Source organism: Oryzias latipes, chromosome 9 (genome assembly GCF_053564925.1).
Source record: "Oryzias latipes strain Hd-rR chromosome 9, Olatipes_Hd-rR_3.1".
In the NCBI taxonomy this organism is placed as follows: Eukaryota; Metazoa; Chordata; class Actinopteri; order Beloniformes; family Adrianichthyidae; genus Oryzias; species Oryzias latipes.
In genome coordinates, this window is record NC_136245.1 from 26461538 (window position 1) to 26749895 (window position 288358).

The 288358-nt window shown below is 37.8% G+C and overlaps 3 protein-coding genes and 5 long non-coding RNA genes across 17 annotated transcripts; 3 read left to right on the forward strand and 5 right to left on the reverse strand.

Moving 5' to 3' along the window:
• Positions 1-30208: 30208 nt before the first annotated feature.
• On the forward strand, positions 30209-44574 carry ercc6l2 (excision repair cross-complementation group 6-like 2). 2 transcript variants are annotated; one of them, XM_011478971.4, is made up of 20 exons: positions 30209-30527; positions 30704-31020; positions 31127-31243; positions 31346-31539; positions 31853-31946; positions 32168-32235; positions 32355-32562; positions 34274-34414; positions 34706-34822; positions 34911-35030; positions 35107-35178; positions 35306-35451; positions 35614-35709; positions 35829-35928; positions 38137-38289; positions 38509-38586; positions 39899-40763; positions 40842-40996; positions 41181-41338; positions 43130-44574. In XM_011478971.4, the coding sequence occupies exons 1-20, from the start codon at positions 30500-30502 to the stop codon at positions 44166-44168; spliced, it is 4266 nt and encodes a 1421-aa protein (XP_011477273.1). In that variant the 5' UTR covers positions 30209-30499; the 3' UTR covers positions 44169-44574. The 2 variants fall into 2 exon arrangements, with proteins under 2 accessions (XP_011477273.1, XP_011477274.1); XM_011478972.4 differs by having other exon boundaries at positions 30210-30527; positions 34971-35030.
• Positions 44575-52511: 7937 nt separating this feature from the next.
• On the reverse strand, positions 52512-65724 carry hsd17b3 (hydroxysteroid (17-beta) dehydrogenase 3). 4 transcript variants are annotated; one of them, XM_078952299.1, is made up of 12 exons: positions 65481-65622; positions 63432-63507; positions 58948-58994; positions 58722-58797; positions 58503-58610; positions 58323-58390; positions 56576-56620; positions 55889-55923; positions 55693-55774; positions 55537-55602; positions 54919-55068; positions 52512-54833 (listed from the first exon to the last, which is right to left on the reverse strand). In XM_078952299.1, exons 4-12 carry the CDS (start codon positions 58780-58782, stop codon positions 54708-54710), a joined length of 741 nt encoding a protein of 246 aa, XP_078808425.1. In that variant the 5' UTR covers positions 58783-58797; positions 58948-58994; positions 63432-63507; positions 65481-65622; the 3' UTR covers positions 52512-54707. The 4 variants fall into 4 exon arrangements, with proteins under 4 accessions (XP_078808425.1, XP_004072273.3, XP_011477272.1 ...); XM_004072225.4 differs by lacking the exon at positions 63432-63507 and having other exon boundaries at positions 65481-65721; XM_011478970.3 differs by having other exon boundaries at positions 58503-58797; positions 65481-65671.
• Positions 65725-69138: 3414 nt separating this feature from the next.
• Positions 69139-205172, forward strand: ipo11 (importin 11). Its single transcript, XM_023958341.2, has 30 exons — positions 69139-69306; positions 73309-73458; positions 81625-81725; positions 84684-84756; positions 85942-86145; positions 93012-93144; positions 93290-93348; positions 100516-100564; positions 106157-106227; positions 107069-107261; positions 108318-108470; positions 109433-109476; positions 111964-112054; positions 120878-120925; positions 121588-121693; positions 132483-132609; positions 137841-137874; positions 138032-138072; positions 138205-138321; positions 141642-141755; positions 144797-144912; positions 145572-145648; positions 161145-161224; positions 161319-161399; positions 163993-164088; positions 164390-164503; positions 164745-164866; positions 172311-172406; positions 177871-177955; positions 203657-205172. Exons 2-30 carry the CDS (start codon positions 73321-73323, stop codon positions 203819-203821), a joined length of 2928 nt encoding a protein of 975 aa, XP_023814109.1. The 5' UTR covers positions 69139-69306; positions 73309-73320; the 3' UTR covers positions 203822-205172.
• Positions 205173-207198: 2026 nt separating this feature from the next.
• On the reverse strand, positions 207199-207699 carry LOC144994607 (uncharacterized). The gene is made up of 2 exons (XR_013658184.1): positions 207559-207699; positions 207199-207237 (listed from the first exon to the last, which is right to left on the reverse strand). It is a non-coding gene; the product is annotated as an uncharacterized LOC144994607 (long non-coding RNA).
• On the reverse strand, positions 207698-210101 carry LOC144994606 (uncharacterized). The gene is made up of 3 exons (XR_013658181.1): positions 209960-210101; positions 208750-208905; positions 207698-207841 (listed from the first exon to the last, which is right to left on the reverse strand). It is a non-coding gene; the product is annotated as an uncharacterized LOC144994606 (long non-coding RNA).
• Positions 210102-210503: 402 nt separating this feature from the next.
• LOC111947891 (uncharacterized) lies at positions 210504-212087 on the forward strand. The gene is made up of 3 exons (XR_013658185.1): positions 210504-210641; positions 211462-211575; positions 211880-212087. It is a non-coding gene; the product is annotated as an uncharacterized LOC111947891 (long non-coding RNA).
• A 56397-nt stretch (positions 212088-268484) lies between these two features.
• On the reverse strand, positions 268485-271226 carry LOC111947885 (uncharacterized). Of its 2 annotated transcripts, XR_002873849.2 has the most exons (3): positions 271122-271226; positions 270793-270922; positions 269039-269163 (listed from the first exon to the last, which is right to left on the reverse strand). It is a non-coding gene; the product is annotated as an uncharacterized LOC111947885 (long non-coding RNA). The 2 variants fall into 2 exon arrangements; XR_013658183.1 differs by lacking the exon at positions 271122-271226 and having other exon boundaries at positions 268485-269163; positions 270793-271029.
• Positions 271227-271865: 639 nt separating this feature from the next.
• Positions 271866-276676, reverse strand: LOC111947883 (uncharacterized). Of its 5 annotated transcripts, XR_013658176.1 has the most exons (10): positions 276536-276676; positions 275909-276015; positions 275696-275767; positions 273507-273594; positions 272895-273391; positions 272730-272812; positions 272531-272615; positions 272336-272453; positions 272108-272254; positions 271866-272025 (listed from the first exon to the last, which is right to left on the reverse strand). It is a non-coding gene; the product is annotated as an uncharacterized LOC111947883 (long non-coding RNA). The 5 variants fall into 5 exon arrangements; XR_013658177.1 differs by lacking the exons at positions 275696-275767; positions 275909-276015; positions 276536-276676 and adding an exon at positions 273672-273847; XR_013658179.1 differs by lacking the exons at positions 275696-275767; positions 275909-276015; positions 276536-276676 and adding an exon at positions 273695-273834.
• Positions 276677-288358: the final 11682 nt, after the last annotated feature.

Here is a 288358-nt window from a genome sequence, read left to right on the forward strand (position 1 = left end):
CATGAAGAGCTTTTTCAGGAGAATGGGTCTGTCTGTCAATCAAACTAGACAAGGCGGAGACACTTTTGTGATTGGCTATTCCTTTACCCAGACATGAGCAGCAGCACCCTAACTCCCCTGTCTACATCGATCGAAGATGCTTCAGCAAACGTGATGGCGCAATGCACACCCCTCAACAGTAGGGGGAGTATGCACCTCAACACATCCACAGTGTTACAAGAAATTGGGCAGTTTTGGTTCTAAATTTGCGGATAAAAGTGGCTTTGGGCGAGTGTGCATAATTCAGTTGGTTTTGTGGTCGGTTTGGCAATTTTCATCTTCTCATGAATGTATAGTAGTGGTCTAAGTTAGGCTGAGTGGTTGTTGGAGTTCCACTAAGCTTCTATGAACTGGAGTTTCCATGAACGCACCATGCCGCGTGTGGGAGGGGCAACAAGCTAATGTTTTGAGCCTTATAGCCACATGGAGCGGTTGCTTGTGCTTATCTCAGTAACAATGCATGGATGCACAATGTACATGGAGAGTGTTAAGATGTCAGAAACGTCATCGCAGGAAAGGTTCAACATTTTTCTTGAGAGGGAAAAATAAAACCAGAGGACCTGATTATAATCATTGTCTCATTGAAAATAGAAAAATATCAGAAGGTTCAGGAGGCCCGAGCAGGCTTGTCCCGCTTTGCACAGCTGCCTGGTCTCACTCTGTCGATCCTCCTGCGAGCCGACATATGTCACGATGTGAGCTGTGAGTGAATGGCGTAAGAATGAGGAGTGTGAAAGATGTTGACGACCGGAGCTCCTTTGTGGTTTGGTCCACACAAACCCTCAAACTACAAAAACAGAGTTGTGGATGTTTGCATCTTCTGCAGCAGACAGATAGTTTGTCTCTATTTGATCCTCTAATGTCAGCAAAGCCTCGCGGATATCACTGAAATATGTCATCTCTGACTGGCACACCGCTGAGCGGGTATCGAGGAATATGAGTCGATTTCCATGGATCAGCCAATGAGCGTTTAGATCCCGCCCACTTTCACTGATTGACAGAAAGACCCATTCTGCTGAAAAAGCTCTTCATGAAATAAATCAGCCATTGTGAAAAACAGCAACATGAAATAAAAACAAAGCTACTTTGGAAAATATTCGATTTTGAAATATGAGCTTCTGAAAAAAGACAGAAATATAGTAAAATTCAACATGATTAAAAATGAATATTTTAAAATGCTGTTTTAAAATAATGAACATGTTTTTAAAGCAAAATGAAATATATTGAATAATACAATGGCTAATTTAAAATCAGTGTGCTGGTTTTTCACAATTTCATGATCTTTTTATATATTTATGAGAGATTTATTGGTTGATTGTGTATTTGCATGGGGTCATATTTATTTATTGAATTTAATATTTATTTATTTAATTATGAACAGCATAGGACTCCATAAGCCAAAGGAGCACAAATATGTTAATTGTGGTGTCTCTAACAGAATCAACATATCAGGGCTGAATAAATATATTCTCTTGATCAGTCTCCACACAAATAGGTAGGAAAAGGATGGAAAGCCAAAGTAGCACAAAAATGTTCAATGTTTTATTTATTTATTTTTTTACAGAATCAGCACATTAAGGCTGAAGAAATTTTGATAAGAGTACATACCACGAGTAGGACATGTATGGAAAGCCAAAGTAACACAAACTCGTTAAATGTGGTGTCTAACAGATTCAGCATATTGGGGCTGAATAAACATAGGCTGTGTCCAAAAGCCCTCCCTACTCCTTAAGAAAGACTGTCTAGTGTCCTGGTTTTTAAAGCATTTCGAACACCAGGCTCACTATTTTTTTTAAATGGAAAACAGAATTTCACAAAGTAGAAATCTAATACATACAAGCATTTTATGAAGACAATTTATGAATCGACTGTGTTCTGATTGTAAAAACATAGATGGTTTATAAAAAAAAAAATTAACATACTTTTTTTTTAACAAAAACATTCAAATGCAACACAATTGTGGTCTGTATTTGCCAATCTACTGAGCATCATTGCTCACTGATTTTTTACAAAGACTTCGGGTAAATTTCTAGGGCACTGGATTTTGGAATTGTAGATTTGGATAGCACTACAAAATGGCAAACAGACAAAACAGTGCACTGTGTAGTGAGTAGTGAAGGAATTCGGACACAACCATACTCTTGATCAGCGTCCACACAAATGAGTGGGGAAAGTATGTAAAGGCAAAGTTGTAAAAGCAAGTGTTTGTTAAATGACAACAAATTCAATTTGCCATTTATTTATTTCTTTTAAAGAAACGTGTAAACAAGCAGAGAATAACAAGCATTAAACACTGTATGGAAAGCCAACGTCAAGTTGTTGTTTTTTAACAGCAAGTTATTAGCCAAAATTAAGGCTGAAGAACAAAGTCTTGATCAGTGTGCACACAGATGAGTGAGAACAATATTAAAAGCTAAAATGGCACAATAGTGTTTCTTAAAAAAAATTGATTTACAATGTATTTATTATATATAAAGGAAAAATGTTAATGAGCATCCCATAAAAAATATAAAACACTTGGTTTCAATGTTGAACAGTGCTGAAAAAACAAAGCATTTCTTGTGTATGGCCAAAGTCTGGGTCTGTTTACTGATAAATGCTTGAATTGAAGTTTTTATACTTTCATTTTCCTATTTTTGTGTTAAACCATCACCATAGAAGACAGAGGGTCAGTTACAGTGTTTAAAGTGGACAACCTATTTAACATCAAATTTTGCAGATTGAGATATAAGTGAACCATATTTCAGCCATATGTTCCTGCATTGAGTTTGTAGTCCCAAACACATAACCTGCCCCTAAATCTTTATTTTCATAGATACCATAGATACCAAGCTGAGCACCACAATATGGAGTTACAGGCATTGTTGCAGTCAAACTCAATATACGCACACACAAATATGAAGAAAAACACATTAGCACAAGTCAGTGTGCAGCCATGGCTCATCAACTCAGAACGGCTAAATATGGAGGTTAAGATTTGATCTCAACAAGCTTTAACATAAGTATAGCTTAAGAAATCTTTCAGGGTTGGTTGTAAACTGTTCCAGAAATTGCCCTCTCACTGTAGACTGAGAAAACATTTTGACCATACATGGTATCCCTATTGAGTATAATAACATCAAGTTCATGTAGCCCTTTGTGGGTAATTTTAATTAATAAAAACTGTCAGTGGATGGGTTGCAAAAAAAAAAAAGTGAAGCACTGTTTAAATGAAGAATGCTGTTTATAAAATGATGGCATAAATATAACATGCTGGGACTCTTCCCTACACCAATCAGGTCTAAAAGCACATATATGCAGAGAAATGCAAATTGACCAAGTCAGTAAAAAAAACAAATGTAGCCAATGTCACCATGTCTGCACTATATATATTTCACTACAATCACACTGTGTTGCATGGATCTACAATTATTAGACACGGGTCAGTTTGCTTTTCTAGAATAAGTGAGGTTCCCTCACATCCAAGTGGCTGTTTCACAAGAAGTTGATAGCTTCACAAACAGATATAATAATCCATGTCCTAATTGAATCGGTTAATTCAAAAGGGGCCCAAGTCCACAATTTTTCAAAATAGAGATACTGTATATGTTCTATGGTCTTCAAGGGAAAAGCTATCTGATTATGCGCATAAAAGTCCCAAGTCCGTTGTAATGTATTGACTATGCTTGACATTTAAAATGCATTAGGCGCAAAATTCCTGGACTTGGGCCTCTCTTGCATGGGTTTAGCTTTATCCCATAGATGGCAGCACTAGTTATCCAATATGGCAGCGCCCCTGTTTAATTCAAGAAGGGCCCAAGTCCAGAGATTTCAGTTTGCTAGTCCTCTGAAATTATAAAAGTGAGGTGCTTCATATTATAGCATTTGTTAGCTATGAACTGGTGCTAAATCTGGGTAAGGTATTAATCATTTGGTGGAGCCTCCCTTTAGGCTATGCAATTACAATCATTTCCTGGCAAAACAAACCTCTTGGACTTAGCCCCCTTTTGAACTAACCGATTCAATTCTATCATAAATTATCTATAAGCTACAAACATTGAAAGGCCACAGAAATATTGCACAGTTTGCTTCAAAATAGTAGTGTCTTACTCAAATTATTAACATGATCAGTTCTTTTTTTCCACTTATTGCTTCTTTTCCCCAAATGCCAGATTCTTCTTTACATTTTCCCTCATTTTTTCTTTTTTTTTACATAGATCCACATATTTAAACAACATCCTGCCAAGCCCTATAACACGTTTATACCGGCTCTGCTATCTGAGTCAGAGAAGGCATCATGGGGGGATCAAAATGCTCCCTAATGTCTTTGAATAAATTTCAGTTAGTTGAACAGCTCCTGCAGCACATTTATACTGGGCATGGTAATGTTGTTTTCACATCATTCCCGCTGTAGGGCTCCTTTGAACTGTTGTGGGTCATCATGGAAAATTGGTCCCCCCTTTCAAAAACTGGGGCATCGAGGAGTAAAGATGTGCCAGTAAAAATGCTCTGGGAAAATATATTGCAAGCATCTGGGTGAGCTAATGAAATTCATATGCAACATATGATGCCAAATTCCCTTGAACAACATAAAGATCTGTTCTCTGAATTTACCATATGTGCTAACAAGGACAGTTGATACGGAAAGTGTTCTTTCATTTTGCAACTAAACAGGAGGGAATTTCATTCCCAACATTCATGAGTGATGTTCAAAAAAGGATCAAGCTGGTTTACCATAATTTATTAAAACATATATAATTAGATGTTTAAAATGAGAATCAACGCTTCCAATGGCTCTGATTTTTGTAATTTCTAGGTTTTTGAAGGCTAAACAGCAATGGGTAGTCTTACCAAGCCATTTACTTGAATTTATATAACTTCCATTTCATTTGGCACAAACCTTTCTTAAACCATAAGAATCCATGGTGACGTCAGTGTAACAGAAAAATACTGTACCAGAAATAGAATCCGTGGTCCACAAGGTTTGTAGTAAAATACACATAAATTAATTTTTAAGAAAAAATGGGTCTGGGTTCCAATGGGTTAAAGTAGCAAGAGGTAAAATGACTGCATAATGTTTTCCATATAGAAAACTATTAAAAATACGATTGCATTTTTAAGTATACAATTCACAATTATTAATAGGGTATTTTTTTTTCTATTTCTTTTTTCATTAATCGTCATCATGCAGATAGCAGGAGTACATATGTTTGGCAGAAAATATTCAAAAATTGATTTTCCCCCATTTGATTCCAAACTTTTCTCTTTTTTTTCTTTATTTAAAAAATTGTATTTTCTTTCTAAACAAACGTTATAAAAAAAATTTCATTATACCAAGCATTCATTCAATTTTCCTTTATGTTACTAAAGCTTATAATTTTGACCAAAATACAGTTTTATAGTAGTTACTGGTTTTACCCTAAAAACATTGTGCTGAAACTTTCTTAAATCAGTTTCCATCAAATGCATGGACTCAAACTGCTTTTTTTCCTTTAATGGACTATTCTCAGTCGATCTTTTTGGAATAAAAGTGGAGATGGAAATTGAATAAAGTCAATTTATTAAGACAAAATATATATAATCAAAGTTTAAAATGGAATACAAATTAAAAGTTTTTACTGCACTTGTAAAAATTTATTTTTTCTGGTCTTAACCCTTGTGCTATCTTAGAAGACCCCACCCTTACATTGACGTGTTCTCCCTACCATGACAAAGGTGGATAAAGGTGGAAAGATTTCATGTAATCCATGGACACCAGTGAAGATCACAAATCATTGAAGAAAAAAGGTTCAGAGCACTGTCTAGTGGGTCTAGATGACCCAACTCCCAATGTTAAAGTGCCTAGGATAGCACAAGGGTTACGGACACATTGTGACCCTCCTACTCTGTTATGATGATGATGGCATGCAGTTTTGATGCCAGTGTTTAGCTGTAATATACATTTTTTGACTTTTTCTCTTTGAATATTGCTGACTAACTCAGCACTTTTCAGACCAAATGTGAAAAAAAATCTTAAAAAACTGCAACTCTTAAAAAATTATCCACCAGGTTTTTGTTAACAGAGTTTAAAAGAAAAAGTGATGGTGTTTAGACAGTTAATATAGATAAAGAAGCAGTTTTTCTGATCATTTTCGTTGCCAGTCATTTTCACAATTTTTTTGTTGTTCCCAAAGTTACAAATATTTGCCTTTCCATGATGGCAGCCACATGGATTTCTCAATGTGGAAAGGATATTGAGTATTTGTTAAGGAGCTTGAGGAATTAGGCAATTTGGGCTCTGATCCCAGAACGACTTCATCACCTTTTTTGACCTCTGGCAGGGCCATTTACACCCTTCCAGCCTGGTCGCTGGCTTGCAGCCATGGGGAAAAAAGCAAAAATCCTTACTGAGTGCATTTGACTATTTATGATTTGCAGGTGGATTACAGTTCAAAGCTGAAGTGTGCCAACTCATTACTATCCTTACCTCAAAACTCAAGTCTCCTTTTAAATCAGATTCAATAAAAAATGTTGTGTGTCCTCAAAAAATCACCTTTGACTCTCAGCTATCATTTGAACAATATTTTCCTTCTATTGTTTTGGAGATGGATCTTTTGTAACTCTCCTTAAACATCTTAAATTTGAACCTTTTTCTTAAAAAAACAATTCAGATCAAGTCTTTGTTTGCCCATGAGACAAGCTGATCTGGTGCTGAGGGGTAATTAAGCTACTACTTTTATTTAAGCATCACCTCACAACTTTGAAATGACTTTATTTTGAAAAATAATCTTCAAAAACCATTAAAAAACAGCTAAGGGGAGCATAAGAACGCAGAGTAAACACACCTCTTTATTGAAAACAAATGTGCTCAGGATTCCAATTAAGGAAGAATGTCCTTTCTCTGTCTTTTATCAGTCCTAACTTTGACCAAAAATAGGGGACGTAAACAAAAAAAAAAGAAGGGGTCCGAGGTTGTTAAAACATTAATATGTTATGTTCCTTTTATGAAGTGAAACAGCCTGTATGCATACACCCCATATGGTTTTAAAAGCATGATGACAATATGAAAAGGAATCACAACAGTACAGGGACTGAGCTTAATTAAACTACTTGCATGCATTAGTTTATCCTCAACCAAGCAAATTTGACTTATGCAGAATAATGAAGAATCTGTTGTCCAATTAACTGATTGAAGATACATTCAAAAATAAACTCGAGTCCTTTTGTATCTTTACATTTTATCTATTGAAACTAAGCCCCTGAATTCCATTACAAAATGTAAAGCAAACCTGAAATAATATTGAAGTTCTTGAAGGTTGGTTTCCTAAAAAAGGAGCAAATTCCTTAATGACTCATCTTTTCCTTTCGGCTTTTTCCTTCAGGGGTCGCCACAGCGAATCCCCTTCCTCCATCTAACCATGTCTTCTGCATCCTCTAACACCAGCTACCTTCATGTCTTTATTCACTGCATCCATAAACCTCCTCTTTGGTCTTCCTGTAGACCTCTTGCCTGGAAGCTCTAGACTCAGCATCGTTCTACCAATACATTCTCAGTCTTTCTTCTGGACATTTCTGAACCATCTCAGTCTGGCCTCTCTGGCTTCATGTCCAAAACCTCTAACATTTGCTGTCCCTCTGATGTACTCATTCCTGATCCTATCCATCCTGGTCCTTCCCAAAGAAAACCTCCGCTACGTCCAGCTCTGCTTCCTGTCTTTTCCTCAGTGCCACTGGGCTGAACATGGCTGCTCTTATCTCAGTTTTTTACACCTTTCCTTTCATTTGAGCTAAAACTCTTCTATCACACATCACACCTGACACGTTTCTCCACCCATTCCAACGTGTCATTTTGTTTTCCTTTCCCACCCAATTTACCGCTCTTTGATTGTTGCTTAGTCAGTTGGAGCAAACTTGGGTTAGTCCTCTTTTTACATGAAACTTATTCATTCTTCCACCATGAGAACAGTGTGATCTTTATTTGGTTTATTAAAGACCCATTTCAATCAAATGTGTTCCCAGTAGTCTTTTCATCATGATTTAGGCTGTTTTTATCCAAAAATCCCAAAACCCCAACCTAACCTTACCGGTGCAACAAAAATGGTGAGCAACATCGGAGCTATCCAGCCTTACAGTTTTGAGCCAGAGGCCAGCTTGGAACAGAAAAACGACATGGGTGTAGGCGTCTACAAGTGGATACATCTGAATAGAGTGGGGCTGGGAGCCTGTATTTTTTTAAGTAAAAAATACACTCATGTTTTAAATGCTTTTTTTTCTTCCTCCCCTGTTTTTTCAGTGATTTAAATAAAGTAACACTCAGAAATGCAGTTTTAAGCGTCTTTTTTTATATATATATATATATATATACAGTATGTCCTGCATCATCAGGAAAATGTACTTGCTCACACAGATTCACACACTGATGGGGGAGTGGCTGTGCACCCCACCCGTGACTGGGGTATCCGGAAATCAAAGCCTCCTATCCCCAACCCCACAGCTGCTCTGCCTCCAGGCCACTGCTCGGTCATAGAAACATGGATATGTGTAGCAGAAAACGGTTTCCCTTGGTGTAGACAGTTAAAACGGTCGTTTCCAACCAGGAGTATGGGTTATGTGGAATACTGCCCACATTACTGCGTTTCAGTCCAGTCAAATACTACAAAACACAGATGATGAGCAAATGGTTTAAACATCCAAGTCTTGTCATTCTGGACTAAGCTAAGTTAACAAACCAAAAACAGAGGCCAAAGTAAAGAGATGTAGTTAAGCAAAGACTACACAGCTTCATCATGTATCAACAAACCCTCACTGGCCTCAAATAACTTTATAAGGCTGCTGAATCTACAATGGCTAAAGACTGTTTCAAGCAGCAATGTAGTCCCCCAGACTTTGCAAAAAAGTAAAACAAAAAAAAAAAAAAACAATAATGCTTTCTTTGACAAAGTCGTGCAAATACAGCAAAAGTTGTGGTTCGTTTTTTTCTCTCTTTATGTGCAATTAGCTTCCACTAAATATATATTCTTGGAAGTTCTCATCCACATGGAAGTTCCAGAAATTCTACAACCAACAGTTTGAAAATGATCCGCTCCTACTCAGCTAGCTCAGCAACTAGCTCCCCCTGGTCCATCTTGGCTGCATGTGAGGCGGTAGAGTCTGAGTGCATGCGAGCCTGCGGGGATGTTTATATTTGAGCTCATGATTGTCTTCAATCATACAGAGCTGTTTGACAGGTTGCAGCACTTCCTGGCCTCTGTTTACCTCTTCAAATTTCTGAAAGGCTTTGTATGGGCAATCAGAGCAGCCATGAGAGGATCCAGAGGGGGCAATTCCACCATTCCCCATCAAGCAAAAACACAGAGATGTACACCACATATACAGAAATGCTCATGTTTGACTGGTTTAACCAGAGAAGGTAAACTCTGGGATGGAAAAAGCAGATCTACCTCAGAATACATAGTTGTTTTGGGAGATTTTAATCTGATTAAACAAAGGTACTTTTAAAAAAACGGTCTACTTTTCATGCATCCACCTATAAATCCTGAAAGACAAAGTTAGATTTTTAGTGGAAGTGTGGTGCACTGTTCGATACCCTTGCAATGAAGATCTGGGATGGACAGTGTTGATGCTGGCAGGTGTTTAGACAAGGCAGCGGTCTGTTCTGCAGAACTGGACAGAGAAGCTGTAATTTTTGGAAACAAGTTCAGCCTCCAATGTTAACAGGAAGCGTGTGCTGCCCTGAACGTATACACATGGCCTCTCAACAAATAAGCAGTAAAATACAGTATCAACTCTGTGGCACCATGTAGGTATGAGGTAGCTCACAGAAGAAAATAAGAAGCCAAAAATGTCAGCGTTGACCGCAATAGGTCCAGAAAAAGGCAAATGCTCAAGTTTTCTTCTCAAAAATGTTTACTAAAACAGATATTGTTTTTCACATACTCTTATATAAGAGCACATATATTAGTTCTGCATTCTGTTCTCCTGCGCATTTAGTTTTGTAGATGTGCTCCCCTCTGTGAGAACTGCTGTGGGTCTCTGTGGGAGGCCTCCTGGAAAAAGTGACACATTTAAAAGTACAAACTTAATAAGCTGTCGAGACTTTTGTTTACTCACCCAGACCTCCTGTTCAGGGGAGTTTCAACAACAGCAGGCACTGTTTCCTTCCCCTCTGGAATTCTCACTCACTAAGCGAGAATCATCAGCCCTAAGGACGAGAATTTTCTTCCATCAACAGCACGGATCAGGTACCATGTTTTCCCTTGGTTTACTAATCTAATCTTTCAAAGGTTGCACACAAAATACAAACTAGATTTATAAGTAATCTTAACTTTTACTTTAAGGAATTTGAGTTGTTCACAATTGTATCATGATCAGACATTTTTAGACCCACACCAATGAAAGTCATTTTTTTTGGTGTATTAACATGTTCTTGTAACATTTTTCTCATGATGGAGGACTTATAAAGAAAATTAAGATTAAAAGTGTATTTCTGAGTATTTCTTTATTCAGATTTTTGTGAATCAGGAGCAGATGAAAAAATGTGGGTGCAACAGATGGCGGTAAATGAATAAATCCCTGTACGTCTTTGTTTTTCTTGTCTGAGCTGACATCTGACTCAGAAATGCGCGGCTGAATAGCTCCAATATTGGTCTCCACTTTTGTTGCACTGGTAATATTTGATTGGGGGTGTGACGAGCTGTAAGCTGACAGGAAAGAGTGTAAACATCGAAATGATGGGAAGTCAGCCTGTTGGCAGGCTTACTCCACGCCAACAGGCTTACTTCCTGGCCTCTGTTTACTTCATCGAATGTGTTAAAGGCTTTATATGAGCAATCAAAAGATCCAGAGGGGGTAGTTCCAGCATTCCCCATCAAGCAAAAATTCAGAGATGTGCACCACATATACAGAAATGCTCATGTTTGTCTGGTTTTATCAGAGAAGGTATACTTTGGGATTAAAAAGGAGGTCTATTACGGAATACATAGTTCTTTCTGAAGATTTTAATCTCATTAAACAAAATTACTTAAAAAAAACCTGTCTAGTCCTTATGTGTCCACCTTTAAATCCTAAAAGACACACGCCCTCAGAGGTGAATTTCTGATGAACCACTAGCTAAAAACAGCATAATCGTAATTTTTTTTTCATCCTTTCAACCTTTGCTAGGGAAAAGTGAAGGAATTCTCTGTGACATAATTTGACAGAAAGAAAAAAAAATGATTTCTGCGATGAAACTACATTAAAAGGAAGCTGAAAATGTAGCCAAAAAAACGTTGCCACATTAATTTTATGTTTGGAACTTCTACAGAGTTTAACAGTGAAATCATATTTAAACAAATATAACTCATCCGTGGCTGTTTTGTCAACAATAAATCCCTCCTTGACCAAAACTCAGCATCATTACAAAGATTTCTTAAAGTGTTCTGACAAAATCAAAACATTGCTTTATGTTCATCTGAGCCTAATTTGCATGCATACCAATAGTCATCGCCTCTGTGTTTTTAGAAAATCCATGGATTTTGTGAACTTACACCTCATACAGCCAAAGCTTCGTGCCTGCATGAGCTTTTTCCTGGCTCATCAAAATGCCATCACAGCCATCATCTGCTCGTTTTTTTGCCAAAGGATCATGAAGTCATCGCTCAAGAGGCCAATTAACCACAACACAGTTAATGCTGTGGCATCCACAATAGTGAGACCAGGACAAAGATTAGCACTCATGGTTGCTCCCCATTTATTTCTTCTCATGTCAACATCACTCCTGTATTTTTGTGTTCTAGTGCCTCATGTTTGTGACATTCTGGACTGTTAGGGGTAAATGTGGGGTAAGACTTCCTGTGAGGTCTGCCCCGAGGAGACTTGTATCTTGCAGCTAAAACTCCAGATTTCCTTAAAACAGGTATCTTTTTTCTTTTTTTTAACTTGTCATTTCTAGCAAACAGACACGAGCTGATACACGACAAGTATATTTGTATAAACCCCTTTTGTATTCTAGGCTAAACTTTATTTATATTAACTATGTTTTTATACATTTTTTTTTTGTTGGATCGGATGGAAAAGAAGAAGAGAAGGAGGGAGTGGGATGTTAGAGATGGGGGATAAGGGTACAAAAAACGGGGAGAAAGCAAAAGGGTTAAAGAAGTAGGTGGGGTAGAAACACAAAGCAACAACTTGCTGGAGATTTATCATAAACAGGTTACTGACTGTAGTAATAGTTGTATGGATGAAGGTGTTCTGTTGTATTGGTCCTTGAAGGTCCAAGCAAATTTCTTGGCATCAGCTTTTTGGATTTTCTAGCAGACTATCTCAATGTTTGGCTCCTAGGACATCAGACGAACACACATTCATCTGTCCACTCAACGCCGTACTGCTTGCTGTACCAAAATGTCAAACAAAACGTAACACAAGAGAGTTGTTTTTTTTAAAAATAAAAGCCTTTCTGTTGGACGAATAACAAACTGAAAGTGTTTTTGGTTTAGCAATGAACACGATGACAGAGAGAGCCTGGACCCAAACAGTGGGGAAATAAATTTTAGGAAATTTGGTTTCTTCATCCAAACTACAGATGCTGTTATATTCATCTCTGTCCTCACATCATAACATTTTAATTGCAGCACCATGAGCCGCTTCTCATCCAGTGGAGCTGCACTGCAATGTGTAAACAGGCTGTAAAGATGCAAAGGTTGTGCAGAAAAAGACACTTTTATCCTTGAGCAGATGGATATAAAACAGAACGTCCACAATGTGGAGTCAAACTTGTCTGAAAGGTTGTTTAGAATAGAGGACATTTGAAACAGATCTGGAGATACACCATAAGAGAAAATGATGTGGAAACAGCAACATTGTTACCACAAGCTATGGAAAATAAAAATTAATGAGTCTGCTGTTATGTTTCACAAACCAAACCATGCACATGTTTGGAGATCACACTTTGCAGAACTTTATCCATATATTTTCTGCCTCCAAAGCCATGGTGGTCTTCCTACTCTTACTGACTTCGGATGGAGGTCAGTCGTCGGTCAATCACAGGGTCACATGTAGACAAACAAGCATTCACATTTACTCCCTAGGCCATGTTTGCATCTCCAGTGAACCCTGAAGACATGTTTCTAGAGGATGGAATGCACTGAGAAAACACACATTTGGAGAAAGGATTATGATGTTTTCTTTAAAAATTACTGCTGGTATTTTTTGATCATTATAAAGATGATTTCATGTTTCTTGTGAAACGTCTTTATTGGAATGTGACCTCCATCCAATTTTAAGCCAATCTGCTCTCATTTCCTTTTTTCGCCCTGAGTTGAGTAAACAGCATTTACTCAATTCATTTTAAGAAACGGATGATCCAATAATTCTCTGCCTGCACTTTGTCTAATCATTTGTGCCTCTATTGGGTCATCCAACTGCTTATAGGAACTCCCTCTTTCTAATCTGAACTCTGGTTTTCTGCTTTCTCCCTAATTTATTAGGGTTTTTTCCTGAACCCTTATGTCAATATGTTTGCATCTTAAACTAACATTTGCGTTTGTAAAAACTTACCAAATGACCCAGTGCATTATTGATACAATCTCATAGAAAAAGGATATTGCAAACAATTTTGGGTGGATTTCATCAATGGATTTAAATAACTTCTTAACTCTAAAATAATTTTTTTAATGTAGCTGGCTATTTAGGGTCAGGTGACAGCTTATTTGTCCTAAACACTTTTTTAGGGAAATAATAATATATATATATTATTTGAGGCAATTTTTAGTAATTTTGTTTAGTTTTGAGATGAGCTTAATCAAAACATTGGAGAATTTTGTTTTAAGGCTGTAAAAGGTTTGTTTAAAATAGAAAGTTTTTTTATATTTATAACAGATAACGCAATAGGAGCTTCTTTGGGCATCTTACAGGTTTGCTTTACATCCTACTAAATGGCTCACAAAGCTCTAAATATGAGCAGGTCAGAGGAAACCCTCACATGCATTTAAACTGACTTCTGACTTCTCCATGACTCCACTGACCCTTGACCTTAGGTGAAAAGGGCTTTTGTCTTATGGTGAGGGCTCATTCTCAGAGTGTGAGTTCATTTCCTGCCTGGGTGACAATAAAAAAACCCAAAAGGATGAATTGGTTGACCACACATCAGAGTACAGTGGAGAGCTGAGGGGGTGAGGTCCATAAACCTCAGCAAGAACGCAGCCTATCAATAAAGAAGTCATTTGTGTGTTGTTGTTTGTTTCAGACTCAAAAATGACACATTTTGGTTGCTCATAGATTCCCACTTTCATCTATCAGTGTAAACGATTGGAATTGGTTTGGAGTGGTTTGAAACAATCTCACTGACGCAAAGATCCCTGCTGCTGCATTGAGGCCAAAAACCACAGAAATGAGCAATATGAAACAAAGCAGTTTTCTACTCTCAGTCTTTTTATGTTTGCAGTTTAAGTCCAAATGTACAAATGAGACTGGAAGCGGAGAAAAAGTTCTGGAAAAAAACAGAAACAAAACGGCTCTTAACAGCATTTGCAAACAAGACAAACGTAATTAGCATCACACAAATCCCATCTGGGTCTAGTCGAGCTGACCTTGGTCTCTGATTGAGGGACCCACCAGGCCCAGTTGTTTTTCCACTGTTGTTTTCTAGAATGTCAATAGAAGAAAACAGATTGAAAGTTGCAATAAACATTGTCAATTTTTCAACAAAAACCAAAAAAAGTGTATAATATGACGCCTTGGGCATGGACAAACATGGAGTCTCTTTTGTTCTTTTGCAGCTGATGATACTGTAATATGGTTTGTCCACGTGACTGAATCAGCTGAGCATCAAAGATCCACTCTGGTGAAAATTGTGTTTTTCGTGCTGTTCATGTGGCATTTTTGTCATGATGGAAGACATCATACAAAGAAAATAGAGTTAAAATTGCATTTCTGAATATTTCTTTATTCAAATCAATCAGGAGCAAATGAAAAGATGATGTTGGAAAAAGCTCATAGTTCTGAAGTAGAAACTACAAAGGGAAGCCACAAGCCTCTACTTCATTTCATTCTGATGTATCCACTTGCAGACAATTCCACGTATGTCTTTGTTCTCCTCGTCAGAGCTGGAATCTGGCTCAAAACTGTGCGGCTGAATAGTTCCAATATTGCTCACCATTTTTGGTTGCACAGATAATGTTAAATTGGGGTTATGAGGGACTGTAAGCTAGCAGGAAAGCATCTACACAAATGGATTATGGAAAATGGGGGCAGGCTTACTCTGCACCAATGGTCCCGCCTGCAACTTAGAGGCAAATTTCTAACAAACTCCTGCCACTCTACAGAAACATTGTCCAGAAAATGACACAGCAGAATCATTAAGGGCCATAATTAAAAAAAGATCAAAAGTTAATCATAGTGGGACTTTAAATAAGAAATGAACCCCAGCAGAAAAATACACACCCGTTTCATTTTTCCCCTTCTCCCTAAAACCTGTCACCTCAAGTCACCAATACTGTGTGTAAATGTCAATCATGACTCGACAGAAACCAGAGGGAATATTACAGTAACATTAATAGGACTGCTTTAAGGAAGTGTTTGGGAGGGCTGCATGTCAGTTCTCTTTCCTTCTTGTGATGTACAGTTGAACTTGCCCTGCCAAAAAGTCTTTACCTTCTTGCCATGTCTATTAATTAATTATATAACAACTCATTTATTCTAAAATTATTCATATTTTTTAACACGATAATGTAAATATGTGTCTATAATTCTGACATAGTCTTAGGAAGACAAAGAATTTAAATTATGTCTTTTTGGATTTCCAAAAGATATGCATTTATTTTCACTTTCAATCACCCCTGAAAACCCTTACACTATTTACTGCTAGATCAAAAAAGAGATGATGTATCAGGAACATCTGTGAAATTGATTTGTCAAACAATAGGAGAAAGTTAAATTTTATGAAATTGTGTTGTGAAGTGTCTCATTCAAAACAAAGTAATTTCTGTGGGGCACTTCCCTCAAATTTGAGATGTATGGTTGCATAAAGATAGCCTGCAGCTCCTTGTAAAGTGAAATGAGGCAGAACAGGAGCTTAGTTAAAAGTCTTAGAACAAAGAAAAAATCACATTGGGTTTCTGGTTTGTGTTTGCAGACATCGTGAAGTCATGGTGTATGTACCGAGCACAGTTATAGCTCCCCAGAACTATGTGTAAAAACCATTGTGCTGCAAGGAAAGAGCCTCAAACGTGCCCCAGGGGAACCTCCTTTTCTTCTTTTTATAGTAAAAGCCCTAATTCATAGAGACAAAACAAGGCATTATTATATTTAACTGAGCATCATAAACATTCCTGCATGCTGGATGGAAACAGCAAATATGTCTTGGTAGGTGGACAGACACACACACACAAGCATGCACATATATAAACACACACAATGGAAGTAAATTACTTGCATGATTGCACTTTAGACCGCAAGATCCCCAAAACACAAATATTCTTGAAAGAGCCACTCCAATAAAAATGGTGTTTTCTGTTTTTTAAACATGGAATTTTTTCTCATGATGGAAGACAATTATAAAAAATTTGATCTTGAAATTGCATTTCTGAGTTTTTTTTTTAAATTAAATCATTGTGAATCAGCAGCAGAGGACAGAAATGCTGTTGGAAATAGCTTGTAGCAGTGATGTGGCTGCTACAATCTGCGCAGTGCAAGCTCCCCAAGAGGACATGGCTTCAATAACAGTTTTTTCTACAATTCTGAACACCTTTGGATTAGGGTCGATTGTATATCTACCGCTCAAGCTCCCTGCTCCACTCCATTCTGATGCATCCACTTGACGCATGTAGATCCGTGTGCGCCTTTGCTTTCCTCGTCTGAGCTGACATCTGGCTCAGAACTGTACGACTGGATAGCTCTGAAAGTGTTACATTGCATTGACAATGTTGCACATAGTTGTGAAGGACTCTGAGCTGGCGGGAGAGCATGTTAACCGATACCAAACTTTCCATGGTTGGGATGTTTTGTTTTTGCACTTTAAGTTGATTTTTTTTCCGCATTTGCAAAGTACCATGGGTGAGTAAATCTCATCGGTCTGCAGATTGTATACAAACTGTAATTACCCACACCAGGGTTCATTTGCAAGTAAATCAAGATTTTAAAACATGGGATTCAGTTGTTTGATGAGTAGCAACTTTCCCATTGAAGCCTCCTCAGGAGCCAATAGGTTTAGTTTATTTGCCAAATCAAATTATCTTCAGTATTCTTTCTTTTAAGGTTGATGCTAAAGTAGGTGGAGTCCTGGATCAAATGTCGTTGTAAATTAGCGACATTTGGTGCGAAAGAGTTAAAGCACCCATGAGTGAAAAAAGGAGAAACACATTTTTCTGTCTTTAATTCTTTGTCTTTATTTATCCTTCACATGTTTTTAGCCAGTGGAAGGAAGTCTCTGCCCCCCAGCATCTAGTGATGCATTACAGTGATGATGCAATAGGATTGTGTCTTCATAGCCCAAACTCTCTAATAGAAAGTGAAGAACTAAATTTAATCACAATGCTTGAATATTTGAAGTTCTTCACATTGTAAACATACTTATTTGTTTCACAATTTAAGTTTTGAAAAAGACTACTTTTGTCTGGACTATTGCACATTCTGTTTTTTGACAAGTGGCTAATGTGGAGACATCCTTGTTTTAGTTGGTAGACTGGCCTTTTACTGTGGTTTTCTCCAAAGAAAGACAAAGAGCCACACGTTTTTACCACAGTATTCATGTACAACTGAAAGACAAAGCTTTCCAGATTGTTTACAAGAGCTACATAGTTTACACACTTTATATACACACTGAAACTGGAGGCCAAAGTTTTAAACAAAAATGACACAATCGACCATAGGCTAAAAATACACAAGAACCATGAATCAGGAGACTCAGGAAAACAGACTGCACTAGGACCTTCATTAACATGAACACTATGTATTGTTTCAATTTAATGAGATGCAAATGAGCCTTTTACTGTTTGTTTTTTCATTCTCACTCAAAAATAGACAACTTTAATTTATTGAATATCAGTTGTGTGCTGTTTTGAAAATACTAAATATGGGGGCTGTTCAACTTCTTCATTTGTGTTGTACCAGAAAGTGTAGTTTTGTGTATGTGTGTTCAACTTTGAACGTCTCATTGACTCCAGAATAATAAAAATCATTTGAAGATTATCATCAGCAGTGCTTTTATCATTTTGTTGCTGTATTGTGGGCACTCTCTTGGCTACATTCATATTGCTTTTACAACAGCCAAAATGGGGAACAAAATACTATGCTAATATAGATCTAATAGAGTTATGTGGTGACTTACAGACATATTAACATGCTGTATTAAGGTTAGCCAATCTTCAACTTTGTAACTTTACAGCAGAAGTAATTTTTGCAGTGGTTTAGTAATTTCAAAATTGCATAAAATGTGAATTTTGGGTCCTCAGACGATATTTTAGACAATTCTCAACCCCACCGACACAGGGTGTTTTCTGACAAACAGCCGGTTGTCTTTTGAAATGCTCATCAATTAAAGGTGTGTGTGTGGGGGGAGACTGTAAGATGGAAGATTCAGCAGTTTCTGTTCAAACAATTTCACTGTAGCTCTTGTTGCAAATCAACATGCAGGTTGGTATCTGTGAAAAATGTTTTTAATTCTTCTTTTTTAAATCAAAACAGTATGAAAGGCTACATGATGGTATAGAGATTAGCACTCATGCCTCACAGTGATCGTGGTTCAGACTGGAACCTTTCTGTGTGGAGTTTGCATGTTCTCCCACTATACAGTCTCCTCCCACAGTCCAAAAAATCGTTCATAGGGTAATTGAAGATTCTGAATTGTCCCTCAGTGTGTTTTGGACTGTGTAGCCCCGCAACAGACTGCCTTGGTTCAACAGTAGTTGGGTTGGCTTCTGCATCTCCAAAAGGGATTCAGTTGGTTCAGAAGATGGATGGATAGAAAAAATGTTATTTCTGAGGATTAGAAGGAGTTAAGTTGCTTAAAAGTCAAACTGAAGAAGACAACAAATTCAGATTTAACTACAATGTCATCTTTACTGTTAATATGTTACAACACTGCAAGATACTGAGGATTGGGCCTTTTGTCAGTTTTATTTCCTTAGTTCTTGTGATGTCTTGTTTTCAAGTTTTCCCTCTGTCAGTCACACCAGGTTAAGGTTAAAAATTATTGAGTTGAGTAAATAACTACCAGTGCATTTAAGTGTCTGGTGTTCAGTTCTTCGTGGTCAGGTCATCTTCTTTGTCACCCCTTTGTTGCTCCCTAGTTGTTTTCCCCCTTTTTTTCTTCCATGTTAAAGTTTGTTTAGTAAACTTTTGGGTTTCTGTCACAAGCCTGGTCTCCTGCACTTTTGGTCCTCCATCACCGGTTTCTGACAGTTACTCTGTTTGGAGACACCAAAAATTCAATGTAGATTTTCCTGGGGATTGATCAGTCTTTCAAAGTTGAGAACAATTATGCTGGCAAAGAATGTGCCATCAACATGTTTCTTGAGTACCGGTAAGAATTAAAAGAGATGAGAAGTTTAATACTTGAAACTGCGGAAGTATGCAATGACCTGACGGACACTTTGCACAAACAATTTCGGGAACAGCTATTAATGAAGGTCCTTGCACTTTAATAAAATTGAATAAAAATGCAATTTAATTGCAGACATTATCCAAATTACACCTCCCTCCATTAACAACAGGGAAGGTGTTTGAAATCTCTCTGCCCAAATGACGGAAACACAACTGTCTCCTGTCTTCTTCTTGTTTTTTAGGTGGTGTTTGGTGCTAAAATCAAGGTGCAATTCCACCCCCTACTGTGTAGGAGTGTGAGTCGGAGTGGGGGTCTAGCAAAAAATCCATATTTTCTTCAGCACCCTATACTTCTCATAAAATCAATAACCAATGCATAAGATTTACCTTTCTGGTGTCAACTCATTAGTCTGTGCTTTTGCAGATGACATTAGACAAGCAGCACCTGCAGGACAAAATGTAAAAGTTTAACTTGGCCCCTTCAATAATAGAATGAGATTATTTCTTATTTACGTGATTGATACGATTTATGTATTTGTTTTTCTGATGTGCATACATTTGGTTTCCCATCATCTCAGTGTTCAACGCAAGACCACAATACTCAGTCAGGGTGTTGATGAGCATTTAAGTATATTTTTCTGTTGTGGAGATGCTTCATTCCAAAACGCACCATTCTTTCGGCCAAACTGTTACGACACAAAGCAGAACTGAATTAAAACCTCTCTGGAAAAGGTTTGACAGAACTGAAAGCAGCACTCATTTTATTGCATTCCATTAGCCTGTACAGGTGCACCCAATAAACTGTTACCCAAAATCAAACAATGTGCACATGCCTGCATGTAAACGTATTACATTTCATTAACAAGAAATATTGAATGTACATTTGGCGTATATGGATCTGACAGACTCCTTTTTTATCCTGCAGAGTGTTTAAAAGTGCAGTCCGGTGGTGACTCATGGACTTATTTGCATGTTTGTCACACAATAAACTGTCAATGAACTTAAGTGTCTCCATACTCAGTGTGTTGATAGGCTTTGCGTTTGCATTCTTGTGCGGCCAAGAGGTCTTTGCCTGCAGTGTGTGTCACAGAGGCAGCTTGACTGATGATGATTGTTTCTCGCTGTCAGACAGAAAACATCCTGTGCACCAAGAACCGTGTGAGGCTGCATTTAATGACCTCAACACATGCTGGAATTCTAAGAACCATTGGTGAGGTAATCAGCTTGTGCAAAAATCTGCATTTGGCTGCAGATGCCCTGGTGCATGTATGTTTTTTATATGTGCTAAGATGATTAATAAATGAAAGCATGTTATCAGGTGACATGTGTGAAACTAGATGACCTCTTAAAAGCATTTAAAAGAACAGTCACCAACGCTAATGTCACGTGAAAAAATAGTCTATTTCAACTTTTCATGAATTTCTTAAGATAAAAACTCTTCGGTGACATTTTTCCAGATTTAGACATTCGCTTGCCTGTCTGATACATATTTGTTCGGGTTTGTAGTTTTTTTTTTATCTTAATGACAACAAGTTTTGTGGAACTGCTTTTACTTAAAGTAAGCAAAGAAAATGAAGAATTGATCAAAAATTGACATTAAATTCCTTACTTTGAAAAGATTTGTATCTATTGCATGAGGAAAATCTGTTCCCCTAGAAGCTGTTATGGTGAGCGGTAGGACCCCAAAGCAGAATCTGACTCCGAGGGCAGTTAAACAGTTTTTATTCCTCACAGGACAAGGAACAGAATTGGACAGGCAGCAGAATCAGGGAGCTAGACTAGAATACCACAGATATGTAGAGCAATGGAAAAGTGATAATCCGGCATGGAGAAGCAACAGGCTCAGGCATTTAAAGACCTTGATGAGATGAGGATCAGGTGTGCCATGTAGGGAGGCACCAGGGAAAAAGTCAGCCACGCCCACCTGGTCACACTAATCACAACAGAAGCTCAAGGTAGAAAAATGAGCAATTCAGTCTCAGTTGTAGTCACATTTTGAGTTTTTATTTGAAGAAGGGTTATTTTGGTGCAGTGTACTTGAGGCACTAAGCATTGCACTGACAGGGTCAGCCAGTTTAGCTGGAGGTCTCCTGCAAGTTTTTGCAGTCTCTGATTGTGGCTTAGACACAAACCACATTTCACCAGAGAGAAACAAAATCTTCCTGGGGAGGATTTCATATAGAGCACAGCCCTGGACTAAACATTCAAACAAACAAAAAACTTATTCCCTCACATTAATATTCTGTGGCCACAAAATGTTAATTTGTGTGCACAAAATGCTACTTTATGAGCACAAAATACTAATTTGTATGTACAAAATGCTGATTTGTTAGCAGAAAATATTAAATAGTGTGGACAAAATGCAAATTTGTGCGCATAAAATACTAATTTATGAGCAGAAAATGCTAATTTGTTTGAATGAAATGCTGATTTGTGAATAGAAAATACTAAATAGTGTGGATGAAATGCTAATTCGTGTGCAGAAATACCTGATTTAGCATTTTAATCTCCTCGACATATTTGTGGTTTTAAAATTAATTGTAAAAATCTTGGCATTCTTAGGGAGAATATCAAATATATCAAAAATTAAAAGAAAACATGCAAATAAAAATGTAAGTTAATTATTGGATAAATTATTTGCTGACACAGAAGAACATTTTTGTGATGCTGTAACAAACTTGAGGCTAGCTTGCATGAGCAGGTCCTCCAGTTCTGCTGTCGGATTGCCTCAGAAGCCTCAGCTATATCCTCCTAAAGGTTTTGCGAGAAGCCAACTTACCAATTAGATGCCATGGGCACTGTGAGACCTTTAGCTAAAATCCCTAAATACCTTGAAAAACCTTCCCATTCATTTGAATGAGAAGGTGTGTCCAAACATATGGTCTGTACTGTAGTCTGCTCTTGCATTTAAAAATTGAACCAGTAACTGTATTAATGGCGGAAAGAAACCATCTTTTAACTTTACTTGAAGTAATTGAGCTCTTTGTATCCAATCAATCTCAGTTAATTAAAAAAAATGACCAGATTTGTGTTCTGGGAAGCCCCTATTTCAGCTTTTTGGGGGAATAATGGACATTGTTGCCTTGGAAAAGATAACAACATTTTGATAAAACTCATTATCTGTGCTAAGCCCTCATACAAATATATACAATATCTAATATCTAATAAGTATTTTATGCACGTGTGTTAGTCGTAAACAAGTTGAATAAATTACACAAATGAATATCTTTTACTGGTTTGTGCATGATTTAGTGTTCCAAAAATATTACAGAAATGATACTTGAGTCTTTTTCTGACAAGAACACAATTTAAAAGATTAACTAACACACTTACACAGAGAACCAAAATACTAATTTGCGAGTAAAACATGACACCCCTTGCTTTGGTTTCTTCTGAATAAAAGTTTACTGGGTGTTGCTCATGCACCAGCAAAGGTAAACATTTTCTTTATTGTGCAGACCTTGTTGTTTCTTCTTCATTTATTGGTGTCCCTGTTTTTCTATGAGCACAGGAAGGATGCAGTCACCATGAAACGAGCCTGGAGGTCTTCAGACCACACACAGAGCAACCCTGAGATTTTGCCACTTGCCTTCTTTGTTTCCTTTCCTTTCCTCTTCTTTTCCTCCTTTTTCCTACTTTTTTGCCATCAGTTTTATCATTCTTTTAGTATCACTCCTTGCTTGTTGCATGTAATTCTCACACTTTCTCCCAACATTTGTTTTCCTTTTGCAAACCCATCTGGACCAAACAGGATAGAGTTGGTGTGTCCACTGTTGTGCACCTCTATCTCCACTCTGGCAGCAAGTTGTATCCTTTTGTTTATTTGAAAAGCTGATGTGAACCACTGAGACGATGGTCACTTACCAAGATATTTGTGCCTGTTGGACCACCCAGCCAGTAGGCAAAAGACACAGAGTTTAGACTTTTTTCTTTCTTTCTTTCTTTTTTTTTTTTTTCCTCAACGCCTCCGCTGTTCCCACAGCTTCGAGCTGAATGAGATTAATCCTGCTCTGTCGCCAGCATGTGTGGTTATGACACTGTCTAGATCAGCTTTGGAACATCCAGCTCAAAGGCATGTCAAAAGAAGCAAAGTGTGTTTCATATTTTGAATCCCAAATGTATGTTTTCAAAGAGATTTTCTGCACTGTCTGTAAATGGCTGTTAAACAGTTTCAAATGACACTTATCCACATTTAGAGAAAAAGGGATTCTTAAAAAAGGCATTTTATCCGATGATGAAGTCGATGTTAAAAAGGGGGAAAATAAAAAGTCAGACTTTTTTTTTACTGCGTCATTTCTTTATGAAAAAAACAAAACAACTTTAGCTGTTCTGTTGGAATTCGGGGGATATATTTGGATGAACTTGAACTTTTATGCAACGATAACAAGGAGTTAGACCACCAGTTTGATTATTTATGTTTATGTTGTTTCACAAAGTAGAATTATTTGTCCAAGAAGACACAGTTTTACAAAGAGTAAGGACTGCTTACTGCATATGAAAGTAGTTATCTTTTCATGTTACTGGAAAGAGTTCATTAAGGGTATCTTGTATAGGAACCATAAAGGCATAAAAGGCCTTGCCCTGCTCGGTCTGGCATGGTAGCCGATATCGTGGATAAGTATCCCATTGGGTGGCACGATTTGGTACTTGAGGATTTACAGTGTGTCCAGACCACACACAGACCCAATGAGGGAGGAAAGGTGAATGACAGAAGAAGCAATGAGATAGGAAACAGGAGCAGAAATGAGTAGGTAAGGTATTTTGGGGTTAACTGAAGAGTCAGAACAGCCTGATGCAGATATTCTGTAACTTTTTTAGAGGGATGAATGCCAACATCAATCTTGTATGTGATATTATAGATTACTTTATCAGGCAATTTTAAAGGGACAAGACATAAATAAGTTTTCATCGTCTTAAAGTCCCACTTCAATCATCTTTTGATCTTTTTAAAAAACGTTTCCAGTGGTCTTCTAATAATGATTGTTCCGTTTTTTTCTAAAATCCCAAAAACCTGTCAATTTATAGGACAAAGTTTCTGCAGAGCAGCAGTAGTTAGTTAGAAATTCACCTCTGAGTTGTGGGCGGGACTGTTGGCGTCATGTAAGCCCGCCCACATTTTTCATCATCCATCTTTTTACATGCTTTCCCACTAGCTTACAGACCCTCACAACCCAACATTACCAATGCAACAAAAATGATGAGCAATATCGGAGCTATCCAGCAGCACAGTTTTGAGCCAGATTCCAGCTTGGACAGGGAAAACAAAGATGTACAGGGATCTATTTAACTGCAAGTGGATGGATCAGAACGGAGTTGAGCAGGGAGGCTGTGGCTTGCCACTTGTAGCATCTACGTCCCTTGTACAAACCTTTTCCAAGCTTATTTAGGAAGTTTTTCTATCCTCCACTAGTTACCTGTATTATTGTCACCTGTTTGAACTGGTTATCTGGATAAAAGACACCCATCCCCACCCCAAAACGATCAGACTGCAACCTCGTCACCATGACCAAGACCAAAAAGCTGTCAAAGAACACCAGGGACAAGATTACAGAGCTGAACAAGACTGGGATTTACAATAATTATGCATCTTGATGAGAAGAAATCAACTGTTGGAGCAATTATTGGAAAATGAGAGAAATATAAGGTCACTTTCAATCTCCCTCCACCTGGGACGCCAAGCAAAATCTCACCCTACAGATGTAAGCGCTCCAACAAGGAGAGTGCATGCCAGAATGCACTCAGACTTTATGGAGTCTAAAATGCAGTGAATGAGCTACCCTAAAACAAGTTTTTTTTTCTTTTGGATTGTGTTAATCCTGCATGCAGCGTGGTTAAAAATCTTGTTTTCCAACTTTTCATTAATCCTTTCCCAATTTAAAGTCATTCGGAGAATCAATTTCAATGTGAAACTGGTTCTAAAGTGGTTCCTGAAGTTTTCTAACATGACAGATTGGAAACAGAAGCCAGAAGGATACAATCAGTGCTCTCTGTAATAGAAGCTGTTTTATAATTTTTTAGTGAAAGAGTTATTCTTACACTTATTGATCTCTGAAAGACTGAGTTATTGTTTATGTCAGAAAAGTTTGTTAGACTTTATTTTAGTTGAATGGGAAATGCAAAAGAAATAGCTTATTTTATTTATTTTTATTATATTATTTATTATTTTTCGCAGGCAAGGCTTAAATACAAGATATTGGTGAAAAGAATATCAAAGAATTTGGAGTAGGAATTAAATGTGGGCAGCACGAGGCCTAAAAAATTAAAACCTAACAGCCCCCCCAAAAAATGGTAAAGAGCACAAATCATGTGTGAGCAGAGTTTTTAGAAACAACTAATTAACATTATGATAAAAAATCAGAAAAACATTCTTATCTCTTTCACACCATATGTTGCCTATTTGCAACGTTGTATGTAATTCAGTGCTTCACCTCATTAAGCATCACTTTGAATGGAAAAAAAACTGAAAATATTCTTTTACACAATTGAAAATAAATTTAGGCAATTTCTTTTATTTGTCATTTTGTCATATAATTTGATTTTTAGTTGCTCATTTTGCTGTACACAACATTAGTTAACATTAAAAAGCACCAGGAAAGCACACAAAAAACAATGTAGAACTCAAATTTGTTTGGAGAATTTTTCAGAACAAATACGATTTGTGGTGGATGGCACAGCTGTGATATGATAGGTTAGGATATTACATAATTTTGACATTGTAATAGAAAAATCTCTCATCTCTAATTTATTTAAGATGCACTTTTCCCTATGCTTAATTCCTCTGACTGACCTAATAAATGTCTGCATTGATGGTGTAGCTGAACCAGACTGGGGTCGACTTGTTAGATTTTTACCAGCCTTCAGCAAAGCGGACAGTTTGTAAAAAACCTTTCTGGTTGAGACCAAACATCCATCCATCCATCATGCATCCATCTTCAGAACCTTCTAAATCTCCTTCAGGGTCACTGAGCTGCTGGAGCCAACCCAGTTATATCTGGATGTAAAAGCAAAAGTTAACGAAAGGGTATGATTGTAAAGGAAATATATTTTCATTTTATGTTGTTCAGTGAAAAGTTTCATTTTTTGTTACCACAGTATGCAATGACAGATGTGGCTAAATGGTGCAGGGGCATTGACAGATTTAAACAAACAACGTCACATTGTTTTGAAGAAACAACATCATGGCACCAAAAATATGCTAATAAATACAAAACCATAAATCCTTCGAGGTGGATTTAATGTGTCCTGAGGGGCCTTTCTGCGATTATCCGTAAAGTTTTCCAGAACTGGTGTATGAGGAGGAGTGCAGCAAAGCCATGAAGCAAAATGTAATATGCGGGACAAATGGTCCATAGGCATGGATCGGCCTGGCCCTGGAAGCCCCTCTGGACCCCATATGGTGAATGAGTGTGCACTACACGCATGGACGCATGGCCTGACTCCCTGCAGGACTGCTCCCTTCCGGGTAACATCCCATAAAACACTGAGACGAATATGCAAAAACATTCACATAAAGGTTTTACACAAAAGCGCGTTGGTGGTTTTCCAAACTAAGCAATATGAAACTACACTAAATGTGGAATCATTCTCATAGCATATCTACCTTAAGTTGCCATTTAGGTCGTGCTTTTCCTAGTCCATATGAAAACACATGCATGTAGTTGTAGGATCCTTGCCAAAAATAATATAGAAACAAAATTCTTATAGTACTTTTTCTTTTGCAAACATCCCCAATAATGTGCAACTTCTGACACCACGTACTACTCCCTGATTGTAACTGTGAATCAGTAAGTACAGGGGAATTTAATTGCATGCCTGAGAAATGAACATTCTGCTGAATTGGAGCTGTTTGTGTGGCCTCTTTGTGAAGACGTGCAGTCATGCAGTTCTCGGAGAGCCCCGGTCACGTTGGGTAAGAGAGGTGGTTCAGAAGAGTAAAAGAGGGGGAAATACTGTCAAGTGGCCAGAAATCTTTTTTTGAAAGATCAAACACTTAAAGAGGGTCTGTGGCGCAGAACTGCGGTTAATGCCAGAGTGGAGCAAAACCACAAAATTCAGAGGCTCTGTCTACCGTCTGCTCTGCTTCATAGGTCGACATTCCTGTTGACAGCCAGCTAATCAGCTGCTCTAACAGACCTTGAGAGTTTTTGATACAAAGAACAAAAACTCTACAAAACCAGCTGTGTACTTACTGAATATTTGTGTGCAAACATACAAATATATTATCATGATTATGATGCTTGGGGTGACTAAATCAGGCTTTTCTATTAGGTTTTAGCGCAATGAGAGGAAGTTTGACATACTTTGCCTTGCAGAGTTTTCCATTGAACGGGGCAAACAACAGGGACAAGCCAATAAAATCGGGTCATCTGAGGATTCTACGTGTTCTGTGACGTTTAAAGAGAACCTAATGATCAATATTGCAGGGACAGAATGCACGTGTGAAAGAGGTTTGGATGTGTGACAAACTGGACGATGTTCAACGATGCTTGGAAGAGATTCAGTGTTTATACAAGTTTATTAAAAAGAATTGCAGCCCTTTTGTCTCTCAAGTTTTCTCACACCCAACTTGTCACATACAAAGCTTGGTCAGGATTTATTGGAGTCAAATTAATCTTTTTATCTTTACTTTAAAGGTTTGTTTTTTTTTTTGCTGTTTGGATGGATCAAGCCAGATCTAAAACTCCCTAAGGAAATTCTCCACCATTTAAAAATATTTTAATGCCTTGAAATTGCTTAGTTATACTTGTAAAATGAAACAAACGTCCAAGGAAATTCACATAACTTGGTGTGGACATGAAAGAACCAAATTAAAGAATAACAATCTGAAAAATAATATTTTTGGAGGACTTTTAAATCCTTATAATGTTCAAATTTGATGACAGAAAATGCTCATAAGCACAGAAAAAAACCCTTTTACACATAAATGTGTGTAATTTTCATCCATATGGCGATTTAAAGTCAAATTTCACACACAGAACTCCTTATCTCCATTAAAGGTTATTGTAAAACATCAGAACAACAAAAATAGGGGGACATTTTAAATATTAAGTTTAGCTGGTTAGAGTTGCCACATTAAGATAAAGACATTTCCACAGTTAATTGCCAGTTAATCATTTACTGCTTGACAAATAAGCAATGGAACAAGATGTGTGGAAAAAAAGTCTTCTAATTGAGAATCTAAACCACATTCACCACAGTGCTTTGACTAAATGGTCATCTGTGAAAATGTTTCATAATGAGAACTTCTTATCTGTAGCCAATGATCTATTCATCTCCACAGTCACTGATCCAGTGAGAATGTATCAATGTGAATGGAGCCAAAGACGGCCCTCGTGGTTCAGTGAGAGAACAAGTGTGTGAAAGAACTATCTAGTGGAATATGTAAACCATTTGACAGCAGTGTTTGGGCTTTTTTTATGAGAACATCTGCAGCAGCTGCCTAATAAATTTCCAGGGATGAGAGGGAAGGAACAAAAGGTTCATTTTTTGTATGGCAGTGTACCATGGCAAAACGCGGACCTCGCTGTTCTTCATCTGTTGCGCTGTGGAGTTTAGGGAAAGTCAAATCAGGGATGCAAAAATGAGATGTTGATGTGTGTTCACTGGTCCAGAACGGAAACAGAACCTGCAGGTTAGCCAACAGAGCAAATACAGTAATTTTCTACTTACTTAAAAGCTGGATTTAAGGTCAAACTTACAGTTGTTTTTATATATTTGTTCATTTATTTGTGTAACTCCAGGAGAATTGGTTAATATAATGATGATTTCATTTATCAGAATACTTTCATCACAAGGCCACTTACAGCTTCTGCACCATAGACCGACACCATAATTTGAGAGTGTGTATAAAGCGTAATATAGAAACTATTAAAAAACACAATAATAATAATAATAATAATAATAATAATAATAATTAATTCAAACAAAAAAAGTTACAGTTTGCATAGAGAACAGGTCTTTTTTGTGAAAAGGTGGGATTTTACACATCCAATAAGATTTATGTCTGTGAAAAAGAGTTTTTGCCAGCTTTCTGACCGTTTGAGTTAAATATATTTTAAATAAATATCTCTTTTGTCAGTTTTGTACCTCTTACATGATAAATAAATAAAAAACGTCTCTGCAGGAAACAAACAAACAAAAACAAAAAAGTAAGTACGATGATCTTTGTTGTTGTTTTTGATATTGTAATTAAATATTTAAGCAGCCTATTACAGCTAAGGTAAACCTTAAACAAAATAGATTGAAACATTTAATTATCGTTTTTATTCATGTAGAAATAACAAACAATTTATTTGAAAAATACGATAAATAGGATTGTTTATTCGACTTAACGTGTTTGTTTGCTTTATTTACCAAATGAATGCTTGCTTTTGAAAAGCAATGAAAAGCAATTTAATAATATAAAAAACACAAAGCCGTTCTTCCTTTAAAATAGTTTTTTTTTTCAATAAAGCGATTGAAAAAGAGATTTTTTAAATCACAATGATCACTTCAGTTCACAAGATAATACCACTGAACTGTCGATTGAGTCCAGCACTTTCGCTACATGTTCATCTAAAACAATTTTTTAAATAAGATAATGCAGATAAAATGTCATAATTTAACACTTTTTTGTATTTTTTTATTTGGTTAGTATATATACATATGAGTATCTGTGTATATATATTTTTTAAACATTTATATAAAAACAAATAGAAATCTTTAGAAAGTGCCGTGCCGACTGCTCAACTACAAAAACAAAGAAGCTTCAGTGAAACGGCGCTCGGTTTTGCCATATGTTTGTGGTTTTTGGTTTGTTAAAATAGATACAAATGTTTGACAGTCTTTAAATAGTTTGGTATAAAAAAAAGTATGCACCTAAAAGGGTTTCCGAAAGTTTCACGACAGCGGTTATGTCGTGAATACTTGCTAAACTAAGTTAGCTAGCTAGCAAGCAGGTAAATCGACCTGGCTGCTGCTCCTCCTGAAGCCCAAACCAAGAATCCTGATGGCTTTAACTTCAGCTGCCAAAGAAGGTTTGTAGGGAGAACTGATTATGAATTTCTGTCGTTTTACAGCTTAACTTCTTCCTAGATTATAGGTTTAGTATAGATTTGATTAAAGAAGCTTTTAGTTATTTTGAGGTAAATCTAAAGAGAATAGTTTAGTTTGTGGTGTGTGTATAATTTATGGTTTCTGCTCTCTGTTGCAGCAAGCCATGAAGTTGACTGTTGTCTGGCACCGGCTTCAAGAGATGCGCTCACCAAAGATGCAGAAGATGACAGAGGAAGCATCATGAGGCCTGAGTTCAGCCATCTGAGCCAGGAGAAGCCTGTGTTTCCCGGTGGTGTTACTGACTCCAGTTTCTTCGTCCACCTTAATTTAAGTGATGAAGACAGAGTTCCCTTCACTATCAACAGATACCTGAGAGACTACCAGAGGGAAGGTATCAAATTCATTTACAAGAACTACATCCGCTCCTCTGGTTGTATCCTCGGTGATGACATGGGCCTTGGAAAAACTGTTCAGGTAAAGCGGAATAGGCTGTAAAACTATCACCAAGATTTATAAACATGTAAGCGTTAAATCTTAATGTGGCGATGCATGACGATTTCCTTCACCTATTTTGCTCCAGGTCATTGGTTTTCTTGCTGCTGTGCTGCACAAAACAGGCACATGGGAGGATGTAGAGAACAACCGGCCTCTGTTTCTGCAAAGTCAGATACCCTCCAAGGAGTCTAATTCAAACAAAGTATTACTTTTGTCTGAAACAAATGCTGCTTGGTGGACATTTATTGATCAATATTGCTCCATTATTAGCTTTTTAAAATGTCTTTTAAATGATCCTGTCCAGGTGTTTCTCGTTGTGGCTCCACTGTCGGTGCTTTATAACTGGAAAGATGAATTGGACACGTGGGGTTACTTCCACTGCGTTGTGGTCCATGGCCTGAGGAAAGAGGAGGAGCTGACACGGATCAGCAATGGTCGCATTGAGATCGCTCTTACCACCTACGAGACTCTTCGACTCTGTCTGGATCAGTTCAATATGTAAGGATTTTGGTAAAAAAAGAAGAGCTTTATTAAAATATTAAATCAATTCTCACACAGGTTTTATATATTTTTCGGATCCCATCTACTTTCTTATTTCCTAGGTGTAGCTACCTTTGTTTTCAATTATTTTTTTTAGTTTTGGAAGCGAATAAAATCTTATTTTGGTGGGGTTTTTGTAGTGTTGCTAGTGTTTTTAGCCACACAGATTTTCTGTCAAAAGACAGTTACCGGTACACAAAAACTGACTTTATAGAATTGTGTCTGCTTGACTTTTGACCTAAACACAGATACATCTCTGTCCTACCTGCAGGATAAATTGGTCAGCTGTGTTTGTTGATGAGGCCCACAAGATAAAAAATCCCAACTCTCAAATCACTCAGGCCATGAAGGGCCTGAGATGTAAGGTGAGCGAATATTTGACATGTTGTTCGTCGTCTGACAGCATTGCTACTTGAGTCATGAATGAATAGAAATCCATTGAGGTTTGTTAGAGTATTTATCACTTAAAATAATTAGAAAACGAACAAATGCAGTGAAAACACAAAGTATTATTACTGTGAGCAACACCAGCAATATCGGGATTTGTGCGTTAGGTTGCTATTACTTTCTCTTTTGTTTTCCTCAGGTCAGAATTGGACTCACGGGGACCATTTTACAGAATAATCTGGAGGAGCTTTGGTGTGTCATGGATTGGTGGGTTCAACAACAAACCTTAACACTAACAAATAAATGTATAAACTATATTTGTCTGTTGCAGTCGTCGTGCATGTTCGAATTACTTCTTGATTTATTTATTTTTTGTCTTTAACTAGGGCCGTTCCAGGTTGTCTTGGCAACTTGGGACATTTCAAGAACAAGTTTTCCGATCCAGTTGAGCAAGGTCAGAGGCACAGTGCAACCAAACGGGCCCTTGCTACTGGGAGGAAGACTGTTAGAGCTCTGGTGAAAAAGATTTCTCCCTGGTTCTTGAGGAGAACTAAAGCTCTGATCGAAGAACAGCTGCCTAAGAAAGATGACAGGGTAAGATGAGAAACTTGAACACAGACTTTAATGGGTTTCCGTTTCTTAGAAACTCCCAACTCATCAATCAACTGATACCCTAATATTTTTCTTACATATTTGTATATACCAAAATGTAAAAAGGTTCCCATTACATCATAAGATGCCTTAAGTCTTTGCCTTGAGCACAAAATGCCGATGAAGGTTCTTATTTATCCAGGTGACGTTGTTTGGAGTTAAGTCTTCTTTCTTTGCAACGGTTCATTCAGTGGCTTCATCAGACTGATGGTTCATCGGACGGTTGAAGCCACTTGGATGAGAGGCGAAACGTTTCAAAGGAAGAAGATTTTAACGCCAGATGCCATGACTCAACTTCAAGACTTCAGCATGATAATTACAGGGACGAGGGACACTTAAGTATTCCTTAGAAGCTTTATCAAACAGAACATGTCCAATCGTCTGCCTTGTGGAATCCTTGTTGCTTCCCAACAGTAGCAAAAAAAAAATATTGGAACCTCGGAAAATCACTTGATGCCCCATTTTTGTGGGAAATTTAAAAATGTATCCAATAGTTAAACAGGCAGTCAGTATGAGGAAGAGGATGGAGAAATGTGTTTGCCTTGCTGCATCCGTTTAAAGGCTTTTATGTAAACCTTTGGACTGAGATGCCAGTATCCGGACCCTAAAGTTACACACTGCAAAGCGAGGTAAACTAAAAATGCTAAAAAAAAAACACTAATTTCAAGAAGAAAATTGCTGGAAAGTAATGAAATGGTCTGTCCATATTGCTAGTAATTTTTACTTAACAGGAAATCTTATAATATACTATTAAAGTCTAGAAACGGGTAGTTCAATTCAAAAATAAAAAAGCAATAATAAGTATTTTTTTCAGTTCTAAGCAAATGGGTTGTATTTTTTGAGTTTTCTTATGTACCTAAATGTAGTTCATTTTGATTACAGTGACAAAAAACTAGTGTAATAAATGAAAAGCACTCATTTTAATACAAATTGTGAACAAAATGAGAATACGATCTTATTACATGTTGGTCCATCTTAATAAATCCTTATAAAATCAATTCAAGCACATATTCTTAGAACATAGATCTACATTTTTTCTACATTCTTTCCAAAAGAATGACAATGAATGGCAGTCTAATATTTATTAAATTTGATAATAACATTCTTAAAATTGAACCAAGAATTACATTTTAATTTGACTTTATTTGAGTTTTAAATCCTTTTTTTCTACTGCCGAGACGATGGAGCAGGAGGATTTTTGTCTCAGTTTAATCCTAATTTCCTTATTTCTAGATCCAAACTCCCAACGAGACAAACATTATCTGGTGTAGAGCAAAGAGAAGTTAAAACAACGTCAAACCTGGTCAAATATCTTGAATGTCTAAAAACAAGGTTTTAAATCTTTGCAAGTATCAAATAGTTTGTAATATAAAAAACAACAAAAATAATTTTCATTAGAAAATAGGATCATCCAGATTTTTTCAAACTATATTAAAGAATAGTTACGACTCCAAGGTGTTTCCTCAAAAAAACATCCTTATGCCAACCTGTTGTCACTTAAAATTGAAAGTCTTCTCATTCTTATCTTTTCTATTGAATCTAATATAATAAAAAACAATAAATGAAAAATCTGAAAACCTCCATTTTATTGTTGTTATTGTGCCAAATCCAGGACTTGAAATGAAAAGTGTTACCATGTGGTGTTTGTTCACAGGTGGTGTACTGCTCTCTAACAGACTTTCAGCAGGCTGTGTATCAGGCTGTGTTGGACACGGAGGACGTGACTCTGCTGCTGAGATCTTCAGACAAATGTGAATGTCAAAGCGGCCGAACCCGCAGAAGCTGCTGCTATAAAGTTAGTTTACGTCACAGTACAGTTGATCACTTCCTGTGTCAAAATCGAATTTAAAATAAAAAATAAAAAAACATTTTACAAAGTCAGCATTTTTGGGAAGCTGAAAGTGTAGGTTTTGAAATAACAAAAAATGTTGCCATTTATTCATAGTTTATTCTCAAAAGGAAGATGTTTTGAGTCTTTTGAAGTTCAACTGATTCTTAATAAAGTTTAAAGTAAAATATTTTACACTGAAATATTTTTACGATTTATAAAATGAAAACTAAATGATGAAATTCTCCTCTGTTCCAGAAAAACTCCGAAGGGGCTCAGATTAAAGAACTTTATTTCAGTTACTTGGCCATCCTGAGGAAAGTTGCAAACCACGCTGCCCTGCTTCAGTTCACTCCTGGCACCAGCAAAAAACAGGTTTTTTTCTATTACAGCAGCTTTTATTATTATGTTTACCAGTTTTCCTGAGTTTCGCTTATGCATGCAAGTGTTTTGTGTTCCTCAGGAGAAGTATGTGAGTTCTATTTGTGCAAAGGTTTTTCCGAATTTCCCCGACTTTGTGCAGAGATGCAGAAATGAAGCTTTCGAAGCTCTTTCCGACCCAACATACAGTGGAAAAATGAAGGTCTGTCATAAAAGGATTGAGTCTTGTGTATTTTCTTTTATTTCTTTTTTGAATTAACATGTTTCTGCATTTTCAGGTGCTGCAGAAATTACTCAAATACTATTTGCAAAAGAGAAGCAAAATGCTCATCTTCTCTCTGTCAACAAAGGTGACATTTTTTTCAGTTGTGGGTTTTTTAGGAGAGTGGTTTTGACGTCATTTTATAATCTATCCAAAAATGTGTGTTTGTTTATTAAAATGCTCATTTTTCTGTGGTTGTTTATTCTACATGCCAGCTGTTAGATGTGCTGGAGAGCTACTGCATGGCAGAGGGTCTGGACTACAGCCGGTTGGACGGAACCACCAAATCCAAAGACAGAGTCCAGATAGTGAAAGACTTCAACAGCTCCTCTCATGTAAATCTGTGCCTAGTCTCCACTATGTAAGTTAGAAATCAAGCAGAAAAGGAAAAAGAAACACTCGTTAAACAGTCAAAGTTTTGAATAATCTGCAAGAAAACCAGTTTGTTACAAATAATCAAAAATGGGTGTTTATTCTGAACCAAAAAAAGAGAAAATTCATTTTTATGCTCCATTTTTTTTAGGGCAGGTGGTCTTGGGCTTAACTTTGTCGGTGCTAATGTAGTGGTGCTGTTTGATCCCACCTGGAATCCTGCCAATGATCTCCAAGCTATTGACCGGTAAATACTTTTTTAAACCAATAATTATTTAGTCATTGTAAATATCTGTAGGAATCGTGTCAATGATATTCATCCCGGCTCTATGCAAGAATGACCAAAGAATGTCTGTGTGTTTTCAGGGCGTATCGCATTGGTCAGTGCAGGGATGTTACTGTTCTTCGACTGATCTCGTTGGGGACCGTAGAAGAGATTATCTACCTCAGACAAGTTTACAAACAGGTACAGAAAGGTCATTTGTGATGAGATATAATAAGAAAAACAATCTTACCTTGATTACCCTGGACCTCATGGAGAGCAGAGGAGAGGAGATTATTGTCATCAAAAAAGGAACACAACAAAATTTAAGGTGGCGATGATGTTAGGCTGCTTTAAGGATCATAAGAATAAAAGCAATGCAAAAGTATTTTAGTATAAAAAAAACCTAACTCTATTTCTAAATTCATAGATAATTTAAAACATATAAATATTCCATAAATCATGGCAAAAGTTTTTTTTTTTTTATTATTTAGGAAAAACTTGGTATTTTGTATGCAGAAAGAAATTGTTTATCTTTTCAAGTAAAAAGAAATCTTACTTCTTGGGTCCTGATGTTTATAAACAGTTTATTTTTTTTGATAACAAAATTTATCACAAATTACCGTTATTTCCGGACTACAAGCCGAGCGCGTAGCGGCTCACAGGATTTGATTGGCGGCCGCCATGTACGTACATTCGGGCTCGGTGAATGGTGTTGTATGCGCCATCCACCACCAAGCACAAGTCATTTGTTTTAACACACCTCTGAGCAGCCAAACAGCATGGAGGTCACTTCAGGTCTTAGACACTTCAGTCATGGTTCAACAAAAAGAAACACGCATGCCCGGCCGCATCCCAGAATCCTTTGGTGCCATTAGACCCAACGTGCACTTGATCGCCGCTACAATATGATAAAGCTTTCAAGTTAAAAGCAATCGTTAAAAGCAGCGTGAAAAAATCCCCCATCAGTAAATGGAAATGCCGGTCAGCTGCGTGACGGAGAGAACAGCGCATGCTCAGAAGTGTATTTACCTCTGAGTCATAGTGACTCGGCTGGCTGCACGTAAATATGTGTGAATAACATCAGCCTTTATTTTGTCGGGAAACGACTGGAAACACAAATCCATTTGGTCGTTTTTACGGTTTCTGACTGAGCGGAATTTTGCATTGAAAAGCTCACAGCCGCCGTGTGAGCTTTTCGGATAGGAAGGGGAGACAAGGAGCCCGCTTGGCGAGCGCGGAGCGCAGAGGCGTCCGGGGAGCAACAAGTGTTTGTTGTGAAAGGAAGCTTCTGACGAACGCGCCGCGCTGAGGCGCGCGCTATTTTACTGATGTTTTTTAACCAGCCCCGTTAGTACCATAATGCTGCCGCGACACAAGTGGAAGGAGAGCTGTTCCTTTTCACCCCTCCATGCACTGCTGCTCCTTGCTCATTCTTAAACACGAACAACAGTGTGGCGAGCCGGGCGTTGGCCCCGCCTTTAGCCCCTAAGACTCATGGGAAATGGGGGATCGCGGATGTAAATTTCCTCATCATAACTGAGGGATGTAATGTTGATTATATGGTTACTGTTAGTAATTTTATGTATGATACCTAGTTTGTCAATAAGTTAAAAAAAATAAAAAAAAATCAAATAAAAAAACCCATAACTGAGGAACTTGTGAACAGAATAGAGGTCCATGCTGTTTCAGATGTGGGTGTAATTAGATACATGAGCTTGAGACAAGGCCAGTACCTGCCCACAGTGTGGTAATGAGCCATGCACACTCTGGTAGTCAGGACGCGCTTTGTCGAGGCAGCGGCTTGTATACTGATGCGGCTTGTGTATGTACAAAAATATTTAAGCACGTTAAAATAGGTGGGTGCGGCTTGTAATCGGGTGCGCTTTATAACCCGGAATTTACGGTATTTATTTCAGGAAAGCACTTCTTCGTAATTAATCTTTAGAAAATAAACATGCAGATTATTTCATATTTAGAAGGTGGAAATTAGATTCTAATGAGAAAAAGATGCATACAATATTCTTGTAGAGCAGTTAGTAACAAAAGTAAATGTTTAGTTTACTCTATTGATACTCAAAAAACAGTCTCTCAAATTACTTAGTAACTTTTTAAAATATCCCTTTAACTTAAAGTTTAACTCTCATCTGCCTGCCTAGCTGTTGGACAGGACAAGTAAAAAAAAAAAAAAAACTTAAAGTTTAAAGCACATTTGTTGACACTTGCCCTTTTTTTCCTTTTAACTTTATGAGCCATACTTTTAAATTCTGTATTATTGAATAATTATGAAAACTAAAAAGTTATTCCCCTGTTAATTACTCAGTGTGTCCTGTAATGATGGGGAATGTACTTGACGAAAAACGCAAACATTTCTGTGTTGAATGAGTTTGGCTTTTTTCGATTTTTCAACAGCAACTGCAGTGTTCGGTGGTTGGCGAGCAGAGCGCCAGGCGGTATTTTGAAGCAGTGCAAGGCCACGGCGTCTATAAAGGGGAACTGTTCGGGATCAAAAACCTCTTCAGGCTGCAGACCCAGGGGACCTGCCTCACCCGCAGGATTCTAGAGGTTAGATAACCAACACGGCTCTTACTCTTCCAGTGACGAAGTTTTCTGTTGCCGCACTCTCCATGAGTGTGGATAATTGCTGACATGCCTAGAATCTAAACCTAGACACAGCAACATCTGGATTTTACCTAGGACACTCATGTCTATTTATGCATTGTTCTGACAGCCGAGAAGATATCTTTTTTTATTGAAGTGTTGAATGTGTTTCCTCTGTTTCAGAGGGAAGGATTAGTGGAGGCTGGTGTGATGACAGCGAAAACTCACAGTGGTGATGAAAAGGAGAAAGAGGGGAATGGCGTAAGTATCTGTGTAGATGTCCAAAGATTCAGAACATTTGACCTTTTCTAACCGCTTTTTCACAACTCATCCCCCTATTGAAGCACTCATTCATAGGTCCCATTTAAAGGAGGACTTCCATCAACCAGGAACATTATGTCTGCCTTGTCTCATTTGACTTGTTGAAAATGGCAAACCACATTTCACTGTAGCGTCTTTACTCTGTCATAAGTGACTTTTGATTGGTCAGGGAGGTTGTACTATAGTTCCTCTCAAATAGGTAAAGATAGTAGGCTCGTGGCAAGTGTAGTGATGTTAGGATTAAATCCCCAAGTGTCTAAAACAGCATTGGGTGGCATTAATATACTTTTTCTTTTTAAATCATTCATAACGTCTTTTTTGCAACTTAAAAATATTTTCATAGCTGGCTGTCCAGTGACCGTTGCGAGAAATAAGGAGGAAATGTGCTGAAGGAGGCACATGCTCAAACCCTTCAAAACCTCTGGGGAATCTCAGATTTGACCATTTGTGAAATTAGAATGTTTTGGTTTTTAAAGTCCCACTCCAATCATTGTTTGATCTATTTTAAAAGTCTTCCCAGTGGTCTTTTTTTTTTTCTTACGACAATGCCGTTTTGAGCCAACATAAAAAAAGAAAACCTGTCGTCTTCTATAACATAGGTTCTGCAGAGCGGCAGTAGTTCATAAGAACTTTGCCTACACGTTGTGGGCAGGAACGTTGGGGCTGCGCAACCATGCCCCCCTTCCCATCACCCATAACTGAGCGCTCTCTTTACACTCTCTCCCACTAGCTTGCAGCTTCCCCAAAACTGATTCAACAAAAACAAAAATTTCAAAAAAGCTGTTCAGCTGTTCAGTTTTGAACCAGATATCAGCTCAGACAAGGAAAACAAAGACGTACATGGATCTAGTCGTCTACAGGTGGATGCATCAGAATGGAGCAGAACAGGAGGCTTGTGCCTTCACCATCAGGTTTTCGACCAATAAAAAAGCTCATTTTCAAATCGCGATTTTTTTTCATCTGCAACTGAGTCACAATGATTTGAATAAAGAAATACAATTTTAAGCTTAATTTTGTTTGTTATATGTCCTCCATTATGAGAAAAATGCCACAAGAATGTTAAAAACACCAAAAACACAATTTTATTGGATTGGGTCTTTAAGATAATGATCATTTACATTCATGCAATCCTTGCATTTATATGTTAATTCTTCAATCTTGTTTTTGTGGTTTATTGAGAGTTTAAAAAAAAAAACATAACCGTTACTGGATTTTTTCCTAATGCATTACTTGTGCATTTTTTTTTATTCAGGAACCTGGTGATGCACTGACAGGTGCTGCAGGGTCTAATAATGAAGCAGCCAAGGGGAAAGAAGCCTTAGAGGCCTCCAGAGATGTGCTGGACTTCAGTAGTGGGAGCGAAACGGAAGAGGAGAAACAAGTACTTAAAGGAAAAGCTTCCAACCTGAGTTGTGACAGCAACTTGGGGAAAGCTAGCACAGCTTCTGGTCGAATGAATCTCCTCCAGCACGGTTTCTCCAGGCTTCTCGAAGGGGCTAAAGAAAATCCAGACAAAAGCAGTAGCTCAGAAACTGAAGACACTTCATCTGAAGAGGATGCCGAAGATCAAAAGATGAGGAATGTTCCAGAATCCAGGTTAAAAAATTGGAGCACAGAGAGAAAATTTGAAGACTGCAGAGATGAGATTTTTCAGGAAAAGGAGGAAACTGTTAGAATGAGAGAAAAAAGAGTGGAAGTGGTTGAGGAGAGCGGTATAAACTCTTCACCAGAAAGGGAGCAAGCAGACAAAAATAGAGAACTACTTCCTAAATCGCACCACTTTCAGGGTTACTCGGATGAATCTGATGATTTGGACCTGGAAGCAAAGACACGACCCAAAAAGGAGGCTTACAGTTCAAACAATACAGGAGCAGAAATTGGGAGGGGCAAGCATGACCACAACAAAAGGAGACGAAGTACTAGTGTGAGGGACAAGGCGAGATCTAAGTACACAGCAGACATAGAGACATTCACGTCTTCAGAGGATGAAGCAATTCCTACGACTGATCCAACTGCAAGAGGAGCATCGAGGCCAAAGGCCGTTTCATTTACAAGTCTGAGAAACCAGACGTCACCAGCATCCAAAGAGAGGAATAGAACCATCGACTGTGTGCTAGGTTTGATTCAAAGCTTTAATAGGGAATACATTGGAACCAAATCAATTCCAACATGAATGACTCGTTTTTCTTTTAAAGGTGGAGTACAGGAGGTGGTGTTTTCTCACTCAAATCAGCGTGTCGTGGGTGGAAGCAGAGCCGAAGAGCTAATCAGTAGAGCTGCTGTTCGGGATGTGTTTGAACGCAAGATGTACTCGCAGCTTCCAGCCAATAACTTAGTTGGTACCCAGGAGGTAAGTGCAGTTAATGGTAATGAATTGAAGCTAATATTCAGGCAGCTGGTGTGTCTGCCAGAGTCCCAACTGTTGCTTTTAGGTGGTTCAAACCGTGAATCCTGGCTAAAAATCCGTTTTAAATGCCTAAAACTTGACTGATGATCATCTGAGCTTGTTGCTGCTCCTTTTTTGATTGCACCAGAGTCTGCCCATGAGCCTTCCAGAAAGACCGCCTTGCCCTGCTAACGTCACAGAGCAGAGACCCAACGCGGACCATCCTGTCCTCTTCTCCAGCAAAAGTACACACTGCAAAGGACACGCCACTGTTGTCATCGGAGAGACTCCCAAAGCCATACAGAGGTAGTGAGAAGCAGAAGGCCATAATCTAAATGACAGTGAACAGAAAAAAAAAAAGAAATTAGGCTGTAAAGATAATGAGACCAGGAAAAAGGACTGCAGAGTTCGGCTAATTTGCAGGAATTCCTGGCAGTGTTGGGACGCAGGCCAAAACACACCAAAGCTGCAGTGTTTAGCGCCCCCACCTGGGCCTTTTAAAGCTGCGTGTTTTTACTGTGTGTTTTTGCCACGGACCACCTCGGAGCTTTTCCTTCCACCCATTTCGTGCCAAAGATTATCCAGTTATGATGAGGCTCATCAGTGCAGGAGTTTTCCCCTGCACAACCACAGGCCTCCAGAGACCGAGCAGAAACGAACGCCTCGGGGCATCCAAACCCACACCGACACACACAAACGCTCAGTATTCACACACAACCACTGCATCACCTCCGGCTGTTACCCTCCCAGAACTCATACGCAGACTGGTAGACACCTTTATGGCTCCAGTCTCACCCGGTCTCTGCCCAGAGGCTCAACGCGCAGTGAAAACACACACTCCAGTTACATCGATATCGCCTCAATTAACCTTGCTGTTTAATGAGTTGAATCCACATGCACGTCAGCTTTTTACTGCCATTACTTTTATTTATTGTTTTTCCAGAGAAAGCCACAAATGGTAAGAACATGAGCATGCTGCAGCAGCACCAGTGACTCTAAAGTATTTAGGTTCCTTCGTCTGGTTGAAGCAGCGTTTTGATGACTGCCCAGGAAAAACACCTCATGCTACACTGCTGTCTGGATATGAGCCTAAGCTATTCATCTTAGGTTCTGCCCAGAATGTCAAAATATCGGCGTGTGGTGTTACAGAAATGCTGCTTAAAGACCCACTCCAATTAAAATGGTGTTTTTGGTGTTTTTAACATGTTCTTTGTCTGATGATGGACGACAAATATTGGGAAAAGTAAACCCAAAATTGTATTTCTGAATATTTCTTTATTCATTGTTGTGAATCAGGAGCAGACGAAAAAAATGCCGTTGGGAAAATGATTGTAGTTGTGACGTAGACGCTACACTGGGCGGGCCACAAGCTCCCTGCTCGCGTCCATTCCGATCCATCCACTTGCAGACAAATAGATCCACGTATGTCTTTGTTTTCCCCGTCCGAGCTGGCACCTGGCTCAAAACGTTACGGCTGGATATTCAAAATTATGGGTGACGGGAAGAGGGGCAGGGTTGTGGTCCCACCCACAACTGAGAGGTGAATTTCTAACATACTACTACAGCTCTGCAGAAACTATGTCCTAGACAACAACACATATTTATTTATTTTGATTTATAAACGGCATAACCTTGATTAAAAGACCACTGGGAACGCTTTTAAAATGGATCAAAAGATGATTGGAGTGAGACTTTAATGACTTATTCCAATCCATTGTGTGCTGGTTTTGCCCGTGTTAATAAAGGTTAAAGTAACTCAGCATTATCAGGTTTATAATGCTGGGTCACGGCTTTCTGTATTGCAAAAACAGGTCCATTAGAAATAAGTAAAAAAAATCTGGTATTTTGGCAGAGATAAGCCAAAAAAAAATCTGCCAATGGGGTAAGAAAAATGCTTTCAGTAATTCATCCAGATTGGATGTCTGAAAAATGGTAAGTAAAATTACCAAGAATTCTTATTTTAAGAAATACATTTGTTTATATTTTGCCATTGAAAAACTCTCTTGATACGGTTGTTTTTCTTGCAAGACAGACCATTTGTCTTGAAACAAAGCTCTTTTTCTCTCTTTTCTTTGTGTCATTGTCCTTTGCCTCCAGGTTACAACTAATGGAAATGGCACAGAAGTTCACGTTTGCCTCAGTCCATCAGTTTGCTGAAGAAATCCTGAAAAGAAGTTCAGCTGACAGACTGGCATGGCTGCGACAGTATTACACGTCCTTCAATCATCCTGAACTTGCTAATATTATAACAGAAAACTTCTCCTCCACCTCATCTGCCACCTCTTCATCAATCCCAAAAGACCCGCAGAAGGACTCTTTGAGGGACAGGAAAAGACTCAAGAATGATGGAGCTAAACCTCAAAGTTTACAAAATACTGTCTCTGTGCCACAAAATAGATCTGACGTCCAGAAAGACGATGGCCTTGAACCTCCCAGAAAGCAAAAGAAAGGACAAAAGAAAGCACTACAAACTCTGGCGAACATTTCAAGCCCCGACTTAACCGACCAGGAGGTCTGCCCTGCCAGAGGACCCAAGAGGACAAAGAGAGCTAATGTTTCCAGCTCTGGAGCCCACAGAGCAGGGGGTGGTCCTGGCATGGATCAGGCCATCATCAGTGGTCTGGGGTCCGTGGCGGCTGCTGCTGTCCTGAACCGCACAGACAGAAATTCACCTTCTTCTTCTGACCTCAGCTCTGCCGTAGCATCCAACCCTGCGGCACTGAAAGGCGAGCTGGAGCATAAACCCACCCGGACTTCCAGTAAGTTCTCCTTTCTAACCGACCTGGTAGGAGATACGTCCATTCTGGATGAATTACTGAAACCAAAACCCAAGGTGGAACAGCAGCTGACTAAAACTCCTTCAGGTGGAAGAGAAGCAGGCGATCCTGATTCAAGCCCCTGCACTGCTGAGCAGGTCCACAGACCGCCGCGGGCGCCAAAGGGAGCCCGCAGAGACATATGGGACATCCTGGATGAGGGCAATGAGGAGAGCATCAACAGGTTAACAGACCCAGAAGAAGTCCAGAGAGTTTGTATCGACACCAACCTAGCAGCCAGAAGGAAATCTGGACAGAATGAGAGCAAGAGTCTCTGGAAGACGAATGAAAAGTTCCTGTGGAAAAAAGGAGATCTTTAACTTTTTACTGAAAGGCTTTTGGCTTTTTCTGTGTTACCTGTTTTCAGAAATGTGAAAAGAAATCCTGTCTAGAAATATTTTCTTTTTAACGTATTTATTGTTTTAGGTTTTACCCTGGAATTTTTTTATTTTACTGTTTACACCATTTGCTTAGTTTACGATTCATTAGGAAAGCAATCATTATCAATCCAATAAAAAATTGTAATTAACCCGAGATTTTAAGATTTACCTTGGCTGAGTCTAAGGAAATTTTATATTTTTTAATAAAACTTGTTTGTTAATCTGATTATTATCTCCTGCTTTTTCCAGGTTTGGCTTCTGGAGGCAACGGTTTTATATGTAGTTTCATTTTTTTTTACTACGTCATGATATAATAATTTTTCAAAATAAAGTCGTTGTAAAAACCGTTTTAATGTAATTATTTTGTTTGAAAATCTAAAAGTAGAAAAGAAACTACAAAACCTGGCCTTAGTTTTAGAGAATTTTAATTAATTAATTGTAAAAGTTTATTTTTTATATATATCCTGGTAACTTTTGTTTAATTTTATAAAATAAACTAAAAAAAAAGTGTAAAAATACTGTTTAAATCCTTTGAGCATCTGGACTGGTTGTTTTGGCACTAAACCCACTTTTCCAGTTCTGACATTCGTCATCTTTTAGGCTTTTGCATTTGAATAAATTACAGATTTTCACACTTCATTTATCAACTAAACCTGAAAGGTTTTAACTGTCATAAACCATTTTTTTCATGGATTCTTCTCTTTTTTTTTTTTTTACTGAAATTCAAAAAAATAAGAACAGGTGTTGCTTTTTTCTGACTCACAGAAGGTTTATGTAAATTAATTCAATATAATTGAAGCTTGTAAATTCTTGTTTTGCTGCTGGTGATGACTCCTGATTTTCGTTTATTCCTTCTCACGCAAGTGAGGTTTAGGAAAGGAAAAGCTATCTGTTGTCACAGTTTTGTCATCAGAGAACAGCCTAACTGCTGCTTTAGATCTGCCTCTGACCCTGCACTGATATCACTTAAGACTCCCCAATGGCTATTCTGTCTCAATCGCTCTGCACCCCTCGCTGGCTCGCATTCCCAGAGAGGGTTCACAAAGTGTACATGGCATAATTCCCCCGCAGCCCTTTGCGCTGTAATCTGAGCGGTCTGTGGCTTTGCTCAGTTGTGCCTCAGAGGCCCCCTTCACAGTGAAAGCCGCTCTGCCATTAGTGAAATGACAATGAGCAATTGAGGATTTTCTGGGGCTACAAGTGGAAGGACAGCTGAGAGGGATCGCAGCCTGAAAGCATGCACTCTAGCCTTTTGTTTGTTTACATCAAATGATGCTGGAATGATTGTCTTTATTTACAGAAAATAAACTGAGAACTTTGATGCAAAGTGAACCCTGAAGATGACCGCTTGGGTTTGACCTCTCCTGGTTGTTGCATTGCTGTAAGCAGAACAGGAAAAAGCTGCACTGGCGCCTGCTTCGTTTTGCAGAGGTGAGAAAGTGCTGATAAAAATCAGTGAACAGGTGAGTGGAATGCATGTCTCAACAGAGCATCCAGGTCAGTAACCAGTGTGTGTGTGTGTGTGTGTGCATCTTCTGGGTGGCAGATTGCTCCCAAACTTTTGGTCAGGCCACACATTTGTCACACCTGTTGAAATCCCACACTGAAGAATAAAGAGGCCTTTGTTTTCCAAAATGCCATAACGCTTTCCTTTCTTTGCTTAAATCTGTTTCATCTGCAAATTATTTATCTGTTTTTTTCTTTTTAGTGGTTGTGATTAGAAATACGTGAGATTGTGGATGAGTTTTGCATTTTACTGACAATTCATTGGGGCTTGGCAGATGACTGGCAGCTGATAAGACGTCACGCAGGTGTACTAAGGTGCAAATACTACTTTCTTTGAGGCAGTTTGTCAAATTTAAAAGTGACAGATTAAAACTAAAGTGACAAGTGAAGCTTTGACAAAATTTGAATGAGGAATATCTACGACACCTAGGCCTGCACAACAAACCACAAATTTATCGTTATCGCGATTTCAAGCTGTGCAAGATCCATATCGCAACAGTGGGCGAAAATCGCAATAAATGGTAAACCTTGAATGTGCTAAAACAATCTTTTGGCAGCTTGAACTGCTTAACGAATCGAATAAATCCATTTATGCATTTGACCAATCAGATGGAGCCCTTGATGTTGTTGACCAATCAGATGGAGCTTTCATGTTAGATGTTGGCTTCCTATGTAGACGAGGGTCATTTGGAGAATAATTTAAGATATTTTGACTCTTATTTAAATTTAACTGTTGCAGTGAAATGGAAATGTTTTTTGTTGTTTTGTTATTTGTTCATATACAGCAAGTTATATCGTCATCACAATATTGATCACTAATATCGCATATCGCAAGTTTTCCTCATATCGTGCAGCCCTAACGTAACCCTATACCATCTAAATCAATAGCTAATTGCTCGCCTTTCCTTTTAGATAAAAAAGAATCCTATTTTTGCCTATAAAATCATAAAAAGTTGTTTCTCTCTGCTGTCTAGAGTGTTCGCCGACCATCTTCACCCCATTCCCCACCTGGAGCAATGCTTTGCAATGCACTAATCACCATCAACCTTCAATGAATTAATCTTAAAAAAGTAAAAGGAAATGTTGTTTCAAGAAACAAAATGTCTTATTTTCTGTCCTGTAAGACAAATAATCGTGTCAAAGTTTTTCAGTGACAAAATAATCTTAGAATTATTGGTAAGACCATTTTTATTACCCCTTTGGCTGAATTTTATTTATCTATTTTTTTTTTGTTTATTTAAAGGAATCTGCCAATGGGGTAAGAATGTTTGACCTATTTCTAAGGGGCCTGTTTTTGCAGTGCAGCGTCTAGGCTGTGGCGTTTGTACATCTATTGTCCGAGTTCACCCCAAGCACGCTAGACGTCATTGGTCCAGAGCCTAACCGCCAAAAGTTATTTCTGTAACACAAATAAATCTTGACATACATTTCTTTTATTGAAAGGACAAATGTCACCATCTTACAATTTCCTTTTACAATGTGCAGTTCTTTTGTAGCAAGGCAGAGCTAAAGGGGTTATTATTGTTCTCTTATGGAGAACAGATATTTCTCCATCCTCCATCTAGAACCTTCACGTCTGTTATTCTGTTGTTTGCTGGACAGCCTTTTGAAGTATTGAAGACACATCCTGGATGCATGAGTTTATTTACAGATGTCAGAATGTGACTCCCAGTTTGATTCGGTTTGCAAAAAGCTGTGAATGAGTGCTGATCCGTGCTGAGCCGAACCCTTTAGCTCAGGTTTCTAAACATTGGTTCTGCTGTGACGGTCTGCACACTGTCACTGATGAGGAACCAGCTCATGGTAGGGATCTTAAAACTGAGCTTTTTGTACTTGTTTGTGCAAAACAAGCTCTGAATTCTTTAATGAATTAGTACCTATGATGACATTATTATCCTTGATGTAGCTGCAAGCCAAACATTTGTTTTCATGTAGAGGTTTTTCTTTGACATGGTACATGGTTTTAACGTGGTTCAGACGTGATACAACTGTGAAAATTTCACGCAAAGACCACAACTTTTTCCACGTATGACCAATTTTCATTCTTGCAACATGTGGAAAATGTACGTAGTTGGCTGTACAAACTTAAGACTTTGTGAAAGTTTAGACAAAAGTGTAGTTGCTGTTCAGAGCATCTCATTCTTTTGGGCCAGATCTGAGGATCAGATTGAAGCAGAAGCCTCACCCACTCATGTGACTTTTAGGCAATTGGCTCCCAAGACATTTACATCAGCAAATCATTGAAAACATACATTTAGTAAAGTAAAAGATTAGAAAAGCAGGAACTTGTCACCCACATCCACAGATGCTTTTGTGGGGAAAAACAGCAGTTTGTATCCGATGCTTATTAAGAAAAACCTTCTGGGTGACTAAGCCTGCAAACAACTACACTGGAGGGGCCCAAAGCCCTCCTGTTGTTACGGTAACAGGCAGCGGAGGTCTCTAAATGTGAAAAAGAATAAAATGGCCCCACCACCGCCGCTGCCATTAGGAAATTACACAACATTTGCCCCTCACTCCAGTGCAGTTACCCAGGCAACCGTTAGCTGTAATTTGGTTTAATTCACTGACTCCTGGGCCTTTCCGTTCTGCATTGTGCCCCATCATAAAGGAGATGCGGCATGGATGCGCACAAACACTCACTTCCACAAATCAGGTTTCTGATGCACGGACTCACACTGCAAAAGAAACGGATCCTTGTTTTCAGGTCTTTGACTTTTTATTCTCAGCACCTGTGTGGAGCCTAACCCCCCAAAAAGATTACAATATTATATTTTCAAAAGTAATTTATTCTTTCTAAGCTCTGCTCCAGAGACACACAGGCACAGTGGGGAGGCGTACTTTCGGGATCCCTTGGACAAAAGACGTGGAAACTTGCGTGTTTTCTCGTGGTGTAAATATTGATAGAGTGGAGTTATAAACGTACGGAAGAAAGGCTTTTCGGAGCCGCCTGGGTCTCTGTTGGCCTGCCAAAAGCCTGTACGTCACTTGATCCACTGTTTAGTGTGGAGAGGTCTCAGTAAGCAGGCGGCTGCCTCCCTGCTCCAGCTGCAGCCTCTCCACTGTTTATGTTTGCAAGGCCCTTTGCCTTGAAGTGAGGCTATGCAAGCAAAGCTTAGCCATATGTGAGAGCTCAGCCCTCAGAGAAGTCACTGGCCTTTTCTTATTCAATCCATCCATCTCTAAGGTTTTTGCACTTTCCGACTTTTTGACTTTCTCTTCTCTTTTGTCCTTCTCGCCTTGTCCTGTTTTCTTTCCCTTGGAGCCATTCGTGCCGAGATGTTAAAGGACAGAAAGTATTCTTTTGAGTTTTAGAGACATTCTGGGACATAAATAATCCTAACATTTCCCTGAAAGAGTGTCAAAGTGATTTTAATAATCTGAGACTTGTAAAAAACAATAAAACCAAAAAATAAGAATGAGAGAAATGCAATCAAAAATGTTGGGTTGAGATTTTTGAGTAATCTAAATGTTTCATTATTGCAACATGTCAGGCATCATCCATTGAGAGGAAATAGTTCTAGTCTTTAACTTTTTGGGTCAATCTGGAAAATTTCTTGTGTGCCAAATGAAGTTTGTGTGTGTTTGCTGAAGGTTAGCTGTCCTGACCTTGTCTCCTGGGTGGGCTGCAGTGGCGATGTGCTTGTTTTGTATCATCTGTGGACCCTTCTGTTTTCTCAAACAACACACAAGCAGCATCCATGCAGAAGAGAAGGAGTCACACAGGGAGCATCTTCCAAGACGGTTCTTCTTTTTCTGTTCCCCACACACAGATCTCTGTCCTATTGTCTTCCTAAAATATCTGATCCTATACATTTTGATTTATGCATGATAACACCTTACTTTGTACAGCTGCTCACCCTCACCTTGACCTTTATAGTTGAGGTTGTACCTTTTATTTAGACAGGAGAGGTCTGTCTGTTGTCCTGTTTGAGCACAGATGGCCGCTGAGGAGCTCCACTGGAACTATTAGGGTCAAGGACCTTGTTCAAGGACACTATGGTAGGCCAACGACTGTGGAGTAAACACTGCTCGGCACCGGTGCCACTCAGGTTTAATTCTGTAGGTATCAGGACTTTAACCAGTAATGCTTCAGCCGGAGGTCGATAGCGCAAACCCACTACCTTGAGTGTCTAGCCCAAACATTAAAACCAAGGACTAAAATAAACTTTTAAGGGTTCAAACTCTAACCTCATCTTTTTTCATTAATTTTACAGAAAGTCTTTCTAAAGCTCTTGTTAGACGACAGTCCCCACAAGGATCTACAAACCAGCACAAGCATATTTAAGTGTTAGAGGTGTGGACTTCCAACAAGCTCACTCCTGATTGAAAAGATTGGCTGCCATAGAAACTTCACTGCTTACCGATGATGTCTGGGTGTGGCTCTAAAAATAAAAGGCGACTGAATTGACCTCATTTCAATGGAGCTGGAAGTAAACCATTTTCTATGTGTGATGTCACACTCATTTGCAGCAGTTCTTGTTAACAATCAATGAATTAAAAACAACCACCAAAAAAAGGCAATCACTTTCTTTTAAATATGTTAAAGAACTTTGAATTATCTGCCTGGAACTTTAGACGTGCGTTTGGTGCTCTCGTGGTAACATTTTGATTCTTTGACACAAAAGCAAGAAAACAAGTGAAGATCCTATAAACACAAATCATTTTGTTAGAACAAAGTAGCACTGAGTTTTACTGAATGATAAACACTTAAATTCAGTATAGTTTAATAGAACCAGTTCAAACCAGGCTGTTGATGAAGTTTTTTGTTCATTTTAGCACAGGAAGCCCATTAAAGTATAATCTTCATATGCCGTCATTAAAATCTCAGACTCCGTCTCACTAGCGGCTACTGAAGTTTAGCCTTCTCTTTTGTTCTCCACGCGTTTCCATGGTGACTCCGGAAATCAGCGATCCATTGAGAATGTCTTTATGTACTTGCCGTGCAAGCGCATTAACCCAGGGTTACCAGGTCGAGTGTAATTACACTAACTCATATCCAGTCTTTTGGAACCGACATACCCAGAGTAAGGAAGTTCAAGTGGATTTCAGACAGAGTTTAGGGTTAAAGTCAGGGTTAGTTTTAAACGTGCGTGGCCTCCTGCTGATTTTCCAGAAATCCTGCATTATCTGCTGCTGATTACCTGGATCAGGTGTGTTTAGCCAATAAGGAGCTTGGTTGGTTGGAAAGCATGTTGGACAGGAACCAAATCCATGTATTTCGTGAAGTTATTCATTTGTTTGTTTTTAAAACTTTTCAAAATCTTTGTTTTGTTAAGTGAGATCTTAGACAGTAATAGGATGCCTGAGGAATGGAGAAGTGTTCTGATGGCCTTTTTTTTTTAAGAAGAGAGACTTGCAGAGTTTTGGCAAAGACAAAATAATAAAGCTGATGAGTCACACAATAAAGTTATGCGAAAAAGTAGTTGAAGTTAGGCTGAAGTCAGAAGTGAGCATTTGTGAGTGATTGTATAGTTTCATGCATTGAAAGAGAACCACAAATGCAATATTTATTTTGAGAATGCGTCTAGAGAAAAACAGAGAAGGTCAGGAAAAGCTGCACCATGTTTTTGTAGATCAGCATACAGAGAGAGGAGCTGTGATGTGTATGAAGAAGTCTGGAGTGTAGTTGTAGGCAGGAGTTGTTGGGGGATGTATGACAGCTGGAAGATGGTGGTGAGATTTTCTGTAGGTGTGACAGATGAGTTCAAGGTGGAGGTGGTACTACACCAAGAATTTTCAACACTCATCTTATTTGGCCTAATCGGTCCATCAGTTCAAGCCACTTGGATGAGTGATGAAACGTTTCAATGAAAGAAAACTTTGAGTCCAGATGCCATGACTCAACTTCAGGACGACGTCACCAAGATGAATGAGGACCTTCATCGATGTACTACCAGAAAAGAGGAAGACCACAGAGGAGGTTCATGGATGAAGTGGACATGAGGGTGGTTGGTGGGAATTAAGAGGAAGCAAAGGATCAGGTTAAAAGTGAAGGCAAATGATTTTCTGTAGCAACCCCTACATTTTCATTTTTCTCTGGCTTGTAATGTTATATGTGAAGTTTGGAGGGCAGGAACATCCTGAAAACGTTTTTAAACTGAGTCGGGCCAGACTGTATTATAATCATTTCCTGTTTAGTAAATCAGATCAGATCAAATCAACACAAAATAGAGCAATGAAAACCACACGTATTATTGGTATTTTTATCATAGCTTTTTTATTCTTTTGTTTATACTGTACACTTACACTTCACACTTTTTGTTCACTTGTTGTTTTGACAGACCTGTTATTGTATTTTTTTTAATTAAATACAGGTCTGCTACTGTTGTATTAATTTATCTTTCTTTTTACTTTTCATTTTTTATAACAACAAAAACAGTGAGTGACTTCAAATTGTTTAGTTGGTTTTATTTTAAATGTTTTTAATGGGAAATGACATATATTTGAAACTACAAGTAACAAATAAAACCCTACAGTTTGTCCATAAGACGTGTGATAATGGCTCTTTATTTCTCTTTTACATCTTTGACACATAACATCCGATGTTGATCTATTATGCTCCTTTTGCAAATTTTAAAGCAATTTCTTACGCATGAGTATTTTTACAGCCTGTATCATCAGTTACAAAAATGTGTTTAATTTGCAATAATGATGATATTTATGGTAGACTTAGGAGTACAGTTAATTATTTGCCTTGAGTGCCCTCTTGTGGCCACATTGAATACTAAAACCTCAAAAAGTAACAGAAAACTATCAAAAACATGGTAGACCAAGGAATTTCAAAAGTATTTTATTTCTTGTTTTTTTAGATGCATTTTATAAACATTCACATTTTCCAGATTCCTTGTATTTCTTGCAAGATAATCAGGGGTAAATTAAATATGTGTACAAACACAAGTAAACAATATTTAATGTCAAATCCATTCACATTTTAGTTTCATAAAGTTCAGCCCACTGTTGTTTTTCCGCATCAAAATAGAATAAATTGCACATTCTGGCAAACTGTACGGTCACATCTTTGCTAAATTCAAAGTGTTTCCACACATTGGACTGGAATGATGGCTTGATCTAGTAAAAAAAATGCCTTTCAGTTTGATTTTTCAGTTTTCTTAGGGTTTTTTTTATCTTCTGTTCTCAAGTTTTGTGTTTGTCCTCCTATCAAACCAAGTTCAAGCTTTTAACAGCAGCCTTTATTAGGTTCATTATAAATGTATTAAATTGAATTCAATTAATTGCATTAGAATGTTTAAACACTATTCATGATCTAAAATCAGAAAATAAACACATCTTGACAAACATGAATGAGTTATTTCCTGTGAATGTCGTTTGGCTCTACGGTGCAAAGACCCAAAACATGAAAGACCCTCTTCCACAGGTAGTAGTAGTGGTTTGTATCATGTGACATGAATAAACATGTTTCTCACTGAGGGGGAGCTGGGTTTTTTCTATGAAAACAAGGCACGAATCATTTGCTGTTGAGGTCAGTCTGACCGTTCATCCCTCTCTTTGTCTCTTTCTGGCCACTCTCTCGTGGGGGAGGTTCATTCATCATGTTTATCCTTTGGTTTGAGACTCTTCTAAAAATAAAATAAAATCCTCAGTTTGGATGCTGAAGCTGAATAGAAGCTCATTAGTAGTCTTATTTTTGTTTGTTTTTTTGAATGATCAGAGTGATAAAAACAGTGTTATGGTGTCTATTAAGTGCAAAGAAAAACTTAGTAGGGACCTTTGGATTGACAATACTCTGACAAATTAATTTCTCCTTCACTAAGTCTGCCAGGCAACTTTAGATACAAGTTTTAGTTTATAATGTATATGGGGTGTCAAACTATCAGCAACCAGAAAAAAGGGTTACAATTAATAGTCAATGGGGAGGGGTGAACTCCAACTTAGAAAGACTGGGGAGAGTTGAACTGTACTGACCACCAAATGGAGAACTCACTTCCTGTTGAGACACACTGGGAGGCTTCATAAAGTAAAGACTGGCCAAGGACACACACTAGATATATAATTGAACTTATCATACTTTGAACAAGTTTAACACACACAAAAGCTCCAACTAACAAAATGACTTAGAAAATATAATGAACTCAAAGGATACTAACGTTTTGGGGAGGGGGATGCAGTAATAGTCTGGTCTGTCTAAGCATCCACTTGGCAGCATTGATCACTTAACCACCCTTGAGGTTCTATAGAAAACAAAGAGGGATTGATATTTTAAATCAAAGTTGACTAACACCTAATTTAGATCTATCCTTAAATAAAGAATTGAATGATAACAATTGTGTTTGATTTAAAATGACTAACACTTTATGGTACAGTATCTGGCTGTACTGCCCAAGAATCTTTTGTAACTTCAGAGTCACAAGTTATGGAAAAACAATTCTATACCTTTTTCTTTGTCTTTTACCAAAAGCTGCTTAAAGTTCATCTTTTTAATTTTAAGTTTGTTTTTCTGTGGACGTTGTTCATTAAAGAACACCAACTCAAAAGATATACAAAAGTAGGCTTCATTATGAAAAGATACAGCTTGAACGTAAAAAAAAAAAAGCCTCTGTTTTTTGATTACTTCTTTGAAGATGTATTTTTGGCTTTAATTCTGTACAAGGTGAGCCACAATATTTGGACAGTCTCTTAAAAGATTAAAAAATCAGAGACATGTTCCTCTAAACATTGACTCATAAGGAGAAAAAAAATAATAAAGCCACTTGTTACCGTGAGTTTTGTGAAAACATTATCCTTCCAAACATCTTTTATAAAATACATACAGAACATATTAGGCATACCTTTGAAAATACAACACATATTATTTCCATCAGCTTCCCTTCACATCTTCAAAATAAAAGACTTTTTATTTCCCTTCTGATTTTGTTGAAATGTCATTTAAAAATCTAGTATGTGTACATTTTGTCCTCCATCAGTATGTCTTGATTCAGTCTATGATCAAACAACGTTTCTTAGTATTTCCTATTAAGGTTCTTTGAAAGACGTTCCTGATGCAGCCGGCTGTGTAGTCTTCTTAACGTAGTTTTGCATGCCCTGCAGCAGAGAGTCTGAGTGGAGAACCTTAAGGGGAATGCATTGTAGTATCCAGCCCTAAAAAGAAAGGTTCACGTCTATTATCTTATTCTTGTCAAAGGATTTGTGTTTGAATCATGACATATGTGTGAGTGGGACTTACTAGAACAATGTGACAAATACTGCCATGTGTTTTGTTCCCTGCTCGGAGGTACTGCAGAGAATTCTTGACAAAGTCTTCTGGTAAAAAGGTCACCCTGTTGGGTGGCTGGTAACCTGCCATGCGAGTGCAGACCCCGAATGGAGCCACTGCCTTCAAAATAAAGTTTTGACAAGATACAAATGATTTAAATATATTAGTAATTAAGAAATATTTGTTTCTTCTGCATATATCTGAATTCTGAAGCTACGTTCACACCGGCCTCCGTAACTTGGGTTCTTTTCTTTGAAAACATACGTAAAGTGATGTAGCCGCCATTGTTGTCACTATGTCACATGATCAGGGAGTGAATTTTAAATTTAGTGCACCTGTTCACCTGCAGGTTGGGCTTTTTGTGGTGGTTTGTGTGTGGAGAGAAAAAGCCTGGAGCACGATTCAAGATTTGCACCGCTTTCACATTTCGCACTAACACTAGAAAAAGGAAGAAGAAGCCCCCCCCCGCTTGTCCAGTGTGAACACCATGGGCTAAATGTGCGTTCAATAACCTGCATTTAGTGAACGTGTGTCAAATGCTCGATGTGAACATAGCCTGAGAGAAACCTGAGGACGGAAGTTGACTACCTGTATAAGAATGCCTCTGTTTTCATATTCTGCTTGTAGACCTTGAGAAAATCGCTCCACAAATATCTGTGAGAGATAAAAAAAATTAAATAAACAACCTTGAGGGTTTGTCAGAGTGTTTAAAAGATTAATGTTGGTATTTTCTGCCATGCTCACTTTTGATGCTGCATAAAGGGTGTAGAGGGGAAACGGGACAGAAGCAATTCCAGACGAAATGTTCACAATCACCCCTTTTCGCCTTTAGTGCCAGATTAAAAAAAAAAGCTGTCAATCATCTTACATGACTCTTTGTTTTCTTCATTTATAGTTTGATTCCGTAAGACTCTATTTATACTTAAACTGTTAAAGACACCTCTTATCCATTTGTGGGAGGATCATTCTGCACATCTGCAAAACATTTTTAAATTCATTTAAAGTGTCTCTAACAACACCAACAAACACACAGCCTATCAAATGAAATTCAAATGATATTCAAAAAGTCACATATAAATCTACAATTCTTCATCATCTACTCTTAATTCCTTCCAGCTGAGTAACCTTGAACACTAAAAAGTGAAATTCTGTGGTAATGGAGAACTTAATTTTGTTTTCTGTTTATCTTTTTTTTTTTTTTAGATATATAAACCTCTTTTAAGACTCTACCAGAGCATCATAATCAGACTTATGATTGGGGTTTTTAAATGTTATGTTACAAATGTTTTTTTTTTCTCTATTTAACTTGAACTGATTTTGTTCATCTTCAGCTTTGCTTTGCAGTGATTTTCCATTCTTGGAAGAAAAATGTTTTTTTTGTTAAATAATAAGTGTAAGATCTTTGCCAGACGGTGATGACTTTTTTTTTTTTTACACACACCTGCATTCCTGAGACCTGCTATACCTTAAAGAAAAAAAAAAATAATTCTTTCTTCTTCATAATTTTATTTTGATGTAATATAGAGTTTTTGAGCGATATCAGTTTATGAAGCAGAAAAGAAACAATTTCAAACTTTACTGCTGAAATTTTAAGGTATCAACACGGACACCACATTTACCATCTTACCTTAACCATGGTTTTTACGTTGCAGTTTATAACCTTAGTAATTGTCTGGAAACAGAAAAATAACACTAATCAATACATTTTTGATCTGTAAGAGCAGACAGACAAAGTCTAGCCTAAAGGAATGAACCTAGAAGTTGTAGATTCTAAATTTTGTGATGAAAAAAGGAAAATATTTGTGAAAGCATGATATATATTTACATGCAGCATTTTCTTCAATGCAGATGCTTTATGATAACCTTTGCAAAATTAAACCATGTATTTGGTTGCATCTGGTCACTTAATGCATATAACACAAGTCAGTGGCGGTTCTACACTAACTTACTCCCTGGGCGAGTAACCCCACCAGCGCCCCCCCGCACACATACAAAATTTGACAACATCCTGTTGTGTTCCCTATCTTCTATTTAGCCATTTTACTCAAAAAATGCATGAATCTTCTAGACTCATATTACAGGGGGGTCAAACTCAGTCACACAGGGGCCTAAGTTAAAAAAACGCTTAAGGTTTTGAGCCGAAGAAGATAAAGATTTACTGAACACACTAAAGCTAAACTTTTAAACCTTTTAAACTGAACTTTTTGAACATAAATATGAATAAAAACAGGAACATTAATCCAGAATAACTAAAGTTAAACCTTAAATAACTTGTAATATTTTGTTCTCCGTAGAAATGTATTCTGTCAAAATTATACAAATATGAACATGCTGCAGGACAAAAAACAAAGAAAGCCTGGAAATATTAATAAGAAATTACATATCAAATAATATCTTTCATCATTCTTTAGAGCATTTTTTTTTAGAGCTGGACTCCTGCTTCGTTTTTAGCAATAATTTCTTAATGTGTGACGTCCTGTGTGTGTCTTTGTGAAACATATCAGAGGGATTAGATCTAAAAAATAAAACTTATTGTGATTAATATGTTTAGGTCTTATAAAACATTAAAGACTAAATCTTAGAACTCATCAGTGGGATTACTCCAAAAATATTTGGCATTTCCCTAAATTTGTGCAACACCTACAGTAGAAATCCTCCAAAAAAACTCAATCCATAAAAAATGGTCTGCGCTCATCCCCCCTCCCCCTCCCCTTCCCTCTGACACACGCGGCTCCGTCTCCATGACGGGAGGCGCAGCTGCGGCCCAGAGTTGATTGTCAGATAGAAAAAGACTCCCCTCACACCTGGTAGTGTGATTCAGCCAGCCACCGGAGAATTGCGCCCCCCTCTCGAGTTTTTTTACTTATGTTCCAAAGACTACCGCAAAGAGGTGTGGCCGCAAGGGTCTTGCAGCAGAGGGCGGTGGTCACGTGCGCATCGGGTCTGCTGTGTCGGAGCAAAGAATTGTGGGAAATAATCCCCATTGCCTGCTTTTGTCGAAATTGGGTTGAGCACGAATGTTTGTTATGCCTAAATCCTTTTCATGTGCCTGTTTTACGTTGTTTCACTCTGAATTATTCTTTTTTTTTTTTTTTTTTTTTGCACCATAAGTGTGAAGAGGAAATAGGACGAAGACATTATTAAGAGTCTGATGTATCAAAATAAAAGCATTAAGTGTTGGCTACTGAAGCAATTTCAACTTAAAAGCATCAAGCTACCTCTTTGAATATAGTATGTACCACATTACGCATCGGGCACGGCAAATGCCGCCCCCTATGCAGTGCCGCCCTGGGCGACCGCCCACATCGCCCATATCAAAAACCGCCACTGACACAAGTACACAAACTTCACAAGGTTTTCTGACTCTTACTGACTTGGTCCAGGTCTTCAGACTCCAGAAACCTATAGGGGATGAAGCTGGGAAGAATGCCAACGTTGTTGACTGGGTAGAAAGAAAGAAGACGGCTTGTGTAGTTAAAGTATTGTTGCAAATGTTTTCTGTTTGTTTTTCTTTGAAATCTGATCATGCAGAAATAATTTAAATAAAATTGAACCTAAAATTCCGACGCAAAGGTCCTTAAGTTGCTCCTCGATTTCACTAAAGATGTTTTCATCAGTGAAGTCAGCTATGATCACCCTCACCTTTTGCCCCGTGGAATTGCCTGGCGGGGATGAAACAATTTGCTGCAAACTGTAGGTTTTTATGCATGAAAAAGTACAGTTTTGTCGACTTTTATAGGGTTTTAAAACAACAATGCATATATGTTTTATACTTATTTCCTTTGCCACTTGATCCAGTGTAGATTTGGTCCGACTCATGATAACGATGTTCATTCCTCGCTCAGCAAGCTGAAGCAATCATGCACATGTAAAAAAATAAAACATAACAAATAAAAGTTGAACAATTAAAAAAGATTCCAAGTCCAGAATCTTTAACTTTATACCGAAAATGACATTAATAACACAAGAAGTATTCATGGTGTCTGAAAAAGCACTTACTGCAAATGCATAAGCTCTTCCAATCCCCTCTGAGGCTCCGGTCACCACTGAAACAGACATTTAATTCATGTTCTGCTGCAGTTACAGTTGTAAACACTAGGGGCGCTATGAGCCACACCTGCATTTATCCTCACGTGATGTCAGACAAATCACTGGATAGTATGGAGTCCTATACTGTTCATAATTAAATAAATAAATATTTAATTCAATAAATAAATATGACGTCATGCAAATACACAATCAACCAATAAATCTCTCATAAATATATAAAAAGATCATGAAATTGTGAAAAACCTGCACACTGATTTTAAATTAGCCATTGTATTATTCAATATATTTCATTTTGCTTTAAAAACATGTTCATTATTTTTAAACAGCATTTTAAATATATTCATTTTAATCATGTGGAATATATTATAATTTTACGTCTTTTTTCAGAACCTCGGATTTCAAAATCAATATTTTCCAAAGTAGCTTTGTTTTTATTTCATGTTGCTGTTTTTCACAATGGCTGATTTATTTCATGAAGAGCTTTTTCAGGAGAATGGGTCTGTCTGTCAATCAAACTAGACAAGGCGGAGACACTTTTGTGATTGGCTATTCCTTTACCCAGACATGAGCAGCAGCACCCTAACTCCCCTGTCTACATCGATCGAAGATGCTTCAGCAAACGTGATGGCGCAATGCACACCCCTCAACAGTAGGGGGAGTATGCACCTCAACACATCCACAGTGTTACAAGAAATTGGGCAGTTTTGGTTCTAAATTTGCGGATAAAAGTGGCTTTGGGCGAGTGTGCATAATTCAGTTGGTTTTGTGGTCGGTTTGGCAATTTTCATCTTCTCATGAACGTATAGTAGTGGTCTAAGTTAGGCTGAGTGGTTGTTGGAGTTCCACTAAGCTTCTATGAACTGGAGTTTCCATGAACGCACCATGCCGCGTGTGGGAGGGGCAACAAGCTAATGTTTTGAGCCTTATAGCCACATGGAGCGGTTGCTTGTGCTTATCTCAGTAACAATGCATGGATGCACAATGTACATGGAGAGTGTTAAGATGTCAGAAACGTCATCGCAGGAAAGGTTCAACATTTTTCTTGAGAGGGAAAAATAAAACCAGAGGACCTGATTATAATCATTGTCTCATTGAAAATAGAAAAATATCAGAAGGTTCAGGAGGCCCGAGCAGGCTTGTCCCGCTTTGCACAGCTGCCTGGTCTCACTCTGTCGATCCTCCTGCGAGCCGACATATGTCACGATGTGAGCTGTGAGTGAATGGCGTAAGAATGAGGAGTGTGAAAGATGTTGACGACCGGAGCTCCTTTGTGGTTTGGTCCACACAAACCCTCAAACTACAAAAACAGAGTTGTGGATGTTTGCATCTTCTGCAGCAGACAGATAGTTTGTCTCTATTTGATCCTCTAATGTCAGCAAAGCCTCGCGGATATCACTGAAATATGTCATCTCTGACTGGCACACTGCTGAGCGGGTATCGAGGAATATGAGTCGATTTCCATGGATCAGCCAATGAGCGTTTAGATCCCGCCCACTTTCACTGATTGACAGAAAGACCCATTCTGCTGAAAAAGCTCTTCATGAAATAAATCAGCCATTGTGAAAAACAGCAACATGAAATAAAAACAAAGCTACTTTGGAAAATATTCGATTTTGAAATATGAGCTTCTGAAAAAAGACAGAAATATAGTAAAATTCAACATGATTAAAAATGAATATTTTAAAATGCTGTTTTAAAATAATGAACATGTTTTTAAAGCAAAATGAAATATATTGAATAATACAATGGCTAATTTAAAATCAGTGTGCTGGTTTTTCACAATTTCATGATCTTTTTATATATTTATGAGAGATTTATTGGTTGATTGTGTATTTGCATGGGGTCATATTTATTTATTGAATTAAATATTTATTTATTTAATTATGAACAGCATAGGACTCCATAGGATTGTTTGTATTTGTTAACTTTACTACACATTCTGTTCTTACACACTGTGCTAAAACACCATGTTCCTCTGAGCTGATAAAGATTTTTTCCCTGAACGGACAAAAACAGCTTGTTTCTGAGCTCTCAGAATTTCCCTCCTCATTCTACTGACTACATTCTTTTCCCCTTTATTTCCAAACTAGGAGCAGCATCCCAAAAAAAAATAAATATATATATATATTAGAAATAGAGTTTATTATGTACTTAAGAACAAATTAAACACTCCTGGCAGATGTGCACACACAACTGTTTTACATTTGTTTTGTTTTTTCATTAAGAAAGGAAAGTTTCAAATACACCCCCCCAAAAAACCCCTTGTGCTATCCTAGGCACTTTAACGTTGGGAGTTGGGTCATCTAGACCCACAAGACAGTGCGCTGAAATCTTTCCACCTTTGTCATGGTAGGAAGAACACGTCAATGTAAGGGTGGGGTAATCTAAGATAGCACAAGGGTTAAGGAAACCTTTTTTTTGCTTTTCCTTCTTTAAAAAAATTGGTTTCTATGCACAAGGTTTTATGTCTGAACAGGATTTGAAGTTTTTTAAGACTGCAGATTTTCAGGGGGAAGAAATAGTAATGCATAAAAACCAGGAGCTTTGTGCTGCATCTCCAGGGACACTTTTTCTGCACAGACATGTCTACAATACCTTAGAACACTTTGGTTTTATGCAGTAAACATATTATGTGAAATCACATATTTTTTCAAACGTTTTATTTTAACTTGAAACAGTAAAATTTCTGATGGTGTTTGATTTTAGTGTCTTTTTTGAGTTTGCATGATTTTGTCGCAAACAAATGTGCAACTTTTAGGCTGGACGCTGCAAGGAAGTCTCACTTTTTAGAATGTGTTCAGAATGTATTCCTCAGCATGTACGTTTAATTATTAAAATGTATGTATAGTTGTTTGCCTTTTTATCATTTTTTCTAGTCGCTTGCTTTGTTTTTTCAATGACGATTGACAATTTTCATAGACTGCTTCTGTAAATGTTGTCCTCAGAGAATTTAGACCTTGCTGTGCTCCCGGCATGAATCATTGTATTGTGAAACAGTATTTTATTTTATCAAACCGTAAACTAGAATGTACAACTTCTTATATAGAAAAGAGGGATTTTCTAATGTTTTAACATAAAAGCAGGACTTCAGAAAGAAAATAGGACTTATTTGATCCTTTTCATCTCAAGTTCTTGATTAAATAATGCTGAAAGTAACAACAAAGACGAGTTACACAATTAGAGCAAGTAACCTAAAAATAACCCCGAACTTTAACAAAAAAGGTTGTAAAAGTTGAAAAGAAGAACACATTTAAAATGTAAAAAAAAAGATTTAACTCTTTTGAAGGGCAATGAAGTAATGTAAAGAAACTCAGCACATGATGCACATAGATCCCTTCAGAAAAAGCAAAGTTTTCTGCGAAACTGCAGATAAGTGAAGTTCCTTTTTGTCTCATGAAGACGTTTCACTCATTGATCCAGAGTTTGGGTCATAAAGCCATACATCTCAGATGTAGACAAACAATGGTCTTTATACCAGAAACTATAGCCACAAATGAATAATGATCCAGCCAGCAGGGCTCTGCAGAGAGACATGTGAGAGGGAAGACATAAAAGCTATACCCTGAAGTGGAAACAACACCCAGACATCCAAAAGTTAACGGTTGAGGGCGTTACGTTCAGATCTGTGATCAACAACCCTGGTCGGAAAGTGATCTAGCTCCACCTTGGAAAGGAAACACATGCAGAACCCCATTGTTTGAGCTTTCAACATCCAACATCTTAAACATTGCTTCAGAGGAAGCCTCTTTGATCACAAAATTCTTCTTTGTGCCCATGTGTACTTCTCAATCTTCAGAGACTATCAGGAATTTCCTACAGCAAACCAGATCCTTAGCCACAGAGGCTACATTTACCATTAGCTTCTGAGCTTTAAACAGGGTTTGACAATGAAATGCACACATATAGTTTCTGCAGACTTTTCCCATTGTCACCAGTTATTTCTTAACCTTACAGAATCAAACATGAATCACAATAAGAATAAATTATAACAGTAAAATGTAAAAAATGCACTTGATTAGTCCTGAGGATGATTTGCAGGCCTGAAATGTAGTAAATAGCTCAAACTTAGTTTTCTTAAGTTTGAACTATTTACTACTATAGCTCATGAAGTATCGTTCATCCACTCGTCTTCAAGTTTCAAAGTACAGAAAATTTTGATTCTCGGTTAAGCTTTTTTAAATTAATTTTTTACCACAGGCTTCCCAGCAGAGGTTGAAATGTATTCTTTGGGTTCAACATCACACTGTTATTACCTAATCTGCCTTTAGACCTTTTTAATTTTACATTTTTCTTCACACAAATGGGTTTCTCAGGCGCCTGGAGGCAAGCTTTTAAAGGTCACTGCGAGATGCTGTTCAGTGAGAAACGTGGTTTAGCGTGAGGTTGTGTTGCTCATACACAGGCCAATCGTGTCTTTTGCGAATTTATTTAACCTTGATGGAAAGCTCCACGCTGTTCATGCCCCCGATTTTTCTCCTTTTCACGTCAATGTTTTCAGGCGGCCTGTTGCTGTGAAAACACAGAGGGCGAAGGTCATGCACACAATATAAGGATTGCAAAAAGCAATTTAAGGAATCCGAGGCACTTTTATGCTATAAGAGCGTCGCTCTCTCTAAGCCTTGCCTGTCCAGCATCCACTGATTCTGCAAAGAAAGGTTTTTGCCCCACTTGTGCATGTCCTAACAATAAGTTGATTGTGCACCATTTACTGAAGCTTGCATTCAGGGCTAATTCGTATCAAAAGGGGAGCAACTGAAGGGAAAACAGTGGGAGAATTGAGAATTAAGAGTCTGAGATCATCAGACACAGACCGTCATTTTTGTTAGGAACACTCAAAGGAATAACAGTTGACCACTGTAGTGGAAACTCACTGGAATTAGAAGCAAAATGCTGTTAAATCAAAGGATATGAGGAAAAATCTGATTGGTGCACATGGATATAGAGATAGCAGTATAGAGTTAAAAAAATGTGGTATTTAAGGGGAAAAATGTGTTCCATTTTTGGAGTTCATTCACAAACTATCTCTGGTTTGGATCATTGACTGTATAAGAGAACTGGACCGACGGCTTAATTATTGTTTACCAAGCAAGGCAAACTGAATCTGTGAAGACAGGTGCAGAACTGGGAATGCTTTTGTAGAAAACCTATGAAAAAAGGGGGTTATGCAGAATAAAATCTGATCTTAATTCAAACATGTCTGCTCCTGCTTTTTTTTTTTCTTGAGAACTTTAACTGGAAAAAGGTCAACAAGGTTTCCTTCCTGCTGTTGTGTTTCAATTGTTCAGATTATTACATCCGTGCTGTGATGCAGGGGGCCCTGGCCTGGAAACAACCGGGTTGGGAGTTTGAGCCCATCACAGTCCAGTTGTGTAAAGAAGAGCATTCATAACCATTTTTAACTCATTTTTCTTGTCATGTTTGAAGCACTTAAGACCTTCAGCACTTGAGAAACAGGATTTTACCCAGAAAAAAGGAGTTTAAGATCCTCTAAAGAAGTGTATTTTCTTATACTCAGCTCTGGAGTGATGGTAGCACATATAATGGAGTTGTTTTGGACCCATGGGATTTTTTTTTCCTTTGGAGAAAATTATGCTGTGCAGACGCACACAGACCTCAAGCCCTGCATTACCAAAACGCACACTGTAAACACTGACACAATGTACCATACAGTCCATCAAAGTCCACTTGAACTTGAAAAAGGAAACACAAACTCATGCAAATGTGGTTTGAGCTGTCAAGAGTGAAATGATAGGCGAGGACTGAATTTCATGCTGCCGAGAACACACTGTTCTGATGTTTTACTCTGTGCCAGAACGTACCGAGAGAGGGTGTTTGAAAGACAGATCAAGTGGGTCTTCTTTGTTTTGCAGACTGCTTATTTTAGTTTAGTGGAAGACTTTGTAACCTTCTTCAGAGGATGCCAAAGAAAACCTCTGAGTCTGTTCTGGGGCCAGTTGAATAATTTTGTAGAGATTTACGTTAAAGTGACATTGTGCTCACGTTTCTTGAAAAGTTAAAGGAAAACTTGTTGCACTGGCTGGGGTGTGCCACAGTTTATGATGACTTCTGAACGCTCGCTTTACAAGTAATTAACTAGAAAATGCTTACTTCACCGCATCTTTGGCAATTTTCTGCTCCTCGCTCAGAATAAATGATGTCACTGTTTATTTGTGTCAGTGCTCAATAGGCCGAAAGAACAACTAATACGATAAAGTCACTCCTTGTCTCTTAATGTTTTTATTACAGTTAAGCAACTGGTATGGAAACAAGTCTGAGCCCGTATGTTTTCTGCCAGATTCATCTTTTAAAGCAATAAACTGTAAATTACTTGTGTTTTTTAGAGTTTTTGCAACATGCACAATGTTATTTATTCAGTAAACTTGTCAGAAGTATAACGGCAGCTTAATTGTCATCAAGCCTATGGTCCTGCTCACTGACATACATTGAAAGCAACTAACAGAGCAGTGAAACACTTAGCTTACCTGCCCATTCACCCATAGAGGTGAAGAAGGTTTCTGAAATCGGAAAGCAAACTTTTGGGAAGAGAATCCTACTAAAAAATAAAAGTTTAATTCCATAATATAGAACAACTGCAGCACCCAGAGAGATGAAAAACTGTTCAGTGAATTCCATTTCGGTGTCCTGGGCAAAAAGCCTGTCTTGCTGTACTCTGAACGTTTGAACGTAGTGACACAGAGAAGGAGTTACTGTGCCAGTGAACACTCCCATTGCAGGAGCATTTCATTGCACACATACACACACACCATGGAGACATGCTCTGCAGGGTAAGCAGGATTTAATCCTGTATGGATCTTCTCAACTTTCACCTAAATGGATGAACACTTCTTTTAAAAATAATTAAAGATGGTGTCACGTTTTTCTGCCTAACTGATTATAAGATTACCTGAAGAAACTTTAGCTGTGCCGTAACTGTGTAGCTTGTTTTCACTATGATGGGAACCTGTTTCGCTTCACTGCCCCCTCACCAGCAGGTTGTCTTGTTGCATTCTTTCTCCAGCTTCGACCTGTCCTACTTTAACTGCAGCTGCGGGTTACCCAGAAAGTGTTGCCACCAGCATTCATTACTGTGAGATGGAATGATCCAGATAAAAAGTTGGAGGTTTCTTCTTGCGAAAATTAAGCATTTGGAGTTCCCTAACCCCTTTTCAGGACAATGAGAGCTTGAGTTAAGACCCTTGAGCTTGAGTTAAATATGATTGTAGTCTAATTTATTTTTAAAAAAAAGTCAGCATTGCTGCGTCTAATTCTGTGCAAAACAACCAAGCAACAAAAAATTAAAATCTGAACATGTTATCCATGCACACTCTCTCAAAATCCTTTTGCAGATATTCACACTCACACAGACATTGCGTTGATAGTAAAAGGTTTCAGTCTCTCATTTACACACCCAACCAGGGGACTGGAAATTGAGTTTCACTGCATTAGAAACGCTTAAATGTTCCAAAAAGTCATACTCGCCCTATAAGCTCAGTAATCATTAAAAACAAATTCCCAATATATAAAAAACCTCTCACACACACACAATATCAGATACACAAACTAGTAACTTAGATGTACTGTATGTTAAAATCTCCAGACCATTATGGCAGTTCAACATGTATTTTTTTTCTCTCCACCTTCACCTGACTTTTTTGTGAACTGCCTTGTAAAATCATCCAACAACCAACTGTTGATGGAAATAAGCTAACAATTTGGATCCAATCTTCCACTTAAATGAATGAATAATCTGTGTCATAAAATCAAGAACTCTGAAGTTGAGGACAATTCTGGCCAGAGATGAAATTCAGCAAGTGATGCTGACAAAATCTTTTGAAATTCCTGTTACTGTTCCTGATTCACGGAAGAGGAAAGGAAACAATTTGCTTCTTTTTTCTTACAAGTTAGAGCAACTTGTGGAGGTGACCTGTGGTGACTGTGGTTTCTTTTTGTGTTGGTATTCTTACACCACCTTTACATTTGTAATGTGATACAAAAACTGTGAGTTTGTTATCTTAGTTTTCAGATCCTCATTGAATGTTTACTTCCAAAATACAAAACCTTTAAGCTTCAGATACGCTTAAAATCAACCAAGTGGTCCCATTCAACCATCAGCTTGCCCAAGCATGCATCTGTCTCAGGCGGTAAATACTTTGTTACTGTTGTAATTCTTGAAAATTTATTCCGCCAGGCTCCATGATAATCCTATAGTGTTTAACTTTCCCACGAGAGTACGTAATGTTGTTTTCTTTTTTTTTCTGGAACTGTGCAACTGAGCAATTGTCAAATGAAATGTTCTATTTGGCACATATGATGGCTGTTAGTTCAAGCTTTGACTGGAAGGGGTTTAAATTCCTTTTAAAAAGCCTACGCTCTACACAAACAATTTTATTAAGTCCTCTTACTGTTCAAACTTGCATTCACAGGCCACTTGAAATATGTATAGCATGGTTTAGAAGTTGTACAATGAGCCAGATGTTTCAAACCCTCAGGGTTCTTTTCATTGTTGATGTGTTGCATGAATGTCTTATTAATTAGCTGTGACTGTCTGAAACAAGGCTATGACTGCCTCACACTTGTGCATGGCAGCGGGTTAAAACAGTTAGAAAATCACATTTTCTTCTTGTGTGTTCCGGCAGCAGTGTTGTGAGTTTTTTTTTTTTTTATCCAAGACTTTTCGTTGATGTAAAAGAAAAGGTGTTTGAAATTAAAAGGTGGAAAGATTTCATTCTGAATCTCTTTTTTCTGATGAAAATCAGTATGCACTTTTGTTACTGGAATCAAAAGCTTAATAATGAATCATTTAACAATCTCTAATGAGATTCAGTTCTTCTTTTGTGCCAAAATATTGTTTCCACTGATTTTGACCTAAAAGGTGGTATTATCAGGTGGTATCAAGCAGTCTCACGACCCCACCCCCCCCTTTCTAGCAGTGTTTGGTCCCTTCCTTAAGCAGAGGAGGGGCACGGTTTGAGCAACAGTACTACAAATTTAGGTTTGTTAGCTTAAAAGAGCAGTGGATATGAATTTATTAAATAAATTAAAGTTTGCTACTTTACAATATTGCATAAATAAAGGATTTATTCATTCACCCTTATGTACAGTTTTCATTTTAGTGTGATTTTTTCCCCAGACTTTATTGACAAAAACATACAACAACATAGTGAATGTCTAAGGGGATCTGAATGTGTACACATTGGAAAAAAGAACATAAACAACATTTTATAAATGAATATATATATATATATATATATATATATATATATATATATATATATATATATATATATATATATATATATATATATATATATATATATATATATATATATATATATATATATATATATATATCTCCCAGTAGGACAAACATAAATTCAATAACATTTGAAGTTTAATAAATTTTTGATTTAAAAAAATCAAATTAGTTAGAATTGCCTTTTGTTTTTTAAGTTGTTTTATAATGTTACTGTACTGATTGAATTCATTCAAAAATGCTGTAATTTAGGTTTGGAGTTACACCATTTGGCTTTATGAATATGGAATTTTGGTAATAATAAAAACAACTGTGTAACAAAGATTATTTTAGCAGGATTTAGCTTCATTCATCCCTTTTTTTGGATGTCCCCCTCCAGCTTTATTGAACATATTATTAAAGTACAAAACACAACATCAACGAATCAAACAGATCATCAGCAGCAACAGTCATTGCCATCATTCCAAACTTATTCAACCACATCAAGTAATAGACATAGCAGAAATATATCAAAAATAGAATTTGCTGCTAAGAAAATAAAGGATCTGAAAATATATAAAAGAGAATACAAAAATAAATAATGTTTACAATACAAAGTTTTCTTAGAGGAAGGGATTACATATCAAACAAAAAAGCACAAATTGTTCCATTGTTACTTGCTTTGGGTGTGTTAGTTTTTTTTAATGTATTCATAAAACTGAAGCATCTTCATCTTAAATACAGTAAACTTGGGAGTTTTTTTTTAATTATTCTGCACTTGTGTATGTCAATTTTAGATTGGAGAAGTAACAAATTAATACTATACTCTACTTTTTTATCATCAGAATTGAAATATGTGAGGATTTGTTTGATATTTATAACAATGTTACAATTAAAGCTTCACTCATCCCTGGCGCAGTCCGTCACAAGCGCTTACGTCATCATTGTGCGTTTTCTGTGTTGCCCGCGCCATTCCCACCAGCGTGTGTTTCAGTCTCCCATTACTTTACCTTTGGCAGAGCTTCAGCAGCCACTGTCCCGGGCTCATATTCTTTTTCTATCTGCATTTTGTTTTGGTGAGTTCTGATTTGTGCAGTTTTCCAATATTTCTTTATGTGTCCGCAGAGGTAATTTCATATCAGTGACGTAGATGGCCTTTGGTTAGGGATTGAAGAAGTTTAGCTTGAAGGCTGGCTAAAGTTAGCCGCGATGTTTATGATATTATTTTGTCTGGAACAAGGTTTTCCTCCTTATAATAATACATGCACAGTTAACAATATGCACAGACAGCGATACAAACAGAACATAAATAAGTTGAAGTTAAAATAAAAACATGTCGCTGTGATTTAGAGCAGTTGAAAATTGATGCCCCAGTGTGACGTCTGACGTGAGCTTGTTTTGACTTCACATAATGTTATTAAAAAAGTCCTCCTTAAACTGAAGGCTGGACGTTAAAAACAAACAAAAAAGATATTGATTTGTTTTTTTTACAGAGGCAGGCGTGTTCGAAACGAGAGCTGCAGCTGTCAGGATTCAGATTGTCTGCATTACAAAATGACAAACTTGACAAAAATGTGGTTTTTGCTCCCAAAACCCTCTGATGTTAGCATTTCCCTGTCATGGGCTGAAATAGGAAAATCAATTGGGCTGCTGGGTAAAAAAATCAGAAACTGGATGGAGATGCCATTTCACCGCCACTTTCTGAGCTTAAAGGTTACCGTTCATTGTTATGTTAAAAAGTAGTTTAATTATTTACAACATGCTGTTGTAATCTTAGTTGTTTCTACTCAGGTTTTCTTTGTCATAAATAAACTTAAAGAAAAGTTTAATAATAATTTGTATGTTCTTATAGTTTAAAATGGATTGTAAGAGCACAATAGTTTGAATGGCCTCCCAAATACTGATTTATTCATGAAAATTGAGAGGTAAAACAGTTTAACTTTATTCTAAAACTGCTAAAACTCTGTTTCTTCTATGGATTCTTCTCATTTTCATAGCAACTAAGAACTCACAAAACTAACAGATATACTCATTCATAAATACACACAATGTAGTAAGCTAATGTGGTTCCCTCCTAAATGGTTTTTATGAACTCACCATTTTCCAGATTAGTTTAGAAATTAAAATTTAGGCTGATAAAAGTCTTCTTACACCAAATCAAAGTCTGTTTTAGTGTTAAAGCAACAGCAGACCAGTAATCCATCTCCTCCTGTCTTTTTCCTCATCCTTATGTTTGCCTTTTCTGATTAAAACTCGGCACCTATTTCAGTTTATCAGCACTCTGGAGCATGTTTTGAATGGTCAAGATTAGGGAAATACCAGGTCCAGTTACCAATGCAAAATCACATCAATATTTTGAGTACTTCATAGTAACTGAGACGGTTTCTGTTGTAGAAACACAACATGAATATCTCATGAATTTGAGCAAAAAACGCTTCTTAACATCTGTCAGTAGAAGCTGATTTTTGTTTCATCTGAGAGGATTTCTTTCAGTGGTAAAACATTTTCATCTTCCTTATGTGGATTTTAACTTTCTTCTGTCAAAGTCCCTCTTTTAGTACAATGATATCTTTCAGATTAAGAGATGTGCAGAATAACTTGCAACATTTTTGATGCTGAAATAGAAACTCAAATCACGCTTCTCTCTCCACCATTCTTGACAGCTTGTATGAGGTTTTTAAAACCTAGATGGGGAAAAAAAATCTAATGTGAAATAAATATTCCTCTAAATGCTGTTTATACTGACCGCTTTATGAAAAAAAAAAAAAAAGTGAAAAATCTCTAAAATCGAATCTCCTGATATTCAGTGTTGTGATTTGCGTAACTGAGCAAATGCAGGACAATTGTTTGAATGACATAAAAAATGTAGAAACCAAAGTGAGTCTGAACTCTGAAAATATATTGTTGGAGGGGCTGTTAAGTTAACTAATAAGAACCATTTCTTCTTAAAATAAAAAGGATGTGGGATGTAGTGATAACCGAGTATCACATAACACAGTTGTGGTTTTTTTTCTGATTCACTTATGTCACTTTGAGTTCTTTCGGGTTTAACACCAATGAATCGATGGAGGTCTGTCATTTGTGTCTTCAGTGTTCACATTTAGTAAAGGTAGTAGACAAATGTAGACTTGAAATATATTTTCTATTGCTTAAACTCGACATATTCTGTGCCAGTGATGCCTCACAGAGAGGCAATATTTTGCCATAGGGTTGTTTTCCAGCTCCTGCTGTAGAGAAAACACATTGAAGCATCTTCTGTGGTGAATATATTCCCTCTAGTTTGATGTATGGGGGCTTTGTTGTTGATAAAAGGATAAAAAAAACTGTAGACTTTATATTTATGAACTGATTTCAAAGGCAGAGTAGAATGACAGCGTTTTTAGGACCCCATGATCTGTTGAGTACCAACAATAAAAGTGATGTTGAAGACATTTTTTATTTGTTTGTCTTTGTAGAAATGTAATGCCTTTCATTGGTTAATTGTAGGTATTCATCAAGTTAGTGCTAAGCTTTTATATAAAGTATGGTAAAGACAGAGAGAGCAGGTTTTAGTAAAGCAGATTATCTATTCCGTTTTGAAGAATGTCTTCTACGTAAGGCATAAACGTAATCAATAAATAAAATTTATGTTTGTATTCTATTGTTTAAAATTAGGAACATTGTAACATTGACTTACCAGTTGTCTTTAAACCCTGTGTATATATTTTTAAAGAAAAAAAATGCTTTTTTTTGTTTGTTTGCCTGTAATCTGAAATGTAATGATTTTTTATTGAATAAAGTTTCTATGTTGTTCAGCTTTCATCCCTAGTTTTGTAAAACGGTCTAATGACAGCAAACTGGTTTTGGATACATATGATGTTAATTTAGTGTTAATGTTTTGATCCAAATGAAAGATTTGGTTTTCTTTTTTTCCTTAAAATATTGAGTGAAAACCCACAGAATCATGACAGGATTATGCAATCAAAAATAAAATAGAACTATGGGCGTTATCTTTGACATGCAGGGGGGCAATTTGGTGACATAATCCGATGTACTCTCTTTGTAGAATGACCGTCCACCACAGCTATCGGGGAACGACTTTTCTTTATTGATCCAGGGAGGATTAGAAGGTGATTGATGTTAAAGAAATGATCCACAAGCGTCCTGGCTCAGACAGGTGGCTGTGTCATGGTGGAAGGACCTCTCTCTTCTAGACAGCTTTAACCCTTGTGCTATCTTAGATGACCCCACCCTTGCATTGACGTGTTCTCCCTACCATGACAAAGGTGGAAAGATTTCATGGAATCCATGGACACCAGTGAAGATCACAAATCATTGAAGAAAATAGGTTCAGACCACTGTCTAGTGGGTCTAGATGACCCCACTCCCAATGTTAAAGTGCCTAGGATAGCACAAGGGTTAAAACTAGTCTGCATTTTGTGGTGCTGAAATGCTTATTTTTGGTCTCTAGATGGCAGTGTTGCTTAATATTGTTGCCATAAGCACAGAGGCTTTAGCAGCAACATTTCCTATGAGTATTAATCTATACTTATATTCATATGCGTAGAAAAAGAAACCCAAATCATTTCCCCCCCTGGAGATGAGCAATTATGATCAGAGTTTTACTTTGACACTGGCGTCATCTCTGTAAGTGAAACACTTTTGGTGGATGTGGCCTCAGATTCGTCAGTTTTGTCCTTTGAGATTGAAAAGCACCTTTGAGTGAAGTTGGGATGTGTGAATATCTGGGACGAGGAGCAGCTCTTTGCAAGGCAAAGATTACTTCAGGTGTTTCTATAAGATGTGCTTCCTTTACCCACAACACGGATTCTTTCGTACTGTGTCAAACTGTGATTTCATCTCTGCCTGATCTGTAATACAAAGTCGTGGAAATGATGCACTCAGTTATTTTTCTCCCTCGTATGTTTGTAGATTTACTTCTTCAGGGTCCTCTTGATGTTCTCTCTGCTGTACTTTTTCCATACGCCAGAACTCTTCTGGGTTTGTTTTTGAACAAGAACTTTTCTTGATTGGAAAAATGATATTCTGTTTTTCTTTTTTTCTTTCTCGTCTCCGACCCACTGTGCATGTCACTGTAGATATATCCTGCCATGGATATAGACAGTGCCAGTTCAGTGGTGCTGCAGGCCTTAACCCAGGCTACCAGTCAGGACACAGCTGTGCTGAAGCCCGCAGAGGAGCAGCTTCGGCAGTGGGAGACTCAGTCGGGCTTCTACTCGGTCCTTCTGGTAAGGCGGGTAACGACAGAAACATCAATCATAGTCAAAACCTACGGGGGGAGGGGGTATAATCCCCTGAATGCAGACTTTGATGAATGAGGTTTTTGGAAATAAAGTTAAATTCTAACTTTTTTAAAGACCCACTTCCACTTCAAAAAATTGTTTTATGTTTTTAACGTGTTCTTGTGGGATTTTCCTGATTATGGAGGAGAGGTGTAAAGAAAATTAAGCTTAATATTGCTTGACTGAGTATTCCTTGATTCAAATCGTTTTGTATGGGGGCAGATGAGAAAATGTTGGAATAAAAGTTGTAGTGTGACATGGGAGGGGCTTGATAGCTCAAATATTACTCGCCACCAGTAATGTTTGATTTGGGTTTGGAGGGCCTATAAACTTGTGGAAGAGCATGTAAACAGATGGATGATGGGAAATGGGGGCAGGGTTGCTCTGTGCCAACAGTGCTGCTGTTAGCACAGAGCAATTTCTAATGAGCTACTGCCGCTCTGCAGAAACTATATTCTATATTTAATTTTGGCTAAAAACGGCAGAATTATAATTAAGAGACTACTAGGAAGGCTTTGAAAAAGAGATAAAATGGATCAAAAGATTATCAGAGTGAGACTTTAATGACAAATTTGTTGTAAAAGAGCAAATTATGTAGATAAAGAGACAGGTCCCAGGTCTTTTATTAGTTTATCTATTGTTTTTTTGTCATACAATAATTAATCATGAAAGCTACACTTGTTTCAAATGTTAAAAAAATATGTTGGTTAGTCATCCTATCTTATTTCATAAAAGCCAGTTTGCAGAATTGTTCTGAATATTTTCCATTAAAAGAATAAAATGTTGGACAGCAAACCTCAAAACTCATTCATTTCACGTTTTAGCATGAATACCTGTTTACTGACCTCACTTAAAATCCTACTGCAATCATTTTTTGATCTATTGTAGTAGCATTCTTGGTGATCTTTTAATTATGATTATGCCGTTTTTAGCCAAAATAAAAAATCGTTTGTCGTTTTCTGGAGCATAGTTTCTGCAGAGCGGCTGTAGTTCATCAGAAACGCACTTCTGAGATGTTGGCAGGACTGTTAGCAGGGAGTATGCGTGCACTAATTTCCCATGATCCCTTTGTTTACACTCTCCCACCATCTTACAGCCACTCGCAACCTCAAGCCAACATTGGTGCAACAAAAAATGGCGAGCAATATTGCTTTCCCTATCCAGCTGTACAGTTTTGAGCCAGCTCCACAAAGAAGTTAATGGATGGATTTGTTGGTGGACACATCGGAACGCATGCCAGTTGGGAGCTTGTGGCTTGCTGATTGTAATATATGTCCTCCACTATCAGAAAAGTGCCACAAGAACATGTTAAAAAAAACACAGAAAAACACAATTTTCATTGGAGAGGGTTTTTAAATAAAATACATTTCTGACTCAGCTCTGCAATTTATGTAAAGAAGTCCAAAGACATTTAGTAGGTGAAAAAAAATGTTTGTTAGTGGTACTTGGAGTGAAAAATCACATACAGTAATGCTCATAATCTTGCTTGAGTGAACGTACATATTAATGGCACATTTCCAAGCATTCAGTTCTTGGAGAGGAGATCAGTAGCTGCTGCATCGTATCATTTGTCTGGCTAATTGCTTAATCTTTGAACAGGAACAGCTGTTTGAAAAGCGGACGTGTGTTTTCAGGCAGATGTGTTTCTGTGTCGGGGCATGAATGTACAGAAATTTCAACTTTGTGCGTATAAAAGTAAAGACATCAAATGTAAGAATGTGTTAGGAAAGCACAAAAAAGTATTCGTCCATATAAATACATACACAAGCTTTGCAGAAGGAGTTTTTTTTTGTTTAGCTACTTATCATTTCTTCACATTTTTCCACCCTTTTTAATACAAAAGAATGATCACACACACACTAACCCCTGCCTTTAGTGTAATTTCATACATTTACTGTGTTTAGGATTGCCTTTGAGAGCGGCAATGGAAAAGAAAATGTGTTGTGGATCTGCACCATCAAAATGGTAATTTGGGAGCAGTGTTTTTTGTTTTTTTTTCAAAGTAGGACTTGCTCCACACTACTATCTGCTCAATAATTTACAGAAACCAGAGGCAAAACGATCTTCTCCTTTCTATATAGCTGAGTGAGTCAAAGAGACTATTAAAGCCAGGAGGAGGAGGAGGAGGAGGAGGAGGTCTACACACAATACGCTGTTCTGATTTGGCTGGTGTTTCCTATTTATTCATCCGTCCAGTCATTTCTACAGTCACTCCACCAAACGCGTCATCTGTATGGATGATTCAAGCAAAGATTGGTCACCTATATAGACCACAGGGAAAATATGCTAGAAAAACTTGGAGTGAACTCGATGATACTATGCTCCAATTATTCAAATGGAATCAAAGCTAAATTTTTAAATGTTTTTCTTGGTTTGATATTTTGTAGCACCTTGAACGTTGGTTCTTTTGAATTCAAATAAAACTGAGTTTATATCATCTTTGACATCATAATCAACGGTAATGTCGCCGACATTCTCATGTGTTCACTCGAGTAATTTGCTTGTGCTGCATGTACAAAAACTAGCTAAAAAACAAAGAAACACAAGAGGTTATTTGTCAAAGTTCTCCTAGCAGGCACTTACCAGTGCATCTTTGTGGTGTGTATAGTTAGTACATCACATTATAGTCCAGACTCTTCAAAATATACTTTTAACACTGTCGTACTGCCTGCCTGCGTCTTGTTTTCTTGTTGTTTTCAGATGTTTCAGGCTTGTCAACATGCTGGGAACATAAACGTCACTGTGACTTAAGTGAGGAGTCTCATACTTGTTAACAACACTACAGTTTCTGGACCATATGCTCGGCATGCCTCTAGTGCACGCCGCGCAGCTGCCTCTCCAGAGGATTTCTGGTTGAGGAGAAAGCGTCTTTGAAGAACTTCTTGGCTTTGTGCTTGTGTGAGAAAAAGTCACTGCAGGCCACAGGGAGCCGAAGTTCACGTCCAGTTTTTCCAGGCAACCTTCAAACATGTCAAGCTTCTTCACTTTTTGTTTGACTATGTTTGAAGATTTTTTTTCTCCTCAACATTTTGCTCTGTACCTGTTTTTCTGCAGCGATTTGGGATTTTACGATACTTTTTGCCTTAGTCACAACTGCCCTTACCGGTGGATACGGGCTGACTGTGGGCAAATAATGGTCAAACCTGTACAGCAAACGCAGGTGGCCCACAGATAATATCAAGGATATAGATCACTCCATGAGCCCATAAAGGGCTTATACCCACAACATTTTTTTAGCTTTTAAATGTATTATAATATCAGTTACTCATGAACAGAAACCCCAAAGCGGTATTTTGATCCATTTAACGCATTTCTGAGTATTCCTCTAAAAACCTGCACTCTGAGCATTAGCCCCTTTCCAACCCACAAAAACGAGCGGGTCTTCCCGAGCTGACATTGAGAACAGCCCCTTCCAAGAAAAGTCTGCGCTGCTGGCACCGCCCCCAGGCTAACACACACACACACACACACACACAACTACTTTCTCAGCAGAGATAGTTCTTCTTCTTTCTCTTTCGGCTTTTCCCATCAGGGGTCGCCACAGCGAATCATCCTTTTCCACCTCACTCTATCATGAACATCTTCTACTCTAACGTTAGCCAACTTCATGTCCTCTGTTAAGACATCCATATATCTCCTCTTTGGCCGTCCTCTTGCCCTCCGGCCAGGCAGCTCCATCTCCAACATCCTTCTACCAATATATCCACTATCCCTCCTCTGAACATGTCCAAACCATCTCAGTCTGGCTTCTCTGACTTTGTCGCTAACACAGGCAACATGAGCCGTCCCTCTGATGTACTCGTTCCTTATCCTGTCTAACCTGGTCACTCCTAAGGAGAACCTCAACATCTTCATCTCCGCTACCTCCATCTCAGCCTCTTGTCTCTGTCTCACTGCTACCGTCTCTAACCCATAGAGCAGAGCTGGTCTCACCACTGTCTTGTACACCTTTCCTTTGAGTCTTGCTGACACTCTTCTGTCACACAACACTCCTGACACTTTCCTCCAACCGCTCCAACCTGCCTGCACTCGCCTCTTCACCTCTTTTCCACACTCCCCATCACACTGAACTGTTGACCCCAAGTACTTAAACTCCTGCACCTTCTTCACCTCAGCTCCCTGTAACCTAACGCTTCTACCTTGATCCCTCTCGTTCAGACACATGTATTCTGTCTTACTACGACTGACCTTCATGCCTCTTCTTTCCAGAGCAAACCTCCACCTCTCTAGCTGTTCCTCCACCTGCTCTCTACTCTCACTGCAAATTACAATGTCATCCGCAAACATCATTGTCCAGGGAGATTCCTGTCTTACCTCGTCTGTCAGCCTGTCCATCAGCATAGCAAACAAAAAGGGACTCAAAGCTGATCCTTGGTGTAGTCCCACCTCCACCTTGAACTCCTCTGTCTGACCTACAGCACATCTCACCACCGTCATACTTCTCTCATACATGTCCTGAACTACTCTGACATACTTCTCTGCCACTCCAGACGACCTCATACAGTACCACAGCTCCTCCCTCGGCACCCTGTCATACGCCTTCTCTAAATCTACGAACACACAATGCAGCTCCTTCTGACCATCTCTGTACTTTTCCATCAACATTCTCAAAGCAAAAATGGCATCAGTGGTGCTCTTACGGGGCATGAAACCATACTGCTGCTCACAGATCTCCACCTTCTTCCTAAGCCTGGCTTCCACTACTCTTTCCCACAGCTTCATTGTGTGGCTCATCAACTTTATTCCTCTATAGTTGCTGCAGTTCTGCGTGTCACCCTTGTTCTTAAAGATCGGAACCAGGACGCTTCTCCTCCATTCCTCAGGCATCTTCTCACTCTCTAAAATCCTATTGAACAACCTTGTTAGAAATTCCACTGCTGTCTCTCCTAAGCACTTCCATACCTCCACAGGTAGGTCATCAGGACCAACAGCCTTTCCGCTCTTCATCCTTTTCAGAGCCTTCCTAACCTCATCCTTTCCAATCTCTGCTACTTCCTGCTCCACAACAACCACATCTTCCTCCCTTCTTTCCCTGTCATTTTCCTCGTTCATCAGCTCCTCAAAATACTCCTTCCATCTTTTCTGTACACTCTCTTGGGTTGTTAGCACCTTTCCATCTCTGTCCTTAATCACCCTTATCTGTTGCACGTCCTTCCCATCTCTGTCTCTCTGTCTGGCTAGCCTGTACAAGTCCTTCTCTCCTTCTTTTGTGTCTAACCTGTCATATAGCTCATCGTAAGCTTTCTGTTTGGCCTTTGCCACCTCTCTCTTCACTCTACGCTGTGCTTCCTTGTACTCCTGTCTACCTTCCTCAGTCCTTTCTACATCCCACTTCCTTTTAGCCAACCTCTTCCTCTGGACGCAGTCCTGTACTTCCTCATTCCACCACCAAGTCTCTTTACCGTCTTTCCTCTTTCCAGATGACACACCTAGCACCTTCCTACCTGTTTCCCTGATAATCTCTGCTGTAGTTTCCCAGTCCTCTGGAAGCTCATCCTGACCACCCAGGACCTGCCTCAACTTCTGCCTAAATTCCTCACAAGTTTCTTCATTCTGTAGCTTCCACCACTTGGTCTTCTTTTCTGTTTTCCCTCTCTTCTTCTTCCTGACCTCCAGAGTCATTTTACACACCACCATGCGGTGCTGTCTGGCTACACTCTCTCCTACCACCACTTTGCAGTCATTAACCTCTCTCAAATGACCTCGTCTACATAGGATGTAGTCCACCTGAGTACTCCTACCTCCACTTCTGTATGTCACTCTATGTTCCTCTCTCTTCTGGAAGTAAGTGTTGACTACAGCCATTTCCATCCTCTTCGCAAAGTCCACCACCATCTGTCCCTCCAGATTCCTTTCCTTCACACCAAACCTGCCCATCACCTCCTCATCACCTCTGTTGCCCTCACCAACATGCCCATTAAAGTCTGCTCCAATAACAACTCTCTCTCCTCTGGGAAAACTCTCTATGACCTCATCCAACTCACTCCAGAATCTCTCCTTCACTTCTAACTCACAGCCAACCTGTGGCGCATACCCACTGACTACATTCACCATCACCCCTTCAATTTCTAACTTTAGGCTCATCATCCTGTCTGAGACTCTTTTCACCTCTAGAACACTGTTTACAAACTCCCCCTTCAGAATCACTCCTACCCCGTTTCTCTTCCTATCAACACCATGATAGAACAGTTTGTATCCTCCTCCAATACTACGTGCCTTGCTGCCCTTCCACCTTGTCTCCTGCACACACAGTACATCTACCTTCCTTCTCTCCATCATGTCTGCCAGCTCTCTGCCTTTCCCTGTCATTGTGCCAACGTTAAGAGTCCCTATTCTCAAACCTATGTTCCTGCCTTTTCCCTTCTCTCTCTGGCCACGGACCCTTCTGCCTCCCCTCTTTCTTCGACCAACAGTAGTCAAATTTCCACCGACACCCTGTAGGTTAACAGCATCGGTGGCGGTCGTTGTTAACCCGGGCCTCGACCGATCCGGTATGTCTAAAGTGTTGTGGATGATTCGCATGGTTATTTTGGCAATTTTTGCGCCGGATGCCCTTCCTGACGCAACCCTCTCTATTTATCCGGGCTTGGGACCGGCACAGAAGTAACTGGCTTGCAACCCCTGTGGCTAGATTCAGCAGAGATAGTTGTGTTTGCAAAAACTCTTTCCTCTTATATGCACAATATGCACATCCATCTTTGCTCAAGTTTGGATGTTGTTTGTTTTTGTGGGCGAGACGCAGATACGCTGCCGAGGCCGACTCTAGGTTGACGTCATCAAATGGGCGGAGCCCACAAGGAGCAAATCGAGTAGTCTCACCTTCAGGTTGGAAAAGAACTCAAGAAAATAAAAAATATTTAATTAAAAAATGTTTTTTTTGTTTGCGAAAGGTAATATATTACCATATACATGGATATGGTTAACTAAAAAAGGCTTTAGAGTAGCTTGGTGTAGGCCCTTTAATACACATTTTTTCATTGGGTGTGCTGTGGGCAATAGGTTGTGGCAAACACTTAAACATTATATAACTCCTCCTTAGGAGTTAAGTAGGTAAAACGCAGGCATATCATATGGATTTTTCATTATATTAACCACCCTGAATCCTGTGAACAGTGCAAGGAGCCTTGCTACTTGTGCACAGCCTGACTGTTAGAATTTAGAAAATAAGACAATCAGAGTGTAGTTGTTTGGGTTTTCTTAAAGGTTTTATAGGGACCTTACTAATGACCAGAGTGTGGCGTAAGGGCACCGCACGATAACATCACTAGTGTGTGCAACTGTCATTATTCTTACACATTACAAAGCATTTACCAAACACACAACAATGGTACGTTCCATCCTCATGACGTCCTTTGAGGAGCCTCACGGGAACTGCAGACACACCTGTGGTCCACTTATAATGTCGCTGTCCTCTCTACGACCCCCCCCATGGCCACGGACAACCCAAAACCCGCAGCACCTGTACAGGTCAGCCCCCCCGTAGGGGTTCATGTGATTAGAAACCTCTAACCCCATGTCACTACAGAGAACGTAAAGAAAAGACGGGACCAGTTGATCAAGTGACAGCCAGAACCATCAAGATGGTATTTTACTGACTGGTCTAATAAAAGCAGTTGGCAGTGGGCTGATTTGTACCAGCACATTGGAAGCTGGTACAGCGTGGAGCTCAGCTAATGGCCTGTGCTGTTCAGGTGGAGGCTTTATAACCATATAAAAGCAGAGCGCCGTAAACTGTGCCGCTCCTGTGCCTGGAAAAATTAGAGCCCAGGATCCAGTCTGGATTACTGTGCTCTTCATAGAGACACGGCTCTGGCTGTAAAAAGGATAATAAATCTTTACACACTGAATGATCTGGCTTACTCCATAGGGTCATATTTACATTTTACAACTTTTTTAGACACAAAAAGTCAAACTTGTACAAACAAAATACCCTTGGTAATTAGGTTGATGTTTTTGTATTTTTGATGCTGCTTTTTCTTAATTTAATGATAGTACAGACTGTCATCCTTCTGTATAAGTACTGTATTGTATTTCTTTTTTAACTCTTGATTTTAGCATTTGATCTAACAAATGAACTAAGGCAGCCCACTTGTGTCCTTCATTCTATTGCAGAATATCTTCAATAACCACATGTTGGATGTGAATGTCAGGTGGCTGGCCGTGCTGTACTTCAAAAATGGCATTGACAGATACTGGAGGAGAGTAGCACCTAAGTAAGTACCTGCACGCCTGTCCTGTTTTCTACTATAGCCAGTCCTCTTTTCTCATATTTCCATGAACGCTTTTCCCTTTTTTTGTAGTTTTTTTCCTGCTTTCATTCGAGGCCTTTGTCAGGATCCATCAATGTAGCCTGCTTTAAGGCGAAACTGTTCTGTGTTTATTTCAATTTTTTTAACTTTCTTTTCTTATGTTTCTCTAATTTTACACCTACAATTTTTCTACTGCACCATCAGTTGTCATTTTCCTCTCTTGATTGGCCTCTCACCTTTGTTTCTCTTTTTATATTTTATATTTTTGGTTCTTTTTTATTTTAGGATTTTTGATGGTGATTGTCTTTGAGTAATCATGTTTCACCATCTGCCTTTGGGGTGTTCAAAATCACAGGGTGGTGGTTGGTGGAGTATTCTGCCTTTGTTCAATCTTTGAACCCTCCAAACTGTTGCTTTTCTCTTGATTTTTGTTTCTGGGATTTTTTAAGTTTGAAAGTTCTTCAGCTTTTCTTAAATGTCAATCTGAACTGAAGTTATTTGCAGTCTTGGGTTGGACATATCGGGATTAAGAAAAACTCCTTTCCTTATTCTAAACCTAAATTAGGTTAATTACCAATTATTAACAAAAACAGATTATAGTGTTCCTTATATTTTAAATAAATATTTTAAATCCCGCAAAAGTTCAGATGTGACTGAAGCTGAAAGTTTCTGTTTTTATAAACTTGTCTTAGGTTTCCCTCACCCCTATTACCCCCCCCCCCCCCCCCCCCCCAAAAAAAAGAGCTTTTAAATTAATTTAGGATTATGGTAGAGTAAGGGAGAAAATATACAAATGTACAAATATACAAACATTTAAAACGTGCACGAAAATCTTAATCTTGCATTTACTTTATTGCATGTTGTAGCAATCAAGGTGGTTTTTGACAGCTGAAAATGGTAGAAATGTCATGAAGGAAATGCACAAGAGGGAAAAAAATCCTACAAAGATAAAACACCAAAGATGCATTCAAGTTTCAAATGTGAATCATAATGCTTTTAGTATTTCTGACACCGTTAAGCCTGCTGTTCCCACAGCTCCACGCATTAAAATCTTCAAACATGCTTTTTCTTTCTTCTTTTTAATTACCATATGTGAAGATGCCTGGAGAGGTAAACGAAAGGTAAAAGTTTTCCTAACAAGTTTATTTAACTTAGTTTCAATTGGTCAATTTTTAACATTAATTAGTTTTGCTTAAGCTTGAACCCTAACTTAACATATTTGTCCTGTGATGAAAAACATGTACTCTGAAAGGAATAATGTCCATATTGATACATTACACGTTATGAACTTGACATTTTGTCAAATCCATTTTAAAAAGGTTCATTACTTGGACTTTCATTTGGTTTTAACTTAGACCGTTGAAATTGGAATTGGTTTTATTTTCCTCGGTTTTGTTTCCCCCTATTTCTCACTTCCTTGTTATTTTTGAAATATTAGTTTTTGTTTTTTTTTCAAGCTTCTTTTCCATTTTCTGTCTTAAAAAATGCACATCACTTCTTGATTCATGTTCTGTTCTTTATAGGAAAGATGCCATCTGTCAGACATCAGCAGCAGTTGTAAAAGACAACTTTGGCTTTGTTTGAATGTATTTACTTCAGAGGTTTTCTATGATTAGACGTGTAACAAATCACTTTAACAACAATTTGATTTATTTCACAATTTGTGGTTGCCAATATGATTTTTAAGACTATTTTAGTTTATTGTAAAACGATCCAATTCACTGACGTAAAACCGATCCAGGACATCTTTAGCCAAAAATTCAACCAGATAAATAGAAAAATACCAGGGTACTGAACAGTGCAGGTAAAGTTTTCCAGATTCCTTCAAGATAATAAAGTGTAATTGACATATGTGTACAAACAAACAAGTAATCAAGAATTCATGGCAAATCCATTCACATTTTAGTTTCATAAAGTTCATTCCACTGTTGTTTTTCCACATCAAAGTAATACCAACATTATTAGAAGATTCTACCACACTGTGTGGTCACATGTCTCTGCTAAATTCAAAGTGTTTCCACACATTGGACTGTAATAATATTTAATAATGGATTGGATTTATCTGCGCTTTTCCAGACACTCAAAGCGCTTACATTGTGTCCATTGTTCATGGACTGTAGGCAGTGGGGCAGAATGACAGTCTGTGGCTGCCAGTATGTGCCTACGGCCTCTTTGACCATCACTGAGACTTTCATGCACATTCTCACACCAGTGGAGCCACACTGGAGGGAGGGTAAGGTGTCTTGCCCAAGGACACAACAACAGTTGACTGGGGGGAGCGGGGATGGAACCGCTGACCCATCGATCATTGGCGTGCTAAACCGCCTGAGCCACTGCCAGTTGATCATTTTTTGCTGCCATCATGTGTGTTGTCCGCTGTGATGACACTTGGTCATTTTTATGTTATAGTAAAATAAACCTACTAAAAATAGTATTTCCAATATCGATTATTTCATTTTGAAACGATTTTACAATGGTATAGGTCTATTTAATTCAATACGATTAACAACTTGTCTCAGAAGGATCAATCTTAACTAATTATTTCGATCGCACCCCTATTCATAATTGAATCCTCCAGCCTTTACTGTGGAATTTTACACGATTTAATCAGTTTCATACTGACTTGGCAAAGTTTTTATTCCATCTTTGCTTATCAAAACACAGTTTTTAACCTTGGAAAGGAAAAAGATCCCACAAGATCTCTTGGAACTTGTGGTGCATTCATCCAGTCGTAATGTGATCTCAATCAGACGGGTCCTACCTTCACTGAGAATGTCCTAGATTTAAATTCTAACTGTATGTACTGGCACTCATGTCGGTGCATTCCAAAAACGTCTGCGACTGTGTGTGTGTGTGCACATTGCTTTTCTTCCCTGGCCTTGTCACTTGTTCTGAGTATCTTCTTGATTGCTTTGTTCACAGTGCATTATCGGAAGAGGAGAAGACGTCACTGCGAGCTGGTCTCATCACAAACTTCAATGAGCCTGTCAATCAGGTCAGCTGGGATGAGGGTTTACAGGGACCAAGATTTACATCAAGATGACACAAAACTATAAGTTTAAAGAACATCGAAGTCTTTCTGCTACGTTAGTCTGCAGGGAGCATCCATTTCTTAAAATAAATAAGTCATAATTCATGCGGGTATTTTATCCTATAAAGTTTCATGATGAATAATTTGACCTCTCTCTTAGTTTTTCTGCAGTAAGTAACTCTGGAGTCATGCTGAGTGTAATACATTTGTGTGAGGGGGTTTGGAAGGGGCCCCAGATGATGGCCATCCATCCAGGCTTTTGTGGACTTTAGACTCCACAGAGGCTGTTCTTTACCGTTAGGAATGATGGGGTCCATGTGGCAAGCAATGAATACAATTTAAGCACCATATGTCTGACCAGTCACAGCCTCTCTGTGCCAAATTGAAACTCCACAAGGATTTGTGCGAGGGGTTTCAGGGTGAGAGTTTCAATGAACCGTTTATTTAGGAGTTGTGGAACTGAAGGATTGATTTAGCTTAGAAACCGGTCACTTTTAAGGTTTATAAAAAATAACCAGCTTTACTAACTATTAAAAGTATTTGATGAAAATGTTTTTTTGAGGCGATAAAACATGCATTTTTTTGTAAAATATAATAATTCTGACATCTGAGAACATCAGAAAGCTGTTTTTGTGAAAAAGGAAATTAAAGAGAAAAATGCAATCATACTAGATCAAAGTTACAACAATTATCTTTGCATGTAAAGGAAATTCAACAAGATGTCAGGTTAGGTAATTTCATGGGGCCTGTGAGGGAATTCTGATGCCAAAGCCAGTAAATGTGAGTGAGTGTTGTCTTTGGATCTTGAGGATTGTAAATCTACAAATGACTGGCTTTTATTTAGACGATGGATGATAAAAAAGACGTTTCCTCCAGATGTCACCTGTCTGACCTTGCAGTACATCATTGCAGCTCTCTTAAGGCCTTTGTTTTAGCTTAAATGCCTTTTTTAATTGAAGTAGATGATACATTCTCTTGACTGGGCATCAAACTATTAAATAACGTTGTGTGAAAAGTACAGTTTTTGTTCATGAAAAAGAAAAGGTTGTAGATTTAAAACACCTTAAGACTTTTTTGGTCTTGACTGGCTTCTGCTGGACTGATGTCCTTACCTGTGGTGATGTCTTTCTCTCTGTGGTTTTCCAACAGATAGCCACCCAGATTGCTGTGCTGATAGCAAAGGTGGCTCGCCTGGACTGCCCGAGGCAATGGCCAGAGCTGATCCCTGTTCTGCTAGAATCTGTGAAGGGTCAAGATGGCCTGCAGCAGCACAGAGCCCTGCTTACTTTCTACCATGTCACCAAAACCTTGGCGTCTAAACGCCTCGCACAGGACAAACGCCTTTTCCAAGATGTAAGTCTATCATATCGGCTCCTCCTCAGTTTTCCTTTTTATTGCTTATTTTTAATCTGTGATTGGTCGTGATTTCCCGATCTAATCACAGAATCAGAAATTGGGCCTGTTCACGTAGTTTTAGACCTGATCAAAATCAGATGTTGCATCCTGAAAAGAGATTGGAAATGTATGTTATCCTCACTAGTTTGAGCAGGAGGAGCACTAAAACAGTTCACAGGTTCAATAACTTTTTAATTGACATTTAAAACTAACAAGTGTCTATTTTGTTTTGTTTTAATTCAAACAATGAGCTACAAAGGTATTTCAAAAGAAAAAAAAGATTAACTTTAGTTTCTTTTGAATGAGAATGACTCTTCCTGCTAGTGAGACAGCTGCCAAGGGATCGTCTACAAAGTGCCACATCTGGAGAAAAGCAACTTAAAAAAATCTGTCTCAAAAAAACAAAAGTAAAAAATATAAAAGGTTACATTGATAAATACTCGTCATCATATTCATGCTACGATTTAAAATAGTTTTTAATATTTTTGATTTTTCATGGAGACATGAATCACATAGATCAAAAATGTTGAATAGTTCTGAAGATGCTGAAGCTACAGTCACCAAACTTTCTCACACGACTAATTATCACCTATTTTTACTAGATAAACCTTAACTATTTTTTCTAGTTGAAAGTTGCACTATTTTTACTTGATTGATCAAGCTATTGACAGATGAGCAGTTGTTGAGGTGTTAAATGATGAATGTTCATAAATTAAAAATGGGTCAAACCTGGTTCTGTTCATCTTGCTTTTTTTTTTTTAATGTGTTTCAAAATGGTCTCATTGGGAATCGGTATTGGCAAATTCTCAAAATCTAAGACTTTGTATCAAAACAGAGCCACAAACCTGATCAGGACATTCCTAGTTTTTATGTTTGGGACCTCACCTTTACACTTAAATACAATGGGCTTTTGGGGTTTTACACAACTCTTTTTCTTTTTTGGTCTTTTTTTCTTAAAGGTATCATACTTTTTCCCTTGCTTTTTCCGATAATTTTTTTTCTAAATAATTAAGTAAATATGTGAAATAGATAGTTTTTATCTATTAGTGAAGCTGTTGGGGTATATTATACGCCTTCACACTCATATGCAGTAAACTATTTTTGCCACAACTTCTTATAAGCAAGCATTCACATGCGTGGGTTATATTACCATAGTAGTTCATTTTGATTAATTCAGTCATGCATATCAAACAGGAAATTAGATCTTAAGAAATTAATATAAAATTCTTTATTGGGTGTTTTTTCTTTGTTTAGGTGGGGTTATGCTAAAGAGACATACGTAAAAACATTGTTTTTGTCTATTAATGGTTTTTATAGAACACATATTTTGGAGGGGGGGAGGGGGGGTGCAGGGTAACTCCATAATGAAACTAATCAAAAAGTTGTAGGTGGAGCCTCACAGATGCAGAAATGAGGTAAAAGCGATGGATCACTGGGCTTAAAAAGCTTTGATTGAGACAACAAGCTGTCATCCAGAGACTTCCTGCCAAAATGTGTGCCTTTAGGGCACAGCTTGAAACAAAGTGAGTCCAAGCCCCATTAAGCTGGGCACCATTTAGATGATGCACTGACGACTTTGACATTAAATAGCCTCTGCAGCACTCTGCTCTGTCACAACATAGCCGGCTTTGCATGTAGGAAAGATTTCAGCTCTGCTGTGCATTCAGTCGTTGAGTTCACATGTCGTGAATTCAATGAAGCTGTTTTTTTTGTATTGATAGACGTCTACGTCTGTAGAGAATAAAATGGGGAAAAAGTGTTTTATGTATGAACAAAAGTAAAAAGAAAAAAAAGGGGAAATTTACCGACTAAACAAAAAGATACATGAAAACAAAATAATTATTATTATTATTTATTTTATTATTATTATTTAATTCTTTTTACCCTAAATCAAAAGTTGTGCTTTGTGGATCTAGTTTCCGCAGAGCTGCAGTAGTTCATTTCATTTGCCTGCAGGTTGTGAGCAGGACCGTTGAGCAGAGCAACCCCGCCCCCCTTCCCCTGCCCATTGCATTTTTTTCCATTTTTTTTCCGATTTCTGTAAGGAAATACTCGGAAATGCAATGTTGAGCTTGTATTTTCTTTATATATGTTTGAAGAATGCCGCAAGAACATAATCAAAATCTCGATTTTCACCGGAGTGGGTCTTTTACTGAGAATATTTCCTGACATTTGATTTTGACCTGTGCAGCAGTTAAGTAAACTCTCCTTTATTTTAGACATCATTTAAAGGAACTTCAGTGGTGAAGAAAACAAAATCTGGATATTTCAAGTATATATTTCTACAATCCCCCCAACCCGACACAACAGCGCAGTCAGAATAATAGATTATGGATCCCACAAAAACGTTTGCTTTAGAGCACATTTAACACCTCATAGCTGCAGATATGCCTGTGGGACAAACAGCGAAACACTCAACCAAGAACTAGACATAACAGTAGAATAAAATCTCTTAAAAATGAAATGGTTGATTTTCAAATGAAGAGTTAGTGAAATATTAAAATTTAATATTAAATTTGTTTTTTGCCTTTTCCATGATCAACCTAAATTTAAATGTTTTCTGAAAACATTACACAAGTGCTCTTCTTTATAAAAAGTAGAATATTTTTTTCTGCTTTATTTTTCTAGTGGTGGTTTATTTTTCAATTCTTATTTAACCTTTATTTAACCAGGAAAGTCCCATTGAGATTAAAAACCTCTTTTCCAAGGGAGTCCTGGCCAAGAGGCTGCACATTTCAATACAAAAAAATGGGGTTTATGGGGTTATCTTAATAATTGGTGAAGCCAAGAAGTTTTAATTGATTTGTAATTTTGCCAGTAATCTAACTGTTTAAATCATTGTCTGTTTAAATCGTTGTCTGCTACCCTGAGTTAATTTCCAGTCTTAGTAAAAGAATCACAAGCCCTAAAGATGCGACAAATACCAGATGTACACTACCGCCTAACATGAGCTTGGAAGTGGTTCTGTTTGGAACTGATTTTTTTACGTTGTCTCATTTTAGAAAGGGGTTTGAATAGAAAATTTAGACTGTAGCCGTTTTAAAACACAGAAGGGCAGTGCTGGGAAGTTGGAAACAGCCAGATGTAAGGAGCTGGCAGCGGCTGAAGCACAGCAAAATGCAAATGAGATGAAGTAGGGAAGGGGGAGTATGGTAATTAGCATACGACATCATTGCAGCAAGCTTTGGCAGCTTTTGGCAGCACTTCTGCCACATGGCAAGATATGGCATATCCCAAGGCAGCACACACAAGTCTTTGCATTTTTCTGAATTAGTTTAATTAATTAATTTATTTTTACAACTTTACTTTATCAGAAAAATGCAGAGATTTGTTATAGATCAATACTGCCCGGCCTTAGTGAGGTGTGACACGCATCTGGAAAAGCCCTCCTGTCCACCGGCTGCAGGAAGCGGTCATTTGACTTACTATAGTGTCAGCTCCAAACACTCCAGTCATTCCTCTGTGTCGTGTCCCATCGCAAAGTTGTGTGTCTACACACAACTCCTGCTCTACAGCTGCTTTTGTTTGCCGCTCTGCTCTGCAAAGCAAAATGTGGCGTCAATGTTGCACAGAATGGGGTTTTAAAGAAATAAACGGCATTTTCCTTGGGTAGTTAGTTTTGTGAACTAATAACGAAATCATCTTTAGATTTTTTTCAAACATTTTTTATTGAAAGACAAAATTATCCACGCACCCCTTGTTGTGCTGGTTTTTGTTACAGCTCAGCTGTTTAAACCCAATAATTTACCCAGAAGGGGAAAAGTGTTTACTTGTGAAGCACTGCACTTTCTTCTTGGTTTATGCCAAAAATTCTCCAAATTCAATATTAGTAATGATGCCTCAGTCTTTGGTTTCCAGCTTTGTAAACAACCAGATGCCATTCTGCATATGATTGTTAGAATCCATCAAGGATTTGCAGAGAAGTTTCATTTTATTGGAAATTATAGGAGCCATATTGGTACAAATTTCGTTTCTGACTAGACCCCTTTCATTTTCTGCCATTCTTGTTTCATAATGTTTATCAGAGCTGTGTGCATCCTGGGTTTTTGATAGGAACTGTAGTCTACCACAGGAAATTACATTAACCTTTGAAAAGCCTCACCTTTTAGCCTTACCGATGGCTCTTTTTATGAATGTGGAAAAAGCATATCATGTAATTATCAGGCTTGGTAGCAAACGGCCTTTGAGGCCGCATGCTTCATTTACTGCGAACTCCAGACTAACAGTTTCTTTCGCTTGCACGTCTGTTGCAGCATATGAGGAGCTTTTTGATTATGTGTGTCATGGAATTTGTTGTCCGTTTAGTCGGTTCATTCCTTTTTTCTTCTTTCCATCTGCTGAAGAAAGAATATTTTGACACTTGCAGCCCATATGTTTATAGGAAGGCTGGATAGGATGGATATATGCCGAAATTTTCCGAGACACGTTAGCGAAAACAGATGATAAATGGGAATTTTTAATTTTTATTTTCAGAAGATCACAGAGTTAAACCGGTGGTTCTTGCCACAAACCAAATCTGCAGCAAGCAAAACGACACGGCTTACTATTTCTAAATAAACTACATTTAACACATTTAATGTTCACTTTATTTAACTGCTGTTCATCAAAAAATACTACTAAAGGTAAGAAACCCATTCCCATATTTTACTGTTTGCCAATCCAGTCTATCAATTGGTTGAATCTGGCCTGGGTTTTAGCTCTCTAGTGGTCGGGATGGCCCGCCAAAACAGAAGTGAATGAATGAATGATTCAGAGTGGAGTCAATGAAGTTGACTCCAGGAGGTTTCCTTGGACAAGGATATTTTCTCTTTCCCTTCTGTGGAAGATTAACAACCTTTAGTGGGTTTCGTTTTTACTGCTTAGCTGTGCGCTCCGATGCCGCCTTACTCCTGTTCACTGAACTGAGCAGCTGTTCACGCCATCCATTATTTGGTGGGAGGTCGATGCTTTTTATTTCAAGCGGGATCTTTTATCCAATGTTAGTGCTGCAGGTAAGCTTTCATTAGTGTGTAAAAATACTAAAAGAGGCAATAAACACAGATTGTTACAACAGTCAACGTGTTAAAGTTTGTTGCAGTTGCACTAGTGCTATGAACGCTTTATGGTGATAATAGCTCAGTGTTTCTGCTGAAATGTTCATACCTGCTGATGCTGATAATGTAGCAATATTATTATTACATGTAAAGTTTGCTTGCATATAGAGATGTCTAACCAAACTTGCTTTAAGCCAGGCTTCAATTATCCTTTTAAAGTCCTACTCCAATTCTATTTAGATCTATTTTAAGTTTTCACAGTGATCTTTTAATTATAATTGTGCCGTTTTTAGCCGAAATCATAAAACTTTAGTCATTTTCTAGGATATAGTTTCTGCGGAGCATCAGTAGTCCATTAGAAATTTGCCTCTGAGTTGTGGGTGGGACCATTGTGGCAGAGCAAGATGCCAGCTGAGACAAGGCAAACGGCGACACACATGGATCTGGTTGTCCACAAGTAAATGTCTCAGGAAGGAACAGAGCAGGGAACTTGTGACCCGCCCATTGTATTTTCTACTTAACAAAAACTATCCTTTTCAACGACTTGATTAAAGAAATCCCGGTACTCTATTTCTACTATACTATTTTAAGCTGAACTTTCTTAATAAATTTTCCTCATCATGAGAAAAATGCCAAGAAATGTTAAAAACACCAAAAACACAATTTCCACTGGAGAGGGTCTTTAATTTGGTTACTGTCGACACACATGCACATTCTCATAAATTTTAAACATAACAATGTTGAAAAAGCTTTGGTTGTTTTTATTACCGTGCAAACCACTTTCAGCTTCCACTGATGAGGTTAACTTGGAACTCTTAGGCACGCTGAAGTGAAATTTCTCGGAAGAAACTTGCCCATCTCACAGATTCTGTTAAAGCGTTTGCTCTAAAAGCAGTGATTTGTCTTTTCGGCTCTGAGATTTGACTCGTAACTCCTCAGTATAACCCAGGGGTGCCCACACTTTTGGCACGCTACTTTCGTGTGTGTGTGTGTGTGTGGAATTACCCGCTGGCAGAAGGAATTTGCGCTCAGTGTATTTAAACATGCATGTGCAGTGATGCATCAGAGGATGTTCGATTGGCCGTTCTGCATGTCAATCAAGTGACGTACTTCAGGGTGAGGATGATGATTCGCTGACAGATAAAAAAATAATATATATATTTATATTCTTTATCTTTGATGGCCGCGATCTCTCAACATGTCCATCGATTGCGATCGACGTAATGACCACCCTTGGTATAACCAATGTCAATTTTTACACACGGTTCCTCTGACAGCATTTCATTTTCTTTCTGTATTTGAAATGTATGGATTGGTTCCACTAACCCAGTCTTTTCAATAACTTTAACACTGAAATTGATCTGAAAGTGTTTTTCTTGGCAACAATTTTCCTATATGTGTTGACACTGAGACTCTCTTGACTATCATTTCTGGGATGTTTATTAGGAAGCCATCAAAGACTAATCCAGAATTCTGTTTGCTTTTGCACATTGGTTTAATTCCATATTTTCTAATCCATGGTGTATTCCTAATCCATCTGTTCTTTTTATTTTGTCTTTTAATGCTTCTCTGGCAAAATATGTAATATAACCTTATTTTTATACAGTTTATATCTGATCACTATTGTGCTACACAGTGTAATGTAACACAGTGCATCAAATAGTGGGACATTGAATCTGCAGTGTTCATACAAACGTGTTGGAGTTCTAGTTCAACAAAATGTACCCAGAGGCTTGTTCTTATCCAGAATAGTATGGCTGTATTCCTACTGTACTTTGAATGTGTTTGCAGCTGGCGTCAGGCATCTACAGCTTTGCATGCTCCCTATGGAGTCATCACACAGACTGCTTCCTCCAGCAAATCTATGCCAGAGATGAGCCCACAGCACTCAGCTCACTGGAGAGGACACTGCTCTCTCTTAAAGGTAGCCACAATATTTACAGGTCTGATGTAAGCATATACAAAATCATATTTTAAGAAGTAATAAAAAGGTTTTCATTTTATTAAAAAAAATGACCTGTTTCATCAGTAGTAATACCCCTGGTTGGTTGTGTCTCTCTGTCCCTCAGTGCTTCGTAAATTAACAGTCCATGGATTCCAAGAGCCCCAACAGAATATGGAAGTAATGGTAAGCATCAACGGATTTAATATTGTTAATTGTCAAACTTCCAATATGATTCCTTTTTTTCCAAAAATGTGGACGCTCCTAAGGGGATAAAGTGCCTAAAACTTTGCCTGGGTTCAAAAAGTCAAGATTTCTATTCCACTGTTCTCGGGGTGAAACAACTTGGTGAAACTATAATTTAATTTAGTTTCAATCTGCATTAAAAAAAGGAGGGGGGGGGGGGGGGGGGTAAGCATGTGCTTTAGTTCCCCTGCAGCTCAGAGTTAATTGAGTCATTTCTACCAAAATGTCTCGTTCCTTTGAAGTCTTGTTCCAGATTCCAGCATATTTAGATTTCAGGCATCTTAACATAAAATAATTGGCTTCGACTCACTCACTGAAATTATGCTGTGATGACATACTGTACAGTGATTGTTTATTTCCAAGTGTGGAGACCTTTTATATGATCTAATTTTTTTATTTCCAATTTTTAAACAAGTATTGTTTCCCATGTTCCTTTACTTAAAGCTCCGTTGGTCGTCAAGTTACCATAGATGGCTCCTTTTTTATCCTTGTTTTCATTCTAGGTTGGATTTCCTTCCACCCCTTTATCATGAAGTCACAGATGAAGGATCAGCATTTCCGTTATTGTTTTAGGGCAGACATGAACTTAGACATATGATGTTTTTAGAAATGACTATCCATGATTTCAGCGATGACACATCTTTGCTCTTTTGTCGGAAATACCTTTGGGCAGAAATCTGGTGAGCATTGTACGTGAAATAATTGTGTCGCTTAACCTGAGGCTCTTCTTTAGTCTTTTAATGTGCTGACATCTGCAGTGTTCTTTTTTAATTCTTTTAGTTGCCCTGGTCTTTTAAAAGTAGCTGGGGCTCTTATGTGTTCTGCCCCAAATGTTTGTAATTCTAATGATGTAGACATTTTCATCACTTTTTGCAACTTCAAATGAATGGACCTACGTGAATGGAACAGTGCATTAACAGGTTTTGGTTTGCGCACTTCTGTGCAATCTTATAGCACCAAGCTAACATTAGCGGCGCAATAAAATGGCAAGCAATATTGGAGCCATCCAGCCGCACAGTTTTGAGCCAGATGCCAGCATGGACGAGGAGGAAAAGACAAAGATGTACATGGGGTAGGGGGGGGGGGGGGGGGGGGGGGGGGGGGCAGCGGTGAGACCTTGGTATGATACATATAAATGATACTTATAAATGTCCTCCATCCGGAGAGAAATGCAACGAAAATATGTTAAAAACACACTTTTCATTGGGCTGTATCTCTAAGCAGTTTATTGATTATGGCAGCATACTTTGACTCCAATATGTTGGAATGAGGGTTTTCAGCATGTTGAAGTCTGATCGAAGGGTTGTGGGTTTGCTCATTTTTTGGAAGTGTCCTTGGGCAACACACAGATCTCTAAAGTTCCCTCTGGTGATCTGGTAAGCGCCTTGCATAGCAGCTCAGCCTTGTAAATGTGTGTGCATGGGTAAATGTAAAGTGCTTTGGGTGAAAAGTGCCAAGTATTTTCAATTCAATTCAGGTTTATTTACAAAGCCCAATATTACAAGACGGGCTTCACTAATTGTACAAAACATAAAATTAGTAATAAAAAACAATAGCTGATTACTAAACTGAAATAAACAGACCTTAGACCCTCATTCTCCTCCTCCTTATATGCCATTCTTCTCTATTGTACAGTGTTAATTAGAGGTGGTGGTCTGTTTTCTAAAAAAAAAAAAAAAAAGCTACTGCTGCCACCTCACTCACTCTGTTGGATACCTTAAATGCATAAAGCAAACGGGTTAAACAACTGCCAACCTTGTTGTAAGCTAATTACTGCAGACCTGCTTTTGTAATAATAATGAGCCTTGTCAAGTTACAAGTTTACAAGCGTTAAGCCTCAGCTGCTCAGATCCAGGGGACAGCCTGTTCTGTGGTGTTAAAGCTTTGTAAGTCTCTGCAGTCTCACAGTATTGTCTCTGTGAGCCTTTTTTCACCTGATATACAACAACATTCGACGTGTTGAGATTATTTGCAGTGGAATATGTTTGAGAGAGTTTGACTGTGACCAGAGAGCAGAATCTAAAGACACCGAGATGTGTTGGCAACCATTTTTTAAATCTTTAGATAACAATCTCAAGGAACTTTATTTTTCTGAATACAGCATTTGGTTGTCCAAACCCGGTGAGAGCTGAGCAGTGGTTTAGAATTCCTACAGCTACAGCCTGTTTTCTGTCACACAGAGTTGCATTTATACAAAAGAGGAGTCTTGCACTTTTCAAAATTAAGATTAAACATACTATTTAGGTGAACATGTCTTCCAAATGTACTCTGATAGAAACTCTTGTTAGGGATCCTATAATGGAGGAGTCCTAATAATATCACAGAATTTAAGTTTTTAGTGATGAAATAACGAGTTAAAGACCCAATCCAAAGAAAATAGTTTATTCTTCTTTAACATTCTCTTGTGGGATTTTTCTGATGATGAGGACATAAAGAAAATTAAGCTACAGTATATTTTTGTCAGCTCCTAATTCACATTAATTTGAATAACATATGCCATTTGAAAAGGAGCTTACGTTATTTGTGACATACAAAATACACTAGGCGGGCCACAAGCTCCCTGCTTGGAGCTATCGGCAACAGAGAGCGAGAAAGGGGGACGGGGTTGATCTTTGCCAGCGGTCCTAGAAAATGCCATTTTTTAAATTTTGGTTAAAAACAGCAGAATCGTAGTCAAAAAACCACTGAGAACGCTTTTAAAAAAGCACAAAAGATGATCGAAGGGGGTCTTTAAATTTAAACAAAAAAGTCAAACAACATTTTGATAAATACTTAGGAAAAAAAGCCCATAAAAACGTGTTAGAATTGACCTGATCATGACAGATATTCCTTCTATGCACTGCTCTAACACTGCTGGAGCAGTGTGGCTTCTCGGGGGAGAGTGTAATGCATCATGGACAGGTCACCACTCCAGCAGCTCACCTCTCGATGGGCGATTCAGGGCTAGCAGTGCAAACTCACACCTGTGGGTAATACTCTCTCAATCCCTTCCTTGGGGATGAAGCTACAGTAGCTTATCTACAGTCTGAAACTGAAGCAGGAAAAAAGCTTCAAAAAATAATGAAGGCAGGAATGCACTAACTAAGATTTAAATGAGAACCTCAGAGAGTCGTTAGACCGCAGTGCTTTGTATCATACTAATCCTACATCTTTAATGATTTCATGTTAAGAAACACGTCTTTTGAGCATATGACACTGAAGTTTTTCTTTTCTAAAGTTTCTAGTCTCACTTTGATGTTCAAGGTAACTGCTTATTGCTGTCCAAATCAGCTGGGCTTTGCTGATGCCAGATTTAAGCTTTGGACTCAGTATCCTTCCAGATGATAATCCAAGCAGATGTGGATTCTCACATCACAGGTGTTTTCAATTTTGGGCTTGATTGGCTGGGTTCTAATTTTTTGAGTTGATAATTATTCTCACTCGCAAACACTTTTGGAATTCATGTGTTTGATTTTCTAGGCAGATGGTTGAAATAAAACTTTTTTTTTTTGAATGACAGCCATCTGTGACTGAACTGTGACTGTTTCACAGCCCTGTGGCAGCAGCTTCTGACATTCATCTTCTGTGTGGAAATGTGTAGCAAGCAGTTTCATGCCAGGGGAAGACATTTACCCTCTGATCAGGCCAGTTTTTCAATGAACACATCGGCAACATTACAACACAAGACCGGGACTAAAGCTGTAACTGCCAGGTTTCACACAGACTCACACTATTACTTTTTCACACCTTTTTTGCGGATGATTTGCTTCATTTTTCTTGATAGACTTTTAAGCTCTGCGTGATGGAGATTCAAATACACATTTGTTTAGAACCAAAATTCTCCTTAGATTCTCTAATCAGTAATCTAACATATGAAAAGTGCTTTATAAATAAAGTTTGATTGATTGATTGAGTTAATAGATTTATAATTTGTGGATTCTAACTTTCTGACAGGTTTGTCACCTAAGAATGTAAAGAAGTACATTTTCACTCAAGACTTTCAACAAAATGAGAATAATTAATAATTCCAAGTATAAAGACTTTTGGCACTTGAAAATGTGAAATTATACAGTTCTGATACAGTTATAATGATGCATTAATGGTTAATGTTTTAATGAATAATAGACATTGAAAGATGGTAGTGATATCTCAAATGATTATTTTACATATGAATAGACGCCAACTTCAATATATTATATTATTATTTTGTGAATTTTTAAGGGGTGGGAATTTTTTCTTCCTTCCACTCCTTTTTTTGAGCTGCTGTTGTTAATTGTTAGTTAAAAATCTCAATCAGTGACTTCTAGGGCTGCACGATATAAGGAAAACTTGGGATTAGCGATATCAGTGATCAGTATTGCGATGACTATATAACTTGCGATACAAGAACAAATAACAAAACAACCAAAAACATTTCTTTTTTGCTCCAACAGCTTCATTTAAAAAAGAGTCAACATACCTTAAATGACGCTCCAAATGACCTTAGTTTATATAGGGAGGCAAACATCTAACATAAAAGCGGTCCATCCAAATGGTCAAATGCATAAAGGGATTTATTTGATTGGTTAAATATTTCAAGCCACCATAAGATTGTTTTAGCACATTAAAAGTTACCATTAATCACAATTTACGCCATCTTTTGCGATATTCATATTGCACAGCTTGTTATTGCGATAATGATAATTTGCGATTTATTGTGCAGGCCTAGTGAATTCCATAGTGCTTTAGAAAAACAATCTTTAGTACATGAAATTACAACCTTTAAAGTAAGATAAAAAGTTAAAGTGAAATTTTGGGTCATCCCTTTTTTTTAGTATAATATTAATGAAGCATTATCATTTCCTATCTTTCAGTAGGTTGATGGTGTCCTTCCTTGGCAGACTGGTGCGATCCTGTCTTGGATGGAACACCAAACAAAATTAAAGTGGACCATCGTAGTGAAATGCATGCTGCCATAAGCTTCCTTTTGGACTGTAGTGCTTTTTTGTCTACAAAAATGCTCACAGGATAAATAAATATTCTTTTTGGCTTGATTTTTGTTAAACAATAGTCCTCAGGTCTAGAGCCATAGAAAGGTCAGATGTCAATTGCTTAAAAGTTGGCCCTTTGATCTCTTGGCTTTACGGGTTCCTTTTCAGCAGTAGTCTTCAACTGTGGTCTCTAAGACCTATCAGCCTGCTCATTTTCCAGTTATCCTTGCTCCTTTTACTGGATCGGATGATTTAAGGTTACTTCACCTCTGCATCCACGTGATGCAGAGGTAGAGCGGTAAACGTTTGATCAGAAGATCACAGATTTGGTTCCCGCCTCTTCCCGCCCATGTGTCAAAGTGTTCTTGGTAAGACACTATGAGCGACAAAACTAGACTAAGAAAGCCAATTTTAAGATGTGTGGTTTGTGTGGTTGGTCATGTTAAAGCAGTTTGTACTTTGTAAGTACAGTATATTTGGGCTGGGTTAATAAAATTGATAAATCAATCAGAATCGATCCAAGCTTAGTAGATTAATACTCGATCCATTAAAGAAGAGATCAGTCTTTTTTGCCTTTCATTTTCCGGTGACCTAACGCATAAAAGCAGTAAAGCTAAAGTCTGCTAGCTTGATGCTAATGTATAATGGCATTTCTCATAGAATGGCGAATGCTATTGCTCACCTAGCATACATTGCTGACTAAATGAACAGCTTTAAATACCCACAGGGAGAGCTGCGACGGTGTGGAATTTTTGATCACCGCGGTGATGAACCAGCAAAAAAATCATGTAGTGATATTCATCGCACTCTAGCAGTGCGCATTCATGTTTGGTGTTACGGAGTGAAGGAGAACAGTAATAAAAGGTTTCCCCCAGAATAACAGTGACGGATTCTTTATTAAACTGCTCTGGAGTAGAGCTGTGATGGTGTGGGATTTTTGATCACCGCTGTGATGAAGCAGCAGGAGTCGCGATGTCGGGACTCTTGCGGACTCCCCAACACAAAATCAGTGCGTCGCCCACTCAATTGCTTTTAAAATCCAGGGTACTACGTAGTCCCACAGTATATCGTTTTTTTTAGAATCAAGGGATTAGGGTGGGAATACAAACATAGCCATAATGATCTGCACAGTTTTGTTGGAACTTCTCTATGTGACAAAACATGGAACACTGGATGGTGTTAAAAGTCTCATTGGCTTATTCATTTACTAAAATAAATTTACAGTGAATAACCTCTATCAGATTAATATGAATATCTTCAAAAAATATATAGATTAATATTGTGTTTCTATACAAATATGTCTAAATGTGTAAACACCGAATTGAACCGATCCAGGGATTGGTGAATCGAATTGAATCGATTCTGGAAATTTTTGAGGATAAAATCTTAATACATATTTGGAAACTTTAGTTTTCATCATGGACTACCCTATTATTGTTGAATTTATACCAACAAAAACCAATACCTCAGACTATTTGCACGCAGACTTCACACTCATAAGAACCAGTGTACCGGTGTATGTATTTTTTATTTTTCTTCTGTTGTTTTTTTTTTTTTTTTTTTAACTTGTCACACAATCCTTTTGCATTCTTTTGCAGTGTCATGGGCCTGACCGGTCTTACTTTGTTAGACCTTGTGACAGATTCATTTTGATCGCATTCGCTCCTCCTCTGCCATTTATCAAAAAATGTTTTCAGTAGCTTCACAAATGCCTGTCGTGAACTGTTTTCCATCATCACTTACCCACTCTTTCTTCTCATTCTTGCGGCACTCCTCTTTCCGCCCTTACTTTGCTAGGAGCTGGAGCTGCTGTCTGAAATGTGTTTGCTGGTCTTGTGATTAATGATGCTCCTATTGACCTCATGGATAACATTAATGCCGAATTAAATAGATAGCGCCTCCATCTATCATCTAATTTCTCATTCTAAGCCACTACTACACCCGGCCACAGCAAATTGATTCTCTTTTATACTGTGTAGCCAGCCAGTTTTATTTATAATCCCAGTGGCAAGAGTGCCCACGCTCACATGAGCACAATTTATGTTCCAGTGTATAAGCTCCCCTGAAATCCCCGTGAAGCTGTCTTGAGTGATTGAAGGTACAGAAATGTAGAAAAAGATTAAACTTCATTTCATCTTTTCTGTATCTCTCTTTTTAGGGCTTCCTGAATGCAGTGTTTGAAAGACTGAAAGAGTTCTTGGAGTGCTGTGAGTACCTGCTCCTCTATCCCGAATCTCTGCTTTGATCTCAGCAAACAAATACACCCATCAGTGTTTTTTATCTAATGTCTCCAGAGGATGCACGCTTACAGTCGAAGATACTATATGACAGCCAGAAGCAGCCTTTTCAGATCTCTGCATAATGTAATCATCAAATTAAAAGTTGAGATGAAGTTGAGATATTTATGAAGTAAGCTTTTAAAAAGTATTTGTTTGTTACCCTCAACTTTTGAGATTGATTTGATGATCCCAGGTAATGCTTTTCCAGCTCTGTTGTTTGGTTTTCTTAAGCGAATGAAAGTATTGTGGGGTTTCATTGACTGATTGGTTGGTTGTCAATGTGGGGAATCAAACTACCAACCTTCCAATTAGAAGGGATATACTTTGTATCTCCTGTTTGTGCTCCTGTTTAGTGTTGGCATTGCATATTTTTCCCTTCATTGATGTTTTTTATTGGAGTACTGCTCACTTGAGCTAACAAAAATTTACAAATTATTGACTGGACCACCAACAAATAAGGCATTTGAGTGATTAAAAAAAAAAAAACATTTGTTAACAACTGTGTTTTTCATAAACCTGCAAAGAATTAAACCAACTTTTTTTCTTTTTATCTTCCTAAACCTTTTGGCTTTCTTGAATGAACCTAAACAAATGAGGTGAAATGCCAAATGGAAACCCATCTTCTCTAGGGAAAGTCATTGGTCTTTACTTGGAGTCAGACGTTTAGCTTTCTTGCGAAACCATAAATTATTATTTAATTATTTCATTGCTATTACTCTCTTTAAGAGTTATACGGTTATTTTATGAGATATATTAAGTAATTCTGCGATGTGGTTGACCACATAGGAACAGATAACTACATAGAAACTATTGTCTGTTCAATGAACAAGAATTCATCTTTAAATAAATAATAAAATGAATACAATTATTAAAATAGCTTGGAAAATTAATAAATACATTAAACAATAAAAATCACAGACTGCACCATCCACATACAGTTTAAAACAACTGCTGTTGATAATTAAGCACAGTGACTGCTTTGGGGATCAATGATTTTTTTGTAGACATTTGAATTTTTATTAAACTTTTATTTAAACATTAGAGTTGTTACGATAAAAATATATAGTTATGTTTGTGCTCTAAAGATTAAAAAAAAAACTGGAAAAAATTCCAAGATGCATAAACATGTTCATTGTGTTTTATTCATATGTTGTTAGAAATAAAATATTTTCTTTTCCAAAAAGAGTTTATCTTTTAAAGTAACAGTTCATAAGAAAGACTTTAATGCATTATTTAGCTTTTACACCTCTGCATTGCAAAGCAATTAGGTTTTCCTAGTTTACAAAGTGTTCTTGAAAAGTCCATAAACGTCCCCTTGGTATACATTTATTCCAGCGATTGATTATTAAAAAGGTTTTTTTTTTTACTGTGAAATGTTTTCTCACCAAACTATTGCCACCACACATCTGAAGTGCAAAGTGTGTGACAGCTGCTTGACTTGAAATGATGTTTTTGTGGGCAACGCTGTAGGTGTAAAGTGTGGCTCTGCAACTCTTTCCTTTGATGATAATTTCTAATAATTTCCTCATATTTAATGTTATATTGAAAGTGTCTTTCAATGAAGTGTCACTGCATGCATACTGCTTTTGAAGCGGGGTTAAAAGAAGGAAAACATTTTTTTGTTTTATGGTCCATAATAATAACAGAATGACAGAGTAACAGTTCAGTATATTCTTTTTGAAATATTGAGTGTCTTCATCTTTTGTACAAAAACTGTTTATGATTGAAACTGCAAAATGTTTATCCCCCCAAAAAATAAAATAGAAAAAAGCAGCACATCTCATGTTAAAAGTAAAGACTTTCTGCTGCAATCAGTACTTTAAGGTGTAGAAAAATGGGAGTTCGTAGAACTTTGCAACTTGCTAGAATAAATTGTAGCCGACTGTAAGATGTAACAAGGAAAACATCACAGTTTTTCCTAAAACCCCTGTCAATCATGTCTCAACCTTATATTTAAATGCTTTAAAAGTAATCAAAAAGGAAGTCAGTGTTTTTTTTTTAATAATCTAGATTATTTATATTAAATTCTTTAAAGTCTTTAAAGTTTTTAATTAACACCATGTAAGCTGAAGCTATAGGAGAACAAGCAATAATTGGGGATAACCTTTTACTGGGTGAGACAAATATGCTGCAACTTAATGATTTTTTAATTGCATAAAATTAGTAGGAAAATAGAAAAGCATGTGAAATACTCTCATTCTGTCAGTACCTGCCTCATTCGTCCAGAAGGTTCCATAATAGAAATAGTTATTTGGAAATTCATCTGCCCCCTCCCCCCTTTTTTTTCAGTTAAAGACGATTCACCTCTTATCTTGGAGACTTTCTCCATTCTAAATAAAGCTAGTAAGAGAAGTGGTTCCATGCGCTCTACGGAGGGAGGGGTTGGACAGTTATCTTTCCAGTTTCATTTAGAATTGAGAACAATTTTAGCTAAGAGGTAAAACATATTTAACTTAAAAAAAAAAAAAAAGTCCTGATAAACTTTTAAAAAACTTTTTTTTTCCTCCTTCCCGTATTGCTTTAGGTAGCATTAATATTTACATTCGCTAATCAAATGCTAATTAAATTTTTTTTGTGTCTATATTGGAAAAAAGTGAGCAGATCAAGATTAAATAGACATAAAAATATCTTTCAATCTAAAAAAAAATGTATAAATCAGGTTGGAAAGTCAGAAGTCAAATTATTTTAACGTTTAGAGTTCAGGAAGTCACACAAAGAAATCTGTCGGACATGGAAAAAGTCCTATTACAATATTTACAGAAGCACTGGCTTGTAGTTTTAAGATTTGGGGATTTGTAGGATTTGGGAGCCCAACAAGAGCTTTATTGATCCCACTAAGGCTTTTAACAAGAACCACAGAAGATTAATTAGCACAGCACATCAAGCATCGATGATGGTCTGAGTTTGAGGGTTTGAGTGTGGTCGACAATAGCACAAATAAATGAGCAGTTTCAGCTCTGTCCAAATCTCCAACAGTCCAAACCTTTCTGGCTTTGGGATGATTCATTGCCTGTCACCCTAACATGGGAACATGGCAGTGAAACTTTGTTATACTAGCAATAAATGCTTCAGGTTACAGTCTGTATTTTATTTAGATATGTCATAGGAGTTCATGTGACGGTTCATAAAAAGATTGCAAAAACACAGGATGCTCCTAAAACCTTCTAAAAATAGTCCAAAGAATGCAACCAGGCCTGACATCAATTGAAATACAGTGTCTCACTAGTAATAGCAAGGTTGAAGACAGATCTGATGATCACATATTGGTTAAAAAAACAGTTTTATCAGTTTATTGCTGTTGAAGCATAAATAGGATTATTTGAAAACTTGTACTATTAAACAGACTACAGTCCTTAACTCAAAAACTACCATTTAATGTCCAAATTATTCCAAATAACTGCAAAAGTATCTTTTTATGTGAAGGACTTTACTAAATGTCTTGTGGTTCCAATGCTAAAACTTGTGTTTGATTTTACCTAAAAGTGGGATTTTACTTTTTTTTTTTTTATCCAACTTGGTCATTGCAGTCCAGAATATACGCGAAACAGTTACTCCTTGAGCTGCTATTGCAGCTTATGTTAGTAAAAAATATGACTTCAGGTATCAGCCACTACCATCAGTTCCAATATTCACTCGGGTGATGGCAGTGGAGACAGGATCAGGGCCCTGTTGATATTTGCAGCTGAAAGGAGGAGGAAACCATCAAGGAGCTCATAGCCGGACCGGAAACATATCAGCTCTGCACAGCCTGATAAGCTATATAAGCATATGGTTTCGGACAAGCTTTTGTGGTTCATTCAGACGTCTGAGTCTTCCTGTTTGATGTGCACTCGCCAGCTGGGGTCACCTTTCTATTTCCATTACTTCTATTGATGAAACCTGTTATTTTTTTGCAAAGTCATGCATCAGTCAGAAATAAGGAATGGCTTTTTTTAGTTCTTTTGTCATCGGATTAGTGGTGTCCGTTGACGGTCTGGTTGATATGGACATTTGATCGTAATGACTTTGATAACTTTGTACGAGGTTTGCTAACATTGGTGGATGTCACACACCTACAAATAATTGCAAGGACACATCGTCAATAAGATGTAGCTCGGTATAGATTTGCATAATGCTTAAGCTTTACAAAATACAAAATGAATGAGGCAAGCAGTTTTAGGCCGAGCAACTAAATTCTACCGTCAAATCAGTATTTGCTGACTGAAATGAGGTCGTGTATAATGTGAAAGGGACTGATGACTTGGCCTGTTCTCAATAATTTGAGGCTTCCCGGACTTTAAAGTCTGCTGATTTGATAGAAAATGAAGCACATGGGACATCTTTATTGGTTCTAGCCTCGCAAGTGGGTTTATGGGGTCAAATTTTATTTTAGAGCCATTGGCTCATTTATTGTGGAGTTCTATCTCTGTACTCCATGTACACCACTGAGTCCATAGTAACATGATGGAACAGCAAGGTGAATTGGGCATTTAACCCAAGAACAGAGAGTAAATCAAAAAAATGAATTTGATGCCTTCCTGCTGCCTCAGTGCTTACACTTCTATGACTTCTCTTCTTCAAATATGTCGTATCGACTGTTGAAGTGTATATATTTAACTTTACGAAATGCACAACTTTGTTAATGTTTCTTAAACTTTTGTTAAGGTAGAGGTTTTCTGACCTTAACATGATGTATTTTTACTACAGGTTAAGCAATGTTTTGCAAAATTTTCTTTGTGGAGGAAAGTTACAAAGTTAAAGAGACTAGGAATGAACCGAAAAGTATGGAAGTTTTTTGAAGTCATAATTTAAAGTAAGATGCAATTCTCAATTACTATTTAATATGCAGTTCTGGCTTATATCTGAAAATACATTTTGCACTTTAGAATTCAATATTAAAATTTACAGGCGGTCGCCATTCTACTATAAGCTCTCTTATTTTGGGGGTTTTAAAATTGTCAAGTGCACATTTTATCCTCACAAGAGATTCTCAAGATAAATTTAAGACCAGAACTGTAAAACTGAAAAGTGACAGCATTTTACTTTTTAGATGCTTCCTATTGGCAAAAAAGACATTTCTGTTTAACTGCTGCTTTTCCCTTGAGCTGTTCACACAGAGTAAATGAAAAGGTTTAGTGCCTCATCGATGTGTGCTTACACACAGCGCCGTGTGATCAGTTGAGTGACAGCGACCTCATTAAGATCCAATGTGTTTTCCCTACTGTTCTGGCTCACCTATTCAAACAACCCTTGTTTGCCTTTCTTACTCTTGCTTTAGCTGACAGTTGTTAGAGAAAAGGGGGTGGAGTGGGGTGTCTTTCTGTTGTGCAGTTCACACAGGAAATGGAAAACACTGAATTGCAAAGGTGTTTCGTACCGGCTGTCTGATTACAGCTAATGCCTGACATGCAACACTTGTTTAGTAATTTCACTGAACAAAGTTCAAGGTGACTTCAAACAGTGAAAGGTATTTAATAAATTGTATGCATCTTTGGATTTTTTTTTTTTTTGCATTTCAAATGGGGCTGTATTGTTTTTCAGGTCGTCAGGTTGGTCCAGAAAGCACGTGCCGAGAAAAGCTGGAAAAGACCATCATCCTCTACACTAAAGTTGTAAGTTCAGTTGCTCCATTTATTTGTAATGAGTGGTGTATTCACCAGTAAGCTGCAAAAATAAAGTGCTTGATGCTCTACGCAACTTTTTTCTTCTTTTGACAGCCAAAAATTACTTTTTTTTTTTTTTAAACTAGTCCTTTCCAGCAGTGGAGCCAACAAATAAGAGCTGATGGTCTCTTGTGTTAGACAGATGTTACCATTACAAAAGGGATTATGTAGCTTCAGACACATGAGGTGTATATTTACATAAACCCCTTTTGTATTTAACGATAAACTTTATTTGATTTCATTTGTTTGCATTTCTTTTTGGACTGAACCAAAAATTATTTTCACAAACAGACTCACTTTTTAAATTCATTCTCACCCGTTTTTACATAAAGAGTTTTCAACAAGTCCTGCTGATTGTCCTTCACAACATCTGTCTAAAGAATCTACACCCAATGACTTAACTATCGACCCTTAAACCCAGATGCTTGAAATTATTCCTAGCTATTAAAATAATAAAAAAGATGTCACCTATATTTTTATTTAAATGCTAAATTAACATAAATTGAAAGCAAAATGTACAATGACAATAAAGCTTTATCTTATCTCAAAAGTGGTTTGATGCATTTTTGCATCAATAGGCAGTGCCAAGGGATTAAAGCTGTATTTGGATAATCATGTTCCCTGTCTGGTGTTTTTGTGGTATTTTTAAAGAACTGTTCTACACCACAGAGCTGATCTCAATACAATGTTTGATCTATTTAGTTCCAATTTGAGTTTTTAACATCTTTTATCTAAATTTGTTTCTAAAACACCTCTTTGGTTCCCCTTTTTTTCTTTCCCTTTCATGCAGTTGTTGGATTTCCTAGAATATCATCCCTGTGCATTTATACCCCTCATCCAGCGCTCTCTTGAGTTTGCTGTTAGCTACGTCTTCACGCCCGCCGGAGAGGGCGTGGCCTTTGAGCGCTTCATTGTTCAGTGCATGAACCTCATCAAGATGATCGTAAAGAATGAAGCATACAAACCAGCCAAGAACATCGAAGGTAAGACATAAGAACGCCTGCAGAGAGGAAATTAAAATATGAAGATTTAAAGAAGAGAACTGTAGGAGAAACATATAACGGGGGATATTTGAAGTTTGAGCAAAAGTTACGGACTACATTTTAAGAAACCATGTTGCTGAAAATACCAAAGTTATGTAAAGCTTCTCCATAAGTTATTTTCACTTCTCAATTTTTCCTACTGAATGTCTGCCTACTATCCATTTTTTTGGTGTCATCTATTTATTTTGAAAGACCAGATTTTTCCTGGAATCAACATCCTGTGTAGAAACCATGTATAGTTAATTTAAATGAATGTTGTTTTTTTTAAATGTCGTAAGTAAGTAACTCTGTTTTGCCAGTCTCTGTTGCAGATTAAATTAGAAAGCGCTTATCAAAATTTACAATTAATATAAATTTAATAAGAATATTAACAGAGAAGTTTTTGTCTTATTTTTGTCTTTAATTAATTAAATAAAATAAAACTAAGGACTTTAAATAGAAAGTATAGATAATAGATGCTAATAATGGCACGTTATGATACATTATAACAAATGTGTCAAACTCAAAGCCCGAGGGCCAAATGTGGCCCGCCTTGTCATTTTATGTGGCCCACGAGAGCATAAAGGTTTTTAATTTCTTAAAATAAAAATTGGTGTGTATTTATTCATATCTAAGGGGAATCTGACTTTAAATATCGGATTTTCCATATAACCTAACCTGACAGAATCCAATTTGAAAGGATTTATGCTAGAGTAACAAGCAAACGTGTTTTCTATGCAACTGTAATTGTCACTTTAAAAAGTTATAATAAATAAATAAATTAGTAATTTAACTTTAAGGAGTAGTTACATTTATTTTTCATTACATTTAGTTACATTTATAAGTTATATCTGGCTCTTTGAGGACAGCCACTATGCTGATGTGGCCCTCAGTGAAAATGAGTTTGACACCCCTGCTTTATAGGATTGTTTGTTTATTTTTATAAGCTGTTAATGTTTATGTTTTCTATATTATCTCTTCTTTTCTCCTCTGTTACATGGCCACTTTGCCCTTCAGACAGTAAACCAGAAAGTCTGGAGGCTCACAAGATCAAGACGGCATTCTTCACTCACCCCACCCTGACAGAGATCGGACGGCGCCTTGTCTCGCATTACTTTCTTTTGACGGAGGAGGAGCTGACGATGTGGGAAGAGGACCCTGAGAGCTTTGGTAACTTGTGCATGCCCTCATACCGAGGCTGGTTCTAAATGTTTTATCGGGACTGCAGGAAAGATGCTCTTGAAGTCGAGTGTTGATGTGGTTGGTTGAATTGTCATTATATGGGATCGTTTGCTGCACATTTAAATGGATTGGTCTGTAAGCTTTTTAATGTAGTGGAACACCTGGGCTGACCTCAGACCTACCTGGACATAATCCACGATATTATGCAGTGTTTCAGTTTTTTAGTATCAGCCGTTCTAATGGGATTTGAGGCTTAGTCGGATACGCTGACATTTGAGACCAGACTCACTTTAGATGACCTCAGCTGGAAAGAAATAATTGCAGTGTTCTGTCATAAAGCAAAATCTTATCGAGGATAATATATTTGAGGTGAAAATGCGCTAGCCTAAGCTTTCTTTAGTCGAATAAGCACAACCCAATAATCTAGCAGCGAGAGACTCTTCTGTGTTGAGACAGAAACACGCACTATGCACATTATTTTTAGGAACATACAATACACTAAACAAAAACATGAAATGTACAGCACTGTAAAGTTCAGTTCAGCTTGCCATCTGCTAAATAGTTTGGCATTTGTTTAAGAAAAACATATAGGAAAGCTGAAGAAAACCCAGGCCTTACAAACTAAACTGTTAGTTAATCTAAGAATGAAAATGCTCTAATTTGTACTGGAGAGCGAGTGTAAAAATCCGTTTTGCTTTGATCACTGTCCAACCAGGCAGTTTACTTTGTAGCCAGTTATTTCTCAATAAGTGAACAAAATGACAGCATTTCTTTTTATAACTTGTTCTTCACATTCTCCCTAACTCACCTTTTCTGTTTATGATTTTTTTATTTTAAAAAGGTTTTTTTCATAACTCATTCTGGTGAATTTGTATTTACGGATCCTTTTGACCTCTGACCTTTCGTGACCTGAAATAATGTACACTGGGACTTTCTCATTGTTTCTCTAGCTGTTGAAGAAACAGGAGGCGACTCCTGGAAATACAGTCTTCGGGTAAGTTTGATTTAACTACCGGTACCTTTTCTTTTCCATGCAATGTGCTCATTTACGGTCATTAATTTTTTAAAACAAAAGCTCCATAACTAAATACATTATCTGCCAAATTTACCCATTCATCCTACATTTTCTAGAATCATGGTTTTGCCATGTTCCTTTTTGACATTTTTTTTTGTCATTTTATCCCTCATAATAGAGCCATACCTATGAAGAAAATTACAGGTCTCTCTCCTCTTTTTAACTTTGAGAACATGGACAATTAGTGGCTGACTAAATACTTTTTTGCCCCACTATATTATCTCCAAGATACAATCTGCAAAGTTCTCTGCACAAAGTTATTGATGGTGTCTGTGTGGCTAAGGGTGCGGAGCGGGGCTCATCAGTTTTTTGGCACTGCCAGGCTTCTGAACGGAGATGACAAAATGATTAAATGCATCAGCCCCCAAAATGTTGTAGATGGAGATTGTTCATAATTTCAGTGGATCACAGTCAAGAGCAGAACAAGAATGAGGATCCAGGAAAGTTGAGGATAAAGGACAATGACACGGAGAATCCTCTGCAATGCCAGCTCTGTCTTAAGACTGCTGTTTAATCATGTTTCTAGACTTGAGGGTTTCCATGTATTTTTCCATAAATAAACAGTACCAGCTAGTATTTTATGATTATCTCCTTAGAAAGGCGATCATTTGTTCTTCAAATCTACTAACTATAAAACAAGTCCAGCAAAGTACCAGATTTTGTTTTAGTCACATTAGAAACCAGGGGCAAATACTCTTTTAAAAAGAAGTCAGAGCAAAGCCAAAAGGCTAAAGGAGTTAGGAAACTTTTTTTAAAATTCTTTGTAGGAGTACAATTTATTTTCCCCACCACTTGGTTCAAATCTTGATTCTTGGATCACAGTTTTGTTTTGTTGCAAAATTAGATTTGTGTTTTAAAAATCAAAAACAAAAAAATAAAAATATTCAGAAAAATCTTTTTAATTAGCAGATAATCAATGAGCTTATGCTAAACCTGGTGTAATGTAATGAATATAATAAATACTAAATCCTTAAAAGGCCACTCTGATGAAACTTAAGTTCTTTTAGCATGCCCTTGTAGTATTCTTCTCATGATGGAGGACATAAAAATAGAAAACTAAGCTTAAAATTGAATTTCTACGTGTTTCTTTACTCAAATCGTGTTGAATCAGGAGCAGACAAAAAAAAAACGCAGTTGGAAAAAGGTTGGCAGTGTGACGTAGGACTTACAACGGCAAGACGCAGGCTTCCTGCTCTGCTGTACTTTGATGCATCCACTTGCAGACAAATAAATCCATGAACGTCTTCGCTTTGGCATCTGGCTGAAAACTGTACGGCTGGATAGATCCATTTTAGCTCGCCATATTTACTGCACCACTAATGGTATGTTGGGGTTGTTAGGGGCTTTAAGAGAGCGGGAGAGAGTGTAAACAAATGGATGATGGGAATTGGGGGCAGACTTACTCTGTGCCAACAGGCCCACCCACAAGTATCCTATTTTTACTTTTATTTTGCTAAGAAACTGCATAATCATAATTAAAAGACCACTGGGAACGGTTTTAGAATAGATAAAAGATGATTTGAGTGGGACTTTAAAATTTTTTGACACTTTCAACTTAAACATACTGGTATGATTCACTTTCCTCACACTTCAGTTTAATGATATAATAAACACAATCGAGAAATGTAGCACCCTATTACTTTAGCCTATAAAATAGTACCGGTAATCTGTTTTATATTTATCGCATGTATTGTGAGTATCAATTAATTTAAAAAATGCAAAATTTTAAAACAATTTGATTCAACCCCAGACTTATTAAAATTAGTTGTGTTCTTAATCTCAACATTCCAAGCACCTTTCAGTTGTCTATTGATGTCTTCCTCAGCGGTGCTTTTGCTCTTTGGAGCTTGACAGTGTTTTTGGCATGTTGTCACACTCAGTGAGGCTCATCTTAGTGCCTTGATATTATTTAGAGGACAGTTTTTTATGACTTCCCATGTCAATATAATGATCAGTCTTTGCTTTCATGAAGCTCTTTTATCCAAGAAGCGGATATTGACGGGGTTATTTATTTATTTATTTGTTTTACAGTAAGCTGCATTGAGTAGGTGCAAACTAACAAGTCCCATGCCTGAATTTCTTTTTGTATTTACTAAAGATTTTTGTGGCCTCTAAAAACCAATAAACCAATAAATGTTGGTATAGTCTACCAGAACATCCCCCGACAGTGTCCCATTGACTTTTTCTTCCTATTGAACTTGGAAATCAGTCTTATTGAACCAATAAAAGATTTGTTTTCTGTTGTTTCATAAAACCTTCTTCTTGTGATCATCCACCAGCGTTGAGAGCTCAATAAAACCACAGGTGTTTGCAGAAATTATGGAGGCTTTTGCTAATGAATGCTAATTAACTTCTTTCATGATTTGTTTTTGTGCGTTTCTTTTCTACTTTGTTTTATGGTTTTAGCCGTGCACAGAGGTGTTGTTCCTGGATATCTTCCACAACTACAGCCAGACTCTGACACCAGTGCTGCTGGAGATGGTTGAGAATCTGCAGGGTAAGTAAAATGTTCAACTAGTTAGTAGTCTAAGCTTTTTCTTTATTTCTAGCAAAGACATAGATAGATCGAAGAAAAACATTTTAAGGTAACATGCAATATTTTGCCACTTGGTTTATTACTACTCTATTAAAACCAATACTTAAAGACCCACTAATGAAAATGGTGTTTTTTCTGTTTTTAAAATGTTCTTGTGGCATTTTTCTCAGGATAGAAGACATGTACCAGTAAATAAAGATAATTAAACTAAAAGTTGTATTTCTTAGTATATTTTTATTCAAATTCCAATTAAATAAATGAAGTGTTGGACGGTGTTTGACGGCATTCGGAAACTGTCTGTTTGTTTTTTGTCACAAATGTCTGCCGCTAAATTGCATCTTAAGTTTAATTTCTTTTTTTTTATATGCATTAAAGTGCTACAAAAAGACATAATAAACATAATTAAATAACCCTAGAAATAGACAAATAAATACATCTTCTGGGGCAGGGGGTTGAGGTGAAAGTCTTTTTAATGACACATTGCAAAGCAGACAGCATATTCAACAGAACAGTTTTTTTGAAAAGATTTAAATATACTCATGAATTGTAATTGTTTTTAACTAAACTCTTCAGAACTAATTATACGTGAAATTCTTATGTTCAGTTATGAGAAAAACCTTTCTTTATTGATCAGGTTTCGTCTTACATGTAAATAGCATTGATCTGATCGATTCTTATGTTAACATGAGGTGTTTTGATGGATGATTTTCATTCTTTTAATTGCTCATGTTCATTAAATTTTTATGGCTTTCCCTTAAGGGAAGTTTTACTACCTATGTAGAATGTAAAAAATAACACATTGATGCTTTAAGTATCAAAAGAACACTTACTGTGAAGTATTTGACACCTGTTGACATAAATGACAATCCATTAATTATGGCCCGCAGCACTCACAGAGTGCAAGGACCATATTGTAACTGGTACGAGGGTCGAACACTCAAAAAGTCCAAAACGTCAAAAAAACGCGTCAAAACGCCTAAAAATGGGGTCAAAAGTCGCCCAAAGCACACAACGACACGACAATTGTGTAACGCAACAAAAATACACACACACACGCACAACACCATCGCACTAACGTTAAAATTGTAGTCGCAAAAATGACGACAAAAACACAAAAATGCCCAAAAAAGCCCTCAAAAGACGGGTTTAAAGCCAAAAAGACATGCCCAGCCTATAGTAAAAGACAGGCCGCATTGAAATACATGGGAAATCCTAACCGCAAAAACTTCTATATTGTTTCTGCTTCGTTTCATTATTATTATTATTATTATTCTTCTCGTTTCTAACGGCGTCTTTGAGCTCAAATTTGACCCCCGCCACATACCCGAAAACTCACCAAAATTGGCACACATCTGGGATAAATTGAAAATGAATTTTCGGCAAAGAAAACGTCAACCCCCCCACGACGATGACATCACGGCGAGCGTTCTCGTAAAAAAAATGAATGGGCCGAAAATCGCTTATGGGGCCAAAAAAAAATATTTCGGAATACAGTTACGAACCCAAAACACGCGTGTTGGAGATATCCCAAAGAAGATTTGAAATCATTATGGGATGGCCACACGACCTACAGCTTGGCGGCCATTTTGTGGCGAACTCAGAGAAATGGCGATTTTCGTGTTTTTTGACAATATGGGAAAACGACACTTTTGTTTATGCGATTGTCACGAAATTGCACACACATGCCAAGACCCTGATTCTACAATAACCAAAGAAGTTTCGTTGACCTTTGACCTTGGGAAGGGGCGGCCATCTTGAATTTTCATAAAAAAGCACCTTTAGTAACGTATACAAACGAAAACTCGTCCTAGGGATTTTTATCGATCTTTTTGAAACTTCTCAGGCATCAATGGCAAGCTACTGTGGACAAAATGTTGGAATTAGAAGTTGTAGAATTTGAAACGTGTGCGCGTGGCGAATTCGCAACCGTCGCCATTTTAGCTAGCTCGCACATATTTTATCGGAATAGCCTGAAACTGAAATATGCGATACCCTGGCCCACACTGAACAAAACGATGTCACATACGACAAAATCGATAAAGGAATGTGGCCGTGGTAAACAAAAAACCGTCGCAAAAAAAAGTGCTGACTCGGCAAAAAAAAATTTTTTCGGATTTTATTTTTAAGAATCGGCTAACGAAACCCAGATAACTTTGTCGGGTATATCCAAAGAAAGTTTTGAAATCATTACGTGATGGCCACACGACCTACGGTTTGGCGGCCATTTTGTGCCAAAATCTGCCATTTTGAGTTTTTCGCGTTTTTACACGATATGGAAAATTGAACTTTTTTTCGAGCGATTTTCACGAAATTTGACTCGCATGTCCCTAGCGTAAGTCTACAATCACCTTTGGAGTTTCGTCGACCTTTGACCTCGGGAAAAGGCGGCCATCTTGAATTTTCTATAAAAAACACCTTAACCACCAGATTCAAACGTAAACTTGTCGTTGGAATTTTCTTCGATCGTCTCAAAACTTTTTGGGCATCAATGGCAAGCTACTGTGGAAAAAATGTTGGAATTAGAAGTTGTAGATTTTGAACGGCGTGCGCGTGGCAAGCTAGCAAAGTGGCGCACTGTTATAACTCCCATGCATTTCAATACAATACAGTGAAAATTTAATGCATGCATTAATGCCTGAAACTGAATACATTGAAAAACACTGGATATGGACATATAAGGAATGTGGGCGTGGTTAGCATAAAACCACTGTTGCTAAGGACGACAAAAAGTTTACTTTTACCGATTTGTCCGAAACTGACGTCAATCTGTTCATCCTCCCGAGGGGACCAAAACATAAAATGGTTGCTATGGAGATAAAATCAACAGAAAAGCCGCCATTTTGGAAAAAGTGGGCTTTTTAGCAACTTATGACATATAACTCTCACCAATGGAGGAATGTGTTTTTCTGAGTCAGTTGATGATGCTGATCGCTATGCTAGCAATTTTAGCCACATTAGCATAGCTAGCATAGTTAGCATAATTAGCATTTTAGGAAATGTGTTTTTTTGAGTCAGTTGATGATGCTGATCGCTATGCTAGCACTTTTAGCTATGTTAGCATAGCTAGCATAGTTAGCATAATTAGCATTTTAGGTAATGTGTTTTTCTGAGTCAGTTGAAGATGCTGATTGCTATGCTAGCACTTTTAGCCACATTAGCATAGTTAGCATAGTTAGCATAATTAGCATTTTAGGTAATGTGTTTTTCTGAGTCAGTTGATGATGCTGATCGCTATGCTAGCACTTTTAGCCACATTAGCATAGCTAGCATAGTTAGCATAATTAGCATTTTAGGAAATGTGTTTTTTTGAGTCAGTTGATGATGCTAATCGCAATGCTAGCTCATTTAGGCACATTAGCATAGCTAGCATAGTTAGCATAATTAGCATTTTAGGAAATGTGTTTTTCTGAGAGAGTTGATTATGCTGATCGCTATGCTAGGACTTTTCGTCACATTAGCATAGTTAGCATAGTTAGCATTATGAGCAAATCCAGCCTTGATTAGCTTTTAATTTGTGGGCGGTGAGGGCGGAGAGGGCCGCGGTAGTGCGTAGAGTTGGGCGTGGAAGGCGGGTTGCGTCTGCGGGCCATACAACGCCGCTTGCGGCTTTAATTATTATTCTTCTTGTCCTATAACGGCGTCTTTGAGCTTAATTTTGACCCCCGCCACATACCCGAAAACTCACCAAAATTGGCACACACCTGGGATAAATTGAAAATGAATTTTTGGCAAAGAGAACGCCACCCCCCCGAAGTCGATGACATCACGGCGAGCGATCCCGTAAAAAAAATGAATGGGCCGAAAATCGCTTATGGGGCCAAAAAAAATATTTTGAAATACAGTTACGAAACCAAAACACGCGTGTTGGAGATATCCCAAAGAAGTTATGAAATCATTATGGGATGCCCACACGACCTACGGCTTGGCGGTCATTTTGTGGCGAACTCAGAGAAATGGCGATTTTCGTGTTTTTTGACAATATGGGAAAACTACACTTTTGTTAAAGCGATTTTCACGAAATTTCATACACATGCCACAAACACGATTCTACAACTACCAAAGAAGTTTTGTTGACCTTTGACCTTGGGAAGGGGCGGCCATCTTGAATTTTCATAAAAAAGCACCTTTAGTAACGTATACAAACGAAAACTCGTCCTAGGGAATTTTATCGATCTTTTTGAAACTTCTCAGGCATCAATGGCAAGCTACTGTGGACAAAATGTTGGAATTAGAAGTTGTAGAATTTGAAACGCGTGCGCGTGGCGAATTCGCAACCGTCGCCATTTTAGCTAGCTCGCACATATTTTATCGGAATAGCCTGAAACTGAAATATGCGATACCCTGGCCCACACTGAACAAAACGATGTCACATACGACAAAATCGATAAAGGAATGTGGCCGTGGTAAACAAAAAAACGGTAGCAAAAAAAAGTGCTGACTCGGCAAAAAAAAATTTTTTCGGATTTTATTTTTAAGAATCGGCTAACGAAACCCAGATAACTTTGTCGGGTATATCCAAAGAAAGTTTTGAAATCATTACGTGATGGCCACACGACCTACGGTTTGGCGGCCATTTTGTGCCAAAATCTGCCATTTTGAGTTTTTCGCGTTTTTACACGATATGGAAAAATGAACTTTTTTTTGAGCGATTTTCACGAAATTTGACTCGCATGTCCCTAGCGTAAGTCTACAATCACCTTTGGAGTTTCGTCGACTTTTGACCTCGGGAAAAGGCGGCCATCTTGAATTTTCTATAAAAAACACCTTAACCACCAGATTCAAACGTAAACTTGTCGTTGGAATTTTCTTCGATCGTCTCAAAACTTTTTGGGCATCAATGGCAAGCTACTGTGTAAAAAATGTTGGAATTAGAAGTTGTAGATTTTGAACGGCGTGCGCGTGGCAAGCTAGCAAAGTGGCGCACTGTTATAACTCCCATGCATTTCAATACAATACAGTGAAAATTGAATGCATGCATTAATGCCTGAAACTGAATACATTGAAAAACACTGGATATGGACATATAAGGAATGTGGGCGTGGTTAGCATAAAACCACTGTTGCTAAGGACGACAAAAAGTTTACTTTTACCGATTTGTCCGAAACTGACGTCAATCTGTTCGTCCTCCCGAGGGGACCAAAACATAAAATGGTTGCTATGGAGATAAAATCAACAGAAAAGCCGCCATTTTGGAAAAAGTGGGCTTTTTAGCAACTTATGACATATAACTCTCACCAATGGAGGAATGTGTTTTTCTGAGTCAGTTGATGATGCTGATCGCTATGCTAGCAATTTTAGCCACATTAGCATAGCTAGCATAGTTAGCATAATTAGCATTTTAGGAAATGTGTTTTTTTGAGTCAGTTGATGATGCTGATCGCTATGCTAGCACTTTTAGCTATGTTAGCATAGCTAGCATAGTTAGCATAATTAGCATTTTAGGTAATGTGTTTTTCTAAGTCAGTTGAAGATGCTGATTGCTATGCTAGCACTTTTAGCCACATTTGCATAGTTAGCATAGTTAGCATAATTAGCATTTTAGGTAATGTGTTTTTCTGAGTCAGTTGATGATGCTGATCGCTATGCTAGCACTTTTAGCCACATTAGCATAGCTAGCATAGTTAGCATAATTAGCATTTTAGGAAATGTGTTTTTTTGAGTCAGTTGATGATGTTAATCGCAATGCTAGCTCATTTAGGCACATTAGCATAGCTAGCATAGTTAGCATAATTAGCATTTTAGGAAATGTGTTTTTCTGAGAGAGTTGATTATGCTGATCGCTATGCTAGGACTTTTAGTCAAATTAGCATAGTTAGCATAGTTAGCATTATGAGCAAATCCAGCTTTGATTAGCTTTTAATTTGTGGGCGGTGAGGGCGGAGAGGGCCGCGGTAGTGCGTAGAGTTGGGCGTGGAAGGCGGGTTGCGTCTGCGGGCCATACAACGCCGCTTGCGGCTTTAATTATTCTTCCCGTTTCTAACGGATCCGTAGATCGCAAATTTGACCCCCGCCACATACCCGAAAACTCACCAAAATTGGCACACACCTAGGATAAATTGAAAATAAATTTTCGGCAAAGAGAACATCACCCCCCCCACGATGATGACATCACGGCGAGCGTTCCCGTCAAAAAAATGAATGGGCCTAAAATCGCTTATGGGGCCAAAAAAAAATATTTCGAAATACAGTTACGAAACCAAAACACGTGTGTTGGAGATATCCCAAAGAAGTTATGAAATCATTATGGGATGGCCACACGACCTACGGCTTGTCGGCCATTTTGTGGAAAAACACAGAGAGATGGCGATTTTCGTGTTTTTTTACAATATGGGAAAACGATACTTTTGTTTGAGCGATTTTCACGAAATTGCACACACATGCCACTAGCACGATTCTACAACTGCCAAAGAAGTTTCGTTGACATTTGACCTTGGCAAGGGGCGGCCATCTTGAATTTTCATAAAAAAGCACCTTTAGTAACGGATACAAACGAAAACTCGTCCTAGGGATTTTTTTCGATCTTTTTGAAACTTCTCGGGCATCAATGGCAATCAATTGTGGAAAAAATGTTGGAATTAGAAGTTGTAGAATTTGAAACGCGTCCGCGTGGCGAATTCGCAACCGTCGCCGTTTTAGCTAGCTCGCACATATTTTATCGGAATAGCCTGAAACTAAAATATGCAATTCCCTGGCCCACACTGAACAAAACGATATCACATACGACAAAATCGATAAAGGAATGTGGCCGTGGTAAACAAAAAACGATCGCAAAAAAAAGTGCTGACTCGGCAAAAAAAAAAAAAAATCGGATTTTATTTTTAAGAATCGGCTAACGAAACCCAGATAACTTTGTCGGGTATATCCAAATAAAGTTTTGAAATCATTACGTGATGGCGACACGACCTACGGTTTGGCGGCCATTTTGTGCCAAAATCTGCCATTTAGAGTTTTTCGCGATTTTACACAATATGGAAAAATGAACTTTTTTTCGAGCGATTTTGACGAAATTTGACTCGCATGTCCTTAGCGTAAGTCTACAATCACCTTTGGAGTTTCGTCGACCTTTGACCTCGGGAAAAGGCGGCCATCTTGAATTTTATATAAAAAACACCTTTACCACTGGATTCAAACTTAAACTTGTCGTTGAAATTTTCATCGATTGTCTCGAAACTTTTTGGGCATCAATGGCAAGCTACTGTGGAAAAAATGTTGGAATTAGAAGTTGTAGATTTTGAACGGCGTGCGCGTGGCATGCTAGCAAAGTGGCGCACTGTTATAACTCCCATGCCTTTCAATACAATACAGTGAAAATTGAATGCATGCATTAATGCCTGAAACAGAATACATTGAAAAACACTGGATATGGACATATAAGGAATGTGGGCGTGGTTAGCATAAAACCACTGTTGCTAAGGACAACAAAAAGTTTACTTTTACCGATTTGTCCGAAACTGACGTCAATCTGTTCGTCCTCCCAAGGGGACAAAAACATAAAATGGTTGCTATGGAGATAAAATCAACAGAAAAGCCGCCATTTTGGAAAAAGTGTTTTTTTTTATCAACTTATGACATATAGCTCTCACCAATGGAGGAATGTGATTTTCTGAGTCAGTTGATGATGCAGATCGCTATGCTAGCACTTTTAGCTATGTTAGCATTACTAGCATAGTTAGCATAATTAGCATTTTAGGAAATGTGTTTTTCTGAGTCAGTTGATGATGCTGATCGCTATGCTAGCACTTTAAGCTACATTAGCATAGCTAGCATAGTTAACATAATAAGCAAATGCTTTTTTGACTAGCATTTAATTTGTGGGCAGTGAGGGCAGTGAGGGAGGCGGTGGTGCGTAGAGGTGGGCGTGGAAGGCGGGTTGCGTCTGCGGGCCATACAACGCCGCTTGCGGCTTTAAATGACAATCCATTAATTATACCTTTAACTGGGACTGCACAAACATTACCATATCATGTCCTCTACTCGGTGACTCATCACCAATTATCACTTTAACCTACGTTTCCGCAGTGATGGATTGCAACATTGGGTGTTAAATTCCTTTCTTGCATAATCCTTTCCTTTGTTTCAAATGACGGCGCTTTCGTTAGGGTCGTGTTTCCCTTCAATCAGAAAGTGCAGCAGCTCATTAAGGACCGTAACCTTGCTGTTAACCACAGACTCGTTTGCATATTTAAACTCTTGCAGGTATTTTAACAATTGTTTGAAAATGTGAATTATTACATGCTCTTTATCCTCAAATACTGTGCAAGCTTACATTTCCTTTTCTTTTCCTGTGAAAAAATAATGACCAAAAGTTAATATTTCTTAAGTAAGCTTTGATTCTTAAACTGACTTTTGGGAAATATCTTGCCTTATATTTTTTGCTTGGTTACTTAGATTGGGCAATAGTGGCTCCATCACTCATATTTATGGACAACAGCAGTTTTCTTCTGCCTTGTCTCTTAAGCTGCTTTCTTTCAAGAGTGAAAGCTGGTTCTGCGGGAGAATAGGGGGTAAAAAGCCTGACTGAGTAATTATGTTGTTGAGGGAAGAGATCTATTGATTTGTGAAGGCTGGGTACAGAACATGCATTATAACAAAGGGGGAGAACAGGCTGATAAAAGGACTTGAGCATAATTGACGCACCAAGGCCAAGGCCTCTTTAAATTCTGATGTGGTCACTGGGTCCATTATTCTCCTCCCAACTGCTGTGATTATTAGCAAATAGTATGTGGCTCTAGCTGTTATTGTGAAAGTCTTTATGTCTCACATCTAGTTTTTTTGTCTTCAAAGGCCCAACCAACGTAGAAAACCCCGTTCAGCTGCTGATGAAGGATGCAGGTCAGTTAAATTTGGACTTTTCCCTATCCAGAAAGTCTGACCATCGTCATGGGCGTCCATTCATTAGATTTGGCTATTGTTCATCTTTTGAACAATAGTTCATTTATTATTGTCTTTTTAAATACCTGTTTCAGCCTTTTTCTTATACACCAATTGAGTGCTTATTAGTCCTTGTTTAACCAGAATTGTCACTTCAACAGTTTAATTTGGAAGTACAGTCCAATGATTGCGTGCCATGAGAGGCGCAGATAGCCGGATGCCTGTGGAGATCACATGCAGTGTACTGACAGCGGTGATTAAGAGTGGAAAGGATAATGAATCTGCTGTCATAAAACTGTTTCAGGAGACAAAAATATCATTTGGTGCTTTTAGATATATTTTTTTCTTTTTGCAAAACTTTACCAGCCTCAACGGCACTTTTAACAAATTGGAACAGTGAAAGCTATTTTGAAATATGATATGTTAATCATTGAGCTCAAGTTATTACCAATATTCTTGTTTTTTTGTTTTCTTTCTTTATATTATTATTTTACTTTTTTGTCACTAAGGGCTATCTAATTAAAGGCTGTTTTATTTTAAAGCTCTTGAAACAGAGCTCATGCTGTTTTCCTTAGTGAACACAGGAATCCACGTTTGGTTTTTGTGTTTCTGTTTCCCCTCAGTATACAACGCAGTGGGACTTGCAGCGTATGAGCTGTTTGACAGTGTGGACTTTGATCAGTGGTTCAAGAATCAGCTTCTTGGAGAGCTGCAAGTCAGCCATCACAGGTATTGTCTACTATTTTGACTCATCATGCAGTCAATTTGTTCCTATTGCTGAAGTAAATCTTTTTAGTCAGATAGTATTCTAGTACTATACTATTCTTATTGATATTTTTGCTTTACACAACAAATAAAAACTCCATCCATTTTCATCTTCAAAACGCTTAATTCCTTTTGGGGTTTCATGGTTGCTGGAGCCTATCCAAGCTACTATTGGACAAAGGCAGTGTACCCCCTAAATAGTTTGTCAATTTGTCGCAAGGCCACACAATCAAACACACATTCATCTTCACACCTAGGGGCAATTCAGTCTTCAATCAACCAATGAAGAATGTTTTTGCCATTTGGGAGGAAACCGGAGTACCCAGAGAAAACCCACACGTGTCCAAGAGCATGCAAACTCCAAACAGAGAGGAATTCAAACTAAGACCTTTTTGCTCTGGGGCGAGTGTTCTAACCACTACACTCCAATGCAGCCCAGCAAAAACATACTTTTTCCTTTATCATCGTCTTTCTCAAGACTATGGTAATACAGCATCACTCCAGCACTCTTGCAGACAAATAAAAACAAGATGCATGAAAAACTGAAAAAGAAGTGAAGTCAGCTCAGTTTATGAAGCCGTAAAATGCCAGACGAATGATTTTAGTACTGGCTGGATAAAAGACAGAGTGGCCAAAGGCAAGGTGCTTTGATTGGGATGAAGAACAAAGGACTAGCTTTTACATTCAGGGCCTACGGCAACAAAAACAAAAAAGCCTGCAGCACTCGGAGGGTCAGCTGCTCAGGTTAGTGCTTACGTCAGGGTGGAGACAGGCTGATGTCACTGCTGCCCTGGAACTACACGGTGCATGTGTGAGTGAACCCTCCACTCTTACTTAGATCTTTTATTTGGAGATTGTCTCTATATGACTGGTTTGAATTCTTCCAATTTAATCAAATACAGACAATGAGTAAACAGAGCAAGAGATGTCATCTTGGAATATATTAGCATGAATTACATTTCTGAAGAAAAACATCCTGTATAAGTTTTGCCCCATTTCTTTTAGTTTTTATTGCTAAAAACTAAAATAAACTAAAATAAACCCTCCTATTCTGTATGCTAGTTTAGTGAATAAAAAGCATATTCATTTTGATTTTGGAATTTTCTTTTACAAACTTCTAAAATTCATTACCTAATCCTTTGATAACAACTATAATACAACTATAATACATAACTATAACAACTATAATACATTTTGTTGAAAAAGTTACACCACCAAACAAATATACAGATACATTTTATGTTGATGGGATTAAAGTAAACCAACAGCCTCATAAAGCAGTAGCAATATCATTTACTTTTATAGATGCAATAAAACAGTTTATTAAAAATTGCTTTATTTTCCCCCAAACTGTAAAATTAATCATTGTATGAAACACAAAAGGTTCTCCTAGATATTAGTCGGTTGTGGATGCATTGCCGTACTTGATAAAATCACAGATTTTCACTGTGCTGTGTTAAGTGAAGTTGGTTTCATCAAATGTTGGATTAACTTATTCTTTTGATGTACATTCTGAAAAGAAGCAAAGATTCGGCATAAATATAAAAGCTGTGGTATTTTTGATCTATTTCGTGAGTGTTTTTTTTTTCTCCTTTTCTGCAACTAAATCTCTATATTCTGTCTATGTGCTGAATATGAAGGCTTTCTTCTCACCTAAATTAACCTTCCTCCGTGTTAACTTCAAACACCATCACTGGGTTTTCTTTCTTTACCGTTTAATTTATTCCTGAATCAACTTTGATAATATAGTAGTAACACAAATAATGATTGGGGTGTAACAATTCATTTGAGCAACGATACGACTCAATTCAATTGTGGTTGGCGATTCGATTCCCTTTCAAATTTGGTTCATTTTGAACGATCCAATGCGGTCCGATTCACTGACCTAAAATCAATCCAGGACATTTTAAACCAAAAATTCAACCAGTGTGACCTGGGTACTGAACAGAGCTGGTGAAGTTTTCCAGATTCCTTGCATTTCTTGCAAGATAAGCAAGTGTAAATAAATAAGTAAACAATAATTGATGGCGAATCCAGACAGATCAATCTGGTTTGATTGTAGGAATAGAAATCGAATAATCAATTAAATCTTACACCCCCAATAAAGACAAAAGAACCTGTGTAAATCATTTTTAGCAAAAAAAAACAACAATACAGAATGTAACTCCTCTGTCAATAAGAAAATATTTGGTAATGTAACCCCCCCCCCCCCCCCCCTTGTTATAGATGTTAATGAACGTTTTTAACCCTTTAATGCTGGTTGTAGCAAACCTGCTACAAACCACTTCTGCTTCAAAATTATCTAAATGTAGCATCTACTTAAAAGCAAAAATAGAAGTGATTTTTTTTTTCTACTTTTCTTTTTCATAGCTGGAAATTATTTCAGGCATCATTTTAGTATGAGCAAGAAAATCAAATAATTTAGATCAGAAGCACCCGATATAGCAGAATTTTCTTCCTATTTTGGCACACCGGTAATCTTATGGGGAGAAGACACAGACGCCTATTCTTCTGTCTTTAATACATTTGTTGCTGTTAACAGAATATTCCTAGCTGCTCCACTGTCTGCCTTTTTAGTCCTTTGGGTATTTGCAGTTAAATACAATATGCTTTAAAAAACCTTGATCTTCATCTTTGTTTTACACATTAAGATAAAATGTGTTAAAATAAATATCCTCAGTTATGTGCAAACACGTCTGTTTTAAATGGATTATGGTGTCGTTAAACTTGAGCCTCATATGTAGAGAACTGAAGTTTATCTTGCATCCCAGCTCTCTGTATGATAGTTTCAGTGATGTCTCTATGGGGAAGGGCATCCTTGGTGCTATTGATTTTTAATTTTCCTTTAACCTCTTCATTTTTTTTTGTCATTTTATATCCTATTGTTTTTGATCAATAGATTTTGTCTTATTTAGCAATTTATGACTAACAGTTGGTTTTATTTTCAAGCATCTGTTTCTGCTGTTGTGTTCATAAGACTTTTATATGCTTCTCTTGAAGTATTTCGTAGCAATAGTTCAATGGCAAGAGTACTTGAGTCATTAATTATATTGTGATCTTATGCTAATAAAAATCTTTGCATCAGGTTTTTGTCCAGTTTCAGAGAGAAAAAGAAAAAGATTAGAGTTGCAGGTGGTGGTGGTTGTTGGACTTGTGGGCGTCCTGACCAGGCAGACCTCTACAGCAAGTCTTAAACATTGTAATGGACATGTGAGTTTACGGATAAGGCACAGGAAGGCAGTGCATGACTTCCTCCTAGGATAAAGAGGAGAAGTTGCATTATTGGACTGTGACATGAGGTGAAAAGCAATTCCGTTTACATCCACACGTACTTACTTAGTGTTAGTCGGTTTTCTGCTGTGAGCTCCCAAACCAGCTTCATTTAATGTCTTTTTTTTAACAGGCCAATGTTTTTGTTAATATTCTAGTATTTAATTAAGCAATAAAACTTCTTTTTTTAGTCTTTGTCTCGTCTCACTTCTGACATAACTTTTGAATGCCATCATGCAGACTTTCCGAGATCTAATCTAAATATCCGATATAGCAGATTTACAGGCATAAAGAAAGGTAACACAAGCATTCACACACAAGCAACAGTTCCAACTGAGCCAAAATAATTATGCAGCATAATAAGTTATGCACAATCTGTAGACAGACTTCTAGCAGTCCTGTCGTCAGGCATGTGCACACATGGGGCCACACTTGCCCTTTTTGCCTCATATAACAAAGTGCCCTAGTCCCTTCTGTTATTTTTTATTTATTTTTTAAATTAACATTAATAAATTCATATAAGCGCTACAAGAAACAAAGCAGTCGGTACAAAAATTCCACGTTGTACCCTTTTCTTGAAATCCGGGGATCCTGAACTGCTGCTTCTGTCTTTGCGGCTCCACTCGGACTCAAAGCCGCCAGAGAGAGAGATAAATAATTTTATCTTGTAGGAATTAATAGCAATTGTCTTATATTATGAATGTTGTGCAAGTTACTTGTTATTAAATAGGAGTTATTTCTCTTCTTTACTGTAATAGTCTTAGAATTTTGAAGCATTTTATGACTTCTGAATCATTCTGAAGTTACTTTCTTTGTAAAACCTGCGGGAGTAGAACGTCAAATCTGAAGTTACAAATAAACTGCAGAACATTTTACATTTAGATGAGAGGGGAAATGGTTTAACACCGCTTTCTTAATAATATCGTTTATCAGCTGCAGTCAATTTAGCCCATTAAAAATTCGAATTAAGGTTTTCTGCTTTAAAAAAAGAAAATAAGAGTGCAAACCTGAAACCTGTGTGCCCCAGAAAGACTTAAACAAATGCTACCTGATAATAATTGCACGTTAAAATTGCTACACTTGTTAGATCACAATAATTATACAGACAGATGCTGGCTCTGTTAAAAAACAAGACTAGAGGAATTAATTAGGAACACAAAAATGGAATAAGTGTTTGTGTTAGTGAACCTTATCAGGAAATGTGGCTTAGTAGATTAAAATAAATAAAAGAATCTTTAAGTGACTTAAGTAGAAAGAAAGAATTGTGTGATTTTTTTATTCTAATTTTTTAATGCTACATGCTCTTGCCACATTGAACAATCTTGTGCTGTCACTCAAAACACAACTTACTGACTACATAATGAGTAAAATATTACTCAAAATTTATGAGTAATGCCTTTTACTACTTTAAAGAAAACAAGTATAATGTTACTGTAGTACATTACTTTTGTAATTGGCTACTCTCAACACCGAAAATCAGACAAATATTGATTTCTTATAGTCTGGAACCAAAAACTGGTCAAAATTCAACGTTAGTAAGTTCTCGGCTACTCTGGCCTAAGAACTATTTCCTGCAGTCAGCCTGAAAAGGGGGGCTTGTTTTCTGTGGAGTTTATTATTTTATAATAATGTAGTGAAATTATTCATATATGAGGGCCATTGGTTTGTACATTTCAATAGCTTCTTTTTCACCCAGGAACAAAATGGGTAATCATCTTTTAGCCTTTACGTACAAACTCAGTTTTGGACCTTTGGCACCATAGTTACTAGTCACACTTTGGTATAATGCTAGATACCTTCCGTTTGCATTCATAGCTGGACATTTTTTATTGATTTTTACATACGTCCTGTTTGTTCTTCATTGCTTAGCCTCTAATTGCTTCATGTGATGTAATGAATCATTGTACCTAAATGTTAAAAGCTCAGGGAAAAAAAAGTGCACAAACACAAATGTTCATGGACATGCAGCAGTAACCACATGACTCATTCTCTGACAAAGAAATACCTGTCAATGTTCCCTGGTTTAGTTGCATGTGCTTATTTCAATAGATTAAAAAAAAATCTCCATATCAGGCGGGGAGATGCAGATGTAGTGTTTTGTCATTTCGATGTCGGGATAAAACGGGGTAAAAAAAAAAAAGGAGAAAAAATTACTTTGGCATTTCACACAATGTTTTTGTGACTTGACCTTTTTGTGTTTGAAAAATCACTCTCTTGAATGACTAATGCACTATAATTTTGTTTTCCTTTCTTGCTCCCTGTTTGCCACAAATTAACAGTTGGATTCTATTTTCTCTTTTTTTTGAACTTTTGGAACTATAGAGGAAGCTGATGGCCCCGGGCAGGCCGAGTTGAAAACGTACATGATTTCTGAAGCAGCAACTCTAGTCTGGGAGATGTTTTGTGAAACTGCAGAACAGGACTTTCTTTTGTGGCTGGAGGGGGTGCTGGCAAACTGTCAGATAATGAAGAAGGGGGAAACACTGTTGGGAAGAAGAGATGGAGTCGACTTCACTTTTTGGAGGTCAGGGATGATGCATCTGGGTTGCCAAACTGGGGTGACGGTCCACTTGATAATCTGCCTCAACTAAAAAGGATTAGATGTCTGAGCTCTCAGGAGAAAGTTGACAAAAGTTTGGCTTAGGCTCACATTCAAGAAAAAATGTGTTAGTAAGGGTAAAACTAACCTGACTCACGACGGTCTAATCCCAGCTCACGTTCCCTATTAGTGGGTGAACAATCCAACGCTTGGTGAATTCTGTGCATGTGTCGAATTCTGCGAACACTGTGCATCACCGCACTATTTTTTTTTGGAAAGTTTTATTTATTTATTTTTTTTTTTTTAAGTTCTGCATATGCTGCGTGATTGGAACTATAATAGACACATGAAAAACATTCATCTTTGCTCATTATTGATTTTTCTGCTAGTCCTGTGTTCAAACTTCAAGGGTTTCCGGGGAAAACCTTTTATTACTGTTCTCCGCCCCTCCCTGCACTGCGCCTCTCACCTCTTGCGCTGCCCGCGGCTCTCACTCCCTCTTAGAGGGGCTGTGGTTAACTGCGACACCATCATCAAGTGGCTTTAGATGACTCAGCTCATGCTAATAATGTCATTCTTCATGAACTATTGTAGACATTTTGATGACGTGTCTTTATTTTCCATAAATGTATTCTTTGTCTGCCTGTGGTTTAGTGTGTCAGTATTTGACAGAAATACAGCAGGTAATGCAGGAAAACAGCTGCACTTTTTGAGATCATAAATAGAAAAATCAATCATTTAGAAACATTTTTTTTTTTCCTATGGGGGGCCTGGCAAAGGAGTTATTGAGAAGCACTGCCTTAACCCAACATTCTTACACCACTCTTATGGGAGACTTCAATATTGTTAGACAAGCTCTACTTGAAAGACTGAATGGAGGTATACACAGTTACCTACATTTGCGCAGAAGCCCCACCCAATACAGCGTAAAACAAAATGGGTGCAATTACATCCATTCCATAAAACCCAGGGAGAGTATTCTGTGTTGGCCTACTGGTAGTCTCATACACACCTTCCACTAAAATTCCCTGAAACAGTGCCTAAGAACACGCCATGTCATGTGTGGAATGAACCTCCAGACTTACAGAGGGATCCAACCCCTTTAGTTACAAGCCATAACAATGGCTTTCACTGTCCAACATGACAATAAGACCGAATCCGAATTCTACCCCTTTCCCTATGGCTTCTTCCTACCCCTACTATTTATGGAAAAATAGTGACTTCGAATTTGGGCATTACTCCCAGGCGAAGCGCTCCGGAGCCTCTCCTGGAGTTTCCGCTCCGTAAGTGGTCGCGCAACTCTCAAATTCGCCGATTTTAACCTCAAAAACTGTGGAAAACGTGTCTTGTCAACTGAAAATGTTTATTTAACACGGATCAGTGGAAAATAATATTTACTTAATGTACGTTTTTCTATTTTATCACAATGACAGGTGAGGCTGAGCCTCACTTGCCTCGTCTGACTGCACGTCACTGAACTCATACATGTTTCACATATTTTTCAGAAACCACCACTATCAAATAAGCTGTCTCAAAAGAGTCCCTTAAGCACAATCTGCTACAGAGGCTTTAGAATTTGTGACTAACTTTACTTTGGATAGATGTAAGACACCCTAACATCTGAAGAGAAGCAGGTTTAAAGAGGGTGTAATGATTAATTCAATTCAATTTTATTTGTATAGCCCAAAATCACAACAACAGTCGTCTCGATGGGCTGGATTAGGAAGGACTAGAATATTTTTGCCTTTTTACAAATTTACAGATTCTGTCAGAAAGATTGAAGAAATCAATAATAAATCTAACCTTCTCCCTATTATCAGCCAAAGTTACTAGTAACTTAGTAGCTTATATAGTTAAGAAGATCATGTAATACTTTTACCTTTGTACTTTTTTCTTCCAATAATTTCGTTTGTATCTGATTTTCATTTTATCATCATTCACTGTGGATTATCACTTTTTCATCCACTCCCAGCAGCCAATCAGAATAGAGTACTCAGCCGAACCATGGTATAATCATAGTTATAAGCTCTTGATTCAGCATGAAACCAATAAATCAAAAATATAAGTCATAGCAATAGTCTTCCAGAGGTCAACAGGTCTAATTTGTGAAAGTATGGAAGGGGACTTGTTTTTCCAGGTACACTATTGGAATCCTGATGCTCCTGTTTAGTATGGACAGGGTGCCAGTCTGGGTTGTTTAGATATCTTGCCTTCAAGACCCTTTTACTGGAGGTATTTTTGACATGTTTCACTGGCAGGAGGCCTCAGGGCAAACCCAATTCTAGCTGGATAGGCTTTTATCTTTGATGGCTCAGCATCACCTTGGATGAGGTTTGGAAAATGTCTGAAGGGAGGTAGATTTTTGTATCTCTACTTGGGCTATTGTGACCCAGATAATCTTTAGAAAATATGCTGTTTAGTTTCTTGTTTAAATGTTACTGATGCGGGCAGGCATTATCTATCTTTGGGATTTTACAGATGATACGTCTTGAAGGTGATGTGAAAGTGAACCATTGTAATTAAACTTTAAGATTGATTCTACAAGCCAGCTTACACAGTGCTTTGGCAAACTCATGGAATTTGTTTTGCATAAGGCAGCACAATTCATCATGCACTCATGCTGCACTGCAATATCAGCAACCTCTATCAATCTCATGAAAACTGATATGAGTGCATTTTAGTGAAACAAAACATTTTGTTTTCTTTGTTAGAAATCTTGACTTGAAGATGTTCTTTTTGTTTGAATTAGCAGAACTTGTTTTAGGAGAACAGAGACGGAATGACATGGTTGAGGGATTTGGCAATAGATTTAACATACCGGTAGTACATTGCTAGAAATCATTGAAATGTGATAGCCAACATGATTTAAAATACAATAAATGACACTGCAATAAGAAAAGGTTAGGCTAACTTTGGGAAATCTATCTTGTTTAGCTTTTGTTACATGTGTTTAGTTCAGTTTGGGACATGGTTGTATTTTGAGAACATGTGAGAGTTGATGAGTCATGTTCAACCTTTGACTGGCAGAATGAAACTCTTGTCAGCTCGTCCCTCTAGCTCCTTTTTCATTCTTTATATGTACTTTTTTAGCTGACAACTCTTGATGCTGCAGCTAAAACAGATATTCTGTATTTGACAAGTCCTGAAACATACATTTGTATACCGTACTTAGAGATTATAACCTTAAACCTTTCTATTGCGTTGATAAAAAATATACCACTATACCCTTTTGCAGAACTGTAAGTTACTCATTGTAACGTTACTATTTTTGTTGTTGTAATAGCTTTCAGACAAAAAGATTTTGTATTTAGTCACATTTTTTTTATTACGGAGTAAATATTCATTATTTTAATTTATAAGTATTAGAAATAGTATCAAAGAATGTGGAATATCACAATTACTTTTGGTTTATAACCATGTATTTGGCATATTTTTTAAATCTTAATCCAATCTAGTATTTTTGCTGTTGATCTATGGCTACCAAATAATTCCAGTTCTAATGATGTAAATTACAAAAAAATTAGGTTAACTTTTGCAGAAGTTTCACATTTATTCATATTCAATTTATTTATTTTTGTCACTTTGAGTGTTCTCCACAGGTTTAGCAAAATAACTACAATTTCGGATTAACGTTATTTCTATTATTTATTTTATCCAAATGTGTATTACGGTACTTTAAACAAAAGCTGTTGGAATGTTGGAATTGGCAAAAGCAGCACTGAAACAAAAAACAAAAACAAAAAAAAAAACTTTAGTTTCTTAAAGATTAGAGAGCAAAGAAAAAAGAAAATCAGAAAGTTAGCCGAGTTCATTTCTGGTTGTGTGGCAGCCTATTATCACCTGTGAATGTATTATTTATGTGCATTGTCACTCATTTTGAGTGGGTGTCAGGCAGTTTCCAACATGATTACTGGTGCAGGTGTACATGCTGTCATGTTGGAGCCACATATCACATGTTGCCCCCCTACAAAGGTTGTTAAAGAAACAGCTCTTGCATTTAAAGCCATTTTGTCTTATCGTCTTATAAATAGGAATTTGGCCCAACGTTTGTGATGGTTGTCTTTGAAATTTAAAGGAAAAAATCTGTATTAAAGAGCAAGTGTCCACCCACACGCAGCAAAACACACTTGGTTTTGTCCATGATGTCATATTCCGTCTTAAAGCTTTGACTCATACCCTTGTTGTGTTTTTCCCCAGTTAGTTGACCAAAGTTTGGTTTGTTGACTCTATGGATGTTGGAGAGGCCAACAAGAGCGTTATCTTCCCACACTCTGTATTCTCTCATCACTCTGTTTTCTTATCCCTCCATTCCCTCATTTTTGTCAAGGTGGTCCCTTGACACAGTTTCCTCTTCAGATACTAAAAGGGCAGATGTTTAGGGACACTTGGCCAAAAGAGTTCTTGAAAAACCATCACTAGCTAACATGCATCGCAAGGCAATTTAATTCACATCACTTGCCACTTGGCCCCAGTGGGCCTGTGAATCAACTGGTTTTATACCAAGAGTGTTCTCCGTATTTGCACTCTATTTAGTGCTTTCTTATTCCTTCTGGCTTATTGTGCATGTCTTCTTAAAAAAGTAATAGAAAACCATCATGTTAGTTTCAAACAGTCTCCTACTTGCCAAAATGTCTTTTAATTACTATTTTAATATGAGCTGGTTGTTCATTAGTGGCATTTACTCCTCCCATTTATATAGTCTCAATATTTGTCATGTATCAGATGATCCAGATTTGGAAACCAAAGTAGATACTTCATCATTTGAATGATAGCTTCAGACATTTTTCTATCTTTCTATATTTAATTTGTCGTAATCAGTATAATGGGGAAAAGGTTTACTGGTTTATCCACCAAAATAATGATTCAAAGGTAGTGAAAGGTAGGTGCTTGAAATTTATTTTGAACCAGTCTCCATTTTTTTCTTTCTGTTTTGTCCTCCTTCAGGTACAAGTTGATACGCAGGAGAGTCATCTGGCTGATAGGACAATGGATTTCTGTCAAGTTTAAATCTGTCCTGCGACCTTTACTCTACGAGGTCATTTTGAGTCTCATGCAGGACCCTGACCTGGTGGTAAGAAAGACACCTGTGTGTTTGTACCTGTTTACATGTCATTAATTCTAAAAGATTGCAAATTTGACAAGGTTTTCATTTACGTTTATGCACTTACTAGTAGAGACTGTAAGTGAAAGTCTAAGTATATCAGAAAAGATGATTTTAATACCAGGATGTCATGTTTTCTAATTTGTGTTCTTGCCTCAGAATACATTTCTTTTCACTTAATGTATTTTTTATCTTGTAACTCTTCAATTTACTACAATTTCTTTTAAAGCCATTGAAAAACAGACCACATTGGAAAAGGAAGTTATGTTTTAGATCAGGGCTGGCCAACCCTGGTCCTCTGCCTGTTTTTCCTGTTTTCCCATTCTGCTACTATAGAGAGACATGCATGTCCATAAAAGGACGGTGAATTATATAGGTGGTTTTTCATAACCCCCTTCTTTTCAACTTGATGTCTGCCATAGATGCTTATTAAAATAAATGAATTAGCTGGCAGTGTATGATTATAAACGTGTGTACAGGTGGCCCAGTTTGAAGATATTCATCATTAAGGTCCATATAATTTGTTTTTATTTATAATGATTGAGCCTCTTTAAAGTTGCCCACTAACACAAAATACTGGCTTCTCGATTTACTTTCATTTAGTCTTCTAGTGAGGCTGAACGGATTTGGTGATTTCTCATGTTAAAACGTGGAAATTGCTCTATTCTTCATGAGGGTAATTATGCCTTCTAAATTTCCAATGGCCCTTTCTTTTACATAAGCCTTCTATTAGATCACTGAACAGCTCACCAATCATGATGTGGTCACTGATCAATATTGTGCCTGGACCAGCATAGAACTCTTAGGGCAAATTTAATTATTGATCATAAACTTTTAATGATGCTAATAAAGGGAACTGCAGTTAGCAGTGCGTATTTAGCTGTTTAATGGTCTTTCTGCTTTTGGGAATCACCCAAAGCCATAATTATTCTATTTATCTGATATTTTGGTTTATGTATTTTAATGAGAGGTTCAATGAACTGAAATGGTCGAGGTTTTCCAACTTTAGGCTGCTTCTACTTTGTCATGACAGATGGTTGTTAGGAATAAGAAACACTGGAGGCCACCCATTTTACTTCAATTAACTCTAATATCCATTAGAGCAAAAGCTACCTTTATCTCTACCTAGTTCATTTTGTGTCTTTTTCCTCTTGCCTTTTTTTAAGAATTAGTGTTTAGTGGTTGAGTATGTGATCCTTAATCAAATCTTAAAAAAGTGAATTTAAAGGTGATGATTTGGAAGCATGAAAGTAGCTGATGCATGAACAACTTTTTTCTTCTTAAATGTAATTTAAACCACTAACCCAGATGCCTCTGCAATTACCTTGGATTTTTAATTTTTTTTTTACTGACAGAGATAATGTCTTTGTGGCAAATCACTGGATAAAACAGTTGCTTTCTGAAGTTAAAGTGTGTGAACATAAGCTTGAAAAAAAAATGCCTAGTGGTTCTCTGATGAACCAACCTGGCTCCAGTCACTTTGGTTTTCAAGCATCCCAATATTGACTCAGATCAAGTCGGACCAATCACTGCTTACTGGTGTTGTCTGTTTCCAACACGGTGACGTCTGTATTGTGAAAACATGGCAACTAAATTGACTTCATTTCAATGGAACCAGTTGTCAGCTGTTTTCTATGGGTGACGTCACAATCACTCTAGTCCAGTTCTTATGTACTGTCAATATTTTCACCTTTGTGGTGTGAAGAACATTAGAAAAAGAATGGTTCTTTTGTATTAAAACTAAATTGGTGCTGGTCATCTAAAAAAGGGACCAAGCTTGTGGGCTACAATGAACTGTAGATAACATAATACATGCTAGAATCCAAGGCATTTATTTTCGTTTTAAACTGCCTTTTCATGTTTTTCTTCTCTTTAGGGCCTCTTGTTAAGGCTTCTGCATAGTTGTTCTCATCTTCACTGAAGGCTTAAGGCACTTTGGAAGACATATTCTCTGTGATTCCTTTGCAGAGTTTTTTTTTTTTTACTTTAGAGGGTGGTGTTCACCCTCTAAAATATTGTTGTTACTGTTAGTTACTGTAATTATTTTAAACTGAAGTTTGTCTTTTAATTTGACGGAAAAAAACATCTTCCCGTAAAGCAGCTTTTTTAAAATTATAAATAAAGCTCAAGCTATTTTCAATGCAGTTTATCAGCTTATAGCTAAGATACCCCTGGTTATTTTCAGAGCGTTAAGTCTCTGTTGCCTAGGTTCCATTTCTCCCTCTTGGCACACACTGAATGGAGACTGGTGTTGACAGAAAAGACCTGTGACAGATGAGATACTGTTCATGTCTTCTCAGAGCAGGGTGTCACTTTAGCCTTACAGTGTTGCTGCTGATTTAGCTTTATATCATGAGTTAGGCTGTGGATTTTGAGTCACCCTGCTTTCAGTATTTTTCAGTGCTTGTTCAAATAAGTTTCTTACCATGTTTCCCAGTTGAGTGAGCATACTTTGACAGTTTTTGAAATGTGTTTCCAGAAGATAGAAATGATTTGTAATAGTTTTGCCAACTTTGTCCTAAAAACAGACTTGTGACCGTTTTTTTTTTTTAAATACACTATTTTTTTTTGGATTGAAGTGCAATTCAACAATTAAAATAAAAGAATATAGCATATGTCATGTAAAATATAAAAAAATAACATTTTTTTATTGTTATTGTTTTTTTCAAAATCTTAATTTGCCATAATAAATAGGTAATAATAATAATAATAATAATAATAGTAATGCTGTATTAGAATTCCTGAAAAGTACATTTTTCTTTGTTAATGTTTTGTCAATTTTAGCCTATATTTATTTATTTTACAGGAACATGTTTACCTTAGGATTGTTCCTTGTTCTATGAAGTTCAAGGAGCTAAACAAGCATGTCAGTTTTGTGTTTTTACTGTTCGTTTTAGCTTTTAAAGCTCGATTCAGTTTTTCCAGTGTTGAATCTTCTTTTTTTTTTATTTCCTAAAGCTGACTGTGGTTGTGTTTTTCTTTAAATTTTAAATGATCTTCGAATACTTTTTTCCGAGGCAGGGAAATGTCTTAATCCACTACTTCAATTGGTCAGTTGCTGGCATGAATGATGTCTTATTTCCCCAGTAATCTCAATTTAATAGACAGTTCTCTTCATCACTTCTGCATTCGGTTTGAACCTGCTTATATTTCAATCTGAACATTTTGAGAAAGACTGTTCTCATAAAGTAAATATTTTGGCTGAGGGATAATGCATGCATGTGCATAAGGAGGACTGCCTCATTTAGCAGTCTATTATCTTAAATTATTGGTTTGAGTTGCCAGTAAACTCGTGGCTTTCATCACTATATTCTTTCACTGAGCCTTAATATTTGTTAATGTTTTAAAATGTTGTTTTAAGTTTCTGCATGTTTCATTTAGCAGTTTATGTATTTGCATAAACATAAACTTATTTAGTTTAGTAGTTTTTTATTTTATTTTTTCTATCCATTTTTATGATTGAAAAATATTTTTTGCGGCACATTGACTGTTAAATGTTTGAAAGGGGAAAATCCAGTAGGGTAGAAGAAAGACTCCCAAATATTCAACTCGTTACTGCTATAAAGCCCAGAAGATTTATTCAAAAATACCATTAATGTTGTTGGGAGGCCTGAGATTAGCCGGTGAGTCCACCTACTGCAGATTATCAATTCATCAAGACTGGGGGAAAGCAAACCACAGCTGCTCTGACCTGCTGACAGTTGCAAAAAGAGTGATGACATGTGGCTGGTGAAAGCATCAAGCAACCAATGACCCTAGGAGACATCAGGCATGGTGGTGTGTTCAGTTGCATCAAGGTGATATGTGTTCAAAACATGTCGATGTAAAAAGACAAAAGCTTGCCCTGCTTCAGCCCAAGTCACACAGCCACTGCATACATTTTGATCATTTTCCATGGAGGAAATTTCGGTCTGTCTTGACACATGCGTGATGTGCATAGTTCATAACTGTTGTGTTCATCATTCGTCAAAGCGCGCAGATGTCCATTTGGGCCAACACATCTTTACCTGAATTTGGTTTGAAGCTGTCTAAAGTTTTTGATAGTTTTTTCTGTAGTTTATACTCAATTATTACGTAAAATGTTTGGAATTGTACGTGATTTTGTGAGATACATGCAAATTTATTCTAACAGACTTTTTACGCATGTACCACCAATGTGTAACTTTTATATTGCGCATAGGGCCCACACATCAGGTTAAAATTACGTAACTGACGCATGAATTTTGGGCCAGATTTGGCTTTCGCGTTGATTTACATCTTCTTTGCGTAGTGTTTTCGAGAGACATCTGGGAAAATCTCACGTGAAAGACCACAGCTTTTCTAACCTCTTCTGGTTTATCACAGTATCACTGCAAGTGAGGAAAAAAGACTTCCTTTTTACAAACTGAAGGCTAAAGAATGGCTGAAGGTTAAATTTATTCATCTTCCTTGGATTTTGAAAGTTACTCGATGCAACCTCAGAAAATACATGGGGTGTCAAAGCACATTAACAGTAGCAATCCATTCTCTAGTGTTCAAAAGACCTGACTTTAGCAGTCATAACTTTGATTAATTGTATTGCTGAGTGACATTATCAAGTTTGCAAACCTATCAGGGAAATCTAAATTCAGCTTTCTTAACAGCTGTTATTCTTTTTCATGCATTGGGTTGTAAATTTGTGTGCCTTTTTGCCTTTTTTTGACCATCTAAATGCTGGTCTCTATTTTATTTTATTCTATTTTTACTAATCTTATTTTATTGCTATTTATATTCTTTGATTGTTATTATTGCTTGCTTCTTGGCACTGTCATGCTAGTGAGAAACAACATCTCATCTCACCTGTGTGTATTTCTCTACAAATACTGTGTGTGGAATGACAATAAACCAAATGTTGAATCTTGGAAAAATATGGTATAAAGCACACATTTTCCTTCAGTTTAACCTTATTATACATGTCATTAAATCCCTTATTATCAAGGTTTACAGTGCTATGTTCTTGCGTGTGTTGAGTGAGACATGTCTGCATTCCCGGGTACAGATCTTACAATGTTTTGTTAAGTTTTTTATCATCCACATTTTTTTAAGACCCTAGAAGCCTAAACCACGAACTTGTCTTTTACTGTCTTTAAATCTTTGGCACTGTTTTAATGTGACTGGAATCATTATTTTGGATTTCGTCATAAACTGTTTTTTTTATATTTATTTTCTTTGCTCCTTCATAGGTGCGGATTGAGACTGCTACAACCCTCAAGCTTAATATCCTTCCAGTATTTGCTCATTTTCAGATGAGACTCTGATTTGAGTTTTCTACAGGACTCACTGCATCATAGCCAGAACAAAGAAAGAAAATTGTGTCTGAAGGAGAATGGTTTCTACATTCACAAAACAATACAATCCTTAACCCTTTGTTCACCTGTTGATGACTTTGAGTTCCGAACAGAACAGTTTCTCCCAGTGAGTACCAATTTCAAAGAGAGTAAAAAAAAAAAAGACACGGATAAAGCTTTTGAGTTGATCATGTGGTCCTTTTTTTCTTTACCAATGCCTTCCTTGTGTTTTTCTATTTCGTATTTTTTTTTTTTTTAGTATCTGGAGTCCATCTTCGGGCTCCTGTTTCATTTGCTGCAGCAGGTGACAGAGTGTGACACTAAAATGCAGGTGCTCCACGTCATTTCCTGCGTCATCGAGAGAGTAAACATCCAGGTGAGATCTCACATGTAAGAAAAAGAAGGGAAAAAAAAGCTACACTGCCCTATGCTATACTGTACATTTATTATTCACTTTCAGATATTGAGTTTTTGAAGGAGTTCTTGAAATAGACAAAGTCTGTTGTTATGAAGAATTGCTGGTCAAAATATTAAAAATATTACATCAAACACCCAAAACATTTTTGTTATGCATGAAGAAAATAATCATTTTTTGCTGCCTGCAGAGCACAAAGGTAAAGCAACTATCTTATCACACTGTTAGCTTGATATGAATGATTCCTCAGTGACATTTTCTGTGTAATTAAGCCAAATTCTGAGTAAATCCCAAGGCTTCAGGCACCGTTTGTTCTGATGTCGGTTCTCATTTACCATGAAGTCACACAGTCTTTCCTCAGCAGTGCTCTTGTGGCCATATGGAATACATTTTTTTCTTGGGCACCCATTAAGACATTTTAATCTTTTTAACTGGCAGGCCTGAGAAAAATTGACCTCCCCCTCAACCACCCTGCTGGGTTTTTTCAGATCCATTTTAGGAACTCTTATTTAAATGACTCGTTGACGTAAATTTGTCACAGAAAAGGCTTTTAGAAATGTCTTTCATCCTGATGAGCTGACAGTCAGTTGCTTGTGCCGGCTAAACTTCTAGAAGGAGAATTTCTGTTAATATTTTTACCAGCAGGGATTCTGAACCAACGAGGTGTAAGGCGCTGAAAAAAACCTGGCATCTCAAGTGGAAATGAATGAATTGACTTGTATTAAGTTTGACATCCCCCCCCCCCCCCCCCCCCCCCCCCTGCTGTCCATCTTTCAAACATCCATCTGGTCTTTTCTTTCTGTTTCCCTCCTCTGAGCTAGACGTTCTCTTCATATTTACTCTTCTTTTTGTCTGCTGTAGGTAAAGGTGGAAGTGAGTAAAAACAAGAATAAAAAACATTGGTAGAAGTCAACAAAAAGGCTCCAAATCCTTTTGGAAAACTAGACCTTTTATGTCAACAGATGCAAATGCCCCCTTTACATCATATTAGTTGTCCAAAAAAAACCTTGAGATGGAAAAAAAAGTGTTGGAGTTGATTTGATATTGAGACTAAAGATGGAGAGGTGGGTTTAGCATGTTCTGAGCAAAAATGTCAGTTTCACATCGTTGGCGGAGATTGAGCTGCCAGGCAAACGGGCAGAAAGGAAGGGCAAATTCTAGATTAAGGGATGATGTGACAGCAGACATACATGGAATGACTGAAGATGATATATGAGGGCAGGAGGAGATGGAAACATGATCGTCTGAGGTGACCTCTAACGGAGACAGGCTGGAGAAGAGCATACTAACCATGTCATGATGTACCTTTGAGGGGAAGATTTAGTAACCGTGTTATGGCTTTAATAAATTACTGTTCATGCTTTCAGTTGGCACACTGTGGTCATTTAGCACCTAAAAGCCTGACACAAGCTCTGTTGGATGTGTTTGGAAGAGTTGACCTTAGACTTCAAAAAGCAAAGGGAATTGGCATTAAGGGTCGTCTCACACAGCCACTAGGTACATTTTGCGCATTTTTCACAAATGAAATGTTTGTCTTTCGTGATACATGCCTGATATACGTAATTCATGAGTGTTTCTTGCGTTCGTCATTCGTCGATGTGCGCAGATGTCCGTTAAATGTCCTCTGATAAAAATGTTTGTGGATGTGGTGTTTTTAACATGTTCTTGTGGCATTTTTCTTATGATGGACATATATCAGACAAATGAGCTCAAACTTCAAATCAAATTTCAATCAGGAGCAGTTGAAAACTGATTTATTTGTGATGTAGAAAATATGCTGCTCGGGCCATAAGCTCGCAGCTCCGCTTAAACAGAGAGCTCTCGGCAACGAAGAAGGGTAGGGGGGACGGGGTTGCTCCGTCCCAACAGTCCCGCCTTTAACTGAGAGGCCAATTTCTGAACTACTGTCGCTCTGCAGAAACTATGTCCTAGAAAATGATGCATACTTTTTGATTAAGGCTAAAAAAAGCATTATCATCAGTTAAAAGACCATTGGGTACACGTGTAAAGTAGATTAGAAGATGATCGGAGTGGCACTTCAAAGGGTTAAAGGGTACATAATGGTGCCAAAGGTGCCAGTGGCATAGTTATTGGTAGTGTAGGAGCTTTTGGATGACCACTTGTTCATTAAGTCTTTTTTTTTTTTGAGCATTTAGATTTCATTGTTCTAGCTTATATTTTTCAGAGAAAGTTCACTGAGAGCAAAGTCTAACACAGACACCCTGTTCACACTCCAGCTCAAGTATAACAAGTGGGTCAAGGGTTTTTCTCAAGGGACACCACAGTGGGGTTAATGAGGGGTGGCACAAGTACTGCTTGGCATTTATGTCACCGAGGTTTGATTTGGACAATTTAGAGACTTGAACCGCTGACCCTTTTATCCCACGCCAATAAACATCAGGCTGCCAGTGCTGTACAGCTTGAAATCATTGTGATAAACGAAAAGCAGCACAAAATAACATAAAAATCAAGCCATAACAATTTTCTGCCGATTTCCATTTTTTATCACTAGTTTTCATTGGCTTTATTTTTTATGGATACTGAGGCATTTTTAGCTGCTTAGTAGATAAGAACCAAAGATGTCTTTGTTTTGCAGCTATACTTTATGGTAGCGGTATAACTGTTCTTTTCAAAATGAGGTCTGGAATATTAATATTTAATGTGTTTCTATATTTCCAATATTTTTTAGCACTGATTATGCAGTCAAAGATGCACATTATTGCGGCTCCATACCAGCACAGGTCCTGACTTGAAGAGAGGCCAGATTGCTTCTCTTTTGTTTAGCACTAAGGATGCAACATTTCTGTTTTCTAAGCATTATTCAAATGTTGTTTACAACACCTGCAGGTTGGTCAGTGCAACCCTTCCAGCGGTTTCTGTGTCTCCAGAGCATTTTGGCATGGAGAGTGTTCGTTGGAACAATGATGTTCACAACAGAATCTTACAGCTGTCTGACCTTTCTGAACCAGATTTCTGCCCTCTCCTTTGTACACATTTGTCTTTGCTTTTTTAGTCTTATAAATGTTGTGTCACTCAACAGCATTAGTTAAAACTACTCTTTAATTACTGCAGTGTTGTTTTTTGTGCACATCAAGGGTGAAGCTTGCCGTGCCTTATTTATGTCTCGCATTTTGTTGATGCCCTCGTCTTGACCATTTTCCTTAATTCATTAATAACTTTTCTGTCCACACAACATGTAATGTTCAAAATAATCATTTCTTTTCGCCTTGTGCTAGAATTTATGCCAAATGCCTTTTCTAATGTTGTCGTTTCTGCCACAGATCAGACCATATGTAGGCTGCCTGGTTCAGTACTTGCCCTTGCTCTGGAAGCAATCTGAAGAACACAACATGCTACGATGCGCCATTCTCACTACACTCATCCACCTGGTTCAGGTAAGGTGTTTTGATGATATCATATTAAGTCTATGACTTGACATGCTTTTCCAGCACTTTTACATTTTCCTGTCTTTCGACCACATCCCAGTTGAATATTGTGATGTTTGTGGTTCGTTGAGATTTTCTGTTACCCGCAGCTTCACCCAAAAACGATCCAAACAAGTGAAAGCTTGAGGAAATATTTTGTGGGCAGACGAGCATGGCTTTGCGTTTGGTCCCCTTTTTTTGTAAAGAGTGACATGTGACAGCAAACCAAGAAAAATGGAGGTGTGAAATCTGTCAGGAATCCCTGTCTAATCGAACAGAGTCCCTCCATGCCCTAAATTCAGTTCAGTTTATTTATAAAACGCCAGTGCGCCACAGAGGCGCTTCATAAAAGGTAAAATCATCAAACCAAGCTTGATAAATAGTTTAAAGCCAATTCCTTAAAGATCACTTCAAGACTTAGTCTCAGCCACAATTTAATAATTTACTAGCCTTTACAAGTGACCAGCTGATTACACAAAATGGTTTTCCCTAGGGGCGCAATGTGATCTGTATGGATCACTAGCCACGGTTCGGCACACGCATGTACCGCAGATCTCTTCCCGGTACACATATGTATTATATATTTTGTATGTATTATTTATTTTGAAGAACTGTAGGAAAACGTCGATGCACGTCTCTATGAAATCATTCAGAGACTCCCACTGAGGTCTAGCAGCAATCCTGCAATGTGGCAGAAGAAAGCCGTTGCTCCGTCTGGAACCAGTGGGAGGGGCTTTGATAGCAGCAGGGGACACAGTGAAAGTATGGAAAGTAGTAAATTCCAACATCCCCTGATTCTCTTACTTTAAAAAAAAAATCAAGATGCACGTTTGTTTATATGGGCCTCCTTGTTTTTATAGGTATATCTTATATCTGTTTTATTTTAATAAATTGGCCTCAAAGGGCAAATCTTTTGATGTTACAATACATGTATGTCTGTGTGTATATGTTGTGAAGTACTTTATATGTGCTTTATTAAATCTGTGTTGTGAAGCTTTAAAAAAAATAATAATTGTAGCTTTTTATTTTGTTGTCTTTCCTGTTGTTTTTACATTTTTCTGATCCGAAAAATGATCAGAACCATAAGTTTTGTGTTCCGTTGCCCCCCTAATTTTCCACATGTGCAACACTCACTGTTTTGAGTGTAAAACTTACTAAATACTTTGCCCTTGAAACAGAAAGCTGCAACCAAAACGATTTTCACTCGAGAGAAATTCTCTCTCTGTGCTGCCCTCGAAACAGAGCATCACAAATGTGACACAAAAGCCAGCCAATCACAGGCATCAACCATCATGTCCCTGTCTGTAGCGTCCTGAGTTGACGTAGTTTTGAGTTTGAAGTACATTTTTCTGTTTCAAATGCAAAATAATTATTTGAGCACACATTTTTTTAGTTTTACACTCACAGAAGTGAGTGTTGCTCTTGGAATAATGGCATAAAATTACCTCCATAGAACTCCCTCTAAATGGATGGAAAGAAAAGAATCTGTTGCAAAGTTAGGGTGACTATCTGCTGTGACCAGTTCAAATCTGAGGCAACCCAAAAAAGAAAACAAACACAAAAACCACTGAAACATCTTGCTGTAGAGTTTAGTTATTGCCGTCGCCAATAAGAGAACAGGGGGCAGACTAACACAAACAGCATCTTTTGTTCGACAAAAGAGATTTGTTAGTAACCGTTACAGCCGAGTTTATATTTCAATTTAATGATTCACTCTATTTTTCTTGAGTTGTCTGGTTTAAGATGGTTTAAGTAATTAAGAACAAAGCTGAGCAAATGCATGTGCGTCAATGCAATGTTGGGCTGGGGGGGGGGGGGGGGGGGGGTGTTGCAAAATATACCCTTTTTAATGATTTCCCTCAATCAGCTGCAAGCTTATGAAGTGAAAAACTTGTCATTGATGAAGACTATCCCCTAAAGGCCCAAATCAGCCTACTGCAGTCGTCATTAGGTTTGGACCCCTATGTGGATGGGGCTGCATTATGTCATAGCGGCAAATGAAATACTCAGTTTTAATGACAAGTTCCCTTCGGGGGGGGTAGAACATGAGCACATCTGGTAAATGAATGAGGCACTGGGGAATAAGCTTGACATGGACATGGATTATCTGTCTTTGTTTCACAATCCTATTTTGGGTTAAACATATGCAGTTACCTTAATAAAAAGTACATTGTAATTTTATTTTATAGGAAATACTAAAAAACTATACGTCTTTTGGGGCCCACTCGAATTAGGTAAAAGTCAATTTGAGATTAACGACGGTTTGCATTTTTGACTGGAATAATTAGTAAAAAGGGAGACAAACATTGCATTTTCTGTGTGATTTGTTCCTAATGCTGTGGGGTATTTTTGATCCTTTTAGACTCATTCTTACTTTGAGTTTTATCGTGCAATTGTTTCAATATAAAACGAAAAATATATTTTTTTAAACTTAATTTGAAATGAATGCTAAGGAAGTTTTAAATACATAAAAATAAAATCCTGTTCATTTCATTTGCAAGGCAGAACCATATGTCACTCTATATTTAAGCCCTTCGGTGCTACAGTCCAGACAACAAACTTTAAAATATTTTAGTTTTTTTCTAAATTAGCATAGTATTTCTCTGATTTTAACATTTCCAAAGAAATATTTCGTAGTTTCTTTTCATCCCAATATCCTTATTTCAACTGGAGTTCAACTCTAAATGGGCAAAACAAATTGTGTGATATTTTTTCCGTTCTTCTACCCCATTGTGTAGGAATATGAATTTGCTGTTTTAGTTTGAAATGACAAAAGCAACCGTTCTACATTAAAGCCACCGTGAACCGTATCAAATTATGCTGTGTATAAATAACTGCTCCTATTTCATAACTAATGTGTTTTCAATACTTTATTTGACATGTAATTGGATAATCATAAGACGAGCTTTCTTTGAACTGAAGTTCAAAGCTTTGAAAGTGACCATATTTGTTGTCAGGTTGCCTTTTTTCCCCCCCCCTTCTTTCATTCCATCCTCTCTGTGTTCCTGTAGGGCCTGGGGGCAGAGAGTAAGAACCTGTACCCCTTCCTTCTTCCTGTCATTCAGCTGAGCACTGATGTTTCTCAACCACCTCATGTCTATCTGCTGGAGGATGGACTGGAGCTTTGGTATGTATTCACACGCAGCAAACTAAAAATCTGAGTTGCAGAAAGGTAGTCTCCCTCAGGGAAACATTTATAAAGCACTTAGTGATCTCATTTAATCCCTCACAAACACGCCTACGTGAGAATGCTCCGGCTATAGCTGCCGCTACATTTTTTTTGTTTTGTGAGGCTCTTGTTTCCCTTTGAGTCCTTTCTGCTTTATTGATCATTTGACTGAAACGCCGTCTTATGTCACTGGCACATTAAGGAGCCAAATAAAAACACCTTGCGGATAAAGAAGGGTTTTATTAGCTCACTTGATTATGACATATTTTTCACTCGCATATGTTTCAGTCAATATATTTTACTAATATAGAATATTAAATAAAAACAGACTTTTATAAAATGTTTCCTTTTCTTTTTTCTTTACACCCCCTTCCACATGCATGATGCTTCCCACTTTTGTGATTCTCATATGCTTTCCTTTTTGTCCCCCTGTAATTTATCCATTGTGTTTCCGTCCTATTTTCTTGTGCCACCTCTAATCTGCAACCTTTTTTTTTTTTTTGGCCACCTTTTCCATTTTCTCTTTTATCATTTCCTTTGTGCTCATTTCCTCTTCTCTTTCTTTTTCCTTTCCCCCTGTGCCGGCTCTTCTTCCTTCCCTCCCTCTCATTGTGTAGGTTGGTGACTTTGGAGAACAGCCCAGCCGTCACCCCAGAGCTGCTCAGAATTTTCCAGAACATGTCAGCTTTGCTGGGTGAGCTCATAAAATATTTCTTTGTTTTGTAGTCTTTTTGACTGGGTTTGCACAAGACGGTTTTCTCCTGCCTTCATCCAACTTCAGGGCGTTTTGCATCTGCATACAAATCATATCAGCTGTGGGACTCTGAATATCACAGTCATATAAAGAGTGATGCAACTTGAATAGTTTGATTAGCACATGGGCAAATTATGGATTTTTAGCAGGACAGAGCTGTGTTTATTGGCAAGTTTGTGTCTTTGTAGCTCACTAAAGTGCATATTTTAATTAAAAAAATGTTTCTATGACAAGAAAAAAAAGATAATAAAAAAAACAAACGTACCGGTCCGTTCAAACAGTGTTACATAACAGACTTTGAGTAAAGTTGATGAATTCCCCAGGGAAGAACTTGATTTTAATAGTTTCATTACTTCAGGCGATTGTAGCTCATGCAGATCACAGTTGTGGTTGCATGCAGTTGCCTCCAGGCATCTGAGCCACTACATTGGCTTTGTAGGCGGCTGTGAGGGGTTGCAGATTCAATTGAGTTGGTTGGATGATTTCTCACAAGCTTCAGAGCTTTGGGACACCTCACATGCCGTTTCTGTGCATGTCCCCCCTCCCATCTGACGAACGGCGCTGATTTAGCGTCCCCGCTCCGATCCAGTGAGTCAGACTGTTATGTTCCCTTGCTCACCCAAGATTTCCTCACATATAAATGGGAGCATTGGATCGCTTTTTGTGTGGTTAGGGAATCCGTTAGATGCAGAACTGTAAAGACTGGAATAATGGCGGAGGAGTGAATTAAAGAGGATTGGGAGAAAGGAGAGCTTGAAGAAACATGAAAAGGAGGCAATAGATGAAAAAGAACGAAAGAAGTGATGGCTGGAAAATTCATAAAAAATGTTGGTGTAAAAGTAGAGGTTATGCATAAAAGCAGGACAGGCTGGATAGAAAGATAAAGGATGCTCTTATCATGTGCTGAACAGAAGCAGACAAAGCACAGCAAAGAACATCTTCATTTTGGATTTTGGTCCTGCATCCTGTTTACTTAGTCTGATAATGTTTGTCGGTGCCACATTAACACACAAGCCTGTTATCTTTTCATGTTCATAAATTCTTGTGTCTAAGACAAATGCAAACTCATTAGTACTTATTTAATGTGCAGTGGTAGTTTACTTAATATTAACTTCTTAGTCTTTCAAAGACAGATTTCTTTAAGACTTTTTCAGAGTTGAAAAACAGCACAGTATCAGTAATCCTACTTCAGGATAAAATCAGCTTGTACATTTTTTCAATCAATTTTTTTCATAAAAGTTGGTAAATACATCGTGGCAGTTCTCTAACAGGAGAGGGGAGTTCAAAGTGTGGCAAATTTAAATGGAAAAGTGATGTCAATCTGCCCTTAGTGGGAGTTTAAACCACAATTTTGTCTTCATGAGAGGACTAAAACTGTTTTTTTAAGCATGTTGGTTATTATGTAATCATTTTTATTCAATAAGGGGGAATTTTGTACAGAATTAGTTACACAATGAAGGGAAAAACGTGACAGAAACATGTCTTTTGCAGGTTTGCTATTAATTAAAAGGAATTCAAGCGACTGGGGTAAAATATTTACATTAAAATAACTTTTTTAAACAGTTATTGCCAACAACATTTTACTTGTCATATATACTTTTTAGTTTTTTGCTTGGTAAAAAAAAAACTCTTCTGACATCTTCTATTTTTACGACAGAGTTTTAGGGCCAGTTTACAAAAAAAGTATATTTTTTTAAATTACGAATTTTAAATCATAAATTTACGAAAAAGAAAGACATAACTGTAAAATTACGAGACTTTAAGTCGTAAATTTACTAGTTTTTATCTCGTAGATTTACGAGAACCCCCTATTTAATCAAAATGGTTTCAGTTAATTAGTTAATTATTCAAAATGGCTGCTTAACAGCTTAGCAAACATTTGTCCAAATCGGGGATCCTCAAATCCAGGCTTCAAATGGTAAATGGTAAATGGCGTATACTTGTATAGCGCCTTTCTTCCTACAAGGACAAAGCGCTTTACAGTCACAGACCCATTCACCCAGTCACACACACATTCACTCACACATTCACACACTGGTGGTGGCTCCGCTGCCAAACACAGGCGCCCGCCTACCACCAGAGGCAAGGTGGGGTTCAGTGTCTTGCCCAAGGACACTTCGACTCATGGGCGTGCAAGGTGGGAATCGAACCTGCAACCTTACGATCATGGGACGACCGCCCTACCGCTGCTCCACAGCCGCCCACAATTCAAGGGCTGGTGTCCCGCTGGTTTTCCAGAAACCCTGCCTTATTTGCTACTGATTACCTGGATCAAGGTTTTGTTTACCCAGTAAGGATTTTCAATGGCAGGTTGGTTGGTAAACATGTATGACACCAGCCCTCGAGGCCTGGATATGGTGACCCCTGGTCCAAATCATGGCCTTAGCAGGAGGTAGGTAAACAGAAATAAACATATATTCTAGTCACTTAAGCGAACACAAATTAACAACTGTAACAAATGCCACTTTTTTACACGAACATGTCCATTTGTACCCAACATGATCTATAGTATTAATGTGTCTTCGCATCCCAAATTAGTCAGTACAACTTAAAATAATTTTCTATTTCTTGCTGTCCATTTTCATTTCAAGTTGGTGAATACGAACTTTTCCAAGTATTGAGACAAATAAAACATTCAATGCCATTAGTTACTCTAAATATTTGTATTTAAAAGTTTCCAAATAAGTTCTTTACCTGCATAAGCAGATATGAAAAGTGTCCATCCAAAAAAATGAAAATGTCTTTGTGCTCAGTCTTCAGTTGTCAGATTGTGGTCAGTCATCATCTTTGGCTGACTTTCATGCGGACATCCAAAGCTCATTTGTTTAGTCTGTGGAGAGCAGTGGAGGGATGCAGGGCGCTGAGAGTCTGGCCCCACTGGATGTCACAGTTTGCCAGGTATGTGGCCTGGTCTGTGTGATAACGAGCCCCGCTCCATTACTGCTAAACTGGAGCAGCAAATTCCCTAATTAGAATGTCAGGAGCCTTGCTGTGGCTAAATCATTAGACTAGCACTAAACACTCTATCACTCCTACTATGCGCCGAACTAGGACACATCTCACTTGTTTATGTGGTGCTCTGACTTGTGTTGATTGGGAATAAGCAGGGAAAATTACATCAATTAATGTGTGCAAGAGATAAAGCTAAAGTGCTCATTTATTTCCCTGCCATTTTATTTTATGTGACACTTCCGTTTCCTTTTAAATGCCTTCAAGCCCAAGGAAAGCAATATAACTAATTGACTGTTAGACATAGAGGACATTAACCCATTTCTTTAAAAAAGGATTATCAACTCATATCTTTTGTGATGATTAATTAATAATTATTTTTGTCCTAAATGCAGAGAATAGATTGATTTTCAGTTTCCTGCCACCTTGAATAATCAATTTAAAACTTATGTTTAGAGATTAACCATCCATCCATCCATTTTCTTAACTTTTCATATCCCTTTCGTGGTCATATTCAGGGTTGAGGACAGGGAACACCCTGGACAGATTGCCAATCCTACGTCATGGCCAAAAGTTTTGAGAACGACACAAATATCAGTTTTAACAAAGTTTCCTACTAAACTGCTTTTAGATCTTTGTTTCAGTTGTTTCTGTGATGTACTGAAATATAATTACAAGCACTTCTTCGACAATTACATGACATTTATGCAAAGCAATTATTGCATAAGAAATTATCAGTATTTGCTGTGTTAGCCCTTTTTTTTGAGGATCTCTGCAATTCCACTGGGCAGACTTAGTGAGTTTTTGTTTGTTCACCCGCCTCTTGAGGATTCATTCATTCATTTATTTTTGTTGCTGTCGTGAAAATTGACCAAAAGCTCTCACAAACTGAGATTAACATCTGGGGAGTTTCCAGGCCATGAACGCAAAATTTCAACATTTTGGTCCCTGAGCCACTTATCACTTTTGCCTTGTGGCACGGTGCTCCATCGTGCTGGAAAATGCATTGTTCGTCATCAAACTGTTGTTGGGTTGTTGGAAGAAGTTGCTGTTGGAGGGTGCTTTGGTAGCATTCTTTATTTATTGCTGTGTTTTGGGGCTAAATTGTGACTGAGCCCACTCCTTTGGATGGGAAGCAACCACACACATGAATGGTCTCAGGATGATTAACTCTTGGCATGATACAGAACTGATGATAGTGCTCACCTTTTCTTCTCCGGACAAGCCTTTTTCCAGATGCCCCAAGCAATCGGAAAAGGGCTTCGTTGGAGAATATGGCTTTAGCCCAGTTCTCAGCAGTTCATTTGCCAACTTTTGCAGAAGATCAATCTGTCCCTTATGTTTTTTTTTGGAGAGAAGTGGCTATTTTGCTGCCCTTCTTGACACCAGGCCATCTTCCAAAAGTCTTCGCCTCACTGTGCGTGAAGATGCCCTCACACCTGCCTGCTGCTGTTCCTGAGCAAGCTCTGCGCTAGTGGCATTCCAATCCTGCAACTGAATCCTCTTTAGGAGACGATTCTGCCGCTTGCTTGACTTTCTTGAAGGCCCTGAAGCCTTCTTAACAAGAATTGAACCTCTTTCCTTGAAGTTCTTGATGATCCTATTAGTTGTTGATTTAGGTGCAATCTTAGTAACCAATATCCTTGCCTGTGAAGCCATTTGCATGCAACACAATAATAGCTACAGATTTTTCTTTGCAGGTCACCATGGTTAACAATGGAAGAACAATAATTTTAAGCATCACCTGCCTTTTAACATGTCAAGTCTGCCATTCTAACCCAATCATCCTGACATAATGATCTCCAGCCTTGTGCTCGTCAACATTCTCCCCTGAGATAACGAGACACTTACTGAAATGACTCAGCAGGTCCTTTAACGACAGCAATGAAATGCAGTGGACAGTTGTTTTCGGGATTAAGTTAATTCTCATGCCATAGAATGACTAAGCAATTCATCTGATCACTCTTTATAACATTTTGGAGTATTTTGCAAATTACTACTATAAAACTTAAGCAGCAACTTTTCCAATATTTATGTAATTCTCTTAACTTTTGGCCACGACTGTACACTATGAAGCATGTTTTTGGACTGGGGGGGGGCTGGAGGATGCATGCACGAGGAGAACGTGCAAACTCCACACAGACGGTTCCCGGGCAGGATTGGAACCAGGGCCTTCTTACTGTGAGACTAGGGCTTTAACGTGCAGCCTTTAGAGACCAATCAACATTTTTAACCCTTGTGCTATCCTAGGCTATTTAACGTTGGAAGTTGGGTCATCTAGACCCACTAGACAGTGCGCTGAACCTTTTTTCTTCAATGATTTGTGATCTTCACTGGTGTCCATGGATTACATGAAATCTTTCCACCTTTATCCACCTTTGTCATGGTAGGGAGAACATGTCAATGTAAGGGTGGGGTCATCTAAGATGACACGGAAGGGTAAAAAGAAGCTCTTAAAAAATTGAAGGATGCTTTTACACCTGTTTTTGATTCATCAACCAGTTTATATATAGTATAAGTGGCTCATTAAATGACTTAAGTACCGTATTTTCCGGACTATAAGTCGCACTTTTTTTCATAGTTTGGCAAGGGGTGCGACTTATACTCCGCAGCGACTTATATTCGAAATAAATTGAAATAAATACATTGTTAACCCTCCTGTTATGTTCATTTGTGAGGAACAGAGATGATGTTCCTGGGTCAATTTGATGTATGAGGTATGTTAAGTGTTAAGAGGATGTTAAGTGACTCAGAGAATCAGCAAACTTTTTTTTACAGTAAGATCTTGAAGGCTAACAACATAATATTCTATTTTCCAATGATTTCATAGATTCAGAAATGCAATAAAAGTGAAAACTGTTTCTACAAATACAGGATGAAAACAGAGTATTAGTTAGCCAATGATGCTTCATGAAAAGAATAAATAAATAAGTTTGAGAAAAAATTACTGTGAAATTATTAAATAAACAGTCTGCTATGATTGTGTCATATAAGGTTGTGAAAGTTAAAATGCGACTTATAGTCCAGTGCGACTTATCTGTGTTTTTTTCTACTTTATAATGCATTTTTGGGCTGGTGCGACTTATACTCCGGTGCGACTTATAGTCCGGACAATACGGTATATAGTTTTGCTGTAATTTTGCAGCTTCCTGCTTTCCTTTTTAAGGTAAAGCAGATAATAAGCTGGTAAAACATATTCTCTGTCTACATCTCATATTTAAAGTGAAAGTTAAACAAAAAAAGTTCTGGCATTTTCATCAAAACACATAAAAAAAAGGAAATAATCAAGAAGTACTTTGATGGCTGGTACTACAATCTTATTTGTGTCTCATTTTCCTGTTAATGGTAACAGAAATGGTTGTTGCAGCAACATATGCTCGGGGCTATGAAGGATGTAATGATTCAATCTAAATCAGTGCTTCAACAGCTGTTTTATGAAAAGTTGATTATAACAGTGTGCATGTGTTTTGTAATGGGATGATTCTTTTTTCCTGAATTGCTATTTTAGCATTCTACATAGAACTCATTCTAGATTTAAACTAATTCATTTTGCTTTTCTCATGTTGCCTGTACACAATAATAAATTAATATGGCTCAATTATAAATTTATTTTAATTGATTGTAATAAAACTAACCTCAATTAGCATATAATATTTATTGCAAACGGTGAGTACTTTTAGGGCTATTGGTGCCTTTTTGCTTTGTGGAGACTGAGGGAAAATATGTATTCCACATGACTTATTACAGTAAAATCATTACTCTTAATAAACCCAAAAGTATGACATTTAGAGTTCAAAAGTGTTTATTGGAATCATAGAACTCCGTCATTAGAATGCATGTGCTTTTTTGTCATGCTGTTTATATTCATATATGGATATATGCTAGGGTTCAGGTTTGTTTTCAATAGAGAGCAGTGAAAATGCTGAAAGGCTCATCAGGCCTTGGATAAGTGTTCTTGACTGGCCTTCCTCAAGTGTAAAATGAGAAATTCTTTTTCCTGTACATATTTAGAATCTCTGATTTTTCTGTTGTGTAATTTAGATATTAAAAATTAAAACTAAATCTGGTTCAAGGAATATTTTTTCAAGGTGTACCCTGGTTATTAGCGCACTTCCTTCATTTTTGCTATTTTATTTAGCAGTGCTATTTTCTTTTAGAATAAAGGATAGAAGGAAATGGAATGCTTGTAGTCTGTCTTTGCTTCAACATATCATTTAGATGTGAAATGCCACAAAAACAAAATTTGCACCTCTGTTTAATGTCTAACAATGCAAATTTAACTTTTGTGTGGCAACAGATTGATTTTTGTGCACCACAGGGGCCTCTGTGGCACAGTAGTTCTTTAAGTTCAAACATTTGACTTTCATTTGATATGCAACAGCATTGTTTTGGTTCTTCTGTCATTAAGTGAAGTCTGACTTTATAACTCATATTTCCCTTTTTTCAGGTTCATGCTGTTGCATGACTACATCTGGAATGGAGTTAGGTTTTCTTGTATTTAAGTAAATTCACAATACTTACTTTACCTGTGTAACTGGCTTTATTGACATTTATAGCTAGTACTAATAAAATAATACGGTGATCAAACCTGGTTTCTCTTTAAAATCTGCAGCTGGTGCTCTAAATTCAACACAGTTAGTCCAAGAAATTTCAGTTATCAACCTACAGTTTATTTTTTCTATTTGTATAAAAACACAGTAAATGAATTGTTTTATGTGAACTGGGCTTTTGTCTTTGCTTTAAGCGCTGGCTTTTAGCTCTCCCAAAAACTCTGTTCATTTTAATATGAGCTTTTGGGAATTACTCATGGCATTTCACATGAATCGATCAGATGTCGCTATAGGTCATTCTTAGAAGACTGAAGAAATGCCCTACCAGCTCAAATCTGCCAATTGTTCAAATCCTTCCAATGTTGTGGATTCTATTTTTCAGTCTAAGACATTTGGAGGAAAAACATCATCTTTTTTTTGCATGTCTGTTTCAAAGTTAACCTCGGAGCAAATGCAGCCAGATAGTGCTCCTCAAGTGTGCATGATTAATTCATCACAGGTAGAGGAATCCTCCACCATTACAGTTATGACAGTTTGCTTAGAGCACTTTGGTGTGTCTAAACGCTAAGATGTGGTGTATTAACAAAAGAATGTAGACTTTTAGAATTTCTGAGTAATTTTTTTATCATTGCGCAACAAGGATCAGAGTTGGTAAACACTGTTCTGGTCTAACTGTTAAAGTCCAGTTGCCCTGAAGAACACAATCCTGTTGGTTTCTTTCAAAATGAAGTGATTTTTTTTTTTTTTTTCCGCAATGCGTTTGTACGTTTATTAAACATTTTAAGATCCTGATTAATACGATCTGAATACATGTTTAAAGTAGGATAACAAACTTGCTATGGGCCAAATAGTCCAAAATCCATATTGGTTTGCTTTGTTATGCAGTTATTATATAATCCTCTGTTGCATGTTTGAAAGTTGGTAATTAAATAAAGAAGATGGCTCCCCACTATCTGTCAAGTAATGTTATTTCTACATTATTCTTACTTTTAGTCATGTTGTTAAAGAAAAATATAAGCTAATACATCTTATATAGTATCTCAAAAAACAACAATACACACTAAAGACAATTTTTTAAATGAAATATTAGTTATTTTCGCAGCTCATTTTCCTAACCGAAAGTAAGACCACTCGATCTTTGAGGCTCCGCCTTTTGGTACTTTTGTGCCGCCCATTTCATGACATCAACCCAGAGTCGGCCTCTGCATCTGAGCTAATGCAAAGATGGATGTTCATTTTGAAGGAAAGTATTTTTGCTAAACACCGCCAGCTCAGTTGAGAAAGTGTGTGTGTGTGTGTTAGCCTGGGGGCGGTGCTAGCAGCGCATACTCCTCCTGGAAGGGGCTGTTCCTCACCTGTCTGCATCACAATGTGAGAACCCACTCATTTTCGTGGGTTGGGAGGGGCTGGCGCTAAGAGAGCAGGGTTTTAGAGGAATACTAAAAAAATGCGTGAATGAAGTTAAATATGACTTTGGGGGTGGTTTTTTTTTATGAGGAATGAACATTATAATACACTGAAATGTTCAAATGATTGATTATGCATGGTATAGGCCTTTTAAACAAGCAGGTTGCCTCAAATTATTTTTCTCATGCTTTTAATTATTTTTCCCCATTGTATTCTGATTAGAGGGTTTTATTAATAGATATTAATATATGGATGGCAATAATGCAAATGTGTTTTGATAACCTAAGAATAAAATAATGTGTTGAATTTTCTGTTAAAGTTATCTGTTCATCTTAGTATCTGCTGTTTTGTTTTTTATTCAGTTGTTGGTCACAATGGTACATGAATAAAATAACATAATTTGAGCATTATTTATCACTGCATTATGTTAAAGCACATTTCAGTCAAATATGAAATAGTCTACTACTCTGTTTTTTAGTGTTTACTACTCATGATTTTAGTTGTATTTTTTTCCCCAATGTATTAGGGATCACATGATTTATGTTAGGCTACCATAAACCTGCAAATAGTATACATTCTGTTTCCACTTCACTGTAATTCACTTAATAGTGTGAAAAATTACTTTGTGAGCACATTCCATTAAGTTCCAAGTTATTATTTTCCGCTAGAATTATTTAAAAAAAAATTTGTCTGGATTCAAAATGCTATTAGAAACTAGGATGTGAAGTGGTTTCCATACCGCTAGAACCGAACAATGTCAAGTGTCCTTTATTCATACAATAAAAAACCCAACGGTTATGATTACATCAAAACAACCTAACTCATCAAACTAGTCTACTCAAGAATTTTTGATGCATGCAATGTCAACAGGCACCATTAAAATGATTCATCCTTCTCTGCTGGGGGAGTGGCTGCAGAAAGTAGAAATGTGCCTTCACAGCTGTCTGACTTACTGACAAAGACATCACAATTTGTGAGGCTGATGAGTTGAAGTCCCCTTGGGAGGCTGTTCTCTCGAAGTAGCAGCGTGAAAGCCGCTATAGGTCCCCCCCTCACCCTTACACCTCAAACTTCCAACTTGAAGTCCTGTCAGCCGCAGATATACTTAACTGATTCTGCAGTTGTGGAGTTTGTCAGGGAAGTCTTGAAGCTTGTGCACAGGGACCTGGTGTGACATGACAAAGAACAGTCACACCATATTGAATCTGAACAAGAGAAAGGTGATGATTCAGACATTTTTGAAGGAGCAGAAAAAAGTCCTAACTATTCCCAACCCGGGAGATGAGCGGATGGAGCATTAGATGTGCATGAGAATTCAACTGCACAAAAGAATATGGACGAAACAGCTTGTCATTATTAAAAAAGCATTGCTCTTTTGGAAATTTGCTACAAAATGTTAAACATCTTGTGTTAATCTGTTTTGTACCCTCCTTTTTTTTATTAGCAGTTATCTAAAAGAGAGTTTACAGTCAGCAACTGTAAGGAAAATGTTTTTAATTTAAAAAAGAAAAAAGACCATCTCGTTAGAGCAGGGGTCGGGAACCTATGGCTCGCGAGCCATATATGGCTCTTTTGATGGTCACATGTGGCTCGCAGACAAATCTTTAATTCAAATTGTTTTTCTTCATTAGACCAGTCCTTCTCGTGCGCGATGCGATGGCAGAGGCGCGCAGTAGTAGCGGTGCTTAGAGAGACAAATCTGCGCCAGCACTAGTATAAGTTTAAAATTGTCTATTAATTCACAGAGTTTGTACCACCCGGAAACCTGTGAATTGCCGTGCCTAAAACTGCGCGCTCCCGTCTCTGAGAAAGAGCGCGCAGATGCGGGGACGGGATGTGTGAGGGAGAAAGCAGAGGGTGGGGCTGAGGTGTTGTGGGGACCGGCAGCAGGTGAATCGCGCAGGGATTGTAAATAGGTAAAACCCACTGCCTGTCACTCACTGCAGCGTGTGAATGTGTGTTTGGCTCCAGGTCCGCATGTGAGCAGTCTGTCTCACATCTACAAAACATTCATACCAACCTAAGATCACGTTTAAAGTCTCAACGCCTGCATGAAGCAGAAACTCACCACGTAAACCAGACTAGACCATCAGCAAAACTACCACGAGAAATACTCATCATTTATTAGAAACAGCATAACAATGTTATTAAAAAGAATCCACAGACTTATTGTACTTTAAAAATGTTGAAATTACATCAAATGCACACATTCACTTGTATTTTAGTTTTAAACATATTGTCGCGGACTGAGTTGGGTGGCTGTTGGGCCGCGTTAAAAGTTCTGGAGTTCATGGAACGCATCGATCATGCAGAGATCTGATTGGCCCTCAGTTCTGTCGCTCAGCCTGTTGTTAGGTAGTTTGGACCAATGGGGTTCAGCTATGGGCCGAATAAGGGAAAGGGGAGGGCTGCAGCGGGAGCAGGGGAATATAAAGTTGGGAGACGCGCTCTCGTCTCGTCTCGGCGGGAGAGATTCAGGAGCTGCTGAATTAATTGTTCGGCGTTTGTTGTGGTCTGCAGTAACCCGAATAAAGAACCTTAAAAGAGGTTAAGTCTCCGTGCCTCAGTGTGGGAAAGGGACACTACATTATTGTATGGCTCTTTCGAAATTACATTTCAAAATATGTGGCGTTTATGGCTCTCTTGGCCAAAAAGGTTCCCGACCCCTGCGTTAGAGGCAGCTGATAGCTTAATATTATATTTTGGGGGAAAAAAACGCTGGAACCCAGCTGGCTATACTGCACTAAGCATGCCTATGGGCTCAAACCCAGTAAACCCGTGGCTGAAGACAGGATAAGGTCTTATGGGACTTATGATTGGTCTGGTTGTGCCAGGACCAAGGACACTACCTTCTCGAATAGGAGGCAAACCCTAAAATCCCAAAAGTTGCTATTCTGGAAGCAGGTTTCATTATGTACTGATCCACGACTGCCACGTTAAAAGAAAATTATTAAGTAAAAAACAGATTTTACAACCCAAATTAATATTGTGCACTATGGTGGCAGAAATCCTTGACCAGAAAAGAATCAAATACTCAACAAAACTTACTTTTTGTCATTTGATCTGCATATATTATGATGACATTTGAAATAATGTTATGCCTATTTACATAATCATTGTGGACTTCAGCTTTGTCATGTGATTTATCGAGACTTGGGGCTTCCTTTATGACCTGAATTTGTGGTATAGTATAAATGACTAATCAGAAGTTAAGAACCAGATCATAAATTAGTTAAGGGAAATGATAAACAACAAGTTAAGTAAAGCAGAGCAGGGGTGGGATTATATACATTTTCTTCCTCCCACCCTCTTTCAAGCAATCCACCAACTCCTTTTGATGGTCTTCATACTTAATTTCATTGTGTCATACATTAAATGCAAAAGAGCTAATATGTTTTAATATGTTAAATAGTAAAAATTGAACTATTTACTAGTGTATTTGAACATGTGTGTATTTTGCAATCAATCCTATATTTGATGCATCTATGTATAAATTCAAATTCCTGTTGTCTTGATTTTGAATAATTTCTGCTTTGATTGTTTGAAATAAACCATTTCCATTCCTGTCCAATACTTTATTTGGTCTCCACCCAATTGCCCATTCAGCAAATGTTTTTGATTTGGGTTTAGAATAACTCTTTGAGAGAGTAAATCATGAACAAACATCCCACTGGAAAGGCTAAGTTTCCTCAGCAAAAAAGTGTCTTGAGGAGACTTAACTTTGACTACATAAATATTTACAGTGAGTAACAGTTTTCACTGTTTTCAGACTTTAAATGATATTTTTTCCCCCAAGTGACAAACTTACTCTGTAATCATCCATGTTTTGAATCTGGTTTTCTGTAGCTGTTGGACACAGGAACTTGTTGTTATTGTTGTGGTGAGAGGTTGTTGCCCGCATTTGTCCTTATTGCATTTTATCATTTTTGTTTTTCTAATTTTCCCATTTTGTTGTTGCTGACATTGAATGCTTGGGATTTCACATTTTTACAGACATGCTGCTTCTGTTTGTCACATTTAAAAATTTTCGGATTTGTGTTTTAGCAATTTGGAATTCGCGACTAATTTGTTTCAAACTAATTTTTACAAAAACCCACAGGTTATTAAAACACTTTTTTTCCTCTTGGACTTGTTCTGCTTCTATCTGCTGTCCCTCTCCTTCAAACTGCAGTCTGGAGTATAAATAATTTTATTATTTCACGTTTCTAATTACATTTTGTATTTACATGGTTGGATGCTCTACACTGGCACTGCAAATAGCGTCAGTCATGTACTGACTGCCAGACTATTGTTTATATACCTATTTTATATTTGATGTTTCTATATTTGGGTTTGAAGTCGCCAAAGGGCTCCTTTGTTTGTGCTGGCATGTTGCTCATGTTTATTTCAAGTTGGCTCCATACCACATGTGTAGTATTCATACTTATATAAGCTGATTTGGGGACTAAATAGGCCCTAGTATGTGTTACAAAGTAAAGCAAAAAGCAGATGGTTGCCTCTTCATTCCCTTAATCTAATAATGTCTGACAGATGTTTGGGCAACTTTATTGTATGCATCTACATTACCTGCAGAAATCATAGTGGAACATTCCTTGCATGTATATTTTTGTGCTGTGGGAGAAGCTTGGCAGAAAACCATCACATGCTTTGGGATAACGTGCTACATAATAAATCCTCAGATAAAATGTGTCTAAGTACCGTCGCTCAAAATACCATTTTAAGTAATTTGATTTAGAAAGCCAGCACTTTCATCCAGCAAATTACTAATTTCCTTTTTTTTTTTTTTTTTTTATGTAAATGGTTTCTTTTCTCAGTGTAAATTTTCTCAGCCATACAAGTGTCAAAGTAGGTCAACCTTTAGCTAAGTGTAATGGAAGGTACATTTTTTCCACTTGAAGGTTAAAACAAAGTCAGTGAAATGGTTAAATGAAGTATACCTTTATAGTGCTTTTCTATCTTGATAAAGGCCCAAAATGCTTTACGGTCACGGCCCCATTAACCCCGTACACCAACATTCACACACTGATGGCGGCTTTGCTGCCATACGTGGCGCCAACCTGTAAGCACCAGGGGCAATGTGAGCTTCAGCCAGCATATTGCCCAAAGACGCTCAAGCACATGAGCATGCAAAGCTGATCCTCCAATTGGAGGTTGATCGCTCTAGTGGTTACCAAGTCCTTTATTAAATCGGAATAGTTAATTTGACTAACAATGATGCAAAAGTGCTTGGTAAGATTGTGTTTTTGTACTGTGAATTTTTTGGGGGGGGGGTGTTTAGGAAAACATTTTTTTGTCAACACACTTTTTGATTTTTACATGACCTCATTCTTTTTATTTTCCTATTTTACAGACTGTAGACCTATTTACAGTTTTTTCCCTTTACTTTTCTTTAAAATGCTGCTGAATCTTTAATGCTTTAATAACCATACTTTTTAGTTGTTAAAAGTTTATCTCACAGTGGAAATAATCTATGGATTACTTAGCTGTTAGTGGCACAAATGTAATTTTCCTTCTTGGTTTTCTTATAAATTTAGTTCCATGGTTTTGCTACGTTTTTTCGCCTAAGATCACATGCTTTCCCTTTTTCCTTAAGGCAACTTCCTGTCGCTCATGTCACACACATTTATCATCTAATCCATATATTTATACCCTGGGCTATACTTAGTTCTGTCATAATTTGTTGTTCTCTTCTGTATCCACTTCTTCTTACACTGACTCAAACTCCCATCATAACCTCTATTTATAGTGAACCCCTCATTTTCTATGATGCATAAATGCACTGGATGTAAAAATATGATTACAATTGTATGCACATTTGATTCTTACTCAACTAAAGGTTGAAAATTCAGTTTGTTGACGACAAAGTTCCTATGTGTAAATGTACTTAAAGCCAGAGGTTCAACTTGTTCTCTCATCATCCGCTCTTTTTTTACCTTTAGGGGTGTTTTTTTCCAATGCATTACCACATCTCTGTCAATCTTTAGATAGAAATGTTGTTTTTTTTATGTTAAAAACCCCCCATTATTTTTCTTTGTGTCGTGACCTTTTAAAAGACTTTAATGTCCACCTGTTTATATCTACCCGTGCAGCTTTTTAATGCTTTTATGGTTTGTGACTGACGGACAAACCTGAGATTTTAATTTTTGCATAGTTGGATCAATCTAAATTTCTTTAAAAAATCATACATGCTGTGCTTTATCAAGCTTTCATGTTCTTTACTCTGAGGCAGAAAACATGATTTTTAAAAACTTGCCCTTCAAAAGCTGTGTGGGTACAATGTTTGTATTAAATAATTAAGTTTAATCATTTACTTTTAATTATTGCTAATTAATTCTAACAATCCATTTGTCAGTCATACAGCTACTAGAACTCCATTCCAGCTCTGAAGGTGCTGCTGCCATGATCATTTGTTGCTCGGAGGAAAAAAGCTTCCCCAGCGTGTATTTTTTTAATCTTAAAACTGTTATAACTTTTGGCTTATGAGTCAATTTGAGACTTTTGACCAAAATTGTCATTTTAATACGTTTCAGAATTGAGCTCGGAGAATCTTCGCACCTGCTTTCAGATTGTCAACGCCTACATTTATTTATCTGCTTCGGAGTTCTTGCAGGTGAGACCCACTTCAGCACACACTAACTTCACACATTTTTCAATGTTTTTATATATATATATATATGTATATATATATATATTTTTTTTTACAGAATTATGGAGAATCATTGTGCCAATCATTTTCCGACCTCTTGAAGGACATCACGAATGAGGGGCAAGTTCAAGTTTTAAAGGTAGTTACTGTTTCTGCCTGCTGAATAATCTTTATACAGTCATGCGACACATTGGTTTATATATATTTTTCCTAATGTGGACTGAGGCGAGATTGATTTTGTCATTAAAATGCTTGATCGCTTAAATATGTCTGACATAATGGGAAATCTGTTCCTTTAGTATATCAAGAAATCGGATCAACTCAGTGCTTTCCCTGCTGTGTGAATAAATGGTAGGCAATGAAAAAAATACATTTAATAACTATAAATAAAAAAAATCCTCAGCCATCTCCCACTCTCTGCCAGACGCACGTCTACAAACACACAATAACTTTGCTTTTGGTATCTTTAAATTGCAGCCAGTTCTACAGTTTCCATTTGCATTGGATTATAGAGAAAAGTGTTCAAACCCTGCAATTTTTCTATTAATATGTATATCTTTATCATGATTTTTCCATAGAAAATATGTCATCAACTTTCAGATTGCGTAGAAGGTATTAGCTTGTGCAGACGTGCTGTTGCTCACTATGGAGAATGTCCTATTTGCAAAGCTGGAGTGATGTGCAGGGACGAGCATATCTAAGTTTGGTGCATCCTGGTGGCGCTTCTGCTCATTCAGCACCTTCTTGTTTGTTTGTTTGTTTGTATTTTTAAAGCTGGGAAGACACAAGACAAGGATGTTTAGATAGTTTAACGGCCCTCTGACAACACAGATGAAAGTCAAAAGTATGTTTTCCTTTAGGAGTATCACTGCAGATACTCCTTTAGGAGTATCACTGCATGAGCAGTTGCTAATTTGGCATCAATGGCGTTAAGTTATTTGGCATCAATAATACACCACAAAAGAGCATCTATCAGTGATGTAAACTCGTTGTATTTGAGTCCTTAATGGTACTTTGTGAATGAAGGGTTAGAGATTTTAGACATTTTTACTCTTTTGGCTAATGTCCTTCAAATATTTAGTATTTTTAGTTAAGTTTTATAGAAGGAAAGTGGGTTTAACATTTAGAGAACACACTATATATATATATATATATATATATATATATATATATATATATATATAGAAACATGTTCCACTGTTTTTTAGTTATAAAATGGACCTTAAAAATTCAGACTGATTTAATCTATTGTAACGGTAAAAAGAAAGTCATTTTTGTGCGGTTTATTCTATCTGAATCCTTTTGAAGTAAAACAGAACTGATGTGTTGTTGGTCATAGATGAAAGTATATATTTTCTCCTCTGATTTCTTAACCTGTAAAGCAACACAATAAAAGAGCATCTCCACTGCACATCACAACAGCTGGCACGTGGATTTTCTGTTCCAACGCTGGTCCCTTTCGACACACTACACTTTAATACTTCTCCACACCGCCTTATTTTCAGCTCAGTTGCTCCTGAAATACCGGTGCCTTATGTTCTCATTTCTGTCTGCTTGTACTTCCCAGCTCCTAAAGCAGCTTTTTGTTTTTAAGTCAAACCTATACAGACTTTCATTTTGAAAAACATTTGTAAAGCATGTAAGGGACAAATTATTTATATTTCTTTTTGTAAAATTGTTCATTTGATCATTTGTTCATTTTCTAGCAAAGGGTAAGTAACCAGATACTTAAGCTTTATTGACCAATTTGGTTACATAATCGGTAAACTGATGGCAGTTTAGAGAGTAGAGGATGAAGACAAAGTTCAATTTCTCTGGCCAAATATTACTACGACTCAGCATTTAAAGGGCCTATATCATGCTTGTCCTAAGCCTTTCAGAGTAACCTATATCCATATATATGTTAATATATTACCTTTGGCACACTAAAAAACGCTTTTTAAATGAAATATTAGTTATTTAATTCATACCAGGAAGTAGGACAACTCTATATCTTAAGGCGCCACCTTTCGCTCCATGACGCCGACTTAAAGCGGCCTGAGCAGCGTGTCTGCATTTCACCCAGGAAAACAAGCAACATCTGAACTTTTGCAAAGATGGATCTGCATGTTGTGCATAAAAAATGACAGCATTTTGCTAATCACCAATAGCTCTATCAGAATTTTTGTTTCCTTTAAAGCACATGGAAATGCACTCATTTATGGATATTTATTTCCAGACAAACACAACTGTGATAGAAATGATTCTAAAAGCCAAATCAATCTAAACAATGGTTCTTGCATTACTACATGCATTCAGGTTTGTCAGCCATTTGGTTTCTGCTATAATTATGGCATACAGAAAATGTGAAAAATTTTAATGTTTACTCTGCTCATTATCTGTATATTCAGAACGATAGGGGAGTTCATCTTTATGCTGCAGAAGCAGCTGTCTAACCTAAATAGCAGTGACATTCTTTTAACTCTGTGAAACAAGTTCGATTTAATCTATTTTTTAATGTTTAAAGATCAGTTGAATTTCAAGGTAAGGCAAAGATTTTACGCGCACCACTTTTTTTCAGCTCTTCAAAACATTTTTATTTCCTTATGTCCGTCTAAGTGTGATTTTCTTTACATCCCCCCGTGAATGACCTTTTTTTGCTCGTCTTTTCTTACCTCCTGAAATCATCCTCCCTGTTAGCCTTTGCCACTTCCTGCGTGTCCATCTTATTTCCTCCCTGCGTTTCTCTGCAGGTGGTTGAGATAGCTTTAAAGGTTAGCCCCATACTGGGATCCCACATGTTTCAGCCTCTGCTCCCAGCCGTCTTCCGTGGCATAGTGGACGGCGAGGTGAGTTTTACAGACGCACACTGTTACCTTCATGTTAGAAATGTTGGATTTAACCAAAAACAAATGTAACCACATTAAATATAATATCTGTTTTTCTATGCATTTTGTCCATTGTTGTCACATCAGATAATATCTTATGGATGTATTAATGAATTTAAAGGCCGCCTCTTTTGGGATTCAGAAGTGTCACTAACAAGAACCATAGCTTCTCTTATCAAGCTCATTAACCTTTACTTAAATGCTTCAATATAAGTCTGCTTTTCATTTCACATGAACATGTCGGCTCGTTTGTGACTTGCAGAGATACCCTGTGGTGATGTCCACCTACCTTGGCATCATGGGCCGCATTCTGCTGCAGAACTCCAGCTTTTTCTCCTCTTTGCTCTCAAAAATGGCTTCAGAATGCAGGCAGGAGGTAAAGCTTGATATCTGACCTTCAATTAGGTCATCACTGCTTCGCTCTCTTTAGATGTCTATGAGAGACAAACTAAAAAAAAAAAAAGGATGTTGTCAACCACACAATTTTTCCCCTCTTTTAATGTCTTGTTATTCTTATAATTATTGATACTTGAAAGAATAATTTAACTATGCCTTGTGTCATTTTGCCGTTTGTCATGTCAGAAATATCTCAAACAATGTAAATTCCCTATGATCAGATGGATCAGTTGCTGGGCAGTGTGATTGAAATGTGGGTGGACCGCATGGATAACATCACCCAGCCTGAGAGGAGGAAGCTGTCTGCTCTGGCTCTGGTTTCTCTGCTGCCGTCTGACAACAGGTGAGAAATATCACTCATTTATGTGCAGATGAGACTCTGGCCTGGAGAGGAGACGAAAGCAAGGAGTCGTCTGTTTTAATTGGGTATGGCGTAACGGCAGCAGACTGAAATGGTATATTATCAGTCGTAGTGCCCTGCATAACACTCCTCCTTAGCAAGAGGAGGCAGGTTTTCTAGTGTTCTGAAAGAAACAGCAGCACACCAACAAAAGCTTCGATTTTTGCGTTTTTGCCACTTTTCGTTTTTTGGTTTATTTGGCTCAGCCTTGTGAGTAGAAATTAATATTGCACAAGCGTGTAGAGCCACAAGTCTCAAGTGGACTGGATTGTTGTTCTCAGAGCTAGCACCATCTGTGCAATTGGCCTTAAAATGATGGGTAAGGAGGCCTTCTCATTTCAGAACTTTAAACAGCACATGAAATAAATAAATATATCTAAAAATACATTTTAGATGTGTTTTTTGTGACTCAAAAACAACTCCGTTGAATGGTCAGATGTTTTCTTTTTTTTTGTGATGCTGTCAGTCATGGTTAAACCTCTACTCACATTCAAAGCTACCCTGTAACAACTACCCTCATGGCTATTAACAGGCTGCCTGCAAGCGGATATGGGCAAAGCTATGTCACACGCACAAATTAGCAATGTTCACGATGCGCCAATAATCTCTCACATGTTTTCTAACATGTCCTGACATGGAAAAAATAAAATATATCTCGTTCCCACAAATTAATATTCCGTTCCCACGAAATAATATTCCGTTCCCGCAAAATACTATTTCGTTCCCTCAAAATAATTAACTAATGCGAACAAAATAATTAATTGATAAGAACAAAATAATTTTTCACGTCATAAGTCATTCATGAACACGGAAATGCTCTCCGTCCTGCCGCAAAAGCCGCTTTTAGCGGTAACTTCCATGTCTCTGTGACCCACATTCGTTCAAGAAAGGAAAAAGAAAAACAAGAATGATCAATTTATTATTGTCTCCATGAATATATGAAAAATATCATAAGATTTACGATGCCCAAGCTTAGTGCTTTGTCATACTGCAGCAATTCTCCGGACATAGCTCCTAGCTCCGCAGCAGAACTCTTTTGCTTGTAATGCCAGCATTCGGGCACGGCCAGCCAGGTGCGTTATGGGATATTGTAGTTGTGTGTGTATCTGTATCTGTGTGTGTCTCATTACATTGCACGGAAGACACGGATGATGTTTAAAGATAAATTTATTTATTTTAAAAAGCACAAAAGCATCTGTGATCACGTTTTCATGTCTGGGTTCATTCACATCCCGGTACGGTCTCCATTCTGCCGCAAAAGCCGTTTTCTGTCGCTACTTCCGTGTCTTTGTGACCCACATTCGTTCAAGAGGGGAAAAATAAAAACAAAAAAGATCGATCTATTATTGTCTATTTATTAACATCCGAAGGCTACATGCTACATATCCCATCACGCATAAAACATATCTCATAATGCATCTTGACCAATCACCCTGGCCCCGTAACTGCGATACGTTCATAGACAATAGGACAAATGCTATGCGGGCATGACAAGCAAAAGAGTTCTGCGGCGGAGCTATGTCCGGTAGGTGAAGCAAGAAGCTCGGGCATCCAAAATCTTATGATATTTTTCAGATTTTCATAGAGACAATGATAGATCAATCGTTCTTGTTTGTATCTTCCCCCTCTTGAACAAGTGTTGGTCAGAGAGACACGGAAGTAGCGGCAGAAAGCGGCTTTTGCAGCAGGATAGATGGAGACCGTACCAGGATGTGAATGAACCCAGACATGAAAACGTGATTACGGATGCTTTTGTGCTTTTTAAAATAAATAAATCTGATCTCTAAACATCATCCGTGTCTTCCATGCAATTGGTCACATCCGTTTTTATGAAGCTAGCAGCTAAGTCCGGTAGGCGAAGCAGCAATCCGTGTTTATAAATGACTTACGACGTAAATAATTATTTTGTTTGCACCAATTAATTAATTCGTGGGAATGGAATATTATTTTGTGGGAACAATATACTATTTCGTTCGCACGACTTAATTATTTTGTGGGAACGAGATATTAATTTGTGTGAATGAAATATGTTTTATTTTATCCATGTCAGGACACGGGCTCCGTAGATTCTGATTCCTGCAAAGAAAAAGTTCAGAAGAATAACTATGATAAACTTTACTGAAAATCTAATCAACTGTGAAATCTTTTTTGTGTTTATGTTGATTAAGGGAAGATTAGTAATCTCCCACACAGTTATGGTAAGGGAATAAAATCAATTTTTCTGCTCCCGTTCTGGGTTTGCAGCTTTAATTGATTTTGACGGGCCAACTCAGAGCTTCATGACAAATTGAGTACTTAATGTACAGTCATAACAGAAATTGAAGAGACTCATATTCTGTCCACAGCTGGCTTTTTACCTTTGATCTCACTTGATATTGAAGTGTGTTGGTTGCCTAGTCCAAGGTTAAAACAGACCACGCTCACTTTGGCAACCACATCATATGCAGCAGCCAGAGGCTGTGGTGGGGTTGGGTAAAGAGGATTTCCGGCTCTTTTTGTGACACCTTAATCCAGAAAAGCCTGAAATTAAAGAGCAACTAATGCATTTTTAAAACACTTTTTTTAAATCGATGTTTTAAAAAAAAAAAAAGCAAACCAGTAATTTTGAGCAGATTAGGGTTAGCAGTAAGGCAGGTGAGAGGCGCTGTGCTGATTGAGTCAGTGCAGCTTCCTTTTACTACACAGACACTGAAAAATACTTTTGACTTACCGGTAACATTTTGAAGACGTATTTAATGTGTCTATTACAGGTTCTAACAGACACCAATGGATTCATTTTTTTACTATCACTTATATTTAAACTTGCATTATCAAAAAGGACATTCTACTGGTTTGTTTGTTTTTTACATTTAATTTACCTTTATTCTTCATGTTGATACTTTTTTTTATTATTTCCTTTTTTATTATTTCCTTTATCATGGTGTATTTGACTATTTAAAGTAGTTAATGAATTAAATGTAGTAAATTTTTAGTTGTACAGTTTTTTATAAATCTCTTCCTTTTCTTTATGGGAATATCTGTTTGGTTTAAAACTTCAAGAAAGGCCAATAGCCTCCCATCAATGCTGCTTTGCTGTCTGGATTCATACTTTGAGATGATTGTGTTCTAGCATTCTAGAGTTTTAAGTGGAAGACTTGTGAACCAGTAGAAACATCAGGAGACAGGAGTAGAGAGCTCCATCAGCATGCACGCTCACTCACAGTAAATGCTCTGCAAGATTAGCTGCTGGATCGACTCGGTGTCATTCACCGATCTGTTTTGTGCTCTAAGAAATAAAGAGTGAAGAATGATTCTGAGGACTTTGTTTGTGCCTCATCTTTTTGCTTTCGGATCATGTTCCCACTTCCAATAATTTGGATGATTGGCGTTGAACAACAGCACTCATCAGGCATTAGGAAGTAATCACATGAGAGGTTTTGGGCTCAGTGGAATTAAGAATTGATAGACGTTCTTAAATGCATGAAAAGGGAACTTGAAAGAAAGCCTGCAATTATGTGTTGCCATGACAGCAAGCCCTGAATGCTGGGAACAGGGGTGCAGTGTTGTATTTTAATTTTTTTACCTAAGTTTGGAAAATATTACTGAGATATCTGCCTGCAGGAAATGGTTTCTTTGAACTGTCATGCTTCCAGCTGAATAATCAGCAAAAAACTGATTTAAGAAATGTTTTGGTTTAATTTACTTTGGCTAGTCAAAAATAAAATAATAACAGATTATCTGTTGGTTTTATGAAGTCGTCCCTGTTCAGATTGTGTACACAACATGAATTCAAAACCTCTATTTCCATCTTTGAGCAGAAAAGCTGCTGATGAGGAGCAGTTTTTTCCCCTTTACCTTTGTGTATTACAAAGCATGGAAAGAGGATTCAACACATGCAGAGCAGAATTGACCAGCAGGACTGTTGCGTCTGTCATTTTATGAGCTATTTAACCAACAGATTTATAGAGTTTTTATTAGTTGGAGTCTCTACTTCAATTCAAATCCGAATCTCTCTCTTATACCAAACAAGTTTTAGAATTTTAGACTAACAAAAGATAAAAATTCTCAGTTGGATCCATGTTCGGATGTTTGACCAGGTCTTTTGACTGCTTTTATTTTGAAAAACGTTTATGAAAAGTAAGGACAAAAACCTAGAACTTTATGCAAAACAGCTACCTGAACTCTAGCATTTGTTTTCTGCTGTTATTGGAAGCTTTTGGTGAATTCGACATGAAGCCTGTGTCACTCTTACCCCTATCTAGGAGAAGTTAAGCGTGTCTCCCCGTACTTCTTTCTGGGTTTACCTCATCAAATAAAAAAGTAAGGAAAAGGTTATTAACAGAACAACAAAACAAACAAAAAAATCCCAAAACGTGAAAAAATAGGAACTTTAAAATTGTGTTGAAACATTTTGTTTGACATTGTGGATTTTTATTTGCATTTTTTTTCTATTTCTTTCTAACTGGTGCTTCTCATGACCCAAAAGTTAGTAGTGAGTACCAGAAAATGCAATTTAAAATTGATGTATCCCTAAAACAAAGCATTCTGTAAAATGAATTTATCTTCCAAACGTAATCACTGTTGTGTTCCAGACTTTCAAAGTCATTTTGCTAAATAGTAAAAATAATACATTTCAAGTCACTTATAGCACTGTAGTAGAGTTCGTATGTTTGTTAGGTCAACTATGTTACAAACACTTTAGAAATGCACAAAATTAAATATTTTTTTTTTCCAAGTGCCAGTTGAGAATCCAACTAGTAATGATTTTACATTTTCCTCACTTGGCTCGTTGCATGAATAAACCAAAACATTATGACTCACACAGATGGAGCAAATAACATTATCTCATCACAGCAGCACATGTTTGGGTTGACGAAGAGATTAGCTCATGACTCAGTAGCAGGTGTTAAAGGATATGGCAATGTCAAATGAATTTATGTTGCACATTTTACTAGACATCTACATAAAAATGGCAAAACAAGTATTGCAGCACTCAATACCTGGAGTATTAATACATAAACGCGGTCTTTAAAAAAACCTGCACTTTCTATGTTTACACAAAAACTAAATGTGTGATCTAATAGATGTCATGCAATAGTGCAGTATATCTGCAGAGATGATTATAAGCATTTAAAGATGGATTAAAATGAACTGGAAAAGGAAGGTCAATGCACTTAAATGTAATCAATAGTTTTGACCTGATAGTTTAAAAAATATAGAGTTTGCTTTGAATATAGACTTAGTTTTAATTGACCCCAGCTCAGCACATAGCTTTTTCATTATTTTCATTTTTTTTTTTAATGCTGGACTTCTGTCTGGGAGCTGTCTCTGCTTAATTGGATTGCATTCTGTGTTCAATTAAAAATCACTCCTGATGGGACCTGGGGTACTCTGTCTCTTCCTAGTGGAACAAGTCTATTTCATTGTCAGGAGTGGCAACTTAAGTGTCTCTTTACAAGCATGCAATACGAGGCTGTTTAAAGTATTTTTGCAACTCTTGTGCTTCATTCGAACACATTCAAATCTATTGGAAATAAGGCGCAGGCCTATGTTTACTGGCATGTTTGCCTTTCTGTAGATTCTCCATATTTGTCCACACTGTATGCTGAGTGAACTTTATGCAGTATTGCCTGAGGTCTGTCTAGCCATGTTCTGGAACTGACGGATACTTTGATGCATCAGTGCCTATCTACACTCTGAGTCTGTCTTTGCATTCTTCTGTACCCTGTACTTTATTCTTTTTGACTCAAATTATCCCTCCATGTCGACTGCGTTCTCCAAGTTTGGGTGATGATGGTTGTAAGTCAGTATAATTTAAGGGTGTATTCAGACTGGACACATTTGGTTCGCTTAACCCTTGTACTATCTTAGGCACTTTAACATTGGGAGTTGGGTCATCTAGACCAGTGTTTTTCAACCAGTGTGCCGCGGCACACTAGTGTGCCGTGGGAGATGGTCAAGTGTGCCGTGGGAAATTGCCCTCATTAACTGATCTAAAAACATTTTCCATCTCCATGATTTCAGCTCTCTGTTCATCCAAACAGGCCCTGATAAAACACTGAGGAGTTAGGAATATAAAAGATCATAAAATACTTTTTCTTTGCGTTTATTTTATTTTATTAAAGACATTTTGATAAGAATGACGATACAGTACCGCGATTCAGCTGCACCTTCGGCTGTATTTTGGAAACGTCCCGTCCCTTTAACTGTCTCCACCAATCATTCTTGAAGGCTTAATCACATGTCATTAGTCTGACCAATCAGAAGTGGTTAAAATCTTCACTTCCTTGTCCCGATTTAGCTCGTAAAGTCGCTCAGTTCTAACAAAAATACCAGCTAAAGCTCGTCTTTAGCGGTGTAGCTTTCCACAGAATCCGGTATCAGACTGGAACAAGTGAACAAAACAATGAAGCTCAGAGACGCGATCTCTGGCCGTTTTTTGCACTACATCTCCCATGATGCATTGGGTTGTGAGAGTGACAGCGCAAACGGATATCTGTTGTTAAACGTCTTGAAACCAACGAACACACATCAAACTGTTTTTAAATCTTCTAACTTATCTTTTATTGCATCTTTTAGGAAAAAAAACAGCTGCAGTTTCCAGCTTTTTCTGCAACAATTATCTCAAAAATGCATGTGAGATTGCGGAGGGGCTGCAGATCAATACAGACTATAAGTTTCTCCTTTTTTTTAATTTTTGGATGCTGGTGTGCCGCGGGATTTTTTTTAAGGTTAAAGTGTGCCGTGGCTCAGAAAAGGTTGAAAAACACTGATCTAGACCCTACAAGACAGTGGGCTGAACTTTTTTCTTCAATGCTTTGTGATTTTCACTGGTGTCCATGGATTACATAAAATCCTCTTCACCTTTATCCACCTTTGTCATGGTAGGGAGAACACGTCAATGTAAGGGTTGGGTCATCTAAGATAGCACAAGGGTTAAAGTGAACCAGAGTTTGTTTCCTCTGATAATTCGGAACAAATTTTCAGTCTAAATACTCCCAAGCGGACTCTGGTCCGGGACCAGGAACCGCTCTCGGTGCCATCTTTCGAGGTGGTCTCGGTTAGTTTCCAATCGGACTAAGCTTCGGTTAGCTTTGAGATTCCTCAGTCTGAATACAATCAACTGGACCAAATCGTCAGACGTAAACAGGGTAGGAATGAAGCAACAGATGAGCCGCAGACCAAAGTAAAGCAACGATTGTCATGTTATCATTATCGTGTTTTTGGTTCTGAGTGCAGTTTTGCTTCTCCATTCAGAACTGACATTGTCTACAGTTCTCACTCACGATGCTCCTCTCTTACTTTTATTCCTCTTATTTAAATAGACACACTCACAAACACATGCAGACATACCCGTCAACCTGATGAGCTCATGAGTGGTAAAGCTGTGAAATATGTTTCATTCTAGTGTGATCCAAGACAAATTCTGTGGCATCATCAGCATCTGTATTGAAGCACTGCACGATGTCATGTCAGAGGACCCAGAAACTGGCACATCTAAGGAGTAAGTATTTGTTCATTTTTCAAAGTGGGAACTCGTGCAGAGCAGGTGATAGTCTTTGAGGTTCAAGTAAAGTTCACGTAGCAACAGTTTCATACAACAAGAGTTGCAATTTAGTGATTTAGTGCACTTTGAACAGTTTATTCTTAAAAAGTGAAATAAACTTTAGACGGATACAACATAAAACATAACCAGATCATGGTTTAGTGTTGCAAAACTAGAGAATTCTGATCGTTTTTTTTTTTACTTTTTTCCTGTAATGTCTGTGATTTTACAACAAAGTGCACAGCTCCAATCACAACTGAAGTCCTATTAGCTGTCATGCAAATGGATGTGTAAAATGTATTTGCTGCATTTGACCCATTCTGTGAGGAAACAGCTAACTGGGTTTGATCCTTTAACTACAATCCAGTCCTTAAAGGTGAGTATCATATATTGCTGTGACCCCACCAGTCTAGGTATGGAAGCGATTGTGTAGCATAATTAAAAATAAAAGTCAATACCAGAAATGCTTTTTCATTTTCAAAATGAAGCTGCATTTTTTTAATCAAAATTAAAATGAAAAAGCAATCCTCCAAAATGCTTTTTCATGTTCTTCCTCAACACTGCTTATTCTGTCACTTAATTAAAATGATAAAGAAAATTGGATTTAACATTTCATTTTCAAAAAGTTCTCTGGTAAATGTGTAGCAAAATTCATTTAGAAATGTCTAATTTGACAATTAAAATTGATTCACAGAAATGCTTTTTAATTTTCAAAATGAAACTGCATCAAATAACTCAAAATTAAAACGAAAAAGCAATTTTCAAAATGCTTTTTCATTTTATACCTAAAAACCGCTCATTCTGTGTCATAATTAAAGTGGAAATGCAAAGAGGGAATTGCATTTGCGTTTTCACATCCACCCCGCTAAATCTGTAGCAATATTCAATCCCAGTCAGCATTTCCAGGCGGAGCGATGACGTCAGTGCTCACTGTTCTTCTGCGCACTTTGCCCTCCCGGCAGTGTTGCCAGATTGGGCGGTTTTGGTTCTAAATTTGCGGGTAAAAATGGCTTTAGAGGAGTAGGCAAAATTTGGGTGGTTTTAGGGTCGGTCTGGCAGTTCTTATGAAAATATATTACCGGACTGTGTGGCTGTTGGAGTTCTGCGAAGCTTCTATGTACTGGAGCTCCGTGAACGCACCAGACCGAGAGTGGGAGGAGCTACCAGCTAATGTTTTTAGCCGGATCGCTACATGGAGTGGTGTCTCTGTCACTAACTATCTCACTTACAATGCATGGTAGACACGGAGAATGTGGAGAGATCATGTTTATTTGTTTTAAAGAGTTCTACATCATAATCATGTTTCTGTGTTCGAGTTCATCCCAGAGATTCACCCAGAAAGAGTCTCTGCTTCAGCTTCCAGGCATGACAGCCGCTGCGCTGCAGGCTGCGGTTTTCCATCTCTCTCTCTGACCGAGTCTGAAAGTTTGCTGTCCTGCGTTAACCCGAGAGGGAAAAAATCAGAAAAAAACCAGATTTATAATTATTGTATCGATTAAAATAAAAAAACATAAGATTCAGGAGAAGGGTTTAGGATCAGGCTAATACGAGTCAGCAACAATATTAAGTGTCTGATGACAACGACATGATCCGCACTGCGGTTAATGCCACAATGTGCATCTTGGCTGTAAATATGTGGGAAAACTTCAGCCTTTATTTTGTCTGGACACGATTGGAAACACAAATTTACATGATTGCATGGTTTCTCAGGACCGCCCGAAGCGGCGCTTCCGCCTTCAAAAGCCGCCTCAAAGCTACTCTTCTGCTTAGAGACTCGGTTCTCCCGGGAGACACAGTCAGACGGACTGAGGTCTGAAGCGTCCTCCGGAGCGTTGAACGTTACAAAGCACCTTTCCCTTCACTTCACTTTACACAAACACGAAGACTCCGGCCGCACTGATCAGATATGCTTGGCTCGTGCACAGCATGTAGCCACACAGATTGAGCACTGACGTCATCGCCCCATTATCAAATAAGATAATGAAAAAGCACTTTGAAGAATTGCTTTTTCATTTTAATTTTGAGTTATTTGATGCAGTTACATTTTGAAAATTAAAAAGCATTTCTGTGAATCAATTTTAATTGTCAAATTAGACATTTCTAAATGAATTTTGCTACACATTTTTACCAGAGAACTTTTTGAAAATGAAATGTCAAATACCATTTTCTTTATCATTTTAATTAAGTGACAGAATAAGCAGTGTTGAGGAAGAACATGAAAAAGCATTTTGGAGGATTGCTTTTTCATTTTAATTTTGATTAAAAAAATGCAGCTTCATTTTGAAAATGAAAAAGCATTTCTGGTATTGACTTCTATTTTTAATTATGCTACACAATCGCTTCCATATCTAGGGATCTGTAGGGTGGCAACGAACACCAGGCCTCAAAACAGCCATGCATGTATAGTATAGTTGCAATAGTTCCGACTGCTCCGTAATCACTAAAGATAATTTCAAACTCAGGTCATTTTTAGATGAACTCCAGGATTGTAGTTTAAAGAAAGCTGAGAGCTCTCCTAATGTTTTGAATTGATATAGAAGCTAGTAGGGTTACTATGGTTACATCATCACCAGTTGAATTCTAAATTTTTGTACTTAACGACATTATGTTAGCTGAAATGTTTATGTGCCGCTGCACATGTCTAACATAATCATAAATGTTCCATCTATATAAATTAGCTTGTGCTAAAAGAAAATAATGCTGGTAGTTTCAGTTTTAGCTGGAATTCTTTAACCGGATCTTTAGCTTTCATTGACAAATAGAAAAAAAATCCTCCTGTGGTCTAAAAAACTCTTTTGCATATTTTTCATATGGGCATGTGTGAACTATTTGTTGAATTTTGGTCATCTTCTGTAAAAAGAAACTATATTTATGCCAATGCTATGATGGTATCAAGAATTATGGTGCAGTTCTTTCAGCTGTATTTACTGACAGTTTTTACATCTGTTTTCATCATATTCCTTCTTATTTGTTGCCTTCATGAGTATAGTTTCAAACATTCTTTAAAAGTTGATGTTGACTCTTAGGCCGGCTTTACACTGCAGGTCTTGATGCCCATATCCGATTTTCTGACTATATCCGATTTTTTTGACGACCCGCTTACATCATCTTTTAAAAGTGACCCGTATCTGATTTTTGCATTTACACTATAAAATGCTGAAACTGTCAAACGTAGACGTTCTGAGGACTACGTAGCAGCATTTCCGCCTTCCACAGACATCCTTTGGACTTTTGTGACTGCGGTTGTCATGGAGGCAAGGCGGCGACGGAAGGAGGCGTTGCCTTGGGCGCTCCAGACGGGATGCACGGGGGAGGAAAAGAAGGAGGGCTGGTCGGCCGTCTTATGTGCTCTCTCTGAGTTTTGAATGAGGAAGTGTTTGCAGACGTTGTGCTGTACTAACAGTTTGATCCAAGTGTTGAACCTTTCCTGAGCAATGACACACGGGAGAATTCATCGGGGTTCTCTTTTCCGTTCTGAACCCTCAGCCTCCAGTGGGCTAAGAAAGACTCCAAAACTTTTGGGCGAGACACCTTATTTTTAATTTACGGTTCTCCGACAGTCCCCCGCTCCGCGCTCACACCCACTCTCCTCTCCTTAAGTTACACGCACACACACGCAAGCAAGCACGCGCGCGCGCACACACACACACACTGTCCCCATCATACACGCCCCCCCAAAAAATAAACAGCTTCTAGCTTGTTCCATAGCAACGGTGTCCAGCTTGATTAGTTACCGTTTGCGTCCCGACCGGGACCGGACCGGACCGGACATAACAGCGGTTTCCAACTACGGTCTGAAGCCTGAGGCTGAAAGGTAACACGCTGACAGCAAAATCAGCGCACAAAAAGCACCTTAACAAGTCATGTGATCTCAGTTGGTGGTATCCTGAATTGACATCACTGACGTACGACTCGCATTTACTGGGGAATATCCGATTTGTCTGCTTACATGGCACACGCAAATGCACGTATCCGATTTATTTCCGATTTATTTCCACATATGAGAGAGGCCTGTATCCGATCTTAGAAAAACGGAATCCATGCGCTTTTGTCCTGCTTACACGTTCACCGATCATATCCGATCTGTGCCACATGAGAGGAAAAAATCGGAATTGGGTCACTTGAACAATGCAGTGTAAAGGCAGCCTTAGTCTTTGTGGAATTGCCACTTCATTCAATGTGGTATTCTGTAGATGAAAAGTACCGTATTAGAAATATCTTTAAAAAATGTACTTTGATTTAAATCTTGACCAAAAATTAGATGCAATCTGTTGTGATTTGATACCAATTGTCAGCATTCAAAGTTTTTTTTTCTCATAGTTGAATAATTTAGGACGCTTCATCATAATTAGCCTCTAAACCTAAGAAGCTGGAACTGCAGATAGGCCTTTGGTCATGCAATGTTCATCAGCTTTGCATTTGCTAGTTTAAATTGTTAATAATGGTGTTGCAACCTAAGTTTGTAAGAAAATGGAGTAAATAGTGAACATATTTTTATAATTGATGTTGTTGCCAACATTATTATTTGCAAATTCAGCAGGGGAACGCCATCATTGTTCATTTAGGTGTTGCTTTCTTTCCACTTTATAGTCATTTTTCCCTTTTAGCCCATTATCCTCGCCTTCTCTTTTTCAAAATATCAGCCTCATTCATTATTAAAATCCCCACTATTAGGTTCACCAGCTTGTCGCCATTTATTTCTGTCTGTCTTTTGATGCTGAACAAGTTAGTTGATTTTCAGAGCTCTATTCTCCTCCAGTATAAAATACCTTCTGCTATAATAAAACCGCAACAATCCCATTTGTTCATCCATTAAACCCAAAAAATAAAAATTGCTGAACAAAGCTCTAGCTCAAAGCAGCAAACACAAAGGGCTTAAAAATGATGCAAATTTGAGGATCATTTCCTGAGAAGTAATGATTAAAAAAAATCCTTTGCTTTCAAATCATTGTGTAAGTATTGGTTATGGCTGCTTAAATGAGGTGTTCATTCCAGTAAAGAGATATCTCCATTTCATTACATTAATATGACATCTTCTTGCGGCTTTCAATTATTGTGCAAAGTTAGATAAATTCCACCCATTTGAATGTTATTAGTAGTTAGATTTTCTAATGATGAATCATCACGTGCTTCATCTCAAAGTCACAGAGTATGAAATTCAGGCTTGCCGGGTGCATTTGTGCTCACAGTAAGAATTAAATAAGCAGCAGTAAGGAAATAACAGACCACAAACAGACCTCATATGGAGCACAAAGAGTTCATATGTAATTCTTAGTGCATACCGATGAACCATTACGAAAAGTGCCACAGGGTTTTGCCGCTTTTGGTTGGCGGTGTTTGCACATCCTGTCAGTTTTGAGATTGTCTCCTGCTGTAGTGGTTTGTGGGTGGTTATTAATATTACGTCAAATTGTGTTTCCAGCTGCATGCTGATGAGCCATTTTGAGGAGCCCAAGCTAAGTGACGACGAGGAGCCGCCAACCGAGCAGGATAAGAGGAAGAAACTTGTACGTGAGACACACAACTTGCATGAGCAGACATGACAGATCTAAAAAAAGTAAAAAGTTTTTTTTTTTCATTCTTTTTGTCTTATACTCTTCAAGTATATTTATACAACATGGAAAGTTACATATTTACTTATCCATGGTAATTTCGCACTTCTTTAACCCCTTATCAGTGTTGCCATTCTTTAGAAAACCGTAAAGGCCCGTACACACCGGGACGAATATTCGCCAGGCGTTATTCGCCAGCGTTTTTCGCCACGTTTTTTTGTGTTCACACCCAGGCGATTTTCGCTGACGATGAGCCGAGCGAACATGCAATTTCATTCCCTGACATTAGATGGCGCTTAATGTAAACAGAAATACTCCTGTACACAAGGTGGCGCTGCGCAACTTTACGCTTCTTAAAGTCGCTTTTCCCTCAGAAGAAGAGAGCAAGTATTTACGCGCTTGTCAGAATCATACAAAGAAAACGTGAATATTTCAAGCACCAGTTGCTCCAACTGGTGCTTGGTTCGGGGATATTTTAGAGTGTCCGTCATTATTTCTTCGCTGCTGTGTAGACGCTACTCGGCGTCTATCTTCTTCGCTGGTATGTGTGCTCAGCAAGGCAGTTTTGTGTTTGAGCGCCCCCAAGTTGTGGTTTACTGTAACTTCAGAAGCTCCAGACACGTGTGCAAAAGCGCCATTCTCATTGGTCGAATAGATTTCGACGCGACGCGTCGAAAAAAAAAAACGAACCCGAGGCGTTTTTTTTTTTTGACGCTCTGACGCGTGGCGTTTTTTCGCGTCGGTGTGCACACTCTTATTGGTGCCCTTTGTTTAGTCACGAGGCGTTAAACGTTGGCGAAAATCGCCGGCGAAATTCGTCCCGGTGTGAACGGGCCTTAACTCTTCAACTGTTTACAGAAGTAACGTAATGCCAGCGGTTTCTGAAGCAGAGGAAAGCAGCCTTGCACTCATATGCAACACCTAATAGCAGTGAAGTGCTTACGCAACCAACGCAAATCAGCTGATTCTGTCTCGGAGAAAAGCTGCTAATGTCATAAAACTTCACGTTAGTAATATGTTGCATATCGGCGCAAAATCGATCTGAAAAGCTGCTTTTCTCTGATAGCAATTTTCCAAACTGTTTAATGGTAATTATAAAATATTCGTCTGAGATGTCAATCGGTTTTGCTCTCTTAACTCTACAATTATATTCAACTGGATGTATAAACAAATCTGTGTCATAATGCTTAACACAGTTACACATCAGGGTAAACATCTACATCAGGTGTAAACATGTAGTTGGAGCTCTCCGCATATAAAAAATGTTAAACGTCTTGATGTCTGAATGGTCTTCTCCAAATGAGTGTTTTAGCAAAATTACATGATTTAAATGTGTTTTGCTTGTTTAAGTTTAAATAGGAGAAACAGTTGACTTTATGTACTTTTTGTGTGTGTGTTTTTCTGGTGTTCTCCACTGGATGGTATCCAATTGCACTTATCACCTCAGCCCAGACTGTGACTTTTCGCTCCAGGGAATAGAGTAGTGCTAAAGTCACACATTTCTGTGTCTTAGTGCATGTGCAGCCTGCAGCTGTGCCCACGTGATACACTTTTCAGCTGAATTGGATGTAAATGAAAAAGGAGACCTGTGACATTTTTTGAACATTTGGTACCTTTATGACTTTCTGCTTTAGTAGATGTTCACATGTCGGTGTGACGCTTGTTTGAAGACCTGCATGCTGTGCTTATGCACAGTGGGAAACACGATACATTAAAAACTGTGCATCAATTTATTTTTAATCCCAGGTTTGCCTATTTGGTCGTATTTTTGATTCCTGTTTGATGAATAAGTAAAATATATTATTATTCATATAGATTCTTATTCTTCTAGCTCAACGGCAGTTGTCCTTAAAAACTCTGGTCTGTGCCCACTGAGTACACTTGTGTAAGTGTGGATTTGTCGTGAAGTAAAGTCAGAAACACTGGCAAGCAATACTTTTTCTTGGACTTTCTTCTTTAAAGGGCTGGAAGTCGCGTCATGTTCTTGAGATGAATTTGGCATTGCCTAGTGGATTTTGTTGTACTAACTTGTATACAGAGTGCTGGTCTGTAAGCCCAAGTGCTGAACTGACTGAGGTTTTACTATACTGTGTCTACACCTCAGCAGGCACACCTCTTTAATATAGTCTGGATTGCCTAAATTGGCCTTTCCGCTGTTTTTTTTTTTTTTTTTTTTTGTAGTTTAAAAGAACATGTGGTTCTCTCATGGGACTAAACATTAATTATAATCTGAATGTGGCTCAACTGATGACCACAACACATCGTTCTGCTACAACTGACTGAGTGGTTTTCTTTGTTTTTATCCTAAAATTTAATGTGAAAGGGAAATTCTAAAGTATAAAGTCCTTTTCTAACATTCTGCAGACAATTGGTGTAGATGCGTTGGAAAAAAAGTCAAAACAAGTAAAAAATATAGAGAACAAGATGTGTATTTGTTGTAAGTGAATACATCTGTCTTTGGAAATGGTATAATTTGTCTTGGTAAAATCTTTTAACATAAGCTTTGATTTTTTTGCCCCTATAAGATGATATTAAATCTTAAAATTAGCAATAAACACACACATTTAGGCATATTGCTCTGGTAGCTGGAAATATTATATATAGATATCTTCAGAGCATTTTTATATACCCCTTTTCCCCAAAATATTCTATTCAAAACACGGCAACAGTCCAACTGTCCTATTTCTGTTTTAATGTTAGGAATTTATATCTAATTAATAATCTAATTCATCATGTATTATGTAATCCATAATCATTTTAGAGTAAGATCAGAATCACACATTTTAAAATAAATGTGTCCTAAAGGTTTTAAGTAAATCTATGTTCAGTATCAAACTTCAGTCATTCTGTTGTTAAATGCATTTATACTTTCTTATGAGTCACTTTAGCCTAAATAAAAACGGTCTGTTTCTTGAAACAAGACCGCTCATCCTTCACAAATAAAACTTCAGCCTAAAAATATTATGTAAACCAAAAAAAGAAACATTTTCAGAGTTATTGCTTAATATAAGATGTTTGTTAAGATCAAGTGACTCAACGAGATGATCAAGAACTATTGTAAGATTAATCCATCTCACTGAAAAAACTACTAGAAACTTGGTCTTATAACAATTGTAAAAATATACAGTATGTAATCTTAAAACTAGACAAAAATACTTGGTGAGACTTTGTGTTTTTGCAGTTGTAGCTTAGGACAAGGTGTCTGTTGAAGAATCATCTGAATGAAGATCCTGAGGATTGTTACTGTGTTTAGAAGAGGGTGGTGACGGTCTTTCATAATGCTAATCATCTAACAAAGGTTCTTTTTTTTGCTCTGTTGGAGCCAGAGCAGAACCTAAACCAGTCAGCCTTCTTTCTCAGTTAGTTCAGCTTCCTTAAGTCCTTTGCAATGATGCAACAGGCGACTGCAGATGTGATTACGCTTACAGAAGGTACCTAACATCTCACTGCAAAGGTTAAAGGACTTAAGCTTCCTCTAGAAACACAATCTGCTTCATCTTTCCTTGAAAACAGTTTTACTGTTTTGTCTTTAATCTATTTTGTTTTTCCAGGTTAAAAATTTTACCACTTCTTTTACTATGAAGAAAATAGGGTTTTAAAGGTTGCTGCACCTTTCAAAAGCTATGAACTGAAGTGTGTTCCACTTCAGCTTCTTTGTCAAGTTTGTTTTGTGCTTGGAATTTATTGTCCTTCTATTAATTCAAGGATTTGTACACATTTCATCTTCAAACCCATTAACATAAAAGCAGTTGTCTGTTAAAACAATGCAGATGTGTTTTTATCCGCCAAAGCGTGTTTTCTTTGCGGAATTTGTTCAGCCGTGTTTTCTTTGCATGTTTTAAGAGGTCACAGATGCTGGTCTTTTTTTCTAAATGTTATCCTGAAATTGTTTTTCATTTCAGAGTTTTTCATGTGCATTTCTGCTCTCTGAAAGACAGTTTTAACAAAATGTAATAATTGAGTTTGTAATTGGAAAGCCTTTGAATATTTTGAAACTTCCTATTTAAGAATGCCATCGTTATGACACTGTTTTCCTCTCATTTCTGGGGTAAATTGAATGCGACAAAAAGAAGCATGAGTAATTTATGCAAATGCAAATGCATAAACAAAAGCAAACATATATATATATATATATATATATATATATATATATATGCATATGATTTATATTCATATGCACCATACAATATTATACCAGTGTCTATACAGAGGCAGCAGTTGTTGTGGACTCGCCTTTTCAGATTTATTTGGTCCCTGGAGGAGGAGAGGGTGCCTCTTCACTACTGGTTTTTGATTTGGGCTTAAATTGGACTAGCTGTGTGTTTCTGAGCACGAAGGAGGGGTTTGCTTGTGTCGTATAAGCTGTCGACTCTTCCACTCTATCTTGTATTGGATTTGTGAGGGTCCCTCACTTTGATCTGAGAATTTGAGACAACTAGGCTCCGCTAACTGATGCTGTGTTTGGTATTCTCTATATAATGCATCATTTGATTTTTGCGCTTCATCTACAAGGCCAGTACCATCAAACAAGTAGAGTGATAGGCTACATCAAAGACTTTCTCCATTGGAGACTAATGACATGGGCTCTCTGAGTTGTGCTGTCATGGCTTACACCCACTTGAGATTGTTCCTTTTATTATGAATGTTTGTACATAACAGATGCAGAGGCTGCACTCTGCATTTGTGAAATTATGAGCTGGACTAATGTAGAGCTGACTTTAGCAAGTAAAATAAGCACGTAGTAAAGCATGGCTCCACCTAAAGTGAGAAACATGCTTTGTTGTTTCTCGGTGGAATGTGGTGAACCACTTGGTAAGGTGCCTGAAGAAGTGGCGCCTCTTTGGAATAAGATGCTTCCAGATATGTCTGTGGTTTGTGCAGCTTCTGGAGATGACTTTAAAGAACACTCCAGCGGTTTGTCTTTGCACTTCACATCAAATCAGACATGAAAGTTTTTGATCTTTTGTGTTTTGCCTTCTTACCACATCAACAACACTGAGTAAAGGTCAATCTATGGTAACCATGGCTACAAGTTTCTGATGCCTGCCTACCAAAATAAGTTTCTTTTTTAACCACCTTTCTGCTGTCCATTCAGAACAGGTTCAGAGGCAGAGTTGGTTCAGAAGACCCACAATATAGACCTGCATTGTGATTTATTAATCATGCATAAATGATTGACAGAAGCAAACCTCAGTTGATTTAAATGGTTAATGCCAATGGTTCTTTCCTTAAGAAAAAGGTTACAAATTAGTTATAAATAGTTTTGTTACAGATCTTCAGGATATAACTCCAAAACTCTGTGGTCTTTAATAGATTAACTAGATATTAAAAAAGTGAAATACGTGAAAAATTAAAATATATATTAAAAGAAATGTGTTTTTATATACCAACAGTTTATTCAATAGTTCTTATTAAATGTTTTGATTGTTAGTACTGGCACGTCTTTGTATGGGAATTACCTCTAAAACTCCATTTGCTTCGTAAAACGGTTGATTTTAAAACTTCCCTGGTAAGACTGAATTGTATATGACTGCAAACATGTTTGACTTCAAAGGAATCCCTCACAGGCTTTGACATCGTTTAGATAAAACAATGATTTGAGGTTCATTTTGTGTCACGGGTGTTGTTCACTGTGAATGTGGGCCAGGCACCATTCTGAGTCTCCTCACACACAGCCAGGTTTTGCTGAAGTATTTTCAGTTTATTGAAAGGGTCTCAGAATGAACAGAATGTTTGATGTAGTCATTTGTGACCATTTCTTCATCTTGCGTAACTGATGGGTTTCAGGCTATTAGGCTAATGAGTTAGTTTTCAGCAGTGACTCTGAAAATGGTGGGTTTGGATGGTGTTATAATAAATATAACTTTCACCCTAGGAAGTGTTGTTTTCATATGTCATTTTGCCATCATTTTTATTAAAACAAATCAAATGTTGCTGCTTTGGGTGCATAAAACTTTTTCGGGGGGAAAGAAATAAACATTGTTAGAGTGAATTGTTGCTACCACATACTGACAGAAACTCAACACATTTATTCCATAAAGACCATTTATCCAGATATGAATTGGTAAACAAAATTGATCAAACAATATTATCTTTAGCTAGATTTTTATCTACATGTGAATGTTTCATAGGAGTGTAACGATTCATTTCAACAACGATTCGATTCGTTTTATAATTTGTGGTTGCTGATACTATTCATAGTTGACAGTGGTTTATTTCTAACGATTCAATTCACTGACCTAAAATGGATCCATCTTTAGCCGAAACTTCAACCTGTGTGACCCAGAGATGAATACCTGGGTGTCGTGGTTTGGGTTTGTTTGACTTAGTTTTTGCTTCCTTTTGTTTCTGTCAGGTTGGGGGCTTGATGAACATGAAAGACTCAAAATGCAGAGACATGACTTAAATACAAAACAGGACTGACAAGACACAGGTGAACATGATCAGGAGATCATGTTCTAGAAAGTTCTAGAAACTCAAAAGCATGACAAAGTCAAAACCTTCCAAAATAAAACAGGAAACAGAAGTCAAACAGGACAGAAACAAAAAGGAAGCAAAAACTAAGCCAAAGAAACCCAAACGGGGACAGTAAGAAACCCAAACCATGACTCCTGGGTACTGAAGTTTGCCAGATAATCAAGTGTAAAATAGAACATTCTACTACACTGTATGGTCACGTCTTTGCAAAATTCAGTGTTTCCGGACAATGGGCCGTAATGATGCCTCGATAATGTTTTGCTGCCTCAATCTAGATGTTTTCTTTTGTTTCGTTTTTCCAATAATGAAAAAAACATTCTATTTTATTTTTTAATGATTCGACTTGCCTCAGACATCAATCTGGTTGGGTCACACGAATAGAAATCCATTCATCGATTAGGTCCATTAATCGTTACACCCTTAATGGTCTGTACCGGTAATCACCTCTTTCTGTGCTCTGTCAGTCATAAATCAGCCAAAAATTCTAATGCATTTCATATTTTTCCTATAGTTTAAACTAGACTGTACAAGCATAATCTCTTGAAGTACATTAATATCATTTCATCTTTGCCAAGCTGTAATTTTGTGGATATTGTTTTATAGACTAATTAGAACGATTTTTTTAGCAAGTTATTTGGCCCAAATTATTTATTTTTAACAGCTCTCCTCAGTAATTGTCAATGTAAATAGCTATTTTCTTTCATTATTGACAAGAATTAAACTACTTTGAATCTTGTTTTCTCAATTAAAAAAGACGAGACTGCATAAAACATGTTAACACACCAATTGAAAATAGTTATCAATTTGTAATATTTGTCAAGCTAAAAAAAATTGGAGAACATATTTAAGACTTTCACTGCTCAAAAGCAGTTTTTAAAGCTATGAGGAGTTTTTGATGTATTGTTTCTTGTCTTTAAATTGGTTTTCATTCTTTCTGTTTAATGATCGGTCATGCAGTCTTCAAAGACCCAGCAGAGGTGTGTATTTGTAGGAAATGAGTTTCAGCATGTTATCATTTTGTTGTGGCCTACACAAAGCATGGGTAATGAAGACCTGCCAGTCTTGCTTTATTATTGCTCTTTTCTCAAGCAGGCCATCACTGTCAGCATAATCTGCTTTTGTTGAATAACAGACCTCTCTGACTGCTATTTTGCAGCACATGATATAAAGATTCCCCTTTGTGTTCCCTTAGGCCGAGCTGTCAGAATTCACTTCCATCTCTGTTGGTTTTCGGCTGTAGAACATTATATCCATGAGAGTTGTGGGGCAAACACTGAAACTGTGGCCGGATTTCACTTTAGAACCTAACTTAAAGCTAAATACTTATGTGGTTTAAGCTCACATGGTTTGCTTTCAAGGAGTTATCAAGGTTATAAAAATATTATAACATAGCTCTAGTTTTATTTTGTGAATCCTTTAGAATTTTAAATGTGTGGATGTGTTTAAATTTGAACTTTAAAATTTGAGATTTATTCGGGCTGATGCGCAAACGCTATTTTTTTCCCTCCACCGCACTGCCAGCTGTACTAAAGATCAAAACAGCTTAAAAAAAAATGGAAAGAAATGTGAAAAGAAACATTGGAAAGGAGGAAAAAAAAATCCCCAGGAGACTTTTTTGATTGTTTTTCACTTGTAGTGTAGCACTAACAAATTTACCAAGCTATCAGTCTACTTTCAGCTTTATCTCCAACTCATCATATTTGTCATAAACAACAACACAAGCTGCCTCTGTATTATCCATCTAAATACCAAATATGTGTGGTGCTGTGCCTGTGATGCATAAAACAAATGCGAGAGATATTTTTTCCATCAAATCTTTCATATGGTAAGATAAACTTATTGCTGCAGATAAGCTGTATACCTTTCAGTGCTGTGTTGTTGTTTTTTTCTTCTTCTGTTGGATCTGATTCAATGGGGTTTGGTGGAATATGGAAGCGATAGTGCATACATACACACAAACTATTTAAATTTATCACTTTCTGTTCATGTGGGAATTTTCACCCCCGTATGAACTGTCTTCTTTTCTTGACTTGGGTTTTACTTGACATACATTTTACACAATAATCCAAATATTTTAGCCCCTCCTAAAATTCTTTTTTTTTTCTTCCCCCACTTTAGTCTTCCTGTCCTCTGGAATTTGCTGCCTCACATAATCACACATAGCTGCCTTCATAATAGACCAAGAAATCCATTTCTTTTTTTTTTTCCCTAGGGGATTGGTTTGACATTTACCAGACCTCATCTTTTGGTCTTCTGCAGTGTGCCTCCCTCAAGTTGCTGGAGTTTGGGGTGGTTCATCCACTATAAAGGATTTATTATACCTACCGTAAATTCCAGGCTATAGAGCGCACCTGATAACAAGCCGCACCATTTATATTTTTAAAGGATTAACTCTTTAATACACACATATTCCCCTTTCCAGTATTACAGCCTATTTATTTGAACACACTGAGGGACTTTACACCCACGATTCCCCACTTCCCATGAGTCTTAGGGGCTGACTGAGGGGTCTAAGAGCAGAAGTTACCTCCATGCTGTTTGGCAGCTTGTGGGTGTGTCAAAATAAACAGGCACGATGCCAGAAATGAGAGTATGCATTGAGCTTGTATCATAGCCTCCTCCTGAGACTTATCAGTTTCAAGAGGTGCATGGTTTATGGATCATTTCCATTACTTGCAGTTAAATGACTGACAAGTCAGATAACGGACAGCTTGAACTGTTCTCATTGAATTTCCTGTGAATATATGTTGGTGCTATTCATTCTCAAAGCGGGAATTTACATTAAACCTGCATTTCTTTTGTCTCACTCTGACCCTATCTGCTCTAGCGCCCCTAGCAGCTGTTAGAAAAAAATGCGTAAATTAGCCGCATCCTTGAATAAGCCGCAGTGTTGAAAGCGTGTGACAAAAGTAGCGGCTTATAATCCGGAAATTAGGGTAGTTAAAATGTATATATTCTGTAAGTAGCGGTGACATTTTTGGGTTGATCTGTAGTTTTTGCACATTATCTTTTATTTTATTGCCTGTTACTCTGTTGCCACTTTTGTTTATATAGTAAAAAGATGTTTTCCTTGCTAGTTTCTTTATCTTTGCTGGCCTTTAGTCATCACGTATTTCTCAGTCCCCAACACTCAATTTAAGAGCAGGTTTTAAATCTCCTGCACCTCTTTTCACCCAGTGTGGCTGCAATTGGAACCCCAGAGGTTCAATTCTTTGTTGGTGTCCTGCAAGCTAGAGAACCCGTATATGTGCTGTATTCCAGTGGAGATGCTTGACACAAAGTTGTGACGTTGCATTGGACCGACTCATTTTAAATAGTTTAATTCTATTTTGCAGTGGAAGGAAAACATTTTGTTCATTTAACCAAAAATCTGTATGCCGCACACAATGCATGCTCAAATCCACTCAAGAAAAAAAACATTATTTTGCACAACATCTGTTTCCTTTACTTGTTTCCCCGTCTGTGCTGTGACTCCAGACTTGCCAATATACAAGCAAGACAATAAGAAATACTTGCACACTCAATTTGCGAAGAAGCTGATTCTGAAATAGTTAGCTACATTAATGCAGTGTTCCTGCACTAAGTTTAGCTTGGCTACTTTAAACTTGCTTTTTGAATTTGTTTTACATTCTTCTATCTTGGATCCTTTAGGGTAAACACAGTCACCTATTGACAAAAAGTCCTAGCATTTTTTAAATGAAGAGATTATATCATCAGAATTTTGATTCGTTGTATTCTAGTGCTAGAAATTAAATTGAATGGGATTTTATTCATTCTTACGACTTGCTATTCCTTATACGTTTACATAGGTTGGCCCATTCCATTTATTATCCCTTTTCCTGACATAATGGTTTTGCATCATATCCAAATGTAGACAAATGATTTGTAATATTAAAAATCCCAGATGGACGCTTGAAGGATTCATTAATTCATATGTCTTCTACACCCGCTTTATTCTTGTGCAGAGCATTGGGGTGCTGGAGCCTATCCTAGCTAGCTACTGGAAGGGTGAAAATGACATAATTAAAAAAAATACTGAAACTTTTCCACTATTAAAACAACACAGCATCCTTACATAACTGTAAACTAAAATTCATCATAGGGACAGTGAATATATTGGTGGAATGATGCTGATTCTAGAGGTCTATAGGAAGACCAAAGAGGAGGTTTGTGGATGAGGGAAACGAAGACATGCAAGTAGCTAGTGTTAGAGGATCCAGGGGTTACATAGAGGAAGCTGATTTGCTGTATCGACCCCTGAAGGAAAAAGCCAAAAAGAAGAATTTGTGTTGTCAATATGTTTATTTGTATTTGACAAATTGTCAAACGTATAAATACACTTTCAAGTAAGACTATAATTCAGATTTTTATGTTAATATATGCATTTGTTTTTAGCCTAAACATTGTTTATTTATTGTAAAAAAAAACAAGTATATTTTATACAAAATGAATCTGGGTACATTTTGTGAAACTGAACAAGCAGGAAATATTTCAGGCAGAATATTTTTAACTGAATAATAATTTTCAAAAAGACAATGTGCTTTAAAACTGCCACATGATCATAGATGAAATGGGATGAAGCAAATGTTTTAGCTGGGAGGCTGTCAGACTGTCCACAAGCTAATCAAGACTGGAAAAGCTCTTTCCAATGCAGATCCACATTTCCTTCTGCTGATCTGCAGTTGTGAAATCTCCAGCGATCAAGGCTTATAAATGCTGCTTTAAGTAGAATTTAAAAACACCAGCTGCTAGCCACATATCAAAACACCCAAATGAGTTTACTAGTGCATCTCTAAGCACTGTTTATAAACTCTGTTGAAAATGGTTACTTTATGCGCTGCATCAGGAAGCATTTAAAAAACTGAAATCGCAGGAAAATGAGCAACACAATTATCTTTTTTTTAATGGCTCTGTCTAACTCAGGGTAATGTTGTGCTTTTCATGAATATTAGCAGTAATATTTTGATATTACATTAAGATGGGAAAGGTCTCTAATGTTGGGAACAAAGTTGGGGAGTGTGTAAATGTTGATCGACACACTTTTAGGGGACAGTAAGATAAGACAGTGGAGTGATTTTGAAGCTTTTTAAGGGGAAAAAAAAATTGAGAAAGTGAGGAATCAAAACAAAAAAAAATAAGAAAGTCTGCCTAACATCTCTACAAAAAGGTGATTAAAACCAACTACATGGTATGACCAACTTACGTATAGTGTGTGTAACAAAAATTACACCAGGTGAGATGTACCTGTCCACAACCCTCCCACACACTCCAGGGGACACTGCACTGCTCACAGACATTAACTAAAGGACGATCATGACTTCCCAGTGTCTGTCATGGAGCTTTATAGTGATCCAGGTGACAAATTGTGATTAGTAAGGTTGCCATGCCTCCACCGGGTGTCTTCAGTTACCTCATCACAAGAAAATATGCAAATGAGAAAGAGACACAGAAAACACAAAATAAAAGGTTTGCATGTAGCATCTATGTACTTGTATGCCGAAGTGGATAGTTACTACGTACACTTTAGTAGTTGTTTTGTAAAAATGTAATCCTAGTAATAGTTTTATTTCAATATACTTTTAACTTTTAATAAGGTTCATTAACCGTGAAAAACCAGCAAGCTACAATTTACTTTACTTTTGTAAAATGTCTGCCATTTATTAAGACAGGTAAATAATATAGACATAACTGCAATTAAAGGTTAATTATATGTCTTGGCCAATATACAGATTTCAAGTCTAACTTTGACTAAATAACAACAAAGAACCTATCAGTGCACCTTCAAAATAAAAGTCGAGCTTGTACTGGTAGTATTTAGACTAGGCCTGCACAATATACCGCAAATTTATCGTTATCGCAATATCCAGCTCTGCAATATCCATATCGCAAAAGACGGCGAATATCGCAATAAATCGCAAACCCAAAATGTGTTAAAACAATCTTCTAGCAGCTTGAAGCATTTAACGAATCAAATAAATCCCTTTATGCTTTGACCAATCAGATGGACGCCTTCCCATTGTTGACCAATCAGATGGAGGCCTATTATGTTAACCCTGGTCCTGAAGAGCCTCAACCCTGCCTGTTTTCCAGCTCTCCTTAACCAGCTTGCTGTTGATTGGCTGACTCAAGTGATTTCACATCCTGATTGACTGAACACACCTGATTTTGGTTATCATTATCGAGCAGTCTAGGGAGAATTGGAAAACAGACAGGGTTGAGGCTCTTGAGGACCAGGGTTAGCCACCTTGACGTTTGTCCCCCATGTCGATGAGGGTCATTTGGAGTATAATTTTTAAACTGTTGCAATGAAATGGAAATGATGTTTTTGTTTATTTTTCTATTTGTTTATTTACCGCAAATTTATCGTTATCGCAATATTGATCACTAATATCGCATATCGCAAGTTTTCCTCATATCGTGCAGCCCTAATTTAGACCAGGGGTCTCAAACTCAATTTACCTGGGGGCCACTGAAGGCAGGGTCTAGCTGAGGGAGGGCCGCAACTTCAACACACACACGCAACTTGTGAGTGTCTGAGAGCCAATAAATTTGTATGGAACATACTAAACTATTAACTATACTCTTTTCAGTACGATCCAGGCGAGGTACTGGTTCACCTCAAACACGTTTATCGTTGTATTTTCCCCACATATTTTCAGTGTGTCTAAGACTAAATCTTGTTTTTGCTCGCACGTGTTTAATCTTAAAGCCCTGTTAGCTGTCACGCATGTAGGTGTGGGAAATATATTCTCCTCGGCCGGCCCACCTCCCGCGGGAGCTGTGTGCTGCCGTGACAGCCGTGCATGAGAACCGTTTGGTGGTGGGGTTGGAGGTGATACGCCGCCGTGACTGACCGTAACCATAACATCAACCCTCCCTGGGTCCATGCGATACAATCTAAAAAGGAAAGTGAGGAACTCCTTAATGTGGTCCGGGAGGGGCTGTCAGGTGTCCTGCCTTAAATGTTCTCCTGCTTTCAAGCCCAGTCAATGTCACGCCCCAAAGAGTCATATACCCCACGGTGATTGGTTGGTTCATCAGCTCCGCGCACGACAACGAAAAAGTATCATTCATACAGACTGACGGGCCGCATTAACATTAAACATGCATATTACAGCGGGGGCCGCAAAATATCATCTTGGGGGCCGCAAATAGCCCGCGGGCCGCGGGTTTGAGACCCCTGATTTAGACATAAATGCACAAAAGCAGCAGTGATGCATGGTGGGTTCAACTTTTATTTAAAACTTAAGATATATTATTATCTGGAATGGGACACTTAAAAAATAATTTTTTAGTAAAAAAAAGAAATCATTAAATAAAAATTTATTATTTTTATCCACTAACAGCCACTCGAAAGTAACATATTAGCAAAAGATTCACACGTTTTTATTTCTGTTGAACTAATATTGGTTTTAGGTGTTAAAGTGTTCAAACTGTGGTAAACTGTTAGTAAATGAAAATTTGTTGTCCACCTATTTATGTTTGATCTTTTTTTTTTTAAGATGTTCTACTTCTACTTGAGTAACACATTTCTAAAGTCGTACCACTACTTGAGTATAATCCCCCCTTTGGTGATGTGTGATGTATTTATTCAGTTGCCCCTAAAAAATAAAAGCCCTGAGGTCAAACTCCTCTTTTTCTCTCGCTTTATTGCAGACCAGGAGGTCAGGCAGATTAAGGCATTAAATCCTCGTTGTCAGTTGGAGATTTTGCCCGCCAGGTCCAGAGTAGTTTTTTTTAAGGCAACTCTCACATTTACTAACAATATACTATGTCAAACTACATAATATAATTGTCTGAATCACTGTGCAGTTCATTATGATCGTTTATAGACTATCATTACCCAGAATTTGAGAACCTCTGCCTGAAGACACATGTAAAATGTTATGTGTCAGCACAGCACCCAGTTTACTGAATTAAAGAGGTTAAAAACTGCTGATTTCCCAAAAGTTGGAGTCATCCACTTGGAAAAAGGTGGTTAAAATATGTATTAATCTATTTTTTAACCTTTTTTTTAAACTCATCAAAATGTAAATGACATTGAAGCAAACATGGGAAATTTGGCATGATATTGGTACCAAGTGACTATGGATGCCAGGCATTTATTTGTAAAGAAAAAAAACATTATAGTGAAAGAAAACGCCAGGTTTTAACGGTATAGCTAAAATGTAAAGAGCTCTTAAGAGTTTAAATCATGTTTTTGTTTACCAACCCTAATATTTGCACAGTGTTTGCTTTATGACATTAAAGACATAAAACATTGTGTGCTTTTATTATACATCACATATTAGTTTAATTTGACGTAAAAAAAAAAAAAAGTAGTTTTAGAGTAGTTTTAAAAATTTGAAGCAGAGTGGTGGTGCATCCTGATGTGCCTTTATTGGCACACACCCATGTGCCACGCTTATCCATTTTCTCTATGTTGGCACCCTTATTTGTACTGTAGTGCACTTGTGTATTCATTTGGAAGTGGAGACGTGCTGAGGGAGGATCACGGCGGGGCAGAGGTGAAACCGCTGAGCTGTGAGGATGTCGGATCTGTCAGCTGCAGTGAATCTTTGGATTCTTCACACAGGGGCCATGGCGGATGGGCGGGTGTGCTTGCTTAGTCATTGACTCAAGAATAAAGCATCATTCACTCCCTATCATATGCCACCAGCTCCCTTTGTCATGGTCAAAAGAGTTAAAAGGCTCTGAAGTGAAAGTGAAATGAAAAATGGCCTGAAGGCATTGTGAGTTAGTTGAGTTGAACTAGCTGTGGAGCTAGATTTGTTTTTAAAGCGTATGATGCAGTTAGGGCTGTGACGATAACCGCATCACCGCGGTGATACATCACCTCACTTTTTTTTTGAAAGTTTTTTTTTTAAAGTTCTGCATATGGTGCGTGATTGGAACTATAATAAACACATTAAACACATTCATCTTTGCTGATAATTTACTTTCTCTGCGTTCGCCTGTGTTCAGACTTCAAGGGTTTCTATAGGAAACCTTTTATCACTCTTCTCCTTCTCTCCTCCTCGCACCCGCCTGCGCGCGTGCGCGGCTGTCACTGTCTCTTAGAGAAGCATGCGGCACGTGCGCACTCTACTTACACACACACACGTGCGTTGTTTCGGAAACACACACACATCGTCTTCCTACAAAAGAAGTTTCTGTCTTGCGAGGAAATACGACAAATTTACAGCGTTCTAATTATTAATTTCCATTACAAGCTGCGTGCGTTCTTGAATGCGCAACACAGCTGCCCACCGGAGGATCTTGTGTGTGTGTGTGGGGGGGGGATTATTGTTCTCAGTCACTTTGTAACACCAAAAATGAACGCGCGTTGTTAGATTTCCATGAATATCACTACATTTTTTTGTTTGGGAACTATTTTGTGCAGCGCAAAGTTACGTGTCTGTATAAACAAAGGCGGAGCCTCTTGCCCCGCGTTCTTCATGGGTGTCAGGCTTCATGTCTACCAGAAAGGTGACAGTGTAGTCTCGTTTATTACTGGGCAATAGATAATATTCTGAGAAGATGTTTGTACCAGAGAGCACAGGTGAAACTCACGTGCAGCTAGAGAGCAGAAGAATCAACACGCACCCCCAACACGTGTGTGTGCTGCTTTCTCCTAGACGCATGACACAAGACGCACCGCGCTCACAAAGTCACAGTCAATCTACAACACCTACATAGTTAGTTCATTAGTTGGATAGGTAGTAGTTAGTTGTTACTGTTATTTGTTAATAAAGAATAGTATGTTGTAATTGTATTTATTTCCGATGCAGACGCCGGGGGATTTTGTGTGTTTTTTTAACCCCGACACCACGCCCCCTGGTGGTTCATCACCGCGGTGATCAAAAATCCGACACTGTCACAGCTCTAGATGCAGTGGTCTAGGACTACTTTCTGCTTGATTTTAGGTTCAGTCAGTGTGTTGGGTAGCATCTTTATGTTCTTTTTAATGGTTTACAACAGAAAAATAAGGAAGAAAATACAAACTAAACTGATATTTTGCTTCAGAGACAACACTGGCTGATTCTTCAAGAAAAACTAAATAAAATGAAAAAAAATCTTTACTTTTTGAAGTAGTTTTGGGATATGTAAAATGTGAATTAATATTTCACAAATAGATCATGGGTTAGACACAATCCACCTTTAGGAATAGCTTATACTCAAATTTGATGTTTTTTGCATCTTTGCTTAAAAAAACTAAAGAGAAATTTGCTTTAAACAGAAAAGTATAATAAATAAAAAAAGTTGGACTTAGTCATTACAGTCAGTAGAAACCTCTTTCTACTGGTATGAAGAAATTTTCAAATACTCTTTCCTAACAGCCAAGCCATAAATTTCCTTTAGAAGTTACTTTTATAAGTATTCATTGTATGTGGGGTCAGGGGTCATATGTGTTAACAGAGGGGAGTATGAAGGGTGGGATGGGTTTTTATTTTAATATCGTGTATGTTTTTTGTTTTAAATGTTAAAGCACTTCGAGTTGCTTAAGGCAAGAAGTACTTTTTTATAAAGTTTGATTTAATTTGAATGATAATTCCCTTTAAAGTCCCATTCAGATCATTTTTAAATCTATTTTCAAAGTCTTTTAGATAAAAATATGCAGTTTTTAGCTAATATAAAAAAAAATATCGTTTTTTGTAACATAGTTTCTGCAGAGGAGCAGTAGTTCATTAGAAATCTGCCTCTGAGTTGTGGGTGGGACCGTTGGCGAAAAGTAAGCCTGCCTCCGCTTCACGACATCCTTCTGTTTACTCTCTCTCCCGCTAGCTTACAGCACCTCACAACCCCAAGGTAACATTAGCGGTGCAACAAAGATGGCGAGCAATATCAGAGCTATCCAGCCGTACAGTTTGATGCCATATGCCAGCTCAGACGAAGAAAACCAAGACGTACATGGATCTATTTTTCTAAAAATGGATGCATCAGAATCGAGCGGAGCAGGGAGCTTGTGGCCTGCTGATGGCAGCACCTATGTCACAGTTACAATAAATGATACCATGTGCTTAAGGGAAAGTATTTTTATCCATCTTTGACCGCCCTAGTGCAGACAACTTTTGATTAGCTGGACAAACTTCACTCAAGTATTGTATAGTGGGCAGGGAAAATGTGTCTAGAAAACATTTAGGAAAAGTGTCCTTGACCCTGGAGCTGTCCACTCCTGATGTGTAGTAGCAGAAAGCTTGCCGCAGTTTTTAATGCACGGAAATTGGCTGAAAAGCGAGACCCTTAGCTCCAGCTAGAGCTGAGGGGAGTCTGGTGTGTGCAACTGAAGCACTTCATGAAGAACTTAAGCTGAAATTAAGATGCTGAGATATGTGTAAAAAAAAAAAAATTCCTTCCACCATGTGCAGCCATTTCCTTATGTATATGTATTTTTCCTGATTCTAGAAAAGAGCCAAACGGTTTCATCAGACAAGAAAATGTTTGTTTTTGTTGTTTCTACACTTACTAAACCAGTGTTTTTCAACCGGTGTGCCGTGAAATATGGTCAGGTGTGCCATGGGGAAATTACCCATTTTCACTGATGTAAAAAAATCTCCAGGATTTCAGCTCTGTGTTCATCCAAACAGGCCCTGATAAAACACTGAGTAGTTAGGAATATGAAAGGTCATCAAAGACTTTTTTCTTTGTGTTTATTTGATTCTATTAAAGACACTTTGATAAGAATGACGGTAACATGATTTAGTCACAGCTTCAGCTCTGTTTTCGGAAAAGTCCCGCTCCTTCAACTGTCTCCACCAATCATTCTTAGAGGCTTAATCATACGTCATCAGTCTGACCAATCAGAAGTGGTTAAAGTCTTTACTTCCTTGTTCTGATTCTGCTCATAAAGTCTCTCAGTTCTAACTAAAATACCAGCTAAAGCTCGTCTTTAGCGGTGCAGCTTTCTGCAGGATTCGGTATCAGACCGTGGAAAAAGTGATCAAAGTAATAAAGCTCAGAGACACACGTCTTTCTTTCATCACTACATCTCCCATGATGCATTGTGTTAAAGTGACAGCATCTCTGCACTACAATGACTCTGACCTGTTAAACGTCTTGAAACAACTGCGAACACACACATTTAAGCAGTTTTTAAATCTTCTTGATGAAATCAGAGGTCAGCAGTTTAAAGTTTGTGTTTATTAACAGCCAAACATCCCAGAGTTTGGTCCAAGTCATCTTTCTAACTGAAACACTTTTCTAAAAATGTCTAGATTGAAGGAAAAATTTGCTTTCAGACTTCTTAAGCAGAAGTAATAGTTGAAGCAAAAGTAGAAGTAATAACAACATTTAAGAAACAGGATTTAGGTGAAGTGGCCCCAGACACAATTAAACTTTTAAGCACATTTTAGACACATTTCAGCTAAATTGTGAGGGCCGGTTTAGCTCGTGCTGGTTTGTAGCACCTTCCGTCCGTGAAACCAGGGTTCGAATCCGGGATGCTCCCTATTCCCTTCTCTGCTGCTTTGCCGGTCCAATGCCCGGTTGGATTGAGAGGGTTGCGTCAGGAAGGGCATCCGGCGTAAAAACATTGCCAAGTTAACCATGCGATTTATCCTCAAGGGAGGGTTGTTTCGCTGTGGCGACCCATGATGTGAGAAGCTGAAAGTGAACGAAGAAGACACATTTAAGCTAAATTGAAACAATGTAATTATCTAAAAAGAAATAAAACATTTTTGTTGAAGTTTTCAAGGACTTTATCTTTGATTAAGACAAGAGAAAAACTAATAGAACCTCAACATGTTCACTTTTTGTGTTGCTACAGAAAACATAAAAATAGTGTTAGTTTTTTGTGTCAAATGTATCAAACATATTGTTTCATATTGTTCAAAAATTACAGTTGCCTTTGCAACAAGATAAAAAATATTCAAAAAATAAATAAATCACTATTTAGAAAGATTTTTGTGGTTTTTCAGAGTTTACCTAAAATTGCATGTTAATAAACTGAAAGGAAAAACGACTATCAGGGTAAAATTTCAAATAATTTAGTCGAAAATTATTACTGAAAACTAACTCAACTTTTATTACAACTTTTTGAAAAAACAGCTGCAACTTCCAGCTTTTTCTGCCACAGCTATCACAAAAATGCATGTGAGATTGTGGAGGGACTGTACATCAATACAGACTATAGAGTTTCTCCTTTTTTAATTATTTGGATGATGGTGTGCTGCGGGAGTTTTGTCAAGGATAAAGTGAGCCTTGGCTCAAAAAACACCGTACTAATCTAATCAAATGAAAAAGCTTAATGTGTCCAACTTAAAAAAAAAAAAACTTAGGAGTTTACTCCTTAGTGATTGCTGTCAAATACACATAATCATCGGTAGTCGTCTCATTGTTTCATCTGTTATTTGAGCCAGCTTGTGTCCTGCAGGGCTGCAGCTTCCAGCCTGACTCATGCTGAATAAGTGAAGACAGCCGTTAGAGGTCCTCCATGTGCTGCTCAATCAGGACATTAATACTCTCCCATTTAGTTGCATCGCATCATCTAAAAAACTGGATACGTTTAATGCTAAAAGAAACTTTTTAAAACTTTTAATTACCCTCCTAAAAGAATGTTTAACTGCTGCTAAATATCACCCTCTGGCATGACAACACTGGAGTCCCACAGCAAACATTAAAAGTCTTTTGGAAACATCTTATTAATTCCACTTAAAATCAGGCAGACAAAGATTTTTTTTATTACTTTGGGAGTTCAGCATCATTACCATTATTGCAATTAAGCTTTTTTGAAGAAATCCTACCTACTTCTGTGTTGTTTATTTTTTGTATGTTATTTATCACCAATATGTCATCTTAAAAAGCTTCCTATATTTTTCACATCTACTTTTTATTTTGAACTTTCCTCATTTATCTTCCTATCTTACTGAGGTTTATCAGGGAGCAGATGAGGCCTGACATTCTTCCATCACTCTGAACTCCCATGGTCTTTTCTTTGCCCAAATCATCACTCAATTCATTGCCTTTTTCACAGACCCACAGCGTTTTCTTCCCATACATCTGATTGAAATGTTCTCCTTTTATCTTGATTGATGGGTTTATGTTCAATAAAGATGATTCTTTTGCTTGATTTTTTTATTCTTACATCTGATCTTCAGGTTATTTACCATAAATCTTATTCATGGAAACAAACTGTAAATATTTCTTTCATTGCAGTTCTTTTGAAATATTCAACATTATCATTCTTTTGCAGAATCCCCTTCATAAAGTATAATTGTGAATTGTGCATTGTACTGCCCAGAAAAGTGGCACAAAAGGAAACGTGCCTTCAGCACAAGATGTTACTTCTATGCGGCTTCCTGAGGGTCCTGGTTGCAACTCCATCCAGACTTTGTCATTACAGCCTTCCTGTCTTTATCAAAACTTTCTGAGTTTTCAGACCTGAATGTACATTTTGAATGAACAGCCAAAGTTGTAAGTATTTGCGGACGTTTTTAGGGCTTTTTCTTCAATCCTGTTTACAGTCTGTCAGTGAAATACTGCACTAATACCTCGGCTTCAGGGCCGTGGATGGATCTAACAATCCCATCTCATGTGAAGCATCCAAGCTGCTGCTTGTAGTGTAATGGTGTGGGAAAAGCAGTTTATGTGCTCTTATAGTAAATTATCATGAGAGGCACAGCATCTGTTGTACTGCTGACAATGCTTATTCATTTTATGCACAACTCAACACTGTTATTACATAATAACAGTTAAAATGAAGAACCTGACCGTGTAAAAAAAACCAACGTTGTTGTTTTACTTTTCCTCAAACGTTGTCATCTCTCTTTAACTGCACAATTCACAACAAATAAGGGATAATGCCCGACCCGAAGCACAGGACAGTTGTTTCTGCGAAGTCCATTCATTTCTGATAATGGACACCTCAAAGGGCATTTACCCTGCATGTACCATCGTCACTTATGGAAGAAATAAATATGAAATCAAATATTAGTACTAGGTTGTCATGGTGATGGCTACCGAGCCTGCACCGACCTCGCTTTGCTGCAGCGGATAAAAGGGGGTATATATGCTATACCTCATGATAAGTGATACAAAGCATCATTTCAGATGGAAGGTTCACCTCCTAACCCTTGTCTTTGTCCAGAGGAGGAAGCAAAAGTTTGTTTCAAAGACACATTATTTTCATTAATTAATAATAAAATTATTTCTTAACACTGTTTTACTCTGCATCAAGGAAAAAGATAAGCAAGGCAAAAAGACAGACAATGAACAATTTCAAATCAAAGGCAACATTGGCGCGGATCATAACATTTGATAGAGATGCAGCCTGTCCAGAGTGTCCATCATGTCCTACTTATGTTTCAAGTTTCTGTTTTTCCAGTTACCAACTAACACCAGGCCACTGCAGTAATATAGAATATTTAGGCTATGTGATCGGAACGTCTTTTTAATGGATACATTATTTTAGTCATCAACATTTATACAATTAAAGATAAGTTGTTACTTTTTGTGCTAAAAGAAATCAAAAGACTGCATTTTTTTGCTTGATGGAAATGTGCAGTTTTGTCCCGCAATGGCGTGACGTCAGTCAGAGCAGATCAGAGTGGCTCCTTCGCCGCGTTCGGAGGCTGATGGTGTCTGTCTGCTCAGGATGATGAAACCAACTTTGTCCACCGGGCTGCATTCAGACTATTGATTTACATAACACAGTTTATAGTTTACACTTGAATACATCATACGGCTCCACATTTCATTGCATCACACTGGTGTTATGAGGCACTGCAGGCTTTAGGAGATGCTGATAGAGTGTGTGTGTTTGTGTTCGCATGTGTGTATGGTGCTGGGGGGGGGTTTCTTTTATTCAGGGGCTGCATTTAACAGCCGCCTCATTAATTTAGACTTTGTCTTCTCTGCCAGTTTAAGTGTGTTTCTACTGAAGGGCGACCCACTACAATGTGTTTAGTCGCCCTAAGAGGATAGGTGATAAGTGGCATGATACATTTTTAATTGTATTTGTTGTCAGGTTTGTAGCTACTTTTAATCCAGGACTTCAAAGCATTAGTGGAAACCCTTCCTGGAGTTCATGGGGGGGTTCTTTCTGTCACCACACCGCTGACAGGTGATTCTAGCAGCTTTAAATATGTTTTCCCCGTCGGGAACTGTGTTTCTGAGGTTCCTTTCTCACCACAACATGCTCATTATGCTCTTAGGCTGGAAATTGCCGCTGTTATTCGGTGGAGTCTTTAAAGGATGATTTTGCTGACGCTCATCTCCATCCTTTCGTGTCTTGAACAAGCAGCGGTGGGAGTTCCTCCTGTGCCCCTTGTCTTTTTTTTTTGGTTTAAATTTGCTTTCTTTCATCAATGACGGAAATTTGTTCTCCACTGACGCCTGTCTCGGTTTCTTGTATTAAAATATTCCCACTATTTTCAAGTTTGTCTCCTAATTGGCTTCTTTTCTTTATCGTTTAAGCATCATGTGCTAAGCAGTCACACCTCCTCTTCCTGCTTTTTGCCTCCTTTGAACTTTATCTCTCGTCTTTTCATCCCTGCAGCAGATTTTCCCCTGAGATGATGATGAATTATTGTCTTTAGTGAAAGCTAAGACTACAGATGATTTTTCTATCAGTGCAGTTATAGGTGCAGACTCGGAACAGTATGTTCTAACTGTCTTTTTAGAAAAATAAATTACTTTTTAGATTTTGTCAGCCTTTGCTTTTTTCCCCTCAATGTGTTCATTAAAAGTTGCAATTTGACGAAGAGATGAACGGATAGATGGAGATAAAAAACCGTAATGTTAAGATACACAAATTCTTGAAAGGACTATTTCAATGAAAATCTACAGAAAATACTTAAATATATCGCTTGAATTTATTTTAAATATTAACATTTTATATATAATTTAATTTGTGCAATGTGTAAAAGTCATTAATTTATAAGGAAATTATTAAAACCACCTTTAAACACTCAAGCAATGCGGATTATTATGCCAACTACAGTGGGGCAAAAAGGTCACTGATTGTTTAAGTTTGCCCACTGAAAAAGATAATAGGCCTGTAATTTTCATCATAGTTATTATACCTCAACTATGAGAGGAGATGAGAAAAAAATCCATAAAATGTATTTATTTAATTAATTTTTTTCCCCTAAATTATGGTAAAAATAAGTAATTGGTCAATAACAAAAGTTCAACTCAAAACTTTGTTATATACTCTTGGCAATGACAGCAGTCAAACATATTTCTGTAAGTCGTCACAAGGTTTTTACCATCTGTTGCTGGGATTTTGGGCCATTCCTCCATACAGCTCTCCTCTAGAGCAGTGATGTTTTTTGGCTGTCGCTGGACAACACAAACTTTGAACTCCTTCCAAAAATTTACAATGGGGTTGAGATCTGGAGAATCCAGCACTTTGACTCCAGGACCTTAAAATGCTTTTTACGTAGCCGCTTCTTCGTTACCCGGGCAGTTTTTTCGGGATGCTGAAAGACCAACTGTTGTTTTTCAATGCCCCTGCTGATGGAAGGAGGTTTTCACTCAAAATCTGACGATACATCGCCCCATCCATTCTTTCCTTTACACAGATTAACCGTTTTTATTTGAGGTATACCTTTGAGGAAACTTACAGGCCTTTCATCTTTTTAAGTAGTAGAACTTCACAATTGTCGCTGAAATACTTTCTTGCCCCGCTGTATCAATTTTTTGAAAAATGTGTAGTGACTTCCTTTCCAGAGAAGTTGGCCACAGTGGAACTCTTCTGCTGTTTTTTGAGTGCTTATTTGTCAGAATTATTAAATTTGAATGAGAGCAGATTGTTTTATGTTTTTTTTTTTAATCATAGATTTCATCTAAATTTGGAAAAATAAGATTATTTGGAATTGTGCAACAATAACCACAGCAATACACATTTAACAAATTGACACATTTTCTTTGCGAAACTTTGAAGATCATAAAAACTTTTAAACAAACATTTTCTCTGGCCTTTCCACGCTCCACCAGAAAAGTGCAGACAGGAGCGATTGATTAAAGGAGCGATTCCCAGACCTTGTGTTTGTGTGTACATGCAGAGTGGAGACTGAACCCGAGTCCTGTTGGCTTCTGTTTTTGCTTTACGTCACAGAAAATAAATGGTTGTGTACTTACTCACAGAAATGTATTGGATTTAGTCAGCTATCCAATTTTTTGTTCTTTCCCTCCCTATTATCAAGGATTTGTTTTACAGCACTTCCCTCTGCCTAAGATGAATGAATGACGGCCTGAACCTTTCACACATTTTTCTTATGTGCATGTCAAACTTTAGAGGAGTTTCTCTTATTTCGTTTCAAAACTGGCTAAGAGACCATTTTAGATTTTTGTCGTGCTATTCTGAAGCTTTTGTAAATTTTTGGGCTCAAATTTTATCTTGTAGATTGAAATTAAAAATTCCTTCCAATGATCTTGTGATCTATTGTAAAAATGTTCCCAGTGGTCTTATTATGATTATGCCTTTTTTAGCCAAAACCTGTGGTTTTCTAGGGCATAGTTTCTGCAGCGCAGCAGGAGTTTATAAGAAATTCACCTCTGAGCTGTGGACAGGACCATTGGTGCTGTCACCCATATGTGAGAGCTCTCCGTTTACACGCTTGCCCACTAGCTTATAGCCCCTCAAACCCACCAGCGTAAGATTACCAGTGCAACAAAAATGGCGAGCAATATTGGAGCTATGCAGACGGGGAAAACAAAGACGTACATGGATCTTTTGGTCTACAAGTGGATTCATCAGACTGGGGCAGGGCAGGAAGCATGTGGCCCACCCAGTGTATTTTCTATATTACAAACCCACTCTTTATTTAAACAGCTTTTTTTCATCTGCTCCTGATTCACAATGATTTAAATAAAGAAATTCTCAGGCCATTTTAAGCCTAATTTTCTTTATACATGTCATCCATCGTTAGATAAATGCCACAAGAACATGCTAGAAACACCAAAAACACAATTTTCATCAGAATGGGTCTTTAAGCTTCTTTAAAATACTTTTGGATTTAAAACCTTCTGAATGGAACAGTAAAAATGTTAGTAGACTGAAAGCCTATAAGTAAAGCTCTGTTTTGCATTTAAAATCTTGACATTTGTCCATAGCTGAGTTTATTAAAAAAAAACTAATGAGCACAATTTCCAACAAAATAAGCAAAACAATGCATTTTTCAGCGTGTTTTCCAGACTTTGAAAACATTTCCTCCTAACTTGACTTCTGTTTCTCGTGTTTCCTCTGTCCTGCTGCAGTTGGCTCTGGAGGACCCGGTGCACAGCGTTTCTCTTCAGCACTTTGTCTATGAAAAACTGAAGGCGCAGCAAGGCCTGATGGGGGATCAGGGCTTCGGGGTCCTGATGGAGACTGTGGACACCGTGCTGGTCAGGCAGCTCCAGGAGTTCCTCCAAAACCTCTGAGCTACAGTCTGGTGTTAACCTAACAACAGCGTTGTGTTACACTTTACCGCCATTGTTACTGTGCTAAGATTGGTTCAAAGTTCCCAAGTCCTACCCATTACTTATATCACACTTAGCCTTGTCCTTAGCTATTGATCCTTTTCTTATAATCCTTTAAGTCTTGAAGTTGCATAAAAATGTTCATGGCACTTGTATGAAACGATAACCATGCTAGAGCTTCCACCTAATTCTCCTAGTTTCTAGACTTTTATGGTTTTGCTATAAAATGGGTAGAAGGGGAAAGGACTGTTGGGACAATTTTCTACCAGAATAGGAAAACATTCAGATTGTAGCAGAGACATAAACAAACCAAACAAGAAGGACCTAAACAGTGTTTACAGAATCTATTCTTAAAAAAAAAATACAAGAAATGTAATTTTGTATGTATGTAAATGACGGATGATGATCTGCATGACAAGTTTGTTTTTTTTAAAGTTTTCCTTTCCAATGATTTTTGTCCTAACTGTTGAAGGAACTACTGAGAAAAGAGTTTTCTTTTTAAGAGGGAGGTTTTTGTTTTTGGTCTGTAGGTGCAAAGGTTTTAGATGGACGGAGTTGTGCGAGTGCTGAACCACACTTCTATGTATATACAAACTGCTGCTAACTGATGGTGTGTGAGAGCACTTTAATAACCAAAACAACCGCTTCACATTTCTTTGTCATCTTCTCACTTTCAAATACTTTAGTATGAAGGCAGAAGGCTTAAAGAAACAGAATCTCTAAACAAAACACAGCATTTATGCAAATGGGGATTTGATCTACAAATGTTTAGCCTTTCAAGAGATAAACCTTTTTTTTTCTCAGAATATTGGATTAATTAAGTTGATCAAACTTGATGTGACCAAATGTCACCTATTTCTTCCTTTTAGCTCGCTTCTTTTGGTCCTATAAAAAAAATGGCATGTGAATATTTATCATGCCAAATATGGAAGGTGAGTGTTTTGATTGGAGTTTTTTGTGGTTTGGGGGGAAAAAAAAGGTAGTTTTGCTTTCCATCTAGTGGACTGATGAGCCTCCCCGGGTAGAAGAGCTGTTTTTGACACTGTGAAGAAGTTGACAGTCAGAATCGGAGCCTTATAAATTCAGCCTTACTTTTGAAATGCAAGACCTTTTTACTGACACGTCTTAGCAAGTTTAGCAGTTTACTTCTTTTCTTGGATTCTGATAATGATTTCATTTTTGAGGATTTGAACGCCACACAGTGGTGGGATGTTTCTGGATTTTTGTTTTGATGAAAATGAAAAAAAGAAAAAAACTGTTACTTTTTCCTTTTAAGGCCTTCAATAAAGATGCAGTAGTCAGCCAGAATAAACCTGTACCTTTACTTCTGATTGAATGGTTCACCTTAAAGCTCATTCACCGTTGACTTTGACATCATTTCAGGCAGAGCATTTTCTGCTGTCTGGTTCTGTTGAAGGTTTTTATTTCAAAGAAAGCAGACACCGTGGCCCTATCGCAGCTGTCGAGCTTAATAACTCATGGCGCAGGAGACGTGATGGACGTTAAATTACCCTGAGTGCTGAGGAAGAGGAGGAGCTGAGGAGGAGCTTCGCATCACGCTGAAAGGGAAGTGATGTGCATCACAAACATGCACCTTTGGGAGTTCAGCAGAGATGATTAACAAGCTTCCATCATAAAGAACTGAGACTTCACAGACTTTTCTAAAGGAAGGAAATGTAGGTAACAGCAACTCTCATGCAAAGAAATGAGGTAAAAATGGTAAATGGCGTATACTTATATAGCGCTTTCTACCTTCTTACGAAGGCCCAAAGCGCTTTAAAGTCACAGTCCCATTCACCCATGCACACACACATTCCCACACTGGCGGCGGCTCCGCTGCCGAACACTGGCGCCAACCTCCCAGCAGAGGCAAGGTGGGGTTCAGTGTCTTGACCAAGGACCCTTCGATACATGGGCGTGCAAGGCGGGAATTGAACCTGCAATCTTATGATCATGGGTCGACCGCCTTACCGCTGCACCACGGCCGCCCCAAAAAGACAAAAATGTAAAAAGACAAAAATGACATTGGACAGACGAGAAAAAAATGACTTACGGTAAGTCATGTTAGTGTTTTATGTAGGAGTAAACTAACATGTTTAACAGCAATATTTTACATTTTAAAAATATATGTATGGTAAATTTAGTTCCTAAAATTGTAGGTAACACTTTATAATAACTATCTGTTATAGCTAGTTAACAAATCATTAATAAACTCTTAGTTATTGAGCAATAGCTAGTTAACAAATCATTAATAAACTCTTAGTTATTGAGCAATAGATGACTTGCTAAATAACTGTTAACAGTTAGTTAAGGATTTATAAATGTATCTTATAGATAGACAGCAGATAACTAACAAGCTTTTAGTTAGTGAGCTATAAATGACTTGTTACCCGTATATTCATGAGTTCTAACTGTACCTTATTAATTAGCCAGATGATGAAGAAACTGTTAATAAATTACTTACTAATGACTTATTAAGAATCAGTTAATACTTTAAACATGTTACTAGGACGTTATTATAAAGTTGCAGCTATTCCTCGTTTCTTCACTATTTGTAAATGAGGATCAATTCCAACTTTATAATAACGTCCAAATAACATTTACAAGCTAATAACTAACGCTTAACTGGTATATTAACTCACACTTTACAGGTCAGTTGTTAATAGTTTAACCATCTGCTAGTGAAGCTTTGTTGAAAAGCAAATGGGTGGGACAATTTCAAGGTACAAAAATATGTAATATTCAAAATATCAGATGCTTTATCTCATCCTTCTTTCACTAATAGCTTTTTCTGTTTACCGTACTTGACCAAAGAAACACCACAAGTTAAGTGTTGAACACTGTTTATTCCTTTTCCACACATACTGAGTCGTCACATGGCAGATCAGCAGAATAAAACGGAATTTTAGAACTTTTTGAGCAGAACAGAAAAAAACAAATGAATCTATAACAAGCCATTGGCACTTTTGCTGTAGAACAATTAGAACTCAATATATTTGGTCAACCGGACCTGAGCAACACTGAACTACTCTGTGACACCATCCCGCAGTGTTTCAATACCTAAGCTTTCCTGGACAGAGGAATCAGTTTTCCCTTCTTCTTTTGATGTTCAACATCCCTCAAAAGGTTTGGATCACTATTTATCACTTCCAGACATTTTTTTGAAAAGTCCTGAAGTCGTTGCTGTGGCGTGTGGGCACCCAGTAACTCCTTATATGTCTTTGGGGCCACCACAGCCAATTCACAGATCGGAGCATTGCTGACAATGGTGTTTCGGTCAACACCGACCTTCTGATATGCCAAACTCAGCTTTCTCCCTTTCTTGTAAGCCTTTAAGACTTTCTTGTATCTCTTGATGACCTCTTGAGGATGACGTGCTGAAACAGATAGAAATTTAAGTACAACAAACATACAATAAGTGAATAAACACAGGGACACAAACACAGATACTATGTGGTTGCAAAAAGGGATGAAGACTACACAAACAAGGCAATTGGAGAGTTCATAATACTATACCCACCAGGACATACATTTAAAACATTTTTTTCACACAAAAACAGAAAGAAAGCTAGACAGACATAGAAAAAGATAGATACAGACAAACAGAGACACAGAGAGACAGATGTGATGTCTCCATGCTCGACACCCTGACACACATGAGGGGAGTGGCCTTTTTGCTGTCCTGTCTTTACGCTAACCTCTTCGCCTGCTGTGTTCCCTTTTTGTCTTCTTTTTCTTTCTTTTGTCCTTTTTTTTTTTGACTCCGGTGGCGGTGCATCTTTTTGTTCTTGCGTTTTTTCTTCAATTTCTGATCTGAAAAAGCAGTTGATGAGGTGCTGGATGAAGAGGAGCTGAATGAAGTGGAGCTGGATGAACTGGAGCTGAATGAACTGGAGCTGGATGAACTGAAGGACGAAGAAAAAGAAGATGCACCAGGAGATGTGTTGGCCGAGGAGGATGAGTCAGTTGTCCCACTGTTATCTGTGTGAACAACATGATAGAAAACACAATTCAATTGTTAATTTGAAATTATTACCTATGATAATACAAGTCCACTCGCATACATTCTTTTAACATTTGCATTTCCCAAGACTTACTATTTAATTAATCAGCATCACTGTGGGTCATCAGTTGAACAGATGTGTTTGCTGTTAATCGATGCTACAAATAGGCTATTATCTTTTAGGAACTAACTGTGCAATAACACACTTGTGTTCCAATAGACCTGGCCAATAAATTAATTTGATCAATTAATTCAAATTTGTAGTTCAAGATTTTCCCATTTTTTTGGGAGAATCTGGCCTCTATTTACTCTGCTTTCTTGGAGTAAATCTGTCCTTGTTTTCTCTGCATGTTTTAGTTAGAGTTTCCAGTTGCATGACATTAAAAATGTCTTCATGCCATTTACAAATTACTTTTAGATCATTTCATTTTCTTAAAGTTGTCATTCTCGTCAGCTGGTCCAGACTACAGTTGATCTTGTGGGCGATGCATGGGGGTCTTTTTAAGTGACATGTTTTGCTGCTGTGCTAAAGGAAACAAAGACAACTTATTTGTGATAGGAAATGAAACACATTATTGATGGTGGCTGGTGAGTCAAAAAATAAAATTTGGTCACTGTGGTGGTGACTTTAAACTTGGAGCATCAAATCACACGCAGCAAAATCCGTTTGATGGTCGTTAGCAGAAGAGGGAGTATGAGGACAACCTAGACAAAGTTTTTTTTTTTTTGGCCATAGCGCCGAGCTCCATGTTTTGATGAGGGCCTTCTCACTGTTAAATATTGGCCTTTCTTTCCCTTAATATATATATTTTACAAAGCACCAAAGTATTATTGCCAGGTGTGCAGTCCTGTTTCAAACAACAAACAAAACTGTGGGCCCACTTACTTTGACCAACTTGTTGGCAGAGGGAGTCTCTCTCCTTAGTCAGGTCACTGATTTTTTTGGTGACTGTGTGCTGCTTCTTCTTCTTGGCCTCACGTTGTTTAAGCTCTTTCTTCTTAAAATGCAGAAATGCTGTTGGAGCTACAGTTTCCTCAGTATCTGAAATGATACCATAAAGAACAAATTCTAATTAGAAAAGCCAGGTTAGGGTAAATGTATAAAATATGACCTTTAAAAATAATGTTTTGATGTTCTGAAGGGTCAATATTATACAAATATCATACAAGAACGGCAGAAGAGCTTAGATAAAATCCACCAATAAGCGAATTAACAAGAAATGGCTAATGAAGAGCAAACCTTCATTAGCCAAATGTTGCTCTTAATTTTACTCCTCCATCGTCAAATTTGGTCATATTTGGCACCTAGTGAGTTTTAAATTTTGGACCCCGCCTGCATACTTTTATCCTTGGAGTGTTTTTCTTGTTTCTAAACTGGACGCTGATGTTTCTTTAGATCCTTTGTCCATTTTTCACAACCTGGTATAGACTTTTCTGTCTGTCAAATACCCAGAGTCATGATGAGTGAGATGATGGAAACAAATCCACTTTGATGCAGACTCGTCTTTTTCTCTGCTTCCACTTTTCATAAAATCCAGTAAACCCAATAAATTACATTAATTTATGGATAAAAACTATTTTTTTATTTAGAAAGCAGCTGCTGGTTTGTTGCGGGATCTGGAGTCATAAGCGGTGTCTGAGCTCCTCCCCGCCTCTGTACCTGTTCAGATGTTCACGTCCTCTGCAGCCAAGTTGTTTTGCCCCGCGCGTTAACCCCCCCCCCCCCCCCCCCCCCCACACACACACACACACATACGCGCGCGCCGCGCACATGCGTACGGGCTGCTCCAGTGTATTCTTCACAGAGTGCAAATACTGTAATTACAACAAGTACACACGACAGTAAGGGTGCCCTTGCGCACATTTCATTAACTTGGACGTGGAAATGAGCGGTTTTAGTCTAGAAAAACTGCGGGGGGGGGGGGGGGGGTACATTTTTGGGGTGCTCGTGGCACGAGTCGTGCAGGAAGATTGTGCCCTAGCCAGTGGCTTCACTAATATGGTTGAATTGTGTAAAACAAATCAATGACTCCGATGTTTAATCAATCTCAATCAAGCTTCTTTTCATTGAAAGAAAAGATAACACGTTTGCTTACCGACACCGTCATCGTCCATGTGCACATCCGGCTGGTCCACAGTTGAAGTTTCCCTCTCCTTCGAAATTCCCGCTGTTGACTTTTTCCTCTTTTTTCCGACAGTACCTGGATTTATCGCGGTAGTTTGCGCATTCCCGCTGGGGTTGGACATTTTACCAGACCGTGTGTTCATCTCTATGCCTTGAAATCAATTTAAAGAACTTGCTACGTGACTCGTGAGTGAAGGATGGGTGCATCTGTCTAGGTTGTCGCCGGCTGCAACTAATCAAAATGGGCCTACAACGGTGATTGACAAGTTGATAACCAGCCGATATGATGGGGGAGGCCGCATGGCACCGCCCTCAGCCCATGAATACGAATATGATTGGCTTGGTTTATCCTCATCACACCGATTTATTATAGTTTGCAATTCAAACGTAATCTGGCGGGAGTTAGTCACTGAAGCTCAAGGAATAGTGTGGTGAGTGCGCGGAAAAACGGAGGATAAGAAAACTAAAATCATGCCTGGTTTAGCCACTGAGCTAAGACAGCTTATCGAAGGAGAAACTAAATCTACAAGGAGACACAAAGTCTTAATCAAATGGCTGCAGAAGAAAAGACTTCTAAGAAGACGGATGAGATGCAAAGAATGCAAACACAAGATGAAATTCGGGGAATCAGTCTGTGTGGATAACTATGCATGGTAAGTTTCTTTTTATTGAATAAAATGACAACACACATTGATAATTTGTTAAAGAATTTCTTGTGAAAATTAAATCTATTTATTGTGCTAATAAAAGGGCATCTTAACTCATGTTAAGATTAAGGGTAAACATGCTGACTATTGTCCTTCTTGCCAAATTTTTGAAAATCATAATACATTTTTTTAACTCCTCAATTTATAACCATCTGCCTTCTGCCCCTGAGGTAGTAAAGTTGAATTTCGGGATTCATCAGCTGAGTCATCAGTTGGGCAGCTACTGTCCCGATGACTCAGAGCGACTTAGACCAATAACAGTTTACTGATTTCAACATGGCGGCGCTTGTCTCAGGAACAGTGGTGCACCTCGTTTCGTCCATTGTTTTTACAGTTTATGAGTTAACGTTAGTGTCAATCACAGATCCAAACCATATCTCCCCAGCTCAGCCTACCTTCACCAGCCCCACTCCTTTTTTTTGTTTGTTTTGCATTTTTCAAATCATGGGCTGAGAGTGGAGTCAGCATCCAACTGCCCTGTTGGGTTACCCTTTAATTTCTAGATACACACTACTATAAACTACACAATGTACATGATTACAATACGCTAAAAGGCTGTGCATATCTGCTATAAAAAATAACAACACCATTGAAATATATTAATGTATATGTTATTGGGGTTCCTTGCACTAAATATTTCTAGTTGGGCTTTATGGCCAAATACACATTACTTTGGGGGGTCCTTGACTTGAACACAGATTTAGAATCACTGCTTTGGCCACTACCTTGGCCTATGTCATAAGTATTTTTATTTGTATATTTTCAGGATTTGCAAACACCACAGCCACAAAGGAAGGAAACTGAAGAGGTCTGTTAGACACAAATCTATATTCAGCAAATCAAAGGTCTCCCTCTTCAACTGGATGCGGTTTCTCTACAGGTACACTATTGCATTGGTATATTATTTTAGAATGTCTGTCTTTGACATAAAGTGTTTATTTCTATAGAAATACAATATAACTATGTTGCCATAAACAATACTTGGAGACTGTACTTACTAAAATGTTGCTTTTCATCTTATGTAGCATCTCTAGTCATGAAGATAAGTGATTGGAGTTATTTCACTTCTGTGATTTATTTTGCTAAAAGTTGTAATTTACACCTTAAATTTTTGGATTTTTTTGTCTATCAAACCAAAAAGGAGACAAGAACTGTGGTGTAATAATAATTTGCTCTTTCATTAGATTTGCACAAGGCCTGCGCCTACGTCAAGTGGACATGATAAGTGACGACATTTCTGGGAGCTCAGCAACACTGTCCAAGATGGCTCGAAAGCTGCGAGATGTTTGCACCACTGCAATGGACAGATATCAGCAAGCAAGAGGCCAGTACATCGGGGGGCAGGAGCAGTTTGTCACAGTTGATGAGAGCCACTTTAGACATAAAAGAAAGGCAAGCAGCAATCACTATTATGTAATAATGCAAATATACAAATTATTGAATGACAGATATTTTTTTGGTTTGATGAAGAATAATTCCTAATATTTCATGTTTTCAACAGTATGGACGGGGACGAATGGCTGGTGGGTGGAAGAGGAAGAAGTGGGTGTTTGGGATGCTAGGTGTTGACCGGAGGGGGAGAAGACATGCTAAACCTATTCTTCGCTTGGTCGAGAGAAGAAGAAGGAGAGATCTGGTGCCGCTTATAGCTCACCATGTTAAAGTAGGCTCTACAATAATAAGTGACGAATGGCGGGCTTATCACAATGCTTTACCTGAGCTAGGTTACACTCATTTCACTGTCAATCACAGTGTGTCATATGTCGATGCCCAAACAGGTGCACATACTCAACACATAGAGAGGGCCTGGAGAACAGTTAAGGAAAATGTGTGGAGACTCAGGGGAAACCGTACAGAAGAGTTACTGTTAGACCATCTCAGAGTTATTGAATGGCATGAGTGGCTTGGCCGTCAACATCGCAAAGGGCCGCTAGGACGGGTAATCCATGACATTTCTGTGATGTATGGACATTAAAAGATCTGTTTGACCAGCGTTCTGCTCAAAAAGTTCTAAAATTCCGTTTTATTCTGCTGATCTGCCATGTGACGACTCAGTATGTGTGGAAAAGGAATAAACAGTGTTCAACACTTAACTTGTGGTGTTTCTTTGGTCAAGTACGGTAAACAGAAAAAGCTATTAGTGAAAGAAGGATGAGATAAAGCATCTGATATTTTGAATATTACATATTTTTGTACCTTGAAATTGTCCCACCCATTTGCTTTTCAACAAAGCTTCACTAGCAGATGGTTAAACTATTAACAACTGACCTGTAAAGTGTGAGTTAATATACCAGTTAAGCGTTAGTTATTAGCTTGTAAATGTTATTTGGACGTTATTATAAAGTTGGAATTGATCCTTATTTACAAATAGTGAAGAAACGAGGAATAGCTGCAACTTTATAATAACGTCCTAGTAACATGTTTAAAGTATTAACTGATTCTTAATAAGTCATTAGTAAGTAATTTATTAACAGTTTCTTCATCATCTGGCTAATTAATAAGGTACAGTTAGAACTCATGAATATACGGGTAACAAGTCATTTATAGCTCACTAACTAAAAGCTTGTTAGTTATCTGCTGTCTATCTATAAGATACATTTATAAATCCTTAACTAACTGTTAACAGTTATTTAGCAAGTCATCTATTGCTCAATAACTAAGAGTTTATTAATGATTTGTTAAGATTTTATTAATGATTTGTTAACCAGCTATAACGGATAGTTATTATAAAGTGTTACCAAATTGTAAATCTGACTGTAGGGGAGTTTGTACCTCACTAGCTCGTGATCCAAAGCGGTCATTGACTCGAGAGAAACTCAGGTATTTTGTTAAACAGAGACTACCAGAAACTTCTGATGGTCGGAAAGACGTGTTGCTGGTATTTTTGCTGCGGTGGCTGTCAGCACTAAGCATTCAGCAACATGTTTGTGCTCAGAGATGAAACGTTTCCTGTTTTAGGGGTCTGAGAATCGGCACGAAAATACTGAAGCGATTCATTTCGGATTCATTTTATTTCAGTTAAGATTCAATTTAAAATCAAATTTGCTGACTTTATTTGGTTATATAAGACTCTAGAACTTGTTATAAACTGAAAAAATGGAATTCATTCGTTAACAAGTAATTGAAAGGAAATTTTTGCCACAATAAAAGAAAAGCAGCTTAATAGGAAAATCCATCAATTGGTTAAATTGTTCTTTTTTCTAAATTTAGATTGGGATTTTGTCCTGAAGAGATGTAATCCATTTAATGATTCCTATTTTTTTTCTGTTCCAAAGGGAGAGCATTTTTTTTGTTTTGAGATTTTTGGTTTTTAATCGGAGATGATGTCCGATGTGACGTATTTTTCCTGGAGTCCAACGTTCCTGTGTCAGTACGACGATTGCTGCTCATTTTCTGGATTCGTTGTTGAGCTGGTGGATCTGAATTCCCATGTTCCGCCGTTCTTCCAAAATCCTTATGTCTCCAACAATGCCTCATTCTGCCTCCATGTTGTCTTTGAAGGTCTTTCAGATGGAAATAGATGTTTTTCTCTGGTAAAAATGTAGAAGGGATCACACTTCTACTTGTTCTTTTGTAGTCTTTCTCCATCTCCTTGGAGAATTTAGTAAGAGATTTCCTCATTTTCAGAAGTCCAGTTACAGTCTCTCTCAGATCATTTTTGCTTTTCCAGCTCCGTTGTAAGATGTTGTTTCTGACTGATCAGTGAGGCGTCCTGCTTGCGTGTTTCCATGTCAGATACCTTCATGAAGGAATTCTCCCAAACCTCAGAACCTCTGAAATAGCTGCAGAGGATCATTTTAAACAGTTTTTCAAAATAAAATCCAAATGATCATATTTGCGTAAAGGCTGTAGATAGAGTTGTAATACTGTTGACATACATGTACTGTTGACATGCTACTTGAGTTGTTTGCGACAAAAGTGACTGGCAAGTGCTGACCTTACCATATATGAGCTTTAGGGATCCTGAATGCACCATTCAAAACTGATTTTTTAACAAGTTTCTTGAATTTGACAACCTTTTGGTTTCAAATTAAAACAATGCTGCTCAAGTAGGAGCCCAGCTTCCTTGTGAAGGAGCAAATAGCAAAATCCCTTTTTCATTTTAGGCTTATTTACAGTCAGTTGATAAGAAATGAATGAATCTAAACCAGTAAGTCTGTAAGATAAATGTTCATTTGGATTTTTTATTCAAACATTCAAAGGTCTAAATTAATCAAAATTCATATATGATTTACCAGATAATCCTGATTTAACCACTCAATACTAAGAAGTGCCTTAAAAGACAACCTAAAGAGTCTAGTTATGCTTTTAAAATGTTTGAAATCTGTTTAACGTTCTACAGTTAGACATCCAGATCTTTGTGTTACTAAAAAAGTAATGATAAGCTCTTTCTTTTTTGACACAAGTTGTGATTATAAAAGCACAGTAGAGTAACAGAATATGGCGCAATATAAAAGAGGCTAAATATAAACAAATGTATAGCAATTCAGGTCTTCTAATGAAAAAAAAAAAAACACATGCTCCTTTTTCAACACAATGAAAAATTTGTAAGAAAGGAAATAAGTAACAATAATTTGTTTTCAGCTCCACTTGTTTTTGTGCGACTGTATTCCTTTTTGACCGGACACAACCGTGGTTCATTTGATCTTCAGATCATGCCTCTCAGTCGCTCCAGGCTAAGTCAAATCTCCTGTGGAGTTTAAAGAGCGGCATCATTTCTCATAGGATTACTTACAAAATGCTTTGTCTTTAAGATTGGAGGGAAGCGTGGCCATTTTTTATGAACTGTTGTGTCTGTTCTATGACCACTCCAACCCCGTTGGAGTCTACAAATTGCATCGCCATTATCATCAGACACTCTACACTCATAACAAAACATGTTCTGATCTAAAAGACAGACATCAGACCATGTTGAACTAAACAGGTTTTGTCTCATGACCATGAAAATTGAAACTTTTACTGTGATAATTTTGTGAGTTCATTGTATTTTTCATTGTTATGGAACTCAGTCAAATTGGAAATGGAGAGACAAATACTAACCAAAAAATAAATAAATAGTGCAAGAGGTAAATGGGTGGGGTCAAAGTTGATCAAAGTTGAAGTCAACAATGCCAAACCAGGTAAGGCTCAATAGCACAGGTTTCAAACCCCAATTCTTAAGGCCCAGTGTCCTATATGTTTTCTAACAGACCTGCCATTGAAGCTCCTTATTGGCTAAACCAGGGGTCAACCTGCGGCTCTTTCATCTCTGTGCTGCGGCTCTCTATGGTTTTGTACAATAACTATAATGTTCTAATATTATTGTGGTTCCTTTAACACCGTTTGGACGTGCGAGCGGGCGGAAGGAGGAAAGCAGTGTGAACGAGCGGAGGGGGCGTGAACGCGGACCAGAGTCTGTTATAGGATGGAAAGTTCTTTTAAAAAGACAGCACATGTTGAAACAACCTGAATGAGAAGTGGAGAAAAGTCTCGTCATGCAGAACCTCTCGGGGTCGTCTGTCGACCAGCTGTTGTATTTTTGTAAGCAGGTCTAAACCTGGAGCATGTCGGAACCGGGTGAGCTGCTCGTCCCTGGAGCGGCTAACCTGTGCTGATGACTACTGTTGGCAAGCAGTAAACAGGAATAGTTCATAAAAATAATTTGAAAAAACAAAATAAAAAACTAACAGGCCAAGTATTCGGTTTAAAAAATATCTAAATGTAGATATTTTCTAAGTAAAGTTCTATGTGACAATCGACCTGCGTCGCCGCCACGACTCCGGCCGGCGTGTGATCCCAACAATGTTCCGACTAAGGTAGGTCAACGATGGAGAAGTTAGGGAAAATTGAAGTTCCTGAAGAAAACGGTAAGTTTAATGGCACCTGGGCAGATTTGTTGGCTTTTTAATGACTTTACCAGTATGACTAATATGTAATAAGGAATTAACAAACAACAAAACCTCAAATGTGGCGAGATATTCCTGAATAAACACGCAGCTTTTGCCCCAAAACACCCTGATCCAGATGAGAAAAAAAGTTGTTTGTTGACAAAAATCCATTGTATTAGCGGAATAATTTCTAGTTAATTACGACATATTTGCTAGTTTTGTGGCCCCTCGCGAAATAGTTCTCATCAGAACCCATGATATGATAGAGGATACCAAAAAAAATCAACATCTCTTCACCAACTTTAACCCTTGTGCTATCTTAGATGACCCCACCCTTACATTGACGTGTTCTCCCTACCATGGCAAAGGTGGATAAAGGTGGAAAGATTTCATGTAATCCATGGACACCAGTGAAGATCACAAATCATTGAAGAAAAAAGGTTCAGCGCACTGTCTAGTGGGTCTAGATGATCCAACTCCCAACGTTAAAATGCCTAAGATAGCACAAGGGTTAAAGGCGAGTGAAATGATGCCGTTCACTGGAAACACTGGGTTTTCCAAACTGTTCTGCGGCTCCTTGTGTTTTAATTTCTGTGGGAAAATTTTCCAAATGTCTCTGAGTGGTAAAGGTTGCCAACCTCTGTGCTAAACACAGTGATCCTGAGATTCTGCAGCAGAAAAGGCAGGATTTCTCAAAAACCAGCAAGGTGCCGGCCTTACAAGACCTAAAGTCTGATATCTACGCTCTATAGCAATGTGCTTTCTAGATAATCAAACATTTTCACCAACAAAACAAGTTCATTTGCTGCTTTTTTCTCAAAATCTTTCAAACAGCGCAACCAAACCACCACAATGAACCAAATAAACAGATGAAATTGACTACAATGTTGCAAGTTTATTTTCATGAATATGTTCCTTAAAATACAATGAGAATTATTTTTTTTAAGTAATCAAAACCTGAACTTTTATTTTTAAAAATCTTCACGATCTGTGCTTCATCCATTGGATATAAACAGCTCATCTTGAAGATAATAACCAACACACTTTTGATGAACTGAAATAATTAAGAAACAAAGAAGTTATCTTTTTAACCACTATTGAGACTGCCGTGATGATGTGCTCCAAGACAGATTCTGTAACATTTTATTGTTAAAAATAAGTATATTAATAGTTTCTCAATTGCAACAACATTAAAAAAATCCAAAGCATTATTCTGATAAAACTCTTAGTTTTATACATCAGACATGCACTTAAGGTTTCAGGAATGTTGATTCTACACTCATGACGTTTACCTGGATTCTTTTTTGGTTTGATTACTTTTCTTTCCTGATATCCAAAGTGGGGTAAAGAAGAAAAGTAACTTTTTTTCTAAACACCGAAAATGATGCAGGAAAAAAGTAGAAGTATAAATATTTAAATAACATTGGTAAAACAAAAAAACAAGAGCTTTAGCTCCAGTGTTTGCTTCCTTTCCACTACCGCTACTCTTTAAGTGTGTACACAATCAAGGTAATTCCTGTGTAATCTTAAGTAGAAAAAAGCAGCCTTGTGCTGATGAACAACACTTTTTAGGCTTTGTACACACGCGTTCAGGATAGCACTAAAAATGCTTTCATGAACAAGCGTTTGTCCTATAGTGTTCACACGGGACAAGCAGGAGGGCTTTCTTCTTCTATTTCTACTGTTTACTAGTGCATGTGCGCCACCTACAGTGTGAAGGTACGTGATGTGAAATGTCGAGGCGGTGCAAATCTCATGAATCCAGGCTTTTTGTTTCACAGCTCTATTTCGGTATATGAAAGACTTGGTGTCATGTGTTACCCCCCAGGTGCAAACTGCAATTATTAATCTCTCCTCCACGATCAATTTTCAAACGGTTGGCATTTCCGTGAATTAAGAAGGACGCCATATACACGTCACTATCAAATCTGAGTACCTAATTGGTCAAAGTTCAACCTGGTTAAACTTGCAGTGTGCGTTCAATAGCAGCACATTTTGTACGTAGATCCCAAAAACAGTCATAGAAAATCGCATAGCTGTGTGTTGAATGTAAGTTGCTGAGAGCCGTGTGAACGTAGCTTGAACAGTAAAGCTCTTTGCAATTAATGTAAATCAGCTGATTCTGCTGCAAAGAAAAGTGGTTTTGCGCCCTTTCGTTGCATTCATAATGTGCTGCTAATGGAAGAAAAGCTAATATGAAAAGCTGCTTTTTCTCTGCGTCAGAATCAGCTGATTCTCGTGGACTGCGTAAACTATATGCGGTCTTTCAAAGAGTGTGTGTTATTTAGGTGTTGTGTTAAAGGGGTTAAGTTTAGAAGTAAGCAGTAGTTGAGTTTTAGCTAAAGAGAAAACTCAAATGGAGCTTGTAAAAATCCTGAGTTTTTCTTAGACCCAGCAAACCTTGTGCAGATATAGTATGTAGCACATGTTGTCTTTGCTCTGACAGCATTTGATGATGGTTCCACCACTATAGAGCCACAAATAAATCTGGATTAGATTTAATTCTGATGTAATCTGGACCATCTGTTGAATTTTCACTGCTCATGCTGGATCAGTGCAGCGGCTGAGATAGACAAGTGTGGCCTTCACAGACACAGTGGATGTGTATTGACTGAGATTGTACGGATTTTCTTGTACTATAAGGTGCAGAGTGACGTGACTGGGAGGGGGCAGAAAGCTTTTCTGTCCTGAATTGCGATCTTGTTGGGCAGATGGTTGAAGTGATTTGTGGGTTGATGCAGCATCAGGATTGCAACCAATATATCACCCTTAGAAAATTGAAGCTGACGCTCCTCTGCAGGTGTGGATGTTTCAGAGAGATGAGACTAGATTTGAGGTGAAACTGGGGGGGGGGGGTATTTGGAGGTAATTCCAAATGCAGAAGGAGGCAGCCGTCTGTCATTTCCCTGCTCCTCTCCTCAAAGTACAAATATCAGAAAGCTGTGGGTTTTCCATGAGGAGAGCTGGGTGAGCTCAGGCCAGCGCTACAGCTTTGGTCTCAGTGGAGCAGCTCTTCTCAAAGCCAGACTGATAAATGAAGGAGGTCTGAGAGGAAATCTTCCTGAAATTGCCCTTCTAATTACTTTAGGCAGAAATTTTCATAGGGAACTTTTTTTTTAAGGAGAGCACCTGAATGCAGTTTGAATCGTGCCTGAATACTTTCTAAGCTCATTTATGTGTGTGTGAGAAATGGCCTGAAGACAGTTGGTGTGAATTGAGGAAAAGGTAGCTGGAACAGGACTTTGGACGCCTAGCTCCCAGTGAGAGCTGAATGACAAAAATATGCATCATCAGCTGGAGAAGAGGGATGGCCTGGAACAGCGATCTGCCCTCCAGCTAAGAAGAGTGCTTGTCATGTGGCTGAATCAGGAAATTGACCGACGACTGCAGATTCCTTCTGTGTGAGGAGTTGGCAGAGGTGTCAGCAGAGAATTCAGTGGTGGTCTTGACTTCCCCATTTTTAGTTTTGGCAGAATTAATTGCTAAATGTGTATTGTGATAGAAAATTTCATGTGTTTTTTTTTTCACTTCAGGCATCTGCAACCTTTTCCTGTATTTTTAGCAAGTCATTTTTTAAACTTTTGGTTTTCCGTTTCCACAGTTCCGATTAAATATTCAGTTCTTTTTTTCGGTGATTGCCCCTCTCTTGATGGCAGGGATTGTTTTTCCCGTGATGATATTTTTGAGAAACTGATCATTTTCATCAGAAATGCTGACAGGCTGTGGGAAGGGGGAGACAGCTGCATCTTCTCTGCCATCAGAGTGGCATCATAATTGCAAAACAGTGGAAGTTGAATCAACTCAAGTGGACCACACCCCCAGTTTTGGTACATCGGTAGAAGAATGCTTAACAAGTGAGTCGGTCAGGATCAATTTGTTTTACCTACTTTACAAAATAATGCAAGCTAAGAAATAATCTTCTAAAAAGCACCAAACTACATCACCCAGAGGATAATTTTTTTTCTGAAGCTATTTCTTAAAGTTACCCGATTGTGTCATTTTGATTCTCTGTGGCCTGTGAAAGCAGGAAAGTGTCGCTGACAGCGTGTGGGGGACTGTTTGTCTCTGTGTATTGATTCTGATTGGAGGTGGCAGTTCCTGTCTGCTTCTGGGAGCCTGCAATTAAAACCTGAAGCTGCAGGTGTGTGTGCAATTTAACATTACGCCAAGCTTTAAGAAAAAGCAAAACGCTTTTCCTGCACGTTTTCACACATCTGAAATCCTTAAACTAATTCACAAAACACTCTGGACCAAAGGCAGATGCATGCAAGGGTAGTTAAATGATGCTTGCCAGGGACATTTTCTTTTAAATATTTATCAGATTTGACCCCCTCTGAGGTAGATTGTTAATGGCAGCCGTTCTGGAAAACCTGCTGATCAACATCTGGATCCCCAATCAGGCCGTGTGTCACTCTCAACAATCAGTAGCGATTGATTGCTGTGAGTTTCCCTACCTCTCTGGAAATGGAAATTGATGCTCAAGACGCAAAGCAGCAACACGCCTTCCCTAACCACTTCTTTAGCTTGCAGTTTAATTCCAGTTCAGTTCCAGAAGTCTTAATCGAGTGTTGGAACTAAAATGGATTTCTGAACCCATCAGTAATTAAAAACGTCACATTTTCAGAGGAATCAGACACAGTGGACGCATTGTCAGGAATCTCTGGCTGTGGCTCACTTAAATTTACACAATGCTTGTGTGATCTTTGTTATTAAAAAGGAATAAAAATCCTCACCAGTAAAAGACTGGCTTTTTTTGTTTTTATTTTTTTTTGGGATTCCCTAAAAAAAGGGTTTTTTGAGGGGGGAAAATGATTTTTTTTTTGGAATAGCATTTTCTATTATTTTTACTCACCCTAAAGGCTGTCATCTCTATTTGTCCCCCCCAAAAAATTTCTTTCGCTGTTTTCTTTAATGTAATGTACTTGTCAAGATTTTTTTTTTTTTTTGCATTTTCCTGCTTTTTTTTTTCTTCCATTCACCTACACAAAACTGGCTAAAACTGCTGTTTGTTATTGTGCAACAGTTAAAAAAAAGTTCTGCAAAATAACAAAAAATAATCTTTCTAGGCCACCTTAAACCCAAAGCGATAAGTGGTGGCACAAATTCCACTAGAAATCCCTGCTTTTTATAACTTTTTTCAGCTATTTTTCTGGTATGTGGTTTCTAGCTTGAATGTCTGAATAGTTTTATAAATGTGTTGCATGTGTTTATATTCACTTCTGTCCATCTTGGTTAGGACTCACAGTGAAGGTTTCTAACAGAATGAAGGTAAAAGAAAATGATTCAAGTTTTTACTGCTGCCGAGAAGAATATATTTTACACAGCAGTACATTGTAGAGCAATATGTACTCAAACACATGCATCAGACATTTTCTGCAACAAAACTGAATACAAATCATAAATATACTTCTACATCTACAAGAAAAAAAAAATAAAACTATCTGGAAACCTAGTCACCACTGCAGTGTTATCTTTTGTTCCTTTGTATTTAATAATGTATTCATGAAAACATCAAACTTTGGTGTCTGCTCTGACAATATTCCTCCTTTTTTCCAGTGTTGTAGATGTCAAAAGCGTGTGTGAAATTAGCGCTGCCGTCGTTGTCGAGAGATTTGTGGCGACGTCTTTTCCCAAAGCTGTCGTGGCACCACACATGCAGTAGGTGATGTGCAAACTGCAATGATCACAAAGAGAGCCAAGAATCTCGGTGACTCACGGCTGCTTATTTCCATTTCGCTGCTGGTGCTCATAAACTATGGATCTGTAACTGAGCAGAAAGCAGTAATAAGTCACCCTCTTCCCCTGGAGTTCACTATTCTAAGGCTTGCTTTATTTTTCAACTGAGATGCCTGTGGTGATTTCCAAGAGATGTGGTTTGAAGACGGTAACCCCCTTCTGTTTTCATTTTGTAAGGTAATGAGTATAAAATGTCATACCTTCTTGTTGATTGCGGTTAACTAATTTTAAGGCCAGAGGCCACAACCATAAACCTGTCAGCACAAATAAACTTTGTTTATTCACAAAAGGTTTTTGACTCTAATTGAGATTAAATAGTCTATTATAACAAGTTGGCATCCAGCAAAGTATTGTTTACTGCTTATTCAGTACTTAGTTCCTTTGCTGGTAACAAATTGTCAAACAGATCCGACACAAAATGATCCTGGGACTGTTTGCTTTCAGCCACTGGTTGACTTTTGAAAGTGAGAAATGACACTCCTTCATTGTCAGTGTCAGTTTGTTCCAGGATTTGCCACCCTTCACTAAAAGTACATTATGTCCGACGGTCATTCTTCCAAGAGTTTTCTCATTGTCCCCTCTGGAGAAAGTCCGTGTCCTGATGCTCCGGTGAGTCCGACGTTTGAAAATGTCAGACATGGCAGGTAGGAACCAAGTTTAGGCAATACCTGGGAAAAAAAAAAAAAGCTCAGGAGATTTCATTTTTTGTTTGACATTTAAACAAATATTTACTGTGATGCGTTATAATTTGGTGCATTTAAACATTAACAGATATGTCAAATAATATTTTGGGGATTTTGTTTGATTTCTGATGTTTTCTTGGTTCTCGTCACACCTGAATCTGGTTGTTAATTGGCTGCAGCTGTCTTCATTTAAGTTAACGATTTTTGCTTTAAGTGGGTTTTCAGGGGCCTGTTTCAGAAAGGAGGTTCAACCAACTCTGAGGTTAAACTTGAACTCTGAGTTGGTCAATCGAGAGATTAACAACTCTGAGTTTTCTGTTTCAGAGAAGCTGATCCGAGTTAGGTCAATCAACTCTGAGTGGACTGATTCAGAGGTAAGCGTCCGCACCGCGACTATAAGAAGCCATTATCAATGGAGCGCAGATATTACGAGTCACCATGGCAACCGTGAAAATAAAGAGGTCTGCATATTTTTCGCCAGCTGAACTTGACGTGCTGCTGTAGAGTTACAGTGAATATGAGCACATATTCCAGAAGAAAAGCAACACCGCTGCATCTGCAAAACAGAGACAGTTAGCGTGGAAAACATAGCTGCTCAAGTTAATGCCTAAGTTTGCATTTAAATCATTGTTATAAAATATTGGCTGTAATAACTTTTTAAGTAGCGTAAGGTGTGAAATAAAAAATGGCGATATTTAGGTGTACTTTTGAAGTGTTATTCCTGGTGTAATTGCATGAAATGCTGCATAGTGTACAGAACCAATCTGAGGGAAAATGCATTGACGTCGGTAATGTTTAGAGGACTTATTTGTTAACCTTCCCCTCTTGGTCAGTTTAATATTAATACATGCAATTGTGTTTTAAAAGTGAACTTTTGTCTACTGTTGAACCTTTCGCTGCGCGAAGACTTCTCCTTTCTTTTCTCTCGTCTTTCCGACCGTGGTCAGAAGCGCAGGGGAGATTTCCTTCAGGGCCGAAGGGAATTCTCCTTCGGGGTTCACTTCCCGTTGGAAACCCTCAACCTCCAGAGCGGATTAAGAATGACTCCAAAACAGTTATTCTGGGAATGACACCTTCTCTTTATTTAACTAAGTGCTCCGTTCCCCGAACACACAATATATCCCACGTACCCCCCCCCCCCCATCTGCACCTGCACTCGCCCCTCCCCTTCTCTCTCGTGGATCGCACCCCGCTCAGCACACACACGCTGCAACACTACCCTTGTATTGATCAAGTGGTATAGGTTTATATGGGATTAAGAAAGTAAGCAGTACTAGCAAATTGTGTTTCCAAAAAGTAATTGTTACATTAATCTAATTCAATGTCCCTGATTTCATTTTCATGTAGATGCAATCCTGCAGGAATTAAAAGAACATGGCAGCAGCTAAAAATGAAGTATAAAAACATAAATCAAACAGGTCAAATTTGAGCATGTCATGGATGTAGGCTTTGTTGACAATATTTGACATATGAAACATCTACTTAGCAATACAGATCTAATGTTGTTTTCATTGTATATATGCAATTGACTGCAACGAAAAACGGTAACGCTTAAACAAAAACGTATGGGGAAATGACAAAAAAATCGAGTCTAGGTCTCAAAATCCTCGCACGACGTAAATGTAATTCTCTGTGAATTAATGCAGCCTCCTCGTCTATTGGGTCCTCCAAAAAAGGACAAGCCATTCTTGTCACTTAGACCGTCTCTGTCTGTGTGACGGAAATTTGGGCAATGAAGGTTAAAGCGAAAAATACCACTTCGTCTTTAAAAAGGGGAGGAGACCGGCAGAAACTTTGAGTTTAGAGGATAAAACCTGCTCCCGACCAGGTTAGGTTCACAGCTTAAGTAACCATGGACACTGACTCCGAGTATAAGTTACCTCTCTTTCAGAAACGGGTTTGACTTACTCTGCTTTCTCTGGTTTAACAAACCTCCCATTCTGAAATGGAAAACCCAGGGTTTCCCTGATTTCAGGGTTAACGCACTCAGAGTTTTCACTTAACCTCCTTTCTGAAACAGGCCCCAGTTCTTCCAGGTTAAGCTAGTTGGTTTTTTTTTTTACCCTTTTTGTTTTCCCTTTTCTCAATGTTTGTTCATGTTTACATTTATTTGTTAAGAGTTTTACGTTCCTGCCATCAAGTCTGGTCAGCTTGATTATGGGTCATCCATCACCAGTTCCTAACAGACTAACCTGACCCACCTGGACCCTGCAGGAAAAGTTTTTGCTCCAGTGGCAGTTCTCTCACCACTGTTGTCATGGCAAACATGTCCAGCCAGGGATCTTTTCCAAAGGGGTTTGCCAGGGCCCCACCTTTATATCATCCCTGCTCCTGAGGAGTAAGGTTGCAGGGGCCGCTTCTCTTCACATGTCTTGTCCCTGAAGGGGGTTGCCAGGTCACTCCTCTTCATGTTCCCTGTCCCTGAAGATGATCGCCGGGGCTGCTCCTGTTCATGTTGCTTTTCTCTGAAGAGAGTTGCTGGGGTTACTCCTCTTCATGTTCCCTGTCTTTGAGGGTGAGTGCTTGGGCTATTCCTCTTCATGTTCGTTGTCCCTGAAGAAGGTTGCCAGGGATACCCTTCTAAATGTTCCCTGTCCCAGAAAATATGTTAAAGACAAATTACAGTGTAAGAGGATTTGAGCTTTGAGGTACACCATCCATAACAGTATTTTACAGAGATTGTTTACTGGTAGCTGATAGGCCTAAAAATGTCAGAATATGAAAAGTTTAGAGTGAGAGTATAGGAAACACCTCATATTCTTGAGTAAATGGTGTTTTTATGAATTCCTACAAAATGCATCCTCAAGCAGACCAGTCACACCTTGAAAAAGCTAGATAGGATCACCCTGAACAGAAGACAGTGGCGGGGAGTTGTTGTTACACTATGCCCAACCAGGGATATATGGTTAACACGATGCATTGTGAATATGAAACGGCTTGTCACTTTCCCATACATACTGACTAATATAGCAGAAAATCCCTCATGTACAGCACATCACCCAAAATGGAAATCCCAGCCACTCGCCGGACTTTTCTCAAGTGCCGACTTATTTTTCTGTACATGACAAACTCTGAAGGACTGTATTTTTCTCCAGGATTTTTTCTATAAACAGATGTACCAGGCAGAAAATGTTATCATATCTTTAATGTGATAGTGTCAACAGAGGCAAATTCTAGGAGAGACGTAATCCCAAAGTAAATCCGGCTTAATCCCTGCAATGTCTGGAAACAAATCTCTGATAAGAGGGAGCCATAAAGAAAAGTGGATAAGACTTGTACAAAAAAAAGACAACAGCTCCTTGTAAGTGGTATTATAAAGCTACCTTTTCTTCTTATCAGTCCTTCATTGTTTAATGGCACTAAGTGCAAGGTAAATAAAGAAAAGAAGGCCTCAAAAAAGATGCAGGAGTCCCCTTTTTTGGAATTCAGAGATATTATGTGTGGTCTGTCAAGCTTTAATGTGGCTGCACCCCCTTCAAATTTAGGGCTGAGTGGCTATTAGTTGAAAGATCAATGAAGGGAAAAAGCCACACTTAAGTTAAAAGTGCATAAACATTATAAATGCATGAGAATTGCAGGGCTGCATGCAGATGTAAGGTTGATAGGTCACCTCTCTGCTGCTGAATGTGTGCAGAACAGGGAGAGATCTGCTGTCAGACAGAGAAGCATGTAATCAGCTAGAGGAAGATTGGTTTGCAGGTGGAGACACAAACTCAAACATGTCCCAGAATCATCACCTGTGGAGACAGACGCAGGAAAGCACACAGACTTGTCAGTTATTGTCAATGTGCAGCCATATAATACAATTATCTGTGCTTATGCGAGCTGTGTGATTACAGACATTCACAGCTGAATTACATTTTAGGTTTAAACCAGAGTCAAATTTACTTTAAAGAATGTATTTGATTGCAAGCAGCATCCCAAATCATCCAACCTTCCAACTCAGATTTTCCAGAAAACTTTATGGATTTAGTTCTTTACCTCTTTATAATATGTCGCGTAAAACACCAAAAGACACAAAATGAGAAAACATGTTCTATCCATTCACTGCCTTAAAAACATCGGCGTCTGAAACTGACACCAGCAAATGTGTGATTTGCAATGCAAAAACAAAAGTATTTGTACCATACCTGGAAAAAGCAATTCACAGTGGAATTATGTGTGGTGTCCAACCTGAGTGGCATCTGAATTATTACTTGTTAGAACAGTTCCCATGGTAACACCTTTGTTGTGGGCTGCTGTGAAATTCGGGGAGTGAAAGGTGAGCTCTATAAGAATCCAGGGATTCGTGGTGACATTTGAGCAGGTGGATATTAGAATGATGTTGTGGTTTATAGTTGATTCTCATCTTAATTTTTTTGATGTTCCCTTCCTGCTTGTGAAACCGCAGCCATTCGAAACTAAATTAGATGATGCACTGTAAACTTTGTTAGCACATCTCATCAGATACATCTCATTTTAACTTTTAGTGGGGCATCAAGCTTGAAATCTTATGAAACAGACCCACCTTTAATCTGATGTTGGGAAGAAATTCCCACATAGAGGCTGGTGACTCACTTAGCAAGCAGCTAATCAAAATCTATTCTTGAATAACATCCACACAAGAAAAAGAAGTTTCTTATTTTAATGAGCGTGTTTCTCTATCGGAGCGCATAGCTGACAATCCCTTTACTTCCTTTTCCTCCTGTTGTTTCCTGGCACCTGCCTCCTGCCTCACACTGGGCATTTTATAGGAAAAATGGGAGGAAGAGTTATCAGAGAACACAACACTGCCAGGAAAAGTTTTTGCTCACTTATCACGTATCAATGTTTTCAAAAATAAAAAGCACCATAAAACCTGCAGAGGGGCTTCAGAAAGCTGCCTAAATTTATACCAGCTTAAAAAAACTCAATCTTAAGAAAGTAAAAAGAGTAGTTTCAAGAAAAGTAAAAAAAAAAAAAGATTAAAAGATGATTTAAAGGTTTTTCAATGGCAAAATATTCGTAGTTCGAGAAAAAAATGTCTTAGTAGCTAGATTTTTCTTTTTCTTAAAATGAGACTGATTGGTAAACAATTTATCTCTCTATATTGGCAGAAAATATCTGCTTATTTAAAGAACATTTTTTCATTTTTTTACATTTTTTGACATTTGTAGAGGACCTGTTTTTGCAGCATAGAGGTTTTTACAATTGAACTTTAAGACTTCAATTTAGTTTTAGTGAAGAATCACAGCTTTATGACCATTTAAGTAGAAATCTTTTATGTTGATCTCGACACAGGCGTTCAGTTTGCTAAAACTGAACGCCTTCACATCTTTACCAGCTGCTTCTAAAAGTAAGCAGTCTAAAAATACTGCCTTTTAAGTTTTTCATTACTACTGCTTTTTACTATCATTCCCAAGAGTTCATTATTGTTTCAATATTATACATTTTGAAAGTGTTTTTTGCATTTTGTTCCAAGCTATATTGAATTTTGTTCAAAGTCAACATAAACATAAAGATCTGATGATTTTATTTCATGAATCCCCAGCACCGAGTCTCATCAAACTACTTCAGGGGATTGACCTGTGAAGCCACTTGATTCACAAGGGTTTATCAGGCGTAACTGAGATGAACCAGCGGCTGCAGACGGGGGCGGCAAAAGGCATTTTCTTATAATTACATTTTACTTGTATATCCATTTTTATTGATATTTTCAGTTGTTGTTTTTAGTTGTGCTTTTTAGCTTTTAAGTTAGACAATTTTAACGTCTGTCCGGGGACAACAGATGAAAAATAGCCAGTGGGCAAATTCTGGCTCATTGCGGTGATGCTTTTAATGTGCACTGAGAAATAAAACAACTTAAAGTTAACTTTTAAAGGCAACAATAAAACACAGGACCACAGATGATTTGTGATGCCTGTATATGAACTCATTTTGTTGCATAAATCCAAATGTCTGTCTGATGTTAAGCACTAAAACGAAAATGTGGATAGAATATCAGTGGATAGAAAAAGAAAAAAATAAAGTTTCAGACACTGACAGAGAAGATGTATTTCCCTTCTCTTCTGAACAAGCAGCAGGTGTTCCTTTTGACCCCTCCCGCTCCCAAATATATTCTTTCTGTGGTAATACACACAGCTTCAATTCTGGTATGTCATCTTTTTTTTTTTTTTTTAACAGAAAATGTTGTTAAAATTGATAACACCTATATTTTTTGTCCAGTAGACTTTGTGCAATGTCTGACTTCTGTTACAAAAATTCAATATTGGTGCAGAAGAAAAGGCAAGCCTGTTTTTCTCCAAGCAAACCAAATTAAGAATTTGAGTCATCATCCCTTTTTAATCATGGCTTGTATCAGTTTTTGGTCACAAGGTGTTTTATTTTCAGCTTTAAATTGTAATTATTTCCTTCCTAAGATCACCTGATTTGTAATTCTTTATAAGCCAATTGAAAACTTTCTTTCCTCCTTTTTTTTTCTGTGAAATGTTTCAGCTACTGTGCGGTCAGCTGCAGCCTCTGTAGACTCTACACTCCCATCCAGAACTCTGTGTTTGAAGATGAGGTCAGTGTGGTTGAACATAAAGACAGCTGAGCCTTCATTTTGAGCTGGTGTCTGAATCTGTTTACTGCAGAAGTTTGTGCTACAGTTGTTTGGCAGATTGAGGTTCTTTTCATCCACTGGATACAGAATGAGAATTGCAGGTTAAGAAATGAATTCCGGCTATTTGAAAGATGCGTAAGTTATCTCACTAGAGCACCCTTCTTGCCTGGAGCAGGACATCAAGGAAGAGAACATAACCTTAGGCCCTTTCGGTGGGAGGAAGTCCCTCTGCTGGGGGGCAGATGACACACCTGCCAGTCAAGCCTGCTGTAATGTTTAAGGAGCTTCAGGGGACAGTGTTTTGGAGGTGTGTTAATTGCATCATACTTTGTGTCTTAAACAACTAGGATTTTTTTTAAAAGTAGTTATAGGACTCTGGCAACACCTTTCAAAGCATTAATGGGGCGGAGCTGTCAGGGGGACAGTGGGGGCAACCGCCCTAGCAATACTTTCATTTGTAATGGCCTTCCAGTTTTCCGTCTTCTGCCCCCTCCCTCCTCCCGTATAAAGTGTTCTGCCACTGGCCAATATGCCAAAAGTGTCTCACAAAAACGTAAAAAGACAGACATATTCATTTTTTTTTTTATAAAACACCAATTCTGCATTGTTCAATTGTAATGAGCACTATTACATGTAAATTCTTTTGTGTTAGACTTATATCTCACTGAGGATCACAGTCTGACTTGATGGCATTTAGTTGCCAATCACTCTTATTCCAGGCACAGCTGGGGTCTTCAGGAAGGACTGAAAACCATGAATCAACTTGTTCTGACCGACTGCACTGAAGCTTTGTCCACATCCTCACTAGAGACTAAATTGCCCTCCTTTATGTGTTTTACTCTGTCACACTTTTTCAGAAAGCAACTCAGCCTATCAAACAGGTTTAAAATGGTGGTCCCCTTCCCCGCAGACACATGATTCAGTTTGCTCATATTTCTGCCAAATGGCACAGCTTTAAGCCAGTTTGTTTCTTGGAACAAAGTGGCACAAGGAGTTTTCCTGCTCAATCAGACGGTGTGTTTTTCTCCAACTGTCAGTTTAGTATTCTCCCTCAAGAGAGCCGGAGCACGTCTGTGTGCAGAGGCAATTGTGTTCAGCTCCCATCTTTTTCACAGAGGCACCAAACAGCTGTGCGTTAAGCGGCCCTGACTTTATAAAGTTTATCGCTTTGGTGCTGTTGTTCAAAATAAGAAGAGAAACCTCTCTTTCTTAAAAGTCTCCTCCTGTTTGATATAGTTTGTTAACTTCCCGGCTGAATGTTCTTTTTAGATGCGGGCTATAAATCCTCAGGTCTGTTCTGTCATTCAGGCTGCAAGTTATGTATTTCCACTGACATCTGTGGATTCATCCAGGTGGAAATTGATTAGTTTCCCCACTACTTGCATGACGGTGTTTACACCCGTTTTATCAAATCTGTGCCAAACAGTCAGTTGACAAAGGCAGTCGTTAATTTTGTCCAACACGGTTGGAACAAAAGCAGCTGGAAAGTGCAAGTCTTCAGTTACTCAACTTTTTTTTTGGCTCATGGAATAAAGAAACAGTACAAACAACGAGGTTTCCTTGAGTCCCTGGAGGTTCAGTTTCCTCTTAAAAAATGCAGACATTAATAGTTTTTTGGGGATGCAGCTGAAGACAAGCTGGCCTCAAACAATTGTTCTTTGATTTCCCCTCCCCCCACCACCAAAAAACAGAATCAACCGCCATGAACGGGTTGCAACTCATAAAGTCGATAAAAACGATTTATTCTTCTTCTCCTGCTACTATAATTTTCCTGGTTCTCGTTTCCCCTTTGTTGCTATTTTCTGCAGCATTGCTATTTGGTTCCAAAAGAGATGTTTGGTGCATGCCGGGTTGAGTTTTTTTCACCAAAATAAAGTGTCCTACTGAAAATTGCTAATGTACCATATGTCCAGATATTTATTGATTTATTTGAAAACAATCTCCTGTAGCCACATTTCCAGTTCAGGGGTCAATGCCCCAAGTGCTCCAATCGAAACGGGGACCACTGTCATCTTCACCTTCCAAGCTTTCTTCAGTTCTTCCCCAACTCCTTGGTATTATTTCAGCTTCTCATGCTTCTTCTACCTGATGTTTATCACATTCACCATGTCAACTTTGCTCTATTCTTTATCGATCACGATTTCTGGTTGGGTCATCTGGATATGTGGAAGTCCCACATGATCTCTGCTTTCTCGTTATCTAGCGCAACGTGTTTCCCATATTGACCTTGGTGTTTCCATTCCATATACTGGATTAGGGGTGTAACGATTAAGTTGTTGATCGAATCAACCTACACCATTATAAAATCTTTTCAAAGTGAAATAAATCGATATTGGAAAATACCAGTTGGATTAAAGCATGGTAGGTTTTTTTTACTGTAATGTAAAAACCACCAAGTGTCATCACAGTGTACAACATGCGTGTGATGGCAGCAAAAAAGGATCAGTCCATCATTACAGTCCAATGTGTGAAAACACTTAGAATTCAGCAAAGACATGCGACCATACAGTGTGGTAGAATGTTCTAATAATTCAATTTATTTACATAGCCCAATATTACAACCATAGTTGTCTCAATAGATGATCCATGAAGAATGGGAAGTCATACAATTCAATAGGGATTGGCTAAACTAAACTAAACAGACCAAGCTAAACTGGGCATCCCTGCCCTTGGACCCTCTGTCTCGGTAAGAAAAAAACTCCTAAAAAAACGGATTCTGGGAAAAAAAGAAGAAACATCATGGGTGTCCACATGAAGGACGGTCAAGTTTGTTATTTGCTACTAATGTTCTGTTGGTATTATTTTGATGTGGAAAAAACAGCGGACTGGACTTTATAAAACTAAAATGTGATACAAGGAATCTGGAAAACTTCACCTGCACCGTTCAGTACCCAGGTATTTATCTCTGTGTCGCACTGGTTGAAATTGTAGCTAAAGATGTCCTGGATCCATTTAGGTTCAAAAGGATCCAAAGTTGACTATGAATCATTTTGGCTTTCACCTTGCTGGACCTAACAGTAACTAATGTTATTGTATGTTCTGGTTTGTTTCAGGGGCCTCTTTGCACACCCCACAGTACTCCTTGGATCTTGTCTAGTGTTGGATCTGAACCTCCATCGCTCTGGTGCTCTGGACTTTCTGTGCTGCCAGGATGAGTGCTTCTGTGCTGTCCAGCCCTATCTAGCCATTGGTAGGACTTGATATCAGCCACTTCAGTTGTGGTCCTGTGATACATCCTATTTCTATGCAGGGGCATGTCTTTCCATGATGATCTGTCCTCCAGCACCACATCCTCTGCTCCTTATGCTCTTAAAGAAATAACATTGGTACCAGGCCACAGGAGAAAAAAACCCAACACAACCTGCATTTTTTCAGTTTTATTCATAATCTGATTCAGAGTTTCATTTTGGAAATCTATTTTATATGTTATTTGTTTTTTTTTCTAGAGGCTAATCAATTTAGCAACTGATAAATCACATCTCTTTTTTCAGCAGGATTTTTTATTCTATACGGGCTCATTTAATCTGACAAAAAAAGAAAAAAAAAGATTTCAAGTAGGTCATTTCAGTGGCTGTTTTTCAATCAATAAAATTAAGAACATTTTTTCTTTTGTTTAATTTTGTCCAGACATTTTTGTCAAGTTGCGTTGATAAAGTAAAACCCACATCAGTCAAAAGGTAAATTCCCCCAAATTGTAAAAATTCATCTAAATCCCATCAAACAGGCTTGATCCAGGTTACATTTTCTCTTTATTAAAACCAAAAAATTTAGGAAAAAACAGGTAAATGTTTTAATTGTATTAAAAAAGTAATAACTTGTAAAGTGGGAGTTGACACTGATTGATAGACTTGTCGGGCTTTTGACAGATGTTTGACACAGAATCTGCAGATGTAGAGCGTGATCACAGAGCATGCTAAGTAGAGTGTGAAATCAGGACCACACACACGCTCACACATGACCACACAAAGCTAAACTCATCCTTCTGTTCCCCACCTCTGCCTCTGCAACCCCTCTATTCTTGTTTTTCCTCCTTTTTTTCCCCTGCTGGTGGCTGATAAATATTGGATGGAAAAGCTGTCATTGTGTTTTCTTTCTGCTGTAGGCATTTTAAAACAGAATATCTGAAGCTTATCCATGAATATTCCCGTAAATGTTGACTTGTCAATCCGGTTACACAGTTGCTTCTGTGGCGCAGTATAACACCTGCATTACAATTCCTGTCTTTTCAGCAGATTTGAAAAGAGTGTTTCCGGTCACGCAGCAGTCACATCGCTTCTTTCCAAGCAACAGAAACTATAAGGCGACATTAAAACCTTTTGCCCAGTGGAAAACAAAAGATGAATGCACTCAGAAGACATTCCTGTTGCTGCTTTCGCGTCCAACTTGTTCTACTGAAGGTGTGCATGAATCTCTAGCACATCCTGGAGGTCCACAAACCTTGTTAGGCTACCTGATTGCTTTGGGATTCACCGGATTTACAAGGATTTGATCTGCAGCTGCTTTTACTTATCATGCAATGGTTCACTATGTTTGACAAAAGCTTGAAGCATGCAGAGCTTTTTCCCCACTGCGAGATTTTGGAAGTGATTGCTCACAGATCAGTCGTGGATAAAGCTCCATTTTTTTTAGGACGGTGAGACATTGCAGTCTTTGTAGATGTTAGTGCATCAGGTGCTCAAGGTCAAAGCATCACACAGTATGAAGGAAGTAGCCTAGAATGATAAATTGACTGTCTTTACCCTGAAATGCTGTTGTTTTTTTCTACAGTGTGTGTTCGGGGTTTCTCGCACATATCGATCCTGAAGCAAACAGGGTCTTTACTGTCAAAACCCTCACAACACACGCACACACACACATACACACACAAACACATTAGGGGCAATGTGGTGTGATTGTCTTTGTCAAGGACATGTGGATCGAGGATGTTTGTGCTCAAACAACAAACCCCTCGAATGGCAAACCACCCCCTTTAGCCGCTGAGTGACCGCTGTCCAAATTCAGCAAACGAATGAAGCCTTTCCGGCTGAAGGGATACATTTATGTTGATGTCCCTCTCCAATCCTCTTTAGATCTACTGTAAAACATTTTCAATGGTCTTTTATTTATGATCATGCAGAATTTTACCAAAATTTAAAAAAAACCCGAACAAACAGATGACCTAGTTTCTGCAGAGCGGCGGGAGTTCATAAAAAATTTGTCTATGGGTTTTGGGCAGGACTGTTGACGCAGATTAAGACCGCCCCCTTTTCCTATCACCCATCTGTTTACCATCTCTCCCGCTCGCTTACAGCCCCTACAACCACGGCCTAAAATTGAAATGAATGCAAGAAAAGTGGCGAGCAATATTGAAGCTATCCAGCCGTACAGTTCTGAGCCAGATTCCAGCTCAGACAAGGATAATGAAGACATATGCAGATCTATTAATATGCAAATGGATGCAGTGCCTTTTTTTTCATCTGCACCTGATTCTCAACAATTTGGATAAAGAAATACACAAAAAAAACAATTTTAAGTTTAATTTTCCAGATATATGTCCTGGATCATGAGAAAAATGTGACAAGAACATTTCAGAAACACCAAAAACAACATTTTTATCGGAGCGGGTCTTTAGAGTAGAGGTTTTGCTGCAGTTTTTCTTCATTTCTTCATTTGTTTGAACTTTTTTTTATAGCTGGTTGAAGGTTCAGTTGCTTTCTGCCTTTGCTCGAACCCCCGGCCCTCTAATGTAACGCCTAAATGGTGACATGGACATCACTGAGGACTGCTGATGAGTTCCTTCAAGCATTTCGAATGATTTTAATAATTCTGCTTGGCTCAAGCAACCTACACTCTTCTCTTGTTTAACAACTAATTATCTTGTGTTTGAAACTGGGACTTCAACTGTGAGAAACCATCTCAGCTGTGCAAATATTCCTCAGTCTTATCTGACCTTGTCTGGTGCTGCCATCTCCACAGCCCTCTATCGGCAGGATGAGTGGCCGCCTGCTCTGGCTTAATCTTGTGGGATTGAGAAGAGAAACGTATTTATGTTCATTTGGCTCATGCAATCATCTTGGGCAGCAAAGCTATTATGCAAAATGGTTTGTTTCTCTGTTAAGTGAGGTCAAATAAGCAAAAACGGTTCCTGTAGGTGCTTTATAAATGGTGTTTACAGCATCTCAGTGAAACCACCAAATGACTGAGTGATCCAAATCCTTAAATGCCTCCTTTCTGCAGATTCTATGGGGGTGGGGGGGTTGTTGATAATTTTGCTGCTGAAATGATCCAATTAACTTGTCCAAGTTCATCATTAACCCCCACTTTTGAGAAAAAGAGCTTTGGAACAGCAGTCATACTTTTCAAAGTCGCAGATCTTGAAGAAAAAAGTTAAGTTTGAAACATCCCCAAAAATGTTCTGCCTGTGCTTGTTTCTGTGTTCTCCTCTGTACATAGTTTTTCCATGAGGTGCATACTAATATCTTTCCTCTTCACACCTTTCCGTTGCCCTTCTTTTCGGCGCACTCTTTTCTGTCCCTCTGTGCAACCGCCTTTATAGAGAAGCCTTTTGAAAGCAGATCTGCTCTTTCTGCAAACACACCCACCTTCCAGCAAATCGAGCATCACTGCAGGGAGAATTTTTTAAAAACCAAACCAAAATCGATTTCCAGCTTTTATCCTGTGCAATTAGCTCCAGTGATTTGCTTCTTTGAGTGTATTGTTCAGGCAGAAATCATCAATGCACTTTCAACTTTCCTCCTTGCCTTCCTCTTTTTCTGACAGGTTGCAAAAAATAAAAGAAGAAGAAGATTTGACTGTGAGTAGCAAAACGAGGTTAGAAGGCAAAGGAAGTTGTTAGTGGGAAGTTCATTGGCAGTCATGTGCGATTGTGGGGTGCGATTTGAGCGCAGGAAGAAGAGTGGGGATGAGATAAGAGGAGAGGCAATCTCAGAAGTGAATACATTAAGAGCTTGAGTGCTTTGATGAAAGTTGTCAGAAACTATGAAATACATAATGAACAGCTTGGCGGCTGGAGCTCTTTGTTCTGGTTATCATAATAGATTAATAAACAAAAAGTTAAATGTTAATGCTGCTATTTGACAGTCTTTTATAGGAACAAAATCATGTCTTCCTGCAGACTTTTTTTCACAGACATTTTTGAGCTTAAATGAAATCCTAACATGGCTTTCAGACACACACTCTGTTTGCTTGGCTAACATTATCCTGTGCATCAACATTTTCCTTTGATACGAAACACTAACACATAGCTGAAGGTTAACACCATTTGGTTTGTCCTGAACAAAACAAAGTTAAATCGGCTTTGGAGGATTTAAGGAACGCAAAGAACCCAGCTTTTAGAGACCCTCTTCAATGAAAATGGGGATTTTAACATTTTCTTGTGGCATTTTTCTCATGATTAAGGACGTTTACAAAGGAAATTAAGCTCAGAATTGCATTATTGTGTACTTCTTTATTCAATCTGTGGTAAATCAGGAGCAGACAAAAATATGTCGTTTTAAAAATTGATGTACGGTCGATGGCCCACAAGCTCCCTGCTGCGCTCCATTCTGCTGCATCCCTTGAAGACAACTGGATCCATGCACGTCTTTGTTTTCTTTGTTTGAGCTCGCATCCGACTACGCTGTATGGCTGGATAGCTTCAATATTGCTTTCCTTTTTTGTTGCACCTGTACTGTTAGGTTGGATGTGCGAGATGCTGTAAGCTACCTGGGAGAGAGTGTGGACAAAGTGATGATGGGAAGTCATGGCAAGTTTTTTTTCCGCGCCAACAGTCCTTCCCACAACTCGGAGAACTTCTGAGTTGCGCATTTTCCACGTAGGAAATTTCAGTATTTTGATACAGGCATGATATACGTAATTCACAACTGTTTCTTGTGTTCATCATTCCTCGATTTGTGCAGAAGGATTCAGCCAACGGATCTTTAAACAAATTCGGTTTTGAGCTGTTCAAAATTTTTGGTCGGTTGAGAAATACGCAGTTTATTCATACTCTGCATAGTTTTTATACACCTAAATCGCAATTGTGTGTGATTTTTGCAAGATGCATATGCAAATTTGTGGTATTCCACATATGTCCACGTCTGCCTAACTGACTTTTCACCCATGTACCACCAATGTGTTACTTTTACATCGCACATGCGGTGCACATATAACGTTCAAATTATGTAAATGATGCACGAATTTTGGCCCCCATTGGGCTTTTTATGTTGATTTGTGTGTTCTTCGCATGGTTTATTCATACTTCTGTGGTTTTAACGTGGTTCATTCGTGATACATCTGTGAAGATTTAACGTAAAGACCACAACTTTTCACACTTTTTCCACGTATATCCACGTATGACACATTTTCATCCGGGAAAGATGCGCAAATTGTACGTAGTGGCTGTGTGTCCTTTAGAAAACGGCACTGTATTTAGGCTAAATACAAATAATTAAAAGCTCATTTGGAAAGCTTTTACAAAAGATCAAAAGATGATTGGAGTTGGGACTTTGAGCCAAATAAAGCTTTGGTTCAGAGACACTTGACTGATTTTTTTCTTTCTTGCACTTAGACATTTTTTTTGAAAATTTTTGATTTATTTCTTTTAAATAGGTAGTGAGAACGGTTGTTTTTTCTCTCAGTTAATACACAGCATATATTTGTGTGTATGGATGTGATCACCTTCTTTATTTTTATCCAGCACATGTGTGTGTTTGTATGTGTGCGTCAAACTTGGTGAAAAAATGGATATGGAACTGTAGCTCCTTTAAGGAAGTAGGCGTCAACAGGAAGGGACATTTTTTCATCATCATGCTCCGCTGGAGTGGAAATAACAGTTTGCCCTGTTTTATATTAGATATATACCTATACAGAACTGAGCTCACACACACGCCCACACACACTGGACGGAAATACACTTAAACGCTGAACCTAGAATGTCTAACATGGTGTTATGGTCAAATTTGCACAGCATGTGGGCTGCAGCAGGAAGCAATGCTGTGACTGCTGCAGTAGGTGGATCGGAACAATCCATTTACACTGAGACATTTGTAGACTACTCTGTGCTCCAAATATGATTCATGTCTGCTGTAAACCTTCTTCAGGACTGACTAATACTAAGCAGCCAGTTAATGGCACGATAACATGTTCTGTGACAATGCTTTCACAGATTAAACACATTTTTGCTGTTTAACATATGCATCACATACGGAATTTTTTCAAAGATTGAAAAAAATAATCTTCTAAAGATTCTTCAACATAAAAAGGAAAAATCTGTTTATTAAAAATGACAACGATTTTAACACAAAAATGTAATGACAATATTTTAAACAACACATTAAAAGTGAATTTTTCTGTGTTAATGCATCTAGAAATCCTAACTAGATCAAGTCCATTTCAAGTTGCAAGTTAAAAACTGAATTCAATTTCCTTACTTTGAAAACTCTCTAATTTTTAAAACTTTCATTTAAAAAAGTTTGGTACAGGAAAACTTTTCTTTTTTGCACAACTGGTGAAATAAACTACACTAAGGTGAATTTGTTCTTCATAAAGCTGTCTAAAAGGTTTAAAATATATATTTTTTCAGATTAAAATTAAATAATTGATTTGATGAGCTAATTCTGATGTTTCTAAGAAAAGATCAATTTAAATTTTAAGTCATTGTTTTTTCAAAACCCAGTTCTATTTGAAGTGTGATGTTTCAACAAACTATATCATTCATAAATGCTAACCTCTTAGACTTTTTCTAAAACTTATTTAAAATGAGACCTGTGAAAGACTGGTAACCTCTGCAGGGTGTGGTCTGCTTTCAGCCAACAGTAGCTGGGATAGGCTCCAGCAACCTAGTTGCCTTGATAGGGGTTAGCAGGTTCAGAAAAGGAATGTTAATGTTAAATGTACAAAAACCACTTTGTATTAAGGGTGCACAGTGGCACAGTGGTTGGTGCTCTCACCTCACAACAAGAAGACCCAGTTCAAATCCCAGCTTGGACCTATTTGTGTGGAGTTTGAATTTTTTCCGGCTTCCTCCCACAGTCCAAGAACATGTTTTATAGGTTAATTGATATCTAGACCCTAGGTGTTCACATGAGTGTGTATTGTGTGGTCCTGGAACAGACTGATAAGCTGTGCTGGGTGTAGTCTGCTTTCACCTAACAGTAGCTGGGATAGGCTCCAGCAACCCATGACCCTGACAGGGATTTAGGGGGCTCAGGAAATGGATGTACAAATGAATATTTAAAACCAGCAATATCCATAATGTACACAGAACAGATGTATTTAGAGCTAAAAACAACAACAACAACAACAACAACAACCAGAATAATGCAATTAATGAATGGAAAGTATAAGACTGACTTCCCAACTGAGAAAGAAAGAAACAATTATGTAGTGAACCTCTTTTGTTTTTTGTCTGGAATTTTACAACATGAGGAAATGTTTGATGTTTTGCACAAAAGCCAGCAGGTGAGCGTCTCCTTCTTGGTCTGCTTTGGTACTAATCAGTGTCAACAGTTCTCTTTGTTTGGCTGCCATGGCAGGCGTTTGTCATGAGCAGCACACGCGCAAACTTCCCTCTGAGGGCAATTAATGCCGTGAGCAGCTGAACAAACCAAATCCAATAAATATACTTCACCCTGTCTTCAACTTCTTGCATGTCAAGTCAATCTGAGGAGTCAAGAGTCCTCAGAACTCACAGCAAACAAATTGTGAGTGCCTTTTTGATGGAGTTTGCAAAAATGTTATAAAAGTTTCTCAGGTTGTCATTTCTTTTGTGTGCGTTGTAGGGCTTCACCTCATTTGATTGAGAAAAACTCCTCAAGTCTTATGTCTTAAAATAAAAGATTAGATCTTCATGGAAAGTGCAAAAAAATGTGAGACGGATTTGTTATATTGATGATCTAGGACATCTCTTTTTACAAATAATTGACTAAAGAGCACAATCTGATATTATGAACAAGTATGTGAACACCAGGGGGGTTTTCCAGAAAGCATGTTTAAACTACCCTGACTTTAACACTGAATTCTGGCTGAAATCAGCCTGCACTTACTAACTCTGGGTATGTCGGTTCCAAAAGACCGGATATGAGTTGGCGTAATTACGCTCGACTTGGTAACCCTGGGTTAATGCACGTGCATGGCAAGTACATAAAGACATTCTCAATAGATCGCCGATTTCCGGAGTCACCATAGCGCGTGGAGAACAAAGGAGAGCGCTATACTTCAGTGAGACGGAGTCGGAGATTTAAATGTTGGCGTATGAAGATTATACGTCCATCAAAAAAGTAATACGGCTGCATCAGCAAAAGAAAGAGTTTCTGCTTGGAGAAAAAGAACGGACAAAGTAAACGCACGAGTTTCTGATCTTATTTTCATTGTGACACACACACACACACACACACATATATATATATATATATATATATATATATATATATATATATACACACAACTCATCCAACTTAAATTCAATGAGTAATTGAGTTAAATTTATTCAACCTAAATATCATATTATTCCAATTCAATTAAAGTTTTTCCATCTTAATTAATTGTAATTCTTGAACTCTCGTATGTGTAAATTTGAGCCTGCAGTTATACTCATTTTTATAAAAATAAAATAAATGAAACAAGACAGCTTTGAATCATGTGTCTATATATCATTTCTCAAAATTTATCATTATTTCAATTACCAGTAGGGGTATATAAACTCATCTTTCTCTCCCTCCCTCTCACTCATGGTGCAGAAAGAATTAAACATAACAGGAAAAATAATTCGGCAAAACACATAAAACAGCTATGCAACTAAACACATTTGGTCAAAAAGCCACACTTAAACCCAAATCCGTCCAGACAAGCAAAGGGAATAGTATCCCACAATTCCTTGCGGTGCCAATCTAACAGCAGCACCAAAGTTACACCTACTTAATTGAATTAATTTAAATGAAAGTAAAACAAATGTCTGTTATTTTTAAGCTCACTTAACTAAAAAGAATTGATTTATCTTAACTGAAGCAAATAATTAAGTTAGATCAAAGTAACATCCATACATGGTCTTATCACCCTCTCATGGTGGAAAAAGTATTATCTGAGCTTCTTTATTCACTAAATCATCTTCAAACGGACACGCCATGCTGCTTCACCTTTCTGAAAACAAACTAACCTTCAACTAAACCTGCTCCAGACCAGGTTATGTTCAGAGCATGAGTTGCTATGGCAACTTAACATACCCTGAAACATACCTCTGTTTTTGGAACTGAAAGCGGTGGTTGTACACTTCTTTAGCCTCAAACTTACCGCGTGAGCTAGCATAACCTGCTTTCTGGAATACCCCCCCGGGAGAGTTTTTGACAACGTTTTGCTGGGGGCTAAAGCTGTATTTGCAATAACCAATTTAGAGTTTTTAACTTAAAGTGGTATTCTTCTGCAAATCCTTTTGCAATTATGTGTGTCTAGCTACTTCCCAGCTTTTAGAACCCAGTGAGACAAACATTTTAGAGATGATTGAGTGTGACAGCACATTTCATACCCCTTGGCTTGACGTGTCTTTTTGCATATTCTTTCCGTAGGATCTCTTTACAATAAGGCTCTAACTGTCCCTTGGCAAATCAAGTAAAAGTAGATAAACCAATTTCTAGGAAAATCTCACATCCCCCAAGATAGTAAAAAACCTCAAAATCAACTTCTCTTGCTTTATTTACTCTCTGTGTACTAAAAAAAAAAAATAAATAAAATAAAAAAAGACTGACACAAGGTCAAAACAGGGCCTGTTCTGCTACCACACTTTTTTCCAAAACAAGTATGATTTATTCATACTTGTTTGTGCTGGCACACTTAAAAACAAGAGAAGGATTCTTAGGCAGGAGCTGTAGGGCTAGAAAATAATCTGCCCTTTGGCCACGACCGGCCGCAGTGTGCCAAACACTGGATGTGTCTGAATAGCTTTATGATATGAGATTATGTGTAAATGCTCTGTTATGTAACGCTTTGGACAAATTTCAGCTCTGGGGATTCATGTATTTTACATTTGATCCACTCCTTCACTCCCTGAAGTGTTGTCTGTTTTATAGTCTTTCATTTTTTAAATTCAACTTTTCTTTTTAACACATAGAATACATATTACCCACTGACACTTTCACCGTAGAGGCAGATATGACAAGGGGCTTTCTTTATTATTGTCGCTGTTAAACCTTTTATTTATTTATTTATTAGGTGTTGATCAAAAACTGCATCACAGATATGTTTTTTTCTTCAGCCCCTCGGCTTACATCCTTTTTGGAACACAAACTATTTGATTTTTACACTTAGGGAGCTTTTTCTCCCAGATGAAAGCTGTTCTCTGATTGGCCAATCACATAGTTTTTTCCAGAGTGGACAAATACTATTTTTATTATTTTTCAGACATTGCAGTTCTCACTCACAGCTCTTATAAACAGCTTTGCAGGAGTATCTGAGAAATTTTAACTGCGGATGTCCCAATCTTTATTTTTTTTTTTTGGATTCTGAGTCATAAACAGATCCAGGTTTTCCCCTTTTTTTATTTATTCACTTTCCTTTATCATTTAATACTAAAACAGAGCTTGTCTGTAAAGTAACTTAAGAATTTTCCCATTGTGGGATAAATAATGTATCAATAATTGCAATGTAAAAACTAACAACTTACACCTGCAAGTTAGAAAAAGTTTCTTGTGTTGTTTAAAGAGCTTAAATATTTTCAAGGAGCCTCTTGGTAAGCACTAAAATAGACCATAGAGCTTCTGCAGAGCTCTACAAACACAGACATATACCAACACAGACTAACACATTCAGCTAACCCAAAATTATCTTCATGTTTCAGTTTAAACTAATCTTACAGAAACAAAAGTTAGAACTCAGTCATTGTCAAATTCCTAGCAGTGACATTTTGACTGACTTTGGAACATAATTTTTCAGATCCCCTTTTTTCAGCATTCAGTGAAAATACGTTGAGTTGAAGCCAGTGTCTTCTTCAGTTCTTTGCAGAAAGAATTAAGAGAAAAGGACAAGAGCCAAAGAACTGATGCCAGATGCAAATGATTTTTCTACACACACAAGTGCTGCATTCACATTGTACCACAAAATACAACAAGCAAACAAACAAGTGTGATTTTCCCTGATCCATTTGAATTCATTAACTTTAAAAAAATAATCTCGTTTAATTAGACAACTGCAGCCGAGCGGAACAGCCGTGCAGAAGAACGACTTCTCTGGCAGCTTTTGAAGACCTTTCTAATGCGACTTAAGAAGAGAAATGATTTTTAGATTACTCCGATCTTCTGGCATCAATGAAAGTTGGCGCCAGTAGACATTTCAAACATTTCTCCTCCGTTTGTGGTTTCAGAACCAGGATAATCAAAAAATACATTTCTTTTGTGTACATAACAGACTTGCATCTTGGTGCAACAGTGGTGAAACACTACTTAGCTGCTTTTCCCTTAGAAGTTCAGGTTAAGTGAAAACAAGCATTCTTTTCTTCACGTGTCATTTAACATTTAGTTGATTACGTTATGTGGAGAATTCTATAATATTTGAGGTTAATGAAAGAAAAATACATGTCTGTCTTACAGCAAGTGAAAAGAAAAAATTAAATTGCATTGAAATGTGGAGTTCCTCAGGGTATGATTGGATTAATTTAACAAAATCAACTGAAAGCCATTCGATTGGCTCAAAGCGAAAACACGCCTCCTTTGCTGATGAGTTTATATTGCACGTTTGCACACAATTACAGTTGTGAATCAGAGTGTGAATCATTTGTGAAACAGGTTGTGTGCATTTCTGATTATTGAGACTGAATTAACTCGATAACCTCCCAGTCTGAGGGAAGACACTCTGACACAAGGCCACTAAGCTTATAAGCATCCAGTACTAAATTAAGGATCCATTTTTTCATTTTGATCCACATTGCATTTTTAGAAATACTGCTCAAAAACAGTCTGTGCCGCCTCCTAAAACCTGTCAGCAGAGGTTTGCGTTTGGGATTTCTTGCAGAAATTTTTCAGAAATTACAATAACAGCTTTGAGTTTAAACTAAAAAGCAATGATGAGGTAGATAAAGCTTGTTGTTGCTGCACAGCAGGAACTTTATATTTACTTGCCCTGTGATTATCACCCCAGGTGAATGGTTTTTTTTTTCCTGAACTGTGCCTCTCATTTGTGTCCCAGATTTACTCCAGCAGCCTAAGGCAATGAATCTGTTTCTTCACGATACCTGTTTTATTGTGTTTATTCAGCCTATACTGTCGTGTTTGGTGCACCTTTAACTTGAATTTTGGTTGTTTCAGAAAGGACTAAGAGGGACTCACTCAACATATTGATGTATTTAACCTGCTCTTCCACTGTTATCACCTAGAACAGAGATTCATTCTTATTTTCCACTGAAAAGAAATAAAATAAATATTATTTTATGTATATTGGGGACAACAAATCCCTATCTTTAGTATCTAAAGGAACGTAAATGCCAAAAATTGATTTTTGTGGTGAAAGCACTTTATTTGGATCAAAAGATCTTTGCGCATATTGAATTGCTTTAAATGTGAAGCACGTATCTTGAATGCATAAATTATTTTCATTATCCTAAATGTAGTTATCTACTGCACGCTCTGCTGAAAGCCTGCAATTTTTTTAGGCTCAAAGTGCTAATTTTACTTCAAATATGCTGGTCAACCGAGACCTCCACCTTCATCTTTATACAGAGCAAATCTTTTCTTAAGAATGCATTGACTGAATTTATTTACATTAGGATGTGTGAAGTTCTGAGGGTTGGGAAAAGTGTTCTATGCTGTTTAGCACAGGAAGAGTGAGAAAATATGCCTTAAAAAGTGCAAAGAATAAAGTAGTTTTCCCTTTAATGTCAAACATGAATGTTTAATCAATACACTCATCAAGACTTATATCTGGAGACTTTCACTTTGTCCTTTTTATCATTTTAATGTTTTCTTGGCTTATTATCTTCACATAGTTTTCTTCTGAATGTGGTGTTGCATTTAAAGTATTGTTAAATAATGGTATCAACCAGAAAGACCTTGATCTTCACTGGAGCTGTAAAGCATCTTTTCTGTTTAAGGTGATGAACAAGTTTGTTCACATTCAGTCTGCCTTGAGGTCCAATGCTGCAACCGCCTCATGATAGATGTTGGCGAACAGCTCTACATCACAGGAAGGGCTCCATCATTTACAGACAGTCATAGTTGTGCTCCAATGGCTCTGTGCTTCTCTTAGAATGATGGAGTATGGAGTTCTCGTCCTCTGTCAGCTAGAAAGCTATTTTAGTCAACGCTTTATGGTATATGAGCTATGTTTGCGGATGTATTCAGCACTGATAGTGAATTTGATGGTAATGAGAGCGGTAACTCCGGTTTGCAGACTCCGATGTTTTTTGTAAAATTAGGAGTTGGAGGCAGTTTCAGGAACTTTATTCTAAAACATTCTAAACGATGCTCATCAGTCGCTCCACATCCACCGGGGCTTGCATCTCTGATGTGCTGCACCTTTATGCTGTAAATGTGTGTGAGTCTCAAGTTTTCAAATGTCATTGCTGGGTTCTTGCACAAACTTAGTGTTCAAATAAAACACTGGCATGATAAAAATCACATTCACGTATTTTGGTTAGTTAAAAAAAGTAAAAGAAACTTTCCAAATCTGCCTAAAATGTTGACTTTACTTTCATATATATCTAGATCTAGATCTAAATCTAAATCTAGATATAGATATATATAGATAGGGTTAAGGGAATTTTTTAGGTTCCTTGTGAGTTTTTGTATTTTCCTCAAAATTGCACAAATAGGGGGGCAGTATTTTGACTGTGACAGCTCTGTAATGGCCCTATTTGGGATTTTCTCGGCAGCTATGTGGCTTTTTTTCCCCACCTACTTTCCCATTATTTGAAAGGCTGTGGTTTTTGACATCACATGTGGCCAAAGTGGCTTCAAATTTTCACTTCAGCCACAAATAAGTTGCATAACTGTATCTGGCATCGACTCTTTACATTTAGTTTTCAAGCGGAAAATTGAAAGAACTTGTTTTTTTAATTTATATTATGTCAAGTTTTGTCCTAAAAATATAAATAAGCTGAAGTCATAAACCTTTTCAAAGTAATTAGAATATATACTTTGACCTAACATAAATGAGTCACAATTGTCAATCTATGTTTCTTCCTTCTTTTATGGTCATAAAGTGTGATCTTCTTGGGTTCCCTTATTTAGTATTATGGCTCAGAAACATAAATATGGATGGACAAAAGGTTAAAATAGTGTGGAAGCAGTTTGAATCCTCTGCAGAAACCTGTTCTTGTCTGTGTGCACTGCACACTCTTAATCAAGTTTAATAATGATATTAATAATAATATGGTAATATTTTCATGTTCTTGTTAAAAGAATCAGACAAGCACGGCATTGAATCGGTTTCCCCATTGGTAATAAAATAAAACCATTAATTTTGCAGAGTGCCGGGGATGTTCTTCTGAAAGGCACACATTTTTTATTCCTATCTATAATTAAACTGAAGTGTAATGATAATTATAATGCTTGTAATAAGCAATTCATTTCAGAGGCTTTTTGAAGCAGGAAAACAAAGGTGCTACATAAAGGTGCTGTCAGTCAACAAGATTACAGTTCTCGTGCAGGTCCTCATAAAGTACCAATACATGATGATAACTATTGAAATGCTTCAATTGTCAGCTGACAGAAAAAGCCAGAGGGAATCTAAACCAAAGGAAAGCAAAGACACATATATTTTAATTTAAAACCTATTGTTTTTAGATAATGCTTTAAACTTTTCTTTATTTTTTTTTACTCAGGATGACCCTTGAGGTCTGTCAAAGTTCAAACTTTTAATTTAAAATGTTTACTTATACAGCAAACTGAGTGAAGATCTAAAGAGTCAGAGCCAAACGGAGTCACATTATTATTGCATAGACCCCCTTTGCGTAGACATGATCCAAAAGGACACAAACTAGGCCTCATGCATGTCATTTGTATTCAGGAAAGAGAACACCTCGTTCCAAAACTTTGCCTGAGGTGTTGTGGAAACACACTGTGTGTCCACACTTGGATGCAATTGATCCCTATTGATTTTCGCCAAGGCCTCTTGTGATGTAGGAGCTTGTTTCTCTGACAGATTTAATGTTGGAGTTGTTATCGAGTCAGAGGTAGGAGGTAGGATTTGGATGAAGGGCCCCCGGAGCTCTGTGTGAGCCGTGCGTGAAAGGATTGGCTGGGTGGGTCACCGAGAGAACCAGGCCTGTCAGTCATTCCTGTGTTTTTCTGACTGGGTAATTATCTGTGCTTTCACATGCTGAGCTTGATATGTCTGTTGAGTGTTTAAGCGTGTGTGGGTGGGTGTGTGTGTGCGTGTGTGTGTGTATATATAGATATATATGTATGTTCCCATCACTTGGCACTGCCACATCCACCACAACGGCTTTCCTCTGTTCTTTATCCACCACTACAATGTCTGGTTGGTTCACCATTACCATCCTTTCAGTCTGGATCTTGAAATCCCACAGGATCTTTGCCCTCTCATTCTCTACCACTTTTGGAAGTGTTTTCCATTTTGACTTTGGGGTTTCCAGTTCATATTCTGCACACATGTTCCTGTATATTATTCCAGCCACTTGATTGTGGCGCTCCATGTATGCTTTCCCTGCCAGCATCTTACACCCTGCAGTTATGTGCTGGATTGTTTCAGGCGCCTCTTTGCACAGTCTACACCTTGGGTCTTGTGTGGTGTGGTAGATCTGAGCCTCTGTCACTCGTCAGCAACTAAGCAATGTTGTTTGGAAGAAGCTTGGCTTTCTTTTAGTTTATCATTAAACAAATCATCTTTTTTTATAACCCTTTAAAACTTAAATTTTTGACAATAAATCGCAACGATAAAACCCAGAGTTTGAACACAGTGACAGATGCAACAATAAAGCAGCAAAAGATAAGACATAAAAAACAGAGAAAAAGTAACAAAAATAGAAAAGCCAAAAAGTTTTTAAAGAAAATTAATGAACATCTCATTGGAGCTGGGAGTTCTTATGGAACAAACAAGGATAAGGTGAAGCAGATCAGATCAGAACGATTAAAAGTTGGATAATTCTGTTTAAAATAAACAGAAATTTAGAGAAGGGAAGCAAAAGACCAGCAAGAAATAACTAAACAATGCTTCATTATTTTCAGTAGGTTTGGTTTTCCTAGTTCATTGGCTGCAAATACATTAGCCTTTTTAACTCAAAAGAACTCAAGAGCTGCTCTAACAGTAAGGCTTAAAATTAATGAGTACCGGTATATTTAAATTTTAATGGTAAAGTACAAAAGAATTTTAGAAGCATTTTAACTTCTCTCTTGAGCCTTAATCTGGCTTTGGAGATGTACAAATTTCTAATTATACATGATAAAATGCCAAAAGAGAGAAAAAAATTCTAACTGAAAAAGTGTACATGTATGAATGACTAATGTTTGAATAAATTTCACCCCAAAATACCAGCATGCTCTGTCAGCCAAAATGTTTACCGTTAATTTGAAGCCACCTCTTAAGAACATATGCCGGAGTTCTGTTCAGAGCCGTCACTAATGTGTTCTGTGGGTTTGCTGCCAGTGAATTACAGTCCATCAACAACAGACTGATCTAAAAATACCAAAGAGCGTCACAATGCTTTCTCCTCTGCTCTACTCTCACACTTACAACCTCTCTCTTGAGTGTAATTTAAGATGATTAAAGCAGTTTATTAGTCCCAAGCCCCTGACTATGATCCAATAAGCAATCAGAGTCTGTACAGTGTGAGGCCAAAGTAGTCTGACAATTAACCACTCAGTTAGTCATTTCTGGAGGTGACAGATGGTCTCGTGTCTGGCTGCTTTTGTTTATGAGCAACAACAAAGACCAGCAGGAAAAAAAACGTTTGTCTGTACGTTATTTTGTACATCTTAGCTCTTAATTTGAATTAGTACTGCTTCATTGTTGCACACTGCAATTTGTTCTTTCTTTTTCTTACACTGAAAACTAAAAACGATGTTAGTGAATTCCTTTATTAATTGATGAGGTAAAACTTGGCTTTATGGTCTTGGGTCTTCTTATTTAAATGATAATATGGATATTTTTTTAAAGTATGAGCCCTCACGGACCCTGAGGTCCTCCGGTGATGGCCTCTTAGTTCTTCCCAAGGTGAGGACCAAAACTTATGATGAGGCTTCCTTCTGCCATTATGGTCCTCGCCTGTGGAACGGCCTGCCGGGGGGGCCTCAGGGCCGTAGAGACCGTAGAGGTTTATAAGAAGAGGCTCAAGACTCACCTTTTTAATTTAGCTTTTAGTTGATTTTAACTGCTAATTTATTCTATTAGTTTTAGTATAGGCTATTTTATGTATTTAATTTAATTGTATGGGTCTTATTCTCAATTTTGTGTTTTTATATACATCATATGTCTTTAATTTTAGTATCTTATCACTATTTTAGCCCCAGTGTTTCTTATGGGGATCTTTTCCTCCAGGGCTTGCCGGCTTGGTCGGTGGTTGTTGCCGTGGTTGTCGCCCTTGCTGGGGCAGCTGGGGTCTAACTTTGCAGCTCCACGGCTGTGAAGTGGACCCCATTATTGTCCTAGTCTGGGTGGGTGCTGTGGTGATGCTCCCATGGCCGGGCTGGCTCCTGGTATGAAAGGATTCCCAAATACTGTTTCCTCACAGCAGAGCCAAGCCATACTTGTTTGTTTGTTTGTTTGATTATTTATTTATTTAAGTTACATAGTCATCACTCTTTGTACGTGGGGGCCATGGGTCATATGTTTTAACGGAGGGGAGTGGGAAAGGTGAAGGGTGGGTTAGATTTTCACTGTAATAATGTGTGTTTTCTATTTTTAATGTTAAAGCGCTTCGAGCTGCACAAAATGCATGAGAAGCGCTATTTTATAAAAAAAAATTGATTTGATTTGATTTAATAAGACTATGAAGTGTTGAGCTTTCACCTCTATTCAGTAAGTCATAGAAAGGCACAGGACACAAAGTCAGATTTGGTTGTGTGATCAATAAGAACAGATGTGACTTTAACATAAAATAGTCAATGACTAAATGGAACTGTAAGATCGTGGTCAAATGGTGGAGTGGAAATTCAACAAAGACCAGCAGAAAAAAAACGTTTGTCTGTACGTTATTTTGTACATCTTAGCTCTTAATTTGAATTAGTACTGCTTCATTGTTGCACACTGCAATTTCTTCTTTCTTTTTCTTACACTGAAAACTAAAAACGATGTCAGTGAATTCCCTTATTAATTGATGAGGTAAAACTTGGCTTTAATCAGACTATGAAGTGTTGAGTTTTGATTTGAGCTCAGTCATCTCTTTGTTTTGCTGCGTCAGCGATTCTTGTTGATGACTGATGTTCTCTTAACCTCTTTTTGGCCCAATTCTTTCAGATACCCATCATTTTTGGGCAGGCAAACTTGCAAATGAGCCAATTGTTGTGCATAAAATTGCATTTTGTGCTTTAAAAAAGACAAATGTAAAAGTGTTGTTTTTTCTGGAGATGATTTATCTGAACCCTCTTTAGGGAGAAAAAAAAAGGCAAGCTGGAAACCGTTAAGGCACAGGCATAAGTGTTCTCATGAAAAGCTATAGATCAAAGAGCAGGTCCCGCTGTTTGAAGCTTGCAGTCACTCTTCCTGTTTTAGAAAATTATAGCACACACTAAAAGCATCAGCTGAGGGAAGCAGCAGCGAGGCGCCTGCCTGTCCCTGTCTGCATCTCCGTCCAAATGTCTGCGTATCTCTCAGCAACAAAGATGCAGCTTTCATATCTCGCACTTCCAACTGGAAGAAGTTAAAGGGCAGCACTGGATGATGTAGTTCGAAGCCTATACTGTTCAGAAAACAACTTTAAATTTCATAGACTTTCTGTTTTCGTTTTAATCCCCTCAGAAAGTTGAACGCCCTGATTGAACTATGAAACACCCCTGTATGTGTGGGGCGGTGTGCCTTGGAATACTGGGTATGTTTAAAAAGCTCCAAATTGACACAGGACAAAGGATAGTCCTGGTTGTTTCGGCAAAACAGAGTTTGGCACAGTCTACTGTTTTCTTATGGTCTAATCTTTGACGTTCCTTACAGTTGGAGGTCTCTTAAATGCATTAAAGCAGAACTTAAACGGGAAACACGTCTTTACATTTATCTAAATATGAGGCCACTTCCAAAATAAGACCTTGGATTTGGAACAAAAGATACTTGCAACTTGAGCAAGACCACGTGTCTATAGCTGACAGTCAACTGAAACAGGATTAGCACTGAACACGACATCCAAATATTTACATTTCTGTTAAATCAAATGTAATTTTTGTTACTTCTTTGCTGTTTTCATTTGTGCTTTAGCCAAAACATGGGGCAGAAAATTAATTCCTTGACAAAGGCTTATGTATCTGAAATTTTGATAATTGTTACTCTTAATTAATGGAGGATTATTCAGTTAACTTTATAGAATATAATAGAATAGACTTTATTGTAACGGTCAGCAACAGTTACATTGTGGGTGGTCCATTAGTAGCAGCGCACAGGGAAATATTACAAAAATAAAAACAATGATCATAGAGCACTTTTCCTTCTACACAACATCTCAAAGTGCTTTACATAAATAAATAAATGATAACAATAGAATAAAAATAGTAATTTTAATAAAAAAATACACATAGAAAAAAGGAAAAATTAAGAAATGTAAAAGTTATTAAAAGCTAAACTAAAACTGAGTTTTCTTTTTTCTTTTTTCTTTTTTGAGTTTCTTCTTAAAAACCTCCACAGTGGACGGAGCCCTGACCTCCTCATGAAGGCTATTCACATAAGCAATGCCCACAGTGCTGAAATGTGGCCTTGCTGTGGGTTTTAGTTTTGACCTTTATTTGTAAACTAATAAAAAAAAATAAAAAAAATCCTTTTGGTGATTTTGTGAGTTTGATTACCTTTTCATGTACACTCTTGCAGCCCTAGACCAAGAAAGGTATACTGGTTTGTTTGTTTCATCAAATGGATGATATTTTGAGAATAGCCACAGCCTTAATGATTGATCTCTAAGTCAGGAAAGCACAGGAGATTTACCTTATAATCAAATCAGATCTACTCAGAATTATTTTATTTTTCCTGTAAGAACTTCCTTTGCCCGTGAAAGCAGAGACAAACTATCATTGGTTAAATCAATACAACAAACTTACACTTAATGAAACATAGACAGTATGTACTTAACCAAATTAAAAGTTTATCAAAGCAAACTACTGTGTAAAGGGCTTATATCATGCTTTTCTAAAGCCTTTCAGAGTAAAATATATTCATTTTATATAGGATAATATACTACCATTAGCACACTACAGAACGCAGTTTTTATTATGTTCACTGCTCATATTCCTACCCAGGAGACTCGATCTCTGAGCCATCGGCTTTCGCTCCTTGTTGGTGCCGCCCATTTCATGACGTCAACCAAAAGCCAGCCTCGGCAGCATGTCTGCTTTTCATCCATTACAACAAACAACATTGAAAGATGGATGTGCGTATTGTGGACCCTTAGAAAAGGGTTTGCTGATCACCGATATCTCTGCAGAGAAAGTGTGTGTGTGCGTTAGCCTGGGGGCGGTGCTGGCAGACACCTAATAAGGGGCTGTTCCTCACTTATCCACGTTTATTTTCTGTGAACAGTTAACATTGGAAAACACTTAAAAGCTCAAACAAGTGGATTTTGCATAATATAGGCAATTTTATAGTTAAATTGAGATTGGTACAAGTTTATGTTAAGAACAAATTGAAGTTTCTACTGGAGCATCAACCCTCCATGTACAAGTCTTCAAATCTGTCACCACGGGTCCATCTCACAAGAACCTATTCTGATCTTCACTGGGTGTTTCAACATATCCTCGGGCTTCTGCAGGGTGTGTCAGCCCTATTCCTTTCCTGGACTTCTCTCATTTGAACCCTCTGTTTTGGCAAGTGGGACTGTCAATCTGTTGTCTACAAGGCTAACTTCTAACTTTTGCCAAAAGGTCAGCTGTTCAACATCTGGGCATTAGCAGAAACCTGGATCACAGCAGAGAACACCAGCACTCCTGTTTGCCTTTTCTAACTTTACTTTCCCGAAGTCTTCATCCACTAAGTTTGTAATAACTCTCATTACATACTCTTACTGCTTCAATGCAAAACCTTTTCTTTGGGTGCTTTTGCAGCAACCAGTAAACCCACAATTTCAAGTTTTACTGTGTTCAATTAAAATTCATATTTTCTTGATGATTAAATTTGGTCCTTTATAAAATAAAGAAATAAAGACTGACATTTTTGCTCAAATCCGAAGCTTATTTACAAGGCTTGTAGATTTGCATTTAGTTTTCTCCCTGACCTTCAATTCAAGTCATTGATATGGTAATTCCACCCCAGTGGGTCATTCAAACTTTTTTTTTTACAATTACTACTTTAGAAAAAACGTAATTTAAGACATGGGTTAATTGGGACTGCATTATTGGGAAACTGAACAAAGCAGAGCTGTGACACTTTCATAAAAAATAATGTCTTGACTTTTAATTAGATTGCATAAAAATAAAGGTCCTTGTTATGCAGTAGATGTAAAACCAGCCTAAACTTCGACTTCATAAAAAGAAAAAAAAAACATTTTTTAAGTCCAAATTTTGCCCTGAATCAAAACAGCATGCAGCTTCTCTAGATAAGGAGTTTCATAAACGTTTTTGATGCCACAGAACCATTTTCCGGTTTTTCCTTGAGTCATATAATTATTATAACTAGTGCAAAACTGTCAAAAAAGCTAAATGTATGATAAGATAATTAATCGGGCTGCATACCCATTATAGTTAAAGTTTCTTCTCAGTTACAATATCATTTTTCCTTTACAGCCTTTCATTTATGTATATTTTTCTCATTACAGACCAGCTGCACTTTAGCTGTGTAATAATTGTTGCTTTTAAGAGGATTACCGAAGAGGGGATCTGAAGGAGCCAGATGACGTTCTCTTATCTGTGAAATCCAGCCAGCATGTGTAATGGGTAAAAGGTTTGATATTGTGGATTAAGCATTTTTGCTAGATGTTCAGTTATGATCCCAGAGCAAGCCCCAAGTTTTTAGTCTTAAAAAACTAAGTTTGAAAGAAAAAAAAACCATCTGGTTTATGTTAGTCCTGGGATTTGTAAGATGTAAAACATTAGAAAAGTTATATGTGTAAATAAAGGCATGAGAGGAAAGATTAAAAAGGGGGTTAATTATGCGAGCAAGTGTGGAATGTGAAGAGAAAAACGGTTTATTTTTGTAATTCGCTCATGGAACTCGAACTATGGTTTGAAGACCTCTGGTTTTGAAGGCAACACAAATATTTCTAGATTTTGTTGTTAACAGTAAAGCTGGTATTTATGGAAAAGTGCAGGACAGTCAAGTTAATTGAACTTGATTTTTTTTTTCTCAGACTGAAATCCATGACTGAACAAACTAAACATGACACAAGCGAACCACGAATGATCCGAAAACAACTGAGAAAAACAAAACGTGACAAGAGAATCTGACAAGGAGCAACAGAAAGCATGGGCTTAAACACACAGAGGCACAATTAAACTGACAGGAAGCAGCTGTGGAGATTACAGGCAAAAATCAGGTGTGACGGGGGATTCTGAACAGAACAGAAAAACACTGGGGAACATGGCAAAAAAACACAAGGCAATGGAAGTTGAATCCAGGATCTCTACGACTTGTTACATCAACACCTAAAATACATTTCAATTATTTTTTTCTTATGAATTATAGCAACTTTTGAGAACATCATTAAATCCAATTGCCTATTTTTTGGGGGACAATTATTGTCTTAATTATGATAAGACTTAAAACAACTTTGTTGTTATTCTAGAAATATTAATTACAATAGATAGCACTACAATTTGCTCACTGACCTTTTCTCACAGAGATTTCCTGGCTTATAATATTGTTTCACAATATGCTGTAAATGTTAAAGAACCTACAGTGAAAGTAATTTTTCCCTTATAAAAAAAGATTTTTTTTGATTTAATAAAGAATTTGCCAAGCCTCAGCCTCTCCTCCCTCCTGAAATGATCTTGAGTTTTTCCCATTCCATTTTGAGGACTTCTGAATCCATGATGACAGGAAATCTTGGACTCTCCCAAGTCATCCAGTTAACAGGGAGTTGTACAGGCTTCACTTCAGTTAGTTGTCTCAGTAATCTTTTAGTGAAATTTGTAAGTGTCTAGTGTACTTATGAGTAAAAATCACATGTTTCTAGATTTATGAAAAAGTTCAGTATTATTTGTAACATGCTTATACTAGACAGGAAAAAAACCACTCTTGATGCTCTGTTTGTTCACATTTCTTTATAAAAGGATATATTTGTAAGCAAAACTCAGTATGAAGCTGAATTTAGAATGACATTTCTTGTTAAATCAGGTTGTGTTTTACTTCCCTGGAGTGAAAAAAATCTTCTATATTTGTGGCAAATGGTCTGTCCTGTTTTTCCAAACAGTTTAAAGATTGACAATCCTAACTTTTTAGATCATTGTTACACTGAGATAGGTTTTCCTAAAGCTGCATAACAATTCATGGCCCAAGTTTCTTCATGTACGTTTTTGTGCTTGCGAAAGACAGTAGCTTTTACCTCTATTCAGTAAGGCATAGAAAGGCACAGATTTGGTTGTGTAATCAATAAGAACAGATATAACTTTAACATAAAATAGTCACTGACTAAATGGAACTGTAAGATCGTGGTCAAATGGTGGAATGCAATTTCCAATTGCTTAGCTACAGTTATGTTTTAGTTACATTACACACAAAGTCTGTAGAGAAGGTGTCAATATGACTTAATATGCTAACCGACATCGGCAGAAAGCAGGGGCTAAAAGTGAACGATTATGGATAAACTATGGATAAACCTTCAACCCCCAAAACATTAGATAAGCTAATGTTGGGGACCATGAGCTGCATTCCTGCTTTTCAAACACACCCTGCTATGGTCTGTTCTTGGCTGGACACACCTGATCTATGTAAAAACCCATGAGTAATAAATTCTTGAAGCCTCCCTACCCTCACTGCTGTCAAATTTGCTGAGGTTAAATAAAAAAGCCTTTTGTTTAATTAATAAAAATAAATGCATTTTCTGTTTTTGACCTTGTGTTGGTTTCTGCCACTCACCCACTGACAGCTGGGATACAGTCCAGACCTCGGAACAGGTTTTTTGGAAGAAGTGGGATCAGAAGAAAGATGGTGCCAAAGTAAAAGCATGCTTCTGTTATGATTTATTGGATATTTCCTTCTTTATACAATCACTCATTACATTAGTACTCATTGTTTAAACATTACTTTAATGTACTGAAATCAATCATTAGGCCCTATCAGTGCCTCTCTGCCAAATGTTAACTATAGGCACTGTTGTGGTCTGCAAGGTCAGAAGATCAAAAATAAATAAAGCTGGGAGGGAAGCAGTTCTGCGCTGGATTTAAATTCTATCTACTATTTTTTATGGTATAAAAGAATAAACACAACTCTTTCAGTAATGTAATTTTTTATTCTTAATTATAACTAAAGAAGCACAGTTTAACTTCATCCACTTTTAATATTGGCTTCTCTGTTTAAAGTCACAGAGGTATGTTGGAACGTGTCCCAGTGGTGATTTGGCAAAAGACAGGTAGACAAGTAGTCCGTGAAACCGACGGCACAGTCTGACTTTAATTTTACTCCATGGGCTCCTTTTGCTGAATTTGACAGTTTGGTAGTTATTGATCTTTTTATGAATTGCTTTAATTAAAGATGAATAAATTTGCATATTTGCATGCTTCAATTCCTTGACGTTTTAACTAACTGAACATCTTTTTTTTTTCCTGCTCACTTCTTTTTTTGTCACCGTTTCAAAAGTTCCTCAAATGTATTTTGTTGTTGATTTATGAATTCAGCCTGCATGTGGAGCCCTGGCCGTATCCCTACAAACTCCCTCGTGTGACAGGATTTGTGCTGTCAGCTGCTCAGAGACAGTGGTGTGCCGCAGGCAGAAGATATGTCTGCATTATTTTGACGCTGGCGTTTGCCGCAGGTGCACCAAGACAGCTCCCTCTCCGTCTGTCTCTGTCACACTTAGCGGCACTTGTCCAAAACTGTCCACTGCCCAACAGGAAAACTCCCAAAGCTTCCAATTAGTTTTTGTGAACAAAACAAGCTTAAGTTATCTGGTGAGGCTAAATTGTTTTCATGAGCAGGATTGTGGTTGTTTGCTCCTTTGTGACCTGGTAATAGACTGTCCTGGAAATACTCCACCCTTCACCCAGTGACAGCTGTGATGGTCTCAAGAAAACCCCTGTGAGCCTGAACAGAAGGAGGATATTTTAGGAAGTATTAGCAGATAAACAGCCAGTTGAGAAAATTATGAGAATAAATCTCATTCTGTTCACATTCCTTGGGTCAACCAATTCATGTTTTTCTGTTTTTAATTTTTAAAGGTATAATTATAAAATGCTGAAAATACTGCATCCTTTTTCAAAGTGTCATATTAAATCGTGTTGTCAATTTTATTGTAGATACTAAAAAGGATATGAATGCTGCTTCTTAAAGGCAGATTTGTGCCGCAAAGTCATTCAGTTTTTGTCCGAACCTTCCACATTGAATAGGTACGTAGAAGGAATTTTACCATTCACATAAAATAGTGAATTTCAGTGGAGATCTAACAGCTCAACCTCATGTCATGGTTTTTGGATGAAAGAGTCTTTTGAAATAATTTACCACAGCCTTTCAAAAGATGAACATTTCCTGTTTTTGCAGTAAGGGTGCCTTTTCCTTTTTTCCTTTTTAGCATGTCCCCCCGCCCCCTCATCCCATGTTATCCTTGAATTTCCTTTTGAATTTTTAATACGACCATCCCTGCACGAGATATGCCAATTAGTGTGATTCCTCATTTCAGCGAGGTAGAATGGGGGAAAAAAGCTGACTATATCTTGTATTTCTATTTTGAAACAACTTGTCCTCTCATTGTTTTTACATCATCTCCCAGCTTTTCAAAAGCTGTCCTTATTCCTCTTCCATTGAGTGAAATTGACTCTTTTCTTGACCTCCATCCAATCCCACCTAAACAATATTACTTATCTTTTATCCTATGCCTTCAGTTCCTAATCCAGTTCCTAGTTTTTTCTTGCCCCTCTCCATTTGTCTTCAGCTGTGAAATGAGAGTGGAGAGACCTGACTTCAACACAGGAGAGGAAGACTACCAGTAACCTGTCAGCAGGTTCATCTCAACAGTCTTGTCCGTCTTTGAATCCCTCTCTAGCTTTTAAACACACAATTGGTTCATCAATCACCAAATTCTCCACAGTCAAACAGCTTCCAAGGAATGGTTGGTTTATGATTACAATCAGTCTAGCTATTGTGGAAGGTGGAGGAGTTATCAAATGGTAGTTCACCCATCTGGTTGGGATTACATTATAACTGCAGAGGATTGCTTTATTGTCCCGCCGCAATTGAATTCTCATGTATTCTCATGTGACTTTGCAACAAAAAAAAAAGACCCTAGATTTCATGAAGAGAACCCTTCATCGAAACTGATTTTCTGCAGAATCCAGAAATCAATAACAATTGAAGTTTTGTCATGACACAAGTTGTCGCAAATTGAACGATGAACAGCAGCAGCAACCAAGAAACAAATGTAAACAAGCTGGCTTCTGGATTGGAGCGCTCCACCTGTTGTCTCTGAAACAAATGAATTCACCTGCATGAGGTCTCAAACCAAATTAATTTGCTGCACACGAACAGTCTGGCTTTTGGCAGTTTTCTATGCAAGGCTGGCGATAACACATGGCTATTTCTCTCTGCCTCGCACACATATGCATATGAGTGACAGATTACTGAAGACAGATGCATTCTTCAACCCTGACAGACTCACTGTGGCAGAGTCAAAAGGCTAACTCACAAATTAGACGAAAAGAAGGTAGAAGACAGAGATGAAACACCCTGGGTAACAGGGAAGGAAAATATACAATTTTGCATTTTGTTTTTTCTTAAATCAGTCCGTCATTGTGTTCTATGTGTGTATTAGTTATCATATATTTGGTTGTAAAACGTTTTTTGGAACATTCAGGGTATCCGTAGAAATGAGAGATTTAACAGCTTATGGATGAAGTAAAATTATAGGTAACTATTTGTTTTTTGGAAAATGTTCAAATAGTTAGATGGATAAAACTTCATCCTGTTGCTACCGTAAGTAAATACTAGTCAGAATAAGGTTTATGATGCAAAAAAGGGCCTGATGGCCGATTTTGTTGCACAGGAACACCTGACGAATGCTAGTGATGATGGACACATACAAAACACATTACCCATTCTGTTCGGGTTTCATAAATGTCTCTGGATTTGTTTAAAAGCGTTTTTCCTCTCCATTCCGTTTGGGATGATAATTCATGAGCTGTCCGTTTGACAGGCCTGGCAGCAGAACCTGAATTAGTGTGATACGCAGTTAAAAATACACTTGACTCGACTGTGACCTTAAATCAGGCAGCAAACTGTGGCCATGAAGATGTTCTACTCAGAACCAATCAGTGTGATAAATGTCATTCACCCTCTTTTGCTTTTGACAGACCACCTGGAGACCTTCGCTGGAGCGATGCCTTAATGTTTTTCTGGAGATTCACAGTGGTGCAAACCAGGTGCTTAACAGACAATCTGTTGAAGTAACCACTGTTTTAGTAATGTTTTGTTGAAGACTCAACATGTCTTACATCACCCCACATACCAATACGTGTGCTGAGGCTTAGCAAATTCTTCTTGCCTTTTTTTGCTTTATTACATAAATGTTGTAATATTTTCTTTGAGCATAAAAAATTAGTCTGCGTTCTCGCTGTCAAAGGTAAGAAGTTTGACAGCACAGACAACTAATTGTAACTGCATACGCTATCAGTTTAAAATAAACCCACATTTTTAGACCAAAGCATTTCTCCTGGATTAAACTTCAGTCATTTCTTCAACCTGTCATCTGCTGGACCCTGTCAAGGAAGCAGTTTAAAAATACTTCAGCTTCCTTCAAAGCACTTTTTTCCAAACAGTTTCCTCTGATTTGGGTGAGACTTTGAAAATGGCAATAATCAGATGAGCTTTTAAGTAGCCCAAGTGGGCTATATGAATTCAGGGAGAAAATCTTTTTAACGTGGCTGGAGAGAAAAAGAGGAAGAAGCCGGCAGTGCAGTCTGCTTGTGCTGCAGACCTGAGCACTGTGGGATGTCATACACATCTGTGTTGTTTGCTCGATCTCTGGGTTGTGTTGTACCAGGGGTCTGCACGTAAACAGCCATTCAGGCTGATTTATCACTGACAACAACCCATTAGGAGCCACAAAGTCAGACAAATATGACACCGATTTGTATTTATGTTATTGTTACTATTTATGTTATTTTGTCAGAAATACTTTCATCTAACTGAAATTAAATCAGAGCTGACAATGCTTTAATCCTTGATTTTTTTTTTTTTTTTTTTCAAAAGTAAGTTTGCTTTTTAATCTTGTGCGCCTTGATTATGAATTCCGGTTGTGCTCACTGGTGCACAGTGCTCAAAAGTCTGCCTGCATGTAGTCAACTACAAAGCCGCACCGCATAATGGATCGTTAGAGCATTATGGGTACCATAGTGGACTGATACATACTGTGCTTCAACTATTTGTGAGTGATTTGAATAAATTTGATTGATCTTACTGATTTGTTTGCTTGATGCACCATGTAGTTAAAAAAGTATATTCTTTTTTGAAATTTAAACATTTATTTTGTTTAACAAAAAAGAGGGGGTAAAAGAGCCACATGTGGTTCCAGAGCCTCGGGTTGCAGATCCCTGTGTTATGCTCTTTATTTGTTGATGTTAACCTTTGTTTGTTAATTGTCTGGTTTAATTTGGGCTACACATTGGCGCTCTTGTCTTACAGCGAGAAGGCCCTGGTTGTAATCCCAGCTGGGACCTTTCTGTGAGGAGTTTGGATGTTCTCCCCGTTGGTTTTCTTTGGGGACTCCAGCTTCCAAACATGCTTCATTGAGGATCTTAAATGGTCCCTTGATGAGACTGTGAGTGTGTATGAATGTGTGATTGAGGCCTTGCGACAGACTGGCGACTTGTCCATTGTGCACCCCGCCTTTGCCCAACAGTAGCCAGGTTAGGGTCCGGCAGCCCTGCAAGTCCAAAAGGGAAACAGCAGGTTTAAGAGCTATAGAGTTTGCATCCTTTACCCTTTTTATAATTATTTTTAAGATTCCTGCCTTTTTTATTGTGCTTCTTCCTTGTCTCCTGGGTTTCTCTTTTTCTCAGTTTCTGCAGGATCTGGGTAAAGAGTTGGGGCCTCTGGTGCTCTGTCTGCACATGTCACACCTCCTACACCCAATTCTATCAGCTGAATAAAAGGCCGACTCATTCACTGCCTCAGTACGAGATCATCAGTTTTCCATGGAGTTCATTTTTGGACTCATTAAGAAGCCTACCAACTATGTCATCCTACCCTCTGCCCTGTTCTGCTCCAAATATTTGGTGCACTACATTAAACCCTGGAAACCCCTTTTTGCCTGCTGTCTGCTCTCTTGATCCACTGGACCTGGTTTATTACAACTTCTAACATGTATGATTTTCCAGATGGTCTTTCTTATAAATGTGTTTTTATGCTTTATAAGATTTTTAGTTTTAAAGAGGTTTTTAAACTTCTTTAACAAGAAAAAGTTTTTTAGGTGTAAAAATAAGATAGTAAGTTTAAACTGCAGAGTTATCTGAACTTTAATGTTTAGATGAGCCTTAATTAAGACTTGATGACAAATAGCTCTAGAGAGATAAAAAAAAGAACAGTTTATTGTGTCAAAGAAACTCCATCCAAGAAGTGCCACAGGAGAACTAATAAGTAGTGATCACTGCCATTTGTGAGAATAACACTTTCATCAAAAATTGTCAAGGGCTTTCCTAAACCAAAAGTCTTAAAATAACAGACAGGATATTCTGTATTTAATTAATTTCTCTACACTGTTACATTTACATGACATGTCAAATGAAAATTTTCTTTAAACATTGAGGATAAAAACCCGACAAAGCATTCAAATAAAGCTGCTTTGTCCTGCTTTCCCCTAAAGGAATAATTTATTTTCATTTGAGAACCAAATCTACTTAAGCATTAAAAGTTGTTCTAAAAATAACTTGCTTTTAAAATAAAAAAACATGCAAAACATCTTTTTTGCAGTTTCTAACATCTTTTAACACACATAGATAGGCAGCACAGCTAGTCCATATCTCAATTATTGTGTTTGATATTTATTAAACTTTGGGAGCACTGCTGAATTAATAATGGTCAGGTTGATGAAACAGCAAAGAAAACCATGCAATGGTAAACAAAAAGAAAACATCTGAACACAGCTCGAGGTTTTGTTCAATAAGAGCTTAGCACAGAAGATCAAAGGCTGTGTGAACACTGTTAAAGTGCAAAGCTTCTCTCAATACCACAGCTATTTTCACATTAATGTGCATTTATAGACCCAGCTGCAATAAATGTAAACTGTTTCTATATAGGCAGCTTTCTTTATGCTCACTTGACCTACTTTGTACACATTAATTCAAACTCCTAGCTACCCATTTTACACAGCGCCAACCACTTTGTTTTCATTTAAACAATGGACAATAATTCAGCTAGCCCAAATCCCCAACAACTAGCTGCTGGGCATTTAAAGACAAGTACAGTGTGGACTTTAAAAAAAGCCTCCTAAGATGATGTAGCAAGAATGAAATAATAATCTAATATAGAACTATACCATAAGCCTACACTGGTTTCGTGTGTTTTGCGTCAGCTTTTGTGAAAAAGGGGAGGGTGAGCCCCTGCAGGTCACGGCGAGCCAGCCCACAGGTCTGTCCCCACCCATGGACTCTCGCACGCACATACACACAATCTTCTGGTTGTCCCCCAACCTCCCATCACCACTCCGTAACCCCCTCCGGGCGATCAACCCCCCAGTGCCGCACGTCCGACCACCACTACAGCCGACAGGATCCCCACAAGCCTGGCCGCCCTGAGAGGACCAGGTGGGTGAAGACCGGCCACGCCTCCCTATGGTGGTGTGGGTGTACTGTGTGTGTGCTGCAGGTTAAATAGGAGGTCTCCCGTGTGGCGGGCCCTACCGCTGCCAAGCAGCGTAGCCCCCCCACCCCGGGGTCCCTCTGTGTGAGATGTGTATTTGCTGTGTGTGTGGTGCTAACATGCAGTGTGTGTCTAAAGTGGAAGTTAAAATTGTGGGGCGGACTAGTGAAAGATAAGCACGGATGTTTAACCGTACCCCCTTCCACCAGACCATCCCCTCAAGGCCCTAGATGAATCAAGGTGTCTATTATGCGAGTAAAAGTGGAATGGAGGGCCGGCGCTGACGCGACCCCAAAGACAGACACCCCAAGTGAACCCCGCAAGCACGTCCCATCCATCCAGTTCCCGGAGCCCTATGTGCCTGTGTGCAACTTTGTTTGAGTGGGAATGGGAAGGAGCAGGCAGATGGGCACAGCCGGGGAAGAAGGCTCCCCCCGGGCGACTGGCCCCCCAGCCGGCTGCAGAAGCCCCCCCCCCCCAGGGCGACCAGGCAGCCAAGAGGCGGCAAGCCAGCCGCAGACAGAGGCCATGGGTTGCGCCAGCGCAGAGAGTGACAGTCAGCAAGGAAGGGGCCTGGCGCCACCCCCAAGGGGCAGGAGGTCCAGCCCCACCATTCATATCCTGACTTCCCTAAGGGACTAGCACACCGCCCCCCCTCCAAGGCGCCCCCTCCCCTCATAAGAAGTAAATAAATAAATAAAATAAAATAAAATGAATAATATTAAAATAAATTAATTAAAAATAAATTAATTAAAAATAAATAAATAAATGAATAAATAAGAAAAGAGGTTGAATAAACAGATGAATAAATAAATGACCTAAGCCCTAGCCCCAAGAATCCTAGTAAATAAGTGAGAAGAAGAAAAAAAAGAAATGTATATATATATATATATATATATATATATATATATATATATATATATATATATATATATAAAAATCCAGAAAATAAGGCAAGATGGAATCAACTGAAGTGGTAGATAAAAATAAAACACCTGGATTTATAATGCATAGTTCAAAAGCCTGCATTTGTGAAAGTATGCAGGTGCATTAGTACACAGAAGTGCAGTGATGCACTCATGGGTAATTCTAGCATTTGGGTTCATAAAAAGATGGTGAATTTTAATTTCCTGTTTCTAGTTACCGGATAATGTCCTTTTTATTGTTTATTATTTTTAGTCATCCATTTTTACCATGAGTTGTGTAAAAATCGTATGGCTTTTGCTAGGACCTGAAAAGCACTTTTATTTCATTGTACCTGTGACAATGACAAATAAAGATGTATTCTATTCTATTTTTCTTATTGCTGGTCCTGATTCATTCTTTTCACGTAACTGTTTCCCCACAGCTTGGCGTCACATGTTGCTTTTTAGGTTGTAAATTGCTTTCAGAATTCCAAATCCTTGTGACAAATGTCCACACTTGTTGGCAGATGGTAATTACCTTCCTATGTTGGAATCTGTATCAATTCTTGATGATTGTTTAGCCAATAGATTCAGGACCAAAATCAGAGCGGCTTTGGAGCGGCTGGACTTTTTGGGAGTTTAAAACAAGACTGCAAATGGTTCCCGAGCGCGGCTGTGTCTGCAGCTCACCGCTCCCCCAGGGGATGGTTCAAATGCGGAGAACAAATTTCACACACCTAGGTATGTGACAGCTAATGGTACTTTAACTTTAACTTTAACTTTATCAGAAGCTTAAATATCACTATACCAACCCCTTAATGCTGAGTGTCAAGCAGGGAGGCAATGGGTCCCATTTTTAGAGTCTTTGGTATGAAGAGGTCCCACAGGAAGCCTTCTCCCATGTAAAACACTCACGTTGCTAACAAAACTGGTTTTAAGTCCTTAACCTTTGTGCCATGACGAAAAAAAAATATATGTATATGTATGTATGTATAGGTTTCACTCACTCATATGGCTGATATCAACTGGACTTTAAAAGGTTGATCTGGGAGACATTTCACTGCTCATCCGTGTAACATCTTCATTGGTTTTCAGTCATTTAGAACTGCAGTAAAGGCAATAATGTTTTATCTTGATAAAGCTTTGCTCTGTGATTCACTCCCTGCTTCTCCTCATCAGTTGGTACAGCCTGCACTCATTCAGGCTGCCACACCATCTCAGTTTTTCTTATCAGTTCAAGTCAAGACTGGTTTTTGCTAAGCCTGATTTTAAGCCTGCCAGTTTGAGGCTGGCTAGTTTGTACTACCCACTTTGGATTGGGATTAGAGCCAGGTTTTTTGCCTCTTTGAACTGCTGTGTTAATAGGACCTGGATTTGGATGTTGATTCTTCCCTCTGGCCCAAAGTTCCACCTTGGCTTGTCACTTGTCTCCTGCTCTGACATTAACTTTATGCTCATTACGTTTACCTCTGTCCTGTTTTCCCCTCATTTGACTTCTGTGCCATCTGGTGAGGCCCAGTTCCCAGCTGATCTAGAAGAAGGACATCCAAGTCCTTAAATTCCTTAGTTTTCTACAGAACTTCCCTTTTCTTAAAGTACAGAAGGGTGCACATATTAACTTGCTTCTAAAGTATAAGCAGCAATATAAGTCTTTGAAAAACAATTCTCAAACGTCATGAACATAGTTGAGAAGAAAGTAGTTGAACCAAAAAAAAAACAATCTTTGGGATTAGATTTAGCTCCTGCACTCACTCTGTGGGCTTGGACCGTACTAAGTTGGTATGAGTGACGTGCTATGTGTACCAAAATACAGCAGCAACCAGATAACACTAAAACACTCTTTATTAATATAAAACTAACAAAAGCTGCTGCTGGGGGAGAGTGTGCAGAACACAAAGGAAAAACAGGTGCAGAAGGAAACCAAAAGAGCCAGTGGAGCTCCGTATATGCTGAGGCGAGTAATTACAAACAACAAAAGAAAAAGCTGTGGTAATTGGAAACAGAACCCAAAGAAAACACATAGAGAAAATACATTTTAAGAAAGACTCAAGGGAAAGGTACTTCAAAATGAAAGAGTAGATCAAACAAAAAATAACAGCGTCTAAGTACACCAAATAGATAAATCTAATACATTAAATCTAAAAGGAATTAAACACATAAAGCTTTATTGTTTTAGTGTTGTTTTATAATTGTCTTTTTTAATGAGAAATCTCTTTAATTTGTGGTTGTAGGTGTTGTAGATATTCCTCATGGGAAAGAAAGAACAAACGCTCCAAGAATATTATCTCCACTATGTGTGGAAATAAGTTGGATTCTTTTTTTCCAGTGCTGAACAGTATGTATTCTCTTTCTTAGTTTGCACATACAAGAGTGAAGAACGATTCACGATTCATAATTTGTTCATAAGTATAAAAATTATGACTCACTTCAATGAATATTGTGTTTTTGGGTGTTTTTAACATGTTTTTGTGGGACATATGTAAAGGAAAATTAAGCTCAAAATTGCATTTCTGAGTGTATCTTCATTTAGGAACAATCAGGAGCAGAAGCAAAAATTCAGTTGGAAAAAGCTTGTACCTGGGACGTAGAAGCTTCTCTGGGAAGCTACAAGCTCCCTCAACCCGGTCTCATCCTAAAATGTGTAGTAGCTACATTTGTCCACATGGAAATGCGTGAGAGTTTTACAAAAACGCCCCCTAAACTGTGAGGGGGATACGTTTCATTTTTCTATTCATTTTCTACGAGCTTTCTCAGGATCACGTGACTTTGGAGGTTTGGCCTGCCGTGAGCAAAAAACATGGCGGATGCACGTTCATTTTTCGGTGGAATATCCCATAAAACAAGATATTTTGAGGACTAATTTTTATTTTGACAACATTTCTAGTGAGAAATATACCATTTTCTTTTAAAATATGCTTTCATTTTGGACATACAGTTTGTAGTTTGCTTGTTTCGTTCAACTTTTTCTCCCAAAGGCTCTGTTACGTTGGAGAAACACGTTAACTTTCATTCATATCTGCAGACGTGCGCGTGGGTCACGTGACTAATATGTTTCTCTTTTTTCCGCAGAAAATGCAATAAAATAGGAGTGATTGTGGACTAATTTATTTTTGAAAACATTTCTAGCAGTATATATCCCCTTTATTTTCATAATATCCATTCATTGCAGACATGCAGTTCGTAGTTTGTTTGTTACGTTCAACTTTTCCTCAAAGGATCTGAAGGCGTTTGATCTTTTCCATAAATATATGCGGGCTGACGTGGGTCACGTGACGTGACCTGAGTTTCTCTTTTTTCATATAGAAGATCTCGTAAAAAAGGTACGTTGCTATTTATTAATTATTTTTATTTACATTTCTACGGACCCGTGTATTATAGGTTTCATGCTGTGTTGTTGCGACTTTGAAGGACATTTAAACAAACCGGAAGAATGTTGTTCAGGAACGGACTGGAGAGTTCTCTAAATTTACTTAGCGATTTATTTTATTCAATATTCTTTTACATGTTAAAGTATTCACACTACAAGTCTAAATGCTGTTTACAATGTCTGATCTTTCCCATCATATCTGTGGGCTGACGTGGGGTCATGTGACGCGAGTTTCTTTTTATTCCCGAGGAAAAAAAATCTCGTAAAATAAGATCGTTTGAGGTTTAATATTTACGTTTAATAACATTTCTAGGGACCGATGTACTCTGTCGTAACGTCCATGCAAGCGTATTTTTCAACATCAACTAGTTGAGTTAAGAAATACACTGTAAATAATAAAAAAAGACGTTTGGCTCAAACTGGTTTTGTGATTGCTCCCACGTTTATCGGGAAGATTAAATTTTAAAAATAAGCCCAGCGACAAACAGGTGTTTATTTTTATTTTTTACAGAAATTAATGTTTCCATTACTAATGCAAACTTTTTGTTTTGCAGGTACTTAAAGAAACAAAACATCAAATGTTTTTCAGAGCGAAGGTACCTTGTCGCATGACAGATTGCAGTTGTTTTTTATTCAAACTTTATTGACTGTAACAATTCAAAACAACAATTCCAAAAAGCAACAAGAAAGAAACAAACCAGAGGATTATTATGAAATTTTTCACAAAAACATTGAAACTGACGCACAGATTGAATGTTTTAAATGCTTTCTTATTGTCAGAGTTTCTTATTGTGTTCATGTTTTGTTTGAACTCATTGATAAAGTTAGAAAAATGGGGGGTATGATTTCTAACTTTGTATTTATGAATGTGCCATATGAATAAAAATAAAAAAAAGGTTAATGATGTAGAATTGTTCTTTTTTATGGGATGGACAGTGGGTGAGGCACGACAGATTACAGTAAAACAGTCAAACTGCTACCACAATAGCGTTGAACTTCTGTTGAGAATAATTAATTCATAAATCTGTCTATATATTAGAATATCAGCATCTGGATCATTTACGTCTATTTTAACATAAAAGGGGCTAAAAAGAACTAACATCAACAAACAACAACTACTAATAAATATTATAGGAAATAAGGAAACTAAGTATAAAAAAGTAAAACAAAATAAATGTACATAGTATATTATTTATTATTGTAAATAAAAAAAATAAACATGTCTGACTAAGAGTGGGGGTTGAGGTCGGGGGGTTTTTTGTCTCTTTTTTGGAATCCAGCGTAGAGGCCATGACCCCCCCCTGCAAGAAAAGTAGAGAAGGTTCAATCAAACAGTGATAGACAATGGGCTACAGTTTGTTCACTCAGTGCTTACAGGACGACTGTTTTTAATTTGATTAGTGTCAGTTATCCTTTGTAGGAAATATTAGTACTATTCAAATATTCATGAATAATTACAATATTACATTGATTTTTAACGCATAGCACAAAAGCATCAAATAATCAATATCTAACAACTTGTAGAACATGAATAATAAAACTTGGACATGCATCCATCATCTACCCCTTTTGTCCTTTTATTGACAAAATTAGAAAAGATTTATATAATTTTAAATAAACAAAAAAACAAATTAGGCTGATTATTATTTGGACTTATTTATTTGCGACCAAGCAAAAAAACTGATGGAAATTCATGTTGAAGAGGCACGTTGCTGGATTGTCCACACGTATTTTAACCATAACCCCGGCTTCTTTACTTGCAAATAGGCACTTCAAAATAAATAAATAAATTCATTAATAATATATACAACATAAAACATGACTAGCACTCCATTAACTCCATCTGGGTTTAATAAATAAAATAAAAACGTTTACCACTCAAAACAATCATCAGAACTCTTAACACAGTAAATATGCCAAACAAATTAATAAAAAAGCATTTATATACATTAGAGTTCTACTTGAAAATAGTAATAATTTAAAATAAAAACTGCTCCTTTTTTCTTTAAATGTCCTCATTGCATATTAATCTTTTCCTCCAATCACACGGCTGCATTCTGAAAGATGAAAAGTGTAAACTTGTTTAAGAGATGTTTAAGAGGACTACTGTAAACTAAGATAAATGTGTTAGTTAAAATAAAGTAATAATGCATAGTTATTTTATAATAAAAGACTAAAAAAGGCAAATTAATAATACAAAATCCAAATCTTTACAAATTCTGCAAGTATTTTGTCGTATTACTTTTTAATGGTGGAAATGCAAAGAAAAGCGACAACTTAGAAGAACTTGTTTGAACATGAATTATTGCACAAAGACGGAAAGGTGGGCGTGTCTCCAGGAAAGAGATCCTCATGACAACCAACATGATTTTTGATACGGAGGCTGATGCTTCAAGGAGAAAAGAAACGTCAACAGCCAGTGCTGATCAGAACACAATCCAATATTCTCATCATTTGAATAAATCCTGAAATGTTCATCTGCTGGTGTTTGTCTGCATTTCTTGATGAAGTTTTGCTGCAAAATAAACCCATTAACCATCACTGTTCTGTCTGTGATGGAATAAACGCCAGGGCTACTATGGGAAGATATACGGTAGTCAACATTTTCTTGGAAAGGATTCTTTTTAAATAATATTTTATAGAATCTTTTAATAGTGTGTAAAATGTTTTTAACTATAAAGCATTTTAATTGCATGTTATATGTTTTATATCAACTGTAATGCCCATTAAAAAGAAAAGCTAAAGTAAACTTGAACTGAATTATTTCTTTCTTATTAAAGATTTGAGGAAAAGTGTAAAAATAACCACCAGATGAATAATTCTGTATTTTCATATTTCTTTGGAGAAACATTTGTTGATGATAAAAAAACACAGGAATATCTAAAAAAACATATCATTTTTGCTAACTGTGCAGAAAAATAAGATTGTACCAGGACAGTAAAATGTCAGGAGTTGGGACACTGGTGGACGGCTGTGGGGCTGAAGTGGTGGGAGGATGGATGTCTGAAACGGTTGATGGTTGGACGGCTGAAGCACTGGAGGGCTGCTGGTTTTTCCAACCTTAATGGATGAAAATGATAAAATGATTAGTGTGGTTGTTTTGGTGAGACATGACCAGATCTGCTGACGGTTCACAAATGAAAGTTTCTAATCAAACTAAAGTTCATGCAGATTGAAGATGTCGCGTCATCAAGCTTCCATGAATAATGACGAACAACAACAGACTGAGGTGAATGTAAAATTATTGTTACCAGTATACCTGATACAAGGCCTTCCTCCAGTCAAAGCACGTTTCTGCTTGATCAGGGAACTTAGGGCAACTTAGGGGGCACAACATGTGTGTGGTAAGAGGCGGGACTTTTTGATCTAACTTGGTTTCCTAACATCCAGGACGTTATCAACAAGGCACATCAGCACGTCTGAAGCTGCTGGCAACCTACCGCTCAGCCAGTCCAACTGCATCATGGTCTGGCTCTCAGATCAAACTGAAGAAGAGCAGCAGAAGCTTCAGTGCTGAAGATACTGGAGCAGATCATCGGCTACCCCCTTCCCTACCTGTCATCCTGTCTGAGTAAAGGGACGTGTCAAGGACAGCACCCTTCCTGCAGCTAACATACTGATAAATACACGTATCACTCCACACTTCTAATATTCTTAATTTCTCATGTCATTTACCCCTAATTTAAGATAACTCATTGTCATTTTGTTACATTTTACTTCAGTCTTGCTACAATTAAAATGTAGTCTGTACCCTGACAAAGGATTTGGAGATGCATAGCACATTATATGAGTTTAATAGGTCAGTGTTTCATTCTAAGATGTTGGACATACAAATCAAAGGCCAAACGTTTGAGTTAAAATGAGAAGTGTCCTCAGCACAGGTGTGAGCACTGAAATGTTTAGCTAGTGTTGTAGAAACTTGAACGGAGGTAAAAAACAATGTAATTGTTGAAATTTAGGTTGAAAAACCCTTCATTGGTGCAGTTCAGAAACAAATCTCTCATTTCAATTAAAAGTCATTTATTGGTACAAAGTTGAAATGAGGTTTTCCTTTATATAAGCCTTTTTTTAGGGGTGGAGCTGGGGCTTGAACTCCAGAAAGTCTCCTCCTCAGCAGACAATTAGTCCCTCACGTCCTCTCTCCATCAATGACTCTGTGCTGCCTAAAAATGAAATGAAGAAGAAAACACATAAATGCCACAAGCCCTGGACATCCATGCAGATCACAAAGAGAAATCTCCTGGCTTTGCGGGGCAGAACCTTCCAAAAGCTGGGAGAAGAGCTCTTCAACCACACTTCAAGGACCTGCAGTGCTGCTGGACTTCACCAACCACAGTCTGGTCAGCAGCATGACATCATAGAGCCTTTAGTTCTTTACCATGGCACCATAACCTGCAATCCATCACATCATGCTTGATCAGTTATGCAACAACTTTAGAAAGTGTAACCCTTGTTCTATCCTAGGCACTTTACCATTGGGAGTTGGGTCATCTAGACCCACTAGATAGTGCTCTGAACCTTTTTTCTTCAATGATTTGTGATCTTCAGTGGTGTCCATGGATTACATGAAATCCTCTCCACCTTTATCCACCTTTGTCATGGTAGGGAGAACACGTCAATGTGAGGGTGGGGTCACAAGATAGCACAAAGGTTACAAAAGATTTTTACCATATGTTGATGACAGCTGATTCTTGTTTTCCTGATGCTCAGACAAAGCCCTTCAGTGTTTTTCTCTGGGTCATTTTGATTGGTCCTTGTGGGAAGAGATTAATGTATTAATAATACTGAAGAAATCAAGAGATATTCCACATCAACAGCATGAGAGTAACAAGCCAACATTTATCTACAACATTACCACAGTCTTTACCTGGAGGTATCATTCTGGTCACGTCTGCTCCAGCTTTTCTGACTTCCGCTTGTTCCAGCCACCGGCCTGAACGGCGAGGATGTCTGTGCAGAATGAAAGGATCAAAATGTATTAAACTGAGAAAACAAACTACACAAAAAGGATGCATCTTCAATGAGTATTTACCAGTTTTTGACACATATGTACTCGGAACATGTGTCTGCTGAAGAGAGGAAGCTGTTCAGTCGGTTCAGTCCCTTTCCCTGATGTTGTCCCTTCTTGATTTCATCCTCGGATCCTCATCATTTCAACCAAAATGTATGTTTGCAAACTTTTGAAACATAAGGGGTTAGAAAAAAACTCCAACAGGAATAAGGGCAGAGGCCCTAAGGGAGACCCAGGACACGCTGGGGAGACTACGTCTTTCAGCTGGCCCCGGGGTCCCCCAAGAGGAGCTGGAGGAAAGGGAAGTGTGGGCATCTTTGCTTAGACTGCTGCCCTCACAACCTGGTTCCTGATGAATGGAAGAAGATGGATGCATGGATGGAACGTGTTCAGGCCTTTCAGCAAAACTCCACGATGGCAGACTGCGATCCTTCCTCATTTACTTTGCCAGAAGACTTGTTGGAGGACTCTGGTGCTGCCACAAACTTACCTGCTCCACATCTCCCATCTCCAGGATTCTATCAAAACAAATAAATGTCGTATATTAACATGATGATATGACACAAAATACAATAAAACATATATGCAGGCATGTTCATTTTCTTAAGGAAGAGGCCATGAAAATAACCTTACATATTCTATTTCCCCATGAATGCAGTTCACAAAGGAGGTTTCCACAGTGTTTTTGGTCAAAAACGCATCTTCCAAATAACCACTGAGCCTAAAAGAACAGAAAAGTTCACATAAGAAAAACATTTATACCATCAAAAATGTAGGTGGAAAAGAATTTTACACAACCCAGTTGGCTCTCAAAACAGTACATTTAGCAAGTTCCATCCACTGCTACAGCCAACATGGAGGGAGAGCATGCAGGACCCTGAAACAGATGAACCTGACAGCCTCTCCATCTCAAAGTTAGCAGAAGATCAGTCCAGGAACTATTTGTACATGTTGTCTCCAAATAACTGACCAGTCTGAGAGAGGAAAGGGAAAAAAACATGAGGTTCTTTTATGTATATACATACATACAAGAATCAGGAATCAGACATTCTGTTGGAGTGGGACTTTAAGTCCCACTCCAACAGAATTTTTAGCTATTATAAAATCGTTCCCAGTGTTTTTTTTAATTACGATCATTTTGTTTTTTTAAGACATTTTTCTGCAGCACAGCAGCTCATAAGAATTTCACCTCAGAGCTGTGGTGCAGATGTTTGCCTCTGCTAATTTCCCATAAACCATTTGTTGATTCTCTCTCCCGCTAGCTTATAGCACCTCACAAGCCCTAGCCGACATTAGCATAGCAAAAAAAAAAAAAAATCAATGAGCAACATTGGAGCTATCCATGTGTACACTTTTGAGCCAGATACCAGCTCAGACAAGGGAACTCAGGACATTAATGGATCTACCGGTATTTGTCTGCAAGTGGATGCATCAGAATTGGAGTGGAGCAGAGACTTTGGCCCATTCATGGCAGTTAGAGCGTCACAACTATAAGCTTTTTGAGACAATCAGTTTCATCTTCTCCTGATCCATTGAGATTTGAATAAATACTCAGAAACAGTTTTAATCTTATATTATTGTGTATGTGTTTATATTTTTGTTAATGTTCTCAATAAAGAGAAAAATGTTTGATCTTAAAAACATGACTTCCATTGGAGCGGCTCTTTAACTTTGTTGACAATGCTAGGATAAATACATGTGGTCAGCCAAATCAGCCATAATTGTTTAGACCAGTGGTCTGCAGCCTGAGGCTGCACAGCCACATGTGGCTCCTTGACCCCTCCTCTGTGGTTCTCCGACAAAAAATAAAAATGTTTTTAATTCAAACAAATATCCTATTTTTCAGACGACACAGCGCATCACGCAAAACAAAACAGTCAGATAAGTCAAACTTTACTCAACTTGGTGATCTACTCAACAGTTGAAGCAAAGTATTACTGTGCCAGGCTCCTGACTACAGTACCCATAATGCTTCAATAATCTATCAAGCGGTGATGCACAATATTTTAAGAAATTCCAGCATTTATGAAGAATTTTTTTAAACCTGACGACGTACCCTAAAAAAATCAATTTGAGGTCAATACGCACAATTTAGAGGGCCTATACCATGCTAGCCATTTAGAATAAACTATTTCCTCGATCTCTGAGGCTCCGCCTTTCTCTTCTTGTGGGTGTCGCCTATTTCATGACATCAACCTAGAGTCGGCGTCGGCAGCGTTTCTTCCACCCAAACTTTTGCAAAGATGGATGTGAATATTGTGCAATGAAAGCATTTTGCTGATCACCACTAGCTCCATTGAGAAAGTGGGCGTGTCTGTTAGCCTGGAGGCGGTTTTAGCTGCACAGGCTCTTCCTAGAAGAGGCTGCTCCTCACTTATGATGACGTCACAATGTGAGGACCCTCTTATTGTGAATTGGGAGGGGCTGGTGCTCAGAGGGTTTCAGAGGAATGCTGAGAGATGCGTGAATGGATCAAAATACCGCTGTGGATTAGTTTTTGTGAGGAATTAACATTATAATACACTTTAAAATTTTAAAACGTTGATGTTGCATGATATAGGCCCTTAAATAAATACTGGCTGAGATGTACTAACAACATAAAATCTACAATGTGTAAAAAAAAAGCCTTTGTAAACCCCAGTAGTTATCCAGTTCCCAAAATAACATAAATGCAAATGAGTGTTTGATTTTCTAAACGCTGAAGAGACACCTTGTGTGTGTGTCCTACTGAGTTCTGGACAGTGAGACATTTGAAAGGCTCTTAGCTGTTTAAAGGGCTGCAGACCCCCGTTTCTGGCTAAATGACCCAAAAGGAAACTTACCTCTGCGGAGACCACGTGACGTTTCCGCCCCCGTCCTCTATACAGAAGAGGCCTTCACCGTGATGCTGCGGCCTTTTAAATTTAAGATGGAAAAACGCCTCGTCATTCAACGTTTATCCTAAACAGCCAACACGTTTTTACTAAAAACCCATCTCTGGTTTCCCAAATCTAAACATTACATTTCTACAGAGAAAAGTTCAAAGCATCGCCCACCTTCCAGCTGTCCAAGAAGTTCTTCAGCCGCGCGCTTTCCTGCGGGTTCATCCGAGGGTTTCCGGGGGATTGGGGTGGGGGTGCCCGTATGACGCTGCGTTCACTGGCTTTTCGAAATGCGCACTTCATGTCAATTGGGGCAAATTGAAGGCTTAAAAGCCTGTTTACTTTAGATAATATATCCTATTTAATCTATCCTATTTAAAACATTATTGAGAATTACTACAGGAAACAGTGATGAAACCTTTTTTAACAGATAAATTAGAGCACTTCATTGTAATACTATAATATATGAGATACGTCAAAAAAATTGACAGTTAAAGAAAAAAGAATATAATAGATCCTAATATTTTATAAACTCCATCAAAATAATTGTTTCATCTCATTTATCATAATATTTATAGTTTTTTTTTTATCACACACCATTAGACTCGTAGTGTAAATAAATTAAAATGCAGAAAAATCAATTTAAAGAACTCTTTGGTCCGTCCCTGAACTCAACATTTTTCCGGTTTGTTGTCACATGTCAATCAAAGCCTGATCGCCGCAACAGCAACACGGAACGAGAAAACCTATACACGGGTTCCTAGAAATGTAAATAAAACAAATTAGTAAATCGCAACGTACCTTTTTACGAGATTTTCCACAGGAAAAAAAGAGAAAGGCACGTCACGTGACCCACGTCAGCCCGCATATATGAATGGAAAAGATCAGACGCTTTCAGATCCTTTGAGGAAAAGTTGAACGTAACAAACAAACAACTTCATGTCTGCAATATTACGAAAATAAAGGGGATATATACTGCTAGAAATGTTTTCAAAAATAAATTAGTCCACAATCACTCTTATTTTATGGCATTTTCTGCGGAAAAAAAAGAGAAACATATTAGTCACGTGACCCACGCGCACGTCTGCAGATATGAATGAAAGTTAACGTGTTTCTCCAACGTAACAGAGCCTTTGGGAGAAGAAGTTGAACGAAACAAGCAAACTACAAACTGTATGTCCAAAATGAAAGCATATTTTAAAAGAAAATGGTATATTTCTCACTAGAAATGTTGTCAAAATAAAAATGAGTCCTCAAAATATCTTGTTTTATGGGATATTCCACCGAAAAATGAACGTGCATCCGCCATGTTTTTTGCTCACGGCAGGCCAAACCTCCAAAGTCACGTGATCCTGAGAAAGCTCGTAGAAAATGAATAGAAAAATGAAACGTATCCCCCTCACAGTTTAGGGGGCGTTTTTGTAAAACTCTCACGCATTTCCATGTGGACAAATGTAGCTACTACACATTTTAGGATGAGACTGGGTTGGCTCCCTGCTCTGCTCCATTCTGATTCATTCACTGGCAGATGGTTAGAACCATGTAGGTCTTTGTTTTGTTTTCCATCTAGTTCAAAATTGTATATCTGGATGGCTCCAATATTGCTCACTGCTTTTGTTGCACTGGTAATGTTACGTTTGGGGTGTGATGGGCTGTAAGCCATTAGGGGGGTATTCCAGAAAGCAGGTTATGCTAGCTCTCACGGTAAGTTTGAGGCTAAGGAAGCGGATAACCTCAGCTTTTGGTTCCAGAAATGCAGGTATGTTTCAGGGTAGGTCAAGTTGCCATAGCAACTCATGCTCTGAACATAACCTGGTCTGGAGCAGGTTTAGTTGAAGGTTAGTTTGTTTTCAGAGAGGTGAAGCAGCATGGTGTGTCCATTTGAAGATGATTTAGTGGATGAAGAATCTCAGATAATACTTTTTCCACAGTGAGATGGTGATAAGACCACATATGGATGTTAGAAAAATATTTTTTTTACTTTGATCTAACTTAATTATTTGTTTCAGTTAAGATAAATCTTTTTTTTTGTAAGTCAGTTTAAAAATTACACGTAGTTTTCAGACAGTTATTTTAATTTCATTCAAATTAATTCAATTAAGTAGGTGTAACTTTGGTGCTGCTGTAAGATTGGCACCGCAAAGGATTGTGGGATATCATTTCCTTTGCCTGTCTGGACGGATTTGGGTTTAAGTGTGGGTTTTTGACCAAATGTGTTTAGTTGTTTAGCTGTTTTACTGTGTTTTGCCATGTTTCGCCGAGTTATTTTGCCCTACTGAGCTTACGTCTCTGCACCATGAGTGAGAGTGAAGGTGAGAAAGATTAGTTTATATAGTACCCCTACAGTCTGAAGCTACAAAGATAATTATGGTATATTCTTGAACAATTTCTTACATTCCGAGCATTTTCCCCCCTGTCTTTTTCATTGTTATAAAAATGAGTATATCTTCCGGCTCATCCTTAGACATTTGAGAGTTTAAGAAATATAAATAATTAAGATGAAAAAAACATTTATTGAATTGGAGTAATATGACATTTAGTTAAATAAATATGTAAATTTGTGTTGTATAAACAATTATTGAGTTTTATAGACGTAAGAAATTAGGTTGAATAAATTTAACTCAATTTTTTGTTCCCAATAGAAGTAATCCATTTAAGTTGGCAAAATTGGATACGTTTTATATATATATATTTTCGTCACAAGGGAAATGGAAACAAGATCAGAAACTCGTGCGTTTACTTTGTCTGCTCTTTTTCTACACGCAGAAACTCTTTCTTTTACTGACGATGCAGCCGTGTTACTTTTTTGATGGACGTATAATCTTCATACGCCGTCATTAAAATCTCCGACCCCGTCTCACTGAAGTACAGCGTTTTCTTTTTTTTTCACCACGCGTTTCCATGGTGACTCCAGAAATCGGCGATCTATTGAGAATGTCTTTATGTACCTGCTGTGCACGTCCATTAACCCAGGGTTATCAAGTCGAGTGTAATTACGCCAACTCTTACCCGGTCTTTTGGAACCGACATAGCCCGAGTAAGCAAGTTCAGGCGGATTTCAGCCAGAATTCAGGCTCAAAGTCAGGCTAGTTTAAACATGCTTCCTTGAATACCCCCAGAAGAGCATGTAGACAGATGGTTGATGGGGAAAAAACAGAAATTTTGAATGAACTCCTGCAGCTCTGCAGAAACTATGTCCTAGAAAATTACACAGGTCTTTGATTTTGGCAAAAAACTGCACAATTATATGTTTAATTATTTTTATTGTATTTTTCCACATAAAGACACAAAACAAAATGAACAGTGACAGTTCCCCCTTCCCTCCCTCTCACTGTCAACAATTGCACTAATTATAATTGTAGCATATCAATAAGATATGTATACATGGAAGTATCTATATAAATGTCTTAAGAAGATATAAAAAACATAATGTCAGGATATAGTGCTTAAATGAGCAACAACAGAGTAAAATATAAGATAAATAATAGCCAGAGAAAAAAAACAACAATAATAATAATGATGATAATACAAAAACAACAGAGAAAGAAGGTCATTCTGTGCCTTTTGCAGATGGATGATTGAAGTCCAAGTCAAATTTATTTTCAGAATCTCTCAGTGTGTACCTTATATTTAAGTGAAATAGCACATCTTGAATCCAATGTGAGACCTCCATTTGAGAAGAATCAGGCATTGTGCTTATGATGTGGAAAAAATAATGATCCTTTGACAGAAGGAAGACAAAGGTAGCCCTTCATCATTCATCCCACACAAAAGCATGAGTTGGTTTGGTGTTAACCTTTTCCCAAAGATACAAGTGTCACATTCATTCATCCAAAACCACTGTATTTTAGGACAGAACCAAAGCATGTGAATTAAAGTGGCCTCTGATGATTTAGATGGATTTGTGGATACATTTTAGCCAGTTTGGATTTATGGAGATGTGCATGGTAAACTGTTTTAAACCATATGGCATAATCATAATTTAAAGACCACTGGGAACGCTTTTGAAATAGATCCAAAGCTGATCGGTGAGGGACTTTAACTGAAAGAACACCTTCTGAGCAAAATTCATGTCTTAAGGGGTCGTTCCAAGATAATCAGTTCTTCTGCGTTAACTTTGGTTTTAGTGTCACAAAACACATAAACAAAATGATGTACATTGCACTATGACTGATGTGTGTGTATGTGTTACCGCATTTCCACCATGCTTTTCTCCAGCTCACTGTACTTAGATTTATTAAGAACGTCATCACTGCTTCAGGGCTACATCACCTTTTCTCCTGTCCATGATAATTGATCAACAGTCATGATTTCATTTGTTCTTCATCACTTGAAAGGATATTTCTTTAGGATTGAAAAACACATTGTGTGACTCAGCTTGCAATTTCTACATCAATTTCAGACCAGATTCACATCAGTGTCAGACTTTTTTTTTTTGCATCCCAGACTCTGTAGAAGTGCAATGTGACCAATTTCAACAAAATTATGATAACACAAAAAACTGCAAAGGCAGTGAGACTTTTATCAAATTGTTTGGGAACCTGATTATGTTGGCACTTTCTCAATATCTGCAAACATGATTGGGAAGAAAAGAAAATTGTGAATATTTTATCACATTTGACAGTTTAGATCAGGTGTCGGGAACCTATGGCTCGCGAGCCATATATGGCTCTTTTGATGGTCACATGTGGCTCGCAGACAAATCTTTAATTATACTTTTTTTTTTTTCATTAGACCAGTCCTCGGCGCGATGCGATGCCAGAGGCGCGCAGTAGTAGCGGTGCTTAGAGAGAGAAATCTGCGCCAGCACTTTCAGTTTACTATTATCTATTATTTCACAGAGTTTGTGCCAGCTGAAAACCTGTGTGAATTGCCGTGGCTAAAACTGCGCGCTCCCGTCTCTGAGAAAGAGCGTGCAGTTGCGGAGACGGGATGTGTGAGGAAGAAAGCAGAGGGTGGGGGTGAGGGGTTGTGGGGACCGGCAGCAGGTGAATTGCGCAGGGTTTGTAAATACGTAAAACCCACTGCCTGTCACTCACTGTGGCGTGTGAGTGTGTGTTTGGCTCCCCGTCTGCATGTAAGCAGTCTTTGTCACATCTACAGAACATTCAGACCTACGATCACGTTTAACGTCTCAACGCCTGCGTGAAGCAGAAACTCACCACGTATCAACCAGACTAGACAATCAGCAAAACTACCATGAGAAATACTCATCATTTATTAGCAACAGCATAACAATGTTATTGAAAAGAATCCACAGACTTATTGTACTTTAAAATGTTGAAATTACATCAAATGCACACATTCACTTGTATATTTAGTTTTAAACATATTGTCGCGGACTGAGTTTAACTTGGCTGTTGGACCGTGTTATAAGTTCTGGAGTTCTGGAACGCATCAAGCAGAGATCTGATTGGCTCTCAGTTCTGTCGTTCAGCCTGTTGTTAGGTAATTTGGACCAATGGGGTTCAGCTATGGGCCGAATAAGGGAAATGGGAGGGCTGGAGCGGGAGCAGGGGAATATAAAGTTGGGAGAAGCGCTCTCGTCTCGCTGGAGAGATTCAGAAGTTGCTGAATTAATTGTACGGCGTTTGTTGCGGTCTGCAGTAACCAGAATAAAGAACCTTAAAAGAGGTTAAGTCTCCGTGCCTCAGTGTGGGAAAGGGACACTACATTATTGTATGGCTCTTTCGAAATTACATTTAAAAATATGTGGCGTTTATGGCTCTCTCGGCAAAAAAGGTTCCCGACCCCTGGTTTAGATGTTCCCTTCATTGGTCAAGTCACAACAAAACAGAGTGCAAATAAAGATTTTGACATGATGCACTTTTTTAGCTGTTTGTCTGATTGCAGGAGTTTAGTTTTGCTTAGAGGCATATTGTAATAAACAACATTTTTAGTGTTAATGCAAATTAGAGTAATCATACTGTATCCAAGATGAATGTTCTTGCAGCATCCATTTTTCACACTTCAAATTGTTGATATCGTGAATTTACACAAATATACTGTGACGACAGATTTCATCAAACTGTACGTGTTTGCTCAGCAGGGCTTCTGTGAAGTTGCAGCAGTGGCAGATGGTTTGTTGCATGTCTTTGCGTTAATCCCAGCATGAAAACAATTCAAACTTGTGACCAGAAAGTGAGCTGGTCGTGGATTAGACATCAGAGAGTGAGAGGATTACAGCACATAACTGAAGCAGCTCTACCGAGCACTTCTCATAAACCACAGAAACTCCTAAAAGTGAAAAACCGAATAAAATAATGTGGTTTTTAGAGCAAGATTTGGGGCAGCTGTCTGGTGCTGGCTCTGGGGTATGTGGTGAGGGGCCTCCTGCCTTTGCTGGAGCATTCAGTGTGATGAAGGCACACTCTAAGTAGCACACATTCATTCAACACACCTGCGTATTCACTTGTGCACAAATATTGGCATAGGTATTGCTTTTACACCCCTCTCCAAGAAAATTGGTTATGCAAATCTTGTGTGTACCTGTCTGTGTGCACAAGTCAATGTGAACTAAGTCTTGTGAGATCACCTTTCCATCATTAATGTGTACATATATGTCAAACCTGTAAATAGCTGTGTGCAGACTCTGTGTTGATGTGTGTATGTGAGAACAGAGTCATGCAATTTACTTATGACACTTGTATGTTATGACAATTATCGACTGCCCCCCCATCTGCCCCAATCCCTCATCTCTAACATCCCACTCTCTCCCTTTCCTTTCCTTTTCCGGATGGTCCAACAAGGAATTCATATAAATATATGAAATATGTGAAAATCCATAAACCCCCTATTGTAACAGTAAAATCTGTCCAACACAAGAGGCCTTCTGCTCTGATCTGCTGACTCAGCCATTGGACAGGACAAGGAAAAAAAAAAAAAAAGAAAGAAAATCAGTATAGCTAGATTTATTATAGTGGTTCATAACCTAAGATGGCAAAATAATAAAAACAAAGTAATAAAAAAAATTGCCTTCAATACTGGTAGGCAGTTCATTTTAAATTGGTAAAAAAAAAAGTGTAATTTTTTTTAATTCAAAACTCACAATTACGAAATTGTACGGAGCCCCTAAAGCAGGGGTGGGCAATTCCAGGCCTCGAGGGCCGGTGTGTCTGCATGATTTCTAGATAGTCTTGCTCTACTCATGGCTGATTACCTGGTTCAGGGTTGTCCAGCCAATAATCTTGCCCTAGTCATGGCTGATTACCTGGTTCAGGTGTGTCCAGCCAATCAGAACATGCCAGAGCAGGGTATGCTGGAAAACATGCAGGAATGCGGCCCTCAGTGCCCACCCCTGCCCTAAAAGGTCATTGAAGAAAAGAGAATTTGGAAGTAAAAAAAATAAAAAATAGTATCGGGTGCTCACCAGTTAGTTTTTTTTAATTTTATTTCAATTGATTGTTTTTTTTTTTCACCAGTTAATAACAGCCATTAATACAAATAACAAATGGCTTTAGTTTGTCATAAGAATCCAAATGCCAAATATAATAAGGACCCTTTTTTTGAAACAAACCGCATGACTTTAAAACTCATTTAAGATTACTGTCAGAAATCATGTAATTGTGACGGTAAGCAAGCAAAGCTGAAATCTCTTTGTAGACAAGTCAAAAAGCAAAGTATAACTCAATTAACTCACGTAATCCCATTTCCAGGTAACTTGGGAACATTTGTCTGTGCGCAAATTACCTAGTAACAGTTACTAACGGGTGCACACCCGATGCTAACTGGTGCGCACCAGTTATTTTTATTTATTTATTTTTAACTTCCTATTTTTGTTTTCTTCAGTGGCCTTTAGGGGCTCCGCACAATTGTTAACTACCTCTACAGTTCCCTAAATTGTGTCTTAATTGACCCTTGTATGTGTTATTCCTACCATGACAAAGGTGGATAAAGGTGGAAAGATTTCATGTAATCCATGGATACCTGTGAAGATCACAAATCATTGAAGAAAAAAGGTTCAGAGCACTGTCTAGTGGGTCTAGATGACCCAACTCCCAACGTTAAAGTGCCTAGGATAGCACAAGGGTTAACTTGAGAACAGAAAGTCTCACCCACAAAAACAATATTAGGAAATATTTTCTGAAAAAAGCCTGTAATAAAAATGCAGTTTGCTTGTACCTGGTTTCCTGAAAAGAAAAAAAAGGTTAAAAAAGACTTGAGTAAAAAACCCATGTTCTAGAGCTTTTACTTGCAAGTTAGAGTGACAGAAAATGATTACATTACATTTGTGTTGGAGCTTACCTCGTAAAAATAAAGATAAAAAAATAGTTCTTAAAGCTAATTTTCCTCATAAACAAAAACAGACAATAAAATGTCTAACATTGCTATAAACTAGAGATGCGATGCCAGGGGGCGCACAGTGGAAGCGGTTTTAGGCACAGGTAATACGGGCAATTGCCCGGGGCGCAAATTTAACAGGCGGCGGTGGTGACAGCGGAAAAAAATCTGCGTCACTATTGGTTTTCTATTATCTGTTACATCAGTGTTTGTAACAGCCTGAGACCTGTGAACAGCCATCCCTGCAGTTGCTCCCGTTTTCTGTCACACACGCGGCTGTGAGAAGGAAAGGGGAGGGGTTGTGTGTGTGTGGGGGGGCTGTGAGGTGGAACGGCGCACGCGGAGCGCTACCTGGATTGCGCAACATCAGGATCATGGCGTACCTTTAGATGACTCAGCTCATGCTAATAATGTCATTCTTTATGAACTATTATAGACATTTAGACAGAAAGACAGCAGGTAATGCAGGAAAACAGCTGCACTTTTTGAGATCATAAATAAACAATCAATCATTTAGAAAAAAATCAGCACAATGTTTTTTATCTGTTTCTTCAGACTAAAAACGTTAAATATATTGGTGCTGCTGTGTTAATGTTTCAGATCAATTTACATTTGCTATTATTTATTGATTGAATTATTTTTCTCAGCATCAAATGGTTCAGTTAGTCAAAATGTTTCTATTTTAAATAAGGACTGACAGATTTTTTCTTTCAGGCACTTTAAACTTCTTTTCTGTTTTAGACTATAACATGGTTTCTGTGTGGCAAAATAAAGTTAAAAGTTGTTTAAAGTGGATTTTTATTGCTTTTTTTCTTTTGTTACTATTAAAAGATACAATTTTAGGTATACTTACACAACATTTTCCTTTTCCCAGGGGGGGGCCTTGCAAAAAATAATTGAGAAGCACTGCTTTAAACTATGAGACCATGAGCTGATTAAACTTTAGAAACAGCTAACATTTATATAAACTATGATTTGATATGATAATATGAATCAATCTAACTGCAACTTTGGATAGATATAGAAACAGGTTCCTACCAAACAGCGAATAAAAGACTACATTTTCACAAAATGAGTTTGCCATTTAGTTTAACTTGGGTTGAGATCTAAAAGTTCTAGCTTTTATACCAAAGCTCCATGGTAAAGCGCTTTGGTTTTGAAATACTATATATAGTAAAATTTTATTTGAATTCATTTTTAAAGAAACAAGAAATCACCCGAAGGGGATGAAATGCAATGCAGAAAAGCAATTCATCTGACAAATTACATTTGGTCTGCACATAAATACTTCTACGTTTTCAGTTATGAACACTCACAGAGAAACCTGATTTATGAAGCCTCCATGATACTGATATGCATCTATGATACGCTTTTTCCAAACAGCACCATCTTCAATGCAATTGGGTCTGGTGTTAAAACATGAAATAAGCCTTTGAGAATTTCCCTTCCAGACTCAAAGTCTTAAACAAGACTGAAAGTATCTATTCTAAAATATTTTTAGTATACAAAACATAATCATTTAAAAATTATTTCATGAAGATCCTCATTTTTGTTTTTTTTTGCCCACTGAGATGTTGAGAAACCTCAGAAACCAGCAATCCTTGTCTTGATCGTCTTGCAAAACTTCTGTGATTCACAGCACAATCTCTGGATCTGTCCTTGTTATCAATAAACTTTACAGCTTTCCCCATTCATCACCATGTGTTTTGTCATAAACTGAGCTGTCATATTGCCTGTATTTGAAAACTGCTGTGTCTGCACATCCCTGTGAACTTCTGGCCTTGCACTGTGTGACACTTCACAGCCTCATATATTTGAAAGGCTGATTCCTCCTAATTTACTCCACAGGTCTCATCTTACTCACTAACGTGTTTTCAAAGTCCTAGAGATTTGTGCTCAATATATCACTTTAGGGGTTTGCTTTAAAATATAACCCCTTGCAACTGAAGCATAAATAACTGTTTGTAAGTGAGCAGGATCTGAGCTATTTTTTTTCTTTGCTTAATGAAAATATCCCCAAAAACATCTGCTCGAAAACTCAATTTTTTCTGTTTGATTACACAGCATTTATACTTGACAGATTGCATTTCTTAATGGCAGCAAGAACTTTATCATTTAACGAGTTTATTCATGCTGACTGGCAGCCTCCTATTAAAAACTCTGAATATGGATACCTAAGCTGTGGACAGCTGTGGTTGTCATTACAATTGAACCAATGTTTATCTAAATTTGTAGGCTCTAACTCCATTCATGCATCTTCTGAACCCGCTGAATTCCCCTCAGGCCAAGGGGTTGTTGGAGCCAACCAAGCCACTGTTGGGCCAAGCCGAACACCCCGGATAGGTTGCCAGTCTGTTGCAAGGCCACACAAGCACACACACGTTCGCACCTAGGAGCATGGGAAGAACATGCAAACTCCACACAGAATGGTCCCAACTGAGATTTGAATCAGGGCCTTCTTGCTGTGAGGCGAGAATGCTAACCGCTATAGCACTGAGTCTGGTCATGGTCAGCAGGGGACAGAGGATGAAAATCAGCTGAGGCTATAATCCTGCGTATTTACAGTGTTTCTCTTTTTAGAGCACTTCACACTGTTTTTTGTATGCAATTATTAAATAAATACAAATACAAACACTTTATGTCCTTTAAAAAATATGGAAATTAAGACATTTTTTAAATAAATTACTAATGGAGAACTACTCAGCTGTGAGAACTGTGTAGTGGAAAGTAATACAACTGTCGTTTTGACAACACAAGTTTATTCACTTTACTATGGACTTGGAAGACATAGAAAGCAATAAACCACTTGAGGCTATTGTTTTGGGCTGCAGGCATAACCAGCACGAATCAAGTTCAATACAAATGATAATACATTCAACACAGATATCCAAAAACGTTTCTCCCCCCAATGCTAAGAATATTAATAATATTGAATGTTATTACCGCAGTGTTGCTGTGAGGATTCTGCCGTTTAGTTCAGTTTTTCAGTGGTGTTTTAGGTCATGTTCTGTCCTCTATCAGTCACTCCAGGTTCATGTTAATTATCCACAGCTGTCTTCATTTCTGTTACTTGTCTTCAGTGTATAGAAGTGTGTGGTATTCAGTTCTACATGGTCAGGTCATCTCCTTTTTGTTTCTCCACGGTTTTTGTTCCGTTTGAGTTGATTTATTAAATCTTCATGTTACTGCCTCCAAGCCCAGTTTCCTGCATTTTGGCTCCTACACCTCCTATGTGACTCTTGTTCTAGATTGGAATTCACAGCGAAATTCGCTTTTGCATTTTACCCTCTAAACAAAGGCTATTGTTGTGACTTGAAAGATTTTGAAGAGTTTAAAGAAGGCATTTTTGATCCAAAGATACGTTAAACAGATCAATTTAGTGTCAGACCCATAGTGACGAAGCTATGAACTTGCCATAAATACTGTTAATTTTTTTTTTTTTAAAAACAGTGTTTTATTTTGAACTTAGTACATAACTTCCTGTCCTTGCGTGATCTGCTGTGTGTTGAATAGATGCGCCGTGTTCAGATGTCTGGCAAAAGTAAATAGTTACTCATTGTCTAATATAGAGATGTATAATATATATAATGATAAAGATAATGTATTAATATATCTTTTAAATATGAACCAAATATGAACTGTCTGCAGAGTCCTAATGGAGCCGCAAAGGCAGAAGCGGCAGCTCAGAACCCCCGTATTACAAGAAAATGGGTTCGATAGAATACCAGGATTTTGTTGCCAAATTTTTTCTTGTATCTAACAGATATTTATTAATGTTAATACAAAAGAAAAATGTAAAAAAAACAGAGGGCACAAGGGCACTTTTTATTGTGAGGCAAAAATGGCAGGTTTCTCAAGGACCCTTTAAGGTCCTATGAGTGCACGTGCCTGCCGAGCAGCCTAAATTTTACTCAAAATATTTATTTGCCTGTAAATTTTCACACACACTCACACTTAAAACGACTTCAACTGATTTTATTAGTCTACAGGAATGAAAGTCCAAGAAGACACAGACATGACAACATCTTTGTTTGCTTCAAGGCACATTTCTCACTTGGGGGAGACCCAGAATGCTTCTGCAGTTTGCCATTGCAGGTTAAACAATGAACGTTTGGGTCACAGCTGGTAAAATCCAGGTGGGGACTGCCTGCCAACATTTGTGCCCCAAATGGCAGATCATTTGACCTGTTTTGCCCTCCATTGCTTCTAAATAATCTTCTTTTTTTTAACGTTTGGCCTCCACCTGACCTTTTTTGCATAATTACCATCAGATTGACCTGTTCTGAATCATGACTTCCACTGATTTAGGGAAGTGCCTGAAATTTTTGCTATTTAGTTGTTTTA

Bases quoted from the DNA above. Each gene is read 5' to 3' on its own strand.
- hsd17b3 (XM_078952297.1), bottom strand. From the start codon at position 65,631: ATGGAATTCACTGAACAGTTTTTCATCTCTCTGGGTGCTGCAGTTGTT. The intron at 55,924-56,575 runs GTAAGATGGTAA...AATGTTTTGCAG, and splicing joins ACGTAAAAACCATGGTTAAG to ATGTGCAGAATGATCCTCCC. The intron at 55,603-55,692 runs GTGAGCATGGCA...TATCTCTCACAG, and splicing joins CCCTTTATGCAGCATCAAAA to ATATTTGTGGAGCGATTTTC.
- ercc6l2 (XM_011478971.4), top strand. From the start codon at position 30,500: ATGGCTTTAACTTCAGCTGCCAAAGAAG. The intron at 30,528-30,703 runs GTTTGTAGGGAG...TCTCTGTTGCAG, and splicing joins AACTTCAGCTGCCAAAGAAG to CAAGCCATGAAGTTGACTGT. The intron at 31,244-31,345 runs GTATTACTTTTG...GATCCTGTCCAG, and splicing joins AGGAGTCTAATTCAAACAAA to GTGTTTCTCGTTGTGGCTCC.
- ipo11 (XM_023958341.2), top strand. From the start codon at position 73,321: ATGGATATAGACAGTGCCAGTTCAGTGGTGCTGCAGGCCTTAACCCAG. The intron at 109,477-111,963 runs GTAAGTTTGATT...TTATGGTTTTAG, and splicing joins CCTGGAAATACAGTCTTCGG to CCGTGCACAGAGGTGTTGTT. The intron at 138,073-138,204 runs GTGAGTACCAAT...TTTTTTTTTTAG, and splicing joins GAACAGAACAGTTTCTCCCA to TATCTGGAGTCCATCTTCGG.